The following is a 288,358-nucleotide window of genomic DNA, read 5'->3' on the forward strand; positions in this document are numbered from 1 at the left end:
AATATTATTATAAAATTTAATAGAATTACAAAAGAACATAGAGAAGTTTTAACAAAAATGGCAAAATAATATTTTAATAAATGCAAAGATATTATTAGTAATATAAGAAATGAATATGTTAAAGAGTTGAAAAATTATGAAAATCCACCAAAAGATTTAATTTTTAAAGCTGAAGATTATATAAATGCGACACAAAAAGAGTACGTAAAAAAAGCAGAACAATTATTAAAATCAAAACAAAAAGAACTTTTAGGAGAATAATTTTAATTTTTATATTTTGTGTATTTGCATAAATACATATAAATATAGATCATATATTTACATTTTTTGTTTTGATATAAAACTCTAGAATGTATGTATATAGATATATATAATAAATATATAATATAAATATATATATGATATAAAAATATTATTATTATTATTGATTGTGTTTTTATTATATTTTATTTTAGATTATATTAATAATAATTTATTAAAATTATTTAAATATTAATGATAATTTGTTAAAGTTAAAATTTATATCATATTAATTAATTAAAATTATTAATTAATTTTGATTAATTAATTAATTAAAATTATATTATATTATAATTAATAAATGAATAATAAATGAATTATAAAACAAAAATTCTATAATAATATTTCGTAATTAAATTTATTTATTATATGGAAGACTATATATAGGATATTCCAAAATTAACGCAAGATTTAAATTTGCCGCCATTTTTGTTGGCCGCCATTAAGTTGTTGGCAACCCTGAAGTTTCCCAGGGGGAAGGGTTAGTAAAAATGGAGTGTTATACGGTACAACGTGTCTTCATTATTGAACAATATTTTAAAAATAATTAAAGTTTGGTGGCCGCAAAATAAGCGATGAAGCACATTTTCACTTCGATGATTTTGTTAATCGCCAAAATTGCCGTGTTTGGGGTTCGGGGAATTCACATGTGATTAGCGAAAAACAAATGCACCTACAACGTGTCACTGTTTGGTATGCATTTTGGACAACAGGCATCATTGGATTATACTTTTTTGAGAATAAGGCTGAGCAAGCAGCAACTATTAATGGTGCTCGATATGGCGACATGATAATACAGTTCTTTCTACCGAAATTGAGTGATATTGATATGGCCAATATATGATTTCAACAAAACGATGCCACATGCCATACAGCCAATAAAACAATTCAATTACTGCATGAGATATTTCCTAGTCATGCACTTTCGTTTCGGTGATCAAAATTATCCCCCTAGATCATGTGATTTAACACCATTAAATTTCTTCTTATGAAGTTATTTGAAGTCAAAGATCTGTCAACAATCTCACAACCACACGTGCATTACAAGAGGAAATTAAATGTTGCATCAACGAAATTCAGCCACAATTATGCAGAAAGGTCATGAAAAATTTCAACGAAAGGGACTTAGTATTTAGCAAATTATTACACATTATATATAATTCTTATTTTTTATATAATTAATTACATATAACTATTTATATTTCATATTTATTCTGATATATGTATAATTATACATTATGCATATAATTAAAAAGAGCTTTGCAAAGAGTTTTTGTGGCAGTTTCTAAAATTTCTTTTTTATGAAAACTTATACTAAGTCGTAGAAAATTATTAGATTTTTCTAAATATGAAAAACGTATCCCTGGTATGGCAGATACTTTAAATGTTTCTTGACACCATTCAATAAAATTACTAGCTTTTATATCTATAAATTAAAAAAAGTTAAATTTTCTTTTAATATAAAAAATTTATTTATTTGTAAATAATAAATTTATTTATAAGTAATTTAAAAATATATTACCTAAGGGAAGATGAATCCATACAAAATAACCACCTTCTGGTCTTTTATATGAACAGCCTTGTGGTAAACAATGATCCAATATATTACATAATACAGATAATCGTTCCTATAAGTATAAAATATATTCATTTATCTATTTTTTTAAAGTACAAATGTTTAAATTTTTTTGAAATTTCCATATTTAGTTTTAGAATTTATTTATTAAATATGCATATATATATTGATTAATAATCTTTAAACTCTAATTATAAAATAGAAAATACTGTTAAAAGAAATTAGTAATAATTTAATTCATTTCATGAAATATACCTTATATATTTGTATTAATTTATCGAGGTAATTATCTTGCATATTTAATTGTAATAAACTTGTGACAATACCGGATATATAATGATTAACTGCACCACCGCTGCATAAAATTCCTCTATAAAATATTAATTTAAAAATCAAATAATAATATGTTAATCCCTAAAAAATTTATATAATTAATATATAATATAATTTATAATTAATATATAATATTAATATATAATATAATTTATATAATTATATAATTAAAAATATTGTTTACAATTATAGTTCTCTTAACAGTTTATCAATTGATATTCTATTTTAACTAAATTTTTGTAATATATTTCTTGATATATATTTCTATTTTCGAAAATGTGATTGTAAATCACTTATCATTCTTAAAATTATTCATAAATTCTAAATAATTAAGTTCTCAATCTGATTATTAAATTTTAAGTTACTAATCATAGTTAAGTTATTTACATATATCTTCATTCACATATTTTTCGCAATATAAATAAATACTTGTTATAAATAATTCCTGTATTAGATTTAAATTCATTAGCATTGTTAATTTCATGGCTAATTTAAATTTCAATATGTCATATATACATCTTAATATTAATAATTAAAAAAATGAAAAGAATAATAGGAAAGAAATATTATACGATTGTCTAAAAATCTTGGCAATTCGTGGACTACATTCTATCCATCCGAAACGAAGACCAGGAGAAAAAATTTTTGAGAATGTCCCATTAGATATAATATTGCCATCTCGATATTCAGAATCTGTTGGTTGGTCATAAAAAAATAATCTATGTGGTGGTAAACCATCTCCATAATACAATAAGTTGTATACATCATCACAAACGATTATTATAGAATTTTTTCGTGCTATTTCAACGAGACGTTTACAATTTCCTAAAAAAAAAAAAAAAAAAAAAAAATAAATAAAAACTTTTAAATTTTTAACAAATTAGTAAAATATACAAATTTTTAATTTACCAACAAGTAAAGTTGATCCAGTTGGATTATGAAAAGTGGGTATTGTATAAAACATAGCCCAGAATATTTTTTGCTCATTTGTTAAAAAATTATGGTCACATTTCTGTTCCATAACTATTTTTTCAAATGCATTAACATCTACCATATCGTTTTTCATTGGTACTATATTAAAAATGAGAAATAAAGATATATATATATATATGTGTGTATATATATCTTTATTTATACTATATATATATATATATATATATATATATATATATATATATAGTATATAATATATATATATAGTATATAAATAATTATTAAAAACTTTAATAAGAATTTCATATAATGCATTTTAAATGTATTTATATGTAATTAATATGACTTAAATTACATTCTCTATATTCTATATATAAATAAAGATTAGCATAGATTTATTAATATTAATTAAATTTATAATATAATATAATATAATATATGGGAAAAATCTGGAAAACATACCTGTGATTATTTTCATTAATGGAAATTGTTTAAAAGTATCTAAGGCTATCATATAAGTGACTTCCTCTACAAATATTATTCCATTTGGAGCGATAATAGTATTCAATAAAAGTTGCAGACCATGTGAAGCTCCACATGTTAAAATTAAATTTTCACGTTTTACAGGATCACCGTAACGTCTAGTTAAAAATTTTGCTAATTCTTCACGACATTCCCATAAGCCTGCTGTGATGCCATATTGAAACAAATAATACTTTCCTTCTTTCTTTTCTTCTTCCTATGTGAAATATTCTTTCAATATAACCATTAAAATCATTAATAATAAATTAACACGTATTGTAATAAAATTATATATTTTTAACTTTTTACCAATCGATGATCTGTTGCTTTTTTTATCATTTCTACACAATATTGGAGTAGATCAGGGCCGGGAGCACCAACTGATAAATTCGTTGTTTCTTCATTGTAAACATTAAATATAGAATCGTTGTCGAATAGATGTCTTCGATATGGATCACTTATTGTTTCCATTATTACAAATTGAGTTTTTTTGCAATAAATAATTCAATTAAGTTTTATCAAAAGCTTCATATAAATAAGCAAAGAATTAAATTAATTATTTAAAAAACACTTCTTTTTATTTTGTTTTATTTATTTAATTTATAAATCAAAATTCGATTTGTAAATTATCAAATTATTAAATTATTAATTTTTTTTTATTCGTATTATAATTATTAAATTGTATAAAAACAGACGAAATATAGTTTATGAGTCTTATCTGCATGATTGTGCAGTAACTGGCAATAACAAACTATGAGATAGAGAGTGGGAAAGTTACAACGTAATAAAATCTCTCGACCATTCGTCTACGAGAAATTACAAGAATCGTGCCATTGAGTGGGGGAATACCGGTCGTTTAAACGTTTCAAATATTGTTTGACGTTAATTTGTTTTATTCTGCTCTATAATATTATTTAATTCAATTAATTAATATTCGGTATATATAGTTCGCATGTGAAAATTTGATACATTTTCTTTAAAATTTCCTGAAATAAATAAAAAGCCATAATGTTACGGTAATTTTTTTTTTCCGCAATTTATTGTAAATTTTAAACAAATTTATTTATTTATTTATGTATATCAAAAAAGATATAAAATATAATACATAATAATAATATAATAATAAATATGAAATATTGGTGCAAAAAAAAAAGAAACAAACTGTGAAAGTCTCGTAAGAATGATGATGGTTCTTTATTACAATAACTTCTTTACGATATATAATGATATTATATAAAGTTTTATAAGTTCTATGTCCACAACCGAATGGCAAATGCAATTCCTTGCAACTATTTTATCCCGGCTATCGAACGGTATTGTACAATTTCAAATTTACGCTTGCAGTTATCACTGCTGATTTTTTCTACAGAATCGTAGAGGAGAGGAATAATGTCGGGAGAGGCATAATGGGAGAAAGACACGTTTTCTCATTCTTTTTTTTTTTTTTTCTTTTTCTCGCGATACACGTTGATCCGTTCGGCAACACAATTATTGATACAAATATAATATATTCCAGGAAAAAAAAAGAAAAGTCAACGTAATCATTAATAACGCTTAACGCAATGTACATTTTTTTTTTTTTTATTCTATCATCCTTTACGTAAAAGCATGCATTCCGCGTGCGACGAGATTAGAAATTCGTGCAATTTTATTATTATCAAAAATATATAATTAAATAATTTCTTTTTTTTTAAATTGATCCCAGTTTTATCACAGAATCTCGAGCATTGTTAAAAAATTTGATCTTCGCTATAATACCATCATGAATGAGATCGTAAATCTCGTGCACGCTTAAACATGTTATTTTTAACTAGTCGAATACAAATGCCTCGATGTATCCATTTTTTTTTTCCCTTTTTTTCTTAAATTTCAAATTTGAACACGATTCGTATAATTACGATTTCTCTAGTAACGAAATGTGTGCGCCATTTTTTATTATTTTTTCTTTCTTCTTCTTTTTTTTTTTTTTTTCTTTTCTTCCGCGCGTTCCCTGTACACAACATGGCACGTCCTAATCCTATGATTACGCGGCACAGCATAAACCCCCGTATATAATTCGCGTATCGGCGCTGCGCTTAGTTTATTCCGTATTTTCTCTTTCGTACGTCCGAAATTTTCGAGATGAAAAAGAAAACATACATAGCTTACTTATTTTACTCAAGTACTTTTCCGTTTTCTACGCAATGTAGAATATCTTACGCGCTAATCACTAATCTTATGTACACAGACGCGTTTCTACGAATAAAAATCGAGATAATTTCGTGCCGAGGCCAATTTCATTGGTCCCATGTATTATAAAAGGCGATGGCATAAAAAAATATAGAGCATCGTTGAAACATTTTAATTAAGTAGAGCCGCAAGACAAGAATCTCGGGGAGACAAGCGTCCATTTCTTTCATTGTCCTTTTGAATACTTCTATGAATCCCTGGATTCCTTGATTGATCTTCGTGTTGCGACTCAAGAAACTCGTTACTATTCAGGCAGTAAATTAGGACAATTCGTATTCACTCGTACTGTCGTAGCTTACTGCAATATATATATATATATATAGAAATAGAGAGAAGAAAAGAGAAAACAGGAGAGGATAAACGATCGAAATGTTTCTTTCGTCCTCCGAGTAAAATAGTTGTTTGAGTAATAGTAAAACGTTTCTTATCACAGTCAAGGAGCGAACTGATATCTTCCGCACCACGAAGAGGCTTTAATTTTCGTCAGATCTTTAATTTAATTTCTGAGGAGCCCCGTGTGCAATTTTTGACAGCTCATAAGCATAATCAATCGCGATGAAATATACAATTGAGAACAAAAGAACGAAAGAGAAGAAATACAGGATACTTGTGTATGTAATAATTTTATTCTTTCGCGTCCACGTCCGCGCGTTTAAAACAATTTTTCTATATATTTCAACGCGTTAATATTAAATTTAAAACGAAAAAAAGAAAAACAGATATAAAAAGGGAGGAAACCGCGCGAATGTGGCCCATCAAAGTTGAAAATCGAAGACAGAGATAGGAAAGAAACAATTATTTATGCCATTTACTTGCACATCGTTTCCCTAAACTTTTAATAATAGTCTTATACAAGTGGTAGATAGTACTTTTTTTCTTTTCTTTATTTACAAGCCACGGTAAATGGCACATTAAGATTATCTTTGCACTACTTGTTCATCGCACGCACGCTTCTTAATAGTTCATGACGCGCGTATTTTTTATTCGCTAGTCAGCTCGTTGAAAAGTGAAATTAGCACAGTTTCATACGTTTTACATCTAATCACAATCGAACACGGCACTTTTGAGTACAAAGTGTCCTTTGTAAGTACACTGAAGAAAGTTTCCTCAAGAACGAGGAGCCGGATACATTCGTATTTACGCCATTTCGTGTATTCGTGTCTGTTGAACTCGAAATCGAGACACTCGATCAACAGACGATTGAACAATATCCTGGCTTTCGAATTCAAGCCTGGATCCTATAACAGTTCGTGTCTAACGTCGTTTTCACTTGAAATCAAACGGTCGTTTCGTTCTTCCTAAGTGGTTTCAACGGTTGTAGTTCACGTTCCAAGCGATCGAAATCGTTGTAATACTCGTGATCGGATTCTTCTTCGGAACTCCTTTGTCTCACTTGAGATCCAAAAGTTCCATTCGTTAAAACCTTTTCCAGATCAGGTGTCGGAATACCTATCGTTTGCGGAGTTAATGGTCCTTCGTCCTGAGACATTATGTACTCTGGATTGTCCAACGATGTCTTTCCTTGAATGGTGAGGAATTCAGGATACTTTCGGTAACCGTTGTTTACTCGCTTTGGTTCCATTTCTGGGAATGAGAAACAATAAGAATTATCATTTACATTCTAATAATTTTTTTACATTCGAGATGATTTCGTGCTTACCCGTAGGTTTCGAGTCCCCTATGAGATCCATGTATTGCGTTGTATTCGTCGGCAATTGCGGCGATGGCATCAAATAATCGTCTTCGTCCAATGGCAAATCGAGCTTTAGATTACCTACTTGAGCTTGCTGATGAGCAGAGTTCACTTCACCGTCGAAACAATCATCCGTCACATCGCAATCTACATAATAATAGAATAGGTTTTTATTTAATATTTTATATATCCCATATTTATTCGTATATTAAGAGAAATAATATTAATTTTAATTATCTATCATTGTAAACAAATTGCCATTGTGTTGTGTAACATATCAGCATTTATAATCTTCGCTCCATAATTTTTAGATTACGATAAAAATTAATTGCAATTATTTCTGTCACAGGTAAACGAAAATTTCATTCGTGGAAGAATTAATTATTAATTCTTCTTTGTAATACAATAATATTAACGTTTACACGATGCATTGTGACGTTAATGAGATATTTAAGAAGAAAATTAAAATTCTAAGTAAATGGTAACAATCAACCCACCTCTGACATCGATCATTTTCAACGGATCCGAACAATATCTCGAAGCTGTACTATCCGATCCCACGACGTGTCCACAATGGCCGTTGGGAGGCGTGTAATGCCCGTGTTGTGCGGAATTTCCTGGTTCGTGCGATGACACATTTCCGTTCCTGTGATTCGCGCCATACCTCAACAACTCCCTGTCCCAATTTTGTTGATTCTGGGGCGTGGGAGAGTCGGCGGCTAATGGTTTGCCATTTGGCCAGCAAGGTTTCACAGGCGTGTTTGGCGGAGAGCCGGAAGTACTGGATGCAGAAAGTCCTGGTGGAATCGGAGCCCTGGATTTTGGCTGCAGATACTCGTCAGCGTCTACTAAAGCCTCGGGGCCGTCCATAGCTGATGCAAGATTTCGTATCATCTCCTTTTCGTCCTAAATAAATATATTGCAGGATTAATATTAATTGTCCATTTGCAAATTTTATTGCAAAATTGAAGAACAAGTTACAATATTGTATAATTAAAATTTATTCCATCTACGAATTCACTAACCTGCAGTGTATACGAAGGTAGTCTCATGTATTTATCGCCCTTGATAGCAAGATATCGGCCAGGATCTCTAGACATCTTCGCAAAGTCTTCCGCCAATTCTTTAAAACTAGGCCTCGACTCGGCGTCCAGCATCCAACATTTGATCATGATCATGTACACGTCAATTGTACAAATCGCCGGTTGAGGTAATCTTTCGCCTTTCTCCAATAATTCTGGCACGTTTCGAGCAGGCACGTTCTCGTACGGTCTACCACCGTACGTAAGAACCTCCCAGATAGTGACGCCAAAAGCCCAAACGTCCGACTTGTGGGTGAAGACTCGGTGTTGAATGCACTCCAACGCCAGCCATTTGATCGGCATCTTGCCACCGGCAGCCTTGTATTGTTCCTCGTTGATGTCCAACAATTTGGCCAATCCGAAATCGGTGATCTTAACGCAATTAGGCGTTTGCACGAGAACGTTTCGAGCAGCAAGATCCCTGTGAACCAATCTTCTCTCCTCCAAATAGGCCATCCCTCTGGCAATCTGTGTACACCAATTTAACAACGCTTTCGAGCCAATTTTATCTTTGAATCTGCGCACGAAGTCGAGGAGGCAGCCCAAAGGCATCAATTGGGTAACCAACATCATTTGTGACGTCATGCAGACGGCCAGTAATTGAAGCAAGTTCGGATGCTCCACGCTGGCCATGATGTACGCCTCGTCCAAGAATTCTTTCGAGGTGTTCGCCCCCGTACCATCGTGCAAAACTTTTATAGCCACTGGAATCTTCACGTTCTCTCCCTCGGGCACCCAAACACCTTTGTAAACGTTTCCAAAAGCACCGTATCCCAAAATTCCGCCCTTTCTCATTTCTTCTTCCTTTATTATACGTAATTTGGCTAAATTCGGCTTGACGCCAGTTGGGCGAAGGGGTTCGTTGTCGTCCAAACCGGTCAATGCCATTGTCATCTTCACGGTGTTTTCTTTGGCTTTTGCTCGTACACGCCAGAAATACATGATGATGGCCGCAACCACTAGAAACGCTAAAGCAAATACCGCGACACCTGCTAAGATGGCCGGTTGAAGCTCGTTTTCTATTAAACCAGCGGTTTCGAGGGAACAATACGGTTCGCTGTCTGGATTGAAGATTTTGTGAGGGTATTCGGGAGTACAAGTTTCGGTGCAGTTGAAGGATGTAGTGTTCCCGTCTGTATCTTCATCCTGGAATAATAAAAGAGAAAATATTTGAACTTGGATAATTTTGAATGTACAAATTGTACAATACTTGACGAATATCATTTGCCAAGAAGCAAATGAAAGTCTTAAGACATTTGAAGAATATCATTTTACAATTTATTTGAATCAATCTATTGAATATTTACTGATATTCAAGAGAAATATCATTGAAATATCAAATGAAGTATATCGAACCATTTATTAGAAATTAGAATTAAAAGAAAAGATGAGATTTGCAAATTTAGAAATAAAAAATGAATATATTATACGTACGATATAGATCTTATAATTTCGACATTTATAACACTGATTAGGGCCCGGTCCAAAACACCCTCGACACTCGCTGAAGCACGGTATACAAAGTTTATTGGCGTCTGCAAAATAATCCGCGGGACATTCGTCTTCGCACTGTTCACCCCTCTTGTATTTTGTACATTCTTGGCACACGTGCTCGTGGAAACCGTATCCCGTGCACTTCTTGCAACGAGAGTGACATTTTCGACAAACAGCCTTGCTCGCTAATGGCTTCAATGGCCCCTGCTCTAGAGGACTCACCCATTCGTAATAATATCCTGGAAAATAAAATTATTACATTATAATATTCATTCAAGATATAACCTTTATTATTCGTAACAACATGAAGAAATATTATAAAATAATCAAGAAGTATCTATGCTTAAAAATTATTTAATCAATTTTGTCATCCGTTATTCGATGTTCGAAATTCGAAATTGAATTCCATAGATTTGGGATAAATTAATAGCAATCCCTTAAAAAATTATGGATTGGAATATTATAAAGTACGAGAATCGAAACTATTAATAACGGAATAAGTATAAAAATGACGACAAACCAAAGAAACCGATTCTTGAAAATCAAGTTACGATTTGAAGTGTACAGTTAAGTGTACTAGAATTTCAGCTCGATAAGAAGCTTGTCCTCATTGAAATGAAATAAATGCTTGGTCACCTACCGTCAGGGCAGGACTCCTTTTTTTGCAGACATCCTTCAGGTACATGGTCGTTGAGGATCGCCTTATCGCAACTGTGGCATCCATTAGGGCCTATGTTGTTTTCAGGCCCCTCGCAACCACCCACGCAGTTCCCGTGACAGCTTTTGCACACACCGTTGTCATTATATTTCGAGGCCGGGCACTCCGGCACGCAAAATGGACCGTCTCGCGCGTGTTTGCATTTCTTACAGTGATCCGTGTTCGGCCCTATGCAAGAACCGTCGCACTCCTCGTGGCACACTTTGCACGTCTTCTCATCCGCCTGGTAGATTCTGGAAAACGGTAATAAAAAAAAAAAATGATTGTTTTTCTTTCGGATAAGAGGCCAGAATATAATAAAAAAGAGAGCAAAAAGAAGAGTGCAGCGAAAGGAACGAAAGCCTTCCCAGGTATTTTTGCAGTTTACCTTCGATCCACAATCTGAGGTAGGCAAATTTAACATAGAGAAGTAACCCGTGTTATTTACGTTACGATACAATTGATACCAGAGTTTCTTCAGAATGAATTTTTATTCTTACCCTGGCGCGGTACAATCTTGAAGGCAATCGTTTCCTAAAATAAAGTTCTTGCAGGACAAACACTGTGCCGGGCCGGGCCCCCAACAACCTTCGTCGGAGCATTGCTCGTCGCACACTAGTCCATCTTTTACTGTAATAAAAGGTATTTATATAATGTATTGTATTATAAATTTATATAATATCGTTATTATCTATATTATTTTTTTAGCTTTATCGTTTCATCTTATTAAAAAAAAAATTGATAATTATCAAATAATGTACTCACTGCATTCGCTCTCGTTCCGATTATTGGACAACAAACTCTCGTGTTCCGACGATTTCTTGATCCTGGTCCAATTGATACTTTGCGCGTAGCATAGATTCTTGTTCTCCAGAATGGCTATCGAGCCGGAATAAATTTTCTTGAGCGAGCTAAGCCCGAACGAGACCAACGACGTTTTCACGACGTACAACGATGCAAAGTACTCGGTCAAAGTTCTCCCGCCTATCACCTCCAAATTCCGAAAATACGATAAATTCTTGAAATCCTTGTGATCACCTTGAATATTTAAAAACCCTGTGATCTCTTTCAAGGTGCTGAACACCTCCAACTTGTCCGGATGCATTTTCTCGTAACGTTTGCCGAAACTGAAATTCCTGTACACGTGTTGGAATCCTTGGAAACTTTGGTCTAGAATCGTGATGGATCCCTCGATGATGGTGCAATCCTTGAAGCTGTCGATATTCCCGGAATGCACTTTCTCGACACCTTTGCAGGTTTTCGGGCAGGGTCCGTCGCAGGGCACGCATTCACCGTTCAACGCCTTCTTTTTGGGCGGGCAAGATCTTACGCAAGCCCCGTTGTCTTTCAGAAGGTGTTCCGGACATCTTCTCACGCAGGTTGCGCCATACGCGTACTTGCCGTCAGGATTAGGCTCCCACGAATACGTCGTAGGATTGTATCTGGAAGAAATGATACGTCGTAATCCTCGAGCCGTGATGCCTAGAATCGTAAAGCTTTAGGGGAGTTTTCAACTTTTAATGCGATTTTGCATCTGGGAAATTGGTAAGCAGGAAAGATTTATCGATGATAAGGATATTGTTATAAAACGCGGTAAACCCGGGTAATGTTCGAATATCAACGGGGTTTCATAGACCATTCTTACGTTTCTCTAGATCTTGATTACTCATTCCGATATATAATCCATGAAATATTATTTTATTGTGATGTACGATATCATTAGACCATGCAAAACGATTCTGTGATCTGAAGGTATTGGTTTTTATTAATCGCGTGGGCGTGTAGCGAGCCAATTTCATTATTTCAATTGTAGAATGACATTTATAATCGAACTAACGATCGATCCTTTACGTAAATAAATAAGAAATATGCTTTTTATATGCATTTCCCAGTACATTTCTTTATGTAAAGGATCAAGATCAATCTTCGATGTCCTAATTATATATTTTAATTATCTATTACTTTGGAATATTATCGTATTCTCAATACCAAAGGATTTGTAATGAATAATTATTATTTTAAGAAACGATTTTGTCGATCAAAATTGAAATCGCGACCCAGATTCAAATTCGTAAGAGGGGAGGCGCAACGAGATACGGAATCATTCTTACTTACTTTTGCATGGGCGGGCATTCCTGCGTGCACACACCGTCATCGAAGAAGTTCTTGCAGGCGATGCAGTCGCTCTGTTTCGGGCCTGTGCAGCCACCGGCGCAAAAAAGATGGCAACACTCCCGCGGATTGGGCCCGAAGCACCTGCCCTGCCAGCACTGAGGCGAACAGTTTGTCTTCGAATACTTCTGACAGTTCTCAGGCCCCTCTCCCCAGCAGCCTTGCTCGCAGCTCTTATCGCAGGGTGTACAGGCGCGTTCCGGAGACGTAAAATTGTACACGTAGGAGTACATTGCACTCGGCCCTGTGATTATTTCCTCCCAGTTGATCGTGCGGATGTGGCACAGGTTGTAGTTGTTGTACATGCCCACGCTGCCGTTGAGGATATCTGGCAACGACACGCGTGATTTAGTTTAATCGTGAAATTCGAAGTGTATTTTTTTTTTTTAATAACAATGGTTGAATTTATCGGAGTTAAATAATGTTTATGATTAATCTTGCTTGTACTTATAAGGTATTATATTTTAAAACTTTGATGTTTTTGTTTATGGAAAGTAGGAAATGAATAAAATGAGCTTACCTCTGAGGGCTGGCATCTCCAAGTTCTGCATCTGACACATCGTGACGAATAGGGCGAACTCGATGTCATGAATGGTGAGCTTGAACAGTGTTCTTCCTCGTATGATCTGCAATCGCGGCAAAACGATCTTCTTGACGTCCACGTGGCTGATGAGCACGTAACCTGTGACCTCCCGTATATACTGGAGGAAACTGAGGTCGAATGTCTCGTTCTGGAGCCATGTGATCTCCAGATTGCCGTCAACGTAAGTACAGTTGGTGTACCGGTCTCGAAGATTCCGGTAGTGGTGTTGTTTGTTGGACGGAACAGAGAGGCGGCCATTGGTTCCAATGCAAACTGTAACAAAAAAGAAGTAAGTATTTAATATACATTTCAATGGAAAAAATATAATTTACAACAATATTATTTTAAATATTCATCTAAATTAACAAATTACTTGAAATTAATTATGCTCTTTTATTTAATGAGTATTACAGAGTTTTATTATGTAAAAGTGTTTCTCATTTTAACACAAACACTTAATTTCTTTTAAAGGATAAAATATACAAGGTAAATTAGATCTATTAAAACATAATTAACACTAACTATTATTTGAAGATAATTCTTCTGTAGAAAAAATATATTCTTTCTTTTCAACTTATTTTCTTTTTAATTGAACATATACATTCACACAATTTCACAAATCATATCACGTTTAACATTTACGAAATCCTTTCAATCATAATCTCAACGTTTTTCACAATTTATGCGCGTTTGATACAAGATACTCAAATGTCGTCGTTCGAGAAACACGTGTTTGAAAATAAAATAAAACTAACACGGCCCATCGCACTATGTTGTAGAATTATCGACACAACTACGGTGACATTTCGTAAATGACTGAGATATAGAGACTGGTCGCACGACTTCCGTACGTCAACGACCCTCTCCGTTCATAGAATCACGGAGTGGAACGGTGGCTGAGGTCGCCACCCACATCGTCGAAAGCGCTTCCACGATCTATAGATAGCTTTCTAAACTTTGAAACCGTGCCAGTGGGCGAATCACTTCCATAACACGCGTGCACATTTGATTTCATTGTGCAACTACCATTACTTGTGAAAGACTCTACTATGATTACGCATCGATATTATATCTGGTACATATATATACACTTCTTTCTACATATTTCTTTTGCCATTGAAATTTTATTTTTTAATTTCAGTGTAATGTGAACAACTTCGAAAGGATAAAGCGACAACAAACTTCGTATAACTTAATATTCGATTTATATCGAATATAAGAAATTATCGATTCTCAAAAATCCAGGATTATTTACTCTCTTCGTTATTCTCAAATTAAATATTACAATCCACAAATCCAAGAATCAATCCTAATCAGTTTAATTTTATCCACTCCATTCCAAATTCTCCCTTCTACCTTCCTACTTCTAAATAATTTCCCAAACACCGTATCACCAAAAAACCCTAATAAGCTTAATTATCAATCGCGCCGCTGATCGCGCGGCCAATTTCCGCCCGATATCATTCATAACTTCGTTAATAAGCGGAACATCGAGATCGGGGAACGGGCCGAGAGATCGAGACCGAAACGCGCGGCAAAAAGCGATCTCCGATCGACAGACGTCCGAACCAAGATCCGCCCTTCCTCTCCAAACTTCTTCATCTGTTTACGTCTTTGTCCCGACGTGGCGACGAAATTCGGCCCTGGGAGCCGGGGATGGGATCGCGTCGCCCGCGTCGCGGCGCATACTCGCACGTATCGGCCCCCCGTCCTCGGGAATTCGGTTTTGCTGCGTAACGCGGATCGCAAACGAACGCGACGCTGCGTTCCATCGGCGGTCTTAATCTGGCCGGCCGATCGGAATCATGCGAAAATAATTGCGCAACGACATCCTTCTTGCGAATCTTGGCCACCGCGCGTAGAAGAAGGTATACACAAGCAGAGAGAAGGAGAGAGAGGGAGAGAGGGAGAGAGACATGGAAGAAGCGTCGGAACAACCGGACCCTCGGTATTTCGTAGCGGCCAGATGCTGCGGACGTAGTGGACGAATGCAGAACGGCGCCACAAACTTTGAGAATGCGGATCGGACGTGGATCTGCATCGCTGCGGGATTCTTGTCGGCCAATAAGCCTCGCGGACCACGCGTTTCCTCCGCCTCGAAGATTAATGTCCTAATCGTTGGCCGAGATAAGAAGCGGCAACTTTGTTTCTTGCGAGCCAGGCATGAGGGTTAGGTTCCTCATCCGTAAGGAGGAACGTTCTAGTTCGGGCAAGAAGTTCATTAGGGTTATTAAATTAAATTTGTTCGGCGCAGGTTTATGCTACCTTTTCGTTAGAAAATTTTGGCGAATGGTTTTTATTTAACTTTTTAGAAATTTAGATGTTAATTTAGATTGGTTTAATTCTTAAATTTCGAATACTAATGAAATGAATTCGCATTGAAACGTGCTTTTGCTCGCATAATCACGGTGCTAATTAGCGATCCTCTTCTTCAAATGTCAATTTTATTGACTCGATTGTTAGTCGCAATACTGGTTATATTCGCGGGACTGGCGATCAGTTGCGTGTAAAACTAGTCGGAGGGCGACTTCCGCTAAGTGGAGGCGCCGTCGGCTTCCTTTTCAGGCAACGCCACGTTCTCAACTCTCGTACATCTCCCTGACTCCCGTCCCTTCCTCTACCAGTTTGCTATTTTACAGCAGAATCCTTCCTTTTCCACTCGTGCGTTTCCCTTTTATATTCCGCGCGACGCGCGCCTCTCTCCTCGCCCCACTTTGCCCCGTGAAACGGCCGTACGATGGAAATTCTTACAGCAGCAGGAATATAAGGAGCACTGGTTCCGAACCCTCCGGGGACGTGTCGATCTCTTTTCTTCTCCCTCGTTTCTTCGGAACTTTTCATCGGCGCCATGCGATCACGGCCCGTAAAATCAACCTGATTTCCGAGAACCTTGCAAACTGCTCGAATCGAGTATTTAAATATAATCTTTTATCGCGTTAAATCAACCAAAGATTGATTTTAAATGATGATTTTTTTAAATGAAACTTAAAAAAAAGAAGTTGGAAAAAGAAGAATATATTAAAGATCGATTTGAAAAATGAATATCCCCATTAAAAAGGAACAACTCAAACAAAAATGTGTGAATTATACTTGAGATTAATTGTAAATCTTAAACAAACAAGTATCAAATATTCACCTTACACCTTACACTAAATAATCGAGAAGTTTTTCCATCGTAAAAGTCTGTTCCAAGGATGCGAAAAACAACTCCGACTCCTCGTAAAAGGCGACTCTTCACACCGTTGCCCACGCAACAGAAGCATGCTCTTCTGGGGGGGACGAAGATCTTTCACGAGGTTGCAAGGTAACTGAATTACGAGACAGCCGATGCAACCACCGTCGCGTCGGTGGTTCCCGAGCCGCGTCAAACGGAAAGTTACGGCGAGGCCGCGATGAGAGGAAAAAAAGAAGTATTAAAAGAGGGAGAGGAGAGAGAGAGGAAAGAGTAAAAAAAAGAGGAGAGATACGCGCGAGATAACCGAGAGAGGCGAATGGTCGAGGTTTAGTCGGGGAGGAGAAAAGTGGTAGTTGGAGCCGTGAAGAAGTGTCGGTCGAGGTCGGCCAGGCAACACGTTCTCCTTCGTTTTCGTGGGCCTGGGACCCGGGCCACGAAATTCATCGGCGAATTTCGAGCCCCGTGGGGCTGCGGAAACGTGGCAATTATCTTCGACAACGGGGTTACGAAAATTACCGGTCGAGCTCAGGCCGAGCTGAGATTAAAATTCTCCTAAATTTACGACGCCTGCGCGCTTCTGAAAGACAATGGCGACCCGGTATCGATTATGGGAGGCGCGAATTCCCCTATGGTTCGCCCAATTATTCCTGCCTTCTTCTAGGAACTATTGTTAGGGTGTCGATTTTCACGCGCCTCTCGTGTATTTAAGTTGACGTTTATGGGAGGAGATGAGGCGAAATTGATAGCGGTTTCCTTTAATTTTACGACATTGGAACAAGATTCTTAAGTGATAATAATGTAAAAAATTTCTTTTCTTTTTATGTATACAAGGTACTTCCTTTAATCTTGTCATGTTGGAACTTGAACCTTAAGATATTTTGTATCTCGAGATAAATTTATGGGCATATAAGTAGAAAGGTAATTCATAGAATGGAAAAAAATCGTATCTAGTAAAATGTAGTAAATTGTTATAGCATTTTTTCCCTAAGTGATCAAGTGTACAAGAATACGAGTGTAATTTTGAATCGTGTTTTTTTTTTTCTTTATATAATTTATTTCATGTATCGAAGATGAAATCATTTTCAAATAATTAAAAAGAAACGCGTAATATAGAACACGATTTTAATTTTAAATTAAATTTTAAAAAGTAATATTTTATCAATCGTGTGATACAAAGCCTTGTTTTCGTTATTAGGCCATGTGTCAAACTCAAAATATAAATCAAATTTTATCGATTTTCCATACATATTCAAAATTGATTACTTCTTTTATCTTTAAGGCTGCATAAAATTTATCTACTAAAGAAAAATTTCAAAATTGCAGCGTTTCATATTACAAATTATTTAAAGAAAGATATTTTATCAACATTAAAATTACTTATAATACCTATTCAAATGATTAAAGCAGTATATTATGAATATCATAAACTTCAAATTCAATTATCACATTATTACAAAATATCGATACAAACCAATCAACATCATCCATCGAATGATACAAATACCAATACTCCAGCCTCTGAAAAATCAATTCTTCGCCGATCGTTGAAATCTTTCCATTACTAATCGTTCACGACTGGTACACCTCATCCTCGCAAATTTCGCGACCACCCCTCGGCCATTCCCAAACTCTCGGATCACGCAAACGAGTCTCCCGCGCGATGCATAATGTATCATCGGCGGATCACCACCGTCGACGACCCGCGAGGCGAAGAAAGCCATCGCCACGTGGACTCGCCAATGAGTGAATCTGCGAGCGAAACCGGCAAAAAGCGGCGAGCCACCGGCGAGTGAACGGGGAGGGAGGGGGCACCACGCGAAGGAAACGAGCCGACGACGTCGAACGGCCACGAAACCGAAATCCCGCGGCGAGATGGTTTCTTTTGCGGGTTTGAAAGAATGGCGCGGCTCCGGCGACCACCTTCTAGGAGGAGGCGAGCGTCGATTTTTATGCGCCACTTTAGGGACGCCATTAAACGGGCAAAGTAATACGAAATAACCGCACGCCGATGGCAGCGGCGGCGGCGCCGTCGCCGCCGTTTATTTCGCCTCGTAAACATCGATACGCGCCGTGCAGCCTCTTCTTCTCGATTCTTCCCCGCCGATTCGGCTCCCATCCCGACCATGCCCCCCCTCGAAATAAAGACAGGGTATCGTAAACGCGAGAAATAACCATTGGAGCTCTGGTTCCTTCTGAGACAAAGGGTGGAGGAACAGAGATGCGGGATGATTTATCTCTAGCTCTATAATGGAAGGATGATGGTAATGCTGTATCGTTATAGAGTAAGTCAAGTGTGTCTGTATATATACATTTACGATTTGGTATTTATACGAGTTTTATATTTAGTGGTGTGCTTCAACAATACGTGTTAACGTGTATTTTGTGAGACAATTTGGAAAAAAGAGACACTCAACGACGTATAAGTTAAAAGTCATCATTTACGATTATTTTTTTGACGAGAAATAATTAAGTCTATGTGAGAGAAATAATTTAGACTTTTCAAAGAAGAGAAAAATTAACGTTTTCGTGGACATCTTCGAACATTTTAAGGGCTAGAACGAGCAAGAGGATCGCCCTGCGGAAGAATGAGTACCACGATCGAGAAGAGTGAGAAGATGGGAGACGGTTGGAAGCTCGAAGGAGAAACAATAATTTAGGAACACCCGTCCAGGCGAGAGGCCGGACGCCGAGGAACAATGGGCTCCTTCCACCTCGAAGGTGAAACTCGTCGTACCGCACCGAACACTGATTCTCTAATAAAAGTCACCGTGTAAACACGAGTTGCCATCCTCGGTCCTGCTCGAGAAGCGTTACGAGCATTGACTCTTGACACCCAGCCATAAGGGTTGAATAAAGAGTATCCCGCTTTGTTGTCGCTTTATCCGAGCCTCCATTACTCCAGGATTAATGCATACACCTTTCTTTATTCTTCGAGCCCCTTCGCGAGATAAAGCTATTTTTACTTAAAAGTTATATCGCGTATCCTTTTATTAGAAGATGATCGAAATCGTGGATGAGAAATATGACATTAGACTTTACGACATGACATTTTATAAAAATGTCTTTATAATTTTCGAGAGATTTGTATATTTCTTTCAAATGGAAATTACATAGGTTCCTATTCGATAAGATCTCTCGATCGATAATTTAGATTATAATTCCAATCTCTCGACGTAACGCAAAGTAAATTATATCCGTTGTAAAGAGATCTTGGATTCGTGCAAATCGCAGATTCTGATCTGTAATCGGACCGTACACTATCAAAGATTTATCGCGTGTTAAAACGGAGAGCATCGGGGCGAGATTATTCAATAAAAGCGGCTACCAACCGCAGAGAATAAACACGTTGACGTGACGTATGCGTTTAAACTCCTATACGCGATGTTAATTACGTCGACTTGAAAAAAAAAGAGAAAAGCTCGTTAGAATTTCCAACGTGGCGTCGCGAGGTTACAAAATAAATGGCCAGATTGAAAGAATCGCTCGGCTCCCGCGGTTTCTTTGCCCGCGCACAAAAACGGGTTTGCGTGTAAGCGAAAAGCAATTAATCATCGATACGAGGTTCCCGGTTTGCGTGTAATACCCCGTGAGCCACGCACTCGGTAATCGGCCCGCAAAAAGGCAAAAGATTTCGCCATGGAAAAAGGGGAGCAAGATGAAACGGGGACAAAAATACTCCAACTTCGTATCCTGACACATATTTATGCGGCCCGGGCTCACAATTACCGCGACCACACTTCTAAATATCACTTCTCGAACAAACGCGCCACGCTATGGGAATAATGTAACACATTGTGGCATGTTGCCGACCAATACCAACCGCATTTTGTATTACCGTTCTATTTTCCCGCCAAATTGACCACGATTCAAATAACTTTGGTGCTTCAAATACCGTCGATTGTTCGTTTCGCGATAAGGGAAATAGAATAAAAACCGGTTCGAGATATTCGGTGATTCCGATAAATTCGACGTTGCTTCTTAACGGGAATGAAGTATATTTCAAGTAATTGTAAATTGTTTCGAGTAAAAGAAAAAAAAAAGAAAGAAAAGGAAGATAATAGTATTAGATTCGAATATACATTTGTACGTGTATGAAAAAGAAATATAGATCATGTTCTGTATTTCGTTAGAAGTTTGTAAAAAAATACTTTTTAGGGGGAATATTTTGGAAAGAATGAAACGATTAAGTAAAACGACAATCACGGTTATTAATAAATTGGATCAAGGATATGATATTTATATTACAGCAATATAATGTTTCTTTCAAGGGCACATAAAATTGATCTTATTTAATTATGAAGGATAATCTGTATGTCACTTGTCAATTTTAAATAGGAGATTTTCTTTAATTTTCTTTCCTTTGCGCGATCTTTATTAACTTAATTTTCTTCTTTGATTTCTTTCCTCTTTTATTTCCCTCGTGGAAAATTATAGGAAATAGCGTCCACTAAGTGGACGAACCGCTTCGTCATTCTGGATCGAAGTGAAGTTACAGCCACCATGACCTTGCACGAGCCTCGATCCTGGCGCGGAATTGAAGAGCGAAAAGAAGGCCGACGTAGAGTGGCTGTGTTGCGAGTTCGAGCTCCAAGATATACATATAAGTGGTTCGTATACGTTATAAACCGTGGCATAACCATCTTAGGGCGTAACATTAATAGCTTTATGGTTTATTGCTTTCGAGTCTGCGGTTAAGCTCCTCTCCACTCCCTCCTATGTACAGAGAATGCTGAGATGACGCCTTGTTTTTAATCTTGTTGGATTTCTCGAGCGAAAATTCGATCTATCTATAGAGATACATTATCAATATTTTAGTGATTATTGGTGACGACAAGAGGAATAACTCGATTGTTGATTAAGTGAGAAGCATAATAAATATTTATCATGATTAAAATGGATGTTATTTAGGGAAATAGGATATTAATTATTTATCAAAAAAAAATACTCTCAAAGTTCACAAAGTTATTCTTAATATGCATATATATCTATTTCTTATAATAAAGTTTTCAATTTCTACTTTTTTTGTTTAGATACATAAATATAAAATTAAATTGAAAAAAAGGCAATAACTTATCAAGTAATTTGTTCGATAAAATGTTACAATAAAAAAGACTTTATCTATCATTTATTTAAATTTCATTCATTTGCAATTACAAATATTTCATATAACATTTATATAACAAATAGAATTTTATCTAACATATTGCTTGATAAAATATTTAAATTCAATTAATTTCAAGGTTTAATTGTGTCGATGGTCATTGTATATTTTGTCCGATCTTCTGTCTGAATTTCATTTGCAATAATACGTAAAAACAGTCTTTCCTGTTATGATCTTTGCATAATTTAAATACACATCAATTAACTACAAATTGCAAAGATCATTTTAATTGCAAATTTATAGCCATCTTAATTCTCATTTTTCCTCTTTGTTTTTCTGACTCTTGATTTTTAATTTCAATTTCATCAACAGTGTAAAAAATGTTACACACATTGTTAAGTGCAAAATGAGTTTGCAATCTTAACGACGCATATTATTTTTATTATTTTGAGATCCACGTGAAGTCTAAAAAAGATCTAACAAGTGTTTCGTCTCGTGATCTCACACTGTTATTACGTAAATTGCACAAATTGTTAATACTTTTAATTGGTATGCTTTATTCTTCTACTAAAAATTCCTTAACAAATTCATCACGAACGCAATAGTTAGAAATTGAAAAGAATAGAAATTCAAATTATCCCTAATGATACGTTTTCAATAGCGAAGAGAAATATTTGACGCGTTCATATTCATAATCGATTACATAATTAATTTTTTCTTGTTACGTAAAATTAATTTTAAATTGAATATATACAATTAAATTTTATATAAGATTACAATAAAAAGAAAATTTTATAATTCTCCACGGTATTTCTTTAGAAATGCAATTCACTCTTATGTAAACAAGAATTAATTTGAAAGAGCAATTGTGATAATCGTGAAAATAAATTTATGCATATCGTCACATTAATCTTCAAGTCGTAATAACATTGAAGAAGAATTAAATTTTTGTAATAAATATTAATTTAGAAAATGTATCATTCCATATACATTATTAATTTACTTATTAGATGCATTTTTATTATCAAAGAATCAATCTTTAATATTAAATTTCAATTCACGTTTAAAATATTGATAATGAGACTGAACAAACGAGTAGGTACAAGATTTCATAAAAGAAATAATACTTTCTTAAACAAATTGAAAATTAAATTCAATCACCTTTCACAATAAATTTATTTATATTCTAAAATTTCTTCCATCTCTTATAAGTTTTTATTTCAATTTATATATAAAAAAAAAGGAATAATTATTAATACAATTTAATCCAACAAATTATTACTTTTACGAGGCATCACTAATCACAGTAAAGCGCGCGAAATTTGAATTCTCTGAAAAACATGGCGGCATCGTTTGAAAAGAAACATCTTCTCTGTCCTTCTATATCCTATATCCATCCACAGGATAATACGCCCAGGGCAGAGGCGAGAAAGTAACGACGAATCAAAATGAAGTACGGGGGGCAACAACTTGGACGAGGAACGAACGACTGCATGTGGAATGCGCTTTGTTCGAGTCTCTCTGTTGGATCCGTGGCACGAATGTTCTTCGCCTCTCGTTCCATCGTTTCTCTTCCTTACCTAAGGCGGTGAGGTTGTTTCTCGATCTTTCTCGTTCTCATCTCACCTCGGCAACCTCAGCAGCCGTCATCAGGCAGAACGTTGCACGAGGGCACGCGAACTCGCGTTTGCCCTCTCAGAGTATTAACTTTCAACCTCCACTCGTACATATCATCTTTGCCATCACTGTCTTTCCTCCGTGAATTGAGTCCTTGCTTTTGCTCGTGTCATTGCTGAATACATTATCTTTGACATAGATACCCGAGGAAATGTCCCGATTCTTTCTTACATCATATTTCTAATTTTATATAATAAAGTGAATATTTTATATCTTCTTCCTTTTAAAAAAAAATTGATGAAAAATCTGACTAAATTTAACGTTGGTGACTGGAAGTTTTAAGAGATTTTGTTTCCAGGGGAACAATATATAGGAGATCAGTGAATATTTAAATATTGAAGGGGATAATTATTTTTTCAAACTAATTTCTAATTGAAAATTCTAATAGTTAATATATTCTGAAGAAGAATAAATCATTAAATTCAAGGATGGCAAAGATTGGAAATTATTATTATTTCTTTTTTGAATTTTTATGGACCTCAAAGACAAAGAACAGATAAGGGAAACTAAATTTGCGATCAACATGTTGAAGTTGAACAGTGGCCCGTTGTTAACAATAAAAATAGATACATATCTAACTTTATTTCATGGTCGAAGGTCATATATGAACTGCTTGAAATATTATGATTTATGGTCAAGGTCATTGCATTCGACCTTCTTTGAATTGTCGAAAATATAATTGATTTAGGCTCGCAATTTTCATCATCCAGGTAATATAAACGACATGAAAATAAATTTATGCCTTATCCTGTCTTTTTTAGCTGTTAGAAGAACAGCTTTGTTAACTATGACCGCAGGCTTTCGTATATTATATGGAATTTTGCGCAATGTTCATAAATCAACTTTATGTATGTCATATACGTCAGAATATTATAAAAGAATGTTCGGTTATATAACTAAATAATTTATTAAACAATATTATCGTGTCGTTTTTCAGAATGGAAGGGGAAAACAATAACAATATTACAAATTATTACACATGTACTATAATTCCATAAATAAATCTTGAGAAGAAGAATTTCCATCCAGTATATTTGTCAGACAATCTATTAACTGAACTATTCCACATTGCCTACAGCTGTTCATTAGTGGTGTAACGGTAGCATTAATGATTTTGATAATATCCCTTCACTATTGGCTATTTCGCAATTAAGCGAGAAACTTTTCTGAAGCATTCGACACATTATTCGCGATAAAATACATAAATCTTATCTCAAATACATGTATCGAAACAAAGAATTCGGCATGCATGCAATTTACAATATTTAATATGTAATAATCACAAGGGGAAATTAGAAAGAAGATAGACATTTCTATCAAACAAGAAAAACAATCAAACATCTCTCATTATTGGTTAAGATTAATGGAATATAATTAGATTGTAGGAAATATCCATCGAGCGAATAGTGAAAGCAGCTTTCACCCCTTCAAGGATCGTGGAATCCTGAATTATCGATATCCAGGATCGTAAATCATTTCGTTGGCGGTCTGAATCGTGGATTCGTAATGGCCGACGTATAACTCGCGCCTTGGATAACAATCTCTTTTCTCCCTTTCGAGCGGTTTCGCCAGTTGCGGCGCGAGGGGAGATTTTAATATACGACCGAGGTTGAGATCGTGGTGTAAACCGACCGACTCGGTACCTATGGAATCCCTGAACCGCAGATAAACACGTAGATACGAAAACTCGACACGTTTGCTCTCGGTTCGCTCGCGAAGAACGCGATCCTTCGTATAGGGATTTTCGTCGGGATATTTTAATTGCTATGACGAATGTTTGCACAACAAATCGCATGGAATATATCCCCAACGTAGCTAGACTTCAATTTGCTTCAAGTTATAAATTGATTTTACCTTTGTAAATATATAGACATATTAAAAAAACAAATATTTATTTTGTTGCAAAAGTTATGGTACACGTATTTCATAAGTGTAATTGATTCTAAATAAGGAAGAACAATTCGATTGTGTGGTATGTCGTTTGTTACAAATTTTGCTATGATGAGAAATGTAAAGTAAACGTAAAATTAAACATAATAAAATGAAAGAGAATAAAAAAGATGGGTGGAAATTAGCAATGACGAATAAAATATAAATTACGTAAAATACTTGACTCCGTTAAATAAATTCAAACACCGTTTCTTTCTCGAATTCGTGACGAAAAATTTTTCTCGAGGCCTCGATGCGGCCCGAGACGCATCTCGGTCCCGTTACATTATACCATCGCTTTTTCTTCTTGGCCGATCGCGGGGGTATCCGGTTCGCTGCGTTCCTCGATCGAGGCGAACGTTTGACATTTAACACGCGGCGCATCGAGTCGAGGCGCCTACAAAGGGAATCGGTCTGCGGTGGATCCAGAACACGGGGTCTCGCGATCGATCCATCCCGCGTGAATCGCGTCGACCACCCTTGAAGAGACGTACATCTTCTTCCATCTCTCTCTTCCTCTCTCCCTCCTTTATTCCTTCTCGAGAACGCTCGACATCGCTACGTGAATCGATCTGAACTCTGTCGAGGCGCCATTGATGGGCCAACGCGTGTTAATTTCCATCGGGAAATTCGCTCGAAGCTGAAATTTCTTCCGATCGAGTAAGTGGATGTTTTTCCGCGATCGATCGATGATCTTGGCGATTTTGCACGTGGGCGTATGTACCTCGATCACCGCAATAAGCGAGCCGATTTGACCTCGGGCTGATACACTTTAATATCTCCTCTTACCCTTTTGAATCCATAATTCGTATCTCTTGCTCTCTTCGTGATGTATAATGTGATATATAGTAGATCTTCGAGTTATGCATCTCGTGATCGTAGATTTTGTTCAGCTTTGGGGCGTTGTTCTAGTTTAATAGTCGGGTTTGCCAGGGTTTATGGAATTTTTGAATTAATATCGACGTGGAAATAAGAGTTTTGAATTCAATATAGAAGTTTATTACGTGTTCATTTCATTTTTATCGGGAACAATGTTGGTTATCGCTTGTGAAAATTGAAAATAACTTGTTTTGTTATAATTTACATCCACGAAGGTGCAGTAAAATGCTTGGTAATTGAAGGAAGGTGGATAAAGATAAAGTAGGTCTCAAGATTCATCAAGATTACATGTTACGTAATGTTGACGAAACTTTCTCCAAAGAATCAAACTAAATAGAAAACGTTTATTCATAGTAAACACCTACGCTTGACACGTTTGTTTCTCGGATCCGATGATAATTGCAACATTATAAGATGATTGTGATTTATCAGTTCAATCATTTGTATTGAAATAATGTTTTTGATAGATCTGGATGCTGCGCTTAAATACGTTGTCGATGATGGATGATATTTGTTGTGAAGAAATTATTTTCCCTATTTCGATTTATGCTGCAACAAAATCTTTTATGTTTTCAGATTCATAAATAAAATACTCTTTGATAAATAAAAACAAATTTCATCAATTAATTTGACGATTGCCTACCAATCCAATTTTAATTGTTATGTGAAACTATATATTTTCATTGTTATCCCATTTATTTTTTTTAGAAATATTATAATTCAAAATCAAAATACTCCTTTCTTCACCACATAAAATATCAAAAGATCATCATTATTCAAAATGCATGGATATCAAACATTTTCAATTCTTAATACATCGAATAAAAATTGCAAGGAAGAAGTAATATTACAACAATAACGAACGAAACGTTAATTAACATTTGACACCAGTGTCATATATCAAGCTAAAAAAGAAAAGAAAAGAAAAAAAAAAGAAACATTGATTTCGAAACTCCACCTTCACCTTTACGACATCTAGATATATTCAAATCGGGTCACCACGGTTAAAAATGAGAAGCGAATTAAAAATAGGCATAAGCTAATCAAGCGAAAACTCAATAAACCTCTTTTCAATCCGGAAAACCTAGTTTATTGGGGACTGGTAAGCGGCAGGAGCTGAAACGTGGCGAGTTATTGCTCAATTGAATACAGGATCGCGCAATAACAATTCGCTCACATAATGCAACGGCACGACTACCGGCGACGAGATTCTCTTTATCTCTTCGCACGCCTCGTTATCCCCGCGTCATCTGTCGTTAATGCTTTTGCCACTAGCGGGTTGATTGTAAAAACGAATGTACCGTGACTATGCACCTGCCACGTCCGAAGACGATCGACACGACTTTTATCGACACGCTTTATCTCGACACGGTCTCCGACAATCGATTTAAGCTGGAGCACGCCTCGAATCGTGCGTCTCGAGCTAAGCTCCGAAAACTAAAAAATCGAAAATGATTCGACGCGTGAACTCTGAAGATCCGAGCTAAAACCGCAGAAAGGAAAATTCAATTCCTTACATACACATAGTGGATAGACAAAGATATCATTATATTTCTTTTCATATCATTCATTCTCATAAAGATATCTATTGTAAATAGTTTTTACATTCTAATATTTTCACAATTACGAGAGTATATAAACTGCATTCTAAAGATACATCACTTGGAATAATTCTAATTCTGACGAAAAAAATTCGAAGATGTTTGATTTAAAAATATCTAATGGAAAATAAGGCTCGTTACGGGTATTAATTACGGGGGAATAGAAGAAGATTCGACAAAGCGTTGCAAATAGATTCATCGATTGCGAGGGAACAGGTTTTGAATGCGCAAAGGGCCGCTCGGTGCTATACGCCGGCTATTGTTCGATCCATCGAACTCGACGCCCCACGAATCGTTCTCCATTTCTTCCCGCTGTTCTGGATTTATGTTCGTTTCGATTACCACCGGGTAAAGTATTCTTTTCGCGCTGGAAACGAAGAGATTGCACGCGAGAGATTGCGATCGGCTATTTTCTCGCCCGTGCTTTATTCCTGTTTGCGGCTCATGGGTTCATGGACAGGAGTTCAGAATTTTTTTTTCATTCATCGATGTTTGAAATCGATGATATCATTCCTGTAATATAATTCTGCATTGCTTGTTGAAGAGAATATCGTAAGTTTTAACCAATTATCATCAAAAATAGAAAATTATTTATCATAAAATCTTTCACTAAATCGATCAATTGACAAGTTTCTTTGTAATAATGGAAATCCTTAAGAATAAAATTTTCTCATCATCCAAAGAGGACATCTTGCAAATGATTAAACGATTAAAGAAATAATATTGCGACGTTATAATAAATTCGTCAACAGAATTTCCCAGAATTCTCTTCGAGAATCTGCATCAATCATCCTTTCTCTATAACACATCGAGCTTCGTCCACTTCGTCCACTTCGTCCTCTTCTACGAATAAATTTTCTTCTTTCGTGTCCGTGCCCTGTTTGGCAAAGGAAGGAGAAATAATTTGTCAAATATGTTTCGCGGGCAAGAAGAAAGCGGACCGCCACAGGTATCTCAACTCGCTCAAAGGGCGCAAGAAACAACGCCCTGCATCGTGTGAATTCTTGTATCCTAGCGCTGGATGCAAACCCAAACGTTGGAATTCCGTTTCCGCGGTGGAGGACATCTGTCGACCTTGCTGACTTTACGCGTTGCTGACCGTTATCCACGGAATGCAAGCGGCGGATTTCAAGCCGCGATTACCCACCAATTAAAGTGCTGAGACACGCCGAGGATATTGGTGGTAAGAACACGGGATTGATATAAATGGCGTGCGTGATGCGACAAGAAAAGAGATTTCCCACGTGAACCATTTTCTTCTACTTTCCCGGCAATCGGGATTCAAAGTTGTGGAAGTGAACAGTATTTAATACGAGAGAAATTTTTCGAATGATTGTTCATTGCGAATAATTTCAGAACGATTGAATCCTGAGGACTTTTTGATGTGATGTGTTCCACGATGATTGAAAGTAAAGTGTGGAGAAGAATGTAAGATCAGTTAGGATTTAGAGGATGAGGAGGATTTTGAAGAGAGTTAAAAGAGAATGCAAAATAGAAAAAAAGAATGCGAAGTTATTATGATATACGTACTATAATTGTAAAATTATCTATGATTGTATTATTATTATATCTGTTAATTGTATAAGTTAATAGAATTGTTGAAATGTCAACTTTTATATCAGGTTTTTAAATTCCTGGGATAATTAAAACTAGAAAGTAAATTTAATCAAGTAAATAATATCTATGAATTTTTAATTTAATTAAATGAGTGATGAACATCGAAAATTCGAATCTTCGATCTTACAATTACAGCGTAAGAAAGAATTGAAAAGATTGAAAGGAGAAGAATCTATGATATTATGGTCTCTTTTGAACATTCCACACACCACCTACGTACAATATCTCTTTCCCCTTCACCAGCTCAATCTCTTTATGGTTCTTCTCGATCGATGAAAAATCCACCCACTCCAATCTCTCACCCTCACTATCATCCACCCACTCATTTTCGTAGCTAGATCCAAGGGGGGACCTTAATGGATTACCGTGTTCCTCATCCATCAAACGGTCAAACGACTTTTCAAGCTCCTCCATTTTTCGATCTCTTCAATGAATAGTCCTCACGACTTCAAAATTTCCAAACGTTCCGTGAGAAAGATGGATCAGTAAATATTAAATTCCACGTATAACGTTAAAACTAACCATTAGATATTATACAAAGATAAACATAAATATCTTCTATGGCGTGAGCATCATAAGTAATTCGAAAAAATTAAATTGTAACTGGTTCAAAACTGTGTAACAAGAAACACGAACGTGTATCTCAAACTAATAATATCCGTACAAAAACATGGAGTGGAATTTATCAAACAAGAAACTTCCTAATTACCTCAACTTCGCGCAAAATAGCAAAAAGGTAATCGGCTTCTCGATCGAACGTCCCTCGAAAAAACAACTCTATCGCGCTCCTTTCAATATCTTTCTTGAAAAAAGAACAAACTCAATCGTGGAATGAATGAAACTTTTCATAATTTCTTCACGATCGATCGAAAGGAAACAATATCGTTCCTTGGATTTAATCCGCGGCCCATTCAAAAGGGAAAAGGAGGAAACGAGCCGTGAATCGTGACGCGTAACGAACATTTTATCCATTATTAGTGCTTTCTAGCTTGTGGAAGCACCAGTTCCTTCTGATCCATCGTTTCGTTGCCTTGTTTAGCCTTCCCCGAGGGGATCGCGAGGAAAAATGATGGACAAAGTTTCTCGTCTCCCATCCGGGAGACGTGGAATTCAGGTTTAATTGAATCGATATAGAACAGTTTACGCAAGAATCGGGCGCGTTCGACGTGGCGATTCAATTAGTCGATTCGTCGTCAACTTACCGCGTGTCGCGACACCGGTTGAATGGTTTGGATACCAGGAGACGAATAGCGGTTAAATAATGGAGAAATAAGTTACCAGAGCCGGGACGTTTATTACCGCAGTACAGAAATACCTCGATCCTGTAATCGATGAGATTAAACTTTGAATGGCATTTATGCGATGGCCGGTTGAAACCGCTCGATGCCGGTTTAAATATAATAGCGATTATCTCCGGCATTTATTGCGCCCGTGAAGCGGTTGGAATTTCTGACCGAGCCTCGATAACCGACTTGACCGGTTGCAAGCCGATGATCTCTGGCAGGCCGGTATTGTTTTGAATAGAATTATAAAAAAGAAGAAGAAGAAGAAAAGAATATTCAAGAGACTACGAGATCCTCTCGTGATTTCTTCATTCTCACAATTTTGAGAAATCGTGCAAATTGAAATTAATTAAGTTACTTCAAGAATATTGTACTACTGAATAACTGATCTAGGATATTCGAAGGACAACTTCTACGATTTCGTTGCAAATTCTGAACGGAGCGAAACAATGAGGGATGGATCCTCTAGAATCTCCCTTGAGAACGAGGGAGAGAGAGAGAGAAAAAAGAAAGAATAAAAGGAACGCTTTCTACTGTCTCCTGAACCTGTCCCGATCTCTTCGAATCCCTACGTCGGGCGCAATCCCACGAGTACATAAATATCTGCCTAGCATATTGAACGGTCATATTTCATGGGGAGGCAAAAAAAGCGAACGTCCCTCGGAAATTCAACGTCTCAATCCGTCTCTGGGATCTCGTCAATATTCCGAGCGGTCAATTAAGGCATGCCTCCCAGATGTCCCTTTCCGATCCAGCACATACACGTCGATAGAGTTGTTGTAGCAGACATTACACATAGGATTTAGAGTTTGTGCTACCTGTTTGTGACAAGGATAACTCGGGTGAGAAAACATCCGGAAAGAGATGAGAAAGTAATCGATGAGTTTAGGGGTGAAATTCCTGGAAATGAGAGATTTGGATAAATATATGAAATGATCAATGTGAATAGGATGTGATGATCCAAATAAATGGTATATGGAAGGAAAAATGATCACGTGATTTGGTAATCAAGAGAGAAACTTGTTTTTATCGTGTGAGAAATCTATTTAGGAATGAAGCTTTTTAAGTTAAAAAAAAAAAGAACGAACGTGGTAGAGATAATTTTAGCATCTATAATTAAAAGTGACAAAATAAGTGTTCCAGAGAAATAGCGATTAAGCTAACAAGTGGTAACTGATAAAAGGAGAACTTGTTTTAAACGAGATAGACAATCAGGGATGAAGATGTTCGAATGAGAAATAAAATTAAATTAAATATGATTCGAAGAAAATTGAAAATAGGGTAAATTCTCGAATTGAACAAGGAAGCAAGTCAATTTTTAAAAAAATATATAATGATAATAATTTATCACGAAAATTTCATCAGTATAAACTTTTTCAACGATCGTGAGATTTATCCGTTTTTTTTTTCGAAAAATTCAATTTCGACAAATTACTAATATAAGCAGTAATCTCTGATGAGAGATTAAATTAAACAAAGTTATTCATTCTTATCTAAACATCACAACTTTATAAAAATAAGGAAACGAATGAATTACGATGTAAAATACGGTAACGTCCGCAATAAAAGCCTCTCAAACAAAACTTATCTACACGAAATTCTAATAGGTAATTCACGCAACGGGAAGGGTCATAAATCGACAGATATAAAATACGTAAATCCGAATATCGATGGCTCTCTATAATGTATATATATATATATATACATAAGTATATAATACGGTGAAGTAGCGCGGCATCGTTAGCGAACACATGTTTCTTCTTCCAAAAACGATACGAACGTGGTTTCAAGCTGGTAATCCGGAAGATCATGAGATACGTACGAAGGCGACTACTTAAAGGGAAAGTCGTGTGGCTCGAGCTGATAGAATTAATGCTTGCCGATCAAAGACGGGCCGCCATTATAAAAAAGGCCACGAATTTCGTTAATGTAAAAGCGAACGTGACCGAAAGCGCACGAAATCGGCGCTGTTCGCAAAAAGATTCCGATCAGCGTGACCGTGACTGCTTTTTATCGAACGATGTCCAAAACGATGTCTTCGTTAACTTCCAAAATTGCATTCATGGAGAGGGAGGGGGAGAGGAAAAAGAGCGGATGGTTTGGAGCAAGATTTCGTTTGTATTGTATTACACGTATTATAACGTATTCACTTGGATAAATATAAATATATGGAGGAGTACAAAATGAAATCGCGTATTCGATATATTATTTAACTCTCTACAATGCTAATAAGATCTGTTTATTATTACAAGATAAGTTCATAAATAATTTATGTCCTATTTCCATCTCCTCGAGGATTATAAATATCTCAGTATTATTTGTAACTATTGTTTTCTTTGATAGATTTAAAATGTTGTTATATATTGTCATTAAAGAATAAATAGATAATGGGATATTCCAGAAATAAAATAAATAATACAGATTAAAAAATTTGGCAGCCGATATAAAAAAGAAATCTTTGAAATTCTGAACGAGAATAAGCAACACGAAACTTCAATTAAATAATCAGCAGTATATAATTCCAAATATATTTGACACGTTATACGATAACTCATCCACGTCAATCGCTGTGAACATTTCAATTTGCTGGAAACCCTGTTCCCACAGTCGTCAGAAGATGAACGGTGAGTCCGCCATGTTAATTGACACTTTATTTCTCGGTTGTGATCCCCGCTAAAAGCTTGCAACGATAAAGTGGAACGATTAACTCCGCACGGGATATAATCTGACGAAAAATGGCCGGAGCCGTTCGAATATCGTACGGCAATAACATGTCGAACGTATCTTCTCGGCCGAAATAAAAAATGATTAAAGAAAATCGAGGGGAGGCTACACACTAGCGACACCACGTAAGTTATCGTCCCCTAATGGTCACCGAGCGTATCAACCTCGCCTTATCATGTTAATGGAAACCTTTATGGAGACCACTTTAGGTGATATCTCTCAAAATTGCGGCACACCGAGGGATCTTGGGTGGTTATCTTTGTAAAGAGTTGCGTCTTTACGTTCTGGGCCGAGCACCGATTTTTTCCTTTTCTTTTTTTTCTCAATTCGAGCATTCGATACGTCCAATGGAAATCAGTATTTATTGCTTTTTCACCGTGCTTAACTAATTATGATGTTAAACGGAGAAAGCATTATATTACGATTCTATTAATCTGTGTTGTTACAGGTGATTAAGTTGGTATTAGTTGCTAATGCTATTTTGGAGGAGAAATTACGTTTACATATGCTATTATATAGAAGAATGGAAAATGTAAATTTCTATAATTAATCTTCTTTACAACATTTCATAATAAAGAAGATCCTCGTTAATTCTTGTTCTTTTATAGAGAAGAAGAGAAAGATTCTTGTCTTATTAAATATCTTTAATTTTTCTTTTTTTTTTCTTTTTTTTTATAGTTCCAACGATTCATTATTCGCTATCGCGCACAATTTGTACGGATATTATATTATACAGGAAAAAAAAAATATACACTATAGGCTAATCATGTTGAAATTTATAATAAGGATATTAGTGGACAAGTGCGCGTTGTTATGATTGTTATACTCTTTAATTTCTAACTCCTTTAAAATATTTTCGCATTTAAATTTTATTCTCTATGACATGAAAGTCACTAACTTGCAATTCATATTACAAACAGGTAATCAACTATTTATTACGAATAAATAATAATAATACGTGTAATCAGATTTATATCTCATTATTATAATATTAAAAAATATTTGCCAAGCTTGTCCGTTTTTAATAGTCAGTTAAAAACAAAAAATTTAAACAGCCGATTGTTATAAAATATATAACCGTGTAAATTTATTTTTATCGCGCTAAGCGCTTTCTTCTTCAAATCCAACAATCATTTTCGTTCAAACGACATCTCTCCGACAAGCATCCTTCCAACGTCGAGGCCCCGTTGCTGTTCATAAATTCGGTCGTATATCACGCGAAGAGGATCACACGTGTGGTCCAGAAAAGTGTGCAGTGAATAACTAGAGGGGCGCAATAAAATTAAAGGGGGAGGAAAAAATATCTTGTCAAGACTTGGGTCGCATGTGGGTCAAGCATCGACACCTCGACGAGGAATCGAGGGGGAGGAATCGAGAGGAATCTCTTGTTACACGCGCCGGTGCACCTACACGTCCCCAAAAGCGGTATAAATATTTCCTAGTGTGGAGGCCATGCTAGAAGAACGGCGGGATTTAAAGAGTTTTCTCCTGCTCGAGTGGGAAGAACGGTACTTTCCAGGTACTTCGAGTAAAAGGGGCCCTTCGACCGGCCGAGCAGCCACCCACGCGGCTGTAAACCTGGCGTAACTTTACTTTCTACTTCTCTAGTCGGCCTCGGTGATGTACACGCGACCAGGAAGAGTTACACAGAGCCAGGATTCAATTCGAAAAGGCAGACCGTGTACACGCGTCTTCATTTTATTTCGATACAATCAATGTTCCCAGGATAATATTTACGATAATTTTATCATCGATATTATTATTTATATGCAAGATACGTAATATAGAAGAATATTTGAAAAGATCGATAATATTCGAATAACGATTGTTGATGAATTATATATTTAAATATTTAAATGTTTTTTTCTTTCAATAACGTTATTCGAAAATCATTAAAGTAATCTCTAGGAAAGTAAGACAAACTGATTAATTACGAATATAGAGAATGTTTCTGATTACTGATTCTTAATTATGTAAATGAGTCGAGTGGGAAAAACACTTTGTATAAATTATTTTTAAATTATACCCACTTTGCATTTCACATTAAGTATACATATATTTTAATTTTACAATTCTCCTTTCAAAAATTATTCATCCAATATTATTGTATCTATTTTCTAATATAACTCGTAATTAACCACGTGTATTCACGTAAATTGCCTTCATATATTTTTTTAACATCAACCAAGTATACGTACACTCGAAAATATGTATAATGATTTCTTTTATATATATATATATAAATCTGCGAGCAGCTATTTAAGGAACGAACAACAGTTTCTGAAAGAGGTGAAACTCACTTTTTCCTTTGACAAATTCGGAGTTGAGATCCGCTGACACATCGTAGCTACCGGCGACGATCAATAGAAGAAATGTCACGCCGAGGAGGTTGCAGGTCGACAGCGTTCGCGGCCTGTGTCGGTGTTCGAACATGATGAGCTCTCATGCCCTCTACGAACCCATGGACCTTGCCAAGGTGATCTCGACAATGATTCCCACTTCTTCGTCCTCTCTTCGATAGTAACGAGCAACGAGAAGATCGGAAGAGCCTCGAGGTAGCGTTTCCGCTGCTGCCATCGCTGTCTCTTCACCGCCTTACTTGCATGCCTCGTCTCACAGCATCGTTTCACGTCTAGAATTTAAATAACATATCATTAGAATCGCATAAACTTTTAACACCATTAATCAAAAGAAGAATTTAACTCGAAGACTGTTACACTATCGCCTTACGTGCTATTTTCGTCACAGATATTTAAACCATTTTCTTTATTTTGAGTTGTACATTATTACTTTTGTTTAACAAAGTTCGACGTTCTCTCGATTAAAACGAAACCGTTGCCGCATCACGATTTTCCCGCGCCTTGTTCAGCTTCCCAAGATCGATTCCAATAATCGGACAACGTTCCTCGATTTGGAAATAGAGCATACCGATCACGAAAAAGAAAAAGAAAAAAAAGAGAAACGTCAATTCGCCTTTTACGCTACCAATTGTTTTGTCGTCGCCTCGGCCAAAGGGTTCACCTTCTCTTCCTCGGCCAAAGGGTCTCGCGGATTGTTTCAAACAGATCGAGGGAGGGGGAGGAAAGAGAGCAACAAGAGAGGAAGAAAACAAGAACGAGACGAGGAGGAAGAAAGGATAAAGAAGAGGAAGGAGAAGAAAGAGAGAGACAATGCGGCAAACAGCAGGTGTCTGCTCTTCCCTTTCCACTATTTCCCTCTTCCTTCATCTTCCTACCGGCCATGACACGATCTCATCCCGGAGACCCATCTCACGGCTCCTTCTTTGTTCTTTCGCACTCCCCGCGGAGTGGCGAACACGGGTTGCCTTATTCGGCCGCGACGACCAACGATCAACTTAAACAAATGACGTCGACTAGGGTTTCGTCGAGTTCCACCTTCCAACCAGCAGCCTGATTACAGCTCCCATCCCCCCCGCACTCCTCGCCTACTCTCACCCCTTTCTGTCGCTCGCCTATTAATTACGGCTCATCCTCGGACGAGCGTGTCGATCGTGATTGTCGAGCATTCCTCGCGCTTATTGCCTCGCTCTTCGTTTCTTGCACTTCTCCCCTTTCTAACTCCCCACCCCCCCCTTTGCCTCCCTCTCTGGACTGAACGCGACTGTGGCGATCGTGGTACCAAGCTGTCTGCCGGTGAGAAAAGACGTGGGACGCCTTCGAAGCTCACGTCTCGAAACACGACGTTGGTAACGAAGTTAAGTCGGGGGAAAAAATCTGGTGCGATGTATTTAATATTCATCAGGGGGATCCTGTTGATCGTGACGCACGATCTAGATTCAGAGTGTGAGTGAGCGAGAAATTAAATTTAAAGGGAGTGTTAAATTAATTTCAACATAATCTGGATGATCGATTTGAAATTTTTAAGTTTCGGAGAAAGTTTCAATTAGAAGAACCTTAGTAGTCTTCTTTTTTTCTCTCCAAGCAGGAATAAGGAATGGTATAATCGTAAAAATGAATTGCAATTATATCGTTCATATAACACTTTCAACGAGATATCTTTTCGATATCTTTATTATTCGATAGAATTCTAATCATAATGGAAATAACAAATTGGTCGTAACCACGGCTACAGAATGCATCCTCTTCTATACATAGAAATCTTAGCCTAAGGCTCGTGAAAGCGGATCGTATCGATCAAACATCTGCGATCACCTATCTCTCTCAAGATCACGGTTAAACGCTTATGCCAATTTCAATTCTTTGCGAAAAACATTTTCAATCTCTTCTTTCCTAACTTCATTTCTTTCATCGAAACAGGTTATGTTCGATAAATTTATCGAACTTCTTTGTGACAACTTCACAGGCAGCCATTATAGAAATAATGGTAACAATAAGCCACGAGGAGAAAGGATTAAACAGTCCCTCCATACACAGTCCATTGAATTAATAATATAACAGGATCTTTGTGGTTCTTTGAGAAGAATATTTCGCCCATTCACCGCGATACCGTTCGAATTGTTAATACATTTGTGTCCATTTTGGTAAAAATCGCGCGAACAAATTACGTGGAACGAACCGGTTTTGTCCGCTGGTTTGGACAGAATAACTCTGCGGTTAATAGACGGACACGTTATTACCGACTAATTGCACGTTTTGTCCCGATTGTTAATGAGTTCGAGAGCATTTTGATTGATCGCTCGTTGAACTTCCACTGCTTTCCTACCATTATACACAACGCCACGCTCCATTGTTTGCTCCTCCCTGAGAAAACTTTTTCGCATTGAATGCAAGCGAGGCTGGCTTATTGGATAGGCCAGACTCTTTTTTTTTTTAAGGAGTCTCCTTCGTTTAGAGGCATGTACAAAAACTTAAGCAGAAATTCTTATTGGTCTGTTTGAAAGGGTTTACTGCTTGGCAATGCAACCTCGGAGTTGTCTCGTTAAGTAAGGAGATCTGGAAACTCGTTGGTCGAACGAGATTGGGGATAAAGCGAGTTCGTAACGATGCGTTCTTTGCCAAAGTTCGAAGAAGGAAGAGAAAGTTTGAGCAATTATGCCTCTCCAAGATTTGTATCCCGAAGATTCATGCTTGGCTCACGATTGAGTTCAAAGGTTTCACACGAGAAGGTTTCCTTATACGAGCATTTAATCTTTAACTAATCGGGAATACGTTTTTTTTAAAATTGCGTTTATTAAATCGTCGTTTAATCAATTTTTTCGTTGCATTAAAATTTATACATTTTTAACTCCTTCCATATACTTATTTATAATCATTTCATAAATTGATTTATTAAACTGTACGAATGTACAGTTGTATACTCGATATATGATTATTCTTGATTTTTGATAATTTATTTATCCAATCAGTTTGCTCTTATCGATTCTTTGTACATATCGTACAACATTTTCATACATCCAACAGTTTGTCACAGTTGATCACATTTTTAATTATTTACTTGATTTTGTTGTAGCCTTACTTTCCAAATTTTCACATCTCTTCCCCTTTTCCATATTCAGATTCATAGTATTCAATATAGAATAAAAAAAAATTACTAAATCTCTAAATTTATTTAAAATTATCTTTACGCAAAGTACAAATGATTTCGACTCCGTATTTATCGTTCTACTCTCCAAATATACGTTATCTCCACAAAGTGTCTCGAGTCGAGAGAAATAAAAAAAAAAATCAACGGTGCAACAAGGTTCGACACGGTTCGATCGCCGTTATCATAGATCGAAGTCGAAAGAATCGATAAAAGTTTCCTCCTCCTTTTTTCCTCCGTCCAACTCGAGCAAAGTGCATTTGTCAGTGTTACACCGACCGAATTGACACGTCGATCCTTTTCACGGTGACTAATCAACGGGGTGTGTCTCCTCAGGTTAGCCTCTCGATTCGCGGGTGCATATCGCAAATGGAAATGCACGTGGCGCGCGTTTATCGCGATACCGCCAGCCTTTCTCTTGTAATTACTCGAAAGAGAAAAGGCTTTGATATACGCGTCCCGAATTTTAGCGTTTCTTCTGCGAGAAATTGCTCGTTTAACGACGCAATTCGACTCTCGACTGATCGATGAAAGTAAAAAAAAAACACGCTCTTGATACTTCTTTCTGTTCAACAGAGATTATTATACGAGTTTACTTTTTTAAATACACCCAACGGATGTATCGATATGTTATCATTCAATTTATCCAGTAATTTTGTAACCAGACTGTTTCTCTTGATATTTTTTCCAGATAAAAAAATGTATATTACAATAAATACACGATAGTTGCTTAAAAAATTTTAAATAAATTTAAAATAAACCCATAAACGTTACGATTAAAATATTGATATGAATGTCACGATCCATCAAGCTGGTATGATTAGTATCAACAGAAGAAGAGATTAAGAGGTACGATTCGCCAAAGTAGAGATATCACGAGGCAAATAAACCGTTCGTATCTACCGAATTTCCCGTCCAAACTTGTTTAAACTTTAAAACCTTCGAATCGCAATATTCGAAATATTATCTATTCCATCATCCCGATATTCTTCGTTTCCTTCGCACGGCAAATACCCATCCAGACAAATGTTATTGACGAATGGATGCAGTTGGACGCATCATTCGATAATAAACGCCGATAAGACACCGAGTATAAGGCGTAGGCGGCGATAACGCGTTCCCCTACGATACGAGAAGGAAGTACGAGTATCCCACGAGTAAAAAAAAAAAGAAAGAAAGTTTGAAATTTTCTCTGAAAGTGGCGGGGGAGAAAGAAGAATCCCCCGGAGAAGTTCAGTGGAATACCGAGTGCCGCGGATGCCGGAGCCGAGTTGGCAAAATGACGACGGGGGGAGAAAGAAAAAGAAGAAAAAGGAAAGAAAGGAGAGGAAAGGGGAGGAAGAGTCGAAGGCAGGGCCCCGGCATACGGCCAACGTCGGTTGTATTTATCGACGCAAGTCGTCCACCTATGTTTCTCTCCGAGGCTGCTCCTCGGTCCGTCCTCCTTTATCTAATAAAGCCTGGGCCCTCGGCCTTTCTTCCCTCGGACGCGAGAGGTAGAGCGAAACCGGGCCGAGAGCAGCATAAAAGCGGCGTCTTTTGAGGGGAGGAATCGTGGCAAAAAAAGGGCCGGGGAACACGGCGAGCAACCGTGTTAACTGCGCTGCTTATGCATTCATATCCTTGTCTCGCGACAACCTGCTGATTGTTTCCACAAAACGCGACAAACCCCCTTGTGTACCCGTGTCCAGGCCGGTTTTTCGGTGGCTGGCCACGCTGGACACGCTAGCTGCCGCCCCAGACGCGACGCTGCGCCCGGCAAAAAGGATCAATTTGTATGCGGGTGAACGCTTCGACACTCGCTTTCTCTTCCTTCCCCCTCTCTCTCTCTCTTTCTCTCTTTCTATTTCTCTTTTTCGACGCATTGTCGAAGAGAGCCGTAGTAACGTCTGTATGACAATGGGGGGAGGGCTGGTCAAGGAGAGCAACGGCCACTCGAGAAACGCAAGATCGATGAGGAAATCGCGACATCGAAATGATGATATTAGAAGGAATGTTTTATGAAATATTTGAAACTTTTATTTCCAAGAGTTTGTGTCAATTGTATTACCTATTTACAAGTCAGGAAAAAAGGATTCATCTACGTTTGTTTTTAATACATTTCGGATTGAAAATCTATTATTTAATAGACAGAAGTACAATTATTTCCCGGATCAAGATATACCAATTCATGTTTGAACAACAAATGATAAAAACGATCGTTGCATTGTTAAAAATTAATCGTCGATTTGATCGATGTGTGACACGATTGAATGCAAAGGAGAAAAAAAAAACTAATCGTGTTGTTTCTATGTTCTTTAATAGGGCAAAAGCGTGGAATACCAAGGGTGTATGCACCGTGACGTTTGTCGAAACGTCGAGCGGACAGGGACCGCGGCGCCAGCCGTGGCAATAAACGAGCGTAAAGTACGGCCAAGCGATTAACATAAATTAACGTTATTTACCCGCGTGTAATATTTCTTCGTGAGCGTATCGCGTGCGTGATTTATCGTAACGAGGGATCGCGCGTTGCCGGGGGGGAGAGCTGGCTCCCTTCTCGCACGAAGAAAACAAAGAGAAAAGGTAGAAAACTGCCAGATGAAATATGGCGGCAGCCTCTCTACCCGCGTTAGAATCTCTCCAGTAAAGCCAGAGCTAACGGTACAACTACTCCTTTCCACTCTCTGCTCCAATCTATCGCCGGCGTTTCTTTAAAAATCGCGGCTACATAAGTTGGTCCACTTTGGGAAGCAGAAAAGTATATTATATTCGCTTCTGTATTTATTCATCGATCGAATCGAAACGGACAACGATCAACAATAACGGAAGAGATTCTTTCACGATCACGAGATGAAAAATTTAATCCCCCAAGTGGGATCCGCCAAGTTGTGAAGACACGACGAGGAGAGGGAGGCGGCGAGTCGAAACGCGACACCGCGGAGCACCCCACCCAGGTGTGCAAACGAAATGGATTGCGCCGGTCGAAGGTAGTCGAATCGATCGTCAATCAAGTCTCGAGACGGAGCCGATAATTGACCGAAGAAGAGGGAGCACGCGGCCCAGAAGAAACGATCGGAAAAAATTAAGGAGACGCGAATAACAGACGGGCGGCGAGGATGATGAAGAAGAATAAAGTGAGCCGGATCGGAGGGGAAAAAGAGGTGGAAGAAGAGGAGGGAGTCGGAGAGAGAAAAAGAGAAGAAGAATAAAAGTAGCGGAGTAACGGTATAGATGGACGTGAGCGCGATTCCGATTCTTTCGACCAACGTGGTTAAGGTATCTCGACGATGCCCAATCCGAGATACCTTTCCAAGCCACCGTCCACCTCCCCCATGGACGGGGGATCCCAACCCCCCCCCCTCCGTTCCTCTTTCTCTTTCTGCTCGGTGTACACGTCTTTCGTGGTATCTGGCCGCGAAACGAGCTTTGATTTAGAACACGGGGCACAGTTTGCCGCGGTCGGCCTCTCTTGTCCCGGCAAAAACGGTCTCTGCTTAACCAACTGAGAGGGAACCGCCAGGTCCCAGCTCCGGCTCACTTTCCCACTGGGCCGTATATGGCTCAACATTTTATCTTCTATGGCCCTCGTAGCGAGGGATTGCATGATCAAACGCCATAAAGGCGAACCCCGACCGGACTCACGACCCTCCCCCTTGTATCGCGATCCATCGCGGGCCCGACGGCCCACCAAAGCTTTTCGATGCAAATCCCTGCACCACCACCATCGAGCAATTGCGCGTTATGCAATTTATGCTAACTCCAGATAGCCGAGATTTATAATCCTGTCGGCTATTTACGGATTGCAAGGTTTTTGCTCTGATAGTGGGATTGAAAAGTTGAAAAAGAGTTCAGTCTTTGGAGATTGAAGAGAAATCCTTGGGAAAGAATCGCGTTTCGAGCATATTTTAATATTCGACGAGTTTTCAACCAGCTTCCACTCGAGATAATAATAAGGTAGAATCGGGAAACCATTTGTTAAAAATTTGCAAACTTCTTATTTGTCGGAATTGTCCTGTTCCATTGGATTCGTGACTTCGTGACGATTTTCTACGAATCGGTGAGGGCACGGGATTGAGAGTCGGAGGAAAGCTAAGAAAGGGGAGAAAAGGAAGGATTGAAAATTCTCTGGTGGATCACGATTACAGCCTCGTTCCTCTTAGGGAGACCTGGTTGCCTGCCTCTGCATCGCGATGGAATTTCAAGGCACGAAGTGAGTTCTCCTCCTTGCGCTTCGACCTCTGCACCTCGTGCAGCCCCAGATCGTGACTTCGAACGTTCACGATGCCGTGGCCCTTCGTGTTGCACGTATCTTCCATCGCGAATCCTCGCGAGAACCGGTCAATCTCGAACGAAGACTTTCGAATTTTCGAAAATCACGGATCGAATTGAATTGAATTCTCTTCCTGGTTGAACGCAACAACGAGTGATCGAGTTTATAATTCGACGAATCTTCGATTTCAGGAATATTACCATGCATCAATAATTTTCTTCTAATGTGTATCAGTTGCTTTGATTTTTATTATCTTTAAATTAATATGCTTTCTTATTGCGAATGAACATATTCGTGAAATATATATTTTTGCTCTTCTTCAGAAAATTAGTAAATTATTTCTTCTCGGTAAATGCATTATTTTTTTTAAATTAAGAATAAAATTGAAAATTGCGAATTTAATATTCATAGAGTTAGATTTCTTTTTCCCATAGTTTTACTTCTTTCTATCTGGAATGAGATTATAAATATAAATATTATATCTACTTTTAAATTATTTAAATATATCGTATTCTACCAAATATGGATACTTTTAATTCTCTTTAATTATTATCCAATATAAGAAAAAAATTGGCATTCGTGGCAATAAGTTATATAAATACCACAACCGTGAAGGTTATTCAAAATGATCTGTGAAGAATGGCGAAGGAACATCTCAGACTGAGGACCGGTAATTAGTCAAATGAGCAAACGTTCCGACCACCTGTAGCGAAGAACTTGGAGTTCGAATGATTGCTCGACTTGTGAAACAGCACGCGATAAAGTAACGTAATGATAGTAATCATTATTATTTCGTCGCAAGTAAGATATATATAAATTGCTTTCCTGAAAAAAAATTTATCATGACTAATTATTAGGTTGCGATTAAATTATTGAAATTTTATAATTGGAGATCGTTGAGAATTTTTGTTTTTTTTATTAATCTTAAACAATATTCTCATGAGAAATTTATTGTGAAATAAATTCAAATTGAAATTCATAAACTGAATTTCGTATCGAACTGTTATAGTGATGTAACATGAACTATTTCACTGATAAAAATTTACGATTGATTTGTCGTTGTAACCTTCTTTCTTATCAATGTGAAATATAAACACTTAAAAAACGAACGAACGTTATATATTTGGATTTTTAGTACAAGAATTATCAAAAGCAATAATTTTATAAAATTTTGTCGAAAGATATAAAATTAATTTTACAGTAAATATATATTTTTATGATATTATTCTCATTATGCGTTTCATAAAAAAATTTTTGAATTAAAAAAGAATAAAATAGATTTCTTTAAAATCACTTTATTTTTTTCGATGGATTCGTGATAAATTTTGTATGGACAACTCAGTCAAAAGATCGATGAATTGACAAATTTATATTGAGAAATCGATATCTTCTTTTCCTCCTATATCTGAAATATTTAACAAATTTTAATAAAATTTTCTACTTCCGTGTCACTTATTTATTTTAGAAAAATCGAGAAAAGAAAAGAATGATTTATCATGGATTATTTATTACGTGATTTGCTTGTCAGGATTAAGATAAATATTCGCGAGAATTTTTTTTAGTGCGATTTTTATGCTGAAAAGTGCAAATATGTAACGTGCGATGGTGGATTTTTACGTCAACATATGAATCAGTTGACTTTGCGATAACTTTCAGACAAGCTCTGTTATATATAATACAAGAGTTCTGAAACGCTCACGTAGTTTGCCTGTTTTGCTTATGAATTGTTTTATGGGAATCAGAAAAAAAAAATGTACAGTTTGATTTCCTAAATATTCTGCAACTTTGAAAATGATATATCTAATCCTAAAATTGAAAATTCAAAAAATTAATATGATATTTTGTGTACAATAATATATAATGTTAGTTATTGTCTCAATTACAAAGAATTAAGAAATATTAAATTAATCATGACAAAATGACAATATTGATAAATATATGAAGAAAAAAATTCTACGCATTCATATGTTTATTCGCGCCAATAAAATCATTCTCTTTTTAAGTGATCAATATCATAGACCTATCATAACCTACTTCCCTCAATTTTTTTATCCTTTTATCCTCAAAAAACAATATACAATATATCAAAATATATATATATATTTTTTACGTTTTAATCGTTTTAATCGTTTTCAAATCGATCTCTGCGAGTTGAACCACGAAATACATATAGGAGCGACGAAAATGGAAGGAAGATCGTGAAGATAAAGCGAGCAGACCATCGAGATTCGTTGCATTGTACCACGTGAAAGATGTCGGCGTGACTTCCAATACCAATCCTCAAGATTCTTATCCCAAAGCGATCTACTTCCAACGGTTGAATTAAAAGTGCCGCCAGTGCCATTTTTCGAGCCTTATTTACTGTGTTTCAGTTGCGAACAAAAGGGTTGCCAGTACTCCTTCGTAAATATTTAGAAAAAAAAAAAAAAAAAAAAAAAAAAAAAAGAATAGGTTTCGCATCGAAGAGAATATATTATAGTATATTATATGGTATATTATAGATAACCGCTTAATCTCTCTCTCTACTAAAGTATTTAAATTGTTTCTAACCGGGAATCGGCAAATTGGCAAATTGGGGATAAGAAAAAAAGGTGATGTTCGTAATTTTACAAAAATAATATCTCTATAATATTAATATTAATGTGATGATATATAATATGAATGTGCATACATAATTACTTGGCTTGAAGTGATTCGAGAAACAAGATCGAGATGTAAATTCCTTTGTTTGATAGGATTATCCGTATAACCCATTTGACATTTTAACATGGTATGTCGTGACCGCTAGGAAGATCATATCAACATTTTCTAATTTTTCTCTTGATTCTTTCTCAAAATTACGAGTAACTATTTTAATTTCACCGACCAGATCCCGAATTTTTGAAAAATCGAAATTATATAAATTACATAAATCCGAACTATATAAAAATATTAAAATAATATAAAACATAATCACCCTCCATGAACATAATGAATCGTTTGAAATATGTGTTTGGTATTAGCGTTACCCGACGTATTCCATCCAGTAAGATTTTCCATTTAATTTTTACTCTAAGATTGTACAAATTTAAAAAAAAAAAAAAAGGAAAAAAATCGTTTATTGGAGATTCGTTCGCAAGATTATTTTAAAATTTTTTTGCCACATCCGAATATGATAATACGATAATATCATTTTCTTCAAATCTTCAATAAATAATTTTCCAGTTTCGAGTTTCGAATATTTTCGAATTATTTTCAATTATATTTCGTTCATTCGTAGATGTCCCGATGTTAATCGAACGAGACGCCGGAATATGCAAAAGGCAACGTTCAGAAATTTGTTACTTGAAATCTCGAAGTCGTTTGTTACAATTCCGATCGAAAAAGATCACCGAATCCGTCAGGAACTTTCACTCGCTGGACCGTATAAGGACAATGCCTACTATGCAACAATACAAAAGAATATCGGAGAGAATCTTTTCGATGGAATCGATTCACAGAAGGCAGAGCTCGATGTGCCGAATAAAGAAATCCTTCAAACGTAATACGATCCTGCGAAACATCGAGAAACAGTTGACGAAAGACGGAAAAATTGTGAAAGCCCAATTTCAAAACGAAATCGACGAGATGAACGACAGGGAAGCTCGATCGTACGCGCAGATGATAGCCAATTACAACGAGGTCATTTACGGATCGAACTCAAGGCTCCAGAAGGACAACATAAATTCGATGGGGATGATCATCCATAGAAGTCCGTTTAGTACAGCGTCCGTAGTTTTGTTAAAATTGAAAACGAAACAGGACGAGAGCAAGAGGGAGAAGATCTCCTCCGTTTGTTTGAACGGCTCTTGCTCGAACCACAGCAATCTTGGCAAACTGATCAAGGATACGACCAATTCCCGTTACTACTCTCAATACAATAACAACATGAATTCGATGGGTAACGAGCTTCAAAGATCATTCTCGTACGCTGCTATGATAGAAAGGTACAGCAACGCGATGAAAATTGGGAAGGATTATTACGGTTGGATCGGGAACTTGATGTCCAAGCGAAACGTGTCCACGAACCTCGAGGAAATTCCTATTTCGATCGAAGCCAAGAAACCCGACAAGCCCGAATTGCCTATAATGGACGAGAAGACGAAGATAAAGGACGAGCAGGATCAATGGTTGTCGAAGGTGGACGACGTGATAAGGAACCTGAAACGAATCACCGAGAAGACGGATTCGTTGGACGAATCCAAGTTGAAGAAGAAAGAGGTGACAACGCAGGTGAACGAGCGCGCCAAGTGGTTGGACAGGGTGATGGACGCGCACAAGAAGAGCATAGAGGAGAGGAAATCGATGGAGGAGAAAGAATCGGTAATAATGGACGAGGCGAGTCACCAAGACGAGGCCTTGGAGAGCAATAACACGTGGAATACCGTGTTGACGAAGAATTCGTCGAAGCAACCCCCGAGATTCCCGTTCGACAAACCTCCTTCCTCCACCCCCATAGTGGACTACATCAAACGGGGGCCGGTCAGCTCGGGAAGCCCGACCAATACGACGGGGAGCACGTCGAAAACGCCTTCCCAGACGCCTACATCGGTCATAACGGGGACGACGAAGGAGCCCCAAATCGAACTGAGGATGACGCCCTCGCAGAACGAGTCTGTCGTGTCCATCAACGTCGACGAGCAGGCGGCAAAAACCGTGGGGAGCAGCGCCAAGGAGCAGCTCTCGGTTGTAATATTGTCGAAGAAGAACACCGCCGGCAAGATGGAGATGAGCAACGCGAGCCAGCAGAGCACGGATTTCGGCTCGATGCAAATATCTATCAGCGAGGACACGATCCCCGTCAAGCAGATCGAATTTTCCATCAACGGGAAACCCGTTTCGGAATTGAAGAGCATCGTGGCGAGGGCGGACAAGCTTGACGTTTTCAGCTCGATGGACAAAGTAGAGATAAGAATCCCGTCGAAAGATCGGGCGAACGTGTTGAAGGATCAATCGAGAACGATCACGGCGGCGTCGAAACCTGTGCTGAACCTGCAGATAGCGGCGAAATTTAACGACCCGAGGGTCCAGCAGCCGAGAGGCGCGGACATAAAGAAGGACACCCCGTCACCGGTCTCGCCGGCCAACCCTTCCCCCCCTTGCCGCCCCCCGTCAAACCCCCCAGACCGCAGAACCTTTTCGACAGTATTGACATTAAGAAAGGCGGGACGATGAAAGAGGAGGCGAGGAAGGACGAGTCTGCGATAAAAGGATTGGAAAACACGTTAGATATGATGGATGTTAATAAGAGCGCGGGGAATACCAGCACGCCGCCACCGACCCACCAACAAATCGAAACGTTGTCCGTGCCCGGTATCCATGGTTCAGTACCAAAAGAAGAAAATGTTTTAACCGTGAGAAATATTCCATTAAATTTAAATCCTAACGAGGCTATCTTTCAGAAAGGATCCGTACCGCAAGAAAATTGCCCCTCGCAACTCCCCCCCACGATGAATAAGGCGAATTTGAGCAACAAAGCACAGCAAGAGAATAAAATCCCCTCAAGCGTCATTCCCTGGTGGTCGTCCGAGGATTCGTTCAAGAACATCAAGAAGAAGGATAATAACCCGGGAAGCGGGAAGACCGCTGTCTCTTTGGAAGGTACATTGCCGTTGGTGCAGACGGATCATGAGGATCACGCGTTGCGAAAGGAGAATAACATGAGCAGCGACGTCGCGTCGAGGGACAAGCAGCACGATACCATCGATTCGAAGAGAGTCGATAATCCGGGCGACGATACGAGGAAACCATCGTCCATCGTCGAGACCGAGCCGATAATTAATTATCTCGAGGAGAGCGGCAAGAGGTGCGCGCCGATCAAGCTGGAGGGTGCTAAGGCGTCGCCAAGGAATGCCAAGAACAGCGGGAGAATTGTAAAGAGGTCGAAGCTTCGAGTCAAGCACAAGGGTTATCGTAGGAAAGCGCCTTTACCGGTGAAAAAAGAGTCGGAGGCCTCGAGTTCGATGTGCTCGGTGTGCTCGCCCAAGATCCTTAAATACGTGCAAGTTGTCCCCCGGGAGGCGAAGGTGGAGAAGAAATCCGAGACGAAAACGAGTTTGATCGAACAGAGTCAGAAAACTGGCCACGAGGTGGATAAATTGAAGTTGAACGAAGAGAAGAAAACAGAGACGAAAATCGTGAAGTCTATAATACTCGTGGGCGACGATACCCACGTTGAAAAGGCAAATGTACAGAATTCAAACACGGTATTCAAAAAGGAGAAAGCATTAGGCAAAAGTAGCGCTAACAAATCTGCTGATGTTTCAGCAAAATCATCGTCGTCTGCAGGCAAAGTCGATTATGATGGGAAGAAAGAAGGCCGCCAAGGGACGGAGGGAACAGCAACACCTAAGGACCAAGCGGACAAATTGGTCAGCGAAGACCAGCGCATTAAAGAGATCCTGAAGTCCATGAAACCGATAGAGAAGAGGAAGGACGGCACGTTGATTGATTACGGGGTGACAGTGCCGTCGAGGAAGCCGAACGCAACGGGTGCCAAAACCGACCTGTTGTCGAAACAATCGGTCTCATCCTCGGAGAAGATCATCGAACCAACGAAAATTTTTTCCACCAAGAAGCAGGCACCGACATTGGTGGAATCGAGGAATTTAGGGGAGCAGCTGAAAATCGTGGAGGCGGAAAGGACACATCCGGTAAAGAAAATAACGAAATTAGACGATTCTAAAATTGAAATAAAAAAACCTGAATTAAAGGTGGAAGCTGAGCAGGCAACGAAGCAAAATAAGGAAAAAGAATCATTGGTTAAGAGAGATGATAATTTTGAGGCACAAAAGAGTGCGATCACCGCGAATCTTCATTCTAATTTGAAACAAACAGGTAACAACCCTGTTAGGGATCTGTTCGTGGAACCACATCAAAAGATAAGGATAACGGGATCAGCACCTTTGAAAGGGACACTTTCGGATCACGGTTTAGAAAATTTAAAAAAAAATGCAACGAGCGTTGAACACCCATTGTTGACCAAGAAATCGGAGAACGTATTCCCTGCAACTTCCATCGCGTCATCGTCCAATCCGTCGGAGAATAGCGAGAAAAAAGAGTCGAAGGATATTTTAAAATTGATAGACGAGAAGAAAATGTCGATAGGATTGTTGAACGTGACCGCGTCTTCCCCTAAGATCGAGAATAAAACAACGGACAAGGTCGATATTTTCCCGTTAATGGGGACCGTTAATCCCGTTCGAGAGACGAAATCAAGCACCGAAACGGTGAAAAGTGATTCGCTTATGAAAGAATACGTGATTCCATTGAAAAATAGTGGGAATAAAACTGGCGCCGCTCCGTTGGAAGGCACTATTCAACGTTCAACCGACAACTTTGCCAACGTGAACGAGAAGAAAGCGAACGAGGGAAAGAACGATTTGCCCAAAATGGACGTATTGAAGAAACCTTCAGACGGGGGAGGGGGTAACACGGGATCAAACCCTGTCCCCGTAGGGCCTTCTGGACTCGTGCAATCGAGTATATATACACCTACGACGTGTAAGCAAAAGAATTGGGATTACAATAAACATGACCAAGAATACATGATGTATAACGAAATGAAGAGACCAGAAAAAGATATGCTGTATTCATCGTGGTTACAACGTTTTAAGGATCGATTTAACAATAAAATAATTTAAACTTCGGTATCATTTATCAATTTCAAAATTGTTCATTCGCCAAAGTTTTCTAAAAAAAAATCGTTTAGTCTCGAGGCCATTTTTTTTTTTAGTCTGGAAAAAAAAAAGAGAAAAAAGTTTAAAACGATATTTGATATACAGTATATGTTTTCGCTTTTTATTTTGTATCTTGCTTGTATTTTTGAGTTCATATTATTTTGTATTCGATCGAATATAAACACTTATATCGAGATAACGAGATATATCACATATTTTATTTGTGATATGCGCAACATGATATTATACTATTGAAACACTGTAAATGTAAAAGTAAAATGAAATTGAAAATATCAAAGAAACATCTATCATCCCTATTGCGTTAATTTTCTTCATTCTTCGAAAGAAATGAGCGAATCGTTTCATCTCTCAAAAGAAAAAAAAAGAAAAAAAGAACTTAACACATCACCTCTCTTGCTTGATCAAAGATAACCATAAAAAAAAAAAAAAGAAGAAAAAGAAAGCATCGAGAATACCATCGTATATTCCATCGATCACTTTTACCCGCCAGTCAGCTCGAGTCAGCTCGAATGTCGTTCAACACGCGAGGAACATATGTGCTCGATCTCGGTCCACGTGCAATTTAACCGTATGTATTACTCGCTGTAAACAACTCCCTCGGATGGTTAACGGATAGTGACACGGCATGAGTTTTCAATGTTGAGTTGCGCAACAGCGATCGCCTGTCCATGAGCGTTTTACAAGAAAGAGAGAGAGAGAGAGTCGCAGGATTGGGTAATTAAAATTCTCATTAAAGGCAGCGGCGGCATCTTGAAACGCAGCACGGACAATGGGGGCCTGGATCGAGGCCGCGGGCCCTAAGGGTAAAATGGGGCCGTGGCCGGAGGAGTGGAGAAAGGGGAGGGTGAAGAGGGAGCGGGCCGGTGAGAGGCAGAATGGAACGGAGCTAATAGGCCATGAAGAAAGAGGAAACCCGTGCCGAAGTCTCGTTTACAATCGAGGTATCTGGAGGAGCCGAAACGCGGACCTTCGGATTGGGCTTGTTCTTCTGCACCTCATAAAATACCTGACGCGTTCGCGCACGTATGTAGCGGATGTTGTTTCGTGGATTCGTGATGTTTCTTCAACAGGTGTGTTTCGTCCATCATGATTGTTCTGCCTGAATCGAACCAGAAGAATTGAATCATCATTTTTAAGAAACGTTATTTTCAACTTATTTTCGAAAAGTCGATTAAAAATTATCTTACATATACGTTTTCGAATAAATAATAATTAATCCTTGACTCGATACGAGTAAATGGACGGTTGCTTCGCGAGATCTTAAAATTCTCGAATTCCGTTGAAAGAAAGAATGATTACAAGGTAAACTACTCGCAAACTGCTCGAAACCATGCGTTGCAAACGCGATTCGTCCGCTTCTGATCGCTCGATACCGTTCATCCCGATAATTGCAAAATCTCTCTCAAAGTTTCCACTCGCGTATTCCGCGATCGAATTCCGGCCTGGGGCACGATTGGAACGATTGGAAAGGCAGGGCCTGCAATCAGTCGAGGGCCACGTACGTACGCGCGTTGTTTCGCGTTTGATTAAAGCAGGGCGCGCACCATTGCCATTTCAATCGGCGGCAAATGTTGGAGAATCGGCGCATCGGGCGCGATACCGGTCATTATTCGAATCGGCCGCCCAATTTTGGCCGTGCAACGCCACGAATCGCGTTGGGTGGAGCAGCCATCATCATCATCGTCGAGGGCGCCGTTGGTCCGTGCCACGTCCTGAAACCCGTCATTACACACGCGTTTACCGCGCGCATAATCCCGTTCTGGCAGGTTGCCAGTCATTCGACGTAATGCGGCCGGACAGGCCGAGGTTGAGCCCAAGCTTTATCGATGCTTACACACCCGTGTGCGCCCGATTCAAACGGTGGTTTCGTGTCCAACGCGATCCTCTCCTCTCCTCGACGAGGATAGAGACGAGCATTCCTCACCGTGTACGCGAAATCGAATCAATTCTCCCTGCAGCTTCTTGAGTAGCTGTCACGATAACGCGAGGGATACGGGCCAATGGAGAAGCATTTTTATCGTTCATTGCGGTTGGATCGGCCTGACTTGCGGTCGGAACAATGAAGATCGGCCAGAAATCTAAACGCCAAGATCTAAGATCAAATAATTGTTAATCTCATCCGAATGAAGAATCAATGGAATCAATCGATATATATATTCAAACATGATAAATTTTCACGAAGCAAAGTCTCATTCAAGATTCAATACCCAAGAGACAATATTAAAATCCCACAAGAGGAGAATTAACACCTGCGGCATGGAATCGTTCTTCTTCTTCCATTATTCAAACGGTCCAATCACGCGGGATGCGCCGCCACTTAACAGTAATGACAAAGCTCGGTTAATAACAATGGCGAGTGCTCGCCAGTCGAGTCATGCACGAGTATATTCACCTCTTGTCCGGTATTCACAAATGGATCCCTGGATTGCGAAACGTATGGTTGGCCATCAACAATGAGGGGTCCAAAGTCACAGACGATAAGGCGTGCCGATTATCGAGAGCATCGTACATTCAGGAATGTAGATGAGGTCCAGCCTCGTATTCATCACGGCCCTGAGCGTCCTTCTCCACTCCCTCTTTCCCCTCCTATTCTCATCCCTCCCCACCTCTCCTCTCGTAACGAAAACTGAAACCCAGCAGTTCATCCCCGGCTCTGGGGGAACTGTTTTTTGATTTATCGTGGCGTTGCTCGTGGCCTGTTATAAATATCCGGGAACAACTTTCCCCTCTTCCCTCCTCTCGGAGGAGGAGGTGCCCCGCTGACTTTTCCCGCACGCCCTTGAGCCCATCCTCGAAAGGTAAAGCTTCCAGGTTCGCCTCGTATTCAAAGAATCGCGCCGCTAGAAAGGAAGATCGATCATCCGACGTCGAGCTTTTTCGGGCGTGAGCAAGCGTTTGAAATTCCTCGAAGATCGTTCAAGTCGGTTGAGAAATTGAGATACTTGGAATTTCAACGAATGGGAACTGTCGTGAAATGTTCACTCTTTTGGAATTATGAGAAAGAATTGTTAATCTTCAATTCTCTTGATCTTCTTTTTCTTCGCGAATTTCAATTAAACCCGTTATCTCAAAAGGCGATCATTCTCACTCGCGGCAACTCGTTTCCTTTCTTTCAGACAATTCAGGAACGTGGCCACGGTACATGCTCGTTAATTTATTTCAGGTAAAAAAAAAACCGTCAGTCTCGTTTCACGTGTCGATGCCGTTCCCTTCGATTATTTTAGTTGGAGAGAGGAAACCGCACGGTTTCCACGCGAGAGAATCCGCGCGCACGAGATTCAGAGAGCTCGAGTTGCAAGGTCGACAAGGCCCCCCCACCGCAGACTCGATTCTGCGCTTCCAACCATTCTTTGTTTGTTTTAATTATGCACCGTGCCACCTCGTCAGCTTGGCTTTTGTTTTATTCAATTTTCATCCTTTGTCGACCCTTTCCTTGTGTCCTCTCGTATCTTCCAAGTTTCATCGATCGAAATTTATCATTTCTGACGTTCTCTTTCGCATTCTTTTTCTTTTTCCATCTAATCCGTCAATCGGAATCCGGTAGCGCATCGTTTTCCCGTGAAGAAAACGTCTCCAGACACGCGTCGTTCCATAAATTATTAACGAGGATATCGATACTCAGCCTTGAAGAATCGTCAGGGACTTTCCTTATTACCACGTGTATGTTGCCGATTTAATAAATTGGATCTGACGTTCCTCGAATATTTATCTCGATTATTCTCGTTGCAACGAATTGCGAAATAAAATTCTTCGAAGACAGTAATAATATATATATAATAAAGTAATTTCTACTTACAATAAGACTTAAGAAGAAATAAAAAATAAAAAAGAAAAAAGATTCCCCTCGAACTTACTTCGATCTATCTTCTTCGATCCACACGTACACACTTCTAACCAATCATTTTAAGAAAAAAATTCCAGAAGAAACAAAGCGAAAAAAAGAATAAGATTTTCAAGCGAAGCTTATTACGTCGTTCGGTTTCCAGGAATCATTGGCAAGAAACAGGCGGCGAGATCCATATGCCGTGTATCGAGAAAGCAATGCGACAAATAATATAATACCTCGCCAATATTTGCACGTACTGTGCAAACAGCACGAAGCAGGTCGTATTCCACGATCTTCCACGAGCTCGAACAACCGATCGATCACGCGTGCTTTTTACGAGGCCTTTATTAATCGAAGATTATAATCCTGCTCGACGGTCTGGCGAGATTTCTCCAATCTCCCCCCCTCCCTCTCTCTCTTTCTTTTCTCCCCAACCCTTCCCCCTGCCTCCTCCGTAATCCTCTCCCATTTCTGCGGCACGGGATTAATTATTTTTCTTCTTCGTTCCGACTTGGAGACGAGTTCACGGTCGTCCCCGTCGATCTTTCAACGATACCTGCGCTCCCTCCACACGACCAAGTAATCCCCCTCGGCATTCTCGAAACGCGAATATTCAGAGGAGGGACATCTCGTTCCGTGTTATTTCGCGGTCCACCGGAGGTAAATCCCCCGCCCGTGTATTTCCGTGTATCCTCCTCACGAGAATTTAATCCGATTGAACGGATACGGAGGAGGAGGAGGGGGAAGGTATGCGACGGGGAAGGTGAAATAAAAATGGCACGATCGCGAAGGGAGAGGAGGGATAATGTCTCGCGAAATCGCGAGACTCCGGGATATAATCCTCTTACGAGGACGTCGATGTCCGTGCCGGATCTTCCCCCCTTCTTTTCTTCTTTTTTTTTTCTATCTCCCTTTTTTAAGACGGAAAATTATAGAAACATCAAATCGCCGTAACCGTTGATCGCTATCTATGGAACGAGCTTAATCCAGAAGGGAGGGAGTCGTGTTCGTTCTTTAATGGGTTGGTCCGCTTGTTGTTAAGATGAAATTGTTATCGGGCAAAGGGAAACGGGAAAGTTGCGCGGATTTAATGGCCGATGTTTGCGTGGAACCGATTATTCACGGGGGTTTTAATGATCGCGCGCCGCGGCTGGGATTGTTTGGCCGCCGCTTTGGTCGGGCGAAAGCGGATGATAATTCAAGCAATAAACGGGGGGAGGGGAGAGATGTGCCGTGGTGGAATGCCGCGAACTATAGAATTATGCGCGTTCAGAGCGCATTAAAAAGAATTTGATCCGGATGGAACGAATTTTATTGAAGGATGAAAGATGTAAAAGTTTAATTTTTGTTTATAAATAACGGGATATAACATAGGAATTCTTTTTATTCGATTCTTTCACTTGTTTCTGCATATTATTATTTTTACTTATATTTATTTCCTTGAATTGTGAGAAATCTGAAAAATATAACTTTTATTAATAAGATTGAATTTATAAGATCCAAACAATGTAATAAAATATTCCCCCCTAAAATATCATCCATTCCAAATACACTTCATTCATCGATCGAGAAGAAAAATCAATCAAATCGATGTTTCTGCTAAATCGTGGAACCTTTACGCATTAACCAATCTCGAAACTGGAAGGCGTACACCTTCTATAAATCGATTCAAATGCGCTAATTGAGCGGCGCATTGATACGTCGCTTCTCGGTAAATCGATTACTTTATTGCAAGAATGCACGAACCTCCCTCGCTCCTCGAATACGAAGAGGGAGGGGAGAGAGGCTGTTGCGCGTCGTGTCGTCGATATATTAGCGTTCACCACGGGGTAATGGGGTAATTGGTTTGTAAGCCTTGGAGACCGCCTGTGTCCCGCTTGTCTCGACCTGTTTATACGTTTTGCGGCCTCCGCTCGCCGCAAACCGACGACAAGCATCGATAGATACCGCTCCCTTTAGAAATGCTTTACACCCGGTAGTCACGATAAAAGCCGCTCCAGTTTTTCCTCCTTTGCCCCCTTTCGCCTCGTTAAGCAAGCAGGGGAAACCTGATAGGACTAGTGTAAGTCGTGTACATCTAAACCGGCTCGAAGCATCCTCGAAAAATAAATTTTTAATCGGATTTTTAATCGCGCGATAAAAAGGGGGGAATTTTGCCCGATCACTTTATACATGTTTGCCGTCGATGAAACTTGAGTTTAAGCGGTTTCAGATAAGATTCGATAGACTTTTTTCCTCCCCTTTTCAATCGGAGAAGTTGCTATCTTTTAAAATGTAATGCGAACGTCCTTCGTATCGTATATATACAAGCTACGTTGTAATGTTAACTTCGTTCCCTTTGATATTCATAAAAATGCACAAACGATTCTGAATTAAAAACTCGGCTTTCTTAGTAACAATTACCCAAAAACTATATAATTTCAATTATTTCATCGGCGAATGAACGATAATTTCTCATTCTATTAAAATACCTTATTAAATAAAAGTTTAAAAGGAAAATGAAAGTGATATACGTGTACAAATATAACCCACAAATCTTCAGAAGAATTTCATCATCATACTCGACCAACAAGGGCTGTCCTTTCCAACAATCCTAGAACCGCAAAAATCCGCTTGCCTCGGATAAAGTTGACGTTCGTAGGCCAGAAATGGCGCCCATTTTTCCACGGTTCGTTTGTTCTCCGACACGGAGAACCGTTCGCCGAAGAGTGGCGGCGGCCGCTTCTACGGAGACAAATGGAGCGAGTAAAGGGTCCGTTTCCGACTCGAGATTCCACGGTGTCCAGCGTGTCTCTGCTGGAGGCTGCCGAGTGCGAAGTAACGAATCGACTATTGTCGCGTTACGCGCAGTCGCGCTGCCTGTCCGCGCCGCGTTTCTCCACCCGTGGACGATGGCTGATCTCGCCGACAGGAACGGACAGGAGAATACTGGAAATCGGCAAGCTGGGCTTTAAGGAGAGGGCTTTACCCTGGGGAGAGTCGCGTGAGAAATTCCCTGTGTTCCTCCCATTTTTTTCGTGTATCGAGGATGGGGACGAATATGGTTGGATGCGAGTCGAGAATCCTGTTGCAGTTTTGTTGTACGAAGGATCAAACATTCTTTTGTGGATTTTTGTACGACTTAATCTGTGCATCTTCCAATCGTTCTTTGCATAAGTTTATGATGAGCAGATATTATTATTTGTATAAATGTATAATATATCAATATTTACATATCAATATTTTCAAAAAAGACTATATTTATAATAATTTCAATGAAGAAATACAGTTAAATTGTATTAATTTTTGAACGAGTTGCAACGTACCTCATCCACGGATACAATTCCCTATAAGAGAGATGATGTATTTTTATAGATGGTAAAAAAATATAACCATATAAATAATACAACAGTATTATCTTAAGCACGAACTGCAGACCGGTTTGAAAGGTTGGCCGGGTTTGTAAACTATATCGATCTTCTCGAGGGGTTAATAGGGGCAATAATTATGATCGATTCTCGCCTCGCAGTGTTGGCGATGGTATCGATCATCGCTTGTTTTTACCGTGACGCTCTTTCTATCATCGTTCCCCTTGCCTCGCTCCATTCTTTTTTTCACACTCGTTCCGCGTTTACACGCGTTCCTCTACGTCAAAATATAATCAAACCTCCATTAAAGTTCCAATCGTCCCGTACAGGGATCCCGTATCTGTAATGAGAATCGAAATTCCTTCCCTTTCCTCCCTCTTTTTCTTTCCTCCCCCCCCTCGTAGAACGCCGTGATCGTCGATTAATAACGCGCGAACATCTATTTATCAATCGTACATCGATGTTTTCAAACATCACCTCTTCTCGATCATTTTCGGATCATCGAAATATTTGTTTTTCTTTAGATTTTAATTTAGATTTGATGTTTTTTTTTTCTTGATACGATATATGATTATACTATATTGACTACAGATCGATTGATAAAACTCTAGGAGAATATAGGAAGGATAGCATAATCGAATAGAAAATTGACTGAATCGAAAATCGAATTTCCAATTGCATTCGATCAACCGTGATCCGTTCAAAGATCGATCAATCTTTTCTTTTGATCGAAGAGTGAAAGGTAATAAGAAATGATTGTGACAGAAGTATATCTTCTTTTTTCTTTTTTTTTTAACCGATATTATTATGTCCATGGTTGGATACACTCGATGTCGCGCATAAAGAACATAAAGTATCGTTGTTCATTGTAATAATAAATCGTGGCTCGTCGAAAATTTCATGCATTCATCCTGAAAATTATATTTTAATTTAAAAGAAATTCGCTAAAGCTGTTATTTCCTTCTTCTTCGATATCTCGTTCTTGAAATAAAGATTTCTAATCTTCTTTTCAAATCAAATTGTAAATTACTGGGATTGATTAACTGGGAAAAAATTCTTTCAATATCTATCTATTCATTATGCATTTCATCGTTCGACGACCGTAAAAAAAAAAAAAGAGAAAATATGATGTAAAATATATCAATCACTTTTATTGAACGGGTACCGATTAAATAATCTTGTCGATACGCGTATTCAGATTTCCTGTTCTACGAATATATCGTGGATTCTAGCCTCGAATTGCTTCATTAACGCTCTCCATTCAAGGCAGATCGATCAGAATTCGCAGCGTGAGAACTCACAATCAGCTGCGATCCCTCGTCTCAAGGCATGGAAAAACCTTGATTCGATATTTCTAATTATTATTCACTGCATTCGTCGTTTTATGAAATGAGCCATGATTAACGAGAGTATCTCGTATCTGGTGTCTCTTACTGTTACCAGAGGCGCTCGAGTTTTATTCGAAATTAAAATTACGAATAGAAACCGTTATGTTAAGATTGATATTTTCTCAGTATGCAATTTAAAATGCATATTAATAGTTTCTCCTTTTATCGTTTTGGTATAACACCGCATTCATCGTTGGTATAACAATATTAATTAATTTGATCTAATATCGTCTAATTGCCACTTATTTCATCATCGGATTCATCATTTTCTCTTTCAAATTCCTCTTTCGTTACTCACCCCGATTAAATACCAACCAAGTATTGAAAATATTTCCCGAAAATTCTTTACACGTTGTTACAATTCTCCGAATAAACGTTATTCAACGTTGCTCAACGCTTGACACGATCCTTCAACAACATTCGATTCAATCGTCCGCCAATTAACCGAACGAAAGGAAAAAAAAAAACCTTCGCTTCGAAGAAACGCGATCCGATTCAACTGAAATCCACGTAGTTGGAAAGATCAATGGAACGCGGAATATCGGCGAACGTAATCACAGAGTGGAAAGAAACGTCCAAGACGTGCATCTCGATCCCCTGATTAGATCATCAAGGATCGTCCGTCGAGGAGTCGGCAAATGGCGACGCAGCGGGCAATGAAATGCAATTTATTCAGGTTAGGGATCACTCCCCGCGAAGATACAATTCGCCTGACGCGTAGAACACCCAGAAGCAACCGAGGACCGATGGGAAGAGAGAGAGAGAGAGAGGGAGGGGAGGCTGGATGCGCGCGCCCCAAGAGCTCGTTATACGAGGGCAATGGGAATGCGACGGAACCGCGAGCGCAGCTCCACCGCCGGACCACCCTGTTCGATACCGGAGAACAGGGATCGAAGGACAATGTTTCACTTGAATTTACTATCGGCCCTGTATTCCGCGTACCCGGTCGGCTTTCTTCTGCGACGAACGTTTAACCCGTGGCCAGCTCGAATAATCGATGGTTTCAAAGTTTCACGGTGTTTGTGTTTGAAAAGTGATCGTGCTTTTGGCAGTTAAAAAGTGAATTTTTGAGGTTAGGTCTCGATCCGAAGCAAACGCGTGTTGAAAAGCTGTTTGAAACGTGTATTATTAATTTTGTATTGTAATACAGGTGTTAATGCACCGTTGCGATGGTGAAGAGAGAGTGGAGAAAGTTTTCAATATTGGTGGAGGATCGGTGGGAAAGTTCCGGTGAACTGTTCCGTCATTTTAGCGTTAAGAAAGTGACTAATACAAATATATACTCGGTTAAGTTAAACGTACTTTTGAAAGTCGTTTTAGTATACGTAATGAAGTTTGTAATATACCTCGTTGGAATTTTCCTTGGAAGAACTAAAAATACTTTCCACACTACCGATAATAACCTCATTTGTAACCAAGTACGGTATCGAAGGTCGTGTATCCTCATGTACAGCCTATAGATTTTCAACAAAGGAACATCAACTTCCTACAATTTCTCTTCAATCTCAGTCAATGCAACTTCGATCGGAAAATCTGCACGTACAGCATACTTGGTACAACGTACTTGGCATTAAAACGAGCCACGTGCATTAGCCGACGTGTGTCGTTTACGTTAAAAGCACAAATGACGTAATACTTTGCATACATCGATCCGATTTTCACCGTTCAACATCCCCTTTCAACACCAAGTATTAAACGAAAACTTATCATCACTCGTATCACTTTCTTCCACGTTTCCTTTCCCTTAAATTTCAATTCCGTCCCTTTGTCAAAAGTCTTCTTCCGTCACTTCACGTTTCCTCCAACGCACTTCCGATCGGTGAAAAAAAAAAGAAAGAAAGAAAAAAAGAACACGAGGAGTGGGGAGTGCATCAAAGCCGTAACGATTGCGTTAAAGCACCGATATCCGTTCCATTATTGAGGTCATGTCCGCGCGGATAGAGGCGATAATAGTAGTTACGCGGACAACGATAATTATGCAGCGGACTTTTCTCCGTTCTTTCGCTCCATCTAAGTCGAGTCAGCTGACTGCGTGACCGATGATGTCACCGTTGCAGCGTACTCTCCTCGACGAGTTCTCCAGAGGAGCGACACCCACTTGGCCTAACACCTACTTGCAGTGCAACGTCACGATTCAAGTACTCCTCTCTTCTTTTTGCAATCTCGTCTCCTCCCATCTTTCCTCTTCCTTCGTCGTTTCCTCTTCTGCTCTGCTCGTTTCCCTCTCTCTCTCTCTCTCTTCCCCACCTCGTCTTTCCACGCGCCGTCTTTCTCTCTCTCCCACGCGTAAAAACGGTCGTGAGCCTCTCCTGAGAGCGGTTGTACACCCGACGAGAGCTTATTAGAACACCACGTAGCTAGGATCCGTAAACGGCAGGATTCGCCCACGTGGCCAGCGCCTTCAAAGGTATATCTGTCCGTCTGTTTTCAAGTCTCTTCGAGTCATTAGCGGGGTTCCCTCTCCCCCGAGTATCAGCGGGGAAGACAGGCCTCTTTGTGAGGGGGGATCAAAGTGACGAGCGACATATCCCTCCACGCAATGAAGTCGTAGATACCCGCTGCGATTTAGGATCGATCGTTGAAATTTATATCGCTTTACCGCGATTCGTTTCATTATCCCTCGTCCAATTGTGAAATGAGAGCTGCAACGATTGATCTCGCCCACTTGCGAGATCGACATATCGATATTTAGAGCGGATTTTATTTTGGAATCAGTGATTAAGCAATAATACAATGATACAAGCTTCTCGAATTTTTAATCGTTAACTTGTCGAAGACTTAAGAAATTCCAAAAAATTATTCGAAGGCAGAAAGATTCTCTACACCTATTTTCGCAGGGGGCAAAAAACCAAGGCGGCTACAAATCCCGACACATTCGGCGCCGCCGCGAGAAGAGGACGAAGAAGAGGAAACGATCGTTTTCTTCTCAACTCCGTTGAAATATATATCGCGACGAAGGTTTGGGGCCCACTTTTTCCCCCTGGACGGATTTCGGTCCCCGAGCCGATTTGCCGCGATCCGCCGAAATATATCGGGGTGTCCAGCGTATAATAAGACACGGTTGAACGTCGCCGCGAACACCTTGGACACATGTCGCACGGTGCATGGTACATCCCGTGGCACAAATCCTCCCGCGTCTACGTCCGCCACTCGTCAATTAGAAGCGACATCGTTCCCGACACGAAAAACCTGGCCGGGCTAGTACCTCGAATCGGGGGCCGTGGGGATTCGGGAGAATGACATTAACATACCGATCATACGGGCGAGAGAGAGAGAGACGGAGGGAGCGGATAGGAGGCGGGCGGCAAGAAAGGGCCCCGAGGTCTCCTCTGAGGAGACCTATCCACAGCTTTCGAGAAAACCGGTGAATTCCGTGCGGTTCCCGGGAATCGATCCAACTTCACGCCTCGAACCTTTCCAAGTAATTAAGGAAGACGACTTGATCCTGATTTGTCGTCTTCATTCAAGGGGACTAACCCCCTTCGTCACCCTCTTGAAATCTGTCCGTCCGATTTTTTTATACTCGGGGCATTGCACTTGATGAAGGAGGAAATCGAGTATTGTACGGATGCGGGACAAGAATATTGGATATATGGAGATAATCTGGAGTGAAGTTGGAATTTATTTATTTGTCATTTCGTTTGTGAATGAATGGGAGAAATTAAAATTGTGGTTAATTATTAGGTTAATAACTCTATAATAATCACGAACGCTCTTCAACCAATGATTAAACGTGTCAGACACGTGTGTAATTATATCAACAACGTCTTCAAATCACGATAAATATAATATTCATCCTACAATGGGTGTACCATTTGCCAATTTACTATGAAAAATTAAAACAAGTTAAATAGTTACCCCTAACTAAACAACAGCACTCGAAAGTGGTGCGAACGAAGGAGTAACCTTCGATCTTGCCGATGACCCACCACGCGTCTAGGAGAGCGTACTCGGAACAATGGACCGGTGACAGAGAGTCTGGGGCCATTTGGAAAGGGTGAAAAACGTGCACGTCGGTCAATTATGCAAGGCGCCGCGAGCGTTTCCCCGTACAATAGAGGCTTGCAGCGTCGGGGAAGCAGTCTCGAACGTCGTGGGATACACGAGGAACTGTACATACAGGGTGGGCGTCAAGGACTCTCGAGGCGAAAGAGGAGAGACGATGGACCGGTACTGCGACCATATGTGGACACCGTGTAGAGAGGAACACGCTCACACACTTGTAGACGCGGCTAATAATGATTTACGAAGTCGAAATGCCAATTTTTCCCATCTTGCTATCGCGCACGCGATGCCAAAACAGATATACAATTTTTTAATTTAAATTTATTTTCCATCTCGAGAGAAAGAAATAGAATCTTTTTTAATCTTTTTTTTCTATCAGCAACTTCTTAATTCATTTACAAAAAGGATCTCGATAAAATATTATATAAAATATTACTTTAAATTATTGGACATTGGAGTCTTAAGGATTAATAGTTACGTGCCAGGGAAAAATATAACTGAAATACTTTCTTCAACTAATCTAATCCCAAATATTTCATACAACCACTTTCTCCTTACTTATTCTAAACGTATCGCCTATCCTTGATTAATGCAGCCGGCGTATCAGAAGCGATCGCTTCTCGAAACCCGTGCTCGTAAAATCCCGTATTTTCCAACATACGTTCGAGCGTATTCGTGGAAACCTTGGCCAACAATGAGACTCCAACAAACTCTCTTTCCCTCCTCCTCCTCCTTCGTTCTGATTCTAATTGATCGTAACCGTGCTCGCGATGGTACGCGATCTGGCTGGCGCACCGAGCGCGAATAGGAAAATAAAGAGGAGGAAAATTAAAAAGTGGCGCGCGTATCGCGTGTAGACGTTCGAATACTCGTTTGTCGAGTCCGTGTCCCGACTGGCAAGACGGATACCGTGTTCCTAGGGAGTTCAGGTTCCCCGGCGCAGCGCGTGCCAATGTAAGCGACTGTTTCGCGGCCCTGCACCGATCAATCGTCGGGTTTTACACTGTTGGGAGGCAAACTGGTTTCGCAGGGACGTATTTGCGTTAATAGGACGCCCGTGCCTACTAACACTACGTTAAACGGAAAATTCGTTCCGGAAAAATCGAACTGTTGTAATTTCTTTTTTCTAGGAGCAGCTTGTTTTGAGCGACTCGTTTCTCGAACGTTTTCTTCTAGATATCTGAAACGAATTCGCTTGAATTATTTCGGAGAATAATGTTAATGATGTTAATAAATATAATTGGATCGTGATTGTGAGGGAAAAAAAACGTGTCGAACTGGTTGCTGGTTCCGTATACATAAATCTTGTATTTATTTTTAATCAAGTATTTTCTTCTTTGTTTTTGTAAGTTATATCGATGCTTCAATCATATTTCTTCTCTTCCTTCTTATTTTATATTCGTGCAATATTTTAACCAAATTACACCAATCACATAACGTTATTAAGATGATGTTGCTTGACGATTCATTCTAAAAATCCATTCTCATCCTCTCCGTGATTCCAAAAATACTGAAATCTTTCATACTTTAAATTCAATATATTCAACTTAATACCGAGGATACGAAAGAATTCAGAACTTCCAACGAAGCATTAATTTATGGACAAATACTCGAAATGCAGAGGCAAAGTATTAATCGCCTACTACGTCACAAATCACCCTCGTTATCGCACAGAATCGAAGCATTCGCGTGCACCTACTTAATCGAGTTAATAATAACAAACCGCCTCGATAAAAGGGAACAGCGTGGGTGTCCGAAAGGGTGGCGATATCGATGGAGGATCGATTAGCTACGTGTCACGAGGTTAGCGTAATCGACTAATAATCAGTTTCGCCAGATTATTGCTACCGCAACCACGTCGCGACGACATACGCAACATCAATTATCGGATGATCGAATACGCCGGTTATATTTTGCATCGCTTCCCTTCTCGTGTCTCATTTGCGTAAGCGAGCGTGGCACGTAGGCCTGTGGGCTCGCGTTGCAATCATAAAAACCGAGTATAATCGGCGTAATTACCAAGCCAATGAACGGTTCGTAGCTCCTAGCTGGTGGGTAATATCTGTACCTACCCATCGGCCCCCCTCTGGCTCGCCTTTCATTTCGACCGACCCACGTAAGCTACGCACGCGTTCTCGCAAAAAAAGAGAAAAAAAACAAACGGTGAAACGATTTTCTCGATCGATCGTCACGAAACGTATCACGAGGCTCACGTACGCGCGCGCGTATCGCGTGTATTTGTGCGCACGAAATCGAGTCGAGGCAAGGTTGGAGATATTTCGAGAAAGATCCGGTTGGTTGAAGTAACGCGAATCGAGTATTTGGAAATGAAAGTGTCGTCTTTCCAGGAAATTCTACCTAATTTTCTGCGTGATGACTTTCGATTTTTATTATTATCATTATAAAGATATATAACTGTTCTCACTTTCAAACGATTCTTCGTTCTTCAAAAGAATATGCGCGAGAATATTGAAATTCCTGTAAGAATTGGTGAATGATTTATCGAGCAATTTGGAAAAAATTGGAAATAGGATCAATTACGGTATACATACGATTGCCAATTCTCTGAGATACATCGTATATCGAATTCCATTTTTTTTTTCCTCCAACTCTGAATCGCTTTCAATCTCGAGGAAATTACGAAAGCAAGAAAAAGAAGGGAACTTGATCATCAGGCACATGAATAAGGGAGGCACGTAAACTGGAGCGGAGTGTATATATCGATAGAGCCACATGAGCGGAAAAATACTCGTATAAGATTCTTCTCTGCAACCGGACGCGCGTCCTCCAAGGCTGGAATCGCGGTGCACGTAACTTATACAACTCGTCCAGAGGTTGGATTCTAGTCGTGGCGAGCCCTCGTAATCTTTAGCCCCCGAGGTCAGCACGAGCTCGTCCGCAGATCCTCCGTAGATAGAGAAGCCCCCCATGAGAAACTCGTGCCGGTACGTTGCACGAAGCCACCCCTCTGCTGTATTGGTAGACAGATAGCCGACAGTGGCTGGTCCGCATATTATGCAGCCAAAGTCGTGCTCCGGCTAAAGACAAAAGCCCTGGATGCTGCGTCGTGATATCAACAGATATGAGACCAGTTCTATTAATTTTCGTGGTGTGGAATGGAATTCTTTTCTTCTGGAGAAAGGCGAGAAGAGGCTCTCAATTTTATTATTATTCGATCGAAAGAATGAAATTGGCTTTGGAATAAGCTTTTAAAAACTTGTTTCGATTCTTTTTGCATCGTATAAGATAAAGAGACGAAAGGATGAAAAAAAAAAAAGGTAAAGGAAAATTACTTTAATTGGCTCGAGAGTAACGTATTGATTCGCGAGGATTTATAAACATTCCGCTCGATCTCAGATACACCTCGAACCTTTCGTTTCGTTGCGTGTTTATCCAAGCCTCTCGTTGAAGATTAACATTTAGATGGTGACAGTGGAAGAAGTGAAGCACTCGTGTACGTACTCTCGTAACATCCGTGATAACAGATAAGAACGTTGTCCAACAGAGATGTTCGTGAGTTTTACCAGGCGCGAATATCAACTAATAAAAATTCTTCTCGATATCTTACGTCATACGTTCCTCAACGTACGAGCGAGATATCTCGTTGCGCGCAAACATTTCCAAATTTCACGTCAAACAAAAACACCGAATCCCTCCTCTTCTCTCTTTCCACTCTCTGAAACCGCAATTACACAGAATTGTTTGCTTACGTAAAACGCAATCGGCCAACGATCTAAAAGCGAATCCAATCGTTCGAAATCGTGGAAGAAACGTTTGGTCTAAAGATTATCTCGCGCCCATCTCATAGGCAGAGGATCGAATGCAACATATTCGTGATGCAATCACGGATCTCCATAATCCTCTCCACGAGAGAACTCGCGGGAAACCTGTGTACACTTTTCGCCAGGATCGTGCAACTCGCGTGCATCCTGCGCCGCGGTATCCACAGCGGCGACTTTAGCATTGGTTTAACCTCATTCCTGCGACGGTGACGTCACATTTGCCTTTCCCTCGACTGCTGGACCTTCCAGCATCTCCCGGTGATGTGCAATCGCCCATCTATCGACTATTATAGACGCGCGCAGTGATTTATTCCGTCCCGGTGAACGAATCTGCGAGCGTGAAACGGTTTCGAGCACTGTTTAAAGTGTGCGCACGATGCTCCTCTCTCCCTTCCCCTCTCCTCTTCGCCATGCTAACCGAGCGAGAAACACGAAAACCGATCACGAACGAGCGAGTTGTGCCGCGGTATGTGGCCGCCGTGAAAGTAAAGTCGATTGTGAAATTTAATGGGCTATGATTCGACTCGCGATTTTCGAGTAAGGTGCAATTATATTTTGATATCCTTTTGCTCCTGTGAAATATTAATAATAATATTGTTACACAGATTGTTTCTCTCGCATTGAAATTTGATTATTTAGTTCGAAACAGAAAAATTAATTTGTACGAATAATTGTTGAGCAATATTCTCTACGAGAATGTATTCGTATGATTGGAATTATAGACTTTGTCTTTCGATATTTTTGTAATTTGTAATGATGATTATCGTAATTTTGAAGTAATTTTGTTTAATCAGAAATATTGGAAATTTTTTTAAATTACTTATACGAGAGAAGGATCGGCTTGTTTCCCATTCTTGTCAACGATCAATCCGTCTTCGACGCCGCGGAATTATTAATAATTGCTCTATCAAACAGTGATTGGGATGAGCGATGATCGTCGCTGGTTGATTTCGTAATTGCAACGGACAATGCTATTGCATCGAAGAAATTTATTTCGTTCGATGGAAATTGTAAAAATTACACGTTTTCGTCGAACGAACCAATAATTCCATCAATTTATATCTCTATTTAAGGTTTCCGATATAATATTAGATTTAACAATCTTGCAGATTGCGAAAGAATAAAAACCTATATTTAACAAATTTTTATTTTTTAGCCGTCATTAATGGATAAATTACTCATCTCATCTAAATTACGTCTATAAGTTATTAAACGTTTCATACACAAAATTTCATAGCTGTGAATTATCGATCAATTTACTGATACCATAAATTGTTCAGTTTTTTTACTATCTTTCCATAAAATTTTTATTTTTCACAAACAGATTTAAACATTTGGTTAACATAATAAATTGAAAACTGTAACAAATACTTCAGAATTATTTCAGACTTTTTTTTAAAATGCAAAACGATGAGAAATGATGAACGATCCACGGTTATTATGTTAACTAAAAAAAACTATATAGGTAGAGAATAGAAGCTTTCTTTCGAGAAGAAAAAGTATGGCTTGTTTCTTTAAAGCAACGCATACGCGTGCCTGCATACACGTATTCTCTTCTTTCTTCCAAGTAAAGCAGGGTACTCCTTAGGCATCCCCCTTCGTTACCCCCTAACTAAGATGTTAAGGCCCTTTGTACGGGCTTTCTAAACTGTCCCATCGATGTTTCAAAAGCTGCTCTCGACTCTTGCGCATTGTATTCATTTGGAAAATGCGTATCCCTTTCTTTTCGATTGTCCATTCTCAAAAGTACAGTTTAAACTTTTTTACAACCACGCTTACACAGAATATATCTACACGCGTTGGTATCGGTTAAAAACTTTTGAATTTTTTAACATCTGGTTACATTTTCTGAAAAAATAAAATATCCTGTTAAAGATAAAGGGTTGTGCGTTGCGTTAAACAGATTTTTCCCAGCAGTATAATACCGATAAACTTGTCATTATCAATTTACAACCGCGTAAAATTATGCAAGCGTAATTACGATAATGTTTATCGAACAATCAGCTCGCGCGCAAACAGTAAACTGTAGAAATATTTGAGCCAGATTCGCCGCGATAACGCGGCCATTATCGCGCCTACGAAGCGCGACGTAATGCGTTACGGTTAGGGCACCAACGTCCTCCTAACTGGAAACTGTCCCCTGGAAACTGCCGCCGATGTGACAAATTACACGATATCAAAGGATCGAGGCAGGCGGGCAGGAAAAGAGGTATGGGCTTGCGCAATATATTTATCACCGACAAGACTAAGCTCTCTGCCTTTCCGCAGAAAGTAATGGGTGACGGTGGCGCGCGAAAACTAACAATGGCATCGATTATTCAAACAATCGGAAACGCGAGGAAGAAGAAAAAAAGGAGGAGGGAATTTCGCGTGGGCAGGATCATTCCAAGTTTTCTTATAATATTTGTCTTGAAAAACTGTTGCTTGATTCAAGTAGAATGCAATTTTTGAAATAACAATTTTGGATCCATCTTAAAAATAGTTTCTTGATAACGATCTTTTCATCAATGGAATATAAGAGAAGGGCAGAAATGGATGATTAAATCGATTCCATTCCATTCATCATATCGTTATAAACCCAAAAGTTTCTTTCTAATCGTAGACGTAATTCAATTAAAAGAAAAGAATGCTCTTTCAATATTAGATGATACCTTACAAGTCCACTGCATTATCAGAGCCACGTTTAATCCTATTCTAATTATATGGATGACATTCTAATGTCATTCCTCGTCATGTCTTCCCCCTTTTCCTTTTTTCTTTCTTTGAAACGACACGGTCGGATTATCGTTCCTCTGTTTCAAGAGTAGGCGCGTCCTTAGAGGAGGATAGGTATAATATATATATATATATTTTTTTTTTCTCTCTCTGGCTGTTTGATACGCTGCTTCACGGGAACGTTGAACGCATCCTACATCATACTCGGCCGAGTGGACTTATCCATATGTACGCATAACCATAAAGCGACATCCCAAACGTGGTATTCCGACATGGAATGATGCGGGGAAGTCGAAGGCATTCGTTATCGTGACGAACGTTCGCACACCGGCAACCTAATCCGGCTTCGTTTAGTCCATTTCAACAAATTATGCGGCTGCTTTTCTTCACTTTGTCCACGATGGAATAAATTTGTTACGGATAAAACATGGAAATCAAACCCCTGTTTTATGATTTCCAAACGAACCGGAATACCATTATTTGTCCGTCCCTGGGAAAAACGAACTCTCAAATCGATGTTTACGATCGATATAACTGTAGTTCAATTATCTATACATGTATCTTCGAGTTTAATGAACTCTGTTGTTCATTATTGCCATTGTATCCTCGCACTGTTCTGAACAATTCATCGATATAATAATACAAAACAATTTTCAAATGGAATTTTACTTTTCCACATCTTTTGTACGAACAAGGAGGGATCAAAGAAGAACAACAGTGTACGAGATGGTAATTGCGATTCTTTTTAAAGTACTTACATTATTCTCACGCGATGCAAAAGGGTGATTCGAGTTTCGAAAGGTGACGAACAGCCGGGGGAAGGTGAAAAAGTTGGAGGATTTCCCCGTTGCTTTGAAAACGTAAGCCACCTTAATGGTGGTTACGGCGCGGTGGCAGATGTCACATGCTCGCCGGCCGGATGTTTTTCAAACGGGCGTTTTGCCGCCAACGCAAGCCGACAGCTTCTTACCCCGGCGTTCAAGTCTCTCCGGCTTACTAACGATCCCGCAAACATTAGGCGGCCGAGATCCCGGCAAGACCGCGAAGAAGAAATTCCAGGCTTGTGCAATCCGCGTGCTAGTGGGCTGGATATCGATACACGGTTTCTTACCAATCATCCATCGATTGAATATATGTATATATATATACCTGACGTACGATTACACGCGAAGCAATTGGAACGCGGTATTGCAACGAAATATCTGGTGCTTGGATAACGAAAAAGAGAAATTTATCGAGTAGAAGATATGCGCGAATAGAAAATCCACGCAGCAAAGCATGGTATGACCAAGGCCAGACGTGTTTATCGTTTAGTTATCCCCAAGTCTTGTTACACACCGAGGCGTGTCCGATCCGATCGGAAAGATCCGCGTAATCGGAATTAGATCGAGTGTTAATTCGGATCAAAGGGAAGGCCGCTTGGAGCCGATTTCGATCGAAGCGCGAGGGATCGTGCTTTTTCCCGGCCACGGTGTCAAAATGATCAAGAGCGATCGGTCGAGTTGGGGCGGCAAAAACCTATATATCTGGTCACGTAGCGATCCGCGACAAGGTACAAATGGTTTCGCGGATCTGTTTACGTTCATGGGCAGAAATTTATGGGACGAACGTGCGTAGCGGCGCGTACGTGAAAGTCTAAACTCGCGTGATTTCGTGGAAGAAAGAAAGGGGGTCGGTTCGCCCCCCCACCCCCTTTATAAATCTTTTGCCTGAAAAGCGGACCCCCGGTATGTGACAGTTTTTACAGAAAACGCGCGCGCGCGCCTCGTTGTCGCCGCGTTTTCGGTGACGGCGGCGCGTTTCGATCCGAGGATCAACCGGGCCGTGTTGCACGAGGGAAGAATGTACACAAGAAACGTTAAGGCGTGTCGATCTACCGAGGAGAGAACGTCTCTCGACCGTTTCTCCACAAACTTTCGCCGCTGCCGCGTGAACGCGCGATGGAGCTACGAGTCGGGATCCCTAGACAACTCGTGCTCCTCGTAAAATTAAAGAAACGACTCGAAAATTGGTAAAGGAAGATCGTTCGATGATATATATGAAAAAGATGCATACATATATCGTATTCGTTTTCGAACAATTTCCCTTCCTATGTAACTATGCATATAGTCTCTATATTGTAAAGTCACTCACCGTCTACTTGTCAATTTGACGAAATAAAATCCAAGGCGAGGAACATTCGAAAACGTTTCGAAACGAACGTTCACTTTTCAAAGCGTGTAAACCCGTGTCTTCCAAGTTTTCGTCGACCATATGTACCGGTGAAAACACCACTCAACATCCGAAGCTAATTCGTTCCGTCACGTGTTTTGCACTTTCTTCGCGCGTACGGGGGAAAGGAAAACCTCGCGCGTCGTCCACGTGGATCCACCGTTTGCGATCGGAAAACGATTTCGGGCCGATTCGAGGCGGAGATCGAAACGTGCCCCGACAACGATTATCGACTCAACGTCACGCGAGACGTTCCGACACGCGTATAGGAGGTATAGAAGCGTGAGGCGTCTCTCCAGACAGCCGCGTCCATGAGATCAACTGATCGAGCAGGCACGCGAGATCGAGTTTACGCAGCTGATAAGAGGTGCACGCGCGCACGCGTTATCACTGTCAAACACGTTGACGACGCATTTCTGCGCCGTTCTGCGGCATCGTTTTCTTCCACGAACTCCGTCCCTCCCCTCCCCTCCCCTCCTCCCCCTCGTTCTCGTTCCTGTTGGCGAGATCGGGACGACCGAGCGGGGAAACGGATTCCTTCGTCCACATAAAATCCGAAAGTTTATCGTCACCGTTCCGGCCAACCTGTTTCCACTGACAACAATACCCCCCCCCTCCCCTCTCAACCTTCCCCCCCTGTCAACGTGTCCAACACTCGGTCCGTTTCGAGGCGACCACGCGATTCCTTCCTCCGAGGAGGAGCTGTCGCAGCTGTATCCACCCACCAGCGCGAAGAATTTGTCCAAATTGTTGAGCCGATCACGGAAACGATTTTCACGATTTTTACGGATCACACGCTTGTTTCACTCGCGTTTGTATCATCGCACGAGATACACACAAACACACGCGTTGAAAGAGAGAGAGAAAGAGAGCGGACGCGTTGAATAACACGAGAAAGGAAGAGGCGGCTTTCACGAGAATTCCTGCCGATCTTTCGAGGCCTCCTCTTCGGTCCGCGCGTCTCACCTTGCGGAGAGCGAGTCTCCAGGTCGGCCATGCAACGACGCACAGGTCCACGCTGGGCATGAGCCTCTCCTTGCGTCTCGCGCACCTTCGGGCCTCTCCCTTTCCACCTTCTACCACCACCACCGGCCACGTTGCTCGGTACCGCCACTACCACCGTCGGGCACCGGAGTCGCCACCACCGGAGTGCCACTCCACCTTCTCCTTCGCTGCCGTCAGACTTCCTCGCCTCTCTCGCCACCCCTCTCCGCCAGAAGACAACTCTCCTGGCCTCTCTCTCTCTCTCTCTCTCTCGTCGCCCTCTCTCCTCGCCGCTTCTCTCGCCATGCCTTACCTTGCCTCGCCACTCGCCTTCCTTCTTCCTTCGCCTCCTCCAACTTTTCGTCCTTCTTCGTGGATCATTCGGTTTCTCTACTTTACTCCTCTAGCGGCCAGGTAGAGCGGCTGCTAGAGCTATCTCTACGCGCGCACGTATCTCTCTCTCTCTCTCTCTCGGCCCCCTTTGTCCAGCTACGCTGGAACGCTTCTTCGTTCCAGGATCTCCCCATCGTTCTGCACCTGAGGGTTGCTCGCGCAATAGAAAAAAAAAACATGTGTTTCCCGAACGAGTGAGAGAGATAGGTTTTAGAAAGTGAGAAAATTGGATATCGAATGCAATTTTTATTTAGATCCCACGGAGGAGACGCGCTCCAATTTTTTTTTTTTTTTACGTTGAAAGGTGGATTTATCACGCGAGTGTTCCTTTTGTGCGCAGCTGTAGGGATATTCGAGGGGAATTTGAAAGAAATGATATCTTATCGGTTATCGTAGGTAAACTGAAGTTTTCAAAACCCGGAAATTACCGGGAATCGGGAAGAAATTGCATCGGGGATTCGACGAAGTATTGCGATTGATTAATCGGCAGTATTTAATACATGAAATGTGTTCGCATCGTTTTTGTTAATTTCAGGCTAAATTGTGAATGGGAACTCGAGATATATCGTTTATATAGTTTGGAGATTTGGTGGGAATGTATATTATATGTTTTGTAATAAGGTTGTAAAGATTACGATCAGAGTAAAGTGGAAAACGTGTAAATCAATACCTTCGTTCACAAAAATTCTATACATAAATATTATGAAGCATGCTATTGATCCTTTCCTGTAATTCGATCAAATGCGTGTGTTGCCGATATGTAAACATTTCTAAGGTTTGAAAGAACATGAATTGTTATAATTTCGATCGCTTAATTTAATGAAACATTCACAATTTTATAAAAATATAAATTTTAATATATATATCTCGCGTATTATCAAGTATACATAAAGATATCGATTTACTTTTGTTCAAATTACAAATAATTTAAAATTCCTTTCAATCCTTGTATAATAATTTCTTACAAATTTAATACACACGGAGAAACAATCTTGGATACAAAATACGAAAATTAAAATAATGAAAAAAGTGAAACGATTTAAAAAAATTTCTTTACCTTCGAGGAATCATTAGAACGTAGTAAAAATAATCAACCGTTTAATCGAGATAACCGAAGTGAAAAGATTTATATCCTTCTTGGACAAAATGAGTTTTCACCGTTTGTTTGTATAATAAACACGAAAACACTCGCTCCTACTATACCAAACGAAGCATTGGCGGTAAGCACTCGCAAGAATGTGGAATCTCGTTACGTAAAAGCCACCTTAGCCAGGCGTGAAAATACATCGCGTTCGGTTTCCAAGAAGAATCCACGATTGCCACCGGTTTCCAGGGAACCAGAGGGATTTTTTCTTTTTTTTTTTTAAATTTGCGTTCATTTGTTCCACGAAAACGTTTTACCATAAATATGTAATAATGCAAGTACTTTGACGATGGAGGAACGATGGGTCCAACGCCGCTTCTTCTGCAGAGGTTATGCCTTTAAGCGTAAACGCTTTGTGCCGGTAAATGGCGAAAAAAAAAAAGGAAAAAAGGAAAAAAAAAAGAAAAAAAAAAAAAAGGGACGTTTCGCGGAACCAAAGGTCGAACTGACACGCCAGATCGACGCGAGTGTAACGGAAATTTGTCGAGGCGGGAAACGTTAAATGTATGTTTGCTTCTTGTAATTATTATTACACACACAGTTTTACACTTCTCTTTAATAATATTATATAAATACTGGACGCTCTTGTGTGTTATGATGTGTAATATAATTATATATTATGTCATTCGTGGGCAAAGTTCTCGTGCAATTCCATTGACCCAACGATTTAATACGTGTAAATATTGCAGTTCGTTCATTCGTTGAATTTTCAGTGTATTCTTAAAATTTTAAAAATAGGAAATGATCCACTTGTTGTCCATTATATACTCGGAAAGTGACGAATTATCATTAACAGGATTACCTTAATGCGTTATCGCGAACGTATTAAAGTCTCAATTGTCTGTTTGAACAACTCTCAGATAAAATTCTCGTTTGAGCCAGACACTTCAACCGAAGGTTAATCACTCGTGTCTATCGATCTTTCTCGTTCTCACGAGTATCGTTCAAAGTCGAGCCTGCACCGAATTTTTCTTTTACCTTTTTCCAAGAGAAACTTGGAAAAGGATCGCTTTAGATCGTACAGATAGAGAAAGGCAGGATGATACGTCGCTTCTCCCCACAGACTTTTCAAACACGCAGAGGTCTTTTCTTGGCAGGTGTTTGTCGATCCTTCGATCCCTGGACAACAACCATCTCGAATTCATCCTAAACATTTTTTCCTCGCACACTGACAGGACTCTCGTCCCCCATTGTTCTCTTCTTCTAGTGGTTTGACTATCACCGTGCTATTGTTTGCCGTTCCTCGACCTCACCCCCGCGCCAAGGATCCCCCCCGTTGTGAAACACGGCCAGTAACACTCGTAAGAACAATAATGTGAAAATTTGGCTCGAACGTGTCCGTTTCGATCCCATTTGTCATTGTTCGAAGCTTGTTTGTCCGGATGAAAGACGATTTCCAAGCTTTAAATAATAATTTTCTAGATTAATGAGTTTCGGTTTAACGACAATAGGATTAGTAACCCTGTTAATTTTTATGTTAATTAGAAAAATGGGAGGGCCTCTTTTGAGGTATTTCAAATTTTGAAAGCAGTAGCTTTGTCGAAGAAGAAAAATGGGAAGGGCAATTAGGATTAATTGTTAACATAGAATGGATTACATATTTGAATATGGATATAATTTGGAATAGAATTTGGGTGAATTTTAAGTAGTTTTCCACATCGATGCATTTTACATTTTTTTTTTTCTTAAAATTTTATATTTGGAGAATGTTAAACAGATTGCGTTAAGAATAGTAAAAAGCTGTATATACAGCTGGTAGAATATTATCAGGTCGTTAGTTGAAATCAATTATTGTTATTGTATTACAATAATTAATGTTTCATAAAAATTCTTTTTAAATTCAAGAAATTTATCGTTAAAATTATATTAAATATATACTATATTTCAAATATAAATAAATGAATTCATAGTCTGATCATTTTCCTTTTTTAACAAAATAATTTAAATTTATCGTATATCCATAATCTTCAAATTTTAAAAAAGATTAAAAAAAAAAGAAACAACCAATCGTTCCAAACTTGTAAGCAATTCACTTTTCACGTTCATGCTAATTGTCAAACGCTCAATCTCAGAATGATAATGGCACAAGTTGGCCAGGTAACAACAGGTGGCTTCATGAGCGCGTGGGCCTAAATTTAGCCGCGACATAACCTCTCCTACTCTCTTTCCATGCGACTTCCCCTCTCTGGTCATCGAATTTGTTCTCTTTCTGCCCAACTCTTCTTCTCTCTTTCTCGTTTCTTCGCTTAAACCAACTCGCTCGAGCATGACAATATGATGACGAAATCGTATGACATGGAAAAATTCGCTCCAATTGACGAACTAATTTAACTTGGAATTTAATTTCGTCGGTGTAATGAGTCTCGTCACTTTAATAAATACAACGCCTGTGTAAGTGTCTGTGATTGATCGATCTTGTTTGCGTATATCAAAAATAACAGAAGGGAATATTCGATAATATCGTCTCAAATCGTAATCTTTATCTTGATTTCTTATATACGTTCCAATCGATATTACGTAAAGTCTCCAATCATTTTATCTCTTCAACCATCGAAATATATCCAAGAACATTTTTAATTTCTATTAATCGTCGAATCCTTAACGCGTAAGTACGCTTAAAATCCCCCCCCCCCCCCCCAAAAAAAAAAATTACCATGAGATCGGGTCAACGAAGAAAGTGGCCCGAGGGTAGAGATCGTTTCGTGGAATTTCAGGGATATCCGCGACGAGGATCGGGGCCATAATTCCGATGGTAAGGACGACGATGACGGCCATAAGGAAGCGCGAGATCAATCTCTATGGCCATAGCGTATGCGGACCTCAAGCGAGACAGGGCCAAGCTCGTATCTCGCGCTTCGACGCGCGATTTACAGCTGCCGCGTTGCTTTATTCGCCAACCTGTTCCCTCCTCTTCTCTTCGAGCCCGAACGAACGAAGGAAGGCTCTCTCGCATTCCTGGCGCAACGTCGACCGCGTTGCCTGTACGCGAATCAGATAAAAGTGGCACTGGAAAGTATATACGCCGCGACCTCCGCCGCGACTTTGAAGAATCGTCCTGCATCCAGGCTGGAGGAATCGTGCGCCTCTGCTCGCGTGACCATCACCTCTGGTGCATTATGGATGGCTCGAATTTTTTTTTTTTTTTTCTTTTTTAGAGTTTCGATAAAGGATCACGGGGTTTTTAATTTTTCTTTTCCTTATTTTTTTAGAATTTCGATATCTCTGTCGATGATCTGGATCGTTCAGAGTTGGAAAAGAAGGGTTTGGGAAAGCGGGCGAATCTTGGAGCTTCGTGCATTATGGATGGCTCGAATTTTTTTTTTTTTTCTTTTTTAGAGTTTCGATAAAGGATCACGGGGTTTTTAATTTTTCTTTTCCTTATTTTTTTAGAATTCGATATCTCTGTCGATGATCTGGATCGTTCAGAGTTGGAAAAGAAGGGTTTGGACGAATCTTGGAGCTTCGTCGATTAATAGGAACTAATAGGCGAGATGTAAAGGCGTGGTTGATAATGAAGTTCTTCTTTCTTCTATATTCTTCTCTTTGATAAACTTTGATGTTTCGAGTAAATGGGAAATAGCAATTTCTAGATACGTAATTGCTTAATTTTAAATATTTTTTTTTAAATTGATCGATTTGGAATTAATTATGAGAATATTATACGATTCATATTAGCACAATCTTCTATTTTAGATACGTAGATACTTTTTCTTCCTTAAAATTTACAAATTCTTCGTTTAATATGGCGATGTTTTTAACACTTCCATCGAAAGACGCGTAATTTTTTCGTTACTTTATTGCCAGTCAATTACTTAATGTCAATTATATGTGTGATGTGATATTCAAGAATTTTCAGAATTCACATTTATTTATCATTAGTATTTTAGAGATATTAAGAGGTAAGCCTCTTAAATACCAGGCAACGAATGTATTATGGATTTACATATCAAATTGCCAAAGTATAGATATCAAAAGTTTCTCGTTCAACTCTCTAATCGCATAGCTCTTAAGAAAGCGAATAACTTTTACCAATAGCAAATATCTAAATAATTAGAAAATTTCGAACAAACATTGAACTACACATTGAAATTATTCTTCCTTAAAAAGTCCGCAATTAAAGAATCTTCAACTTCTCTCTCTCTCTTTTAAAAACAAATTCTCGTTGCAATCCACCATCGTTAAAAAAAAAATATCTCTTCTCCCATTACAATCCTGACGTTTACTCATCGTCGTGGCAGCACAACGCGACGCGAGGCAACGAAAAAGTGGCGAAGCACCCTCGAGCACAATCTCGCACCATGAACCTCTCTCGGTTCGTGCGGCCAACTCTCCCCATCAGAGGCCGCAATGGTTCCGAGTATACCACGGGCATAGAGTGTCGACCATAACGCTGGCCAGAAGAGAATACCGGTTCGGAAAGCACAGTGGCGCCGCTACCCGAGGAATTCGCCTTTGGAAAAAAAATCGCGGCGCACGACGAGATTTGAATAAGCCTTGCAATCTTATGTCACAAAACTCATACCTCGCTCCCCGTTTCGTTTCTCGAATTCCCCACAGCCACACCAATTTTTCTTTTCCGTTCATACTTCCTCTTTTTTTTCCGGAATTCTCGATGATTCAGATAGCGTTTAGAATAAATGTTTTTACCAGAAACGTTGGTTCGTGAAACGAAGGAATTTTATTTCGGGTAGATAATCAAATTAATTCTTCTCCATAAATAAATTTCGATTCGAAATTATTCCTTAATTCTTATAGAAAAATTCGATTCGTTCATTTTTCAGGAATAAATTAAAAATCAACACCTCTTGAATCCAGAAAGGAAAGAGAGAGTTTCCGCTAGTAGAATGGCAGCGATCGAAAGGGGCGATCGATAAGGGGGAACTCGCGAAGATCGAGCGTCGGTTCCAAGAACTCGTTAATAATAATCCTCGGCGAAATTATTTATTTAGTCCATTTGCGGATCCGCGTCTGTCTCGGCGTACTACGTGACCACGCCACGATAATGAATCCCTGGTATACGTAAGTTGAGTTACAACAGCTTACGAATATACCTGGCTACAGGGTTGTGCAAAAGATGCGGCGCGAGGATAACGCGGGATCGAGCCATCCTTTTATTTTCGAGCCCCCTCTTCCCTGCGTTTCGTTCCCTCGCCTTCCTCCGCCAATAACGCGCTCGCGCGACCGCCTTCTTGTTCTTCCTCTCCTGTCTATACCACCCTTTTGTCCCAGCCTTCGTATTTTATTCTCGTGCTAGCTGCGAGAGCCATTGTTCATCGCGTAGAGAATCGGAGAACGAGCACCTTGTCCTTCGCCAACAACTTCGCGAAGGGAGTTTCCTCGAACATTTCGTGGTCACCCTTAATGAGGGGCGAGAGACAAACGTACTTTTCTTTAATGATTTTCTATTTTTCTTCTTCTTTTTTTATTATTTTACACAGATGATAATATCCGTTTCTCTGGTTGCGATTTTAAAAAGGAAAGAGTGAAGAGAAGATTGTTGGAATTGAATAATTGTACATAATCGAGATGTTACGAGAATTATTTTCGATATTGCTATTCTTCGAGGAATCCTTTTGATCTGTTTTATTTGAAATAATTCTGAAAAAAGATTTTAGAATCATAAAACTTTTGTTTCGTTATTTAATATACGTTTTTAAACGATCAATAAATTAGGAGGATATTAGAGTTTAAATTATGTAATTTATGTAATTTCCTTTTTACCATTTATAAGTTCAGAATTAGAAATAAAAAGATACGTGACAAATTATCTTCTTTCTCCGCCGCGAAGAATAATTTAAAATTATAAGATTATAACGGTGTTCCACGATACTTCCAAGAATCGTCGAGGCGTTATTAAAGCATTTCTAGGAAATATCGAGCTATAATTTCAATTTTTAGCGCCATTCTTCGTGTCAGCTGCTGCGTCGATGCATGTCGACTGCGATGGCGCTCAACGCCGACGTTCAAGGATGATGGAAAACGAGGCGAGTAGCCGTCGACCCGTCAAACTCGTCAACAAGAAAAGACCTTGCGGCACGACAAATCCTTCTTTGCCTCGTCCTCTGCCACACGCCTCCCACGAATCGTCCCACGGTCGCCAATATTTGCGGAAACGTAAAGAAATCGGTAAACACGAGCGTCTCCTCTCTCTATCCGGCCACTCGAACAAGGAAACAATTCGTAGATTGGCTGCGCCAACTTGTGATGGCTCGATATTTCAATCACGATTTATATCCATCTGACGAATCCCTTTTTTAATCTTATCGATAAAACTGCTAGAAAATAATCGAAATTTAAACAAATGAATACATTATATTCGTATATTTATTATCAATAGATAATTATTCAATTATCCATGCAGGATATAAAATATTCCTCAAGTTTACCGGTTTTTCCTCGTAATAAAGAATACATGTACGTAATAACGTGCTGTTATTCGAATCGTGACAAAAAGTATCGTGTCGCTCTCAATTTAATTCACTAGATGAAAGGATGAGAGAGACAGAGAGCAGCCATTACAAAAGATCGTTGACTAATCGGTGCAGAAGCTGGAAGAGTAGCAGATACAGCAGATTAGACGGCGCGTTTAAGAATGTGGATGCGGTTAAAGGGTCGATAAGAAGCGCGAAGCGCTCTTTTCAATTACGGAATCGACATTCCGCGGACCAAGCTTCAGCCATATTGTCGGCCAAGGATTTAAAAATCAGCTGGAACTTGAATAAGCCGGCCGATAATGGCTGGCATTCCTCTGAAAATCGCACGGCTCTTTCGTCGAGCGTAAAGAAATAAAAAAAATAAAGGGGAGGGGAGGGGAAGGAGATGAGAAAGAAAAGGAGCCGATGACGACGACGTGCCGTGCAGTGTTAACTTTGAGATTTTAACTATTATTCGTTGACACGTGACAATAAACATTCTATGTTATTATGCGTTGATAAAGCGATTTCACGATGCTTCGAATGGGTGGCGTTTAAAATAACGCGGAGAAATATCCGTCGCCTTGGAAGAATGTTGATCTTGGAGAGAGAGAGAGGGAGAGAAACAAAGAGAGAGAGAGACGGTCTGAATAGATTGAAAAGAATATACATGTGTACATGTATCTACAATGTATTGCCGGTTTTTCTGAAGAACTGTTGCAGCGGTTGACTGGACGAGGTTAAAAAGGAATATGCAAATATGTACATCTACCGCATATCCAAGATGTGTTTCTGATTTCCCTAACAAACTATTGTATCGAAGATCGAAGAGAAAAAAGGGGTATACGGAGAGGTATATTTAACGTGTATAACGTGGAAGTGTGAAATTTTTTTGTACCGTTAACTTAACGAGAAAAGTATTTTTTAAAAACTTCTGCTCCCCCCTTTTTTGTACTCTCCTCTTAATCCAAATTTTTAAATTCGAGATACAATTTTCCTCCATTCAGAAAGAAAGCTAGAAAGCTAGATCAGAGAAATCTGATTTCATTTCGATTGATATCAGATCTATCGATTTCCAGGCGAGAATGTTATTAAATAAGATAAAGAAAGTTATCGAACCGTTTCTCGATTAATTAGCAGCGATTTAATAATGGATATCGTTGATAATTTTTCATTTTTTTCTCTCTCTCTCTCTCTCTCTACGTTTATTTATTTATTTATTTTTTTCTCCCCCTCTTGCTACTTCGAGGTTGGTATATATAAGCCTCTGTCGTTCGATCTCGATCTGTTTTTTCGCCGATCCGGCCAATTTCTTGACACATGTTCGGCCGTGCAACGCTGAATCACGGGGAGCAGCTTTTTATGGGAAAGCCGCGAGCTCGGTTTTAAAAGTCAGCGAGCTAGCTACTTTCACCCGGTTCGCGTTGAAAAACAGCCGGGGCCGGAATTTTTTTGGGAATTAACCGGAGCAAAAGTCAGCATACGTCTCGAGATTACGACGTGCGGCGAGTAAAATCCGACTCTGGATCAAAACATTAGCCTTTCTTCCGTCCCCCCTCGCCCCCCATTCGCAAGAACCGAATCGCAGGAATAACAGGTTGGTACACCTGCCATCCTGGCCAGGAATTCGTGTAATTTTTTACCCATCCACGTATCCTTATCGCGTCTATTAAATCCGTCACAGTGATCTCACTTCCATCTCTCCTCCCCCTATCCCTGTCCATCCATCTCATTGTTTCCTTTTTTCTTTTCGACCTACGTCTTTCTTCCCTCGATCTCGTTTCTCTTCTGATTCTCATCGTTGCCAATCGATATGATCGAAAAGCGACACTGCGCGTTGACCAAAGCCGACTGAGTTGACTCCGCGACGAGGACACGACGGCGGTTTCCGCCACGGTGGCTCGATCCGCTGACTTTTCAGGAACCGTCACTCCACATCCCTGGAGGAGTCTCGGCACTTTTGTAGTGACGAAGAAGAGAGGAGGCACGGAGGGTACATCACCTTCGCGTGTTTACCTCTTCGCCAACCGGTTCTCCCCCTCCTCCGCCCCTCGCGCCGACTATCCTTCCTCTCCCTTCCACACGGCCGCCCGTGTATATACCTGTGTACAACCTCGCGTAGAATCTATCCTTCCCTCCCTTTCCCTCCTACACCTTTTCTCCACCTATCTTCGCCCCGTTTTCTCGCTCCTTCTCGAACCTCGTTCCACGAACGAAGTTTCTCCTTCCCTCCTCGCTCGGTGATCAGACTCTCCTCGTCCCCCCTCTCCTCCCCCGTCCTCCTCCTCGTCGGTTGTTCTTCAGAACCGCGGTATTCAAATGACCTCGGATGATGAATATCCCCGTCTCTCTCGGCCTGCCGGTAATTGCCGCTATTCCCGTCCTTATTTTTGCCCGCGGTTGCGTTACCTCTCTCCTCGAAGGTGCAGAGGAGCGTACCACGCTCACGCAGTGGTCGGCTCCTTTCTTCTCCTCCTCCTCTTTCGCGTGTACACCTTCTTCTTACCTTTTTACCTCAGCTCGGTGCCCCGCTTGCACAATACCCCGTGTCCCTCTCGGCGCTATAAGCCTCTCTTATCTCGGGGAATTTCGTAAGGGGTATGCGGGATAAATTGCGCGGGAACGCCGATCCTTCGCGAACGAGCCGACCCTTCCACCCATCTTCCGAGGGATCGTCGAGGTGTGAAGGATCGAGAACTGTAATCTGCTGATTACGTATTATGTTTCTTGTTCATTGCTATTCTCTCCCTTCCACAATGGATTTTGGAGAAGGTTAATCCAGGATCTTTTTCGGGAGAAATTGCACGATTGGTTTTATATTCTTCACTTTAAAGGTTGTTCCTTTTTTTTTTTAATTTTTGAAACTTGACCAGTCGTTCGATGTTTGCTTCATCGTTGGATATTTATGCATTTGTTATAGGAGATTTATGAGACGAAGAAATGCATAGAAGGTTAGATTTCTTTAATTTGAGACATCTTTGAAATATTCGAAATTCAAGGTATTATTAATCTTTTGATTCCTAATCTTTTGTATAAAATATCTTCTTAGATCTTCGTCAATATCAAATCTTTAGAATTAATAGGAATTAAGTTAATTAGAATGTTTCGTCTCAACGCGGAGGATCCTTGATGAAAACGCATATTGGGATTGTCATTTTTAAATAGAAATTATTATTCTGTAACAATCTCAATCTTAAGAATTAATGCATGTATATATTTCTTCAAATATATTATACGCAATTTTAATAAAAATGATTTGATACGATCACGTTACAGGGAATAACGTAACAATTGGATTTTTTAGAAAATTATTCCCAGTGTTTTTCCTCTACAATTCTCGCATTAATCTTTTCTAATCACGTTCCCCACTTAGCGCAATAATTAATGTTTTCGCGCGTTATTACGCAAGTGTACACTATATACAACGGAATATGCTGTTCGAGACTTGGAATCGAAGAAACTAAAAATAAAGAAACTATAAATTTCTAAATCCACGAATCTGGTTACGTAAACAATTAATGAAGCGTGTAGTTGAAAATAATATCGTATCTCTTGATGAATTTATGATTAGGAAACGCCCGTAATGAAATGTAAATTGGAAAAATTTTTAATAGGAGATTGATCTGACAATTCCAGATGAAATTTATCTATTTATCGTTTGTCGAAATGAATTTTCTGAATTTTTTCTTTTTTACTCGATTACCAATATAAAATTGTTAATTTTAAAACAATATTTGTGGAATGAATGTACGTATACATTATTAACTTTTCACATAAATGAATAAAAATAAATAATGCAATCTCCTGACATTTTAACAACACGCGTACAATTTTTTTTACCAACTCTTGCAATCTTCTTTCGATTTTTAATTTTTTCGACAGGAACTCTTTCCCCTTTCAAGCATGTACATTCTTTTTTAAATAATACTTGTATCAGAATGTACCGATACAACTTTTTCGTTGCGTCTTCAAGAGAATGAAAGTTCACTTGCTCGACTCCAGAGTGCAAGTGTATAAACGTTTAACCTTTTCGTTGTCGAGAATGTTATCAAGATTCCTTCGTATCGTCTATCGAAGTAAAGTTCGATTCACTTCCCTATTGCATTCTCATGAGGTGAACACTCGAGAACGCTCGAGTGTGCATTTTCGAATGCATCAGCGAACCATGGACTTTCTATCTTCTTAATAATTCTTGAATCGAATAATTATCTAACGAATTTCTTCCAGGAACGAAGAATGATCGAAATGTAATTAAATGACATTTTACTTCGAATATAATTAAATCTCTCTTCTTTTTCTTCTTATAAAAGATACATTCCTTTCGACAAAGTGTATAAATAGTTATAAACCACATAAACTTGATCATAAATAGGTTATCATCGTCGAATCATTTATCTTAAAAACCAAACATTCTTTTGCAAGCCACGTATTTGATATTCTGTGCATTCGATGCAGAGAAGTGAACAAGATTAAAAGAATCCATCAATTTATAATATAAATTTCTCAGGTATTAAAGAATGAACATTCACCTTTGATCAAATCCGTCCAAGGAACGATATCGATTCTCGTTTGCATACTCTCGTATTATACGTGGCGTCACTTTTGAAACGGCTTGTATAGCATACATGTAGGAACATGCACGAGTAGCTACGGGGCAAACAGCAATCATACCCATAAAGTTCCCGTGATCCCTTCGTGCCAGGGCCTCGCATGCTGAATAACAGCAACTATTAGTGGTCTGTCGGTCATTACAATCTGTCAGTCGAGCGTACGCTCGTGCAAGCGCTTGCAGGTAACCTTGACGAATGAAACTATCGGCCAGCACGTGCACTTTTATCCTACGGAGCCGTAAATACCTTGGATCGGGGGAGGGGAAAAGAAAAAAAAGAAGACTCGATTTCCCTGTTAACCGAGGAGAAAACCGTGTCGAATTCTCAACGATTTGATATATCATAGCTTGGTTAATATTTTACGAGTTCTTGCCGAGGGAAAGAAGCAGTTTTAAGCATAATTTAACCAAGTTATATAGAGGCTGGGCACGACTTATGTCGACTTCTGTCTCTTTCCTGGAACCGATACTTTGTGCTTTCCAATGATAATCCAGCTTAATTTAAATCATCCTCTGCGAAAGAAAAAAAAGATAAGTTTAGAATCTCGAACAATCGTTTCTTCTTCTTCGTTTCGGCCTCGAACTTTAAATCAAGCGACACGATTCCACGGCGTAAGTGGCATTGCAACGATGAGATGGATCTTGATACGAGGCAGCTTCCAGCGAATCGGTTTTGCGCCCGCTGGAACCGCTGACTCAACTCCTCCGGCTGGGAGAGGTCTAGCCGAGTTCGCCCACATGAGACCCGGTTCTCTTCGTTCTCTGCCTAGGCGTACAATTGGCCGGGAACGCGCCACACAACCGTCCACCACAACGATTAGGCAATAGTCGCCGTTTTATAATTGTTCCTCAATCGGCATGCGCCGATACAACAAGGCCCGCGGTTTCGACACACCATTCGTCTTGTATACCTACGTGTTCCACCGATAAATCTCGCTATAATTTCGCTCCAAACGATTGATAGCGTCCAAGGATCTCACCTAGTCTTCGAGATTCGAATTTAGATCGAGTTAGAATTGTAATATAGACCGTGTCTCCATAAATAAACTCCGTAAATTTCGAAGCTTGAAACGAACTTTGTATTCTTATTTCCAATGTGAAAAATTAATATTTGTTTAAATTTCGAATAAAAATTTAGCTTAGTAAACCCTGGAACGAAATATGGAGATAATATAAATCAGGGGAGGTCGATATCGTAGCTTCGTGCTCACGTTTTCTACATTCCTGTACCATGGTGGAGGGTAAAGTACGCGCGTATCAGGGAAGACGCGTGTACGTGCGCAATACCACGCTATCCAAATATATATGGGGGACGATAGGTGATATAAAGTGGTAATGTCGCGAGCAACGTGAAACATAGGCCGATTGGGCCGGTTTAAGCCGCGCCTTATCGCTGCCTGCACTCGGCATACATCCACCAATGCGACACCCTATTCTCGTTCCTCTCTACGGGCTTCTCTCCACGGTTTCTACGGAATTAAATTTATATATATATATATGCCTCCTTCGCCTATATAGAATATATATCTATTCTGGTATAGAAAAATGAGTGATCTCGTGACCAATGTCATCGAGACGTTACCGTCAACCGTTCGATTTATAGTCGAGTTCTTCATGTTCGATGGCGCTATCGGGAGCACGGCAAATCGTGGGCTTGCACGATTGCGGCTGGTGACGATGTTACGTCGTACGCGGCTCGACTCGATATGGATATATTATTCTCGATATTATGGTTGAAACTTGCTTTCGAAATATTATTGTTTTGATTCGTAGAGCCGTCCTGTAATAAACCGAGTATTATTGTTTATACTTTCCGAAGCGTAATTAATTCCGTTCGTACTTTGTCGAATATTGAAATATATGAATGAATGGAGTGAGAAATGTAAAATAAAGATTATTTTTTTTAATAAGTATCTTTTATAATGATACTTTGCTCCAAATTTTTAACGAGATATCTTAAAATAAACTAAAAAGTAAAGTATTCGTAGTAATAATTTTCACGATTTATATTAAAATAATAAATAATTAATATATTCGTTTTAATTATACTATACACGAGTGTGCATTATATTTCCATGCAAATTAGATATAAAAAAAATTCATTGTATCGTTAATTAATCGTACAAGAATGCAAAAATAATTCTATAAAATGAGTTCCATTTTCGAGAATAAAATATTGAGATGCTGTAACGAAGATTGATTCCTCCTTTTTTTTTATTATATGTAGAATTTATATAGAGTTCGTAGAAAGTATCTTTTTATCGATATTTCCTCGACAACAAATTTACTTTCACATCCGATAATTTTTTTCACAAGTGTGCGTTATTTACTCGTACGATAGTTTAGCGCGTTATTGCTGTTTTTCAAACGCAATCGGAAAATAACTGTCTGGAGGTAACGAAGCTGTCCGTTCTGCGATAGGCAGCACGTGGGCGGCCTTCCCATTCAATCATGTTTTACGTTCGGCCCATTATCTTTTCGCTTTCTAAATTTTTCCTCGATAGAATGCACTCCATCTTTTCGCACGTTCAAACTCTTCTCGTTATTCCCACCTTTATCTCTTAATTTCTACGCCAATATCTCGAATTTTCATCTTGCAACAATTGTAGCAACGTTAATAACTCAATTGTTAGTTTCGTAAACTTCGCATATTTCTAATTTTCTTTTGAAGATTGGATCAGGGATGAATATCGACGTTGAAAGTATTGCACATCTGCGAGAAAAATAAATTACGAGATTGTGGAATTTTTCGGAGGAATAAAAAGGAATGATAAATATATATTTTTTTAAGCAATAAATTAAACAATATTTTTGTTCCTATAAAGAAATTCTAGAATCAGGAAAATCGTATTCGTATAACAAATTAATTCGTATGAATGAAAAACATCGATGTTGAGTAAAGATTTCTTAAACTCGTAGAAATAAACGTGATCTTAAATTTTCCTCACTCCGATATCGATACACACATCAATATTTGATCTCGATAAAACGCATAGCCAAGATAATGCGTTATTTTAATGCGCAATCTAGAAACCTGAAATCCTTCACGAATCGATTATCTCGAAACTATGGATTTATTCGTGATCTCATTGAAATATATATACATAATCAGTAATTTTCTTAAATTTCCTTAAACTTAAATCGTTGCAATACATGCAATAATATTATCCTACTGCAATTGATTTGTCTTTTACACCACTAAGAAAAAAAGATGCTTATACTCTTCATTTATTCAAAACTTTAAACAATTATCACTAATTAATCTCGAGAAAAAATATCTATCTAGGAAATCATAGAATTATCGCGAAGAGAATATTTTCAATAATCAATATCTCTCTCTTTAATAATCGAAAATCGAAAGAACGCAATAATAATAATAATAGAAAGAGACAAATCAAAAACCAATATCTCCACGATTCGCGAAATGTCAAGGTGGAGGACGAATCTTCCCCTATCGCTTCCCCCCCCTGCCCCACGATTTACATATTTCCGGCGCCTGCCGATCGAACGTGACGAATATCAGCGAGCCGATTTACGCCGCACATTTTTCGAGGGAATAATGCGCTACACCTGGCGATAAACCATTTGTGCGTAATTCGATTATCTGCGACGGTTATTGCACGGGGTGGTGAGCGGACCAATCGGGCTCCCACCGGATTCCTTATCGCCACCGGTTATCGATGTTTCCAACCGTATGCTCAACTCAAATATTGCGAATCGTTGGTACGCCAGAGTCAATAGCAGGCCGTTTACCTCGCGAGCCGTGGCGTAAATCGCTCGAATCGCGTTTTCCCCGGTAAACAAGATCCGGTGGAGACCGGCCATTACGCAGTTGCGATCGTGTAACGCGAATATCGAGATTATGGTTATCGTGGCGAGTCCTTGAGCTAGTATCGAGGCTTGACCTCGATTCGGAGAAAAAAAAAAAGAAATCTGAGCGCGATGATATGGAGGAGAGTTTGAAAAATTCGTGGATTCTTTCTTCAGGATGATCACAGGTTTCCATGAACGAGATTCGGAGAGGAGAAGAATAAGTGTAATTTCATGGTATGTTTGCCTCTTCGATATTTCTTGGTTATCCGAGTTATTATCGGTTCTCGTGCGAGATCTGGAAAATATTTTGCAACGAAAGGTCTACGATCGATAGGATTTTTTTATCCGAAAAGAAGAAAGGTGATAATTAAAATCCTGAATATATTTAATTTTAATTTTTAATACAAATATCCAATTTTTTTTTTTTTGAACGTAATAAGTCTTTTTTGCTAAATTTCGTGTCTAAAATTCGATTGCAAATAGTCTCTAAATTTTACTCAAATTTTATTTATTTTATTTCGATCGGTTTTTCGAGATTGTCAATATTTAATTGTAACTTCTTCGAATATAAAAGCGACATTTTTATCATATCTTTGGTTTTATGAAGTGACGAGTTTTCCTGAATTTAGATCAAAGCGAGTTATCGTTGAAATTTAAGATACTTTATCTAAAACTAGACGGTTAATAAAGTGACTCCCGAGCAGCTATTTGCTCTTGCCATTAATTCAAACTTCTCTCTTTAACACAGGGGCGTCGAAAAACCATGGCAAACAAAACTCGTTTCTTCGAGATACAACGTTTCAAATTATCAAGTTCAACTAAATAAAGTCGACAAGCTCACAGTCCCTGCTTATAATTTGATATTTTCGTTGCCCCGACACCCAACACTGTTCTTCAAACAGAGCAAATCCACAGAAGGAATCTCATAGAAGACCGAATAAAGAACAAATAGACAAGCCTTAATAATTGTTTACTAGAGTCGCAAAGAAAATAATGTGATTAATTCCTTTACTACTTAATTATTTAATAAATATACAAATAATACACAATAAGAATGACAATATATAATAAAAATAAAAACTATAATTTAATTTTCAACATCTCAAATACAATCGAATAATGGACCTAAGACAAATGAATAAAAAAAGAAGCAAAAGAATCAACAACCCTTAATCCAAAGAAAAGAACAACAAGTATCACGATAATTAAAAAAAAGGGAGGAAAATCAATTAATAATAAATTTCTACAAAACATCGCACCTCTTCTCATAACGAATCCTTACGCAACGAATCCTACAACTCCGCTCTCTTTCCCCTACAACACAAACGTTCACCGAACCAGTTTACACCCGTTCCCCCTATTCATCCTAATCTCCGTGGACAGTGGTTTCAACGCGAATCAACGCGACGGAGAGACATGGAAAAGGCAACCGAGCGAGGTGGAACACGCCGCATAGGAGCACCGTAGGTAATTTAAAAATGAGAATTACGAGGCATAGCGCCGCTCGTAACCCTCGAGCCATGGAATGTCAACGGTAACTACCGTCGTACGTAGGAATAATATCGACTTCTTTACGGGTCGTTGTAACAGTACAAGGGCCCCTGAGTGAGCTTCGCTCCCCGCCGTGAATCGTCGTGAAGAGAATGTCGGCTGCCCCCCTTCTCCTCCCTCCCCCCGGCCCGTCCCGCGGTATATACCTACGCAACCGTGCCAGATGGAGAAAACAAATATAGTGTGATCGCTTAACTGTTGCTGTCTAAAGTGACTTTCGTTCGGCCGGGGCACGGCCGAGTCACGTGTTCGAATATTTCGTGGGGGGAGGATTGTTCGGGGAACGGGGCCATGGACGAGTCGCGAGGGTGTCGGGGATGATGTATACAATAATTCGAGCGATGTTGAATCTGGGCTGAATATTTTCGAGACGAGAAATAAATTTCACGATGTCACTAATTATTAATATTGTTTTTTATGGATGATAGTCTCGGAGATTTGATACACGGTTTTTTAAATGGTTCAGTTTTTGGTACGGATATTTAAAGGAAGGACTATTTCGATAAATGATCGAGGAGATCGAGATGTGTTACTGCAGAGTTAAGATGGAATTAATTATTGGAAGGAAAAGATACGTTTCATACTCGGTTCTAATTTATTTCATATATGTGTAATATGATTTTATATGACTCTTTTATTTTGGAAGATTTAAGAAAAAAATCATTTACTTTACTAGAAATCTACAATTTTAATAATAATGTTATTATAAGTATATTTTTTTAGCAAAGCATTATCCAAGAGAATTTTAATTTGTCCTGTAGATTATTAAATTTGTCATGATAAATAAGTTAGATAAAAAAAAATTATTTAGCAATTTCTACTATTTATCGAGAAATTTCACGGTAAAATTTATGCTTTGCGATTTTAACGATAATAGCCATTTAAAGATTAATAAGAAGGCAATCTGAAACGATTGTTTATTCGATACAAATCGATTCGATATGAGTGTAATTCAAACGTATTTTCTTATCATTACGTATTCAAATATATATATATATATATATATATATATATATATATATAATGAAATTACTTACTTTTTTACCCAATTACTTGCTTCGCAATCGTGATTCGATTGAGCGAAAAAATACAATTCTGAATCGGTCCAACAATTTTGCATAAATCCTTCGATCGTTACGAAATCTTATATTTTATAACGAAGAGCGATAAATTATTCGAGGAACCGTGCGTGCTACGTATCCTTTATAGCGAGAATGTTTATATCGATCTTCTACACCCCGGCCAACATTTATTCATCGAAATATTCCCTTGCCCAAGATTGTTTTAACGTTCCGGCCTCGACGTTTTGTTTACAGCTTGTTAAGCTCGGTAATAGCGATTACGATCCACGTGGTAGTGAAAAAGCGCATACAAAGCAGGGATACACACTCCGCCACGATTACTTCAGCGTGAACGATACGTGAGACTCATGAAAACATAACCTTAGAGCTCATTCATGGCTTTCGTTGAATTCGCAGCCCAAACAGTCGAATGTACGACTGCCATTCATCATGCTCACTCAATTCGGCTTACGATTTCGATCGTCTATAAACCTTGTACGTAGGAATGTTTGCACGTAGCAGAATTCGACTGCGAATCAACCATTAAAAACTGCCTGTTTCACGTTCTTCGATTTAATTTTCAGGTGATTCGAGTGAATTTTCAAAATTATCCTTGATAATAATAACAGTAATTACGAATTAAAGTGTAATTGAAAGGATAATCGTATATAAATATTAAAATATCAAGAATTCATATTATATTTTTACTCCCCGTATTCCATTGTCTTGTAAAGATTAAAATATCTCCAACTTTGACCCGACGTCGATCGGTATCGAAAGTAATTACGAAGAGGTCTGCGCAACAATAATATCTCCGATCGAGCGATTCAACGTGAAGAATACAGTAGCCTTTGAATAATAATTTGCATGACTGCATCAGTCTTGCATTATTACCCTATCGAGTTACGTATCCTTGTATAACGCAACCGAGTTGAACCGCATGGGATAGGGGATTCATGGCCGAGCATTAAAATTGCAAATTACGTACAAGGGTGTTGACAGAGTGTTCCTGCTTTTTAGCGTCCCTTTCTTCCTCGCGTCTCGTCCTCTCTTTTTTTCTCTTTTTTCACGACAGTTCGCGGCAAGAATCGGAATCGGCGATCGGGCTTTAAAATTATGTAACGTTTGCAGGAAACGAAATCCATTTACCGATAAATGGTCGCGATTACAAATCCATGGAAATGAATAAATTAATTTCGCTTTTGCAATCGAATTAATCGAATCTTCTTATATTATTGTTGCTATAATATATATATATATATGTTAAATAAATGATGATTCGAATCGACAAATTTGAAATTTAAATTTAACTCGTTGGCACAGAAAGTATTAACAGGATTATTAAAATTTAATGTTTCCTCTCTTAATTATATTTAACGATTACGCGATTCAGATTATAAATTTTGAAATCTTCCACGGTGTTTCTGTTTGTCCAAAATTTCACTTTTCAATATTTTCAAAGATTGTTATTCTTGTAAAAATCTTGTCTGTCTTTTGGATTTTAAAATATCGATTAATTATCGATCGATTTCTTTCGAGGTTAAACAAAACCGACCACTACTTTCCTCTTAAATGACGAAACTGCGACGATTCGAGCTAGCATACAAACTAGCATTGTCTTCGAATCGAAGAATCTTTAGAATATAAATCGAAGGATTATAAAACGAAGGATTTTTCATATCTTTCGCATATATTCGCAATTATAATACTTTTCTATTCGTTAGAGATCCATCTCGAGATCTCTTTCTCCAAAGATGACTCGGCATACTGAATCCATTGCAACGTAATTCGAAGAAACGAGAGTTTCGCACATGCAAAACTTCTTCACGGTTTCGCACGTCTCGAAATCCAGCAACTTTTAGCGGGCGTCGACTAATCATTGAGCGCTCCACTCGCGGGCTTTGACAGTTGGCAGCATTGTTAGCCGGCGCAGAACGATAATTAAGCTCCGTAACGATCGGTATAGACCAGCCATTATCGTTTCAAAACGGATCCTCGCTTTTCTTTCAGCCTCCACGTTCTTGGCACGAACAACTCTTTCAGTTTCTCTTCCTTTCTACGTTATATGTGTGTATATGTATATCTTCTTCTTCTTTTGTTCGGTTGAACCAGGTTTCGAGCTGCCAGGTTTGCGTGGTGGTTCTCACCTTGACTTGTAGCCGTTCTTGGAAAAACAACAACGAGACCAACGATCACGGGATCCGCTCGCGTACGGAGGAGGAATACTGAATATTTTTGCAAATACCAGGGGCAATCTGGCTGATGTTCGATTTATTGCCGGGGAATAATTCAGGAGTCAGGCTGACATTTCGTGATTGACTGAGTTTCAACTGATCGTTCCGCGAAACCTTTTCAGATCGTAAAGCGGATATTCATGAGCTTCTTGAGAGCAATCGATGAGAAGATACGACTGTTTTGCCAGCTTTTTGCCGCCAATACGCTTTCTAAAAGGCGAAAATCGCTTTCTTCCAAATCGTATCTTCCAAAATTCCGCGGTTAAACGGTGGGGGTTTTTTTCGAGATCTCTTATTTTTGAATTAATAAACGTGACGAAATAAAAGTCGTTGTCGTCTCGTAAATTTCATAAACAAGAAATTCTTTTCTGGACTAAAAATTCGTACGATTGTGCGTCCTGGTTACTTAATTATTCAAACTGTACCAAGATCGTACAATATTTTATGTTTATCCGCGGAATAAATTCAAGATGATTGAATTAAAGCGATTAAAGAGATACTTTGGAAGAAAGGATTTTTAAATGGAGTTGTATAAAAAAAAATTTCATGATTATCAAGCGTTATTGAAAAAATATCAACGAATAAAGTGCTAGCTTTGGATGGATGATTATGTTTATCTTTCATCAAACCGATTTTCCAAATAAACAATAAATCATTGAAAAAGAAAGGAAACAATGAAATATATTGTTTCTTATTATAAGATAAGATACATAAGATCATCAAATAATGCAAAAAGAAATCTAAATAAAGAATCAAACTTTTCATTGTTGTATAAATAATATGATATCGAAGAATTTTCAAGATAATATTCGATTCTTCTCTTTTTTCAAAACAAGTTATCAATTATTTCATAATGAATGAATATTTTGTATAATAAAATTTTGATATACATGTATTCTGGAAATTCTGAATTCTAGAAAGACAAGACAAATACAAAAATTATGTAGATATCGTATCATAAATAAAAGATATTTTGAATCGAGGAAGTAAATTTTGAAGTAAAAAAAAAAAAGGCACATTATTTTTCACAAATTTTGAATTATTGAGTGTAATGTATCGTGTAAAAAAATGTATTCTGCATCATTTGAGTTGTAAGTTTTATGCAGATCGGTTAAAAAATGAATGATTTATTGCAAATTTTCAACCTGCTTCTATTTAGACTGTTTTGTAAAATATAAATACAGAAGAATGATGTTGTTTTTTTCGATGTAACAACGCCTACTCAAGCACAACTAACAATCGCAGAATATATCTGGGACATAAAACGTTCAACATTTCTATCGTTTTAACTATCAAGTAGAAAGGATTATTATCCCACTTTAGATTCGTGGCAAGCGAGCCTAGAATACAAAAACTTAAAGAGAAAACGGTGTAGCAGACAACAAAGCAATTCTAATATAAAATTGATCCCTGATATATCCTCTGTGGAATCCAATTGATTCGAACGTACAACGTAAAAGCAATCAGGAAAAACGTATGCAAGATGTTTCATACTTTTCTGCAACAAAAATGCAAAAGTGAAACAAAGAGAAAGTAATAAAAAGAGTGAGAATTCATTATTAAATTAAACAAACAAATTTTAAATACAATCGAATTACGAAAATTTAATTAAATTTCTCCTCAAATTGTTGTAAAAATGAGATTTCTTTGATACAAAAAAACTCATAGCACTTTCTTTCATTTCTGTATAAATCGTACCTCTGATATTTTGTCGAAATATATATATTATATTTGTCGAAATATATATATTTGTCGAAATATATCCTGTATTCTTTCCATCTGCAAAGTAAAAATGAAACACTAAATTTCGAATCGCGAGTATGGATAATCGTCTGCGTAATCAATCGTGACCGTAAATCAAATGAGAGACAGCGTTTGCCAAGATTCCGGATCTGTTTGGGATCGACAGAAATGTCGCGTGAAACGAGGTCGATCCAAAGGGGCCGATAAATCGTTCGTTCGAGAAGAACAATACGCGAAATTGGTGTTGCGAATCAAGGAAGCATCGAGCGAATGAAATTAGTGAAACTTTCCATATTGCCAAATACCTCACGAATGATCTCATAAATTGCGATATTCTTGAATTAGTAACGTTTCTTAATTTTGAAATTAAAAAGAAAAATTTATTGATAACATGAAATATCCTGGTGTATAATAATATATTTAAACACGAATTTTATAAGATGTGTGAAGACTTTTCTGGATTGGTATATAATGTATTCGTGGAAAGTAAATAATATATTCTTTTCTAAGTTCTAAAAATATAAAAATATTGATTAAATCTTGTTTATTAAATTAATAAGCAATTGAAGTTTGAGGAAGCAAGAAGAAAGTATTTCAGCGAATTTAAATTGCTTATAATTTAATAAATAATATTTTTGTACAACAACTTTTGCATTTATTTCGAACTACTAAAATTGAGACTCTAAAAAATGCACGAATAAATTAATTTTGTACAAATGAAATCGAAGCAATAGTAAATTTAATAAATTAAAATAATATTGAAGATTCGTAAAAGAAAATTGAAATGCAATTGTAAACTTTCTTTTATATCCGGAATTGATATTCAATCTAAAATCTTCTTCTATCTGTCGTACATACACATAATATACTATTATTTACTACGACGTTATTTTTTATTTTTCTTATCAATTATAATCTTTTATCGCGACGAACGTACGTATTCGTGTTTAATTTGTCGATAATCGATAATAATCTCTAAACATTAGCCGTTAAACTGCGCACATACTTTGCTTCTTATCAACGATATAAAAACCACTCGTGAAAACTTTACAGCGAACTTTACAGATAAATTTTCATGCAGCTATAAATAAGATAAAAAAAACAGAGAAAGAAGAAAAAAAGATCTTCACTCACCGGTAGTCGCCACCTCATCCATCTTCGTTTCCTTCCAAATCTTTTCTCCTCTCCAATTCGTTTCCCGGATTGAAGTGAAATTTAATTTCTCAGGCTGTGCACGAGAGAAAAGGAAGGCTGGATTTCCTTTCTTTTTCTTTTTTTTTTTGATCGTGACAGTGTCCTCGAGGATAAATTGCGCGCTCGTCTCGTACGGATAGACAATAGGGCCAGAGGCGTGGAACGTGTGTCGCGAGTAAAATGCCTGAAAATTGCTCCCCCCGGGGTGACATTAGACTCGAGCCGCCACGAATGTGCGTGACAGGGCACGTCGTTTAACGTGTAATTTGTTTGGCTGATCGAGGACAAACGGGCCCAGAGGGACCGAGTTACATCACGCGTAATTCCAATTTTTCCAGAATTATTATTATTTTTAATTTAAAATTTCTTTCGTTGGGACAAAAACAATGAAACATCGTGAAAGTGTTTCTTCACGTAGTGATGATTTTTATATTGTTCGAAAAATTTATTGAAAAGCAATATTTGAAAAAAAGTATGATCAACGATAAAGTGATAATTTTTATATTATGATTCGCTCGAAGAAATTTTTATCAAAAAAAAAAGTTAAGATATAAAATTTTTCGTAACGATTTTAATAATAATAATACGTGAAATAAAATATCTCACTGTCACGATCAATCTCATCTCTCTCTCTGGTCGATCTGAAATCAAGCTTCGAGTATAGTACGTTCCAAAACAGATCGCTTCTCACGACCCGTATCCTTAAAACGAAATCAAGCTGCTCGCAGTTCAATTACGCGTGAGCCATAAAACCGTTCCTTATCGGGTTCGTTCACGCTAAAAAAGGAAACCGTGTTCACAACAATACCCCGCAATCACTTGATTCCGCCGCTGAGATTGCACCGTTAAAAGATTATTTCTGAAAATTCCCACTTTCCTTCTACGTCACGATTGGTCGAAATAAAAACGCACCAACAGATGTAAACATTGGAAAAATAAATAATATATTGAGGAGATAATCGTCCACGTTAAATTATGAAATTCGTCGATATTTTGATGATGAAATACAATAAAAGAAATGAGAGAAAGCGAGGCACATCTTTGCCTCACTCTCCCAATAATCAAGATCCTTGGCTCGAAATTTCGAGAATTTTAACTTTATTGATCTAAATATTCATTTTCAAATAAATACAAATACAAACAATCGAAAGATATACTAAGAATATTTCCGTCGTTGCCAAGATCCTTGATTAAAATAAAAGGGATGGACACACACATCGCCGCTTGATCACTTTGATCCTTTCCAAAACTCCAGTTTCCTCCTCCCCAAATATCCAGAATATTTCGAACCGCGGTCCCGAGATCCACGATTAAAATGAAAATCCCCGAGAGGGGTACCACTCGAACGCGGGCATCTGCAGCCTCTCCAGGATAATTATTTACGTCAGATAGGATCTCGACTGGGGTTCCGCGGCGGGAAACAAAAGAATCCAAGCGTAGGGAAAGGATAGGGAGAGAGGAGGGAGAGAATTTCGAGGACAGGACAGCGTTTCCCCGCGGACGACAGGTCCAAAGGATCCTCACAGTCTAGAACGTTCGGCAGACGCGCTTTTTTTTCACCCCCCTCCCTCGATACGGTTCCAGAGATATGAGACAATAGAATAGCCCTCTCTATGATGGCGACCACGAACCCGACCACGACTTTTATGGCTCGCGCTCAATCTCCCCTTATTATTCCTCCATAATACGTTATGGAGTTTATATTTATAACACTCGACCAGGTTGATGTAACGACGAGATCATCATCTGTAAGAGAGCAGAAATTATATTATGTATTATTTGACGAAATATTAGCCTGGGAAATGCATCCAAGGCGCATCCTCGAAGGGTGGGATGTGAACCGCGCATGCGATCGCAATTAATGAAGAATTATTCCTTCGAGAGGGGCACGCGCGTGCTTTTATACTACGCGATGCGCTGGATGGGCTGTAAAATCGCGTCCTGGATATATAAACGCTTGGCAGGGGCGGCCAGACGCTGTAAACAACGTTGATACAAACGAGCTTGATAATTGAGGCGGCTCTTCCTTCCATTACTCAGTGTACACGTGTACACGCCGCGTCGTAATTCCTCCTATTCCTAGAAGCAGGGGTAATGTTGATTGTACGTTCCTCGTAAAACGTATTTACGTATGCATCGATCGAAAATGATTTAAATGCATCGTCAGTTTGGACCAGTTGCATTGAAATCATCTACGCAAATTTCGACAGAATATTAGATCCAATAGCCATGATTAAATAAAATAATTTGTTGATCTATCGTTTGTCATTAAAAATTGAAATCTGCACGATGATCTCGATTTCTTTTAAAGGATTATCGAAAAATTTATAAAATACAAGCGCTTATATTATTCTTAATAATATTCCTGTAAAAAAAGAGAAGAAGAGAGAAGGAAGGACATTGAAAGGACCTCAAGATAGAACGATATCCATAACAGGATCGAGATTGTTTCTTAAAATTTGCTGGTCGAACGATCGCGATGCTTCTAAGGCCGATAACCGGTGAGCACTTTTATCGGCGAGGAACGTTAGCCTACTACGGAAAGAGTGTCGACATGCAAAGTGAGAGTGCTCTTATTCCGGAATATCCAGTATTTCCAGTATCAACCACTGGCGCCGTTCGATCGATTATAAATTCTGAGCGTGGTAGATTATATATATATATAAACTTTTTGATCGCTTAATTACTTCTAATATCCAAAGTTTAACGAGCAAAGCGAGTTCCAGTTGCGATAAAAGAAAGGAAAATTTATATTTTCTCGATAATTGTCTTGATAATATTTGTTTTCAATTTTAATGATTCTTGATTTTGAAAAATAATCGATGGAAGGAAAAATCAAAAGATAATTGAGGATAGGATTCGAGAGTTAAATCTCTGATAAGAGAATGCGATGGGTTTATATAATATCGTAATTATATAGTAAAGGAAAATGAAGCTGATTATAGAAATTAATTAAAGAAGTTATTGTTTTCCTTTATTCATAATTATTATTGGAAAATTCAACATTCAATATATTTAGATTAGTAGAAATCAAGCCAGTTGATAACATCTAGTGAATCAATATAAAATACTTTATAATAAAAAATTCCATTGAATAGAAAAATTAATTTAAATACACGGTTGAATCGTATAAGGAAAATTAAACGAAAATAAAATGGAGCAAGGTAAAAGGAATGCTGTATCAAAAAAAAATTCTCTTTCCAAAAACTGTAAAATTTCTCTCTTGAAATTATCCTCTCTTCTTTTCCATTCACAAATCAAGCCAATTGATAACATCTAGTGAATTAATATAAAATACTTTATAATAAAAAATTCCATTGAATAGAAAAATTAATTTAAATACACGGTTGAATCGTATAAGGAAAATTAAACGAAAATAAAATGGAGCAAGGTAAAAGGAATGCTGTATCAAAAAAAAACTCTCTTTCCAAAAACTGTAAAATTTCTCTCTTGAAATTATCCTCTCTTCTTTTCCATTCACAAATCAAGCCAATTGATAACATCTAGTGAATTAATATAAAATACTTTATAATAAAAAATTCCATTGAATAGAAAAATTAATTTAAATACACAGTTGAATCGTATAAGGAAAATTAAACGAAAATAAAATGGAGCAAGATAAAAGGAATGCTGTATCAAAAAAAAACTCTCTTTCCAAAAACTGTAAAATTTCTCTCTTAGTTATCCTCTCTTTTTTTCCATTCACAAGAAGCTTCATCATCGACAGATGGATGTATAATTTCTCAAATTTCTCGAAACAAAGGTGGAAAACAGAAAGGAAAATCGTTGTGCAAAAAAACTGTCCATCAGGCGCGAACCACGTCGGGGAAAGGTGTCGACAGAAGGAAGGTTTCAAAGCAGAAGGAACCTGGTCGAAAAGTCGAATCCGTGTCCAGGACAAAGGAGAGCGGCGGCTATCGCGAGGAGAGGGAGAGGTCCTCGAGTTCTCAGCGTGTGGCGTTGTATCCCCGGGTTGTAAAACAACTTGTAAAACGTGCGCCCGAGATGCGTTCTGTCAGCTCCGGTTCTGACCCTATCTACACGGCAAATCTATAGAGGAGTCGGTGAAAAACACGACAAATCGCGCCATCAATTCGAATTATGACACGAGGCTGCGCGTAAATTACGTGCAAACAAAGAGGATTCGCATGAATTATCCCCGTCTCGAAGATATGCCATAAAATTGTTTCGAATTTATCATTTATTTTTTTCCAAAAATCGTTAATTATATCCCCATATACCTGAAATAAACGTTCTCAGTTTACACAAATTTCTTTATACTCTTGCGTTCTCGCATATCAGAACGTTATTACGAAAAGAATACCGAAGAGAAATTATTTAACAAAAGTTTGGCCTCGTGAAACTTTCTAAAATTCCACCAAGAATAGACAGAGTTCAAAAACCTTTTAAAGACCGAGGGGGCAATTTCGTACAATTAAAAAAGTAGAGAAGAGTCTCTCGAGTTCGAAGTTGCTACGTATTATCTATCCGCGTCCAATGTATCGATCAATCTTCGCGCTTGTAACCATCGGCCGAGGCCAGGGACGTGCTATTAAAATTATACAAACTCATTTTTCATGGGGGTCCCTGTACGGCCGCGGGCAATCATACTCGCTTCGAGCGGTATTCACTTTAAGAATCGGGCCGTTTAACAACGCGGTATAAAATTGCCGGCAGAAAAATGAATTAAGTGCAGACGCATGTCGCGCCTGACGGTGGACAGTTTTCCATTTACATAAATGCGAAGCGGGCCGCGTTTTATTTTAACGCGCTCTATAAACCGGGCATGCAAATTGATTTACAGAGTCTCCAAGTCTTTCGTGGAAGAGCGTTGATTTTCAACCGTTGCTAAGTCGATGCCAGCGCTAAAGCTCGCTCGAATCACCCGTTACTTTTGATTTAGATACCATTGTAACCTTTAAAGTCTCTCGATCTATGAATTCTAACTGTCCGCGATAAGACTTGGAACGTTTTGTGTAGGTAATACCGTGGAAAATTAAGTTGAATCAAATACGACAATATTTATATATTTTATCCCCTTTCGTAGCAACTGTCTATTTATAAAAATGTCTATTACATCTCTAAATAAAATATAAAATTTTTTATCCTCATTGGGTGTCGCAACCTTTCGATAAATTATTCGAAAAATAATTAAAATGTACATCTGTATTAATATCCTCTAGTTTCTTTAAGAATCTACAATTTTGAAAAAAAAGACTATGATAATTTGATTCTACGACTTGAAACAAACTCGAAGAAAGAAAAAAGTCTCCGTTTCACCGAAACGAAACACTGGACAAATTATCATCCCTCCCGATCTTCGTCCAAAAATCCGGAACATATACATCTATCTCTTTCCCAAAGTGGAGAGAAGCGCCTATCAAACATATACAACTCCACGAAAGAGTAGAAAAACGACACCCCTCCACCCTGCCTACCCCGACAGGGTCAAGATAATTCGTTAAAATGGAATCGCGTCAATCTGAGCCTGACACGTGTATCCCCCTGTTAATCTACCCTCCCGATCTAAGCCTTCCCCCCCCCTCCCTATTACACAGGCAAACGGACCAAGCCTCCTCTCCTGCCCCGAGAGTAGACTCGTTCCAACCATTTATACATACGCGGCCGTTCCACGAAAACGGCGCGACGACCACCACGGGGCCCCGTTTTGTTTTTAAGCGCCGGATTTTTGGGGCCCGGGCTTAACGAACACCCGATCCTTATCTCGCGGGCCCCTCGAGCCTTGTGCATTACCGTCCTCCTCCTTCCTTGAGGTCAGTCTCTCCGCTCCGGAGTTGGACGCGTGAACTTACCTGGAACAAAAAGAAGAAAAAGTTAGAGGGAGGGGGAGCGAGTTCAGTTGGAGAAAAAATCGCGAGGGTTACCCGTGGCCTAATTTAATTGCTTGTTAGCAAGCTCGTTCACGGGCGAATGTTTGCTCGAAAGTGATAATGGGGCTATTTGGGTTCGTTCTGGGGCGGAGATTAATAATAAATGGTTATTAACGCAAATAAATGTCAAAAATTTTTTATCAATTTATAAAGAAAAAAGATGAATGTTTGAAAGATAATATAACCTACCGAGGTATCCATTTTTAATTTTTCAGATGTTGGTGCTTATTATATCCGTTGTGATCAAATTGAAATTACACGTAGCAGTCCATTAAAATCTCTCGTTAAATTGAAAAATCGTCTTAGACATCCGATTGATCTTAGATTGTTATGCCGATCGATCAATGGCCTATTCTCCTCTCAGGTGTCTACACGGGACATTAACATTTACATTAACCATTCATTTATCTGCCCACAAACTTTGGTTACATTAATTTTCGTCCCACCCATCAGGGCGTCCCAACCAACCCCTCGGATTAGCGAAATAATTTATCGCACTTTCTCTGCACGATGCCACCTACACTGAACCTCTCTCTCTCTCGATCGAGGAAACTCAAATCGCATTCCTTTATTCATTATTCTAACCTTCATGACGCGTGATAATATTTATTATCTCGGAATTTTGCTTGAATTACGATGCAAAAGATTGACGAAAAATTTCCTTTCTTTCTTCTTCTTCTTCTTCTTTTTTTCACTCATCAATTTCGTTCGATTGCACGGCGTCAATATAGCATCCATGCATGCGCGATATTCATACCGTTAATGATTTAATATTATCGAGAAAAATAATATCACGGCCTGGTAAATAATTGCTCGAACGTTGATATTCCGTGTACTGGCCATAAAATTTAAGACGGCACGTGGTGATAAATCTTTGCTGTTAAGTATACGAAGTGCAGCCTGTCCGACAGCTTCTCTTGGCTGTAATATTTTATTCAAATTTTAAGTTATTGCCCGCAAGAAAGCCGTACGCAATATTTCCCGATCTTCTCCGTTCGATCGTCAATGTTTCGTTCGAAAAATGACTCCTCCTCCTCCTCCTCCTCCTTGGAAGAAGTCACGATAAAATTCAACGACCATCCGAAAAATCCAAAATCCTTAGGAATGAATATCCGTGGCTAAAAAAAAAATTAAAAAAACTCTACAAATTCTCTCGACGGCTAATTTTTTTTCAAAATCCTTCTTAACCTTCCGAGGGATTATACGTGGTCGAAAAAAGAAAGAATCCAAGGATTCCTCGAATGAGTTTGAGGAGGATAATGCTCGATTCGCGGTCACGCTCATCCTTGGGACGTAGGATCGTATTTCTAAATGTTTAAGGCGAGTTTAGAAACGCTCGTTTCGCGCTACAGTCTGGACATTAAACATATTAACTATCGTAGGACCTCCTGGTAGCGGCCGTGAGCCAAAGATTCCGGATATTTCGGTCACTGCCTTCTTTCACGTCCTTGCTATCTCTTTTCGCTAATGGATCCTAAATGCGCACTCTGCCACTCTCAGCCTCTTCTTCCAATTTGCACGGCCATGCTATTCGTTCCTATGCTTCTAAGACAGGTGTAGAAATGATTGGTCGAGTCGATAAATAAAATTTTCACCATCGTAACCGAGTAAAATTAAAAAAGATTTAATGATTTTAATAATTCTATTTCTAGAAAGGATTATTTTGTATCGTATAAAAATACATTTTTCAATAATTTTAACAAACGTTTCTAAACTTTTCAAACGATCAGGTAATAAAACAATTTGTAAATATAAAACCAACATTATTCTAAACGTAAAAGTTTATCTTTACGTCTTCTGTCTTGGGTTAAGATCTGTTTAAATTCGAAATATGGGGTCCTTTCACGCGGATGAAGGGAGGACATCGCGATTAAGAATTGAAATAATTTAGAAGAATTATTGGAATCGGTCAAAGATTATTTCAAGAGCGATAAATATCGCGAAGTGGCAGTTTATTTAAATGCTTTTACGAGCGCATCGATGTTTTTGCTAATTTTTCGAACGGTACCGAGCCGATAGCGAGTGAAAGGAAGCGATTTCAATACTGCGCTGCAGTAAGAACAGTTTAGAAATTCGAGATCGAGTAAAGGGGAAAAAATTTCAGCGGATAATTACGCGAGGATATTATCTGGAACAGTTAACATTATATGATACGAAGATATTTGTAACGGGGTTGAAAAATTTTCAAGAAATTTATCGTCCGTATAGAGTATATTTTTCCTAACATTTTTTATTACGATATTTCCAACGATATCCATTTCATTTTTTTTTTTAATTAAGGAATCTTTATAATGCGAAAAATTCTTCTATCTACGTAATCCGACTGGAATTATTAAAACACGATGTCGTAACACGATCTATCATCGAAAATGATATTCGATCATAATTAAGAGATTATTTTCCATCGATATCCCAAAATTCATTTTCCACTATCGAACGTAAACATAAATGTTTTTCAACGAAAATGTCCCTCTTATCAGAGCGACGCCACGCCACCAGTGGAAATACAACTTTCGTCGAAGTTTTGTTATCGAGAACGTGGAGAGGACAACTATTAATCGTGATGAACACTTACTACCTATCCACTATCGTTCCAGTAAAAAAACCATCGCTCTTCTGCCTCCCTTCCCGGCCAAAGTGCATCAGGCCTCGAGATCGAGACGTGGAGTTATAATTGCCCACTCGGCAAGTCCGACATTCCACGTGCGTTAAAGTTATCGCGATTGAATCGCCGCGTACGCCATAATGCTCCTTCTCCTTGGCCCTTCTTCTTCCCCCTCTTCTTCTTCTTTTTTTCCTTCTCCCTCTTTCCTTTCTTTCCCCTTCGACCGTTTTCTTCGTCTTCCTTTTTTTTTTTTTTGCATTGCCCGAATCCGTGGCACCAACGAAAAGAAACTGGCGATATCGAGGAAGATCTGGATCGGGACGATCTATCGCACATACACACTGCTATTATATATCCCCGTGCTACGTCCTCGAGCTTGTGTAAGGTGCGCAGGATCGATAAGAAAGGCGCTTACTTAATTTCAGAATTATCGCATCCATCTTCACCCGGTTGACATAATTTGAGGTTTAAACGTTACCTTATTCGGAACGGTGGAGTAACAGGTTTCTTTTCAGATTGTCGTTCGAGATTTAACGTTTATGGAAAATATTCTTCCTTCTTTTCATCGTGAATATAACTCTTTGCACATTTTTGTTGAACATTTATTACGATACAATTTTTTTACAAACTGTTCGAAGTAAAAGTTTTCGTTGTGAACACAATCCTTCTTTATATATATTCCCGATTCGAAAACAATTCCTATTTCGATTTCAAATAAAACTTATCTCGTCAAAATCGACGAGGTTTCTCGCTATCTCGCACACGGATCACCGCCTCGTGCGAATACACTTGGAATCGAGCACCCACGACGAGGAGGGTCGTCGAAAGGGCAGGCCGGGCTCGCCTCTAATTAGAATAATTAACGAAGCGGCTCGTCGCGGATGATCGTTCGCCGACCATTACCCCCGCCCCCCTCCCCTTCGTATTCGTATTCGGTATTTTCATAAGCACGCGCCTCGACCTTGCCGGAATCCATCCGTGGTCGTGGAAATATCACTTTAAAAGGATTCCTCGGCCGGTTTCAGCCGCGGCGGATAAATAAACGCCGCAGAAAAAGGATTAAAAGGAAGGGGACGGAAAGGGAATCGGTGTCGAGGAGCGAGCAGTGCCGCATTCTGGCATCGTGTCGCATGCAAATATCCTCCGAGAACTGTTTGTTCCAGGTGGCACGCACGCCGATTGCCTTTCCTTTTCTTTTTTTTTTTTTTCTTTTCACGAGGGGTAGGTCGAGCTTAAAGTATTAACAGACGTTCCTTGAGCGACAGAAATTAGCTCCCTCCCTCCCTTTCGGATGAGTTTACGATCCACGCTTGAAGATCCACGATCTTTTTCTTTCTTTTTATTGAAATTACGTGATCTCGATTGATATTTGCGTGACAAAGTTATAATAAATGCGTTATAGAAATATTTAAAAGATCGTGAATGCATTAAAACATATCGTTTTTCGGAGTGTCGAGTTTCGAAAATTTAAGCGTCGCCTGTTGAATGCATAAACATAGCGGTCGACCGAGCGACCCTGGATCATCTACGTAAAAATCCGATTTATACGCGGCTTCTCCCCCTTCTGACAAATACGAGATCAGAATCGATCACATGCAAATCGCCTTCCTCGCTTTCCTCGAAAAACGATCCCATTGTAAATTCACTCTCACGCATCCTTTCCCTTAAGAATATATATTTTTAAACTCGTTTCCTCCAACGGATATATATATATATATATTACAAAAATTCAACGGCAAGCCGAGATTGCCAATAATACACGAATCGTTCAAATTAATCCGTGAAACCGACTAGAGAAGGTAATAATTCGATGGCGTGCGAGCAAACCGAGATACGAGATATCGCGTGACTCAGCCATTGTCCCGAGCAAAAGTACGGATCGTATTGACCCGCCATCATCGGCCACCGCTGACCTTCGAGCACCAGCCATTAGATCCATCCCTTGAGAGCAATGCTCTTTCTCGTGATTAGCGCTTTTGTCGGTATCCTTTGCATCGTTGCAATCGAGAGGAGATAACAAAACGTTCGTACGAATCCAATGAGTTGGCCGAATTCGATGATTAATATACGCCATGGATCTTAATTAAAATTCTTCCCCTAACTTATTGTATCGACTCTGAGTGTTGATGAATTAAAGAGATAGAAAAAGGAGGAGGAGTGTGAGAGTTTAATAAGATTTTTGGATTGTACGCTCGATTGTCGAAGCATTCTAAAAATAGTAATAGTATAATTTATAATAAACGAGTAACATTCCCCGGTGATATCGCCTTAAGGCTTCACGTGCATAAAACCGTGCACTTTTCCAACAGTATATTTATAGGAAAGTGCATAAATTACACGGCAGTCGGCGGTATTCGTGTGCGGTATGTTGTGCCGAGCTTGTTGAGACGTATTGGTAGTTGAAGAGTGAGTAACTCGAATTGCTTCGTTTCATTAGACACAGATACGCTTGTCCTTTGGGTTATATTGACCGTATTGCGCGTTATAAATTTGTAACTTCTAATTACATGTTCAATTACAGTGAATAACTGGGATAATTCCCGCATTGATCATAAATTTCGAGGATATAAAAGTTGGTTTTAATTATATTAAGCGTGAACGAATTTACCAGGCTTCTCTAAATTTCTTAATATTTATTACAGTGTTTGAATTACAGAGGGGAGAGAAAGAATCGTGAAAGAAGAGATTTATCTTTTTCAAACAGGCAGAATCATAAGCTGAAACTCTCCTCTGCATAAGTTTAAATAATATTGTACAGTTTCGAACGTTAATTTTTCCAAATTATTAATACGTAGTACGTTCAATTTAAAATTATCATTTTATTTATTAATACCGGCCAATAATTTTTTAACGCAAACATTCGTTTAATTATCTTTTCTCGCAAATTCATTTATTTTTACGATTTCTAATACGTGACTTTTACACGATCTTCATTTTTATCTTCCTCCTATTCTCTTTTCTCTCTCTCATTTTTCTCAACACAATAATCCTACTCTATTTTTCCCCCCAATGATTACGAATTATCCATTCACATTATTATTACTCACTCTAACCTACGAAATATTACAGCACGAATTTCCAAGAAAAATATTTTTCCTAGCCGCGCAAAGGATCCAAATTTCCATCGTATTAATCCAAACAATACGAAAAACTGTTATATACGTGTCGCGTATGCAAATCAAAACCTCTGGCCGTGCAATTTTCCCAGCACAATCGCGGGGCTTAACCTTATCAAATGGTAATACGACCACGCGAGAGATTAAACGTGTGCTTGTGTATCCGCTCGAGAGATTGCAGCGGCAACGGCAGCGGCGGCAGCGGCAGCTCGTAAGCTTTTCTTTCGACCGCAACAACAATGGCCATGGATCACCCGGTATAGCAGCTGTGGCTCGTGAGCGTCTCGGACAGCCTTGGGCCCGCGGTTATGATGTTCTTGTTATTAATTTGTTTTGCGCGCTACCCGCAACACGTCGTGCGGAAACCAGTTTCTCAAGACGTATAGGATTACCAAACGGCACGACCTGAAGAACCCAACGACAGCTTTCGAAGGAAGAGGAGGAGGAGTGACGTTACCACGACGAAAGCTCGTGAAGTTTAAAGTTGTCTACGTTTAATTGATCGATCCGAGAAGTCGATTTATTTCGCGAATTTCATTCGAAATAATAAAAAGAAGGAACGGAGAGAGAGAGGAATTATAGAAATATACGAACGTATTAGCATTCTGTGTCAAACGAGCAGGATGGATCCTTTCCTGGAAGAGTAGAGAAGGAAAAGAAAAAAGCGAGTTAATTCGACGAATCGGGAAGAATACGTGGTCGAGTTCCGCGTGTCACGGCGGCCATGTTGGCGATAATGGCGGCGCGAATTTCGAGCGAGCCTTATTGACGTAACTGTAACTAATTTGCGAATTGACATTTCTAAGCGAAAGAAAAAACGGTTGGACAAAACCGCGTCTTTTAATATGGAAAATTTCGAGATTTTTTCTTTTAATCTCGCGTTCTCTGTTCTCTCGTGGCGCGTGTGACGGGTAGATAGATGCGCCGTTTCGACGCGGTTCTTATTTAAAATGGAATATAGAGCGTAGTGAGAGAAGGATGAAGAGAGGAAGAGTCGGGAGAGAGGTACGAAAGAAATAGCTGTCAGCTTTGTCAGTCGCCGATACCGTTATCTCTCTAGGTCTACCTGTTCTTACTTAGTCATATACACAATACTCAGGCACAGGAACGTGAAAAGGAGGGGGAGAAAGGAAATTATTTAGACTTAAGGTAATGCGGGAGACAACGGGAGATGTTGAAAAAAAATCTGTCACGGGTCGAGGCAAGAGTTTTGACGCGGAGAACGTGTCGCTTTGATTCCTTTCGAAAAGAGGAGGAAGAAATTTCGTCGGTCGTTACGTAAAACGTAGCGTGACTGCCGTTTAATAGAATGCATAACGAATCTGATTATGTATGCCATGCTTTTTGTAACAGAGCACGCATTGTGCGAGAAAAATGATCGTTTACGAAAGAAAAGATTTTTAAGGAAGAGGAATAAGCTTCGCCTTTCCTGGATACGCGTGTCCTCGAACAAAAACTAATCGCGAAACTTTGTTTTAATCGTTGCAAATTTTTTCCCATAAAAATACGTACCGTTATAATCTCAAACGTTTTGTAACGTTTTTCAGAAATCGAAATTTTGCCGTGAAATAATTGGCAAGTTTTTCTAGAAAGTCGCGCTTATCGATGCACAATTTTACTTTGACGAAAAAGGTTCAATTCAACGGAATTTCAAAGAAGCAAGGAATCAAGAACGGTGGCCAACCTCGTTTCGAAAAGTGTTATTCGCGGCTGGCTGACTGGCTGGCCGAGTGCCACCACTTGCGTCAAGGAATGCGTTCACCTGGAGGTCACTGATCGGCCGAATCGCGTCTCGATCTTTCTAGCCGGCCGCTGGCGATCAGAAGAGTAGTCTCTCTCTCTACGAGGCGATTACAAGAAGGAGAGGGGGGGGAGAGAGGCGCGCCTCCCCGATCGCAAAAACCTTAAAAGGTTTAAAGACTACAAATTCAGGCCGTGATACACGAGGGAGGGCCCCGGAGTCTTGAGTCATTATTTATGAATTTGGTGCGCCGAAAAAGGCTGCCGAAGGAGATCCCTTGGCCTGGGTACCGGGCACCGGGCCGAGATACGAGAAAGCCAAGAGAGGCGCTCTACGGATTTCAAATCGATCCGCAAACCGGATAAAATATTTTATGGAGAACGTGCTTTAATGGCCCTTACGACCAAGGGGCCTCCGTGGCCGCATTGATTTGTGGTTACGGAGGACGACAGTCCTTATCGATTGGCCCCGTGTCCCTCGTCAGCCGATCCGTTTCCACAGAGAGATTGCGATATCGCGCAGCCCCGTCCGTGAAACTTGGAAGAATTTCGGAATTTCAACCGCTCGTTGAATCGCGGTATCCGAGCGTATAATGCTTTAACGAGATTAAAATACTTTTTTTCATTTATTTTCTCTCGCAACGATACAATTTTAATTCGTAATTGGACTTGCGCGAATTCAAATTTGTTTCGAATTATTTTTTATTTCTAGAAGTAGAAATATATGCGATCCCTTTAAACATTATTCGTCTTCTTCTCATTATTTCAATCTTAAAAATCTAAAGGTTAAACAAATTTAGATTAGCTTACTATAAGAGTACAATGATTAAATAATTTTCCCAAAATTTTATCGATAACGATAACTTGCAGGAGAGATCTCGAATATACCTTCCTCTTGCGAATTAATTTATCGCGGTGCTCGATAATTGTTAATTGCAGGTGGCCGGTCTCGAAAAGCGCCGCTTCCGGAATTATTTATTAATTGAAATTCTGTGGCGTGCAATCTGCGGGCGCGAACGAAGGAATATTATGGATCGTCGTTTGTGCTTATTCGACCAAGTGGCGACGGCAACACGGCCATTCTACGTATTACGTATGCTCGATCTGAATTATGAAAGCAATTAATATGGACCAGTAGCCGATACAACACGGAGAACCGGTACGTTAGATATGCGAGAGCCTTGTTTCCCGCCGTACGATACACGCGTAGCGTGGCTACGTGTACACGTGGCGACCTCTCGATGGATAGACTCTCCCGTGCTTTTCTCCGTGGTAGGTGTCGTTTCGTTCAAAAAAAAGAGAAACGCCCTCTATATCCCGTATTTATGAAGAGGGATCGAGCGTTAACAACACCCGCTTGAAATCGCGCCTTGTTCCTCCTCGGCGCACAATAAGTGGAGTTGAGGTTATATGGATGCTATAGTACGTTCAACGAGTCGAATCGAGTAGGATTGGTCACGTGGTGTATGTACGGGAGATTCGAGTTATTGGTTGGCGGTTATAAATTTTTAATTACTGGTTTTGGAAGACCAATAGTGGTAGAATTTTAGTTTAATAAAGTAAAAGATTCGATCTTTTTATTTAGAAGATAATTGCTAATAAAGTATTAAAGATTTTTCGTCTAGTTACCCCTAGATTTTGATTCCATTCCAATGCTAGTTTTATCGAGCTTACTATATTAATTCTTTTTATTAATTTTATTTCTGATAATTCTGAATTTGCTATGTATCAATTACACTTTTTAGACTAATAAGATTACATATCCTAATTAGATTAGACATATATCTAAAGATTCTTCTATCTAAGGATTAATTTAAAATTACCAAACTCCCATATGCTTAACGTGATTAAAAAATTTAACAACATCTGACAACAAGTTTTTGCATTAAAGACCACACCTCACGACATCTCCCTCCGAAAAATGATTAACAAAATATTCGGAATATTTCCCCCCCCCCCACAAAGGAATGGATAAATTAATTCCACGACACGCCGTCGATCGGTCGAATTAACATATGCTTTCCCCGCCAGTGTTTAACCAGCCATGAGATAATTGACAGAGGATAGAAGACAGACATCCCGCAGACCTGTCACTTCGGAATTAAGTGTCATTCTATTTGGGCTCGAATCTATATCTTGCTCATCTACGATCCGGCCTCCTGGATTAATTTCAGATTAAATCGTTTCTCGACGTGTTTCGAGAAAAAGAGAAAAAAAGAAATTCGAATACCGTGGCTAACCAGAAAGGTTAGCCTCTCGAAAGTGTCACACAAGGTTTATACAAAACGCGTCTGTAACACCCCGTCGATCGTAGGAAACGGGCAGCACGCGTTCGACGCCCACGTAAAAAGGCGGAGGAACGTTACGGTGCACCTTAAATTAAATCGAGAGCCTGTGGCGTTACGGTGGCGTAATATCATCCGCCTCGCGAGTGTCTCGTAAACTATTATTGCCGTGGACAAAATGATACCGTAACGACCAGAGACTGGCTTCCGGTTAAATCTCTATACCTTCCGGAGGAGGAGCTATTTTACGAAAGTTCAATCCGTTTTTTGAAAGATTGACAAGATATATATTTTGATATTTTGACGAACATTATTAGAAGAGGAATAATTTATTTTTAATTTATTTCATTATGAAGTTTTACTCGTTTAATTGTTGAGTGACGATTTTCAATTAATACCGTGAAATACCTCAGATTTAAAAATAGATTATCGATCCAGCCGTATTAGGCTTTATGGAGCCTGTTACATTAACGCAATTGCAACTGTCACTTCTAATTACTTGTTTATCGGATAATTCCTATTAGGGAAAGTGGAATTTCTAATTCGATACGCCGAAGAATGTTAATATCTTGTGTGTTCCAGAATGTTGGTTCATATTGTTTAAGAACACATCGTTGTAATCGGTAATAATTATATATAATTTTACGATATATGCCATAGAAACTCTATATTGTGTGTTTTATATTGAAAAAAAGAAAAAGAAAAATAATATTAAAACTAATTAAAGAAAATTTATATTTAACAACTTGTAAATATTTCATATTCTTTCATATTCTAATACTAACGCGTAATATATCTATGTATGTGTATTAATGATAATACAACGATAAGTTGAATTTTGTAGAGCAAATAATATTTCAATTAAATAAATTTAAACAGAGCACAAAAAATTCCAGTCGTATGAAATATTTCGAGCACTCTTTTTTTGAGAAACAATAAATTTTCGATATTTTGTCGATTAATCGAACCGCCATTCCAGAAGTAAAGCCAGATAATATCTGGATCGGAATGAATTTCGCATCTAGCTCGTTAGTCCAGACGTCTGTCGAGAACACCGGACCCTGTTCGAGGTCAATGGACTTTCGATGATTCTTCAGAGGTCTCTAATGGAGATTTATTATTCTTCGAAGATCGTGAACGTTTCGGTAAAACGTCGATGATACATATTGCTCCAGATCTTTTAAATTGCGTCGAAACCACGAAGAAATTCCATCATTTGGTATTTGGATAAAAAAATGATCCAATAATGTCTTAATAATTAATTATATTTAAAATATACCGATGAATCTTTAAATTTTGATTTTGAATTCAATTTTTTTTTCTTTTTTTCAAAGAAATTTCATCTTCATATATTTAATTATTATTTAAGAATTTCAAGTTCATCGTAAATGTCTCGTGTCTTCGTTCTTTTGAGGATAGATCTCACGAGAGAAGACTCGTATTTCAAAATTTTTGAGATTACCTTGCAGTTATCTTTCGAGGCTCGAGGTGTCTGCCAAATATTAGCACAGCCGGTGCAGCTGTCTTATGTCACGCTAATATTTTTTTCCTTTCTTTCCGATCGATGCGATTTTTAAAATTTAATTTCAAAAAAAAAAAACGACTTCAGCGATCCAGTATTTTCGAAGCAAATATAATAATATAATTTATTTGATTCAATGTGATTTGTCTTCCAAGTGAAAGGGTCCAAAAAAAAAAAGACACGTTGATAACATGGCGCCGAAAGAAGAAGAAAAAGAAGATTAGATAAACTTAACATTTTTAACTTATGTAACCCGGAATAGAAGAAAATATTCAATAACTAATATCGTGGATTTACTTTGATTATCTTGCTTGTTTATCACCTCGCTACTTTCGATATACAAACACAAATTCTGAAGAGAAATATTGACTCCACAAATCTAATCTGGTATTTCGTACAAAATTTATATTTATTACGCGCGTGTAATTCAAATTTTAATAAAAATTTCTATTTTTTTTATAAACTAAAGCAAAATTTCTTACCTTGACGTATGTCCAGTAAAATCTTATTATTGAATATTATAAAATGCGCATAAAATGGTATAATAAAATTTCTAACGCGGATGAAACGTACGAACTCGCATTAAAATGAAAAGTGTACAGTAATTAAATCCGATACAAACACGATATCGGCTATGTATCTGGGCGTAATTAATCGATGAGCTGGAACGTCGATAAAAATCTCGAATGAAAAACCAAAGGAGGTTTGATGGAGGAGAATTTCGAAAGAGTTTGGTACCGTTAGAAGGCATTAATTTGCCGGTGAAATCGATTACGGTTGGGAAATCCATATCGTGGCAGCGTCAATCAAATAGCCCTGCTTTTATCGTCTTTACGAACCCACGCGTAACTCGCTTGTCCCTTTCTATCACAAATTAAAACGTTCCCGAGATCGTGCTCCGTTCGTTCTTTACAATCGAAAGCGTTAAGCGTTTATGTATATCCTATGATGCAAATGATACCGTATCTTGCTTCTTCCATTTCGGATATAATAATAATTGAACGTGCTCGATTGTAATTTGTAGATGTCCACGGTGATAAATATTTATACGCGTTTCGAGAGACGGAATATTAATCTTGAAATTTTTAATCGGAGTTAAATTAAATTATATAACAGAATTATACAAAGATAGGATAAATAAAAAAAAAGTTCAAATTTAAATAATGAAAATTTAAATTACAAAATCTTTTATTTTTTATTGTAAAATCTTTTGAAATATATTTATTGGATTTAATATCTAGATTGAAGTAAAGTTTTTTAAAATTTGTTGATTGAATTTATATTTATATTTCAAGATGAAAAATATAATATAAATCAAAGCAATTTTAAATGATTTATTCTCATCTATCCAATAAGATATCCGAACGAATAAATTTGCTTTTTCGTATCAACACGATACTAAATCAAAATTACGATACAGATCAGATTATACGTGGTATTTATGCCAATTAGTATTTGCCACTCGTGCAAATAGCGAACAAGTTTAAATATTAAACCGCAAATATTGGCTCGAATAGAAAACTAACTGATTTTTAAATTATTCTCTACAAATCTACAAGATAAATAATAAAACCTAACAAGCGTATTACTATAGCGCGTAACGCGTGTGTAAAATATTTACTCACAACAACTGAAAACAATGAAAAATATTTCTATAATAATATCTCTTTTCGAATTCGTTTGAAAGAAACTTATGCGTCGTATAATTTTATTATTCCTTTCATCGTTCAATTTCTAAAATACGAGAAAATAAAATAAAAGAAAATCGACTTTCGTATTTTTCCTACATTCCTACATCTTTCTAAAAGAAACTTATTTATTTATTTTTCCCCTTTACTCAATTTGCATAACGCGACAATCGAATCGATTCAAAGTCCATTGTTTGCTATATTCTTTTAAATTTCCTTCCTTTCTTTCTTTCTTTCTTTCTCTTTTTTTTTTTTTTTTACTCTGGCACAATAAACGCCGCCTCGATTTGCATGGAGCCGCTACAACACGGAAATTGTGCAAGTGCAATTTAATAGAAACGCTATCGGTCGCGGACAGGGAAAAGTGGACGGCTATTAGTCGGCGAAACCGGACACTGGACCGATCGTTTTCTGCCCGAGAGACCGAATGCACACACACCGATCTTCGAGACGACGAAGAAAACAGAAATCGAATCAAGTCACGTTTCACGGGGCCAATAAACACCGTTCGCGTATCGCGTACGTGGAGAGAAACTCGGAACAATGTGCATAGGTGCAACCATAAAACGATAATCCAGTTTCGTTCGTCGATAATTAATTGTCTTTCGAGACCGTTACGCCCCTCCCGTTTCCTCGTTGCGTGGCGCGTGCCCTGGAAATTGGGGATTAATTGCTCGAGAAGCGCGTTCAGCTTCGTGGCGCACATCGATATAATACGATGGCCGTCGATCAAAATTGATTTTGCCTTCCCAGATTCCCCAATTCCCATCTCCCACCCTGTAATTTGCACACGGTTACTTGCTTCCGGTTGTATGCATGATGCATGCATGCATGCATGCCGATCCGACGTAGTTAAAGGCCTTCGATGCGTGTCCTTAACGGTATAATTTTAGGGCGCGTTGCGTGGTAAATTCCAAGTATTTTATAAATGTATGGATATTTATAATGCTTTAAGCGAGCAGGTTGGTTAAATAATTGGACAAGTTTCTTCAAGAATGCGTAACATTCTGAATTTGCGATGCGTTACGTTAGGTATTCAATCAATTACGATAATAATTAAGCGATTCACAATAATGATTATTGAACGGTCCAAATTTGTAAAAGTCAAGATCGAAATTAATCCATCGCAAAGATTAAATTTAAACGCAAATTTATCATTTACGATTATCCAAGTCAATTATTTGGATTATAGAATTTTAATATTCTTCTTTCCATAAAACATGTCCACCAAACGTCGATAGATTCACATTTTTTCCTTCCCTCCCCCCTATGAATTTTTGGGGCATTTGTGATTCTTGCACTTCGTTAGGAGGGGTCCAGGGGCCGGGAGCCGTGCCAAGAATAATACATTAATGCGGTGTATACCGACGTACCGCGTAGGGGGCCTTAAAAGTCCAAATTCGGCCGTAATGCCGCAGTTTGGAGTTTAAAGATCACAGGGCCCTTCCCCCCCGAAATTCTCCTGGAAATGCATGGAAACATTCGACGCCGAGGACGAAAGGAAGGAAGGGGTCGTGACATGGCCGATTCCGAGCCGTGATATGCTCGCGGCGCTTTCGGCGGCTCGCTAAATTTGGTAAGACGACTTGCTAATCGCGAGCGATACTTCTTGCACGCTGGTTTTCAGGTAGCCTAATTTGCGTCGTATACGTAGCCCCGTCTCCTTTCGGCCACCGTTTCGTCTCGTTCCCTCGGCCAGATTGAATTACACGGGCCCGGGACTCGTCCATTTTTGGACGGTCAACGACGATTCGTAATGGACGTGTAACATAGATTAGTGGTGATGTACGGCTTCTCGGTGAAATATTTATATCTCTCTTTAAAAGACGTCCACTCGTCCCTCCGGTTGAATCGTATATATTCTTGCAGGACGGTATGACAGTAGTGGCTTCTGGATGGATCTCGCATACCGACACACAACAGATCGTCGATTATTAGCGAATATTAATTTCGAAGATTCGCGGATAGATATGAAGAGATTCGAGGTAGCCGATGATTAGCTATCTTTTTTTCTCCCATAATATTCGGAATCTCTTTTTAAAAGTTCGTAAGAGGATAATTAATGGCTATAAGACTTTATGCTTGTTTTCTTTTTTTTTTTCCTTGGTTCTTTTAAAAGAAATATCGATTAAGAGAATAATTTCTATGATTGAAAAACATTCGGATTTCTTTCGAAATGAAAAATTAGTAATAATTAAATACAATTAAGAAACAAGTCTCGAGAATGCTTGAGAATAATTTACTTATCTAATCTCTCTTTTCTTTCTTTTTCAACAACATAAAATTTGGAATAATTCGAAAATAAAAATATTTAACAAGGGAATTAATTAATTAAATTCGTCGGAAAGAGTATGAATATTGTGACACTGTTTCGAGAAAGGTTTCTAGGTTGAGTCGAAGAAAATAATTTTTCTGGCAAGAAAAAGATCGGAATCGATCGTTCCTTGGGCAAACTCGTCAGGCAGGAACATTCCAGTTTCGCGGCGCAGGATAGCTAGGTACATACAATGTGCAAACATTCTGTGCGGCTTGCCACGTTTCTACGAAAGCATTTCCCTCCTCTGTATCCCGGCCTCTTGTCCAGGTAAGAGGTAAGTAAACGAGTTCCATTGCCCGGTCGGCTTTTCAAGAGGGAGTAACGAACAGGAGAGCCTCTTTTACACCCCGAGTCGTAAAACTTTGGGCCTGTCGGCTCACGAATCGTTAATCGAGCCGACTGGCGTCCTCTGTTAACGCTTACGTCCGACAAATTGTTAACGTTGTCGAGGAATGTAAATTTAGAGAAACAATCGGCGATAAATAAATTTGGAACGCGGTTTCATTAGGGACTGAACGCGACATTGATTTTTATGTGAAAAGTAATAGGTAAAGGAATGCCCATTTCTCAGAAATTGTAAATTGAAATTTGAAATATAGAAAAATCTTTCTCTTTTACGAAGATGAATAGCTGTATCCCATACAAAAGAAATTTATTAAATTTATAATTTACGATAATGTGTGTATATATATATATATATATATACACACATTCATTTTCCCTTGTGAAAAACATTGTCGTATAATTCGCAATAATCCTTTATAAACGATATCAAGAAATATCAATTTTTTTAAACTTTCCTCTTCTTTCTACGAATCGTTCTCTTTTATTTATTAAAAAATAATTGTAAAGAGCAATTTTAACTCATATATATATCTTCCCAATTTAAACCCTTTTCAACAAAGAACCTCACGAAATTCCTCACAGAGACACACGGACGAGCTCGTCAGAAAAACGAAAATCTCGCGACAAAAGATGGGCGACAACCCGACCGATTGATTTCTCCTAACGAGGATCGAGGTACACGTCCTCCCAGTTTTGCCGATTTACGAAGTGTCGGGGCCTCGCCTCGGTTACCATCATAAATAGTCCTGTCCTGGATACGAATCGTCGCGACTTCTGCGAGCCTTAACGAGCACACTGGTGGTGAAACTGGAAAGAAACCTCGAGGAGGAACGACGAGGAGGCATCTCCTCCTCGAGGAGGAGGAAGTGCTGCGAGCAAGATCGAGGGATACGATCTCGAAAGAAGAGGGAAGAGGAGACGGAGAGGATTCCTCCTTCGTTGTTCGAGTTGCGCACGCGACTTAACCGGGCAAAGAGAGAAAATAGGGGGCTCGAGACACGCGGATAAATCCGATCCATGACAGCTAAGCGGATAACTAACAACTCCAATTCCAACTCCTTCTCGTTTCGTTGTTGTTCGATTTTCTGGTTTCGCGCGAGTTTAACAGCACGGACGAGGCTCTCTCGAAAACTGGCCATTAGAGGCAATTAGGCATGCATCATAGACAGTGATGGCCTTACATGGACAGAAGTCATTGGTTGTCGTAATGGTACACGAGCTGGGGAAGCTCCATCCTGGTCGGGCGAGAAGGAATCGATGCTCTATCGATGATTGCTTCGTTGTTACTGTTTTCTCTCTCTCTCTTTTTTTTGATAATATTAATTTTGGGATCTTGATACGAGAGACGGATCTCCTTTTCAGTGTATAGAATATTTTTTATATCTTGTTTGGTTTAACGATGGAGAAAAATTATTTTATTTAAGATATGAAGGAAGAAAGAAAAATAATAAGGATAAATATCGTGGGTATATAAATTGAGCAGGTTGTATGGAGTGATTAATGGAAGGCTAAGTCATGCAACGTTTCGCTCAAGGATACCTCTTTTTCAAATTTCCGCAGCGAAGAAATGTTTGAAATTCCTGGCATTTCGATGTCGCAAACGCGTGATATGATGGTTCAAATTTCTCTTTCCAGCATATTTCTTTCTATTTCTTTTCAATTACCGTATTTGTCCCTTGAAACGAAATATACGACCTTGGGCAAAGTGTCGAGAGATTCGTCAGAAAACTTTCACTCGTTCTTCGACTGTCCCCTCACTATATTATTTTTTTACGGAACACCTTCACGACCTGCACCTTCCATCCAAACCTCCTTGAACCTCCTCTTCAAATGAAACGTTACACTCTTCTTCCAATCCATATCACGAAGAAACTCCAATTTCGTACACTTTTTCTTATTCATCCAAATAAAAAATAATCCATTCAAATAAAAACTCAGATCAAAGATGATGAATATTTACCCGATTCCATCCTTTTTTCCAAGAACTTTCAATCATTCGAAGAAAACGAGCCATCAGACAAGATGGTTGAAAAGGAAAAGAACAATGAAATGTCGTCGCATCTCAACTGACATTTGAAAGTTAATTATCTGGTCCGGCGACAACAGCATCCGCATCCTCGTTCGCGACACTATCAGCGTCGTCGGCGAGAAACGGCCGTATAATTAATTCGAAGGATTGTTCATAAATCGAATACATTATTTAAGAGTGGCATCGAGTTGGAAACGGCCGAAGTGGCCATAGATACCGCTAACGGGTCTCTCCCCGTATTCTCGTAGAATGCGGAGTACCAAGTTTCCCTCTCCGTCCGATAGGTGATGCTGGACCTGGAGCCCGATCCTCAGGAAGGCCGTCGACCCCATGCCGGTTGTAGTAGACGCGCGCAACGGACGCGTGCGGAGAGGCCATGCACCAACAGAATAAGCAGTAAAAAGATTCCTCTCTCTTTCTCTCTCTCTCTTTCTTCGCTCCTTTCCTCGCTCCGCTCCGTGAACTCTTCTCGTTCACTCGAGTAGCCATAAATCTAATATAGATCCAGATGATTTTAAGGAGTCAAGTCTCTGCGAGAATTGTAAAGTTTGGCCGAGAATATTGGTGATGACGTCGAAGAATCAAAGCTTTATCGAATCGTTTATTGAGAAGTTTATAAGATCTTGTTTATAATGATCTCGTTCATTTTTTTTTTTTTCAATGAACTCGATATTTGTAAGTATCTTGGAAATTTTATCTTGTCTCTTTCGAGGAATTCTTGGTATATTGTGAAACAGGTAGGTAACGTATTGTACAATTGTTTTTTTGTTAGAAATTCTTTTGTCAAGGTATATTTTATGTATGTATAATAATACGTTTCATTTATGATAAATATCTGGAAGGATATTTCTTGGATATAATTTGTATGGAATATTTAGATATTTTCGTTGGGATACATTTTTTATAATGAATTTTTATTATTTCTGGAGATGGTTCAATATTTGCCTCAATCGAAGTAAAACGGTCGGAGCGAAAGACGAGGCATCCGTCTGGTAATATATTGGAATGCGAAGTGTCTGTTTGCGAACGTGGATTAGATCAAATAAAGTAGGAATTAATGAGCTATTGTTTACTTCGAAGACTTGTCAAATATTTGAACAACGTTCAAAACCCCGGAAATATTCATAGCTCATATTCTGTTATTTATTAGACTCGTCAGAAATATCCGTTATTCTGTCTCATTTCGTAAATATGGAGAATAGTGTTATTTCTTGGATAAAAAAATTTCTTCGTGTCTTTTAAGCATCATGGTGAAATTTCTGTATAGGCAATTGTTATTTCGAAATTTTTCTTTTTTTTTACTAAAAACATTAATTCACGCTTACAGTACCGATTTGAACCTTGGACATTTTGCTTGATTGGTCATGGGTAATAAAATGAATATTTCTGTTTGTCCCGATTTTTACGACACAAAAGCGTAATAATTTTTTTAGTTACGTCAGATAATTCATATTCGCAAAAAAAAGACGTCATTTTACCAAAGATAAATATTGTAGTTTCGGCCTGAAATGTTTTAAACTAATTTTCAAAAGTTTCCATATTAAATACAGAGAGCTTAAAATTAAATTTATCAAAATCTTTAACATATTCTTCGAAAAGAATCTAAAAATTTGAAATGATATTAATAATTTTATAAATAATATCTTTAAACGTTATACACGATTTCAAGTGAATTTTATTTATAAAAACTTTTTATTTATAAAATCATTTTTTATAAATAAAAAATAGTTATAATTTATATTTTTATGATTTTTTTTAATTCGTTCTGTCGATTCTTCTTCGAGAACTAATTCGTGTCCCTCTGTTGTCGAAAGTAAGAACTTCTTTAACGATGAAGAAATCGTTATAGTCGATGCAACTCCCTCTACTTATCGATTGTTAATAAAGTTACCGAGCACAGGTTTCTACTTTACCATACGAAAGGGTTATCCACAGAATTTCTAGTGAAATTTTTAAGAATTCTTGGATCTTGTACCTGTTTTACCGACGAACCGAAAAAAGGATCTACAGTAGCGAAGTAGGGTGTATCTCGAGGAGGTGAAAGTGAAAGGTCCATTGCTCAATTATTTTCAACTCTGGTATATCTACGGAATATCGATGAAAAATAAGCGTTAAAGCGTAAAATTAACGTCCTACAAATTATTTTAAATAAAAATATAATAAAATTGAAACCTCACGACACTCCTTATTTCTAGAAACTTACGATATCTTTCCTGATTGAAAGTTTTCCTTATCTTATCGATCAAAATTTCTCGAGAAAACGTGCTTTTATCACTCTACTTAACTTAAATTCATTTCGTAAATTCGATTTTTTTCAAAATTTAAATCGAAGAAAATCTTTCAAATTATCCGTTCATCTCCACATACCCGATTCTCAATTTTAATCGTCGATTATAAATCATTGATCCAGAAGGAACAGTGGCAAGAGTTCCAAGTCTTACGTTTATGCGAGCGAAGGTAGGGCGTCACGGATGAGGGAGTACGACTAGAAGGAAGAAAGGCGACGAACATACACGGCGCCGAGTTTCAGAGTTCGTTTCGGTCGTCGTCATGCGAGGACATAAGAAAAACATGGCGACCTCATTGTCTTGGGCTCATAAAGGCGACGATCGAGTCCCGTTCTTGGATAAGATACGGCCGTGTTCAACGGGTTAACTTTATCAGCGTTGCTCGCATAAACAACGTTGTTGTGTTACAGCACGTCAAATAGACGAATAGACGTTTCGTGTATCATATTTGTGCGCCAAAACGCGATGGAACCCATTTTTCATCGTGCCGAACGAACCGTGTCAAGAACAAGTCAATTCTGAACGATAAAATTAGGAGCGCGATAATATAAAATATAAACACTGTTTCTTACGTTTAACTCGATTATTATGCAATTGTAAATGCAAAAGTTTCATTGACAAATATCGACCAATTTCATTCATTATCATAAACCATATGTTGATCGATTTTTCACACTCTCCGTTATTTTTTCCTCAAAATTGTTTGAAAATTTACAAGATGATTTAGAAATCATACAATAGGAGCATTTATAAGAAAGAAACGTGAAACGTGCGCGAAATATTATCTCTGTAAATACGATCTAAAATACAAAAATGATGTACAGCACGTCGTACAATAATCACTGGAAATTCGATTAACTTCTACGCGTTGGTAATTCGAATATTTCCAACGAGATAACTAATGCTAACTCGGCGCATTTAATCGAAACCGACACCTGTTTATCAATTAAACACCGCAGCAAAAATACGATCACCAGTTGGATTGTCCAGAAAAATCGGCGAATATATATTCGTTCCTGCATGTTTTTTTTTTCTTCTTCCAACAATTTTTCGACACAACCAGCTATTCAACGATATGCAATCCGATGAATGAGAAAATCTTTTTACACTTTTATATATGGTCGTTCATTTTGTTATTTCCACGTTCTAGCTGGCTCGTCTCGTTCACGACCCCGCTTTCGAGAGCGAGGCTCGTTCTCGCCATTGTTCCAACAAATTATGCATATTAATTCCCCGCATCTTGTACACCGAACCACTGTATAAACGTGAAATGTTCTCAGGATCGACCCAGATGTCTCGATAGATGATCGCCAATACCCGTTAAGACGTTATTTAATAATTCAGAAGGAATCCGTTTGCTTCATGAGAAATTCGAACGCGTTCCTGGCACGAATATACCAATTTCGTTCACATTAGTTACACACGTTGTTGCTTTAACAACGTTACTGTTATCTCTTGCACGATTGAACGGATGATAAACTAATGCAAAACTTGAGCATCACGATTAAAGAATTCATAATAAAAAAAAAATGACCTTAGATAAATATCAAACATAAGAGATCCACAATTTCACGACTTAATTATATATAGATCTTTTATAAATATGTAATGTCGTACAATGAATATTCCAGAAGCTAATTAAAATATTATATAACGTTTCTCTGTTCTGTCAGAGATAAAAGAAAAAATTGATGCGTTCCATCATTTTTTAAAATTGTCTTTTATCTTGACTCAGATCTTCTGTTCTCTTCAGAGACAAAAATTGATACGTTCTATCATTTTTTAAAATTGTCATTTACCTTGACTCAGATCTTCTGTTCTCTTCAGAGACAAAAGAAAAAATTGATACGTTCCATCATTTTTTAAAATTGTCTTTTAGCTTGACTCAGATCTTACCAAGTTAATAATAAACTAAAAACAATTCTTATCGCAACTTTCCACCTACAAAACACAAGGTGAAGTTATTAGGGACGAACCAGTATTCTCGAGGAGGAAGAAAGAGAAGAAGAAATTACCGGATGGTACGCTAGTTAAACTCCGCGAAGAGACACATTTTATGTGGAGCACGCTCGCGTGTTCTAAAATCTCCGATATCTCCACGAGGAGGAGGGAGATCGCGGGCAGGAAACGATTTCGATCCCCGAAGGCTGCAGAGAGAAAACAACCGTGCCCTCCTTTAAACGGATCCTGCATTTTCCGGCCTCGAAAAATCTTCCAACTAGTTTCCTTTCCCATGAGACAGACTGTCCGTCTGTCTGTCTGTCTGTCTCCTCGTCCTTCATCGGCTGTTTCGCACGACCAAAAACCTACCCGATCGACGAAATATACGCGTGCACGTATAGTACACCTCGAGGGCCATCTGCTCGTCCCGTACACGCGGCAGGTTCGCTCAGAAAGTGGGCGTGCTTCCTTTCCACCTCCCCCCTCCCCTCGCATCTTACGAATAATAATGAACGAAGAAAAAAAGAAGAAGAAGAAGAAAGAAAAAAGGAAAGGAAAGGGAGGAGGAGGGGGGAAAAAAACTGCACGTTACCGGGTTCGACGAGGTTGCAAAGCTTCTCGTGCAAGGGACCCTTGTTTCGCGAGGCGAATCATATCGAATGACACTTTCTTCCCATGCAAGTGTTGCTCATTCATCCAGAAGATCGACAACGGAAGCAGAATCCTGGACAACCCTTTCTCCCCGACAATTACTCTCCCCTTTCCAAACGCTTCCTTCCGTATCCTCTGTTGCAACGAGGGCCGATTCGAAGATAAGATTTCCGCAGCTCGATTATCCGCACGCGCCAATCGGAAATTACACGGAAGAGATCAGGGGGGAGGAGAATGCTCTCGAGTCACGTGAGAGAAAACGCAGGAGAGTAGGATCCTTTTTTTCCCCAGGAAATCTCGAGAATCGTTTCGACGAACGAATTATTTTGTATTTCGCGTTGCTACGGGAGGATACAGATTAAATGGCGAGTTAATACAGTTTCGATGTCGCAATGATTCAATGGGGTATCGGTTTTACGAGTGGATACACGAACAAATGATAAGAAATACGAGGAATTAATCGATTATTCGCAATCCATGATTCGATTAAATTCGTTGTGGGTCGATTGTGTCGGACTTGGTGGACTTGGTCGGGTGTCGAATCTCGTGCGCCGCGCGTCGTGTTCACCAGGGTAGAACGGAATACAGGAATTCTTTTTTTTTTTTTTTTGCGCGCTATTTATAACTCTTAACATAAAAGTTTCAAGTTTAAATCGTTCGAGTTCGATCGATAAAATTTTTGTTATTATTTATTTTCATCCGTTCAAAATGAATAATATTCTTTTCTATTAAGTTTGAATATAAAGTTCAAAGATTCACTAGGAATATTCTTTATCTGTTTATTTTATTATGTATTTGCTTTAGGATAACGATATGAAAAAGTCAAGTTTCTTTCACTATTATAAAATAAAATCCACTCTTGCGATGCTTACAGCCATCTTGTCGATTGATAATCGAATAATCGATTAATATTTTCACCTTTATCCGATCGAAGCAGAATGTTCGCGTTACTATTCCAGAATTGATGTCGCCGTGTTACAATTTCGACGGTCGAAACGTTGTACATTTTTAATTAATTCGACAACGAGTCACGATTTTATATATGTTTATTAATGGTGGAAAGATTTCGAAATTGAGAGTGCGCCCCGCACTACACGCGGCACCAACGTTTCCTTTCGACTAGCCTTGTATTTTACGCGTTCCTCTTTTAACCCTGATCGATACCGCGATCGATACTGTAAATACACATTGTCTTGGCTCTGGTAAACCGCGAGATGTTTGGAAAATACAGTTAACTTTGCCAATTGTCGAACGTTGCGCGAGCAGAGGGAACGATCTCGTATAAAAACTGATACGAATCGTCGAACGAAGTTTGTTTTGAAACTTTCCACCGCATAATATAATGTAAAGTTAAACAAAGTCGATGAAAATTTAGGCGAGAGAGGCTTGAGAAATGGACGATATTTAAATAATTTAAATATTTATTCGTGAATTAATCCTCTCGCGGAGCGCGAATGCGAATATATTTGGTAAAAAAGAGTTTAGCAAGGAAATCGAAGAGGCTTTGCTTCAAAATTCAAAAATCGCACATTCTTCACATTTACCTATAATAAAACGAGTCTCCCATCGATCTAATTGAACGTGATGGAATCTAATGCGCCTACTATCTGTCTACGATATTTGTGAATTTCTATCATTTTTCCTAGTTAGAAACGAAATTGTTTTCTACGAATTTTAACGCATAATTGAAATTATCCTGAAAGAAATTGAAAAATAATCGTATCAGGATAATAAAGATTGAATACATCGACGGAAAAATAACTTATTCATGCCGATAGGAATAAATTAACATCGATGAATAAGAATATACCAATATTAATTTTACTAAAAATAGAATCTGCATATTTTCAATCAACTTTCAAAATGTTCGTAATCACAACAATTTTGAAGCCCTTTTCCTTTTCTCCTTTATTCCCCTGTTACTTAATTTTCAATTACAAATTTAAATAATATAAATCTGATATATAAAACCACTTCACAATTGCACAAGCTCAACTATAAAACTTGTCAAATCTTTCTTTTTTACGATCCCCACACCTCGACACGAAACCAAAGAGTTCCTCCGTTCAATTAAATTCACGATTGCATCGAGATACCAATCACACCTTTCTTTCATCGCGCGAGAGATTACACAGAGAAATTTTAAAAAATGCCGAGATTCACTACGGTTTAAACGGATTTGAACGCGAAATCATTATATTTCTCGCCCGGTTCTCTCTCGACATTCAATCGATCCCGTGTCCCTCTTTCTTCTCCTTCTTCTTTCCTTTTCTCCTCTTTTTTTTTTTCTTTTCTTTTCTCCTCCAACTCGCACCAACGCGCGAATGTATACATAAAGTCGCGGTTCATGGCGCATCTGGTTTGAATTACGGTTCATACTTTTTATGGGTCGGGATCGCAGGATGATATCCTACGTTCGTCTACAGATCGTTACGCTATGGTTGTATATATCCAGAAGTTTATGTACTCTTCTCCCTCTAACGCTTCCTCGGCTTGCCATTATCATCATCATCATCGTCATCATCATCGAGCAACACGTAAAATTTCGTCGATGGAATCGTTTGGCAATTATTACCATTTCGATTACATATCTTGACAACTTTGCACGAGGAGAGAAATTGAATATTTTGAGCGCGTGGTTATTTTTCTGCAACATTTAAAACGTAAAATGTCAATTTATAAAAGGATGAGAAATTGATTGTCGAAGTGGCGAGGTACTTGGTTATTCTTGTGATGATTTCTTTCGATGCGACTGAAATTGTCTCAAGGACGTTATAATTGTTCCATTTACGTACGATTCTTGTTGATAAAATGAATTTCTTTCGTATAGAATAAATAATTCTTGATTCTTTATATGTATATATATTGAAAGTATCGAGTATAGAGTGACACATTTTTCATTTTATATACATGTTGCTTGATTTAATTTGATTTAAAACTCTTGAATTCTGATCGATTGTTTTCTGTACACACGTACGTCTTACGATGAATCGTGTTGGCGTATTTATTATATTCAACAAAATTCAAACGATTATTGTTTAACAAAGTTTCTCTTACTACAATTTACTCTGTTTATTAAATACGAAGCAATCACATTCTACAGCGTTTCACATTGTGGAATGCAGCAAACAAGCGGCTATAATTACGCTATGCCTGCAACCGTTCACGAGTAATTGCTCCTTGTTTGCATATTGAACAATGCTTAATAATCATTTTAAGGTGCCGCTAAATTCTTTGATTGTTTCATCGAGGCTAAACGAAATAGGAACTAGGAAGAGGAACTCTAAGAACGGATATACTTTTACACAAGTAAACGAGCACCTTTTTATATTTTCTTATAATAAAATTTATTACAAGAAAACACATGTTTCCACGATTATTAAAAAACGTGTAAAATTAAAATTAATAATCTTCTGTCTGGATACAAAACAATCATGTTATTTATAAATAACGAATAATTTATAAATTCTTCCTCTTTTTCTTCGTCGAATCGATAGAAATTAAACGATTGGAAATTGAGGGAAGAATAATCGATAATCGAATCCCTGAGATAAATAGCCGGATTGACGGACGACAAAGAGAGAGGAGGGAGGGAGGGAGGATACGTTTTTTGGTCGGGGCGTAGCAAAGCGAAACCAGTTAAAACCAGAAGGGTCAGTGTCGGGAAGGAGAAGAAGTCGATCAATCGGAGCGTGCGTGGCGCGAATTCACGGAATCTTTTGAATTCTTTGTCGGCTCTCTGGGAACTCGAGACCCTCGAGCCATCAAGCCAGCTTTGTGAGAAGGACGAAGGAAACGGCGACGGCGACGGCTCCGCCAGAAAGGAGCAGAAGGAGGACGAGGACGTGAAACGCGAGATGGCATGAGAACACCTTCGTGAAAGAAGGAGTCTGGGACCAATAAAGGATCATCATCGCGCGTTCCTATTGCTTCTTTCATATTTATTCCACTTCTCGCGAAAGCCGTTTGTAATTGCTGTTTCGTGCGAAATCGAATTCAATTGGTTGAAATTGAAACGAATATTTTTCATAACTATGTATTGTCTATAAAATAATTCTAAATATGTATAATATAATTAGGAATAATTGATTAAAATAATGAAAATAAATAATATTTCGATAAAAATCTATATTAACTATTTCAATATTTAAGTTTTAATTTTATTGAAGATAGAAGATACGAAAGAAACGTAAATTTTCTTACTTTTCCATTATAACGTGCATTCATTTATATCATAACTTATTAACTTTCAAATCATTGTAACGATATACCTATTCCTTTGTCATTGTCAAATCATTCATATGCAACACTTTGTCCATTAAAGGCAAACTCATTCGCTTCTACGAAAAAGCTAGCATCATCATCCTCTATCAATCTGCATTCATTATATTGTAAATGCGTTTACATTTAATATCAAAAGTATCGATATACTTTTATCAATCGAAAGATTATTGTTTTAATAATCCTTAACGAAAGAATCATAGACCACGTTCTAAAATAATATTTACGTTAATAAACAACGCGATCCTTTGTTACCGTCGAATCGAACTCATCATTCTTCATCATCAAAATTCAAATTTCGTTATTATTGAACGTAAAACGCGTTTGACAATCCGTATCGATTTTTTTCGCAACGCATCTGCGATCCACTTTACGCAACCCCAATTCGTCGAAAGCCATTCCAGATGTTATCCGGATGGCTGCGATTGTGCGAAAAATTGAAAACTCGGCTCGAGAGAGAAATGTCATCGCGTTAAAACGGTCAACTCGCGTTTAACGACGTGTTGATTGAACGACAAAGACACCGGTGGCCGGCACGTTCCACCCTCGGCTTTTATGCTAATTGCGCCTGGTCCCGGAAAAAGGCAACGAGACTGCAACAGTCGGGATTCGATTGCGTGGACCTCGACTGATTTACGTATCCTTGAACAAAGTGAAACAGCGCGTGCTGCTTTCACGAGAACACCTGGTAACTCGTTCTATTTTTCCGATTAAAAAATAAATATCGATCAATGATTATATATATTCAAAAATTATTACATAATTGAAAATTATTAATTTTAAAATTTCAAAAGCTCTTCTAAAATTATATTATATCGATAATATCTCTTTTAAACAGATATATTTCAATAATTTGTTTTCCCTCGCGATAATAAAATTCCATATAATAAATATTTACCAAGTATAATAATACCTATAAATTATTTAATCATTGAACGAAGAGAAAACTTAAAATTCCACGTTACATCCACTTCGCTATTACTTCAGATTAATTGATTAACAAGAATTAAAAGGAAGGTGGCGATAAATTAATCGCCGTATAGTTTCTTCATTGTCCAACTCCATAAATTTTTAACTAGCTAAAACAGCTACTATTTACAACGTAATGCATTGTAATGGAAAAAAAAAAAAAGGAAAAAAAAGGTTAATTTCGCACGTACGAAGGTCGGTTCACAAAAGGCTTCGATAATAACTGAACGAATCGCTTTATAGCATTTTACCATTCTACACTGATAATACTGTGAAATTGCGCTTGTACATAAATTCCTCCTTTCAAATTTACCGCGAACTCATCGCGCAATCGTGTCCCGCGTTGTAAACGTTATATCGAACCTTAATGGCGTAGCGTGTAAATACACGCCTCGACTTTCTATGATTGCCGTTTCCTCTTCAAACGTTCCCCACGATCGTTACATGCTCCCGGATAATACAAACTTTTCCAACTCCGATCCATCACCGGATGAATCGCGCATTACGTCCAACAATCGGTCCATTAACGATTCCATCCAACGATTTCATTCTCGGTTCGCTTCATTCGCGATTTCCACTTGTTCGTTTCGAAAAAGATACGAATTTCGCTGTTCACGGAACCTGTTCACGGAATATGTCTTAGACGCTGTCGGAATATCGCAAGAGAGGATGTCGTTACGTAAGGGACGGAGGAGCTCGTGCCTTGTAAAACACTCTTCTTATACGAAGGAAAAAGAAGCGTAATGGATTCCCGTAACGGAACGCGGACAGAGTGGATCGTGAAAATACACCGTGACTCGTCCCTTCGATTTTTGCTTATTACCTGACGCGTTTCGATTATCATCGCGCACGAGAAATTGATTTTGCAAAGAAACTCGTGTGTGTTCTTTTGTGTGTGTATATATATATGTGTGTGTGTGTGTATACAAGTCGAATATCTGTGTATTTTTACAAGTGGTAACACGATGACTCGAGAAAATAAAGTTTTATGAGCGAAGAAAGAGTTTTTATCCTTTTTTCAAAAGCGTAATTTTACGATGAATAGATTTAAATTTTCCTTTGTGAAATATTTATCGTGTGTGATTATATACGATATAATTGTTACGTGTAATTACAGTGTAGAAAAATTATCTTATTTTTTTTAAATTATTTGCACAGTTAAAATATTTATACAAAATTTTAGGTAAGGATACATACGAATATTTCTTGTTTATAATTCTCCAGATTAAATCTATTTCCTTTTTATTTTTATCTCCCTTCATATAAATTTATAAAATATACGAATAATCAAAATCTTCTTTGGAGCATAATTAATTGTCACTTGATCAATATATCATTACACGTGGATAATTAATTCCTCTCAATTTGCCCGATCTAAAAATTTATTATCAAAGTTTTTTCGATCTCATCCGTGAGCAGAAAGACTTTACGACGGAGGAATAACGGGCAATAAACTGAATCCATATCGTATCTCGTTCCATCGTCGTTTCTTAAATCGTCTTGCGATGGCGGCTATCGTTTCATTTTGCTTAAATTCTGGTCATCTGGCAGAATTATTTTCCATATTATCCAATTTCCACCGCGTTTACGAGCGATCGTTAATTGAAGGCCGGCAAAATTTGCCGGCAACGATTACGACGTCCGCGAAAACATGCTAATGGCACCGTGATGACAATTAAAATCCACGGAAGATAGTTCCGTAAAACATGGCGTGCCTCGTTAACGCGAACATATGTCCTCTTCAGGTACAGTATACGTTATACTTGAACGTATACAGCGTTCATCATTAGATTTATGGCCGAGAACTTTGGCACAAGATTAAGTTAATAACACTAGGAATAGTTGATTGTACTGTTGATTGTGACTACTGCTGCACGTGAGGAGGACACGAGATGATTTGATACCGTGTTTCTGTGACGATGTAATATGGTTCAGTTTGTAATTTAGCAGTACAGCAGGATGTAATAAAGCAAAATCTAAAATTGTAATCTAAATTTTTCTACTATTACGGAATTATGTTTGAAAACTTTAAATAATTTCATTTGATAAATTTTTCAATCCAGAGAAGAAAAATTGCTTCGTTGTGTATTCCACGTATTTATAAAGTTTCGAAGAAAAGAAATTATTTTTTTAATCTCTTTTTTATTTTTTATGTACGAGTACGTTTCGATCAATCGCGTGACACGTGCAAAATGACGAATCCTGTATTTCGTTGGTTCGTTCAGAATCGACTGGATTCGAAGGATTTCAAACATCTGCATCCTGCAGGAGATTGTGAATGATCTGAGAACGACTCTCGACGACTTTCACTTCGATTCTGGTTGCAAGTGGAGCGGACGTAGCAAGTGGTTTCGCGTGTACAGATATTAGCCTTTGATTTCCTATATTTTCAGTCACGTTATTGCTTTCCAATATCACTATTGCGCACTTATTATTGTCGAGGCAAGGATTGGAAGAAAATCTTTCACTTGTGGAAAAAAATTTATAGACGTCGATTAATTATTAAGCTAATTTTTCATCTCTAAATTACAAAATTTGTGTAATTACTTTGCTATATTAAAATATAGCACACACACACATATATATATCTATAATTTTATTTCCTGAAGTAATTGCATGTATATAGTTACAAATTTTATTCAAAAAATTATATATAATTATTATATTATTGCATTTTTATTATTGAAATACGAAATTATACAAAATAACAAGTACATTGGAAAGTATAGAATTACAAAACTAGAAGAAAATTACGAAATGTGCTAATAAAAATTACGAATGCAATATAATTATTGTAATAAATATATCGAATAAGTTGATAAGTATAAAATAGAATTTATTAATTTTATTCTCTTGCTTCCTTTATCATCTCAAATAGCCAACCAAAGGTTATTCAAATTAACCCCAGGAAATATAATTAATTATCCAACGCAATTTCTTCCTTACAATCGATTTTATCGAATTAAGTCAAAAAAAAAATATCCAAAGTCTGTCTCATTAATTACAGAATGAGATATTTCATAAAAAGAAAAAAAAACGGAACGACGAGTCGAAACGAAATCTACTAATTTTCAACTGGCGTGTACGATTCACGGTCGAGGATCTCAGGTATTCTCAGGTTCGGCAGATACATACCTATACACGAAATATGTGTGTATAGAAATCCCTTCCCATCCAAGTCGTACGATCGTGGTTAACCGGTCGGTTTACATGTGTACAGGTTATTCGAGGCGTGGGCGAGCCAGAACGGAGTGAGCAAAAAAAAAAAAAAAGAAAAGGAAAGGAAGAACCCTGGACGGGTTAAAAGATATCAATCGGAGGGGGAGGGAACCCGATGGCGTTTCGTGAAACGCGAACGTCACGTGCAATTAAACCCCTATAAAGCTAAATTATTTATTCATTACTCGCTCTTTATTCTTTTCTTTGCAAACGAACCAAAAGATTTCTAATCGTGCGAATAGCGAGATAGAATTATTTCATCGGAAAAAAGATAAAATAAAACTTTAAATTTAAGCTCAACGAATTACTAATCTAATCACAAAATTCTCTTATTATTTAACGATAATTAATATACATAAAATAATCGGTATCTATATTCGATATCCTGTTTATACTTGTTTTCATTTACTAAAATATTAAAAGACATTACCTATTAATTAGATTTATCAAACTGGATTATCTCCCGATATTTATTGCCAACAATGAACAGTTTTCCTGCTCTAAATCAATCACGTAATACAATCAAGGCTCGTTGGAATTTCTTCGAGGTGGAAAAAAATACCGTCACGAAACATTATGGAACACAACAAGTTGCAAAAGTTGGAATATTGATGAGGACGAATCGAATTCGATCGCACGCTATCGATTCGTTTGATAAACGCATACGTGGTTTAAATAACGTAAATGCAAGGAAAAAAAAAAAAGAAAAAAGAAAATTATACAAGCATAGAAAAATTCGATGTTAAGGACAGGCGTTATTTTCTTGGAATCCTTGTCTCTCGCTTGCCAACCGATCGTTTCTTGATCTCGACACGTTTACTTGCCAGTACGACTCCGATCGTAGTAGCGTGTATTTTCAGTAGCACGCGAGAATACTAAGTACTTGTGCATCGAGAATTCCTGATATAGAGACCGACCGTTTAAACGTGTGTCGCCTTCATTGTCGATTTCCAGAAAAAACGGCGGCAAACACGGTCTTTGCCAACGTTTCGCACGATTCAACCTATCCGAAGGATTCTTCCAGACGCGCCAAGATACGTACAAGTGATAAATCCGACGGAGGAAGCTTGCTTTTCTCGTAAATATCGAACGTTTTTAAAATGGATTATTTCTTGGAGATTCGTTTCAATTGAGAGTTTTCTTCTATAGGAACTTTTATGAAAATGAACGTGTATATCGTTAATTTTAGATATGATTTAATAATTTTGGGATCATTACCGTTAAATATTGTTCAGGAAATTTTTATATGGGATGATGGATTGTCTGAAAATAGATCACAGTAACCGCGGAATTTATGTTTCGATTACGTGTGGAATAGGAAGTTTATGCAAAATGTTTATTTTAATCGTATTATTAGATATGAGATGATCGACGTTTTCGAACACGATGTATAAACTTGCAAAAATGATTTGAACTTTAAACCTGATTGATTCCGATAAGTCGGAATTTTTTATCGATATTGCATTTTAAAAGAACGAAACCAATATCGAATAATGGATTGTACAATTAATTTAATAAAATAAATGTCTTCGTAATTTCGAAACGATGCTTGGAAAAGAAAAAAAAGACGATTATAATAGACGTATTGAGAGAGTGAGGGTGGAATTTCGTAAGCGGCTTGAAACAAGGTATGAATCGGCCAGTGAGAACACGTCGAAGGACGCACGCTGGACATACCCGGAGCAATATATCTCCGGGAACATCATTACGGAAACGGAAACAGTTTTATCTTCTCGGGAAGAATCGTATAAAGCGGGTCGTGTATGCGGTGCGGTTTTTATCATCAATGGAAAACAATCAAGAATGAGAGGGGGCCGAGGAAACTACGCTCGTCTGTTTATAACTCTTCGAACAGCCTAATTGCTGACGTTTAATATTCAAAAGAATCAAATCTCAAGATAATCGATCGAAAGTTTAATAATTTAAAAAAAGGAAAAAAAAGATTCATTCCCAAATACCTACTTTTATACTGCAAAATACTCGATATAATAATAAATAGAATATATTCCTCGTGCCATGGAACGACAAAAACGAGCGAAAAAAAATCTCGAAATACGTCGAAGAGTTAACGAGAAGATACGAAGCGACATCTTATTCACGTAGCAAAACATCGGTTTGCAATTTTATTCGATACAGAAGCGAAACGATAAAACACACAGGATCGTTTAAGAGTCCGATAAATTAAGATAAATAGACAGGCAGGAGGGGGAAAAAAAAAAATGATCGATCCCCGATCGATCGAACGAAGCTGGGGTCGGTGTGAGAAAAAAAATCCGATATGCCTCGACGGAGACCCGCATCTCTCTGGACAATCTCGCGTCAACTATATGGGCCACTTATGGAATTCTGAACGGCAATTAAGATACTTCCTTAATTAACGGCCAACACTGGCCGCGGTCAGTTACTTGGAGTAAGGACGACGATTGAATTAGTACCGCTGCTCGGTTATGCTCCGTAAAGTGCAACGTTGAGAAAAAAAAAGAAAAAAGAAAAAATAGAAGATAACGGAGAGGGGGCCAAGCGAGGAAATAATTAGCTGAAATCTATGCTAAGTTCGCTCCGCGGTTTAGATTTACGATCAACCGTGCGATTGAAAAATGAAACAAGCGCGAATAATAAAGTTTCGTACGTTACAATTTCCTCCATTTTTGTTTTTTCTTTTTTTCGCGTATACAGATTTGTTTTCAATCTTCTTCTCGACGAGCAATGTGAAGTTGAAGACTTCAATCGCCGGCGGATTGCTGAAACGAACGTGCTGCCAACGTCGAAATTGCATAGAAATCGACATGCACGACTCGCGTGCGCGGTTGCGCAATGAGGCAAGAGTGAAAATGCAATCGACACAAAACGATTTCAGTTTCTGATATAGAAACCTCGTATTGTCTTCTGAAAAATTTACCAACTTGTTCGCGCGAGAATTTCCGTACCGACAACGAGGTAATTAACTACCGATAATGATTAAACGAATTTTACGCCATCTCGGCGCAATATATAATCGTGCAACTAATGAATATTAAGTAAGCGAGGAAAAAAAGAAAGAAAAGGAAAAAAATATGCAGATTTAAATCGAAAATAAAATATAAAAAAACGCGTTAGTCACGGTCCGTAGTTGGAAAGATTCGAAAGAATCACGTTTGTATATATATATATATATATATATATATCGTTATTGACTATTGTTTCAGATAAAATTTTAACGAGATTCTGAAAATTAATTACAATTCGTTGCCTCTAATAAAGATGGGGGTTTCACGTGATCGCGGGTGGTATCGAAGATTATCTTTGATCGAACACCGCGCGCCCGATTAAGAAATACTCGAGGATATAATAGCTTTGCCCACGACCCCTATAAATCACGAGCAATTGTCAATTAACAACCTGTAATGAGCGTAGGAATCGGAGAGTCATAATTTTATTTAACGATTTCAATGTGAATGATTATTTACGAAACTGGACTACCTCGTTAATGAAGTGGCTCGAACCAAGTTTAAAGTTTAACGTGAAATATATATATGTATATATACGAATGGCATTAATATTCCCTTCTTCTCTTCCTGAAATTTCACTTCGATCCTTAATTCAACTCATATTCGTAACACAAGATGATTAATTAAAATCTTGTATCTGAAAAATGAAGATATATCAGTATTAATCCTACGAATTAAAAAATTGTTTACAATTCGTATCATAGATAATATTTATCTCGAGAAATGTGTATTGTAAAAGTGTCTAATTCGACCATAAGATAACCATAAGATAAACGATAGAATTGTTTGATCGATCCATTGTCGCGGGTTTTACAACAAACAGATATCTGTCTTCGAAAAGTATTGACAGAGAAGAAAAAATCCTTCGATCGTCGTTGACATTCAAGGAAAGTGCCACGAAGCAGCACGTTACCCCCGTAATACCGTGTCATTAATTTCATCGCTACAGTTTGGGCCATAATGTGTACCTGTCCTCGTTAAGTATGCGTAAAGAGTGCGTGGGTCGTGTACCGGCTAAAGCGTCTCGCGCATGACAATCAACGTGTAAAGCGAGCTTAATGGATTCGTGTACCCCGTTTAAATCGTCCTCCACGTCCACGTGAACTTTCGAGCTTCTCACCGAAGCTCTTATAGATTAGATTCTCTCTATCGAAAAAAAAAACTCATTAACAAAAAAAAAAAGAATACTTTATAATTAATTTTTCCATCGCTTGAAGGAAAGATACTTGACCTTTTAGTAGTCTACGTCACGAGTATAATAAGGAAAATGCATTTGGTTAACGAACAATGTTAACGAACTAGAAGCAATTTTCTCACACGGCTCTACTCGATTTTCCACGTACATTCCAGGGTAAAACTCTTCTTTTTTGCATTCTTTCACATGCAAGGTAGCTTCAGACTATTAGAATATCACGATCTTTCATCGTTCTACTCTCTATTATGATTTATCATTCGTTATCTCAATTTTTGGATATTTCTTGCGATTATTCCTTTTGGAACAGTTTCTCATCCGACTTAGCAATGGTTGGATAGTGGCAAGTATGAAATTACCATCCGTCGCCGTGTGAACAAGGCCTAAGGTGAGGTAGCGGCAATCGCTCGGTTCCCAACGAGCAAGAAATTCCGTTACAGGGCCGTATCCATCCAGGAGTTGTCGCTTCCGTTTTCAGGTCGGCGTGCATATATATATATATATATATATATATATATATATATATATATATATATACGAAACGTGTTCCACCGTCGAAAATCCACCGTACGTATGCACTTCCGTCTTATTCAGAAAAAGGCCGGTTCATTTCGATCCCGAATAATTATCCGCACGCGATTTTCGGGCTACGCCTTTATGACACTTTAATTTCGATCGTGGTACACCCTTCTTTGTCACGGGCACGTACGGTCGTTGCTTCTGAAAAATATCATTATCTTCTACGGATTGTTAACGATAACACGATGACACGAATACGTGACTGAAATGGGAGTGACAAAGGAAGAAGAGTAATTTTAAACGAGCGAATAAGCGGTGAATATGAAATGGCCTCTTCTTCACCTCGTGAAAGGGTATAGAGTTGCGACCTCTCCAATCTGGGTAATCGAATACTCGTCTCCTTTTTCTTTTTTCGAGCCCTTTTTCGATCGCGTAAAAAATACGAGATGTCGAATGGAGAAAACTTGTTACATCGAAATTGTGCAAATCCCGGTTTGGTTGCTGATTTCTCTTTCGAGAATGAGTTTGGCGTATACCTCGTGGATCGCGCTCTTTTCTTTCTCAGAAACCTTCAGGACGTGGGAAGCGAAAGGCAGGCAGGCAGGCAGGCAGGCAGGCAGGCAGGGGCTTCGAAATATGTTGCACATGTGCCAAGAAATGGGTGGCGCCCAACCATGTGGCGAGAAGAGCATTGTAAAGAGGAGACGTGACATTTCGAAAGGATAATAATTAGAGAACATTTCCATTTGCGAGAAAAATCATCAATCGTATCTATCTGTGAGATTAATTTCAAAATTTCTCGCTCGTCGTCGAAAAAAAAAAATTCATTCTTCTAATCTCTCTTTTCCTTGCACCGTTTAATTACAAGGTTAATTATAAGGTGTTGTACGCGGACGATGTTGCAATAATATTTTTCCCCATTAACATTCCATTATGAGTTAAACTGCATACTTAATGGCCGCTACCCTATTCAGAATTTTTTTTCGTCCAGCCTTCATATACATCGGTTTATCCTTTTTCATTCTATTCCACGACCAACTTCCCACTGCTTAAACATAATATACTTTGCTCACTTTGGCTCGCTTCCCACACGAGATGCACACACAATGCGCTTTTTTACGTGTACGCATGATGTTGGAAAAAAAAAGGAAAAAAGAATTGCTCTGCCTTCTACTTTGTCTCGATAATGACAAAAGCAACGGATAGCAATATTTCAAAAAGTAATCGCTATTTCTCGATCTTCCTCCGCATCTCTGCGAGGAAAATAACAGGATTAGTTATTCCCTCCGCAAAAGTATCCATTTTCCTTCCAGGCCAGGTAGCACACTAATTAACGTTTTCTTTGAAATGGGATAATAATTTTCATGCTCGGTTTTTCTTTCCTCGGCCTGGGTTTTCCCCCTCAAACGATCATCATCAACACGACGATTGTCAAGGATTTTCCCGGCGCCTGTATACAGAAACTGTTCTTTATTCCGCAACAGTCGATCTCGTTCCATGCAACATTTATCGAGCGCTGCTTCATCGGGCGAGGAATTTCAATCGATTCAATTCTAAAACGAGAGACGAGCAATAAGAGAAATCTTCAAGTTTAAATGATAAACGTGAAGGGAATAATTTGAATATCTTCGAATCCTTATTTGCATCCTTGTGCATTCGTCAAAGATCAAAGATTCAAACAACGAAGTTGAGAAATCCTTCGAGGAAGAATAAATTGTTCAACGTGTACGTATACGTTTATGTAAGAAAGAATGGAAAAAAAAACGGTATATATAACACTAGATAGATACTAATAGAATGTAAAGAAGGGACTAGAACTTTACACATGTCGACTTTGTCGATTCCTAAAACCGCGTGACCCGTAACTGATCAGAGTTACGCATGGTTACTCTTGGTATTTCGTCTGCCCTCTCTACGCATCTATAATCCAGGCAAATTTATCATTTCCAATTTTGTTTCACGAAAAAAGCTACGTAAATATTCATGCAATTTCCAAGCTCGTCATAATTATTACGATAATTCTAAAAATAAAAAATTTCCATCTTCGAACGAACAAAGATCCTTATAAGAAAATTTTCGATTCGATCAAATTATTCTGCTTCTATTTAAACAACGCGTCCTGACCTATCCCGACACGTCATTTCCCCTAAACGAAAGCGATAACTGATTTTAAGAAATGGTATTAAGTAAATGAGGGGCCGCGCTCCCTCGTCTGGAGTTATAATTTGGGAGAGGATAAAGAGGGGAAGGATCGGAAGGTCAGAAGGATCGTCCTCGCAAAGGCTCTTCCACGAAGAACTCTTCGACGAGCGAAATATCTTCTTCGCGCTGTAGTCTCGGTTGGTGGAGCGCAAAACAACTTGAAGCGCTCGCCAACTTCGTTCAACCTCGAATAACGGAGAACGGTACTTGGATCGAGCATTGGAATTATCGTGCTGCCCTCGCCACGTTCTTGGCCGACTTGGTCTTCGAATCAGACCAAGGGGAAAAAGAATCCTGCCAGGAAGTTTTTTCGCCACAGTATATACCCGGGATAACGATCGATTGTCCGCCATTGCAACCAAGAAATTGCATTCACTGTAGCGAGTTTCTTGTCACTGGTATTTGCCATCGTGGAATACCTGGTCTCGAGTAAAGTCAGCAGTAACAGGCTTCTATCATTGAAGGGTGCAATGGAAAATACAGATAGAATAATATCGAAGTCATAAAAAGGAGCGTTATAGACGTATTTTCCTAGATGATATTCCTGCATCTGGAGCATCAAATAGATGTGTGAACGATTCTCTTGCAATTTCTTTAAAGTTGGACTCAAGAATAATTAAAGATATCTAGAATAGAAAATGGTAAAACTATTTTAATTCTTGAAAACTATATTGAATAGTCAATCATAGATCTATTCCAATATCCCTCAAAGCTTTTTTTTAAATAAGATTCCATATGGAGTCACGCCTCAATTTTTCACGTTGATTATTCCACAACTGTTCTAACTCCGATCCGGTGTGCCAGAATGGAACGAAAACTTCACTTGTTGCTCAAAGATGTTGGCGATGAAAGAGAAAAACGTGGATCGTTTTGCCAACATCGCACAACAATTCCAAAGGGGATCAACTCCTCGATCCTTTTGCCACAGTTGTTCGAAGGTAAGCACGGCTGTCAACTTTGCGATCGTGATCACGAGGCGAATGATCAATGCGCCCCGAACAAAGGAACGAACAGAGAAAGCCAGCTTGTTCGTCGCCGTGTTTGCCGCGGTTCTTATCTACCGATAGAATGCCAGACCGCCTACCATTGATTTTCCTCCGCGGAATTATCAGCCGAGAGTGATGATTATGCTATCGTGGGTGGTCGTCCAAGGTGCGAGTAGTCTCATTATAATATTCTTTCATATTCAGAAAGAGAGACGAGGAAGCGAATAGATTCGATTCGCTTAATTAATTAAAGGCGATAAATTATTTTTTTTTTCTTCCCTCAATTACTATCTCTCCAATGAAACGGCTCCTTCGTTTAAATATCAATTCCCTTTGGGGAAGAAAGATTGATTTGACGGTTCACTTCCGATTTAATTACCGCACCACCTTGCCGAGAAGAGGCAATGGTCGAGTTTCACGAGTTATCGAGATCGGCATCGTCCAAACTCCTGGCAAGCTGTAAATTATAGCGGCAGAAAATTAACGAGAGACGGCCGTCGAAACCGTAGGGACGATACAGGCAGATGCGAGGTGTATTGGGGAGCAGCTTGAAATCGGAAATCTTGACCTAGGCCAACGGTGGAAAAGTCGGGAAGAATAACACGGCATAACCTCGATGGTCCATATTTCAAGAGTTTACCCAAGTTGGGGGGATGATGGGGATGCTGTTGGTTCATCACCTGCTCATCATCATCATTGAGCGTGGGATGATGCACCAGGTAAAGAAGGCGTCCAAAAGAAATGGGCGAGTGAAAAGGGAGAGGATGGTTCCCTCTCCTTTATTAATGAATGGATGTGTGAATATAAAGATCGTTTCTCTCCTTCTATCTCACTCAAAGTATCTATCGTTCGCCGCTGCAATTCACCAGATTTTTCACGTCCTTTGAGGAAGGGAGAGGATTCAATAGAGGATTCGTTTAACCGAGGACAGTGTGTTTGATGGATTGCGCGTCGACATCTGCGCAATTTTTCCTCGCGGATTAGATATCCGACCGATGCCTATCGCATTTGGCGGATTCAAATTTCCAAACACGCATGTCAGTTCTGAAAATTAACCGAGACTTTGTTTTTGCGATTACGTTATAGAACGAATTGTTACTCGAATTTTGTTTTGCTCGTAGCCTCGCCTACGACGCGCGATAACGTTATCTCGTAATCTTATTTGTTTGCTTTGATACAATACTTCAAATTACGCTGCAAAATGTACCTCGAGTATTAGTTAAGAAGAAGCTTGATTATACGAGGGGAAAAAAAAAAGAATAAGTGTAAGATCTATTCGAATCGTAATTAATTATTCACTCGAATCTGAATTAATTATCTTCAATTTCGAAAACTAACTCTTTACGATCTTTATGGAATAAAAGATTTTTTTTACTTCTCTTCTTTATTTTCCCCGTTTATTAAAATATATCCTCGCAATAATTACGGATTATGCATAATTCACGGATTATCACAAACTCTTTCCTTCATTTTTCTTATCGCGCCATTACTATGAATATAACATGGTATCCGTGATGCAATTACTTCGCTATGTTATATCGTTTACTACAGTACTCACGTAAGAAGTTAAATAGCGGTATAAGCAGGGAAGTAGTTAATCTCTCGCCGTTCTTGCCGTACAACAGTTCGAGCACGGATCGCGTTAAAACGAATCTCTCCGGCTCCCATGGATCACGACACGAGGAAGTAATCGAAGACGCTGGCAAGCTGGCGAGATGGCTTTTTTCTCAGACTCTTTCTGGGCCATACGCGTCATAAGTTTCCTTAAAACATCGGGACGAGAAGAAGAAGCGAGGCTTGGCCAGCTGCCCTGGTGTGTCCATGGGACGCCACGAGCGTGGCATGTGAAAAAAAAAAAAAAGAGGAGGAGGAGAGGCGAAATCCTTAGAACAGGACGTGCTCCTCTCGAGAAAGCCTCCGCTTCCGGGTTCACCTCTGTATTAGATATTCATGCTCATTTCCTACGGGGCAGCTGCCACTTCTTCTCTCCCTCCTCTCGAGAAGGGAACTTAATTTTTTAAGACAACCAACGTGCGCGCCAACGTCCGTCCAACAACCTGCTCAAACACCCACCCGTATGCCTGTGCCTGTTTATCGTCCATTCGATATATCTATCTGTGGTCGTAGGGAAAGTGGCGAAACAGGTTCGACAAAGGTGGAAGGGTTACGCGTTGATCGATAATGAACATCGACTCGTGAGAAATTCGAGTTCGAAGAACTTGAAAAGAAATCTACCTTGTTTAATTATACAGCTAATGTTTTTTTTACGAGTGAGAGTAATAATGTACGTATGAAATAAGGGAAAAAAGAAGTATTTTGGGATATTTGTGAATTTTTTCATCTTTGTCTGTTGGATAAATTTAATTTTTTGAAAGTATGCATTCGTGTATTGATTGTATATCGTGAATAGTCGTGATTAACGGGGAGAAATGTTACGTTAAGTTGAATTACGAATCTGATTATAAGTTAATCTTACGTTTGAAATTGGACGAGGATTATTTTTCATTGCGAGCTTCTCGATTGTTCCCGACGAAACGTTATAGGGAAAATTTTGTTGATTTTTATTAAAGCGCCAACGATAAAATGACTCGAAACACGAGATTTACAATCGCAAAACAATCCGAATGTTCTTTATGACATGTGTCAGATAAGAGCAGAAAAGAAACGCGTTGAATTTCAATACAATGCTTTATCGTAGCCCCCAACTGCACGACGTAAAGGTGAACGATGTTAAGTAAATTGATATATCAATGAAGAATCAATGAATCGTAATTATGAATGAACACGCGTGTTTCTCGTATTCTTCGGTGTAGTATTTCCCCTTTTTCGTTAAATAATATCGATATGAAACGTCGTATCTCTTTTTTTTTTAAATAAAAACCAGAAAACGAAGGATGAACTTAGGAGGACGAGCGATCCCATTGGAAATGAAATTCCTCGACGTGGAGATTTTTCTCCAACGTGAGTCTTTAGGGAGAGTAGTATTCCCATGATAGAAAGGGTGCTGTGTAAATCGTCGAGGGAGGTAGAATATCTCGGTAGACCTGTCCTAATATTTACGAAACTGGAGTGCCCTTTCACTTTGCTCCCTCGTCTTTCCCCAAAGAGGACACCGCGAAGAAGAAGCTGTGGAGACCATTTTGACTGTGTACGCGCCTTTTGTATTCGTCGTGCATCGCTAGACAACCACTTAGCCTGTTAGGACCACCAATTTGTGGGGATTTTTGGAACGGTGCCCTTAAACGGCGCTTGGAAACGGCCTTAAACCGTTCGATGAATAAAGATAGCTTGCAAGCAAACTAAAATATTGGTAGTTGATGGATAAATATTTCTCAACTCCATTTCTCAATTGCTAATTAATAATAATAATAATAAGTATTTACTTGGTTTTTACATGCCGCGTGTTCGTGCAAGTGAATAAATAAATTCACTTTTTTTTTTTTATTATCAATTAATTCGAATAACCATCAATTACAGAGCGGAATTTTGATAGTTGATGAAATTAAAGCGATGTAATTCGCTAACGAACAACATCGGGTTTTAAATACTAAAGGGGGGCGAAATGTGATTAAATCTTGTTCCCACCGACGATACAAAGCTACCACAAAAGGTGCAAACTACATCGGTAGCGTTATAAGCTACCGTGATATGTAAACTGATATTTATAAATCCTTGCTACGCGGATAAATAATCAATTTGAGAAATTAAAAAATATTTTGTACACGAGTTTCTTTGAAAAAATATCGCCAAATAGAATTAGACGAAAATAATTTCAAAGATTTGAATTAATAACGGAATAATAATGGAAATTAGATCTCTTTTTTTCTTATTTTTATTAACGCAAAATTTCAGGCTAATGCAAACCAATTTTCGAACATATGCACCTATCGTTCGCGAAGTAAATAATTATTCATTGCATATATATATATATATATATATATATATATATATATATATATATATATATATATATATATATATATATATATATATATATATCTGTGTGTATAACCGACAAACACGTATAGATAATATTACACTAATACTAATCGAGAGAGTAGTGTGAACGAGGCATTCCAACAACGCTTACGTTTATGGCATGCTATTCTATTAGTATCAAACGACCATTGCAAACTACCTCTATTATTGGAAATTGCGGTAGAACGAGAAATTTCCTCAATGAATTTTTTTAAGAATATTGAATTACGAGCGCAACAAGTGCGCACACCGCAATTATTTTCCAATCTTAAAACTAGAAATATTAAAATTATCAAAATAGCAGGTTTCGTTATTTTTGTTTTCTTCTTCTTTTTTTTTTCTTTTTCTTGCAATATACTGAAAATATATGCTGCCGACAAAATTAATATCAATCTTTCTTGTAGAGCTATAATTCGTTTAATCGTAATTATTCCTTTAAGAGACTGTTTTCAAGTTATCAAACTCGATGGATTCATGATCCTCTCGTTGAAATAATTTATCGAAAACAATGGATGTACGTGCATCACGAATAAGGTAAGTATAATTCTTCTTTTTTTCTTCTTCTTTTATCCTAGACTTTGTATTTTCGTAGCACTTTGTGTACTCGAAGTATAGGAATATCAGAGTGACGAGTACCATTAGTCAATATACACGATAGGCAACGAGTCGAGGGAATACATGAATACTTTATCCAGTACGTGCTGCTTTTCCAATCTACCTCTCCTCTTTCTTTCTTTCTTTCTTTCTTTCTTTCTTTCTTTCTTTCTTTCTAGACACGAACCGTTCGCCTGTTCGTGGAACTCGTCAAGTTCCATCGGCAACATGCGTGCTGCGTGTGCGGGGATTTTTTGAACGGAGCCTTGATATACGCACTCTAGAAAGCATCTTGTCTCAAGGGGACACGAGGAAGCGAGAAGAAACCGCGAAATGGATCGTAAAAGTGCACAAAAAAAAGAAAAAAGCGACACAAGGTCTATGGTTCACGCTCTCAAGGTCTCTTATCATTTTGCCAATTAACGATCGTGCGTTTATTTTTTTTTAGAAAATTTCTATCTATCATAAATTAATTCAACGAGAGAAATTAATAATTTCAAAATAACTCGAGTTTTATAGAAATATTTAATTTTAAATTCGATTTATAATATAAAAATCGAAGTAAAATTTTTCTTACATCCACAATGTTCCCAAGAGGGGTGTATTACGTACGTATCCTGGCTGAAAAAGGTTCTTTACGCGGACCAACAAACCGTTTGGCTTGTCGGCATTCAACCAGCAGCCGTTCTGACTTGAAGTGGTCCATGCATGCCTTTTTCTACGGGGCCAAGTTGCCGGTGCAGGACAATTCAACACTCTTTTGTTCGTTCTTGTGTACAAAGCAGCCTCGATACTACGCAGATTGCATTGACCGTGGGCCTATCTTTCGTCCGCAGGAGAAATCTCTCGTGTCATCGTGATCGAAGGAAGAAGAGGGAACGAGAGAATTTCGAGGGTGGAAGAATGCCTCGTAACTATAATAGGCATCGAGAAGGTCATCGTTGCGCGTCACGCGCTTCTTCCACCTTTCTTCCATCTACTCTCTTTTCATCGTGAACGATGACGGTCTTCGAAAGAAACAGATGATGATGGCCTTCGTTCCATCAAACGATTCAAAACTTTCTTTTTTTCTTTTTCTTTTAAGATATTTAATACTTTTCCACGAGGAGAATGAATAAATTAATTCGAATATTTAAAAACAATCGATGAGTTAAAATAATTCAACAAAAGTTTCTTCGATTTTTTTAAGGTTACACCGAGATCATTCTTCCATCTCTCTTTTCATCGTGAACGATCTTCGAAAGAAACAGATGATGATGGCCTTCGTTCCATCAAACGATTCGAAATTTTCTTTTTTTCTTTTTCTTTTAAGATATTCAATACTTTCCCACGAGGACAATGAATAAATTAATTCGACTATTTAAAAAATCGATGAGTTAAAATAATTCAACAAAAGTTTCTTCGACTTTTTTAAGGTTATATCGAGATCATTCTTCCATCTACTCTCTTTTCATCGTGAACGATCTTCGAAAGAAACAGATGATGATGGCCTTCGTTCCATCAAACGATTCAAAACTTTCTTTTTTTCTTTTTCTTTTAAGATATTTAATACTTTCCCACGAGGACAATGAATAAATTAATTCGACTATTTAAAAAATCGATGAGTTAAAATAATTCAACAAAAGTTTCTTCGACTTTTTTAAGGTTATATCGAGATCATTCTTCCATCTACTCTCTTTTCATCGTGAACGATTTTCGAAAGAAACAGATGATGATGGCCTTCGTTCCATCAAACGATTCAAAACTTTCTTTTTTTCTTTTTCTTTTAAGATATTTAATACTTTCCCACGAGGAGAATGAATAAATTAATTCGATTATTTAAAAACAGTTAAATCGATGAGTTAAAATAATTCAAAAGTTTCTTTTTTAAGGTTACACCGAGATCAACCGAGTACTTTCGTGTACCCTTTTTTTTTCTCTTCCCCCTGTGGTCGTTAATGGCATTTTAGATTTTAGAGGGGGAAGGATACGATATATTACCGGCAGAGATGGATAAAGAAGCGCGAGAAAAGAAAGATCGGAGAAAAACAGAGCGTAAACGTGACGGGAAGACACGGGACTGTCTTTCTTTTCCCATAACGGGATCGGTAGGAAGAGGTTTGGATTGATTTACGCCATTCAACGCCTCCGTCTACCTTATCCCATGTGTCTAATTAAGAATCGTGCCATATAACTGGCGAGAATATTTTATCATCTTCATATATTATAACGTAAAATAATTACTTCCATATTCGTACTCGCTACACAGAGTATCTAAAATTCATTAATACATACAACAGGCGAAACGCCAATAACATTCTGATCGACTTTGCCACGTTATTACACAGCCAATTTTCCGCTGCCGTATCTCGAACAGGCAATCAAGTTCGATGTAATTTCACGCATGTTCACATGGCATATTACCGAGCCGCGCGCGCGTCAAAAAGGAAGGTTATACAGGCGTCTCTCTGAACTTGTATACACCCGCGAAAAAATGCTCGACAAGAAGCTCGACATATGCCTGTACACAGTGCGCGGCTACCAAGTGTGCCAACCATACGCACATGGCCGGCGAAACTAACTTTTTTCCCTCTTTTACGACACGATGTCCTCTCCTGCGGCGCGAAACGAGCTTTGCATGCGGCTGCGTTTTCGCTAGACCCGCGTGTCAGGGGTCAGTAAAGAAAGAAATTAAAATCACGAGAAACGACCTTGATCGAGTCGAAGGAAAAGATCCTTTTTATTAATCTGTCGTCGATCTGTTATCAAATTTTTCTCCAACTAACGTCAATGGAACTCGTATGCACTCGTGTAATTCGCTCGTGTATTTACCGTATACTCGCAGAGTCGTATAAAGCAGAGGTAAAGGTATCCCGTAGAAACGAAACCGAACAGTATCTTATTCCTCGCGCATACACGACGTTGAACCAACACGGTGTTCCTTAACCGCGATTGTGTCGACGAGAAGCAAGTGTGCATATATATATATATATATATATATATATATATATATATATATATATATCGCCGCTTCTTCTGCCACTTCCATCTCAGTGGCGTTCCCACACCAAGACCGCTACCAGAGTGTAACGTTATATCTTCGCCGCGCTATGGTGGTTCTTTCACTATGGCGAACCAACTCGTATCTCGCACGCGCAGACTACCCGTATAGGTGGCCCAAGTGTGACAATCTCCTTTCTTCAACTGCTCAAGATGATTTGATCCGCGAGGAATTAAAGGAGAATCTGCCAATAACATTTTCCAAAATTGGTCCGTCAAAATTTTCTTTCCTTTCGAGACACAACGACTTCAATGTTGAAAAAAGAAAAGAAAAAAGATCCTTTTCTCGATAGAGAACAAAATTGTTCATCGCCCTCTTATCTTTTTACGAGGCTCAAAGTTTCTAAAACGTAAGGTGCATGCAAACTAACTATATAACCGACGATCTAGCCCTCCTTCTTTCCCTCCTTCTTTCTTTTTTTCTTCTTCTCGTGTCTCTTGAAGGCGAGTTCCCGTCTCAAGTTCACTGCCACCTACAAACAGGCTCGCAGGTTAGTCTCGGTTCTCCTGCTGCTTGCCTCTCCACCTCACCTCCTCATCAGCCGCGCAGCAGGGCCACGCCGATTCGTACCACGCAACAATGCGGTACCTGAGTGTCGTGGACCCTCGGGTAACTTAACCCCCGGTGCCTTTCATCCCTCCTGGACCCCCTGTCTCGCCTACCGCCGCCACACCATCCGAGATTCTCTGAAGTCCAGATAACAATGGCCAGCCAGATTTTCTTTATACTCATTCTTCGTAGGATGCGCCATTTTCTTGGTGCACATGCCGTATCATACCGGTGTATATATATATATATATATGGGGATGTCCTCAAGGTGCAAAAGAGAATCTCGTCGCCATGCAGAGGAAGTGGGGTTCTGTTCTTTCAACCACGTGTCGACTTTCCGAATATTTCTCCATTTTGCAGAAGATATTATACAGAAAATATGGAAATTGATTTTTAAATTTATTACGTTTCGTTTCTCAATATCAAAGCTTAAATATAAATTCTAATACAAAATTAAATGTTGAATTATTTTTCCTCGATATTCTATAATCTGTAATTTATAATCTCGTTTCCTTGTGAGAATACAATGATCAATGATTCCAAACTCGAAGATCGTTGAGAAAAACTTGGAAGATTTCTATTGATTTGCAAAGAATGGAAGAAATATATGTACATGCACGGTTCGCTCGATCGATATCGATTGGCGCGATCCGAAGACTGTGCACGAAGATGCGAAGGAATGGGAGCTCGAGTTCACTTGTTCATCCAGTCTGACCGACGAGGGACGACGGTTGGACGTTCACCCCGAGCGAAGGGAACGCGAGATATCGAGTCCCGGTTTGGAGCAGCGCTAAGTCCCCGGAGACATATCTGGGCTGTTTTCTTTGGGACTGGTTGCCTCATTTGGTATAGAAGAGAGCCACTTTGCGAGCGCGGCCTCGTCTTGCGGCGTATCGGAGCCGCGGGACCAACGGATGTGACTCGTTCTTCATCCTTTCGGTACAAGTCGCAATTTTACACGAGCTTGTCGACCGACAGGAAAACATCACCTTACATGGCCGAGCAATACGATTCTTTTGCCGATCCCCAACAGCCAAGGGCTTGTGGAACAATCCACGTATTTCATACCGAAATACAGTTATTATTATAACTAACGGATGATTCTTGATCCTGACGAAGTTCGATCAAAGAGGAATTTTCCAATTTCTTTTTTCTTCTTTAAGTTTTAATTCTTCTTGTATATTAGTTCTTCTTTTTGGACTTTAATTCTTGAACTTTTCTTCTGGATTGTACAGTTCGTAAAATAAACTTCACGACGAATTACTAATTATTAATTATCGTTGGATTTTTACAACGAACGATAGACAATAGAAACATTTAACATTTAAATGTCGAAACATAATATAAATTTAGGTGAAAGCCCGTTACTTTTCCCTTCGAGAAACTTTTTCCTCTCGTTTTCATTAGCACGCAATAAAGTACAATACGGTATATATGACGAAGAAGCGTTTGAATTGCAAATAAACGAAAGCTGTTCAGGGAAAATTTAAAAGAGAGAGATCTTGTCTTGCCATGTTTTTTCCCCCTCCCCTCTCAGAGAAACTCACACGATCATCGATTTCTGGGATATGTTTCCGTTTATACGGAACGAAAATGTGAGAAAAAGGCGAAGAAACGGAAAAATAAAGAAGATACGTCCCCCGTACGTCCTATCGTAACGCTACGATACCCCTTTCCTACTGGGAATCGGATGTCGCCTTTACTCGCGTGACGAGAAACTAGAAGAACACGTGAGAAAAACGCGAAACCACGATTTATTCCCTCGTATTACCCTTGCGACTTTTTTCTCTATTATAACAAAAGACACGTTCTATTATACACACACACGAAGATTCATTTCCACGAAATAAACGAAAAGCTAGGAATCTATAAATAATTTCCCACAGAATTCCAATTCCATTCTATTCCAATCTAATCCAAACCCAATTTATTACCAAATTACATTCTTCCAATTTGATTCGAAAGACAGAGAGAGATCTAAAAATAAAAAGAAAGCTATATATTCCTCGGAGATCCTCGGAGGAATACGCGAGCAAATTGGAAAGAAAGAGGAGAAGATTCGAAGGAGAAAGGAAAAAAAATGGGAAAAAGAGACGAGAGAGAGGAAGAGGACCGGGGAGGCCTCGTAGCGTGCAATCTTCGCCCATTGAAGACGAGCTGGGAAACTGCACGGTTATTATGCCTGAATGGAACAGGGGACGGGATGCGAAGGACGGGAAGGAATGTCGAAGGTAGCAGAGAGGATGGACGCGAAACGTACGCGTTACCTCCTGCCCAAGGGGGAGGTTCTTGCTTCGCGACCGCGGCACGCAACCTGGAGCCCGCGTGGTGGGGTTGGTTGTCCGAGTTCGAGTTGCTCGAAAACGTTTCAGGAACACCGTGTTCGAAGATCGGGTGACGCGCGATGGTCGTTGCGATTTTACGAACGCGCCATCTCGATATCCTTGCCTCGCCGGTTTTATGAACTCACTCGACAGGTTGCTCTTTGATAACTGGTTGCCCGAGGTGTCGTTATTCAGGCTTTCACAGCCCCTATTAAACGTTGTTTCGAGAGGTAATTCCGTCGGTAAATAGTATTATTTCAAGAAATGATCCTTCAGAGAGAGAGAGAGAAAGAGAGGGAGGAACAATGAGGACCAAGTTCGAACCAAGTTTATTGCAATTCATTGGTTTATCTTATCGCTCTCGATTTTGTTCGTTCAAGCTTATCAATGATAAAGAGTTTAGAGAAAAGTTATGAAACTCTCGCGGAAGGATTTATTATTTCGTTAGTTTCTTTCCTTTCGCGTTTTATCGAGGCCAGCGCCACGATACGCGTTTCGAGCGCAGAACGTGAAAGAAGTTCTCTTCAGGATCTTGCTCTTCCATTCGCGACCGTGTGTGCTCGCACGTATGTACTTATATGTGCGTATCTGGAGACAGGATGCTGTCGACTCGATCGTCGAAGCAGCTGGAACGCCTCCATTCAGAGGGACAGTATCGTACGAGCCGCGTACAAAACACGCTTGATAAGAAGCACCTATAGACGGTCGTAAGGCAAACGTTTTAAAAGAATGTCGTCAAAGATATCTTAGATATGCGATAGAAATGGAGTAACAATTCGATAATATGTACTTTTATCCGATCTTATCCGATACGAACAACTATTTCTCGAATCGATAAACAGAGATTGATTGAGACAGACGTGTTGTTTGATAACAATTGCCGATTATTTTTATAAATTATTCTCGATTCACGATATGAATATTATATACGAATTAATACATGTATGTAAAATCTTCGGTATTTGTTTCTGTTATTAAATTATATAAATTTTTTACTCCATCAAATTACCCTATTATCACATTTTCTTCTTTATTACGTAGAAAATATGATAAACAGTTTTATTAAAATAATAGAATACGAAACTTCGCTTCGTGTTATTAAAAAAATTCCAAATTACCGAGCAATCTTAGCACGATCCCGAATACCCGATACGAGAATCAGACGAGTTTATCGATTTTTCTGACGCATTCTCTCCAAGACAACGTCTTGCTACAAGCAAGAAACATCATCGCGGCATTGAATTCCGGGCCAATACGAGCGCCCCCCTCATCAACCTCAATTAAACTCCACCGTCTCGCACTTATACTCACTTCGCACCCGAGACGCACCGAGTGTTAAGTCACTATGTATTATTGGTCGAGCCGAGTTCGCCTCAAGAAGGTTGTTCTGCAGACTTGGAATCATCAAAGGGATCCTTGTTACCGCACAAGGATTTTCTTTTCCCTCCTAAAAAATTCGTTACGTTAACACAGGCAACGATCGTTCTTCCTTCACGCGCTTAAGACAATCGATACGAGCTCGATCTTACATTATCGCCAAATACACGTACTTTCCTCGTCTCCAACGCGCGATCCACTGAGCATTAATACACGTTTATACACGGCTGCGTGGATTAGAAAGTTTCTTGTTTACATTTCGTAGGTTATAATTATAAAATCGCGACCCATTGTATCGTCGACGCCGTAAATTTCTCAACATCGGCCTCCTCGATATCTAACAGTACCCGTTAAACGACGGTCACTTGATTCACCAAGAACAAAGGCGACATGGCATTTCAGTTTTATAAATCTTCCACGAAACGGTTAAACGTTTCCTTTTCTCTTCCTTCGATTCGAAATAAGAGTTGGAGAAAAGGGAGAGGAAAAAAGAGACGCGAGTTGAGCATCTTCCATTCTCTCGGTGATTACGAGAGAATGCGCGCCGTGATTGATCCCTTTAGCCTCGTCGAGCGGCGACATTTAAACTGTCACGATCAGCGACCAACTAAGAATCCGTTGTAAGATCTTTTCCTGCGTTAGTGACCCTCAACATGTGTGACCATGAGACTACTCCTCGTACGATTCAAATTTCACGCCACGGGCATGACGTTGAATATCCCCGTTAGGATTATACCATCGATAAAAGCAATGTGTCGTTGAACTTCAATGCTCTCGATCGTGAAAAAAAGAAGGAAAGGAAAGAGAGAGAAAAAAATGGTCGGATTCGGATGTGGACCGTTTCAAAACGTTGCGCGATGAATGCGGCGTGAGCAGGTCTTTGAACTTGCTCCTTAACGGGCAACGAGAGAGTGTCGATTTCGAGAGCGTGTTCCTTTGCACGGCGAGCGCGCGTTTCGGAGGAGGCTTTATATCATTTTCTCACGTCCCGAGCGCTGCACAGAAGAGAAGATAAGATCTGACAGCGAGCGAGTATCGAAAACCGCAAAATCTTTCACGCAAGATTGAATATCGAATGACGACGTAAGTAAAAGCAAGCGAGGGGAGAGAGGAGAGAGAGAGAGAAAAATAAAAGATCTTTTTTTGCATTATGGTTACGAGCGTATTTTTTCAATTTTTTTTTCAACTTCAAGAGTATGGTAATCGAGGATATTTTTAATATTTTTTTCGTTTGATAATTTCATTCGTGACTCGAAAGTCAATAAAAGTTTTTCCTCGAATAAAATAAATACGTGTTTCGTCGTTGAAGCATGAAATTTATAACGAAATTTTTCAACCTGATTTTGTATATATGCGTGTTCGTTGAATGAGGAAATTTTTCATCGAACAGGAAAATCGTGTTTTTTTTCTTATGCAAAACGGATGACGCGTATTCTAATAGAGCTACAACGAAAACAGAAAATATCGTTTTAAGATGTTAATAGAATTTACTTGGAAAGAGAACCGGAAATCAATTAGAAATCTCAACCATTCTATTTACAATCCGTGATAATAACTGAGCGAAAGGCTACAATTTTGCGCTAATATTTTCGAAACACACGAAATGAATGAATTTCTCCAAACATCGTTAATATTATTTTTCGAAATATTTAATTTAAGAATACAAACGAGAGTTTGAGACAACTCTACATTGAGAAAAGAATTTAGCGAACAAATTGATACGAGAGATTTTCGTTTTTTTCTTTTTCCCATTCATAAACCGGAATGCAAAGGAAATTTCTCATTTGCATCACTCTTTAACACGGTACAAATCACGGTTCTCGTAATATTAAACTCAACAACATCGTAACTTTCACGTATAGTTGCAGTAGTCAGGTCGTTTCGAGATTCCTACGTAGAACGAAAAGCAATATGAATGGATGAGAGGTAGGCAGTCACCGTTAAAACCCTCGCAGCAGGATGCATCTTTTGCCCGTAAGCCAAATAGACTGCATTTCACCGGGAATTTCTCGACCGTGTTGCCAGATTTTCGTATCCATCCATTTTAAAATATTAAAATTTACAAATTTTCAAATAATCGCCCACGAAGATTACGAAATTAACCATTCTCTCTCTCTCTCTCTCTCTCTCTTCCTGTAAAAATAATTATTTACAATACTTGTTACGCACGTAAGAAAATGATGGCGAAGTTTATGAATATATATTCATAGAGCAAGAGACGAACACGGAGTCGGAATAATCGTGGAATGTCGATGGAGCACAATTGGCTTTTTGTGCGCGCTTAGATTCGGCGGGTGTATCATTTCATTAGCCCATTAAACAATTACGGTTAAGCCCGGTACACTTAGGCTCGTGTCTACAACCAACTGTGAATGCGTTCCTTGTAATTGAACTACGTTGCTTCGGTCTCTTTCTCGATTTACCAGACACGTGGGTCTGATGCCCTTACCAGAGATTCATAATCGAGTTCCCACTGATTCTAAACAACCATTTCATGCGATCTGCCTATATAATTAACACATTATTTTTATTGCTCTTTGATTAGATATATATATATATATACATACACGTACAGATGATAATATATATCTTTATCGTTTAATCTATTCTGATTCTTGCTCACGATTGAAATATATGTAAAGGAGGATATAAGATCAACGAAGGATGATAATAATTTTATATAACAAGCCTGTTTTCACGTTGTTTTTAATGAAATTTCTGGCAACAGTAATATATTTGCAATAACGAATTCAAGTTACGAAATGATTACGATTGTACAGCGGAAATGCGGCCTGGCCAGCACGGAGTAACATAGAGAAACAAGTATATCGTTAGAACGCGAGACAGTGTACTAAGTAAAGCGTGGTTGATGCACGAGGTGAATGCATTGTCGCTCGACCCTGATTGCTTCTGCTGGTGCTGCGGCGGCAGCAGAGATAGCTCAATTGTTGAACATCCATTGCTACTAAAGTTCATTCACAGTAAGTCAAGACCGTTACTGCTTTTTCTTTTTTTTTTTTTTTTTTCAAGGAATGTAATATAGGCCGGATCAATTAACGCGAGCCTGGAGCAATTGATTCTTTACGAGTTATCGAATGCACACTTCTGCATCATGATCATGACTCATACGATATCGAAATTTTATTCACATGTAAGAAAGAAAAATAGCTAAAATATTCATTTCAAAATCAATGAAACATGTATATATATGATTGATTCGTCAACGAGAATGATTCTTGTCTAATTACAATCACGACTATACAATTGAATTGATTATCTTATGGAATGTAATTACATAGCTTCGTGAAATGAAGATTTGGAACAAAAACAAATCGTTAGATTATTTTTTTTTTATCGAAGAAGTCGAAAATCATTTGGAAACATCTTTTAAAGAAAACTTTTTCGAGGTAATGGAATCAAACGAGAGGCAAGCATCAGGATGGTCGAATCACTTGGAAACATCATCGCGCAAGATGATTCGCGAGGTGATGCGTCATCGGTTGCGATCGTCATCGACATCGGTTCAAGTGGTATTGACCCGAACTCGTTCCCTTGCATCCACGCGACTCGTTACCAATTCGTGGGAACGCCATGGGTATCCAGTGCTAATTTTCCACCCGTTCACGTTTGGCAGAATAATTATTTCCCCGAGGAGACACGCGTAAAAAAAGTTCCGTGTAAACGAGTTTAACAAGTGTGAACCGCTGAGAGGCGAAGGAGAAAAATTTCGTCTCAAGTATTAGTTGGAAACGTGAATCGGCAATGTTGCTAAACGTTTCTAATGGTAGAGTGAAAGGATATTTGTCGTATCCGGTTAAAACGCGCGAATAATTCTTCGATTAAAATACGACTCCTTTTAGAATTTTACGAGTCGAATGCAACAGATAAGACAGTTTGAATTCAATGAGCTAATGTTATATTGAAAGGGAACAAATTATATTGCAAAATATATTTTTAACGAAACTAATAAAATTAATCAATCGTTAGTCAATAGTTTGTTATTGATTCTAAAAGCTAGAAAAAAGAGAAAACGAAAAGAAAAAACTTGAAACGTTATTTAAAATGTATGAAAATGAAAGGAAAGGGAGAATTTTGCCAACGTTCCTTACTTTTTCACCGAATGCAAAACATTAGCCAGAATATTTTCTCGATCGCCTCGTGATCGATTGCATATTTCTGATTCCCGATCATTTCATAGCTGCCGCGAAATTGTAGCGTTCGATTCGAGTCTCGACTTCACGGTTGGCTGCCTACCGCTCCTCTCTATGTCTTTCTTTCGCATACTAAAGAGAGAAAAGAGAGGAGAGACGTTGCGTCAAGAACGCGAGGGAACGCGTTCTTGCCTCTTCCGCAGGTTGCTACTCGGCTTTTTTACTCGACCGATACTCGACCGAAGAATTCAATGAGGAATCGGCGCATCACGTTTGATTTTCCCGCCATAATTGGTTATTCCACGTTATTCCTTTATCTGATTATATTATCGTTTTCTACAGTATCGTCGATTGATCGATGATAATCGCATATCGAGAGAGACAAAAGTTAATCGAAAGATAAATATCATCATATATAATAATCTATTTCAGTAACAATGAATCTTTGATTAAATGATTTTAATTACACGCTTGAATTAAACGAACATAAAAATCAATGATATCAGAATGAAACGAAGAGTAATAATCAAATCTATAAATATGACGAATAAACGTTTCACGATAAATTTTTAATCGTATGATGTGTAAGCGAAATCGTGACGTTATTGATACACGTTGATCGAAAAATCAATTCTTAACTCTTAGATAGTCAAGAATTAATTTTTTTATTCGTTAAATAATTTATTTTCCCTTCTTTTTTAACAATTTGTTTTATACTACTTAATGCATAATTTTAATAAAAAAAAATCTTTAAAGTATAATAAAGTGAATAAAAGATTCAATATTCGCCATCGATCACCGTTCAAGAGTTAATTAAATCTATAATGTATTCTCACTGGACATTCTCACTGGAATGGATAGGAAATAAATCGTATTTAATACGACAAAGAGTCTTGAGAAAGCACCTGGCAATAAGTTCGCGATTCTTAAGGAATGGTATTCACGGTTTAACAAAAGTTCCAAACGAGACACGTCGTACCATTGGCCTCATTCTTGGCCGAGCGCTCTGGGTGAACCGATCTTATTAAGGCTTAATTAGCCATTTAACAAGATATATTTAACTCACGGTTTACACAGCGGCTACATGACGAAAAGTGAAAGAATCTGAGGTCATTAAGTGGTCGATGCATTAATTACGATACAGTTTATGGAGAAACAAAACGTTCACTTTTTCCCCCCTTGTTGTTGTATTTTTAATTATCAATTAAAAAGCATATTTATTATGCTAGAGAATGTGAAAGAAAGAGAGGAATAATTAGAACAAATTAGAAAAAAAAAATCACTTCTAGATGTTCTTACTACAGATTTCTTATTTGCTTATCTGTAAAGTTAAACTTGATGTTTTGCTTACATAAAGAATTTATCTTCTTTATGTTTATATAAGACAGTTTCAACTGAAACAATTTCAAGTAATCTAATTAATGTTGATTTTAAAACGAAAATAAATTTTATTTTTGTTAATAAAAAATAGTTTAAAACATAAACCTAAAGTTTTAATTTTATTGAATCATTTATATGAATTATTTATAATATAAAAATAATAAAATCTGTCATAATAATTTTCTACGTGTCTCCAAATAATTGTTGATTGCAAATGATTATGTTTTATCTATCTATAAATCTATAAATAAAAATTGCAGAATTATAAGTTAGTGATATATATTATAATATATATTATAACATATATTATAATATTTTATATTCAATTATAAATTATATTATGATGATTCAACAGCATAATTTAATATAATTTATAAATTTATGAAACATATATAAATTAAAATGATTTATTAAATAATGTAATTAAGTAATATAAAGTCATGTGTATCAAAATTAAATAAAACATGCAATTTAAAGTTTTCTTTATCGTGTATTCGATAGAAAATATTCCCACGATATAACAATCAATTCTCATTTCGAAATTTCATTTTTTCTCAGTTTAAAGAAAAAATAAACAATTGACTAACCTCTTTCCTCGATGACGTCTGCCTCGACGATGTATATCAGCATGAGGAGTATGCAAACCCCAAGGATCTTGGCTGGTCCCATCTTTTATCCAGGGCCTTTCAATCCAGGGAGAATTCCTCAGGCACCTTCACAATAAAGATCGACGCATATCCACTACACCAACACCGCACACTTAATAATATCGCACTATATATCACTTAAAATTTTTTTGGAAGCCCCTCAATGTTTAACAATTAACAGGGCGGTTGAGTATAGTTTCACATCGAGAACGAAGTGTCACCAAGTCGTAGCAAGTTCCTTATTGCGATATCAAACGTTTAAAATTTCACTAGAATTTACTCGTCAGGCCACTGTATCAGTTCATTTGAGACGAGTCAGTCTACATTATTACAGATACTTCTTTCAATTTCGCGAATTCCACAGAATTTCAATTCACGGGAGAATCAGAAAAGCACGAGCCATTAATTCAAATGTTTCGAACGCATGCGCGCGTTGCACTCCGTTTTCACTCAATTTGTTTTGCAACAATGCCGGTTGCACACCGAAGAAAAAGGATGGATATCTTCAATTCTGTGATTTCACTGATTTGTACCAAATTCACTCGCGATTTGTTCGATAATAATACACCAATTCGATAAGAATTAACAACAATACACGACAAACTTGGAGTCAATGTAAGAAGGCGATCGACCACCTTCTCAGGCGTCTCTCGGTGGACAGCCTTACTCTCACGCTGGTCGAATCAAGAATACGCGCGCCTTGTCAAAGACGAGTTATAATTCCGTTCGATGTCGACAGGTGGCAGTAACATTGAGACTCGACGAACGTTTACGAACATTGCCGATGATCAACGAAGCGATAAGCGGCATCATCGAAGCTATCTGGTTAAATATTCAAATATAAAAACAGATTTTTAAATATAAGAATACAAAAAAAAAAAAAAAAATAATATTTCATAAAATCATGTGTCTATAGGAATCATAATTCTAAATATATATATCAAATTTATGTCATTTGATGAACGATAAAATTAATGTAGAATTAATTGTATAAGATTTATTATTTATAGTTAAAAAATTATTTAAAAACCATAAATTATCTCTTAAAAGATAAATGCATCAGGTCATTGTCCATTGAAGCAGGTAAGATATGTCGGCATATACGGCCCTATCGATTCTTTGAAGACAGTAGTCGTTTGATCGTCGCAAAAATCATCGAGAGACTGGTTTCTGTCGCCGAGGCACGCACTTAGAGTACGTGCGCACATGCAACTGCGTATCGAAGAGAAAACTTGATACAGAAAAGATGCGATCAACAATGAAAAGAAGAAATATATTATTAAATATTACGATTCTTTATCGATTAATTTAAAATGATATATTCTTTTTTTATAAATATAAATAAGTAGCAAGAAATAATTTTTGTAATACATTTCTCCTTTATATACACATCTATATACACAGATAACCTCTCCCCTCCTCCTCCAATATATTTTAAATATTATCAAAAATATATTATATATTCTTAAATTTTATTTAAAAAAAAAGTAGTAGTTTTTTTTCAAATTTATCGTGTTAAGTATATTTATTGAAAAGTTTAAATTTAAATTATTCTATAAAGATAAAAAAATTTCGATTATCGTCATGATTTATATCGAAAAATATTCGATAGATTCGATTTTCGTAAGTTTCGATAGTTAATAATAGAATGGCAGCACTATCCAAACAAATATTTATATATAACAAAATTTTGACAATTGAAAAACGTATATGTAGACATATCTTTTACTTCTTTGGTCATATATGTCATGTAATAATTCAGATATAATTTGTAATTAACCTTTAAATTATAACATATATATTATTTTTATTGTTGTAATTTTTTATGAACTATCAAAACTATTTATCAATATCATTTTTACTATTTAATTCAATTTTAATACTTGTCATTATTAATGTTCATGATTTAATGATTTTAAATATATTTAATTTATGATTTTTATTATGATATAACATAAGAAAAACAAACAAATTCACTTTACTTGGTTGTGATTGATCTTACTTCATAAATACTTCATTATAATTGAAGTATTTATATTAATTATATTATAGTTATATTTATATTAGTTATTTTGTAGATTTTAACTTTATAAAATTATTTGCAAATGTCTTTATCGTGAATTTTTTTTTCTGTAAACTTTTTTTCTACTGATAAATCGTTATACCAGATCTTTCTGACGCACTGGTTTCCAGATGAGATCCGGGACTCATAATGCTTGTTTTTTTTGACAATTTTTTTTCTTGTATAAAAGAAGCTCGAAGGAATATGTTTATTGTCAAAGATGTATGATGGTAGCAAAAGATATACATATAAAAAAAAATTGTTTTCGTTCTTTGCATCCAAGTGAAATATTTTTCATTAATTTTTATGTATTGATGTTACATAATAATGATTTCAAAGTAAAAAAGAAATGGATATCATGATCTAGTCACCGTATGATCACCATATGTTTTAGTTCTTATAGAACTCAATTTTATATACAATTCTATCTAAATTTTCAAAACATTTATAAATTAAAATGTTACAAACACATATCAATAAAGAAATAATTCATTTCTTTTTTCTAATTTCCAATAATTACTAATTTTTTAAAATAAAATAATAATTCTTCAAACAATAACTGAAATTAAAAATAAAGTAAATTAATATATTACAATGTAACTACTATAAAATTGAATATTAATTTTTTTATCATTTAATTATAACAAAAAATTCTCTAATTGGGAGAAATTAAAAGAGAATGAAAAAGGATTATTTTATAAGGAAATTTTCATTTTTTTTTTTTTTTTTTTATATTTGTTTATTATAAATAACAAGATGTATATTCGGTGCGCACGTGTTGTTTAACCTGTATATTTATATATATATATATGTACTCAAGCTCCGTCTAAGTTTATTTCGCTTACTGTACTATACCTTGTTTTACTTTGAGTTTTTGTTAATTATATATTCTTTTCTTTTTTTTTTTTTTTCACTACAATCTATCTGATGATACGGCGCGAGGAATTTGTTTTTGGAAATTTGCTTCGGAGACGAAAATTATCCACGTAGCACCTCGAGGAAAAACATATCGTTATCCTTCTGCGAGATTGTAGTAGCGTTTTGATACCGATTATTTGTGATCGATCGTGTGCAAAATGAATTTTTTTTTAAGCCCTTCGTAACCAACAATCATGTTTTGTACCCCTTTATAGACATTCAATCACCAGTTAGCATTTCAATTAAAATACAGACACGATATCATTCTCGAACAATCGATAATTTATCTTTTGTTTTCCTCTAATTTTTTTTTTTTTTTTCCTTTCTTCCATCGATCATAACGAATATAATACAATTTGTAAATTAACTCTTACTAATGATATGCGTCTCATGAACATCTTCAATGAAAGATCAAAGGTTACGATTAGATCTCTGTTGAACGGCTTGTACAATGCAATCGTATCACACTTTTCCACGATATGTTCAATCAAATACAATTAATGGGGGGAAACACGTTGTGGGATTCGAACGTTGTGGATCTAATCCGTTCTTGAATGTTTCTATAATGCAGTTCCAAGAGCGACGTGGAAACGAAGGGATTAATGGATAATGTGTGTGTTTTGGTGGTCCTTAGAAGCTACGATTACTCTTATAGCATTCGCGTTTTAGCAATGATTAATGCGTGCATTCCTTATTTTTTTTTTTTTTTTTTTTTTTTTTTTCTTCTTTTGTCTCCTTCAATCCTCTCGAAGAATCGAGTTTTTCAAATTTCTACAACATACTAAGCTGTCGACTACAGATCTGTCTTCAATTCGCCGGCCTAAATAACGCGTCATATGTATACATCTATAATATATTCGCTCTTTTTTTTTTTTTATAAACTCTCTTTTACATGAAACGATTAAACCTTTCTTCCCTCGATACGTCCTTTGTCTTGACTTTCGTCGTGTTTTCGCGCATCTCCTTCGTCTTTATTCGAGTTTCATGCTAAAATACCATTCTTTTTTTGTTATTTCTCTTCGTTGATCGAGAAACGATACCGTATCACTCCGACGTGCACAGTACACGCCATTGATGGTTGTAAATGCCGTACTACGAAAATTTTGCTAGAACGTAGAATTTTAAAGAAACTTTTTATAACTCTTTATACATCTTTCTTTAATCCGTTTCCAAATAATTTTTTGGAGAATTCTTTCTTTTTTTTTTTCAAAGATCCTTTTTTCCATAAATTACGAACAAAACTAGTCGGATGATCGGGAACAAATTTGATTCGGTATTTCGAAATTTCGAGGATATGTAAGAAATTTCGAGCGTCCGCTACAAAACGTAGTATTAATTTCCAATGGCGATTATTACCATAAATGTAGCGTATTGCACGCTTCGTTCTAAAAAGGACGCGCGAAAATTGGGGAAAATCCGGGACGTACGGGAATCGTGTGATAAAAAACTAAAGGCGTTGAAACTTTCAAAAGCTACGTACGACATCATGTAGCAGGCACGTCTTATCATATCACGCTAGAGGCTTTTAAGAAGCCTGGTAGAACCGTATTAAGGTACCGAACCAGATACTCCTTTTTCTTTTTTTTTTTTTTCTAATTTTTTGAATTCTTTATTCCTTTTTTTTTTTAATTTTTTTTTTTCTTTTCCTTGAACGACTATCTATGTATCCTCGTTCCTATGTGTATAATCACTCAGACGCACATATTCGTTTCCCTTTTTCTCCGTTCCACGTACACGCACACTCGCATACATACACATATCCTCCCTTCTAATTATTTTCTAAACGCTTGAAACTAGGAAAGGGTGCGAACGGTGCGCGAGCGCAAACAAATGAACGTTTCAGTTGCCGGCCAAGGAAACGTTATTGTTCCATGGAATTCAATCGTTCGAGGATGTTGAAACGCGCGAATATCCCCGAATAAATTCCCTGTTCTTTTTTTTTTTTAACACGAAGCACATGTCATACGTGCAGGCCTACGAGAATTTTTCTTTACCTTTAAAAGAACACGAACAGTCGCTCGTCGCGACCGATTGCTTTTTAGGCTTTTCTTTTCTTTTCTTTTTTCTTTTTTTTCTTACATTCCAGCACTTCGAAAAAGTATCCGTAACGAATAACGAACGAACCGACATCATCGAAGACACTTCGATCAATGTCTAATTTATCGATACCTACCTTTGTTACCTTTGTTTTCATAACTTTCTCTCCCTCTCTCTCGCTATACATTAACGTTAGCGAAATATTTGGATTCATAACCGTGTAACTTGTCGTATTGTTCGAGCATTGATTTATCGCGAGTAATATAGTCAACTCGTCGAATTCGATAAGAATGCTACAAAGCTAATATCGACGAGGCTCAACGATTTTACTCATTCATTCACGAAAACTTAGTAGGCGCGGGAGGACGGATTCAAATTTATAAAAAGATCATATCATGCGCTCGTTATTTAATCCCATCGTAATAATACGAGTAATCCTCTTTCTACAAACTTGACTCCTTTGTGTTCTGCACCTACCAGTCGTACTCGTACCCTCCTTATGAACACGGAAAGCAATAGTGCGCGCTTCTCTACGATGCAGTGCTACCACACATGTTCATCTTTAATATGATTCGATTTTTTTTTCTTCTTTTTCTTTTTCTTTTTTTTTTTTTCTTTTTTTTTTTGCGCATTGTTTCGAATAATAATTATCTTTAGAATAGTCGATCGAATCATTGGAATAATCGATCTATTAGTTATCGTACTCGAGAATAAATTTACTTCGTACGCATCGCTTCGACGAGTACCTTCTCTCCGTTTTGAATTTTGCATTTTATTCCTCTCGTTTCATTCTTTCTCACCTTGCTCCTCTGTAAAAGTTACAGTTAAGTAAAATCATGATTTTTCGTTGTTTCTGATGTTGTACGAGAATCGTATTTGCGAGTATTTGCGATGAATGCGATGGATTATTGGATTACAGTCGCGCCTTTATGTAATCGCACACTTTTTTTTTTAATTTGAGATTTCATTATTAAAAAAACGACCGTCGACGAGGACGAGTGTAACACGTTCGTTGAGACTTTAAAAAAATACGTTCGTTCTATTGAACAAAGATACCATAGATAACAGTAAAAATCGTCATATCGTTCGATTTTAATAATCGTTTTCGATTTTTAAAAGTGAATTAATGTTTAATTTCTGAATTATAATGAACGATAACCGGGTTCAATGCGTGAATAATAAAACGATAAAATTCTTATTGCGTTTAAAATAAAGACTAACAACTAATTTGAATTATTACTAATACATAAAATGAGAAAAACGTGCAGTACACAGGGCGGTACAAAAGATAATTCGTACCAGCCAAAAACTGTTAATTCTAGTTATCTTAACGTTAATATAAATAAAAGAAATGGAGGAGCAACTTAAAACAAATCGATGATAAAATAAGAATATTCTTAAAACTAAAATTCGAATACGATGTTAGTTAGTTTGTTAAACGAAAATTAAAAGTTAGAGCCACGTCCTTGTTCCAACAAAATTTTAAAAAATATCGATGTTCGATTCGCGTGATTTTCTTTTCCCATCTTCTTCTTATTCTTCTTTTTTTTTTTTTCTTTTTTTTTTTTCTCTTTAAGTTCTTGCATGCTTTGTCATTCGAAAACAATCAATGGCATATTTTTTTTTTTTTTTTTTCCCAAGAAAAATTTAACAAACGACTGCCTCCGATATGGGATTCTCGGTGATGTGTATAGTCGCGGTGGGCCAGTCGATTTTCTTACTGCAAACGTGATTCAATCCCTCGAGAGAAGCCAGTCTGTAGTCAGCCATTTTCAACGGTGATAATGGTGCCACTGTAAAGAAAAATAAACGAAAATTCCAGGTCAGAGTAATTCGAGTGCTGAATAACATTTTTTTTTATCCTCGCATCTAGGTTGTTAACACGAAAGGTTTACACCCATATGTATGTTCCGTACATTTGAAAAAAGTATCAATTTGTATCATAATTAGAGAAAAAATACGGAACATAAAAACACGAAAGAACGAGTAGACTTCAATCATCGACTTAAGTTTCGATCATCGAAAGAAAAAAAAAAAAAATAAAAATAAAACTGAAACAAGACTAAAAGAATAGAAGAGATAGAAAGGCTTGCATGCAAAACGAGACAGAAAAAAATTAGAATTATGTGTGTGTTAGAGTGAAACTGTTTTATGTGCAAAGCATGTGAATCGGAATCGGCACAATCTGTTGTTCGCTATTCTACTGCCCAGTAAATGTGCGAAATATTTCTTTCGTTGCATGTTTTCATAAACTATCTGTTAATGTCCCGCGCATGAGTAAATGCTGCTACAAGAAAATAGATTAAATACTCTTGCATTTGGAAATAGTCTGTGCATATCGTTCGTTGAAAGATCGATTTCTACGGAGGAAATGATATAAAGCTCTAGAAAGATTTCTGATTTATCGTTGATTGATAAGGTTATTCCATACCAACTATCGATAAAAAAAAATTAAGAACTCAGTCGATAAAACTTTACCATGATCTCGTATAATCCTAGTAAATGAATCCTCTTTTCGTAGTGAAAATATCGAGAAATTCATTAAATAAAAAGTTAGTTAAACAAATGTATGAATGTGCAATGCAATTTTGAACTCTAATCCTCTCGCTGTAAATAAATGTTAATTACAATCGTTTGTGCCATCGATTTCTCGTACGTATAAAATAAAATTTCATTCATCGTGTATAATTTTATTGGAAAATTGTATCTTATTCCAAGAAAACATAACGTAACAGCGAGAAGGATAATGATTCTAAGATAATGATAATAATCTAAGATCTGAGATATGAAATGCGAGTTTAAATGCGAGGAGTTTAGTAAGTCCGAAGAGAATAAAACCCACAACAATTTGCACCCCGGAAGAATTAGCATCGTTTAAAAGAAAAAAAAAATGTACAATTAATTAGTTGCCTTTTTTTGGTAATCCTTCAGAGATATAGATAGAGAGAATATGCCCGAGGTCGTCCAAGATATGTTAGTCGTGATAACATCATCGTCGGTTAATACTTCCCGATAAAAGTTTGAATTCCGACTTACTTAACATATAGACGTGGCCTAACTGACCAACTGCGCGCTTGACTCCTTGCGGCCTTCAATTCCTAATTACAATTACCTTCGGGTGTTGTCGGCGTCACGGGCTTCCGCGGGGATCTCACCACTAAAAGGCACAAAGAAAAACAAATTTTCTTTAAAACATTCAAAAAAAACAAATAACAGATCACAACGCAGCGTAGCGAACGTTCTCATAATTCTCTCTCTCTCTCTCTCTCTCTCTCTCTCTCTCTCTCTCTCTCTCTCTCTCTCTCTCTCTCTCTCTCTCTCATCGAAAAAAAATCATTCTCGAGTGCGATGCATCGTTAGGCCGTCTCTCGTGTAATTAATATATTTAAATAATAAAAATTAAGCAACGATTTTCGGTCGCGACTTCGATCGTCCATGTTTCATGATTTTTCGTGCAAAGCAACGATGAGAAATTATATTTTCTGTTTGGAATGAAATGGAAGAGTGAATGAAACGAAAAAGGAATGCTTTGGCTGTTCATGCAGCAAATAAATTTTCGAATAATTTTGATCAAAAATTCTAATGCTACATATTTTTCTTTTTTGTTTTTGTTAAAGCGTAAATTTTCCTGATATTTATAATGAAATTTGAGAACAAGACACGTCTAAGTTATAAACTTTTTGTCTAAACTACTTAAACAATAGCGTGATCCTTTAGCACTAGCAATAAGTAATTGAGAAGCAAAACAAAATAGCCAAAAAGCCGATACTACTACTTTACTGACTACTTCACTTGATAGCACTAGATATTAATATATATATACGTACCACTCGATCGATCCGAGACGCGTGGGAAATAAAGGCGCAAGTCGGTGAACATTATTTTTTCTCATTATTTTTGCCTTTGATAATCATGTATTATATATATATATATATATATATATATATATGTATATATTTTTTTTAAAGCTCTCATATAAATGATAAATGGTGGTGAGACTAAAGTGATGAATTCAACGTAATCCTTTTTCAAACCTCTTTTTATTTATCAAGTCGAGCCAGTGGCTTTCCAACGAAGGAAAGTACATGATCGAAGATGTTGTTAAATCTCAATCGTATCAAGGATACTAAGTTATATGATATTTATTGTTAAATAAATTAAACGATTTATTTCATATTATGGTTCAAAGAAAGAAAATGAAAAGAAGAATGATCTTGTTTAAAACGAAATTTAAAGTGTCGATCCTTGATGCAACCAAGGGTTAACAACATCTTGGCATCGCGCCATTTGTACAACATGAAAACTCTATAACAGAGACGATCGTAACAACAACAATTAATATAACGATAATCATCACGATAGTAAATTTAATTAGAACAACTTGGGCAATACTTGGATAATATTCGCAGATACCTACCGCGTAAGAAATAATATTAATAAAATGCGTTATTCTCTTTTTTTTTAAAGCGAGTCGAATGAAAGAAAAGAGATCGATAATAATTTTACTTAAGAGGAACTTAAGCAAAAAAGTTGTTGTAATCATCGATGAAATATTGTACTCGCGCGATAAGTACACCGCTTTTTTTTTTTCCTCTTTTTCTTCTGTTATTTGCGTTATTAACTGGGCGATAGTGGTAAAGCGTTGTGTTATGTGATAAGTGCTATCGTGTTTTCTGTGACCAAGAAGCCAAAAAGAATAATAAACTTCAATCAGTCGCGAAATTAGCGTTAATCGTTCATAAGAGCGTTTCACCTCTTCGTATAACGCTCTTATAATATAATATATATGTATATTCGAAGAAGCGAATATAAGAATAAATATGTATCAGGATATAAAGAGTAAATAAATAATTGGCGAACGTCAAGTCATACTTCGAATATGATTGCACGATAGATAGACGGCTACGTCACAGAGAAGAGATCTGCAATAAAATCGTTTCTATATTTAATGGCGAGAGGAAGGGGAAGAGGAAGGGAGGTGTAGCAGAAACAACATTTGCTCCCTACAGCTAAATGCAGCTTAAACCGACTTTTCGCACCGGATTCTAGCGAGTTCGAAGGCAAAGTGATGATCTTAATTTAATAACAAGCGTTATACCTCGTTATTCGGATCGCATATCAAACGGATTCGAACACGAAACGATGAAAAATTACGTGTTAAGGTCGGCTCGACGTGAAATAATTTTCCTTCCGTGTTGCCGTTTTTAACACGTTTCTGTGTTTGACGTTGGATCCGGTTAAAATGTGTATATAAGGCCAAAAAATACCGTTACTTGTCAAATGTAGCACTCGAACTTAAGCCTACGGGTGGATAAGTCACGATTTATACGGCACATTTATGCGTTATTCTCTTTGTCCGTATATATCTTTGTTACGCAAGAGAGCACGCGAAACGTCTTCGTGAAATCATTAACACCTGATTCATTGAACGTTAATCGACATCCACAGTTGCAAGCTGCATTCGTGTGCAACGATATGCAAAAATCTATCAGGGTTCGGTTGAATTTTTATTCAATTCGTATCGATTTTCTTCTTCGATCATAATTTTTCACGCGTCGCGTGCTCTTTCACGCGAGGCAGCATGGCGCGAGTCGAGTTTCGTTTATACCAATGAGAATCGATGAGAATAGTCGTTTGACAATTCGATTAATTAATGTCTAAAGCGTGGTTCGCCAGCGCGCTCACTTACCATATCCTTCCCCCTGCAGAAATAGTCGAAAGGCCTCGCTTACTTTGCCCGGTTGCTCCTCCAGTACCATTCCGCAATCAGAAATCTGTGAATAGAGATGAAGATGGATTAGATTATGTTTAAAACGATAACCAATCTTTATTATTACCTGTATGACACAACATTCAAATATATATCGTAACAACGAAGATATAATAAAATGAATATTTGCTATTGAACGGTTTATGTTTGATTAAAATTTTAATTAATTTGAAAAAAAATTATTGAAAATAGAATTAAAAATCCATCCACGAAAGGGGTCGATCAAGAATTCTGAAATTCACGAAATATTTAACAAAGAGGCTTCACATGGAATTAAACACAGGTTCGAAACACAGTCTTTTTTCGAGCAAAATCTTTTTAAAGTTTTTGATTAATGTTTCAAGAGTTTCGTACCTTCATCCAAGAGCTATTCATCGGATCTAATCGTCCATTTAACGTGACGGTATCGTCGACATGTGGGCTCAAAGCTCCTGTGATATTCATCACAGGTACACCAAGCGTGAGGCCTTCCTTCTTACGCGTAGGATCTAATTCTCTCGTGATGTTCAGATCTGTACGGCGAACGTAGCTGTCGATTAATAATGCCAGGTTCGTCGGATTCACGCGACGCTCGAAATAATTTTTGTACACTTGTACAAGATCGTGATTCCTTTCCTCCGTGCCCTGGAAAATACGTATTCCAAATATGTGATATTTTCTTGAATTTACTTGTTGAATGAATACCTTTGAATTCCATGTTAATTCTAATGAAATGATCAAAATTAAAAAACCAACTTAGAATTATTTTTAATATTGCAAATATGTGAGGAAATTAAGATCATGGAATCAAAAAAAAAAAAAAAATCAATCAAGGACCTCTTCTGAATAACGCAACTTGATGGAAAAATTCCAAGGTCTCGAATATTTTCGTTTTTACGGTCCAATTTCTTTGATCAATGAGTAAAACAATCGTCAAGGCTTGCCATTAGCGTTGAACAGGAACAAATATGAAATATAATAGTATAAAAAAGGAAGGCAAAATGAAGGGCTAAGGTACAATTTTTCGTACCCTTATTACGTCAAAGGATATTTATACCATAAACCTGACCTGCTTTTCTTTTTATTTTCCTTTTTTTTTTCTCTCTCACGATATCTATGCGGTTTAACTCTATCAAAGAGCTACGTGTTGCATAATAAGAGCGAAGGAATTGTTGTTGATGGCCCGATCCAATTTTCCACGTTGCTTGGAAATACTCGACGGTATAAGCCTTCATTAAACTCGGTTCAACTTGTCAATAATTTATCAGTCTATGTTTCCGTGTGAACGTTACTTAAATTAACTCGTCTTAATAAAAGTTTGCGGATCATACAGACTATTGTCTGTCTCCTTGCATGCATACCTCTTTGCGGTATAAATATTACAATAGCTAATACCTCTTCTTCTTTTTGCTGGTGTCAATATTATTTAAATTAAATAATATCAAAATAAATATTAGTTTTATTAGCTATCGATTATTTAGTTTTAATTTATGCCTATTATTTCTATTTGTTTTATCTGTAATTTGAAATGTTAGTAGAAATGTTATGAGTATAAAAAAATATTATTGGATTAATGAAAAATATTAAATTCCTTATTTGTACATTTGTTAATTGATTAATTTTCCATGAAATCGTGTTTATAAATGGTTAAAAAATTTCTTACATGAAACTTACAAAATTTTAAGATAGTAGCAATATTAAATATCTTATTATTGAAATGTAGAACAAGAAAAAGTAAATGAAGAACTCGATCAAAAGTTTTAAAAAATACCTAAAAATTACTTAAATAAATTTGAACATTTTAGAAAAAGAATATTGATTTTTTCCACTTTCCAAAATATTAAAATAAATATTCTTACCCTGCCAAAGTGATGCCACATCAGATAATCCAATACACCTTGAGTCATCCCCTGCGATCTCAAGTGGCGAACGTTCAGTTTCTGATATCCCCATTCGATCCAGCCAGCTTGTGTCGACACGCAATTTATCAAGCAAAGAGCATTGACCTTCTCGGGATGAGCGAGTGCGAATCTCGCTAGTATGTTGGCCCCTGCACCGACTCCAAAACCGATTACGGATTTCAGCCCAAAATGGCTCAATACGAAGAGCAGGTGTTCAGCCAGCTCGTCCATGGACGGATAGATGTAGCTGGAATACAACGTTACACGGATTTACATTCTAATTTAACGCCTAAATATCGCTATCATTCTCATCATTTGCCAATTCTATGATATTGGAAAGAGGAGAATTTCAATGGTTGTTATATCGTATCGTGTCAATGTTTAAATTGTATTAAGGAAGCTAGGCTTTACATATAAAACTTTAATACCTCAATTTGAAATGGAATTGATGGGGAACCAATTTTGTCTTAGATAGGTATACACGTATGTCAATATTTATCAATTTAACAGAGATGAAATGTATCTCTCCCTCGACGATACATGGAGATTTATTTACGATGGGCTCCCCAGTACGGTATATTGGAAATGATAAACGCGGAGTATATTTGATTTCCTATTAATTGTTATGTCTGATTAAAGTTACGAATGTTTTTCCTTCTCCTCATTGACAATAAATAAATACACATAAGTGGACCATTTGAATTATATCAGTTCGTTCGATATAAATAACACGATTTTCAAGTTATTATTACAAATAAATCCTCAGTTTGTTTTTCTTTTTTTTTCTTCTTCCTTCGTCAATCGATAAGACACCGAGGCAAATTTAATTAAGCTTGGGAACAGCTTAATAAAATGTTGTGAAATGAAGATAATCTTGAAGAGAAAATTCTTCTACAAGAAATATACATAATTAGCAAAAATAGTAACGAAAATAATTAACAAAATCATAGATTCCTGCTTTTCCCTGACCAATTACGTAACAACTTGCACGACCGATAGAAATCATCAGAAGTATCACCAAGACGATCGAATAAAAACAAATACACTCGAACAGACACTCGTCATGATACATTTACGATTTTGGCACGCGAGCAAAAATAATGTTTCTTAACTGTCTAGGTTGCATGAAAATCTGCAATGCGGTCTAAATTATTCCGTAACACTCTATTTAGTTACATACGCGTCTACGTCGATCGTTTGAGGTCAGGTTAATCGGACGTCGTAGGTAGACACCGTCAATCTTCCAATTCCACGACGCGAACGATCCTCAACGATCCACTATCACGGTCCATCCACTGTCATTCGTACGAAATCCGTCCTCCCCTTTCGAAACGATAAATAAAAATATTCGATACTCTCCGTTTATCTTTCACGTTCGTTACGGACGTCGTCGTAACGGAAGCTTTTAACGGTTCTCCATCAGTTTTTTTTGGAACCAGGAGCACCAGTTGTTCTCCGCCCATTTCTCGATTTCACGAGAGATTAGACAAAGGAAAGGGGTGGTAACTGCGCATCAACCGGTAAGATCGAAACCGTACAAGTGAGCAAACGCGGTGAAGAAAGTGGAGAAAGCGCGCAAGAGAGAATTCCGCGAAGAGGCATGAGGTAAAGGTAAAGAGAATCGCTCTTAAGGCGCGAAGAATCCGTCGTAAACGCGAAAGTAGGGACATACTCGGGGCTTCGACTAATTAGAATGTTAATTAGGTCATTGATTTGCACTAATTGAATTCACTGTCGCTTAAGTGAGGCGCGTGCACGATACTCTTGAATGGGATCTTGATTATATGTATGCACGTATGAGGAGCGTAGGCAAATCAGTCTCTCTCTCTCTCTCTCTCTCTCTCTCTCTCTCTCTCTCTCTCTCTCTCTCTCTCTCTCTCTCTCTCTCTCTCTCTCTCTCTCTCTCTCTCTCTCTCTCTCTCTCTCTCTCTCTCTCTCTGTTTCGTCAACGGTTGTACCGAGCGTTAATTAGTGAACTCGTTACTGGACTTTGATGGGAACGTGCACTCGAACACGATTGACAATTGGTACTCGTTTATCAACTTTAAACTCGGTTGCTTTGATTAATGCACTCGTTTGTTCATATTCGCAAATGGGGAATTGCTATTTTGTATTAATCGTTCGTTACTAATCACCTTGTATTCCGTACGATATATACTCAAATTATGAAATAATTATAATGTAAAATTGATAATTGATTATTCAGATATATATATATAAGTTAATTTTAATTTTTTTAATTGTACGAACGAATTATCGCCAAAAGGAAGAATAAAAGAGATTAGAATTATTAGAATTAAAATTGTCGATATGAATAAATTAATAAGAAAGTATACTTACTCCTCAGGCAGCGTGGGTGCACCTTCTTCTTGGCCAGGTGCATTCACGTGATAAACGCAGAAATTCTCCAGTAAAACTCTCATGTCGATATAATTGAAGAACGCCTGGAAGCTCGATATATCTGAAAATAATGATCCATGTTTCCTTTCGTATTTTAATTAATGTAGCGATCATCGGTTTCTTGATGTAAAAAAGAATATATATATATAATTTTTGACAACAAACAATTATTCAATTCGCACGATAATTTATAATCAATGCGAAAAAAGTATATAAAAAAATTAGCTGTAATATAATTGTTATTCTAATATTTAATCGATTAAAAAAAAAATCCTTTTTTTCCAAAACCACTTTTTTTTTTACCTTTGGCCCTTCCCTAAATCGTGCAATCTGAAATCTAAAAAAAGGTAAGAAATAATTCTGAAATCGTGTGATTAACATGACCGATGCTGGAATCACGAGAATTCATTGAATTATGATTCACGATCCAATTTTTACACGGTATTATTATAAGACAAACGGTTAAAAAAAAAGAAAAAAAGTGGATTACTTACAGTTAAGGCCTAAGTCGTGATAAGTGAGAATGGCAGGTTTCGCTCGATTCCCTTGCACAGCCACCAAAATACTTCCTTTGTCGGTTTCAACCCTCTCCTCTCGCACGGAACTGTCATCTCTCGATAGACATCTCAGCGGTGGAAATTGCAGTTGAATATTTTTCAGTTCGATGTCATCCATACTATCTGAGGGCATCGTGCTGCGCATGGAAATGAATTCCTTAATCCCACGATACGAGCATGTAAATCAATTCGGACGTTCTTGGCGAACATGCAAACGAATAACGAAATGTTCAAGGTTCAACACAGTCAGGTCAGATTTATTTCACTGGCGTTTCTCGAGTCAAATAGAATGTAGAAATATCGTCCACAGAAAAATATTAAAACTTGTCCATTTAATTTTATAAATTATCCTTCTTCTTCTGGTTGGAGAATTTTGTTGAATTGAATGTACAAATGTTTTAATAAGGAGAAAATTATAGACAATCCAAAGTCCTTTTGCAATATATTATTGAATAAAATTTGAAAATTATAAATATCGAATCTTCTTGCTTAAAGAATTCTATAATAAAACAAATTTCACAGAGTAGATATATTTCTATCCAATGTATAATTTTGAAATTATAAAGAAAATTCAAACAAACATTTAATAATTTCTATATATCTAATTTCTTTTTAACTTTCTCTTTTTATGAATTCATATAATCATATCAAGTTTTAATTAGAAAGTATCAATGCTCGTTTTTACGTTGTTTAATTGTAAAACTATTAAGTTAAATGTAAAAGAAAGTATTACATTTTAATAATAAAAATGTGTTAACTCTCAGACTGTTGGATGTACAAAAGTATAAAAGAAAGAATCAGTGAAACGAGAAGCATTATTTTTTGGTGTTTGTTCTCTTTTCATTCGCACTACAGACAAAGTATCATCAAATATTCGCTACGTCAACATCAGAATATAAAATGTGCCAAACTGATGCTTTCAGGGCTTGTATAGCTAGTTCTGCACATTTTTGTTCTTTTGAGAGCGTTCACCATAAATATTTTGCGAGTAAACATTTTGTTTCTTCTGTTTTTTTTTTGTTTTTTTATTTCTCTTTTAATTTCAAATTCTTCTGTAAATTAAAATCGTATTAAAAGTCAAGTAATTACATTGTAAGTATTAAATATTACTTCTTTCATAATCTTGGATCTTACAACAAGATCTTCTTATTCGCGAGATTTAAAAGTAAATATATCTTCATTGTGCATACTTATAAAAATAATAATTGAAAAGAAAAATAGAATAAAATCTCTCTTTTTTTTTTGTAATATTATATTCGTCAGTTCCATCATAAATCATATTCACTTTTCATTTATGATTAATGATATCTTCGTATATTTAAAATCAATTACAATAAGCGTAATCGATATGGTAGTTGATTTAAATAATTTCAACGAGAAAATTAAAATTTTATAATTGTATTAAGAATTTCATTTTAATCTATCACAATGGAAAATGTTGTTGTTATTGTTTTCTAATTAATTTCTCCGTCTGATTGCATTATAATTTACAGAAATGATGTGCGATTATTTGAAGTTAATTAATTCATATTCATTTGACCCATAAATACATACAACAGATTATATAGGAACAATTTTCCAATGCACGCTTAATGAATTGAGCAATTAAGCCGAATCTATATCACTTCATGAATATGTTAAAATCCGTACATGTCATATGTAATAAACAATTTGTATTGCAAACATGTACTTCTCTATACAATCATTGACTACAAAAATATTTAAACGATGTAAATAAATTTTTCCTTTTTCCAAAAAATATTAATTTTCCAATTAAAATAGAGCGAAATTTCGAACGATATAAAACGCTCTATTGGAGAAAATATCGACGAGCATATGCATAAAAATTTTAATTAAAATATAAAAGAATACTGCAAGTTTAGGAAGATAGAGGTTTCACCTCTTCGAACAGATTTCTCGTTAAAAAAAATTGCTCCACGTGGGCAGATAGAATCCATCACGCTCTCATACGTGCGAAAACTTTCATCAAAATCTAAATTTTCAGCAAATTCTTTGAATATATTTCCACACTGTCAGAATCTCCTCCTATCCTTGCCAAAGAAAATTATCCCTTCGTGAATTTCAAAGTATCGAATATTCTTTCTTGGAACGCAATTCCAATATTAATTATTGTTATTACATGTATTTTTCATCAGGTTGACAAACGACCGCCAATGACGTTACCGGTGTGCGTGATGACGTGCGTTATCGGGCGCGCGCGCCCACGGAAGTCGAGGATGATTTGCATAAAACGCTGTGGCAACACACGTTTAATAAACGAACTGCGCGTACTTGCCCACTTTATCAAAGAAGTTGAAGGTGCAGTGAGCTTTTTATGGTATCGATCCTATCGAGGGGCCACGCCCTATCGTGGCGTGGCGTGGCTATCGTGGGATCGCGCGTTTTCTCTTAAGGTGTCACCGAATCCCACCACGTGCTTTCATTCTATGCGGCAATCTTCGCAATTCGTGTGCGCAATTTCCCTTTGACGCCTGCAATTCTATTCAGCTGCAGACACATAAAGAGGAAACACGTAGCGCCGCGTTCTTCTTCGTTCCCTTAACGTTCAAAAGTGCATTTCACTCTCAGGCGAAATGGCCGTTTAACGTCTGTTTAAAGTGCACGTTTGTCATGTGAAACGAACGATGAATCACAGCCTTGCTTATTTTTCCTCTTCCTTTTTCTTCCTTCCTTTTTTTTTTTGATATATAGGTACATCAATTTTGGCGGATGAAAAATCGTCTGACAATATTGGTTTTTATTTTTCTTGGAAGATATGTATCATCTTTTGTAATTCTTTTCATTATATTTTATAGATTTTATTTATTTCGTGATGTAATCATAAATTGAAAATGATTACGTCAGGCAATATCTTTTAATAATAAAACGAATCGTTTCAAATTTACAATTAGTAGTTTCAAATATTATCGAGTTTAGCGAAACATTTTCTAATTAAAATCATTCCAAGCATACAATTGCTTTTGATTGATTAATTCGATCGTGTTAACCGTCCAATTTCGCCCTTCTTCGTCTAATGTTCCAAGAATTTGCTCTGACCTGTATTCCTCAGGATTTGCCGCGCGACCCAATTTACCAGGAAAATGTCAGAAACTCTGGTTGACCTGTTCCCTACAACTTTGTGCGAGATAAAGGAACGTTACCCTTCTGTTAAAAATATCGGTGAAAATACCATTCACCTCGTTGAAGAAGTTACTTTCTTCGCTTCAGTTTCCCCCGGAGGTGATCCTGTCCTTTTGTTGAACGTTCCTTTTCTTCGCTTTATCATTCTAGAAAGGCGCTGTTGCGCAAATTGATTTTCCAATAATCCCATTATTGCACGTATTATTCACCATATAAGATATAATTTTATACATTCAATATACTGCTTCTTCTGTTTCCTTCGAGATTTCGAGCAGCGATGTAATTTCAACAATTTGTTATCGAATTAACAAAATTCTCTCTACAAGATGTATAATTTTTGGATTTGAAAAAGATTTTCCCGATCAGAAAGATGAAAAGAAAATTGTGGAAGTTTCATTATAAGATAAAAGGATATTCTTAAGCGAATTAATTTCTGTAAGTTTATCGCTCGTTTTCGTTTCACTCCTCTCATTTACTTTTGAATGGAACAATGATCTCGGCGAAAGAAGATATGAAATTCTCTCTTTTAAAAGCGTTTGGCATTCGCCAGCAGGAAATATCTCCGTGGAAACTATTTCATTAAATCTCCGCTCAAGATTTATGGTCGCGGTCGTGTGGCGCCGGATTAACTTCTTCACTCGTTCAAAATCAATAAGTTATCCCGCACGGCGAACGTATTACAATTAAAATCGCCAAAATTTCGTCGCAAAACGTTTCTCAAAAATGAAGAAAAAAATATTGGAACAGCATAGTCATAGTTGCAAGTACTGGTAGATAAATATATGTTTGAAATTCGACCTATTTGCACACGATCAATAGCATTAAAGACAAGGTATTTTACTCGAGAAGCCATAATCGAGCACTTAAATGTCGAAAGACATTAATGGATTTAATCATCTTCAAAGTGAAAACGATTTCTCACGTTGTTGGAATCTGATGATAAACTCGCGTATTTAGATATACAGTAGCAGTTTGGCTCTAATAGAACTTTAAATTATATTTTACTGATAATATATACCATAGTTCGAGATTTAAAAAAGATATAAATGTGAAATCCAAGAGGAAAAATTTTTATTTTGTTCCCAATCGTAAAACAAAAGTGGTTAAATTCGTTTGGAAAAAAGAAAATATTTCCTCTTTGCAAATATTTATTCATTTTATTCACGATATATCTTCGATGTATGAATAATAATTGCCATAATTTTATAAAATGCTTCGATAAAATTTCATCAAAGTTTTTTCATCTTGCTCTTTTATATTTTGCAATCAAGGAGTATAACAATAAAGTAATCGTTCGAAATGATTGCATATGGAAATTCTGATAAAGAAAAAAAAAAATCGAGGAAATTAATGGGCCATTTATTACTATCGATCATTATGAAACTTTAAAGATATCGAGATGCTTCATCCTATCTTAATTGTTTCTAATTATGATACTACAATGGGAATATACATTAACAATTATTATTATTTTTACGATGAAGTAAAATGTATGAAACGTGACGAAATACAGAATGGATAAGAAAAACTTTTCATACAAGTTTATCTTCTTTTTATAGTTTAATTTATTTCCCATAAATATTTTATAACTCACTTTATCTCTCGTAAAGACAATATTAGGTCATATTCGTTATTAGTTATTAATTTCTACTGAGTATTACTAATTTGAACGAATAACACAACACAGTCTTTCTTCTTTCTATTATTATTTCTATCATTTTTTTTTCCATACATTACGTTTATATTTATTTCAACACGTGTAACACGTGAAAAAACGAGTCTAAATAATACTCTGCCTTTATAATACATTTTTCATTTTTACACGAAACGTTTTTAGCGTTATTAACTCTTTTACGAAGATATACGAAGAATGAAATGAAATTTCACGTTTTCATTCCGTTTTTCGATACCGTTTTCATTAAAATTTTCTTTGAAACACATTGTGTTTGAAGAATTTCACGTATAAAGAACAAATTGAAATTCCACGTCTTAATTCCATCTCCTTCTTTCATTTTCTTTTATTACTTCGTTTAAAAATTTCTTCTCGAAAAACGCGATTAACGACTAACTCTCTTATTGTTTGATTGTATTTGATTTATTATATAAACAATCTTGCAAATCGAATTGCCGTTCGATTTATTCGTTCTTTAATTTTAAAACAACAACCAAGTTTGCCAAAACTTCTTCATTCGTAAATGTAATTGGATCTTTTGCTTATATACTTCGAATTATTGTCTCCAATCACTTATTACGTTAATACAATAATCTCGTTAATCCTCTGCCCGTTCTATTTTCCAGCTAAAGATTAAACGGTACTTGTAGTGGTTCGAATATATGGTATGAGGTTCGCTTCATTGAATTTCCAAGCACAGCAAATCTGTCTGCGTGTGGTTTTCCGTATCTCTAGCACGTCGCGCTATCATTTCCGGTTCAAGTTAAATCCGGTTGTGTTCCTGTCTCAAGTTGTCGATGAAGGCAAGTAACGATAAATGCGCGCTGTTAACATGTTCCAAGAGGCCCTTGCCTCTCTCGCTTGCGTTTATTTAATGAATTATATACCGAAGGTTGTTCAAACCTTATTTGTAGTAACGACGTTGTAAAATAATAATAATTCGCCAAAGTATTAATAAAATGGAACCTCTTCTTCAATGACGAGTGCATTAATGAAGTGCAATAAAGAAATATAATGGGACGTGGATTAAACGAGGAGGACAAACAAAATCCGATGAATCCGAACTCTCTGTACAAATTTGTTTTCTTTCGTGATTCATTTTTATTTTATTTTGCAATATTTTTAAGATTAAATCTAATATCTATCAGCTATATAACGATTATTCGACAAATTATCGATTATTAATTTGAGAGTAAACGAAGAATTGTTATTGCAATGTCTTTTAAAAATTCCAAGTTTTATTCCCCATCTTCTGTAATTCGAATAACTTAAAATAATATAATTTTGTCCATTCGTTTCTTCTGTGAAACACAGTAATTTGATTCGAATTATTTGATGTACGCTTTCATTGCATGAATTAAAACTTATCTTTATAAAATGGTAAAATCTCGATAACTCGAATTTTAAGAGTGGAATTAGAATTTTTAAAGTTATCGAGTATCAAATATAAATATTATAATAACTAATTTTCTTATTATATTTAGAATTATGAGTTTCTTATTATATTACAATCGTAAACATTTTTAGTTGCCATTAAAAATCAGCATTAATATTTATGACATGACACGAAAAGGTTATACGTAAAGGCTTTCGAAATACTCGATAAGTTACACTGATTACAAAAACAAGTTGAAATAAAGACAACTATGCATTTAACAAGTTATCCAACTCGTCGAATCGATTGTTTTAAAACTTCCAACGTCCAAGGAAACATTAAAAATTCATTATTCAAAGGTGCGGGACGAAGATGCAGGAATATATCGGTTATGCAAATCCCCGTTTGCCTTTCAAAGTATCTTCTCTTTAAAAAAAATCTTCATCGATTGAACGAATGATACGAAAATGGATTTTTCAAGTTAAAAGACTTGGCTTGACAATCGAGCGGTAATAGACCGAGAATAAAAAAACTCCATTTAAAATACTGAAAAAAAAAAAAAAATCTGCAATTTCTTTTTTCTCTCGGAATAATTACTTAGTATATAACTCCTTTCTAGGAAAAGGAAAAAGTATTCTTCGCAAGAGGTGTTAGCGAAAATTGCGAAAAAAGAAATGCGTGAAAAGCTGTTGAATAGACACAATATCTGTGAAAAGGAGGATTTAACCAGTGACCAGAGTTTTTCAACGACTCGACTCGGGCAGAAAAACGGCACGATTTTCGAGGTATTCGCATTCATTCGAGAAGTCGGAGAGTTTTAAGCCGGGCTGCAAACCCGTTTCAAACTGTTGCAAATTAATCGCAGATACCAGAGTGGATTTTCCAAAGGTAATTCGAAAATTTAAAATCTTCAAGATTTTTAAATATGGAGCAAGATAAACAGGCAACGGATGCTTGAAGTGTTTAAATCTGGATAACGGATTCGTTAAAACGTGAGCGTAATTATGATCGTATTTTATTACGGTTGAATATCTGCCACAATGTGTATGAACTTGGCGTATATATACGCAAATAATATTAACGAGTTTTGCTTCCACTCCCACGTTTTATCAATTTGTCATGAAATTTATGGAAAATGAGGTGAATTTAACAAATCGTTGCTCGAAAACTACAAATATTACACAATTTTAATAAAATTCTCGTAAACAGATATTCGTAAAAATATAATATTACAAAATAATATTTTGCGTGTAACGATATTAATTTAAAATGAATCAAAATATTTTTATCATCTTTGATCAGCCACGCGAAAGAAAAAAATTAAACTCTTCTAAGTTTTGTTATACAACGTGAACACAAAGTTCGATCACATTGATCATTCCCTCCTCTTCTAATAAATCATAGTATCCTCGCGTTTATGAGCGAATATAGATAATAATAATGCTAAATATACGAAGATTAAACGCAACGTTCATAAATAATTCAACGTTTCGAGCGATACGATAAAATTGATACGACATAAATTTACAGAAGCAAAAGCTGAGACACGAAATAAAATTGCTGTGGGTAGGAACAGGTATATATATATGTACGGTACTTGACGAGGTGGTACATAACACTTGGCACAAAGAAAAAGAAAATGTTGGATTCCCAAGAAACCCATTCGATCGATTGTCGCTAGGAGCCAGGCTAACCACCGCCGAAGGAACATTCGATATCCACGTCATTCGATATCTCGTTCATATCCTTTTTACCGATCGATTAACCGAGCTGCACACGAGATTTTTTTTTTAGCAAGTAACCCGTTCACCGTTGGAGCAGAGAGAGATGCGTGTAAGACGAGGCTGCCGGGATTAGATCGATTTACATCTTTCCCTTACAGGCTTACAGGAATCAGGCTTTCCTTTTTTCCAAAACAAAAGCGAGCTCGAGCGATTATTAACGACGAAGAAATTAGATCTGGTCGAATTTTATTTCGAGATCGAAACAAGAAAGGAAAGTTTTTGAACGATACGGAAAATATCATGGATTTTTAAATAGCAAGTAAACAATTTTCTTAATAATTTCAAAATTATAATTTTTAAAAAGCAAATTTATATGCAGGTTCACATTCTTTAATTGCATTCGTGAAAATATTCGTATTTTTCGTATAAACATCTAGAAACTGAAAATATTTCAAATGAAGTAATATAAATATATATCATATCGTAAAGTATGGAAATGAATTACGACATGAAATAACATGACAACATTTCTAATAATATCATTTCAACAAAAAACAGTCAAATCTGACCAAGAGATCTATGCAGAGTATAGATCATTTGCCAAAGCGATTCTATCTAAATAAATTCAAATTGTATTTTGAAAGAAAACACAGCTCGATGCCCAATATCAAAAAATGCATCCTAAAAGGTAATATAACATAATGGAAGAATATAAAGAATTGAATTATTCTATTCATTCCATGCATTAACTGCAATTGCACAACAATTCCGTTACCTTTCGTTACCTCTGATCCTGGACGAGTTGTTGTCGGGTTTTTGTTCTAATTTTACCTTGTATATTTCGTGGCCATTTGTCTACACTCATGCCAGCAATTATGAAACACGAGTACATCTGCTATTGAAATTTGACAGTTTATAAAGGACGCTGGGTTTGCATGACAGTTGACACGAATTCTCTCTTCTGTTCTCGTTAATTAGTTATAATTATGATCGGGATATAGTATAGAAGCGTGGGTGTGTCTCTATATAATGAGAATATTTCGTTCAAGTTGTTAATTAGAGTTAAATTTACGTTCACTCTTCTATTGCGTCATTATTAAAATTAATATTATTCTTGAAAATGGATAATGACGTACAAAGATTTTCTTTTTTTTAAATATCTTATTACCAGAATTTTTATATATAATAATTTAATATATATAACTTTTATGGAACCGGAAATTAATATGTAAATATCGCAATAAGTAAGTTTATTTTCGAATAAATTATATCTCTCAGCGTATATTATACGTGCGTGTTGTAAAAGTGACTTTCATGACATTACTTAATATACGAAAGAAGAGAACGTGAATGGAAAAATTAAAGATTGCATAAAACGTCGTCTCGAAAATTTCGATTTCACGCAGGATGATATGTAGAATTTTCCAATGTTTCGATCAACGTTTCCGATACTCAATATTCCCCTAAACTGTTTGAAACTGGAAAAAGAGAGAGGGGAAATTGGCCCATTGTTTCTATCGAGTTGGAAATTGAGCTAAATCCCGAGGATCCTGCAGTTCAGGTGAATCCGGCATGTTGCCAAGTGGCACGAAAACGAATTTTTCAGCGAAAGTAGAGCAAAATGACGTATGAATTCGCGGTGTCATAAGGAATTTCTTACATTTTAATGTCCCGTTAACACCATTCATCATCACGTACAACTTATATAACTGTAACACAAAAAAAAAAAAATGAATAGAAATCAATGAAAAGTAATTAGATTATTTCGAAAAAAAGAAAAATAATTAAAACGTTCTTCTTTTAAATTAAACATTTTTTGAAGATTAATAATTAATAATTAAAACGTAACGCAATTATCTATCAATTATGAAAGATTCAAATTTATGTATTTTCTATATTTATTTCGAAAGGCCATTTTGAATTTTCCACGCGTAATTTATATTGTACAAGAAAAAGATTAAAAAAGAAAAAAAAAAGAATGAAACGTGAAACTCAACTTCACTTATCCATCGTTATTTTTTAAGTTGTACCGTGGCACTGTCAACTATCACAAGCTTGTGACACAAATACCACGTAGATCGATAATCCTCAACTTCTTTATTCTTTCCATGTAATACGGAAACGCGTATTCTATTTCGAGTAAATATTTTTAAACCGAGAAAATCAATGTTGTCGAACAATTGACTCGTTGTTTTCCGCTTTAATGGACCGTAATTAATCCTAATTTCACCGTTAATTGCTCTGCAACGAAGATCGATCAGGAAGAAGTACAGAAGCGGTTTCCGATTGCAAGTCCGGGGCGCCGGTCTGTCTGATTATCCAATTTCAGATACAACAAGAGGAAAATACACGATGATTCACACCGTCGATACCGATCAATGTTTCCCGCGATTTTAGAGAGAGAATTTATTACACTTCTCGAAAGAGGAAAATCTTCAACGATTCCCAATTGGCACGAATTGTTTCGAACAGGTCTCGCGAAAATTAGTCTCGCGAACCAGTTGGCCACGCGTGTACAAATAAAGCGGAGACAGAGAATCCGCGTGGAAATGAAGTTAATTACGATACATAACACAATACGTTACGATAAATTGCGAGACGTGTCACAATTGCTACGTATTTGACAAAGGAATTATTTACGACGTGGACTCGTGGTACGAATTAACCGAGCGATCGGATAAAAGTGTAATTCTCGAGTTTTAATTACGTGGGAACAATACGACGTGTCCACAAAATTAGAAATTTAACGTCGCGCGTCAAATCCGCTCGTTGGTCGGCTCGAATTGGCTCGTATCCGTGCACGCGCGTATTCGAGACGGTTACATAACGCAAATTTCATTAAAATCCCCCGTCTTGTTGGAAACTGCGTTCAACCTCGTCGCACGTATCCACTCCACTCCTACCGTGTCCGACCATTCTTTCATCTCGTTGGAAAAAAAAAAAAAAAGAAACGAACGAAGAAACGAGAGTTTAATTCGCGCGTAATTGTTAATTCCTAAGGCAGATGTTAATCCGAAGGAAGGAAGGTTTCCCCTCGAATTAAAAAAGATCATCGATTAAGAAAGGAACCTTGGAAACTCGGGATATAATAACATTTGAGAATCATGGTTGAAATTTACATTTAAAATGGAGACGCGATGGCGACAAGCGTGAAACTTTCCGGGAACTTTCCGTCCCGACAGAAAGAATGGAAGCGAAGGGTTCGTTCGAAATAATCGGCTACAAGAATCCCATTCCCCTCGCGGAAAATCGAGGGGGAACGATGATAAAATTTTCCAGATAAAACTTTTAAAAAACTTGGTCGTAATCGAGAAATATATTTTCCACGACGGAAATTCGATCATTCGATAAACCGTCGGGAGAAATAGGTCGCACGCAATACCCCCCTCGCCATTACAATTTCATTTTCACCGAGTTCGAGTTAATGCATCCTATCGATTCGCTGTTGCGAATTACAACTTCTGGGAATTGCGATAACTTGGAAAAAAAAAGAAAAAAGGAAAACAAAAAATACACGTGTAAAATATGACACCATGACGTCGAAACGATCGTTCCAGATTTTTATATCAGAGATGTGTGTGTACATTTCGTATTAACGGTTTATCGGGAGCAAACCTTGACTTGTCTTTTGTACTTTTGAAAAGAAATAATAACGTTGCCACTCTTAATAATATAGCTGCCAATTATCTTGACGATCATTCGGCTTTATTATTGATATCGGGGTCAATGCCAATTCTCTCTTTTCACGAGACTCTCGACAACAAAAATCCCTATGGAACGGATGTCGAATATACAGTATTATTATTACAGGGCGTGCACAACAGCTTGGTTCTCGATCATCTACCTACGAGTTTCTTCTTCTCCATTGTACATAAATACAATCCGTGTATACAGTTTCTACAGGTGTTGTATTGTGTTATTCAACGAAACTTACCCCAAAAGAGCTGATTTCTCGGGTGTGGCGGCGGTCGGCATCCTGTTTCTTTCCCTAGAACAAAATGGCGGGGAATAATAACAACGCCCGGCCCTAGCGGCTTACAAACGCGGCCCTCTACCCGGCTGTCAGAAACAAACAAACATTGTAGCAAGCATTGTACATTTTACTACATTCTCCAAAAAAAAGAAAAAAAAAGATATCCAAAATTAGCAATACAAATCTCTAAATAATTCGTTAGCACGAGTTCTAAACCGCATAATATCTATTGCTTTTTCCGGTCGACGATCGAGCAAACCGCATCCCGTGAATAATGTCACGCGATCATTTTTGCCGCGTTCACGATCAGTGATCAGAAAGGGGAGAGAAGATTCGAAGAATGATAATAAAAGTGAACCAGAACGGTGGAACACATTCGTCTGGCGGGCAACACGTTCGCGACAAACAAAGACGGTTCTCGACCGTTCCGCGCGAAGGAAATTGAGGATCCGTGCGGTCGAGAGAGACGTGTCGTGGTGAATATATATATAAATACAATGTTGTGCGAGGAGGATCGACCTCGCAGGAGGATCTTTCGAACCGAGAAGCCGGTTCCGCAACGCACGCGTTGTCGTCGCGCGCCACGAACCACACGCCAATGCAACTCGAGCGTTGCGAGGACAAAGAACATCCGACACATCGTGCATGCGAAAAAAAAAAAAAAGATTAGTGATAATAATAACGTAACACTGGTGATAGGTTTCACGAGAGAAGACACGAGATTACACGTTCTTCACGATTTAATTTTTTTGTATTTATTCACAGTTTGTTCCGTTTCTTCCGTTTTTCTTTGAAGTTGGTTTTGGATAAAGGAATTTACATGGAATTTGAATGTTTATCGGTTTTTATATCGATCATATTGGTTTTCCAATTTATAAATATTATCATACCATTTATTTGACATGAAAAGACAAATGGAGGTTGGAGAGATTTGTATAACTGGTAATTTAGATGATAAAGGAAAAGATTCGTGTAAATTTAAATTTGTGTATTTAGAATTAAAATGTAAGTAATTTGCTGAAAATAGCAAGTTAAATATTACGTAGACGTAGCGATCTCTTTGTAAGAGTAAGTTATAAAAAATTTAATCAATCTTCATATATCATACAAGTAAACTTCACACGAGTAAACTTTTCCTCTGAATTACATTTTTACCTTACCGTTTTATTATCGATATCGAACGTTTTTTCTCCGCCGATATTACACAAATATTATAAAATAACGAATTTATCAACGATAACGCATATCCTAATAAAACTACAATCATTATCTACAATTAAACAAAATAAAAACCAACTTCAAAGAACCTCCTCCTGCATATCTAACTTAAACATAGATTAATCGTCAAATAAAAAAACGTTCAAAAAATTTCCCGATAAGATATTAAACTCTTCCTTTTCCTTTAAAAAAAAAAACATCAATTAAATGTTCCCGACGTTCCCGATATCTTTACTCGTGATTAAAATTTCGTACATAATTTGCAAACACTTATCACCGATGCCGAGTTTTGCAAGCGCAGCCAACGGCTCGAAATCAGCATAGATAACAGTCCAAGTAACGAGCGCACACATACACAAACGAGCAAAACAGGAAAGCGTAGGAAGTCGAAAAGTCATGCAACGATGGTAATACGCGCGGTGGAAGTGCGAGGAAAGGAGTGACGTTCAGGTCGCATGATGCGGCTTACCTCGTGGCCTGCTTTTGTGCCCAGGCCGATCAATAGTCGCACCACCAACTTCCGGTCCTAAAGTCCGTCCGTGCTTAAGGTTAAACCAGTCTTTGATTATTCTGATAACAGGGACACAGTTTGTGCCTCATTCTATTTCATCGTCACCCCCTCGAACGTATACTATACGTAGAAGAAGCGGTCGCAGGATTGAGATCATCGGGAGGGGCCATATTGGCGTGGTCGTGTTAATCGATTTCTCGATTAAGCGTCACGCGTAAATAGAAATGCATTCACGAAAAAAAAAAAAAAAGAAAAAGTGACCGCGATTGATGACTCGAAATGAAAGAGCGATCGTGAAAAAGCGATCGATTTCTTTTGTCTTCGGATAATAATGCTAGATCACTAGGTAGCGCCTTTGCGTCCAAAGGCTTTTTTCCTCGTTGGAATGTTCTAGAAACGACGTTAGAAATCGCTTCGTCGTTTATTTGGTAAAAATTTAGAGAGACACGATTTCGAGATTTCGAATTGGGGACGAGAAAAATAGAGAAAAAAGAGTGTGAAGATAATGTGCAAAATATGACCCCTTAAATTCAATCTTTGAAACAATGTATTTTATTGAGGATTAAGGATTTCTTCGTATTTATACGAGTTCTTTTGATTTCTTTTTTCGAGTTAAAAAGCAAGCTGTTAGTAAGTTAGATGTTTGTAGTGGAGCAGTAGTGAATTCTAAATAATTGAAACGCGACTCTCGTTATTTTCACGCATTTCTCAAAAAACACATCAAGTACACGTTTCTTGTTAATTTTAGTGCTGGTTATAAAAAAGAAAGAAAGGCAGGAAACTGTAACGATCGATTCCTCGACGCCACCAGTTCACCACCGTGACCAATAGTAAAGCACTCTAACCATACCATCGACATTTTCGACCTCGAATCGATCATTCGACGACCTCCTTAGCCTCTGCCCAAGTTACCTCCTTCATTGATCGCGTTTGTCTTTCAATTCGAAATCTTTCTTTGATACGAACAATGATATCTTAAAAAAAGAAAAAAAAAGATTCGATAGAAAAGCTCTAAAGTGCTTCTTTTTTATAAAATAACGATACAATTTCGATTATTAACAAAATCATAGATATTCAATCTCAATATGAAAATATTACTTCGTCAAGTACGATAAATTTCATTGCAGAGTGAAATGGAATAAAAGAAAATAGCATTTCAAAAATTGCTAAAGTGAAATTGAAAATAAGATAAAAATTAAGAATAATAGAATCGAAGCACTGTTTCGAAGAAATTTTAAAAACTTATTAAATATATATATATATTTCACAAACAAGCTTTTCATTTCCTTGACAATCTCGAGAACGATATCTCCATTAATAATTCAATTCACCATTTGCTTTGAGATACCAATGATTCTCCTTGCATATTAAAAACTGTGCTAAAAATATGATTCGAGGATCGTGTCGATATCGAATCCATCCAACGATATTACTTAACCCCTTAACTAGACAGTGGGACGAGTAAGAACGGTCCGAGGTCGATAAACGGCGAAAAGACGAAGCGAAAGAACCGTATCCCGCGACCATCACCCCTACCTGCCGACCGGTTTTTCCCCTGTACACGCAGACAATATCGTATAAGGCATTACCTTGAGACGATCGAGACGCTCTCACGGCGGTCCACGATCAGAGGGTCCTTTTTCCTCAGCTCGACCTTGGGCGAGGCGAAACTGAAAGCCTTCTTCACACTCTCGAGGACGCTTTGTCCGGTGGTCTGTGTTTGGTCGACGATCGTCGTGCTTTTGTACACGTCTTCGCCCAGGTCGCCTAGCGACCTGTACGAAGCGCCAATACCTGCCGGCATGGCGAGCCCTTTTCCCTCCGCTGTTACTCGCCCACGATGACAAACCCCGATCCTCGACGACCTGTACGGACGTCTTCGACACAAGGATGATCCCTCTGTCCACCGTTAAAGGTGGATCCGTCTCTCTTTTACTTGGCCGTACTTCCTCACCCGACACTCTCGTCCCTCGTGTGCCGCCCCTTCGGCCGCTGGTGTAGCCGCGTTGATGATGATGCTGATACGCGTGCCCGAAGCCGAGATACGCCAATATCGTGCGTCAACAAGGCAAACGAACGGGCGAACGGGCAAATAAAGAAAATCCAAGATAAGGAGGTTCCACGTGAACAAGCTCGGAGCTATCGATCGAGGTATTGGCAAACGATTTTCCGATATGAAAGGGTTGTCGTTTTAGTCGCGGGTAAATAATGGTGGGGGATAATCGTTCTGTTCTATCGCGAATCCGTCGATCCGGGAAATTGTAAACGTTTCGATGAAACGGATTAGCGTTTAATTGTTCGAGATTATTTTTTTATAACCAAGATTACATTCGATATGTTATTATTATTATTACGCGAGATATTCATTTATTTGAATATATACATTATAATATTGTTTTTCTTTCCATCATTGTATTAAAAGTTATTGGAAAAAGTAATCTTCTTTATGCCGAATTAGGAACGTTTTGATTTTTATCCTTTTCAATTTGAAGAATAGAAATGTGTAAAAGTTTTAAAATTTTCCTCTGCGATAAGAATTTTTATATAAAAGTTTAAATCTTATTCAAAAGTGTTTCAAAGTTTCCATTAATGTATATATATAGTTAAGTCAGATACTGATAATTGTATAATATGTTTATACTTGAAAGTTTGTAATTTAATTATTTTGATTATCCTGTATTTCAATCCCAAGTTTGAGTCTGATTTAAAGTTCGGAATTTAATGATTTTAGTATGAAACAAGGATTGCTATGTAATTCACGTTTCGTTGAAATATGCAGAGAAGAGAGATAGAAGGAATATTTTCAATGGAATTTCACGAAAAGGTCAGTTTTATATCAAATACACCATTCGTTGTTATTTTTTTCCTCATCACGATTTTATTAATGCTCCAATAATTTTCTTAATTAAACACTTCGTCTCTCTCTCTCTGGTCAGTTCAATTTCTCTCGGTAACTGAATCGAAGCCATTCGAATATTAATGAAAATGTGCACGATACCATCTTTTATATAATTCAACATTATTTGTGATTCGTCACGACTTTCATACACACACCTGTGTCCACAGCGTTCTCCTCTTAATTTATTCAAAACCAAAAGCGGTCGAAAGGCATGGATAACACTACAGTCACTCATTATTGCTGTGCATCAAGGATGAGAAGCTACGCTTTATTCATGACGTCATTATGGTCGAAAGGACATAGCTACAACACCTGTCGTTGCTCAGATACCAAATTGCAATTATTGTTTCCACCTGCTCAGCATCTCGATGCTTTACCTCAAATATCACGATATAAATATCGAACTTAAACCGAGTCAAATAGTCTTCATCATTACTCGACATTTTCTCGAACGATAGAAAATTTTGATCTACATCTTTTTCGTCCATATATTCTTTCATCTCCGAGAAGATGAATATCTTTTTACAAGGTAATCGCTTTAATTCGAGAAATTACAGGCAGGCCACGAGACCACGATCTTATCTAAGTGCACCTGTCTATCCTAGGTTGATGTTTCTTAATTGGTTCCTGGCTGAAGAAAGGGACAGATGTTACGGTTTCAGAACTAATAGGACGTTTCCTGTGCACGCCCTTCCTCGATTCCAGATCTCGATCCGCTTCTCCAGAGATTATGGATCTCGGTGTCTAAATCAACCAAAGCGATATCTTTATCCTCTTCAGACCCGTTTCCATTAACCCAGGAATGGAACTCCTTTTGCCAATACCTCGTCGATCGGTCCTCGCGAAACGAAACGAGAAAAACGAGGAGAAAATAGAGACAGAAAGGGGAAAACAGAGATAGAACAGAGATAGGCTAGGAGAAACATGGCAATTAACATGCACAAAAATTCCATGATTCAATTATGATCATTACACATCGAGACAATCATGCGTGGCCTCATGCCAACTGCGAGGTGCAACTGCTGTGCGCCTTTGTAAAAACAGATGCTAAACGGTGATCGGTGTCTATTCGAAACGCGCCATCGAAATTCGTTCGAATCTCTGTGAAAATTTTGCGAACAATTTTCATTGAAATTTCGATGACCATCCAATGATTCACCGATTACACGTTTTGTCCATGGTTTCGAACGTGTAGACACTATTTGAATGAATATATTTGGAGGAAAAAAAAAAAAAAAAACAGACACGTGCATGCAAAAATTATGGATAAACAAAGGCGAGCCGATTGATGATCCTTTTGCACGATAATTTATTGGTTGATAACAACTGAAGCGTTATTCTCTTTAAATTTTACAATTAATTTTGAATAAAATAAATTTATTTATTTCTATCGCTTTATTAATTAATATTATGAAGAGAAAGAATTTACGAACGTAAAATCAGTACAATTATTATATATTTTTTATATTTAATAATAATTTAATTTATTGTGTATTATATAATATGATAATAATTCATGAATTATCACGTGTAAAACTTTGCTAATGATATTAATGCAATTAGCTATTGTGCAAAAGAATCATGAATTGATCGTTTTGTATTTCGATACGTATTTGGCTTCTTGATGAGCTTGATGTCAAAACGACAACGATAACGATCGATAAATGTACCCGGCCTGGCTGTCACGAAGAAAATAACGCCTCGTAACGCAAGCGTTTCCGGTTCAATCCGGTCGACGCGACCCGTTTCGACGAAAGCAAATTTCTTTTCCACAGTGAATCCCGTTATCGACTATAAAAACGAAAGCGTAAATCACTTTTTACGGACGCAACCCTCTTCGGTACATCAAGGGGCATTATCGCAAAGATCTGATGGTCTTCCTGTCAATTAAAACCTTCACTGACCAACAAGAAAATTTCTTTTTCAATTCCAAAGTTGCTACACGTTCTTCATGCTCGTGATTATTAACTTCTTCTCTGGTAATTTGATGTAGAAAAAGATAGACGAAAATAAAATAACGATGCACCGGATAAAATTATAAATCTAGTTTAAACGTAATAAGTTTTTAGAAGTTCTATAAATTTTTTAATCCAAGAAAATTTTTTATTCCAATTTATTAAACGCAATTTAAATATGTATATAAAATAATTGATCTTGAACGAGATTCTAAAAAGCTTGATGCACATATATTCACGCACGGAAATAAACCGATTTCCGTATTAGCCAATGTTCCCTCCGTCTCTGGACAGTCATTAATTTGATATTCGATCGAATCTCGTTAAATCTTTATTACGAGTAGAAAAAAAAAAAATTCGTAGAAATAAAATTATCGATGATACGTTCAATAATTTCGATAAATTTCTAAATTTATTTAATCGTTACAAAATTAATTCATAAATACGCACGGTGCATCGCTTAACCTCACAATAAATTCTATAGACGCGATTAGTACGTATAGGGATCAACTGCTCTGTCTACTACGGTATAGTCAGCTATGCTTGTACGTGTGTACGCACGTACACAGAGAAAATCTTTCGAAAGATTTCAACAGTGTCGTTTTCCTGAAAGGGTGATTCCTCGAATTGCGAGAAACATAACCGCGCGCGTCTGAATCCTGGCCCAGGAGGGTCGTGTATTGATTTTTCGCGTGGATAGCCGCGTGTGTAACGTCTAACCTCATTTCCCGTCGAGTAATCGTACACCCGGGCTGGTATTGTGACGTATCGAGCTCTCGATCGTATCGCTGACGCTTCGCACACGATGGTGAACGCGAAATCCCGCCTAATGGCGGGAGTTCGTTTAAAAAACGTATCACAGATATAGAATCGAGATCGATCGCGCGAGGCGAAACACCCTTCGACTTTTGTTACAACATCGAATGCCTCGTTTCGAGTAAGCGTGTCGTGGACGATCATAACCAATCAATTTTATCAACGGAAAAACCGCGATGAAAATCCGAGAAAGAGACGAACGCGCGCATTGATCACGACGAACACACGTACGCGCGTGGAAACATCGACGGAGATAGTGACGACGACGACGATGATGACGAAGATAACGACATTCTACTACCACGGAATCGTCATCGATCGAAATGTTATACATGCCGTATTAGGGAATTTTTTTCTGTTACCTTTTCGATTCTCGAAATGGTTCTCAACACGGGGAATGCGCGTGGATGGTGCACGAGAACTGTGACTCACCTCGTCTTGCGCGGCTCCCGCTGCGGAATCCTGGTACCGAAAAAGAGTTGCAGCTTCTCTGCGACTTTCGAACACGATAGCACGGAAACAGAGACGCGACAGACGAGTACGAGACGCAAGGAATTTTGTCCGAAACTTTGTTACGGACTTTTCTATTGTCTCGCGACAATTCTGGCGTCTAATTCGTTTCGATCTGTTTCTATCTCTTAACCCGACACGACGTAAAACTTTCGTTGTTGTTCCCTTCTTTTCTTCGTTTGCCCTTCTCGCTTCCGACGTGACGTGTGAAAACGCACCACGAGAGACGAGACTAACGAGAGACCGTACCGTGTTCTCAAAGGCACCGCACGATTACTATTGGCCCGAATACACGACTCAGACTACAGACTGGTCAATGGGAATGCGCACCGCTTCATGCGCGGTATACAGCGGATCGAACCGGTTATGGACGGTCTACCGACATCTATCTTCGAAATCCTGATATAAAAAGTTTATGATCAGTACAACCTTTAATCGACCTTGGATAAAACCAACTTTCACTTTATCGAGCGAGTAGACCTTCCTAACCTAAAGGGTTTGTTCTATCGGTTCTGCAGGGATTCACGATATCTGTTGTGCTGTTACCAGTCGTCTAGTTACTTTATCAGAGTAGTTACATATGGATTTAGCGATATAGATAATTTTCGTTATCTGATGCGTTACGTTGCTATTTACTTTATTTCTTTTTTAAAATTTTATATAATATTAATGATATTTTTATAAAAAATACTATACATATGTAACGTATAGTAGCAAAGTATGCAATTTCTAATATATAAATATATAAATATTATTAGGTGATATAGATTTGATGAAAATGTTTGCTACATGTGATGTTAATATGCGAGATGGAACTGGTCTTGTAATCAAATGACGCTTCTACAATAATTATCATGAGGCTTAACAGGAACGATCCAGCTAGATCTAGTTTGAACAGCATGGAACGATACAAAAAGAAAGCTTCGAGCTCCGAAAAAGAGATTTGCGCAAATCATTGCACCTGTGAACATCGTATTTTGTACATTTATTTTTTTTAATATAATTTTATTCGACAATTATTAAATATAATGTAATAAATAACTGTATTTAAAATATAATCGATCCAATATATCGATCGATAATACTTTATTAAAGTTCATGTATCTTTTGATTTCGATCATCAGATAATCATTACATTATTATTGTCGAACGAATTGATGTTTATAGAATAATTAGAATAATTAACGATACACATATCGTTATAAATAACAATTTTAAACTTTAATACTTCAAATTATTTAGATTAAAACGTTTTCAAACACTTTACAATTCCGAATCGAATTTTAGTCAAGGGCACGATTGCATTCAGAAACCCTACAGCGTCATTTACTTTAAAAGTAAATTAACGATCAAAAAGACGAAGAAGCTCTCACGGATGTTCTTTTGTAAGCATCAAAGTGTGCAGCAGTCTATATATACGTCACTGCGATTCAAGGTAATTCCGAGTTGCATTACGTTGTCGGGCGTAAATCTGAAATTCAATTGCATTCTGGACCGTCACGTCCCACTTTCATTCCCGTCCCTTCCCTCGTTGATCAGTTACCATTTACCTCGTTCCCGAGATTAGTCTGCAAGAATCCCAGATCGGTTCCAACACTCGACTCCTCCTCTTCTCTCCTATTCTCCATTCCTCGATCCGATCGATCCCATTCCCCCTCCTTCTCCCCATAATCGAGTCAAATATGAGAAGAATGGAACAACGAAACGGAGGGTGCTCTCGAGAGAGCTCGGTCTGTTTTATGAAATTCACTTTGACGCGAATGAGAGAGATTAAATTTACGAAGAAGGGAGGGGCAGGGGTACGAAATCTTTGAAACGGGAGGGACACGACGTTTTGACTTGGGATGAAATCGCGAGCTATCGCCTCTGACAGCATCCATCCTGCCATTCGACGACATCACAAGGTAAACGAAAATCTTTTTCCTCCCGTCTTGCCAACGCCCGAGTAATCCTCCCCGGAGATTACCCCTGCCTTTATTTATGTCTGGTTAAAAGGATTTTAATACACGTCGAGCGTCGGACGTTGCACCCGTATTCCGCTGTAAGTAATTCAAAAAGACGCGAACCATATTTCTTAACGGTACCACGATGACCAGGCCTCAGCGGGATATTCCCGTAAATGCTAAATGCCGGGATAACATCCGCATTTATCGCGGATTCAACGCGATATCGCCATCATTCTTTTGCATATTTAATTTTTAACACTTTATTAATCGTTGAGAAATCTTCGAATCTTTTTTAACTGAAAGTTTTTTCGATTTATTTAAAGTAATCGTTTATGTCTCGATTGGCAAAATTATTTCTCCTTTCTTTCGGATCATGTCCCGCTGGATTTTTAAATCGCGCATTTTAAATGGAGACACATCATTAATTAAAAGATAATTTAAAAGATAATTTAAGCACTTTGCAAAGTTTCCGATAGAAGAGTTCTCTGAAACGATTTGCATTATATTTAAGATGGTTTCTTTGAAAGATGAATAATAATCAGATACGAAATGGTTAGCTTTTAGAATACATAATCACGAAACTTGTTAAAAGTGAATTACTTCTCGCTTTTGGCGAAAAACTCACTTGAATAAATAATAATCGAAAAATAAAAAGGAAATTTAAACGTATTTAATAATTCCCAAGCGTTGTTCGCGATAGGAAATATTTACCGTTTCCTCGTTAAAATTTTAATTAAGACTTGTTAAAAGTCTCTGTTGCGAAATTCATTCTGATTGAAATTGATCGATTTCTACAATTTAAAACAAAAATTAAATTAATTATGAAATATTAACAACACGCGAACGCAAAATATATACGAAAATATAAAAGTCAGATGGAAGTCAAGAGTGTGAAATATTACCAGACTTGACATTCTTTCTCGTTATATCTCGTTTACGAGTTTCTCTGATACGATATGTTGCGTCTGAATCTATCCTCCCCTTCACTATTCGTCTTTGGAATCTTCGCGGAAAGATATACATCTCCTTTAGTATATTCATCATAAAAATGTATATTTATGTATATTTTCACCGGTCTGCTACGTGGAATACGTATTGTTACGACGCACACTCCTCCCCACACTCTCCCCTCGATTACATCGCGGATTTGCAGGAAGTGGCATACGCGAGCTTGTTCATTCGTACGTGGGGAAATACGTGGTTTGTAATATGCGTGCAACGTCGGGAGCATATTTTTTCTTACGCTTCTTACATCCACCTTACATCCACCCCCTGTGTAGTATAGTCGATGTGTTTTTTACGTTGGAAATTCCTCGCTTCGGAGGGAGGCTTTTATACAAAAAAATTACGAAGGAAAAGGATTTATTTAGTCTGTCAACCGTTGCGAAGAATCGTTGTAAACGTTGCAGAGGCTTAAAGCTATTTTATGTAATTTTTTTTTCCTTTTTTTTTGGATATAGAAAACTCGAATGCTGATCGATATCACTCTCGTTGATGTTTCTCTCTATATTCCACTTGTTTGACCAGTTGTCCGTCTCGTTTGTTCTCTCATTTTCTTTCTTGTTGTTCAACATTTCGTTTACAAGATTTATATCCGTTTTTTAGTCACGATATATTCGAATATATATTGAAAGATGGCTTACATTGATATATTGGTTTATTTGTCGAAGACATCTTTAGAGAATTGATTTGAAAAAATCGAAACGAAGGTAAAAATTGATGTACAAACTTGTCGATTTAGATTTATTTATTAAATTCGATGGAAGAAAAGGCGGCGATAAAAAGCTGTATTATTGTCTCTCCTTCTTTACAATATTGTAAACTTAAGCAGCTTGTAATTTAATAAATAAATCTCTAATATACGATATTTTCGTATATTTATTCCTTCTCTAGACTGGACTCCTCAAACAAATATTAAATCTTTGCACAATTTATGTATATCTTCTTATATTATTTAAACATATTTGAGTAAATTCCAACAATGAATCAATAAATCAAGAACAATACGATTCTGTGTAACGAAAATTTTGTTTCGTTATTAAAATTGCATCGGTCGGTTGTTAATCTTGCTGATGGATAAAAAAATTGAATCGAGGCAGGCAACTTTTAAATGAATACGTATGCAACGTATTAAACGGGAATGAGGTTCGAACGAAGTTCGCGTCAAGGATAAGATTAATGTACATTTTTTAACTCGGTCGGAAATTGGATAAGTTCGTGCAATGTTGCAAACATTATTCATGATGAAAACGTTCCCCTGTTTCAAATGATCGCTACCTTCAAGCGATGATGCTTCTTCTTCCTCGTTATTATAAATTCGCGAGCTACGCGAATATTCTTCAAACTCGAAGAATATTTTTGAATTCGATGAACCTGTTTCGATAAGCGTGCTGCATCATTTTCTTCGCAAATTACATATATTTTGCACAATGTTCGTAAGATTCTCTCTCTCTCTCTCTCTCTCTCTCTTTCTCTCTCTTTATTTCGTATCGCAAAGTCCTGCAAGCGAGAGTGCCCGATTTTACGAAAGAAATCGTTAAACCAAGTTTCTTCTGAATCAGTACACGTCCCTCGAGTATTTTTTACACAGGTTCATCGATGATCCTGGGTACCTGGGCACCATTGCAGAAATCTCACGGAGTAAAAGATATAGCAATGAGACACTGGGGTGTGCTTCGATCGAGTGTAAGGGAGGTTGGTTACCTCGTTGTATCGTCCCATACACTGCCAATGCTTTCGACGCAGATTCCATTCTTACATGTGTACACAGATATATTATATATAAAAGAAAAGAAATAAGCACGTTGTGCTCATTTGTATCCTTGGCAAGTGATCGCATAAATAATACATTCCAGAAATATGCTCCCGGTAGCGTTTACAAGACAGTGACCGAAATTGTGTATTAATATTAAATTCCCACGAAGTTTTACAACCTTATGAATCCGCTGTCGTGTCCAATAACAAGGTTTCTTGGCGTTTTTACAACGATCATTGAGATGATTGAATTTCTTTTTTTTCTTTTTGATCGAAGAAAATTCTTCGTCAATATTGTAAAAAAGAATACAAAGTATACAAAGTGAGGAATAATATATACGCGAGACACTTTTGGGGGATAGATTCTAAAGATTCAAAAATTGTTATAAAAAAATATCAAATCGATTGAGGCTTATTTATCGAGTCGTAAACGATTAAAAATTATTAGTTTTAAAGTTATTAGGATCAGAGAAATTTTAATATGATCTACGATTTATTTGCTGGTTTGAAAATATATTAAGTGCGGTATTCGCTTTCCATACATATTCATGATTAAAATATCACGTGAAATTACCTGGGAAAATTTACTCGCAGAGCGGCTAACCGCGATTTTTCCTCGGGTATAATATGCGTATTAATAAATTCTTCGTAAAAGGGATCGTTTTACATAGGTTTTAAATATATAAGGAGCACGAGGGACGCGTTTTAAATCATCACAATTGTTCGACATTTTGTGCATATTCGTTTGCAACATCTATAAGTGTTCGTATTCTCGCATAATTTTCAATAAATGAATTTAAGCTTTAAGAAACATATAGAGAAATCCTGTCGTTTAAAAACTCTTGTCATTCCATCATTTTATTATTCTTTTTATTATTCAATTTTTGTCTCGAATATCTTGTAATTGATCATGCATCGATAAATAAATCTTGGGATAATTGATCACTTTTCATCACAGGTTTTTTTTAATTACTTTTCACACATAAATAAACAGTTTAAAATAATGTTTCTATTATTCAATCATTCTAATACCTCGCAATAATCGTAGAATAGCTAATTTTGAAAACCTAATGAATCATAAATCATTCTTTGAATCATAAATGATCCAATGGTTATTAACCATTCACATCGGTAATAGACGATTTATCGTACGAGGATTAATTGCAAATTGAAATCACAGGGAAGACAATGCGCGAAAATATATTAAAATTAATATTTACACACGCACGACTATTTAACAAAATTTTATTAACCAACAAAACGCAAAACTCATTATATACTTTTCCTTTTCTTTTTTACCCAATTCTCAATTACACCTCGTCATAACGCCACGAGGACGAATTAAGAGAAAACATTTCATTGGGCCAGGTCGCGCACATCCCCTTTGGCGAAATGCAAACACAAAGATGGAAATCCCCGGAAGCCGGAAATTACAGCCGCGTTTTAAAATGGCGCGTATTCGCATAAATAATTCATTCGGATAGAATTCGGAATCTGCGAACGAGGAAGCGCAGCGTGCAACGTAGACACGGCTCACGATGAGCCAACCAAATCCTTCTGGCAAAGTTCGAAATTTGTACGCACAATTATGCAAATGCATCGGTATTCTCGGTAGCCGAGTTTCGCGCCCGCAACCAACGCCCCCTCGCGACGACAACTGTGAAACTGTACAGCACAGGCTGCACGTGACAGCCTCTGCTATACACCTATATATATATATATATTCCTCGGAGAACGCGCAATCTTGACAAATCGAGCGGTTGAATAAATATTCAGCGCCGATTCGGGATCGCTATCTGTTCGAGCGCCAACACTCTAAGGTCTTGGAAGAATCTTGGCGGGAAGTTTGAACGCACCTGTGCATTAAAAGGGATTCGAGTTTAATTGGCGGTGTTTCCTCCCTCCCCCGTATCGCTTCTTGCGCTCCCAATTTCGCGACTGTTCGCGAGTTCACCGCTCGTTCATTCCGCCATTCCGGCAAAAACGGCAGTCGATTAAACGTTAATTGCTCGGTGATTTTCCCCCCCGGGCTTATTTAATTAATCGGAATGCCATTCTTAATGGGGAAGGGGAAGGAAATGGAGTTGCAAGCGAGTTGGAAGCAAACCTGCTGACTGAAAAGCAGCAGAGTTTCTAGTTGGATACGTTATTAAGGTGGATCTATGATATCGATGATCTTGAAGCATTCGAACAACATAATATATGTTAGTTTTTAACGAAATTTTAAATTACAAATTGCTCACGATTTATTTCATTCTCTTTCTCAAAGAGAATAATATCAATCAAAATGAAAATTTTTGAATCACGTGATTTTTCGACGATGTTCGTTGGAGATTCGTCCTCTAACTCTTAATTAATCCTCGTTTAATATCGTTCGAATTGGGGATCGAACCGATTATTCGATTTACTTGCACAGATACGAATGGAATCTGTTTATCAAATCCGTTTACCACGAAATTCTTGGATATAATAAGAACAGGGATGTAGACTGCTGCTTTAGAGTTGCGCTTCCGTAAACGCGAGCATTCACGGGGATGCAGGCTTCATCCCCAAACCCCTGGCCCCTGGCTGTAAATATTTAATAGCGAAACCGATGGGATTTACCGATCAATGTAAAGCCCCTTTTGGTCGTCTAGCTTCTGAACAGCCATAGGGCAGTTCCCCTCCTCTTTCAAGGTAAGAAGAGAGAGGGAGGGAGGGAGAGACGATCGAGAACGATGCAGAGGAGAGGAGGTAGGGCGGAACAACCTTCTCCGTGCAATTTATTTTCGGCCAAATGGAGAGAGAGCTTCGACTTTTGGGGCCGTCACCGTATCCTGATGCCTTTTTCAACGTTAAGAACGGAAGACCGAGTTTATACGTTGATAGAAAACCCATCGTCGTCCTCCTTTTGATATCACGGTTGCCTTCGAGAACCTTCCTGTCCTCGAATTTATTGCGGTTTTGATGAAACCATCCTCCGAATTATTTGCCTTCGATAAATTTTCGTTTAACGAGAATTTCATATAATGTATCCATTTTTTAGATTAGTGGACGGTAGTTAGAAATTCGTAGATTACTTCTTTTGCCTCGTAAAAATTATCGTATATCGATATTTCTTCGAATCCAAAGATGTTACATGTAATTTCAATATAATAATTTTCTTCCAACATTATTGCAAAATTAATACTTTTTTCTCTCTCCAAGAAATAGACACAATACTTTCAGGTTAATTTTTTTTAATTTATCCTTGCCTCTCCATTCTTAATAATCCTTCGATTCGTACAATCCGATTTCTTGTAATCATTTATGGCCATTTTTAAAGAATTTAATTTCCTCTTCATTTCCTCCAATTCTCGTATAAATATCTCTATTAATCATTCTCAATTTTCTCCATTCAACAAATATTGTTCCCAAAACCTACCATTACCACTATTTACGTATTAAACTTTCCAACTGTTCGATAAATCCTCTAACGAATATGTATTAAAGCATAAGCCTTGAAGAGAGAGAGAAAGGGAACTTGGTTGAGATGGTTAAAAATTAAAGCAAGGACATTTGTTTATGCGTTTTCGCGGAACGTTATCCAATCGAGAAATAACGAGAATACGGTTTATTCAACGCAACAACGTGCATCACGTATATCACGTGCACGGCAAGAATTGCATCCGCGGTCGGCAGTTCCTCTTGCAATTGCAAGTCGCCACTTCATCCCCTTGCACCTGTACCCTATCTATCCTTTTCGCAGACGAGGGGGGGAGAGGGGTCCGAACGAATGGCACGCACGTGCACGCGTTTGCAAATTCCATGCAACAAGGTTTGCAAGAAGGTAAACGTGAACGTCTTCCAGAATGGAAGTCGAGTACCAACAGATGCTACCCCCGGGTATTTTTTCCAACTGCATATTCCAAATGCATTCGAATAGTTTCACATGCACGAGGCACTCTGCCTGTCCAATTCAATTTTCCTCGTTTCGATCGTTTGATTCTTTATCGTTTATCCCTTCGAAATTAAATTATCTTTCGATGGAACACACGTGGTGTGCGTTCAGTTTTGTTCAGACTATGTTCGAGTCTTTTTTTTTTAGAATAAATTCTTTTTGATCGAATATTTAATCCGTTTAATGATTGTTCATTAATCTTCGTAACGAAGACTTTTCTCTCTCTCTCTTTCTGTTTATTATCAATCGATAATAATGATTTTTTCGAATAACTTTGTAATTATTGTTTCAACAAAGCGTCTTTTTATAACATGTTTATTTCTTGACTTGTATCATGAGCTGTCTGGATTTTTTGATTCAATATTTATTAAGAAAAGTTAATGTGAAGTCAATATCAAAAGATTTTGAGAATAATATTTATATATTCTCATCTATGTATTATCTCTCACAAAAAATTGTTGAAAATATGATATGGATAAAAATTTTTTAGAAATGTTAAATAGATCTATGAAATAGTAAAACGTTTCTTATATTTTCTTAATAATTTTATGCAGTATGCCCTTGTTGAAAATAATTTTAATAAATTATCTTCGATATATTATCGAAGATACGTTGTACGAATTTATATTGTCGATAATTCAATTTTTGTTATAATTAAACATTTTCCTCGATACGAAAATAATTGTAATATCAAAAATGCCAAATGTTTCTCATATCTTGATAAATTTGAATTTTATGTACACAGATTAAAACGATCTCGAACGGAGCAGTGTTTGTATAAGTTTGTGTAAGTTAAAAAAAGTGGAAGACAAAAAATAAAATATGAAATCATACGGCATTTTGTCCGCAAATATTTGTTTTTCAAAATCCACGTAGGCATAATTTATACTCAAGTATCCAGAAAAATCCACATTTTACGCAGTTAAATGTATCAGACGTTCCACTTCAAAATATATCATTAGATACACCTTTAACCTTTGTAGAGTAAAATCACTTTAATGTTTCGATCCTCCACATGAAACTTTGTGTAACACACACCTCTTATCCATTATTTATTCTCCGTGCAAATTTAATAACTTACAACATCCCATTTGTCGTTAGGATAAACGAAACTCAAACGTTCGAGGAATGTTCATTACGAGACTCACAAATTTTAATCAATATCAACAAAATTTAAGTCATAAGAAAACGTTGTTTTAACGTTACTTCTATCATTAATCATTTAATAATTTTGCATCTCGCAAAAATCATTAATTACTTCACAGCAATGTACGTTATTTCGTAAATTCTCAATATTTATAAACTTTCTCGTCCCGTCAAAAGTTTAAAAACACTCGAATATTATTCCAGATAAATTTATAATTAGATTAAATCGAATTGGACGAAAGTAAACGTGATTCGGGATAAAATCTATCTACCTGGGATGTTTAGAATCGACGACGGCCATCCTCGATGGTTCCAAGACGAAGATGTCTCCTTGTCGTATCACTCTGGTACCCAGATACACCATGCCTTCGATTTCTTTACCACTCTTGCAATTCCACGAGCCAGAAGTCGCAGACATCGAGATGCCATCGCCATCCTTCGACCGATAATCCTCGTTCGAGCACCATGTCTTCGGCCTGCTATTTCCTCGTATATTTTTTATCATATCTCCCTCGAACGAACCGCCACGAGAAAACTCAAAACTCTCTCACTTCGATCCCTTCCGATACAATCACACTCCGATACGGATATTCTCCGTCGATCACGTTTCGTTCATGGAATATATTCAGCCTCGACTGAGTTCGCCTTCCGCACACAGCCTCTCCCGCTAAATGACACGCGTTTAACCAACAAATGCCGCGATTACGTTATCGTTGGGAGGGTCTGGCAGAAACAGGTTAATGATTTCGTTACGGCGAGGTGAGCTCGAATGTACGCGTGCACGTAACCTATGGCATTATTGGCATGTTCGATCCATCTTAAAAACAGGTTTGAAATGATGGGGAGGAGAGAGGGAGAAGAGGGAGGGAGAGGGAGAGGGAGAGAGAGAGACAAGAAATGCGTTATGTAACCTTTTGTGACGCGGTAGCCCCAATGGCTCTTTGGAAAAGGAAATTCTTCGCTCGAGAAGACTTCTTCCACGAGCGAGGTGCACATCGGTGAAAGGAAACCGCGAGGACGGTTTCTTGTCCGAAAGCATTTACCGAGAGGGGACTGTGAGGAGAACGTGTGCGCGAGCAAGACACGTTTTCCTTTTACTTCGGGTTTTTCTACCCTGGGAAAAATTGGACGCGGAATAGTGCCTCTTGTTAATATACTTTCGCTCGAATCGAAGCCGATAAGTAATAGGATAGTAAACGAATGAATTTCGATCGATTTTGAGAGTAATTTTTTTTCTGAGAATTATTTTTAATCCTTCTTTAATTATTTATTAGTAAACTTGAGGATTAATATTATAATATCATTTCAGGAATAATAATAATAAATAATTTCTAAAACTTTAATTGCTATTCAATTGTCGCTCGAAAGATATTAAATCATTTGAAGCAAATTTTCACGCTACTTTCTAATGAATTTCTCGCCTTTTGGTATCATTGGACAAGAATCGATCAATGCTTTCGTCCCATCGATTCTTTCTATCTCTAGATCTCAAGTATTGTTATTATTTATACCTTAAAAACACGTTTTGAATTTGGAAGAAAACAGAGTCTCCTATTCTCGCCTTTTGCAACAATAATTTCCACCTTCCTTTTTAACGTTATCAAGCTTTCTACGAATTTCGTCCTTCCTTTCTAATTCTCCGTTTCGAGGATGAAAGGAATGCAGACGCACACCGTGGCGGCTAGAGATTCGTGCAAGTATGCGGAGATAACGGCATCAGACCTCTCTCTTTCGGTGTGCACACGCGCCGTCGACGCCGGGAATTGCAAATTCTCGAATTGTACCGAGTGAGATTGGGGGGTGAGACTTTTGAAAGTATAACCAAACGCATAAAAGCAACCAATTGAAATGCTCTGTCTGTTCACCGTTCCACGATCGCCTCGTTGCTTCAAAACGTGGAGAGAAGAAAGGGAAGATACAACGCCAGGTCTCGAATTGGGATTAGCATAAAATAGAGGATGCGAGGGGAGGGAAGGAAAGTAGACGCGAGTATATTTTGTTATCTTTGTGCCGTGTCTTTCATCCCTTCCCATTTACGACGCCATCATTCGATTCTTTACGGAATTTTTCATGCATTTATTCCTTTCTTTGTTTGCGATCTTGAATGGTATCGATCGTTGGCGTCCATTATTGAACACTCAAGTGTATTGGAAGATATAATATTCTTTTTTATGTCTTAAGATATTCATTGTCTTTGAATTGTTTAAACTTTGTTGCAGGAGATGTATTAAAGGGTTATATTTTATCGATAATGATATATAAAAATTATATTTTTAACACTCTTCAATGTTTTCGAGATAATTCGATATTAATAATGTAATCTTTATTTTTATCTGTTATATCGTTAATTCTTTTCTTGGCAAGGATTGATAATTTATACGAAAATTTTAAATTAAGACTTGAAGATTAAATATGAATTTTTGCAAAGGTTAGATAGATGGTATGTGCAAACAGCCTATTAACGGATACGTGTTATCACGCATCATCAGAGTGTCAGTCTATCAACGAAATAACATGTTTCCAATAAACTTGTCTCTCTATCTGTCGACAAGGCTTTTGTTAGCAATATTAACATTGGCATCAATCACTCGTCCTTCCTATTGATTGCTCTATTTCTGCATGAATTGCTTTCTGTATTTTCGCGGAAAAGACATATTGCTTTATAAATTATAAAATGTATGCACAATCATAACTTGAAAAATATTTCACATTCTAATAAAAATGTTTCACGTGTTATACATATTAAATTTTTCACAATCCTCTAATTTGTGACTCGTAGAATTTCATTAATAATATCTATTATACTTTAATCATACAAGATTAACGGTAATTACAAAATTATAAAAGAAAATTCTATACTTTACAATTTGTCGATGTTATTTTGACAAATTATTGCGTAAAAAAAAAAATGGAAATGAATTTTTAACGATCGAACAATGCTGCAAAGATGATCAATTTTTTTTTCTACGTTTTTACAAAAAACTGTTCTACGATATTTCAATTTAATAGCACTACCGGTGTTTAACGTTACGCTTGAATGCAATTTGCGCGCTTCTAATTTTGCTACACGGACACGTACACACTGCGACACTCGTATAAACGTTCCTTTTATTTTCCTCGTGTAAATATCAAATTCCGTAATTGCGATTACGCATTCGGATTACGCGCACGAGACTCGTCGAAATATTAGAAAATAAACAGGAAAAATAACAACGCGGGCAAAATGCGACCGTGTCATTTGTATTTTCTAATGGTGGCGTAATTCTCTTTTGAAATACATGTACATATTATTACATCCATTTTCTCGTACGCATTCGTTTTCCTGGACAGTGCCGGGAATTTCGCTTTGTATCTCTTGACTTTTACATCCATCATCGTATATTTCTTCCGGCGTATGGCCACGGAGCACAGTATTCTCGGGAAAAGATGCACGAGCGACAATTAAATTATGACGTTTAACTTTTATATCTGTTCCATCCTCATCTTTTGCAAGGGAAATGTTTCTTTTTTTTTTCAATGTATCCACGTACGCTTTACTTTAACAAGCATTTAAACGTGATAAATTAAAGCGGATTATATATAATATAAATGCGTTTTTCGGATCGAGAATTGAACCAGAATAACGTTCTTATTTATGAATTTCCTTGATAAAAGTTTAAAGAAATTTTGTACATAAAAGAAAAGAAAAAAAAATAATAAAAATATTCTTGTACTTTTTTTTTCTCGTTGTACTTCACTCAAATACCGAATATAGTACATGAAATAATATTTGCATGTATTAAATATATTGAATACAAAATATAATTGTCTTATAACATCATCGTAATGTACATTGGATAATGTACAAATAATTAGAAGGTATAGTATTAGCTACAAAAAAAAAAAAAAAATAAAATTAGAATAAAATTAAAATTATTTCCAAACACCTGTATGATAATGCGACTCGATCTTCATTCGTTCAAATTATTATATCACACTTTCGAAAGTTATCGAGTATTCAAGAAATTAATTAAAAGAAAAAGTAACATATGGAAAAAAGATTTATCACCGGTACACACAGTAAGAGTGTGTAGTAATTATATGTATCCTTTTCCGCAAACACGGTCATGCATAGACATTCGTGTAGCTCATTTACTTTGGCCTATGTGTTAACGCGAGGTAGTTAGAGGTTGGACACGAATGCGTCTGATATTCATGAGCTTCAACGCGAGAGCTCGTTTGACAAAGATAGAATAGGAACGCTGCTGGTTTCTCAACATCCCTTCCTCTGGTTTAGAGATCGTTCTATGAAAACTCTGGTTTATTCAAGCGGTTTACTCTCTCCTTCTCCCCCTCCGTTATCTTTCAATTTACTTCCAACTCCAATGCTTGTATCATTTTTATTTTCCCACCGCAATTTTTATCTCGCTTGAAAACTCTTCAGACAACAGATCGTTAATTTTCTACCGATTTTAAAATATAATAATTACGTAAGATCATCATAATATCGAAATATAATATAACGAGCATCTCAGAATACTTGAAAAGAGCACTATTCTGCAATGTTACTGCAAAGTACTGTCAGGACGTAAAGGGTTACTGTTATCCAGTTAATGCTAAATCGAGACGAAGCTATTTGTATGTATCTACACGTATACACACACGTTCGAAACTGAGCCAAGAGGAAACGTAACGAGAGACAAGCTTTGCACTCGGCTACGAGAGAGAGAGAATCACGCGGTCTTGAAACGGTAAGAAGTTGGTCCGAGGGGTTGGTCACCTCTTCGAATCTTGGCCATAGCCTCGGGAGTTCTGTTTTGGTTTCGTACTCCTCTCAGAGAGGAGTTCTCTCTTGTTGCCTTTGTTGCAACAAACGCGAGAACGGTTCTTGAGACAACTGAGGGGAAATTATGGAAATTTTGTTGTCCCTTTTGCTTCATCGAGTTACCCTCGATTACCGTGCCCCTCCAACAGGGGCGAAAAAGGAAATCGAACAACGAGAAAGTTGTTAAGGGGACGATATGGATATGGATATTAGAAGAAAATGATATGGATATTATCGTCGGCGGAGAGGGGAGGGTCATCGTTTTGCGAATGAGGAGAGAGAGATTCGTGCATGCGACGAGGGGAGCAATGAATACAGAGAAATTCTTCGTATAATGTTACGACTGGGATGGAAGGATAGAAATAACGAGATGAATCTGTATGAGAGGCTCGTTCTATTTGATTTTATATTCGAATACTTTTTCAGAATTGGTTTAATTTCCATTATTTGAATGTTAATTCTTTTTACGATGAATTTAATAAATAATCTCTCGAATTAAATGGAATCTATTACGAATTATACATGTTTATTGAACGAGTTATTAAAGATTCAAACTTTGAGTTTCAGAGAAAATTACAAAATTATTGTCTAGGATAATAATATTTCCTAATGTACTTATATTAAATTTAGAAAAGATCGATCGATCGATTGAATAACGCGATGACAATTTGATATATCCTGTCTCACAAAATTTACAAAACATATATATCCATTTTCACACTATCAAAAAGAATTAAAAAGATTGTAAATACGCCTGTAATGATCATCATTCGTATCCTTGCATTGCGAAAATTATTTATTTACTTTCAAAGATTATCATCCCCCATTCGAATACAAATGGAACCCATTACCAATTCACCCATTACCTTTGACGCACTATAATTAGACGGTAGTCCATTTACTCGGGTCGTTTTATGACCGCTTCATAAAGTAAATTGCGTTTTTATAAGCATCTGGAGCATAGCGGCAAGATTGAATTATGTTGTACCAGAAGCCGGTTAATCGTACCTTTTTGTGGTTTAATGGGTTTTTACGGGGCGCGGGTCGACGTTAAACACGAGTAAGCACTCGAATTCTGCCGCGACACGAGTCTCACTTAAACACGAAAATTTCCCTTTGAATAAAAAACACTAAAACACTTTTTTTTTTTTTTATACGATAACGTCGAGTACATCCATCTTCCCGATCGTCTGTGTCGCTCGTACGTAAGAATCAACTTAGACCATTTAGTGTGTATGGACGATGAAGAGAGAAGGAGAAAGAGGGAGAGAAACTGTGAGAGTTTCTGTAACAACGATAAACTCTCGATTATCTATGGGTAAATTATCCAGACTGTGGATAGCCGCGAAACTTGTTAAAACCACAATATTACGCATTTGTGTTCAACGTGATGTATAATAAATTATGTTTAAACGGGAGGCAATAATCATGAAAATTATTGTCCACTTTCGAAATTTGCATACCATTGCTTACGATTTTTATTATACATTTGTATAAAATTGGCGCTGCTTTCAATTTTGTATGCCTCGATGCTCGATCCTTTCGTCCAAATTTTTTGGGCTCTATTATTAAACTCGATAGATATCCTATTTATAAATTTGGTTATTTCAATTATATTCAAAAAAATATATTTTAACAAATAGTTTGGCCTATAAATGTTCGATTTTTAGCGACTAAGCGTGTTTTCGAGATTCGCAAGAAGGACTGCGAAAAAAGCAAGAAAGAGAAAGAATCTGAAATCGTTTCGATGAAACGTTCCCGTATATAAAAAGATCGTATATCGGAAGAAGAGGTCTGAAAAACGTTGACGAGATGGATAGGGACGCGTCAATCGTGTCACTTTCAGTGAACCGAAAATAGGAAACTCGATATGATATCAAATGTTTAAGATGAATGATCGAAAAAGGATGAAGGGTACAAAATCGAATGTTATCCTCAACTTCAATGTGAAATATAGTACGTTAAATATGTATTTAAAGATGAAGCAAGCTTGAAAAAAGTATCAAGTCATATATATATATCCAGTCATATAAATTTTCATATACATTATGCAAATATTCAATTATACTCGGTTAATAAATCGAATAATTATTATCAAAAATTCTGTTTTCAACATGTAATTTTACAAGTATGTAGGATATAATATGCTTTAATATTATTTTGTGGAAGTTGAAATCAATTCTTAAAATTTTTTAAAATATAATTTCTTAATCGAAGCAAAACTTTTAGATTTAAATAGAAAATGATTTTCCATCAAAAAATAATTGTCTTACACTTACAACTTTTATTTAAAGTAAAAATTTTCGAATTTCTTTGATTAAACTAATGTATATGAAGATTCATATGACACTTTATCAGAGATATACATAATTCTAAATATCTCTATAGAGTTTCTATAAATCATTATTTATTTTTCCATCACGAAAGTAAATGATTCTTTATTTCCTGATAAACAAACCCTTTAAAATCACAAGGATCCAAACAAGGATAGATATTTTTCTACCTTAAAAATATCGAGGACAACGCGAAACGTTCTCGCGGACGTAAAGAAGAAACGGAAATGGAAACGGATCGTCACAGATGGCATTGACACAAGGGAGGAACGATCTCGGTCCAGTGATAGATGGTTGGAAATCTGGCTAAGGATGAGATTGATAGGGGGAATGGAAAATTATATGTTAGCCGGTCAAATATCTGACGCGATTATAACTTGATCTAAGTTGAACCCGCGGCACATGATCTCCGTGGCAACCAACGCAGGCCGACAAATCTGCACGGCCGTTTCGTGGGAGACAATTCGATCCAACTTGGAGAAATCCCTCCCCTGGATACACCACGCTCTCACTAGTGGCTATCTGGCTGTATTATTAATTACTGGCAGGTAGGGTTAAGTTAAATTGTCTCCGTTTCCATTCGCGGTTACCGAGAACCGGTTAATTACCGCCAAGTTACATCTCCCTTGCACCCGACACCTTCTTAATACCAATTATTAACACATCGTGATTTTGAACGATAACTGTTTTAGAGGAATTGTTGTACAGTTTCTTTAAAATTATTATATTATTTGGAAATCTATCGTTTCGTAAATTAAATTTATTTATTGTACATATTGTATCCTAGAATTTTTAATTAGAGGGAAATTAAAAAGAAAAATCAAATCTCTTGATGGAACTTCAGAAAAATAAAAATTCAATATTATTCTATTACGCTACGAGAAAATGTTTTTTTGAGACTTTTATGAAGAAAATGAGATAATTTCTGTTTTCCTTTATACTTCACTTGTTATAATTTCCTACATTTTTAAATAATATCAAAATCGTTATTATTTTTTTATTTTTTTTTTCCTTTCCCCAAGTCTAATCGTTCTCTATTAAAGTGAGATTGTATGGCAGATTAATTGAGCCTAAAATCGGTCTAGCCATCGACCAGTTCTCCAGTGTTGGGAGCATTTTTGCCGGCCGGTACATATTTTGTTGGCTCGTTATCTCGTGCCGCTATATTTTTCCGGGGACATGGCTACGGAAATAACACGCGTGAAATTCATTGCGGCCGGGGCACAAATTACCGAAATTTATTATGACACGCACGTGCAAATTCCGAGGGCGCACGAAGGATCAAGGTATCGAATGAATTTAACAAAATTTCCATAAATGGATAAAGTAAAAGTAACATAAGTTTCGTAATTCATACTCAAACAATGCAAACAATCAAAATTTCTTACTTCTTTTACTATATTTACCCTCTAAAAATCATCGAATTAAAAATTTAACTTCTCCATTCTCTATCCCAATCATAGAAACAAAAGATGAAACACACGACTTCCTTCCTCTCAACAATAAAAAAAAAAGAAGAAGACCAATATATATCAATCGATGTATCAGAGACGCATTCCACGTAAAATTTTCATCATCGACCCGAACGGTGCATAAAGCACATAAAGTAACCCTTGCTAATGTCTCTATCCACGAAGGCCCGACACGTGCACCGTATCCTCCCCCACCCGGGAGAGCATCCGAGCGAACCGAATTCATTCGGTGGTTTCGAGCCGGCTACTACTTTACCACGCCGAACAGGTCAAGTAGCGTCGGCTTTACACGAATCAATGTGGCAGTACCATAAATACCGATCCCTTTACGTACGACCGGAGCTTCGATGCAATGAGCAGACGAGGAGAGCGCACTTCTCCCCCACCTATCCGCCCCCTCTTTCCATTTCTCCCGCTCTCGCGTTTCCATCTCGAACCGCACACGACCGGGTCGAAGTCTTTATTGCGGTCTTGCGATCGCCGCATTTTACGAGCGCGTGGTGCCCGTTCACCCGGCCGGGCACCGGTTTACCGAGCCGAGCGTGTAACCGCGCTGGAAAATAAGCCTCGAGCTTGCCTCCTCGAGAACACGAGGCGAGGAAAGGAGGAAGATGCTCGATGGATAACCGCGCTATACGTAATAAACACGGCGGGGAATACGTGTACACGGAAACGCTTAGTTGATTTACCGCGGCTCGAGGTAACGCGGCTAAAGTAAAACGTGACCGTCTTACGAATAAATGGGATAGGCGTGTGAAGCTTCACAGAGATGAAGACGCATTTTCAAACGAGACTATGAACGCGTACTGGATGTAATATATATATACACGAATGTTTTGGATGAATTTTCATTGTGATTTTATGCGATGAAATAATGGATTAAGATTCTTTTATATATAAATGTATACTCTTGTTTTCGAAAGAAAGTCGAGAAGTACGAAGGTAAGAATTTCAACAAAACCTGTGAAAGTAACGGGCGCTACTAGTAAAAGACGCGATTGCACAAAGCGGATGTAATCTTGTTACGCAACGGAAATCTACTTTTTTCTGAACCGTAATAAGCACCGCCGAACAATTATTACCTTTCATTGCTTTTATTTTCGGGGATGAAATTCGTTATTCGCCGGGTAGGGAATTGAAATGCTTACCTACTCGCTGGAGAGGCAAGAAAAAAGAAAAACATTGGAAATATAAGAGGGGTGGTGGTTCGAATTCCGAGCCGATGTGTATCTTTTCATCCCGTTGAATCTCGCGGTTTTTATGCGGGGGAAAAAACAGGGGATGAAAGCCGAGGCCGTAAGAAAATACAGGCCGGAGGATGTTGAAATCATAACGAAACGTGTAAAAGTTTCCGTGGACGGAAACGGAATTTCTTCCTGTTTTTACGCGGGGATATCTGGTGGAGAGGAACAAGCTTGTTGGCGGTTAATACCTGAAATTACGTTCGCCGGGAACACTGGCTAACGGCGTTTTCCATCCCTCCCTTTTATCCCTTCCTTTCAACATCGTGGAGCTTCAACGTCGTGAAACCGTCTTAACGACATTCGAGAATTTTAAGCAAAGGAAATATGCAGATTTGGAAGGAAACAGGCGTGAAACGATTGGTTGTAAACTTGTATTATTTCACGATGAGAGATGTTATAATGCGTGGAGTAAAAATTCTTACGGCGTCAATGATTGAAGGGGTTCGACTGTTCGATCTTGGAACAAATTAATCCAAAGTGGGGAGAAATGATGGATGGATGTTATTTAAAATATTATATTTTTACGTAATTATTTCTGAAAAGTGTTTTCTTAACGCGATATCGATCTTCGATAAGCATAAAAAAACAATCGTAAAATGGAAAATGCAAAAATTCAGAATGATTGTGGCACACTGATAACATTTCTATTAAATTCATACGCAATTGGAAAACTGTTTCGTATATCTTGAGAAAACTTCAAACTATCGACCAATGCAATGAGTAAACTTTATTGCAAATTTTTATGCAATTCACGAGGACATTAAATATTTATAACGAGACTGATTTTTCATATCGTTGACACGATATATTTGGTATCATTTGGATAAAGAATGTATAAAAAAAACTTGAAACAATATTGAAAAGTCCCTATTACATGGAAACGAGAAAAGATACGAGAAATAAAATCCCTGTTCACGATTTCTAGCCAACGATTCTACAATTTCACACCCGAGTTTTCGCCATCTTATCTCTTCTTACTCTTATCTCTTCTACACATGCTTGCCAAATGTCTGAATTTCGATTCAATTTCATCAGGAAAAATATCAATTCTCAGTGCATGGATTTCGTGGAATATTTTTTTCCCCGAGATTCTATGAAGAAACCATTTTTCTTTCTCCCGATGTGACGCGTTATCATTTTTCACGACACGTGGAACGAAAGTTCTAATCGTTACCTCGAAATGCGTGCAATCTCTTATTCTCGATTAAGGGAGAAGAAAGAGCGAGAGGAAGATGTGTGAAGCTTGAAAAGAGAGAGAGAGACACGAGTAAGAAAGATCTGTTATAAAACGGCGATACACGGAAAGAACATTACGGTACAGGAGAAAAAAGAAAAGAAAAAAAAAATGTGACGATGCAGAGAGAATCCGATTGGAATCACGACTGATGCGCGTATTATTAAATTAGCATCTCGACGGTGTCGACTCGAGATTTCGCCACGTGAACCTATTATTCCATCCGACTGACGCTCTTCTTCAACTGCATTTTCTCACTCCTCGTTTTCACCTCCACTTTTTCTTATTCTGGCATGTCTTCGCACGAGCCTCGCGCGGACGTTAAAAATGTAATAAACTCGCGCGAGGGTTCATTAAATATTTGAAGATGAACCTTCAAGAGGCTGGATGGCAGGCACAACCTTTCTCGATTTCCTGCAAGGGTAACCGTGCGTGCAAGCACAGTTGTTCGAGCGAAATGTTGGCATTCGCATGTGCACTTTAGCCTAAACTTTACTACGTTAGGCCATTACGAGCAATCCAATTTATTATCTTATTGCTCGGTAAACAGCTTTTTCGTTTATTCCACGTATACGTTGTTCCTTATGGGATTTTTATCGATTATCAAACTTGCGATTGTTTTTAATGATCCTGAATGTCCAATGCTTATGAGATTGAAATTTTATTAGGCTCGTGTACTGTTAATTTCTTTAAAATTATCGTTATATTTTTGTTGTTAACGAGTATCATAATATTTTCTGACAAATACTTTGATGCTTATCGCGAGTAAAAAAAATATTTTTGTATTTTATGTATTTTATCTTTAATGTAAATATAATTTCAAAAAAAAAAAAAAATGCGTACAAAGATAAAATATTTACATATTACACGTTCTCTCGCGTGTTGACAAAGATATGACAAATGCCACGTTGTATACAATTATGCAGCCATTTGTAATCAAAAAATTTAAATAAAAAATTGCGTATGAATAAAAAATTAATGACTTGTATAATGTAAAAAAAAATTTTGAATTTTTCATTAGAAATAAATATTTTTGAAATAACGAAAATGCGAAATATTCCACGAGATGTGTATAATATCTTACGTGAAACTCTAACATTCGTCGCAATTCAAATAAATATTAACGCGAAAAATAGGAATGATGAGAACGTTCTGCGAAACGTTTAAAATATAAATCCTGGGAAATTAAAGGAGCATCTGTAAAATTCACACGTTTTACACCGGTAGAAACGTGATCGTTTCTATAATTACAATGAAAAATGTGCTCGAATGTGTTCGAATTCCGTAAATAAAATTTACGCGTATCATTCTCCACGTCAATTATATTTATATTTAATTACCTTATATAAGTTCTTCTTTTCGTTGGGAATATGAATTCATCATAAAACACTTATTTGCAAAACACGTTTAATTTAAACTCCATTGTTTCGTATATTCGTATAATTGGATGGTGAATTTTTCTTTTCTAATTTGACGCATGAAGTATCTTGTAGAATATGGTTGAACATCGAGAAACAAAAGGAACGATAACGGATGAAAAACCTTCTACAATGTGGCGATAAGTAATGTCGATTAGTCGTATTCCAGTTGTAAATTCATATATATATACAGGATATTCTGACTAAAGTTTTAAATTGTCTTTAAATCGCAATTAAAAATTTGTAGACACCATTTCTTTCAGCGAAGATTGATCTTTTTAATTTTATTGCGATTAGACAAGAGATGTTTTTATTTATTCATTTTTCTTTTTTTGATTTCGATTTATCACTATCGATATTTTCGTTCATATTCAGGTCGGTGTTTCGGTGCTTTAATGTTTTTCATTAATAGTTGAAAGAACAGAGAATGAAAAAGCAAAGAAAGACCGATGCAAGAAGGGCGCAGCTGGATCCGTCTCGGCAATAGTCGTTTCTGTGATGAACTAATACATAAGTAAAACCCTTCTCTAAGTTCGTAAACTTTCAAATACATTCCCGAGTCTCTTGGCCATTGCCACACGGACGAGAAAGTTCCCTTCTTCTCCGCTTTTGCCCCGATCTTCAATTCTTTTCTTATTTTTCCCCCTTTGTCTCGTTCAGGGGATTCTTGAATTTTTCCAACTGTAATTTTTTTCTTAAATAATATACACTTTCACGACAAGTGAAAGGTAACAAATGTTAAATATACATTATTAAAAAGATATCTCTGAAATTTCTTTTTTTTTCTCGTTACATATTCAAGTTTATTTATGAGAAGTGAATGAAATCTGAGAAATTATTAGAAAACTAATCTTGCATATTAAAATCTTGTATATCAATTGTATATATATATAAAATAAAATTTTCTTCTTGATGACATCTATAATCTCTCTTAATTATCGTTTTATCCAATTTCACACTCGAACTATGAATTTTTTTATCGCACCACGCATATTAAATTCAGATTTTGGATAAATTTCTTTGAACTTTCATTCTCTCTTGAATGAAGATATTTATGCATCATTGTCTATTCAGAATATGAATTAATAATGAAAGAGAAAGTTACAAACGAATCGAGAAAATATGCTAATTGATATATCGGATACGAAATAAGCATCGAAAATATTGGAGCATAAGAGAGTGGAAATTTCAAACACATGGCAACAGATGTCAAAGTTCAAATTTGCACAAGATGAAAAAGGATAGATACGTACTTGACATCTATGCAAATCTAACGTAATAAATTTGAAGAGAATACATGCATAGATATGACTTCCTGCGTGTAAAGGAGGTGTGATACGAGATTACAAACCGTATTAGTGGCGGATTATAGTGTACAGGACTTGGTGTAACTAAAGATACTATATCTTAGTAAGCATTAAACTCGTGTACGTACATATGAATGCATGTGAATCGAGAAGCAAGATGCAATTATCGCGCAGATAAGCCGGATACAAAGATTGTAATACCATTGTGCATTCGTGTACATAAAAGTAAAAGTAATTCCCAATCCTCATTTCCTCTTCCTTATACTCGAATATTCCATTTGAATCTAATTTAATTTCCACAATTATATATAATAATTTATCGCGTTTATATTCATAAATACAGGCATCTTTAAATAATCGATTCTAAAAAAACAAAAAATATTGATCGATGCTAGTATAATCTCTCGAAAACTCGACTCGAACTATATTCTTTTACGTATGATTCACGCTATCTCTACCTACGTATCTCTTCCTAGAGAAGAACAATTGAGCAGAAATAAATCGATAAACGTTCATTTAGAAATTTAATTAATACCCTTTTTAGCTACACCCCTCTCTCTCGAAGGATCCTGTTAGACGATTTCCACTCGACCTGGCGATAAAATTAATTTCTCCGGATCATTCGAAATTCTCTTAAATCCCTAGCTAGGGGAATCAAACAACAGTGGACCAAACAACGGTGGTCACCGTCCAATCTCTAAAGTCGGACCTCTTAAATCGGAAGTCTCGCAAAGAAGTCTCGAAGCGAAAGAACCAATTACAACAAATTACAACCTCGCCTCCTTTCTCTTTGCCTCATCCTGCCAGAAACAAGATGGTATCGGGCCGAGAATCGATAGATCCCTCGCGAGGCCGATTCAATCGCCCGTTGATTGTTGCCCCGCATCGCCTAAATCTCCTTCTTGACCGCACGATCCTTCGCCACGATTCTCTCCGTAATCCCTCTTCTTCCTCCTCCGTGTCCCTCCCCCCTCTCTCTACCATCAAACGATGATTGCATCCAGGGAACGAGAATTGGGTCACGTCCCAAAATCCTTTAACGCGACCGCACCATCGTGAAATTTCTCCGTGGAGGACGATCGGTTTCATTCGGGGAAGATTCGAAAATCAACATGGCGACTTGGATTTGATTTAATCCTTGAATGTTTATTATCCATCCGTTTATGGGATGATATTTGCATCTCCCTGATGCAAAGAATATTTCCTCGGAAAATTGGGATTGGATTGGAATAATCTAATAAATGAAGAAATGTAAAATGTACATACGTACATTTTATTTTGACGAATTTTTTAGCTCAATTAATAAATTCCATTATTCTATACGAATATTTTTCGATAAATAGATAATGTGAAAATCGTTTTGAACGTGTTATCAAAGTAACAATCCAAGAAACTTTCTCTTTGTCTGAAGCTTCAACAACCAACATTATAAGGAAATGTATCTCGAGATCTTTAAATCCTTTTTAGAATCCTTAAGTCTTTTCTCTCGCACAGCACGTACTACACTTTCCACTTTTCATCGAAAGGGGTTAAGTTGTCAAGGTTTAAGCCGATTTTTAACTCCTTGCTTGATTCCATCGAGATTCAAGATGTACATTATAATAATTCATAAGCTTAATAAAGCTTAGATTACGAAATTGAGCACGAAATTAATTTTTATCCGATGGAAAGATGAGAATAAATCGCACGAGAGTTTTAAGAAAGTGTAAACAGCTGTTAAGAGCGTAGTTTTCATTTGATTGGATGAAGTGATTGTGAAAGTGAATTCTGGAATAAAACTGGTTGATATCGGGAGATACTTCGATTCTATCGCATTGTCGTTAGGAGAGACACTACGCCAGCTAAAGATGAAACCGTGTAAGTTCATTGATAACCGTAGAGCTTGGAAAAATCGATGGGGGAGAGACGCGAGCATACGGATTTGCGAGGAGGTATTCGCGTTTATGGGCGCAGTAAAATTTCACGAGGATCTCCTTTTCTCCTATCTTCTGACTCCAGTTCACGAATATCAATAGAAATCGAGAGCATCAGCGTAAAAAGTTGATTTTCCCCTCGTTCAGAGGCAAGATCAGCAAATTACAAAAATTATGAATTTTTCATTTAAAGAAATTCAAATACTTTACGACGTGTTCCTGACAATTGTTCGGGAAAAATATGCGAAGAACTGTAATTTGATTTTTATCCAAGATGGAATCGATAAAAATAACGAAATCGATTAATTAACTGAAGAAATAAATTGCTCCTTATCATTCTTCATAAAATAAAAAAATCGAAAGACGAACTTAATTTCCCAAAACAAATATCTTTTTTATCCATAAAATCCTTTCTATTCGTATTATTTAGAATATTGCGAGAGATCTTAAATATCAAGCATGTATATCCTATTATTACCAAACTTCTTAAAAATATCGAGAAAACGTTGAAGAGCACTATAGAAACTTTTCTCCTCCTTCGATATTCCACCGAGAGATAGTCCATCCTTTTTTTGTATCCAAGAGCATTCGTGTGCGGAACGCGAGTTCGCGTTTGATTTGACAGTGAATTCTGGACAAACATAACGCGGGCAAATTATGTAAGTTTAATGTGGCATCGTTCTCAGGGGATCGAGACTATGAGAAAGATCGCGTCTTGAATATCGCGTGCCCCGTTTCCGTATTCTCCGCAGGGAGACGAAACCATTCGATACATATTGTACGGAGTGTCACGTACCTTTTCCAGTTACTGTCGCATTTTAGATTCAAAGGGACCATTTTCGTCTTGGATACAGCTTTGCCGCGTGTACGTTTCGAAATCGTGTCCTCTCAACTTCTCTCTCCCTTTTTTTTTTCTTCTTCAGATTTTTCACGGGGCGATAAACAATATTCTCAATAGTGTTGGAGCGTCAATCGTTTTTATGACGATTACGGTGACAACGGTTACGGAAAAAAAAAAAAAAAAAAAAAAAAAGTTCGAAGAAATACCCATACGTTCAGAATAATACGTCACTCGCAGATGTGCAAACAACGCCGAAATACCTGTTGCTGCAAATTTCCCTGTGAATTCCCTCAACGTGAACTCACTCGACTATTTTCATACGTCATGAGTCCTGTATGGACTTTTGATACGACAGTTTGATTTCGATAGCAGCACCGATGACAACTCTTGAATAAATATGAACTGTGGCACCATATCGGTGATTTAAAATATTCGAATTTGTCGGTATTAAGTATTAAATTATTTATAAAATTATAAATTAAAAAGAAATCGCGAGAGAAGCATTATAGATAGGAGTTGATAAATCTTAGAACTGTGACTTTTCTCCTTCTTTCTTTATCAAAAGATAAATCGCACATATCTAAAATTTTTTGGTCAGTTTTGAATCCAGAATTAAAATTCTAGACGCGAAATAATAATAAATTCTCTCGTACACATTCCTCATAAATAACGAATTATCGTATCCATCCTTAATGAAGATTAATCTCTCCATTTGTCTGATAAAATAGTATTGCTTTCCGATTAAATACAATTATCCAGAAATGTGCAGGATTCGTAGCATCGAGAGGAAAAGAGAACGGAACTTCTATAAACATTTATAAGCATCGATTATCATACCGCTTTAAATACAAGATTCGTGTACGATTAACAATCGATCCGATTTATCGAATGGTATATACGCACGTTTCGAACATCCTCGAGCTAATTAGATTCACTCCAGAGTCAAGCATCTCTCGTTGCAGTCTATGAAACTCGGATTTCCTTAAACCGGAAACGTATTTCCTAACCGGGTTCATTCTCGACACAATTGACACGCTTTCATCCGCTTTCACGTCCCGTGCATAATTTCCCTGACTTCTCAAGACATCTTCCGCTGTAATTACGCTGATCCCTTTTAATAGGAATAGCTCGTGAAAGACCTTCAGCGGACCCTTTGAGTCATTATTTCCACCGCCCTCTTCGATCCGATTCAATGATCTTGTTTCCCATGGACCCCAATCTACGCTCTCTATTCTTCTCTTGCATCACGATTTAAAGCGACGCGAACACGATTGATCGATACCCGTGCAATGAAACGCGATAATTCGTCAGATACATCCTCGTGGTATCTGGTCCTCCCCTCGACTCGGATTATTTGAATACGATTGACCGAGTGTGTGTGTCTATGAAAAATATGATACGTTATTCCATTGTTCCTTTATTAAGCGCACGAGGTCAGGGTTTTAAGATTAAGATTTGCGGTCATGTAGACGTTTGTTTTAATCCTGTGGTCGTTGGATAATATGCTCGAGGTTTCCGTTTCGGTTGTTATATTAACTCAATTATATTTTATATTTAGACAAGTTATATATCAAGATAGAACGGTATTAATATAAATTAAATTTGTGTTTGAAAGCAATTTGATGAATAATATAATAATCTATTCCGGTGTATGTGTGTTTCTACACGAGGAAATAGGAAATGAATATAAACGGAAAGATAACGATGTTATTAATTTCTTGTCATTCTGTAATATGTATATATATTGATATTAAATAAGTAGTTTGATAAAGAATAATTATTTGTGAAATATATTTTCTGTTGGAATTTTTATACCGGAAAATATTTAATATAAAATTTATCTCGTTTGGATAAATATGGAATACTGCAGTATATTCTTAATACAGAAGTTGAGGCAAAAGAGAACTCTTCAAATATTACAAAGACTGCAGTTTATCTTGTGTAGAAAAGAAATTCAAAAATCTTTTTCTACTATATCTCTTTATAATTAATTAACACAATTACTTATATAAGATAACTTTTAAAACAATTTAGAATCTTTAATGCACCATTGATAAGATCATTACAAACAATATTTTTTCCTAAATAAATATATTTATCGCGTAATTTATCATAAAACTCGATTAAACCCTATTGAAATTAAGAAAACTTTGAACCGCTATAACTCGGAAGATAATGACATTTTGGTAACGAATAAGCGATCGTTAGAAGCGCGGAACCTTGCTCTTTACAATGCTTTTTTATTCATCTCGATACGATTTCCGGTTGCCGAGATATCGTCGTGTAAAGGAAAGGATAATTTTTTAATCGTTTACCATCTTCGTCCTTTTCGCTTACTCGGAACTCTCGCTCGCACCCTGTCTCACCGACCTACCCCAAACGCCAGACGAGTGACAGACGCGATTCCTAGAAATAGTACGCATTTCCAGGAAAAAAAATATAGGTCACTGGGTCGCGAGTTCATTCATAATCTCTGCGCTATGCTAAGTGCTATAGAAACTTTGAACGCTTATATCTCTGCAACGGATTGAGATATCGGAATAAAACAAAAAGCGTTATCAATGGTATAACTTCTCCTATTTTTTAAATTAATTTTGATGACAAAATCTTTTGTCTTTTCTCACCGTTTTTACATGAAAATTTCGTACAAATTTTAGAACGAAAGCTTGTAACATTAAAAGCTCGACGATTCTTTAAATTCTTGGATACCCTATCGATTAAATGATTTATTTTAAGTAAAAAAAAAAAAAAAAATAAAAATTTTAAATATCATTTCATAAAAAATTATAATTAGTTTTCAGATAAACTATATCTTGAGATCTCGAAAAGGGATAGCATGATTGGTTAACTCGATTTAAACGCGATAATAGCGAGTGTGCGAAGGGAGAGACATCGTGGACGAGGAGAAGGAATATCGGAGAACATCGAAGGAAATCCTCCCACTAAAATCCGCGGTCGTGTAAAATCAGAAGGATTCCGGTTCATTTGTCTTTGCGGAAACGTTTCGTACGATTTTCAAGAAATATCCAATAGTAGGGAATCCGTACTTTGTACTTTTATCCTTATCCTCTGAAGCTTGCCACGACCGAATTAGAATGTCTATAAATCGTTCCTTCGTCGACTTTTCGAACAATCGATGAGTTAAAATAAATTTATTCAGGAATATTCATTAATACACGAACGAATAGCGTGAAAACGAAAGGAAATTTTGTATTATTTAATTTCATCGTACTATAGAATTTTGTGAAATCTTAAATCAATTGTATAAAGTCAATTATACAGGATACTTTCTCTTCTCGATAAAACTATTTCTTTATTTATTCGTGTATTTTAACTAGAACTATCAATTATATTTAAACATATTTATTAAACAGAGATACGAACACTCTGTAAATCTAATTGCACCAGTTGCATATTCATTACAAAATAGATGAAGAATTACAAGCATCGCATAATCATTTCACTTGTAAATTCTTTTTCAAATTTAGAAATATTATTACCTACGTATTTATGAATAAATAATTTTTGCTCGAATTCAGTTATATGAATGTAAACTTCTGTTATACGCATAATATAATTTACATACTACGTTTGCTCTCAGAGGAGTCGTATAATTCTACCGTATTATTGTTTGTGTGATACATACAGCCCCCGTTTATAAATTTGTCTTTTTCGTTTAAATGAAATTATCTCATATCACGCGAATAAATTCACATACGATTATATTTCTTATTTTTGTAATTGGAATTGTTACAATTTTCATATTACTTAAATAATTGCCGATATGCAATTTTCCCTTGAAAAACTTCCACCCCGGATAGTTTAGAATCGGATAAAAATACTTCAAACGATCTGAAAATACATTAAAAATTCTTTTTCGTCTGGTTAATTCGGGATAGACGTTGGCGAAAGTCGATTTACTCGTTCAGACGGGAAAATTAAATTCAAATAAGTTGAAAAATTTACGGAAACGTCTAGATAAAAATCACGATGAACGAGAGGCGGACGTTGATGCCAGGCAAAAATAATTGGAGGAAAAATATTAGATGATTAAAAATATTAAACTTGAAAATATCGCGAGTTGGCAGTCAATTGTGTGGCCCGTTTTTAATGAAAAAATAATAAACCCCGCCATGACAGCAACGTTCATTAAGTATAATTTATTATTGTCCCATCTAGGATTAAATAAGACATGCTATTTATTTCGCGAAAATTTTTTGCCAATATTGTAATAATCGTGCGAAAAAGATTCATTATGATTTCCTAAAATTTTGTTTTTTTAAAAAACACAAATATCTACACATAACTTTCTATATCATGTGTCTATCATTCTTGAATTTTCTTAAAGGAAATCATTGCTTATATATAAATTGTTTTGCATGGAAGTTAAAAAATAAGAAAAATATTTGCAAAACAATATAATAAATTGAAGAAACTTAAATATTCTTCGTTAAACTACTAAAAAACTTTAACTTAATTAATAAAATTCTCTTCAAACAAAATTCATTATAAATTATTCATCGTTACATGCAATTTGTCTCTCTCTTCTCTACATAAAATTAAATTTCTCCTAACTCAAGCGATGTTTTTCCCAATCTTTTCCATGCACAAATATATCCATCTCTATTTATATATTATAAAAATTTTCAAATAGAAGTTACATATTCTCGCCAATATTAATAAAAATTCCGAACAAATTAGAATAACTGCTGATTAAAATAAAAAAAAAAGGTTCATTGATCGACAATAATAATTTGCATAATACAAACAACGAAGAAACGACGCGACCCTTATTAACGCCCCCCTCCGCCCATACCGATTCCAGCTTTGCATTTCGGGACGAAAAGTTTAACGATATTCACACAAAGAGAGGGATGATATCGCGGCCACGGTCTGGTCCGTGGGCGTGGGCGTCTGCAAATGAGCACTTTTTCCCCGCGCAATTCCGGTATTATTTCACCTCGGCCGAATAAAAGGAAAAGAAAGGCCGGCAAAGTGATGGAGATGTTAAGGAAAATATCCCACCCCTCCTCTCTTCTGTTTCATCCCCCTCGTATACCGAGTTTGTCGAGATGCAACGAACCGTGAAAGACGCTCGTCTTATCTTCAAACCGTGCGCGAGATACTTGCCCACCCTCCTCTCCCCATCCCTGTTCGAACTCCCTTTAACCATCCCTTATCCAGACTCCCCCTCTCATCATATTCTCCCGACTGCTCGATAGTCCGGCTCACTCTCGCAGTGTGGTCGAAAGCGTGTATATCCATTCGGATTTTTGCTCGTTATTCTTTGCGTTACTCTTCGCTAAAGCATCACAAATTGGATAATCATATGCTTGGGACGATTATTCGATCGATTCGTTAAATTTGATATACTTGGTGGAACTTTAAAAAGCATGTCTTATTCTTTATTTCAAGCAAAGTGGACATTGATATCGTCATATTTCTCGCGCAACATTTTTAAGTAAGAATGATATAAAGGAAAGATGTTGATTTCAGAGTATGTAAATTATATTATGCGTTAACTTCGTTTGTTTGGATGACATTTAATAATTGAAATATTCGAGAATCCTAGATTTATCGAGTATTAAATCACGAATAATTTAAATCGTCATTGAGTAGGAAGTAATAGAGAAAAAAAAAGAAACGAAGATGATTCGAAGAGACGCGAAACAGCGCGTAATTATCGTCAAACAAAATTCCTTTCGTTTCACGGATACAACAGACTCGAGCACGATTCGAAACGCGTCAATGTATGAAGCGGTAATTAACTGATTCGCTTAACTGCAAATCAGCAGCGCATTGCGTTTAATTAATGAGCCGTTCACCCGATACATTCGTTCATTTCTGAATTTACGTAAACGCTTGTTTAAATAATTTCTCTTGATTGACAAAACGTTCGTGTTTAACGTTCATCGTTCCTAGTTGCTTGAAAAATATTCTCCGTTCCGAGGCGAGCAAAACAATAATGGAATTCAATGAGACGTGAAAATATTGCTTTTAAAACGATGTGATTGCTCTTATAATATATGAAACTTTCGTTATTTATCTATAGAATTTATCTATTATATTAATCACGAGAAAAAGTATAATGGAAATATGTATCACGTATCGCCATCTCGAGCAACATTTATGCATCACAGTCTTTTCTTTCTATTTTGATATCTAAAATCTAACTTTTTAAATATCTTATTACATTGAATATATCCGATATGGTTATTTAAAAATTATCGTAAATCGAATAAAGTGCTCAATAATAATCTTTGAATTTATATCACTCGATATAAATGCTTGGATAAATGCTCTAAACGGTTTTTAATATTCGTGTATCGCATTATGACCGATAATTCAAAGAGGAAAATCGACCGATTTTGATTCGATTCCCTTGAATTCGCTCGGCGCAGATTTTCATCTCTTTCACTTTTAATCCAGTTGAATAGCTTCTCCCCTGCGAATTCGATGTTTTTCCACTTCTTTGCCGAGTGATTTTGACGGGGGAATCTCGCGAGCGTAACACAGGTTCAAGTCTGATTACTATTTGCAACCGGTTTGCGTCAGAACAGATCTTCGGTTTTAATGCCATCACTAATGGATGGTAAAATGAATATAAACATTGCCGGTAATCCGCTTTAGAGATTTCTCGCCGGTCCTTGCCACTCGAGAGTTTCCAACGTTTCAAACAACTTTGCTTCCTCGGATAAAAGGTATCTAACGATAAGTACCTCGAGTATCTAGTTGATAGTCAACGTTCTTCCCATTATCTTCTGCTAGTGTTTTTACAATTCCAGTTTAAATGCAGCCAAAACTAATTCTAAACCGGGCTTAATCCGTTAGAAAATTTAGATCGAATTCAATCCTATTTCCGCGAACGATAAAAATAAAAAAAAAAAATAAAAGACGAAATAGAAATATACGTATTAATTGAAAATTGAATATTTAAAAAAAAACCCACTTTACATTTCTCGCAAACGAAATATATTTGGAATATATTGCAACCCTCTCGATTAAGTAATTCTATCATATCATATATTGAGATATAAGTATTTAAATTTAATCAAGACACGATATGGAATAAGTCTGTGTAGCCGAGTCAAATTACCCAAGTTTATCGTAATAAATTTATCCAATCTAACATTCTGAGGGTAATTTTAATATCGCGTCATTTCGTTACTAGAATATCTAACCCGCTTTACAAACGATCTTTACAAACGAAGAGACAAAATCGACCTCGTACGATTCCCGAGATTAAAATTCTTCCAACGAAATTCCATCCTGCTCCTAAGCGAAACGATTGTGATTTACGGCCATTGTAAACAACTCGGTGCCACGTAATGCGCTTTTTGCACCCCCGGAAATAGTTCCGTTCAATCGGGCAAACTTTTTCTCGTAATGCATTCAGCGCGCAACGCCCGACAATTCGAACTCTCATCAATTCATTCCGGTGTAAACCGTTCGGACAAAAAACACGGGTTTTCGCTTTCATACGTTCAGTTTGTTATATTTAGATTAACGCGTTGATTTATTTTACGAGTGTGTGTGTAACGGCCGGCGTGGAAATTTTTTTTTTTTTATTTTTTTTATCCCTATCCCGCGCTCCGCGTATTTTTGACAATGGTGCCCGAAAGAAGATCCGACCGCTGCCATTTTTGTCGTCGTAAAATATCGCCACGTACGAACACGTTCTCGCCGGATCGTGGATAACGTGAAATGTGACTCGTGTCAGCAGCTTTTTCGAGATCCGCTTCGACAACGCTTCTCCACTGGGAAAATAATCTCGCCGATTTACTCTTTAATTAATCCGGCACTCAATTTTATTTTTACGGCCCCAGGTACTAGTAGTATCCGCTCGAAATCGTTTTAAAGTTTTTTAAAGATTGATCGTTTAAATCTGTTAGGAAATCTTGAAATTATTATTTCGATAAAAACGACGATGATTCATTACACGTTCATTAGTAATATATTATAACACATTTTGTTTTTTAATAACCGTATATTTATTAAAAGAAGTACCAAAAGTTTCCACGATTCTCAAATTATACTACAAAATCGTTCTGCACACTCGCGTGTTATTTCGACATCCCCCTCTTTCGTACTTTAAAAAAAAAAGAAAATCTTCAAATATTTTTCAATCGCGCCTTAAAAAACTCGAAACAAAGTTGAATGATCTTTCAGGGGTGAATTCAGAGTCTTGCTAATTCAGCGAACCACGGCCACGCGATCGAGAACAGTGAACGATAGCAAGGAAAGGGGTAACGAGTCGAGAAGTCGTGGTTTTTCGCGCCATATGTACGGTCTACTTTTTAGTTCGGTTAACAGGCCGATTTATCCCCAGGAAAGCAATGACTACCGCAGTTTTTCGGGTGGCGGTGCAAATCTAGCGCGCGAAATACGAGCGAGTCAAAGGTTGGTTAGATGGTTAGAGGGAATGAATCGATTTGGAAGGGGTGGCAGGGTCGGAAAGACAGAGGTATTGTCGTTTTTCCCGAGGATTCGATGGAGCAGTAGCGATGCTGCGGGGGTGTAATAGCGACTGGCTTTATTCCAACGAGCGGGGAAAACATTTAAAAGAAAAGCTGGTGGGGATACATATATATATCTCTTGGTATGCAGATTCATTACTATCAAAAAATATGGATAATCCGTGTATTATAATCCGAGTATTATCCGTGCTGATTCATATTTATTCGACGAATACCGGAAGTTGTCTTTCCAAAATTAAACGTGCAAGTGTCACATCTGGTGTTTCGCGTAATGAATATCAATATTCTCTTAATCGGATAGAATTTTGATAATTTGACACGATAGTTCAATCTGATTATTGGAATACATTAGTTTACGATGAAAATATTCAAATTTCAGAGAATAAAATTAGTAGAGGAACTCTGAAAATATTCAAACGCTTGTTTTAAACGGATCTGATAATAATAAAAATGATTTATTTTTACAGTTCTTCGGAATTTTTATAATATATATATATTTTCACGATCTTGGTATTTTTAAATTTCAAAATGAAAATTTTACTCGATATCTTTCTATGTCCAACATTTTCGTTCGTCGCTATTTTCTTGACTACTACTGCTACAGGGCCCGATATATCACGATTTTGCGTTAACAAATTTATTTCGCATCGAAAGGTGCACGTGCACAAGGGGCGTAAAAACAAAGTACGCGAGGCGCACTCGTAAAATCAAAATACGATCGTGCAGAATTTCAACCGACTTTCCAGGAATTAATACGAACGTGTCGTTAAAGCGGCACAATTAAATTTCAGGAATAATTGATTAAATAAAACTCTGCGCGTATTAAATGAACCACGCGTCATGAAAATAAAAATGTTATCGCGATATCGTTTAACACGCCCGTCCAAAAATTGTTGTCCAACATCGTAAACGGAGAATTTTACTATTTAAATTACAATTATGCGCGATAAATTAAATTATTTATATCGTTAAATATAATTTGATCGCTTCAAATTAATATTTCACGAATCGAATCATTCTTTTTATTTCTAAAATTTTATTCCTAATTGAATCGTTGGACGTATGCTTTAAACACGACTACTTTCCACGGTTAGAAATATTTGCTCTCATTAACGAAAACGCCGAAAAACCGTAGAGTTTTTCACTACGTGCTGAAAATTCATCAAATTTCGTGACTCAATTCCTCGCATTCTCTATTTTAATTTCTCTAGCGTATGTTATACTCGTAATCCTTAACTCTCGATCGAATTCCTGGTTTACTTTCTCCTGTTCTTTCCCTTTTCCTTTTTATCAATAATTAGCTACACGAATGAGATCAACAATGGTTTAATCATTAACAAGAGACGATATTTCCATTGTAATTACAAATGTCATCAATCAAAATATCTTCACATCTAACCCCCTCCCTTTCTTTCTAAGCCGTATTTTCACCATTCATTATCCCCTTCTCGACTCATAATCGCCTTCTACCCGAGTTTAGCCAACGAACGGATGCCAACGAGGACTAAAGTCGCTCCCCATGTCGTGGTGGACACGGCTCTTTTGAGGCGCGGGCGCGAAAGAGAGAAAAAAAAGCGAGAGCCCGTGAAATCCCGTGGAAAAGGCGGCGGCGAACGGTCGAAGGGAAAACTGTTGTACCGACGGAGTTGTAGCGGGGGATCGGCGTGCCGGCTCGGTGATTCGGTCAAGTACAGTTTTAGCGAGAGTTAACGAGCAAGGTTGAACGCTCACGCGAATAGGCTGGCGCCGCGCAACAGGGAGAGGGCAAGGGAGAGGGCAAGGGGAGTATTCCGTGGCTGAAATTCACCGGGGATTTTCCGCCATAGCTCGTTTATCTTCCGCCTTTAATGCCGCCACGCGATACGCAACCGCGCGGATGTAATTTCTCCGCTCAAACGAATTTTTACGGGGGGGAGGGCGGCGCGGTGCATCATCGGTGTTTAAAACGTTTAACCGGAACACGTTAATGCGATTCGTGCGAGTCGTATTGCTTGTTTAATCGCATCGTTCTTCCTCTATTTCCCCGCTTTTCTCGCTTTTCGTATCGAGGAGTCGAGAGATTTTTGATGGAGGGTTGGTGGATCGTGTTAGGTATCGGAAAGGGGTCAGAAGGGATTCGATCAAGTGATTAGAAATGGCTAAAAGAAGTTGAGTTTCTCCGTGGAATAGATACCGTGCCGGAAGTGGAAGGACGTATGATATCTTAAAAAGAAATTGCGTACGATAAATCGATTATTCATTACTCTTTGTATTTGTTTTGATTTCTAGAATTCTTAAATTGGTTTCTAAAGTTGTATTAATCCGTTTTATTTATATACACACACGTATAAATAAAATGTAAATAATCAAATTCACCGAATGAATTTAACTATCGAGATTAAATTTCCATTAATAAATTCAATTAAATCCGAGAATATCGAAATTAATTACCTAAATTAACAGGTTAATAAACACCCTTAATTAGTGGAAATTTCATTACGTTTCGTTTTCCCATTCAATTCCGATTCAATTTATATCGCGTGATAAAGTATCGCGAAACAGAGAATTCAATTTCTTAAACGTTCCATTTATAATATATTCATAAACGGGAAAAATAATCACAAATATTCCTTCCACGCGAATTCAATGGAGACAAAAAAAAAAACAATCTCAAAGATTTCGAGAGGAGGAGGAATAATGCTTGAAGATTTAACGAAGAAATCGAAGGGAAAATAAAATAGGGAAGGGAAAATAATTAAAGTCGACGAGGCAGACGAACGTGGGGAGATGGAAGAAGCACGATGTCGACGGTGAGAAACGTATAACAACTCGGTCCATCTAAGATCAGTAGTTTACTACGAAAACGAGGAACAGTGATTCGGGTCCGACGTTTTCCCTCGGCACGGGAGTAGATTGGTTCCGAGTTGTTGCAAATCTAGACCTGGAAATCGATGAATTAAGTATCAATCTTATTCCAGATAGGAGTGGAGGAGGAGGGGGGAGAGGATGTTAGATAAGACAGAGAAAGGTGATTTAGTCCGGTTGATCCTTGGATTCCTTAAATTACGGCTCGGCCAACGAACGTGATAAAGGGATTTCCGTGTGAATGCAACACGCTGCTGCATTGCGGTAATTTCACGTTTTAAGAAATACGAAATAATGATAAATAATTGATCTGCTTTCGATCATTTTTCAATGGATGTGTTATAGAATTGCAAACGATCGATTGAATGATAAGTCGAAAAGAATATATTAATTCTTTAATTCGAAAATGAATAAAGCTTTGTTTCTGAATGAATAAAACTTGAAAATTCTTCAATTATAAGCGAAATTAATTTCAAATTCATTGAATTATTGTTAGATAAGATTACTCTTCTTCTTTGAAATGTAAAATAAATTATTTTCACTTAAAAATTACTTTACAGATAGAATTGAATTTGAAAATTCATCGATAATACGTGACTGGTTCAATTTTAATTTTCTGAAAAACGAAAATTTATATGACAAAATTTTATTCTATATTTTTTGTTTATTTTTACATGTAGAATAATCTCTTATATAGGTAGCTCATTCGTATTCAATCGGGAATTAACCAATTTCATTTGTGCTTGAAAAATTTTCAAATTTGATTTATTCGAAAACAAAGCTATGAATTTTATTCTTTTTTTTTTTTGATTGTTACATATGAAATCTCTCTATAATCGATTGCGTGTACGATACCGTGTGTTTTGTATTTTATTTTGTTAAAAAAGAAATATTTTTAAATGAATTATTTTTATTAATCGTTAACAATTTAAGTATAAAAATTTTATCATTTGATTATTTCGAATTATTTCGATTACTTTTATAATTATTTTGTGGAAATTTTAATCAATTCAATGCTGCAAATTAAAAATATCGCAAATTAAATTAAATTTTAATCAAATTTGAATTAGACTCTAATAAAATTAAGAAATGAAGAAAACATTGAATTGAAACATCGAATAATGTTAATAAACATATATATATATATATATAATAAATTCCATTACACGTACTTCAATTAAAATAACATAAATTGAAATTTGCATTTCTCATTGTATCATTATAAAATCACCGAAGTTCACGTAGCAATTCCATTACTTAGCAATATCGGAAATATTGGAAATCCATTTGAAAGCAGACCAATTGAACAGACTCGGTGACTTTGATCATATTGTTAAAATCTTTTTCTCATTATAACTTTCGTACCTTGTATCCGGATATATAAAATAAAACCAATCGTTTGAGGCATGCACAAAGGCACACATCTAAAAAAAAAAAATTCAATTTGTATTGTTATATTATAGTAACGTTTATTTCGCGATAATGCTTTCCCCTTTCCTATATCTACTTTCATCTATTGGCAATCTGTCAATTCGTTGTGCATCACTATAGAGAAACAAATGAATTTTATGCCATTTATTTTCATGCATTTCACTTATTAGATATACGAGATATCGAGGAATAATTACTATAAATCACTTTATTCGATTTACCAGATTTTATAAGTTTTAAAAGTAATCACTTTTCTAAAATAAATTCGATATTTAATTGAAAAGAAATTTTATTATTCGTTATTAAATATTCGTCGTTTAGTGAATATGTTCTAACTTTCAGACATTCGAATCTTTTTCCGATAAAAATCTTTTTTCGATATAATATGTCATCGATGCTTTCTTCTACTTTTTTCAATATAAATGATCGCAGACTGAATTAATTTTAAAAAAATCTCACGTGTCTTCTTCGAACTCTTTTCATTTTCAACAACTATCAAATACGGATAAAACAAATATATTCCACTTCTAAAATACCGGTATAAGTTGTCTATACGACTAGAATATATAGTCTGCTAACGGTATCGGACGGTCATCGTTCTTTGAAGATGGATCTACGTTGTACGAAAACTAAAAACGGCATCCTACTTGGAATTCGTAGAATTGTTAAGTATACATTAAGTATACTTATATATAAAATTAATGGTTTTAATTGATGTTGCATAACTCTACATTAAAAACACAATCATTTCAAATTTTATATATTATCAAAAATTAATCTGAGCCAAAAATAGCATTGTAAATTAATAATCCATCATTTTTATTAACCTGAATTTCGTTGAAAATTTCATTTACCTTCTAAACTCTGGATAATTAAATACATTTTAAAATTCAAAAAAATAACATATAATAGATTTTTCATTTCGTATCTATAAGAATCAAAAAAGTAACAAAATTCAAGTAATAATCTTTTAATTGGATTTTACTACTTTTACTACATGGACATTACTACTTTTATCAACAAACAATTAAGATCCTAATATGCGCGCAATTTACAAATCATTTATCAATCTTCACGATTTCAAACAGATAATTACGATAATTAAATCTTCTCCCTTCGAAATTTCTACGACACGTAATGTATGTACTTAACCTTACTGTCAAATCGGCGAATTAATAGGTTGATTGGAAGGGAGGAAAATATTACTTTTACGAATCGAGTTAAACGGAATAATTAAAACGGTTTGTGTCATTGTTTCGATTAGAACGTTGGTGCATATTAATATTTAGTGACGTGCCGGTTATAAATTCAACGCTCAATCGATAAAGTAATTCCGGCTGCGATTCAATCGCAACTTTAATTGAAATCAGATCGTCGTAATTGGATAAATTAAACGTTGATTAATGTGTATATCGTGACTAACGATCGCGATTTGTGAAATTTGCGTTACTTAATATCGGTATATATGTTAACTGAGCAGAGAAAACAATCAATAAAATATGCGGATTTACCTGAATGAATATATTTAATTATACGTAATTGCGCGTCTCTGTTTACAAAAACAACCGAAGTATGATGTTTAAAAGAAAAACAAATAGGTATCAACTATGAAATAGTGGCAACATTCAATAAAACCATTAATAAAATTTCAGTGAATTTGAAATTCTATAATAATAATATTAATTTGAATAGTGACGAACATAACTATTATACAACAAGAAACATATAAATTATACAAAATTTCTTATATGGACATGGATTAGTAAATATTATATTATACTATATTATACTAGATAAACACTATTATAAAAGTATAAAACAATATTTACTATTACCAATATTCATAAAAAAAACAATTAAAAAAGATAGATGTACCACTGATAAAATTTTAATTTTATAATCGGATTATTCGAAATCATAAATAACGTAACCGAGAATAATATAAAAAAGATAAATCTCACGAGAAATCTCATTATCTTTGTAACAGACAATTTAAAAAAAATAAAATTAAAAAAAAAAAAATTTGTCAAAATATATTAAAACGTAAAATATTAAAAAAAAATCGCGAACGCAGCCAATTAGCTCATATTATTTACTATAAAATTTATATTCCTATCGAAGATACAAAAATAAATTATGTAGTAAATAATAATGATTTCCAGGTCTCACCAACTTGGAGGTTGCTGCGAATTGGAGACCCACCCTACCCGCACGGTCCCATCCACCCTCCATTATGCAAAAATATATTAAAATCAATACTCCTTTTGATGTAAATTTGCAAAACGTTCAACGAACATTGTACAAAACAAACAGCAAAAGGAATCTCAAGGAAAACCGAAAAGCTAAATCTGAAAATAAAAAATTGAATTAAATCTTAATCTTAATACAACTCTATATGAAACACAAATACATTACTTCGTACATACATCAATATTTTATATTATATATAAAATATTAATATATTAATAAATTACGAAGCTTAAAAGCAAAGAAAAAAAAAAAGGACAATGCATTTCAGAGAGAATTGTACTTATTTTATTAACCATCACCATAACCACCAACAAGCATTATAATTAAGCATGCATTTACAAATATATTCTATTTTTTACAGCAGCAAATCTACAAGCAATTCTACAAGCAATTCTACAAGCAATTCTACAAGCAATTCTACAAGCAATCTACTCACTACTTTTTAAAATTTTTCAATATAAAAATTTTAATAATCTTCAAAATCAAGTTTCATATAAACCTCTCATTCTTTTCAGTTTCTACCTATATATAAGCTAAATCCTCATTTCAATTATTCGTAACTCTAAAAGTAGTACCTTCCTAATATAAAGATTTAGGAAGACTACTTCATAAAAATCTCAATACGATTAAGATAAAGGATAATATGAAACATAAACATCCATTGCTGATCTTACACTATGGTCTCCGAAACAAATAAGACTATAAATAGTTAATACAAAATTTTATAAAATACAGTTTCTTTCCAATCATCACAGAATCACATGGACCCTACCTACATACAATATAAATTTTACAAAACGCAATTATAACATTCCAATTCATTTCAGAATCACACTCTATCACATCATCCCTACCTATCCACAGAATCTAATAAAATACAGTTATATACTTCTAATTCATTACAGATTCACATCCTATCACATCATCCCTACCTACATAGAATCTAATGTCATAACATACAGTTATACCTTTCCAATTCATTACAGACTCACACCCTATCACATCATCCCTACATATCCACAGAATCTAATAAATACAGTTATATCTCTCTAATTCATTACAGAGTCACACCTTATCACACCATTCCTATCAACACAGAATCTAAATGCATTTCTCTCTATTCTAAAGGAAGCTGCTACCTATCAATATAAAAATCTATCTAAAAGATTTGTTTAGGGGCCCCTTCTATTTAAAAATAAACATAACCGAAAAAAGAGAGAGAAACATTACATACAATATAATGAGTGATGATTGATTGATTTCAGAGTAGGTCCTGAAACAAATAAAATTCTAAATAATTAGTAACATATAAATATTTATTAATCGATGATACAAAATTTTCTTGAAATAGAATTGATATACCTGAAACAAATTCAAATACAGGATTAGCATAACAGTATAAAGAATATTGTAATTTCTTAAAAATTCGTAAAATAATGATATAAAATGATAAATATAATGAACATTCACCATTATTGACTTCAAGATATAGATTCATAAGGGCAATTTTAATTCAAAATTTTAATGACCAAGTCTTCATCAAAGAGAAAGACAAATATTATAAATATTAGCAATATTTTCTGCAACGAACGCAGAAAATATAATGGGGGAATGGGAAGGGATGCTGAAAAAGAAAAAAATGTAGTAGCCAGAAGGACTACTAAAATAAAAATATCTTCCACTCGATATGAATCGAATAACAAACCGCGAGTGGAATATTCATTTTTTATCGCAACACTAATAAAATAATATATTTTTTCATCAAATAAAAAATTTTTTAAATCAACCGCGATGAGTGCTTTCTTATACTTGCGATATTAATTAATTTATATTTATTAAAAAAAAGAAAAAAAAGAAAAAAAAGAAAAAAGACATGGAAAATTCCCGGAAATAATCAATTATTTAACGCAACGTTACTCTATGCACTCAAATTTAAACAACGCAACACTAATAAAGAATGATCCAAAAAAAATCCAATGGTCTCCTTAATGATTGCCATTGTATAATCACCCTTGTAGCTTCTTTAGCCACTTAAGATGATTCAGGAACAGGAACGTTGAGTTCTTCCACAATTCCAGTGAAAGAAATTTGGGCATTCAATGTTCGCAACACTACTTGAACAAACGCGAATCTCATCTTAACGCAACACTAATGCAAACGCGATTCTCATCTTAACGCAACACTAATGCAAAACGCGATTCTTATTTTAACGCAACACTAATGCAAACGCGATTCTCATCTTAACGCAACACTAATGCAAACGCGATTCTCATTTTAACGCAACACTAATGAAAACGCGATTCTCATCTTAACGCAACACTAATGCAAACGCGATTCTCATGTTAACGCAACACTAATGCAAACGCGATTCTCATCTTAACGCAACACTAATGCAAACGCGATTCTTATTTTAACGCAACACTAATGCAAATGCAACATATGTACAAAGGATTCTAATTCAACCCGTTATTAATCAATCGCAACACTAATAAAAAAACGCGATGCCCATGATGACTGGATCTGGATGATGGGCCGGCATGCAAACGGCCAGACGACACAACAACAATTACTACATATTACTAAACGAGCGCAGTGACAAAATAGTAACAATGACTTCCCATTCTTTGGATCCAAACAAGAACCAAAAAATGAGAAGCCATTCGTTGCAGCCCCTCTTCGTGACAGTTTGTCGAGGCCTCTTCGGTCTTCCTCCTTCGGGCGCAATGCCCGCTGAAACTTAAATCTAGGCTCGAGACTCACTAATCGTAAATCAAAGAAAAAAAAGAAAAAAAAAAAGTCTAAATCGCGGAAACTGAGTGCACATGAACGATTAACGATCTTAATGATCGTCCATCGTACGCGTGCAGAATCTCGAGCTCAACGTTCGTTTCGAAATCTTTCGCGAACCACGATCGCGGAAATTCGAAAAATCGCACGAGCAAAGCCAAAAACGAGTGGCATGCTCCGCTCGTTTCAACCGGTTTCACTCTCGATTCTTCAAATTTTATTTATTTCCTGAAACAGATTGTCACGCGAAAAGCGCGCCTACCCGATCAGAGACTGTGACAACCTGCCCGGCCCTACCTACTTATAATTAACATACACACCAGAAAGTATACTACCTATCCTACCTAGCCCTATATTTAAAAAATAGCAAAACAGGCATACCAACACATTCATTCAACGATTCTCACACATAATACTCGGGCGCAAAATCCTACACTAGGGAAAACGTCCCGGGACGCCTCCGACACCCGAGCTTGGCATACTACTTGCACACTCTAACTTTACGTACCATTTTTCTGAAATCGATTGACGATGGCTAGCGATCATTGCGTATAATGTCATGATAATATGTGTATATCTCAATTTTAATTATTAATATTTGTTAACAAAACAATATACCTCTTACGATCATCAAATTTGTTATATTTGAAAGTAAAAAAATCTAATACTGTTGACAAGTTATTGTTGTCAACAAATTGTAACGAGATTAATCATAATTATGTTAAATATTTCACAATATAGTTATATAGAATAACATTTAAACGACGCAATTCCACAGCCTAACCACACACACAAAATGTGGAAAATACGTCGTGCACGATACACTAACGCATCGTCAATCGCTAAAAAATTTTTATTAGCTTATGAACTAAAATCATCATGCCCTTCGCCTCTCTCTCACCCAAGTAACACCTGGGCACGTGAGTGAGATCCTGGCAAAGAACACGGAAAGGATTAAACCTGAAAATCCTGAGCTAAAAAAAATCATTAATATATCTAACGGACTAATGTTTTCTCATGTTCGCTCATTTTATTTCAAACTTTAATAAATTCTCTTTGTAAACTTTATGAATTCTTATTAATTTTAAAAAGCAAAAATATTGAAATAACAAAGAAGAAATTTATTTCTGATATATTATTGAATTTATTATATTAAATTTAATTATATTAATTTATTATTATATGACAATTAAGAAATAATAGAAAATAATTGACTCTAAAAAGAATTTCAATGAAAATAACCTCAGGTGATCTCTTTATCAAAACATGGTTTCGAAAACGTAAATCTATTGCAAAAAATTTCTTGTTTCGATTCAGAAATCTACCTGTCGCGAAGTATCTTCTTGCACATAATATTTCACATACCTTCTTTTACGGAAAAAATAAATATTTTTACATTTAAAATCATACTTAAATTTATTAAGTTAACAAAAATCATTATAATTAAATATTACGATGAAATCGAAAATAAAATTATTGTATAAATTGTTTATTAACATACCGATAACCATACCATAACGATAATACGCACTATCAATTGTATTGTATAATAATTGATATTTTTATTGTAACGAAGTCGGAGGATATCCGACTTCTCCACAATTTTCAATTCATTTCATTTTATTTCTCACTTATTTGAACCTTAATTTTTATCCATAATAATATTTGTAATAATATTCATAAATATATTCATTCATTTTACAAATAATCATAGAGAAAATAATTTCAATCATAGATCAATCAAACTAATTATTCATATCATTCCATATATTAATAATTATTCTGCTATTTAATAGAAAATATAATTATCCTTTCAAAAACGCGACGTGCAAGAAGATCTATCCTGATCTAATAAATAAAATACAAGAAAAATGTTACTATTCACGAGTATATAATATAATAAATACCCGTGGTCACTGTGCTCGTGCAAAATTCTACGTATACAACCAGTCATCCGTGTCAATACGGACCTTTCGTCCTACGACATGATTGAATGACCGGAGGAACATAAATGCATGCGACTCACCAATAGATGCGAAGAATCTGCATTGTCGTGGTCCAAGATGTCATCGCCAAGTAGTCATCACGAGGAAGGGAAAACTGTAACCAAACATGAAACAATACCATTAAAATTCTGATTATTTGAAGAAGTTGAAGCAATTAGAAAATATATAAAAACAATTACCTCTTCGCGTGATGGATGACCGCCCGATTCCTCAAGGAGCACTGACTCTACCCTGTACCGAAAACGAATATTCAATAAAATAAAAAAATAAAAATAAAAAGCTACTAACGCGTCGATTTCAAATAGAAGCGACGAACAAACACTGACTCTAGTTTCGCGAATAATTATAGTAATTTAATTAGAGCTATTGTGTGCTCTAAATATTAAAAGACTATTACGAAGCAAACACTGAATCTATCGATCGCATTGCGCGCGATCACAAATATCGTTTAAAACTGAAGTCCACGAGAAATGAACACCCTCTGGCATCTTAAACAAAATATAAAATATTACGTATAATTACGAGTATTTAAAAAATACAACATTGATGATATAAAAATATTCAAGTAAAAATATTTAAAAAAAAAATGTCTATTAAATTTCAAATTTTAATATAAATAAATAATTACCTCTTCGCGTGATGGATGATCGCCCGATTCCTCCAGGAACACTGACTCTACCCTGTACCGAAAACGAATATTCAAAAAAATAAAAAAATAAAAATAAAAAGCTACTAACGCGTCGATTTCAAATAGAAACGGCGAACAAACACTGATTCTAGTTTCGCGAATAATTATTTAGTAATTTAAGTAGAGCTATTGTGTGCTCTAAATATTAAAAGAACTGTTACGAAGCAAACACTGAATTTACCGATCGCATTGCGCGCGATCACAAAAATTCACTGGAAATAATGATATATTATTAATGGGGGGAGGGGGGATCTACGTAAAAAGAAGCAAAATATTTTTTCCTCTTTCTATCGAACATTTGTTTCAGAAAAAATTATAAAATAAATTTTATTAAAAACTACGAATCGATTATTATCAATTTTGTATGAATTAAAGGATTTAGAATATATATCATTAATGCAAGATTATTAATAATTATGGTGAATGTTCATTACACATATAGGATATATGTAAATTATATATGTATAAAATATACCTTTACGTAATGATAAAATATCATATAATGACGATCGAATAAATACAAAGTAAATACATAAATACATACAGTACACGGGCAGAAAATCAAGCTTTCCTTTGAGAAAATATAATGGCGTCCATGTTGGAATTTTTCCCGCCTTTTTCCCGACCAACATACAGGTCCGATAATCGGGTAATAATCTGTACAAAAGAAAACGAGAATTTTCAAATATACACAAAAAAATTATAAAATTAATCGATCACAAATAATAATAAAACAATTATCAAGCACAAATTTTATCTTGAAAAGGCACAATGTGAATTAATTAGCACTGTAATCGTCAAATAAACGAATAGACAAAAGCGAATTATTTAACTTCAAAGGATTGCCCAAGCATAATAATAATGGCATGTTTATTGAATAATAATAATAGAATTGATAACTTAAGAAGAAAGAATCACAAGAAGAAGTAAAGTTTCTAATACGAATATGGATACACAATGACGTAGCACAATTTCGGTTAACGAATTTTCGCGGGAGGAAGGGGGAGTGAGATGCGCGCGTCGCCTATCGAAGCCTGTCGAAGCCTGTCGAAGCCTGTCGAAGCCTGTCGAAGCCTGTCGAAACATGTCGAGCGTGGGAAAAATACGAACACCTTATTTCTTAGAAAAGCTATGTTATGAAAACATCTAATTACCCTCGACCATAACAAAACAGAAAAAAGTACATAAACACTGCGAAGAGACGCATTTAGAAACAGAAATATGATCACCGACCTAATATATAGTATATATAATATATCGATATTCAATGATAGAAAATACGAAAAAAACTCAAAATATCAATTAATTTCGACACTTAAAATAATAAGAGGATAATTAAGTAAACGAAAATAGCAATAATTTATAAATTAGATAGCAAAATTCGATCAAAATTACTTATTGCGCAGTAGAATTTCCTATCTATTCAATGATCGAAAATACGAGAAAAACTCAAAATATCAATTAATTTCGATACTTAAAATAATAAGAGGATAATTAAATAAACGAAAATAGCAATAATTTATAAATTAGATAGCGAAATTCGATCAAAATTACTTATTGCGCAGTAGAATTTTCCTATCTATTCAATCATCGAAAATACGAAAAAATCTCAAAATATCAATTAATTTCGACACTCAAAATAATAAAAGGATAATTAAATAAACGAAAATAGCAATAATTTATAAATTAGATAGCAAAATTTGATCAAAATTACTTACTGCGCAGTAGATTTTTCCAAGCCGGCAGCGATGGCACGTCCTCCCTTGTTCACTTTCCACAGAAGACTGACATTGCGCGCCAAAAGTCGCCAAGAAGCTCTCTCATTGGCTGATGACGAAAGTCGATATTTCGATTATTTCGATAATCGAAATCGCATAAAAAGTTGAAGTATTGCACAATATATATTTTTATTATTTTAATTAACAATATTAAAAATATATATTATTAATTTATTTGTATTAATAAATTTATTTTAATTAATTATTTATATTATTTTGTTTATGTATACATTTTTCATTATATAATTTATTTATTGATCGATTTATCGATTTATATCGATTATAATCGATATATTTGATTTGTCCAATGATTTATTTGTAGATTTTTACGCGAAATCAATTATTTATTTAGTCTTTATTTATTTATTTGTATAATTTTTTATGATCTATTTATATATTTATATATTATATATTATATATTTATACTTATATATATTATATATTTATATATTTATTTATTCTTACTTTTTCAATAACTTTCTTGTAAACTTTGTGTTTTATTCATTTAAATATAATAAAATTATATATAATAAAATTGGTTTATTTATTTATTTATTTAATTAACATTATTATATCCCTACATCTTTATTTATTCAATTACTTACATATTTATTCATTCATTTATGTAGTGTCTTGCTTCTAAATACTTTTGTTTTGTTCATTTATTTAATTACTTATCAAATTGTTCATATATTTAATTACTTATTTATTTGTATTTTAATGTAATTTTTATTCGTTTATATATTTCATAAATTTATTTATTTATTACTTTATTGATTTAAATATAGCTAATGATTTGTTTGTAGACTTTTATATCCTGTTCATTTATATATTTCATAAATTTATTCATTTATATATTTATTATTTTATTGTTTTAGTCATATATATATATATATTTATTCATTCATTTACTAATTATTCATTTATAGATTTCTTAAATTTGTTAATTTCATTTGTGAATGCATCAAATTATTTATTCTCCGTTTCATTTATTTTTTTATTTATATATTATGTATTTTATTATATATATATTATATATTTTAATTATAATATTTTATTAATAATTAATAAATATATATAAAAGTCTAGATACAAATCATATATGAATAAAGAAATGAATAAATAATTAAATAACTAAAAGGATTCATGAAAATATGTGGATATATATAAGTGAACAAAAAATAAAAAAGCATAGAAAAGAGTCTTTAGTCAAATAAATATAAATTATTAAATTAATGTAAGAAATATATACATCAATTGATATAGACATAAATGAACAAAACAAATGGACAAATTTGTAAGTAAATCAATATGCAAATTAATCTTAATAAAAGAATGAATAAATATATGAAAAACTGAATAAATAAATGATAAATAAATAAATAATTGAATGCATGCATAAATGTCAAAAATATATAAATGAATAAAACAAAAAAATTTATAAATCAGTCTCTAAACAAGTGTATAAATAATTGAATAAATGAAGCAATGACCAAATAAATAAATAAATTTGTAAAATGCATAAAGGAACAAATTATAAAGATCTAAAAATTAATTACTAGATGAATGAATGAATAAACATATAAGCAATTAAATAATTAAAAAAATGAATAAATAAGTTTATGTAATGTATACATAAGTGATCAAAAAGTTTACAAATAAATCAATAAAAGAATGATTAAATATATAAATAATTATATAACTGAAGGAATAAATATATAAATAATTTGATCAATATGTAAGTAAACAAAACAAAACATACAGAAATCAAAAAAGCTAATCAAATGGATGAATAAATATATAAATAAGTAAATAATATAAAGTAATAAATATAAAGTAATAAATAATTTGATGCATATATAAGTGAACAAAACTAAGCATCATAAATATATTTATTATTTTAGTTATTTAATTATTTATATATTTTATCCTCTTTTTGCATTATTGTTGTGTTTATATACATTTGTTTATATACATTGTTATATACATTTTAAATTACTTATACATTTACTTCTATATATTATTTACTATAAAATTTATAGTTGTATCGAGGATACAAAAATAAATTATGTAGTAAATAATAATGATTTTTAAGTCTCACCAACTCTTGAAGAGATTGCTAGGAATCTCAAAGAAAACCGTGAAGTTAAATCTGAAAATATAAATTGAATTAAATCTTAATTCTATACAACACATCTCCACGAAATTTGAAAAATGAAAAACAATACATTACTTCATATGTACATTAATATTTTATATTATTATGAGTATAAATATATAAAATATTAATATATTACAAAATTTGAAAACAAAAAAAAAAAGTGAAATGCATTTCTCAGAGAATTTTACTTATCTTATTAACACCACTTTTAATATCAATCATCATTATCAAGCATTACCAAGCATTATTAAGGATGCATTTGAAAATATGTTCTATTTTCTATAACAGCAATTCTACAAGCAATCTACTTACTAGTTTTTTTAAATTTTTCAATATAAAAATTTAAATAAATCAACTTAGAAATATCAACTTAGAAAAATCATAAATGTGATTTAATATAATTATTAAGAAAACTTAACCAATAATCTTCAAGATCAAGCTTCACCTAAACCTCATATTCTTTTCAGTTCCTACTTGTATATCAGCTAAATCTTCATTTTCAACTTTATTCGAAAGTCTAAAAGTAATATCTTTTTAATTCAAAGATTAAAGGGAAGCCTATCTATATTTAATCTTAATAAAATTAAAATTAAGGATAATATGAAATATAAACATCCATTATTGATTCCACACTCTGATCTCTGAAACTGAATAAGATTATAAAAGATTACTACAAAATTTTGTAAAATATAGTTTCTTTACAATTCATTACAGAGTAACACCTTATCACACTATTTCTACTTACATAGAATCTAATTTTACAAGATAAAATTTTTCCAATTCATTACAGACTCACACCCAATCACATCATCCCTATCTATCCATAGAATCAAATAAAATACAGTAATATCTTTCCAATTCATTACAGAATCACTGCATCCCTACATAGAATCTAATATTAAAAGATACAATTATACCTATCCTATTCATTAGAGACTCACAATCTACCACATTATCCCTACCTAATAAATTAAGTGATATTTTTCTACATTCATTACAGAATCACACTTTATCACACCATCCCTACATACACAGAATCTAATTTTACAAGATACAATTATACCTTTCCAATTCATTACAGACTTACATTCTATCACATCATCCCTATCCATCCACAGGATCTAATAAAATACAGTAATATCTTTCTAATTCATTACAGAGTCACAGCATCCTTACCTACATAGAATCTAATTTTAAAAGATACAATTATATCTTTTCAATTCATTGCAGACTCACAACTTGTCACATTATCCCTAACCTTATCCACAGAATCTAATAAAATAAAGTAATATCTTTCTAAATTCATTATAGAATCACACTTTATCACACCATCCCTACATACACAGAATCTAATTTTACAAGATACAATTATATCTTTCCAATTCATTACAGACTTACACTCTATCACATCATCCCTATCCATCCACAGGATCTAACAAAATACAATTATATATTTTTAATTCATTAAAGATACACACCTTATTACACCATCCCTACTTATAGAGAATATAATTTCATAACATACAGTTATACCTTTCCAATTCATTACAGACTCACAACCTATCACATTATCCCTATCCTTATTCACAGAATCTAATAAAATAAAGTAATATTTTTCTAAATTCATTACAGAATCACACTTTATCACACCATCCCTACATACACAGAATCTAATTTTACAAGATACAATTATATCTTTCCAATTCATTACAGACTTACACTCTATCACATCATCCCTACCCATCCATAGGATCTAACAAAATACAGTTATATAGTTCTAATTCATTAAAGATACACATCTTATTACACCATTCCTACCTACATAGAATCTAATGTCATAACATACAGTTATATCTTTCCAATTCATTACAGACTCACACCCTATCACATCATCCCTACATATCCACAGAATCTAATAAATACAGTTATATCTCTCTAATTCATTACAGAGTCATACTTTATCACACCATTCCTATCAACACAGAATCTAAATGCATTTCTCTCTATTCTAAAGGAAGCTGCTACCTATCAATATAAAAATCTATCTAAAAGATTTGTTTAGGGGCCCCTTGTATTTAAAAATAAACATAACCGAAAAAAGAGAGAGAAACATTACATACAATATAATGAGTGATGATTGATTGATTTCAGAGTAGGTCCTGAAACAAATAAAATTCTAAATAATTAGTAACATATAAATATTTATTAATCGATGATACAAAATTTTCTTGAAATAGAATTGATATACCTGAAACAAATTCAAATACAGGATTAGCATAACAGTATAAAGAATATTGTAATTTCTTAAAAATTCGTAAAATAATGATATAAAATGATAAATATAATGAACATTCACCATTATTGACTTCAAGATATAGATTCATAAGGGCAATTTTAATTCAAAATTTTAATGACCAAGTCTTCATCAAAGAGAAAGACAAATATTATAAATATTAGCAATATTTTCTGCAACGAACGCAGAAAATATAATGGGGGAATGGGAAGGGATGCTGAAAAAGAAAAAAATGTAGTAGCCAGAAGGACTACTAAAATAAAAATATCTTCCACTCGATATGAATCGAATAACAAACCGCGAGTGGAATATTCATTTTTTATCGCAACACTAATAAAATAATATATTTTTTCATCAAATAAAAAATTTTTTAAATCAACCGCGATGAGTGCTTTCTTATACTTGCGATATTAATTAATTTATATTTATTAAAAAAAAGAAAAAAAAGAAAAAAAAGAAAAAAGACATGGAAAATTCCCGGAAATAATCAATTATTTAACGCAACGTTACTCTATGCACTCAAATTTAAACAACGCAACACTAATAAAGAATGATCCAAAAAAAATCCAATGGTCTCCTTAATGATTGCCATTGTATAATCACCCTTGTAGCTTCTTTAGCCACTTAAGATGATTCAGGAACAGGAACGTTGAGTTCTTCCACAATTCCAGTGAAAGAAATTTGGGCATTCAATGTTCGCAACACTACTTGAACAAACGCGAATCTCATCTTAACGCAACACTAATGCAAACGCGATTCTCATCTTAACGCAACACTAATGCAAAACGCGATTCTTATTTTAACGCAACACTAATGCAAACGCGATTCTCATCTTAACGCAACACTAATGCAAACGCGATTCTCATTTTAACGCAACACTAATGAAAACGCGATTCTCATCTTAACGCAACACTAATGCAAACGCGATTCTCATGTTAACGCAACACTAATGCAAACGCGATTCTCATCTTAACGCAACACTAATGCAAACGCGATTCTTATTTTAACGCAACACTAATGCAAATGCAACATATGTAACAAAGGATTCTAATTCAACCCGTTATTAATCAATCGCAACACTAATAAAAAAACGCGATGCCCATGATGACTGGATCTGGATGATGGGCCGGCATGCAAACGGCCAGACGACACAACAACAATTACTACATATTACTAAACGAGCGCAGTGACAAAATAGTAACAATGACTTCCCATTCTTTGGATCCAAACAAGAACCAAAAAATGAGAAGCCATTCGTTGCAGCCCCTCTTCGTGACAGTTTGTCGAGGCCTCTTCGGTCTTCCTCCTTCGGGCGCAATGCCCGCTGAAACTTAAATCTAGGCTCGAGACTCACTAATCGTAAATCAAAGAAAAAAAAGAAAAAAAAAAAAGTCTAAATCGCGGAAACTGAGTGCACATGAACGATTAACGATCTTAATGATCGTCCATCGTACGCGTGCAGAATCTCGAGCTCAACGTTCGTTTCGAAATCTTTCGCGAACCACGATCGCGGAAATTCGAAAAATCGCACGAGCAAAGCCAAAAACGAGTGGCATGCTCCGCTCGTTTCAACCGGTTTCACTCTCGATTCTTCAAATTTTATTTATTTCCTGAAACAGATTGTCACGCGAAAAGCGCGCCTACCCGATCAGAGACTGTGACAACCTGCCCGGCCCTACCTACTTATAATTAACATACACACCAGAAAGTATACTACCTATCCTACCTAGCCCTATATTTAAAAAATAGCAAAACAGGCATACCAACACATTCATTCAACGATTCTCACACATAATACTCGGGCGCAAAATCCTACACTAGGGAAAACGTCCCGGGACGCCTCCGACACCCGAGCTTGGCATACTACTTGCACACTCTAACTTTACGTACCATTTTTCTGAAATCGATTGACGATGGCTAGCGATCATTGCGTATAATGTCATGATAATATGTGTATATCTCAATTTTAATTATTAATATTTGTTAACAAAACAATATACCTCTTACGATCATCAAATTTGTTATATTTGAAAGTAAAAAAATCTAATACTGTTGACAAGTTATTGTTGTCAACAAATTGTAACGAGATTAATCATAATTATGTTAAATATTTCACAATATAGTTATATAGAATAACATTTAAACGACGCAATTCCACAGCCTAACCACACACACAAAATGTGGAAAATACGTCGTGCACGATACACTAACGCATCGTCAATCGCTAAAAAATTTTTATTAGCTTATGAACTAAAATCATCATGCCCTTCGCCTCTCTCTCACCCAAGTAACACCTGGGCACGTGAGTGAGATCCTGGCAAAGAACACGGAAAGGATTAAACCTGAAAATCCTGAGCTAAAAAAAATCATTAATATATCTAACGGACTAATGTTTTCTCATGTTCGCTCATTTTATTTCAAACTTTAATAAATTCTCTTTGTAAACTTTATGAATTCTTATTAATTTTAAAAAGCAAAAATATTGAAATAACAAAGAAGAAATTTATTTCTGATATATTATTGAATTTATTATATTAAATTTAATTATATTAATTTATTATTATATGACAATTAAGAAATAATAGAAAATAATTGATTCTAAAAAGAATTTCAATGAAAATAACCTCAGGTGATCTCTTTATCAAAACATGGTTTCGAAAACGTAAATCTATTGCAAAAAATTTCTTGTTTCGATTCAGAAATCTACCTGTCGCGAAGTATCTTCTTGCACATAATATTTCACATACCTTCTTTTACGGAAAAAATAAATATTTTTACATTTAAAATCATACTTAAGTTTATAACAAAAATCATTATAATTAAATATTACGATGAAATCGAAAATAAAATATAAATTGTTTATTAACATACCGATAACTATACCACAACGATAATATGCACTATCAAGTGTATTGTATAATAATTGATATTTTTATTGTAACGAAGTCGGAGGATATCCGACTTCTCCACAATTTTCAATTCATTTCATTTTATTTCTCACTTATTTGAACCTTAATTTTTATCCATAAATAATATTTGTAATAATATTCATAAATATATTCATTCATTTTACAAATAATCATAGAGAAAATATTTTCAATCATAGATCAATCAAACTAATTATTCATATCATTCCATATATTAATAATTATTCTGTTATTTAATATAAAATATAATTATCTTTTCAAAAACGCGACGTGCAAGAAGATCTATCCTGATCTAATAAATAAAATACAAGAAAAATGTTACTATTCACGAGTATATAATATATAATAAATACCCGTGGTCACTGTGCTCGTGCAAAATTCTACGTATACAACCAGTCATCCGTGTCGATACGGACCTTTCGTCCTACGACATGATTGAATGACCGGAGGAACATAAATGCATGCGACTCACCAATAGATGCGAAGAATCTGCATTGTCGTGGTCCAAGATGTCATCGCCAAATAGTCATCAAGAGGAAGGGAAAACTGTAACCAAACATGAAACAATACCATTAAAATTCTGATTATATGAAAAAGTTGAAGCAATTAGAAAATATATAAAAACAATTACCTCTTCGCGTGATGGATGACCGCCCGATTCCTCAAGAAGCACTGACTCTACCCTGTACCGAAAACGAATATTCAATAAAATAAAAAAATAAAAATAAAAAGCTACTAACGCGTCGATTTCAAATAAAAGCGGCGAACAAACACTGACTCTAGTTTCGCGAATAATTATAGTAATTTAATTAGAGCTATTGTGTGCTCTAAATATTAAAAGACTATTACGAAGCAAACACTGAATCTATCGATCGCATTGCGCGCGATCACAAATATCGTTTAAAACTGAAGTCCACGAGAAATGAACACCCTCTGGCATCTTAAACAAAATATAAAATATCACGTATAATTACGAGTATTTAAAAAATACAACATTGATGATATAAAAATATTCAAGTAAAAATATTAAAAAAAAATGTCTATTAAATTTCAAATTTTAATATAAATAAATAATTACCTCTTCGCGTGATGGATGATCGCCCGATTCCTCCAGGAACACTGACTCTACCCTGTACCGAAAACGAATATTCAAAAAAATAAAAAAATAAAAATAAAAAGCTACTAACGCGTCGATTTCAAATAGAAACGGCGAACAAACACTGATTCTAGTTTCGCGAATAATTATTTAGTAATTTAAGTAGAGCTATTGTGTGCTCTAAATATTAAAAAAACTGTTACGAAGCAAACACTGAATTTACCGATCGCATTGCGCGCGATCACAAAAATTCACTGGAAATAATGATATATTATTAATGGGGGGAGGGGGGATCTACGTAAAAAGAAGCAAAATATTTTTTCCTCTTTCTATCGAACATTTGTTTCAGAAAAAATTATAAAATAAATTTTATTAAAAACTACGAATCGATTATTATCAATTTTGTATGAATTAAAGGATTTAGAATATATATCATTAATACAAGATTATAAATAATTATGGTGAATGTTCATTACACATATAGGATATATGTAAATTATGTATGTATAAGATATACCTTTACGTAATGATAAAATATCATATAATGACGATCGAATAAATACAAAGTAAATACATAAATACATACAGTACACGGGCAGAAAATCAAGCTTTCCTTTGAGAAAATATAATGGCGTCCATGTTGGAATTTTTCCCGCCTTTTTCTCGACCAACATACAGGTCCGATACTCGGATAATAATCTGTACAAAAGAAAACGAATATTTTCAAATATACACAAAAAAATTATAAAATTAATCGGTCACAAATAAAGCAATAATCAAACACAAATTTCATCTTGAAAAGGCACAATGTGAATTAATTAGCACTGTAAAAATAAACGAATAGACAAAGACGTCTAATTTATCTTAAAGGTAGGTGGGGGGAGGGGGGAGATGCGCGCGTCGCTTGTCGAAACCTGTCGAAACTTGTCGAAGCCTGTCGAAACAAATCGAGCGGGGAAAAAATGTGAACACGTATTTCTTAGAAAATTTCTTAGAAAAGCTATGTTATGAAAACATCTAATCACCTTCGATGACAACAAAGGCAGAAAAAAGTACACAAATATTACAAAGAGACGCATTTAGAAACCGAAATATGATCACCGACCTAATATATAGTATATATAATATATCGATATTCAATGATCGAAAATACGAAAAAACTCAAAATATCAATTAATTTCGACACTTAAAATAATAAAAGGATAATTAAATAAACGAAAATAGCAATAATTTATAAATTACATAGCAAAATTCGATCAAAATTACTTATTGCGCAGTAGAATTTCCTATCCATTCAATGATCGAAAATACGAAAAAATCTCAAAATATCAATTAATTTCGACACTTAAAATAATAAGAGGGTAATTAAATAAACGAAAATAGCAATAATTTATAAATTTGATAGCGAAATTCGATCAAAATTACTTATTGCGCAGTAGAATTTTCCTACCCTATTCAACGATCGAAAATATGAAAAAAATCTCAAAATATCAATTAATTTCGACACTTAAAATAATAAGAGGATAATTAAATAAACGAAAATAGCAATAATTTATAAATTAGATAGCAAAATTCGATCAAAATTACTTATTGCGCAGTAGAATTTCCTATCTATTCAACGATCGAAAATACGAAAAAATCTCAAAATATCAATTAATTTCGACACTTAAAATAATAAGAGGATAATTAAATAAACGAAAATAGCAATAATTTATAAATTACATAGCAAAATTCGATCAAAATTACTTATTGCGCAGTAGAATTTCCTATCTATTCAATGATCGAAAATACGAAAAAATCTCAAAATATCAATTAATTTCGACACTTAAAATAATAAGAGGATAATTAAATAAACGAAAATAGCAATAATTTATAAATTTGATAGCGAAATTCGATCAAAATTACTTATTGCGCAGTAGAATTTTCCTACCCTATTCAACGATCGAAAATATGAAAAAATCTCAAAATATCAATTAATTTCGACACTTAAAATAATAAGAGGATAATTAAATAAACGAAAATAGCAATAATTTATAAATTAGATAGCAAAATTCGATCAAAATTACTTATTGCGCAGTAGAATTTCCTATCTATTCAACGATCGAAAATACGAAAAAATCTCAAAATATCAATTAATTTCGACACTTAAAATAATAAGAGGATAATTAAATAAACGAAAATAGCAATAATTTATAAATTAGATAGCGAAATTCGATCAAAATTACTTATTGCGCAGTAGAAATTTCCTACCTATTCAATGAACGAAAAAAAGAAAAAATCTCAAAATATCAATTAATTTCGACACTTAAAATAATAAGAGGATAATTAAATAAACGAAAATAGCAATAATTTATAAATTAGATAGCAAAATTTGATCAAAATTACTTACTGCGCAGTAGATTTTTCCAAGCCGGCAGCGATGGCACGTCCTCCCTTGTTCACTTTCCACAAAAGACTGACGCTGCGCGCCAAAATTCACCAAGAAGCTCTCTCATTGGCTGATGCCGAAAGTCGACATTTTGATTATTTCGATAATCGAAATCGTATGGAATAATTAAAATATTACACAATATATTTTAATTATTTTAATTAATAGTATTAAAAAAATATATTATTAATTTATTTCTATTATTAAATTTATTTTAATTATTTATATTTTTCTTATTTATACATTTTTCAATATATAATTTATTTATTAATCGATTTATCGATTATTATCGATATATTTGTCCAATGATTTATTTATAGATTTTTCTACATGAAATTATTTATTTATTTGTATTTTTTTATATAATTTTATATAAAAAAATACAAATAAATAATTATTTATTATATTTTTGATCTATTTATATATTTATATTTATATATATTATATATTTATATATTTATTTATTGTTGTCTTTTTCAATAACATTCTTTAACAATTTTCCTAACAAAGTTTAGTCATTTAAATATATCATATATTATATTTTCAATTTGTTTATTTAATTAACATTATTATATCCTTACTCTACATCTTTATTTATTCAATTACTTACATATTTATTCATTCATTCATTTGTAATATCTTGCTTCTAAATTTTTTGTTTTGTTCACTTATGATGTATCTCAAATTATTTATTTATTTAAGATACATTACTTATAAATTTATTCATTTAATTAGATAATTATTTATTTGTATACTTTATAATATAGACTTTTGTTCATTTACATATTTCATAAAGTTATTAATTTATTTATTTATTACTTTATTGATTTAGTTATATATATACATTCATTCATTCATTTGCTAATATTTATAGACTTCTTAGATTTATTAGTTTCATTTTTGTATAAACCAAATTATTTGTTCTCTGTTCCATTTATTTAGTTATTTATATATCAATATATTTTAATTAATAATAATAAATCTACATAAAAGTCTAAATATAAATCATGAATGAACAAAGAAATGAATAAATAATTAAATAAATAAAAAATTCATATAAATATGTTGATGTACATATAACTGAACAAAATAAAGAAGCATAGAAAAAAGTTTTTAAGTTTAAAGTCAAATAAATATAAATTATTAAATTAATGTAAAAAATATATACATCAATTGATACAGACATAAATGAACAAAACAAATGGACAAATTTGTAAGTAAATCAATATACAAATTAATCTTAATAAAAGAATGAATAAATATATGAAAAACTGAATAAATAAATGATAAATAAATAAATAATTGGATACATGTATAAATCTAAAAAAATATATAAATGAATAAAACAATAAAATCTATAAATAAATCATTAAATAAGTGTACAAAAAATTGAATAAATGAAACAATGAGCAAATAAATAAATAAATTTGTGAAATATATAAATGCACAAAATATAAAGATCTAAAAATTAATCATTAAGTAAATAATTGAATAAACATATAAATCATTTAAATTAATAAACGAATGAATAAATAAATTTATATAATGTGTACATAAGTGATCAAAAAATTTACAAATAAATCAATAAAAGAATTATAAATAATTATATATAATATAATAGTTATATAAATAATTAAACTAACTGAAGGAATAAATATATAAATAATTTGATGAATATATAAATAAACAAAATAAAATTTATAGAAATAAGTTAATCAAATGAATGAATAAATACATCAATAACTATATACATAAAACTATTATATATAAGTACTAAAAATATATATAAAATTTGTTGCATAAATGAACAAAAATAAGAATCATATATATATTTATTATTTTAATTATTTAATTATTTATATCTCATTTTTACACTTTTTGTTTTATTCATTTATATGTACATCAAATTATTTATGTATTTACTTTTTTAGTTATTTAATTGTTCATATATTTATTCATTCATTTGTTTAGTAACTGATTTGTTTTGTTTATTTGTTCATTCATTTCTTTTCTCATGTATACATCTAATTGTTTTATGAATAGAGTTTCTTGTAAGCTTCTTTGATTCATATATATTATTTTTTTGTATTTTTTCTTTATTTACTTAATTATTTAATATTTATTCATTCTTTCATTCATTCATTCATTTATCCACTGATATATTTGTACACTTTTTGTTTTGTTCATTTATATATACATCAAATTATTTATATATTTATATTTTTAGAATTTATCTTTATAAATGATATGATTTATTTATTTATATATATAATTTATTCTTTTGTTTATTTTAACGTTTTACTTCTTGTCTTTTTTACAAATGGTACTATTTTATTCATTTAAATATATTATATATTTCAATTTCTTTATTTATTTACTTAATTAATTAACATTATTATAGCCCTACCCTACAATTTTATTTATTCAATTATTTATATATTTAATAATTCATTTGTGTAGTATCTTGTTTCTAAATTTTTTTGTTTTGTTTATTTATATAATATCTCAAATTATTTATCTATTTATTTAACTATTTATAGATTTATTCACTTAAATGATGATTAATTTGTAGGCTTTATTGTTCACTTTTCTTCACTTATATATTTCATAAATTTATTTATTTATTTATTATTTTATATTACTTTATTGATTTAGATATAATTGGATAATAACTTACACATTATTTGTAGACTTTTATATCTTGTTCATTTAAAATATTCCATAAATTTATTTATTTATTATTTTTTTGATTTAATTGTATATATATTTATTCATTCATTTCATGAGTGATTTATCTAGATTTTTTACAAAACTTATTTATTTTTCTTATTTTTATTTTGAATTTGTTTTCTTATCTCTTAATTTATTTATTTTCATACGTGTATTTTTTCAATCATTTTATCTTGTATCTTCACTTTAGTCTCAATCACTTTAGTTATTTTGTCTTGTAGATTCTTGTATTTACATGGAAATTTATTTATTCATTTATTTATTTACTCCTTTACTTACCAAATTATGTACACATTTTTTCTTTAATTTTTATAATTTGCTAGATTTAAATTTTTATATATTTCTTAATTTTTTTTTGCTTTACTCATTTACATGTTAATTAACTTATTTATTTATTTTTATTTTGTTATTTATATTTATTTAATTATTTAGTTTTTTATATAATTATGTATTTATATATTATTTATATATTCATTTATTTTTCTGATTTATTTATAAATCTCACAATTATTTATATATTCATTAAATTATTTATTTATTTATTCTTTGAGTTATTTTATTATTTACTTTATTTATTTTATTATATTTATTTATTCATTTAATGAATAATGATTTGTTAATAACCTTTTTTGTTTTATTTGCTTATATATATATATATATATACATATATATTATTGTTTATATTAATGCTTTCTTAATAATTTTTTATATTAATTCTTAAAATATTTTTATAATTATTTTATTTATATAATTATTTATATATTTATTCATTTCTCTAGTAATTCACTCATAACTTCTTTGTTCTATTTATTTATGTATATATTTATTCAATTCATCAATTTATTTATTTACTGTTTTATTTATTTAATTATTTATCCATTTAATCATTTGTTCAATGATTTATTTATTATACTTATTTTTTACTGAATCTTACTTTTTTTATAGATTTATTAATTGTAAAATATTATATACTTATTATGGTTATAATATATTAATATTTTAAAAACTGAAAAACTAAAAGATTAATAAAATAAATAAATTGATATATACATATGAATAAAACGAAAAAGTCTATAAATAAATTTGTAACGAATAAATAAATAAATAGGTGCAAATGAATAAATAATTAAATAAATGATACAGTAAGTAAATAAATTGACATGTATATAATTAAATAAAACAAAAAAAAATAGTACTAAATCATTAGATAAATAAGTGAACAAATATATGAAAAACTAAATAAATGAAGGAAAATAAATAAAAAAATAGATGCATAATAAGTAAGATAATAACATAAAGTATACATCATAAAATAAAATGTTTATAAATAAATTATCAGATAAAAAATAATAAAAAATAAATAAATAAGTAATAGCTACCAAACAAATCAAATGAATGAATAAATATATGTGTCTAAATAAATAAAAGAAACAAATAAACAATTTGGTGAATATATAAATGAATAAAATTAAAAAATTTATATATAAATTATTAGACAAATCAATAAATTAACAATGTATAAACGAATAAATAATCGAATAATGTACATTATAATTAAGAAAAATTATTTTTTGCAATATGAATTAGTAAAAGTATTCTACGAGAAAAACTGTATTCTCGCGTCAACTAAAAGGTTAACTTTAAATAAAAGAAATTCTGATCTTAAAATAATTTCCTCTTAAATTTTCACACCTTTTAAAATTTTTAATCTTACCTTTTACAATTTTCAATCTTATGAAATTTATTCTATATTAATGTTTATAATATTGCTGTGATGTATTATATATTCTTTATTCATCTTTCTTTTTAATTAATTTTTATTGCTTTATTTATTTATTCACTTACATATTCTTTTATTACTAAAATATTTATTTTTCGATTTATTTTTTAATTTTTGTTTTCACTTATTTATTTATTTTTACATTTATTTTTTGATTTATTCTTTCATATATATTTTCATTTATTTATTTATTCATTTATTCTTCTATTTATTTATTCTTAAATTTATTTTTTGAATTTTTGATTTATATTTTCATTTATTTGATTTTTCAATTATTTTTTTATTTATTTATTTCTACATTTATTTCTTCATTTATTTCAGATGTTTATCTAAATCAATAAATATATATATAAACAGATTCAAATAAAAAAATATATTTCTAAGTCAATGAATGTTTGTCTTAACGAATAAATCAATAAATAAAATGAAAGAATAAGAATAAACAAATAAATATAACAAATAATAATGAATACGTGTATGCATACATGAATTAAAAAGTTATAAGAAACTTTACAAAATCTCACCAGATAAAAGAATGAATAAATAATTAAAAAATTTATTTTCTAATACAATACATTTATTTATTAATTTATTTATTCTTTTATTTGGTTTTTGTAAAGTTATAAGAAACTTTAGAAGTCATAAAAGACTTCTTTAATTCATATATGCATATATGTATTCATATCATCTATTATATTTATTTATTTATTCTTATTCTTTCATTTTATTTATTGATTTATTCGTTAAAATAAATATTATTTGATTTAGAAATATATTTTTTGGAATTTGTTTATATATATATATTTATTGATTTAGATAAACATCTGAAATAAATGAAGAAATAAATGTAGAAATAAATAAATAACAAAATAATTGAAAAATCAAATAAATGAAAATATAAATCAAAAATTCAAAAAATAAATATAAGAATAAATAAATAGAAGAATAAATGAATAAATAAATAAATGAAAATATATATGAAAGAATAAATCAAAAAATAAATGAAAAAATAAATAAATAAATGAAAATATAAATTGAAAAATAAATCGAGAAATAAATATTTTAATAATAAAAGAATATGTAAATGATTAAATAAATAAAGCAATAAAAATTAATTAAAAAAGAAAACGAATAAAGAAGATATAATATATCACAGCAATATTATAAACATTAATATAGAATAAATATATATATTCTTTATAAGAATGAAAATTATTTATTATATAACAATTATTTATTTGAAGGTACAAAGTTATAAAATCGATCCACTCGCCGACAAAGTTCGATAAGGAATGATCGTTTCGTCGTGACTTGTCTTGTATTTATAGGACACGAAGATTTACGGAATATTTACGTCCTTTACCGATTGTTCTAAATTCATTTTTCGAATATAATAATCAATAATTTGTCAATTTCTATATTTTTTATTGTTAATTTATACATCTAATAATTTATTACAATATTAAATATAATAATTAATTTATATTTTTACGAACGAAAGTTAAATCTATTGTTTTATGATATTAATTTTTGATTTATAATTGTGTTGAAATATTCTTAGTACCATTTCATGTAAAGAATAATTATTATAATAATTTATAAATTTTTATTATTAATTTGTGAATTTTACATTGTAAAAAATAGTTATAGAACAATTATGACTTTCCAATTTCGAAAATTTAGAAATTTTTATTGTTCACTTATAAATTTAATAATACAATTTTTACAATAACAAATATAAAAATTATATTTTTGCAGATTAAAATTAAATTATTTTCAATAACTATACAAGTATATAAACATATTCTAAAAGACATTTTACGTAAAAAATAGTAACAATATATTAACAAAATAATATTAATATGATCAATGGAAAATAACTTTGATATGTGTGAATAAAATTTTTAATTTAATTCTTTTACAATTCTAAAAATTTACAACATGAAAAATGAAAAGAAATTTTTGATAAGATATAACATATAAACATTTATATAATTAAATGAATGTTTAAACAAATTATTAAACTAAGTTTTTTAATTTAATAAATATTATTATTATTTAACAATGTCGCAATAATTTATTCCAGAATTTTAATTTTAATTTAATATAAGGTTAGAAATTTTTAAATATAAATATATGAAATAAAAATTAAAAATTAAAATATAAAAAATAAAATTAAAAGTTAACTACTAAATTAAAAAAAAATTAAATTTATATAAAAATTGATGAATGCGATGTATTCTATGTGAAAATTTAAGAGGAAATTATTTTAAGATCAGAATTTCTTTTATTTAAAGTTAACCTTTTAGTTGACGCGAGAATACAGTTTTTCTCGTAGAATACTTTTACTAATTCATATTGCAAAAAATAATTTTTCTTAATTATAATGTACATTATTCGATTATTTATTCGTTTATACATTGTTAATTTATTGATTTGTCTAATAATTTATATATAAATTTTTTAATTTTATTCATTTATATATTCACCAAATTGTTTATTTGTTTCTTTTATTTATTTAGACACATATATTTATTCATTCATTTGATTTGTTTGGTAGCTATTACTTATTTATTTATTTTTTATTATTTTTTATCTGATAATTTATTTATAAACATTTTATTTTATGATGTATACTTTATGTTATTATCTTACTTATTATGCATCTATTTTTTTATTTATTTTCCTTCATTTATTTAGTTTTTCATATATTTGTTCACTTATTTATCTAATGATTTAGTACTATTTTTTTTTGTTTTATTTAATTATATACATGTCAATTTATTTACTTACTGTATCATTTATTTAATTATTTATTCATTTGCACCTATTTATTTATTTATTCGTTACAAATTTATTTATAGACTTTTTCGTTTTATTCATATGTATATATCAATTTATTTATTTTATTAATCTTTTAGTTTTTCAGTTTTTAAAATATTAATATATTATAACCATAATAAGTATATAATATTTTACAATTAATAAATCTATAAAAAAAAGTAAGATTCAGTAAAAAATAAGTATAATAAATAAATCATTGAACAAATGATTAAATGGATAAATAATTAAATAAATAAAACAGTAAATAAATAAATTGATGAATTGAATAAATATATACATAAATAAATAGAACAAAGAAGTTATGAGTGAATTACTAGAGAAATGAATAAATATATAAATAATTATATAAATAAAATAATTATAAAAATATTTTAAGAATTAATATAAAAAATTATTAAGAAAGCATTAATATAAACAATAATATATATGTATATATATATATATATATAAGCAAATAAAACAAAAAAGGTTATTAACAAATCATTATTCATTAAATGAATAAATAAATATAATAAAATAAATAAAGTAAATAATAAAATAACTCAAAGAATAAATAAATAAATAATTTAATGAATATATAAATAATTGTGAGATTTATAAATAAATCAGAAAAATAAATGAATATATAAATAATATATAAATACATAATTATATAAAAAACTAAATAATTAAATAAATATAAATAACAAAATAAAAATAAATAAATAAGTTAATTAACATGTAAATGAGTAAAGCAAAAAAAAATTAAGAAATATATAAAAATTTAAATCTAGCAAATTATAAAAATTAAAGAAAAAATGTGTACATAATTTGGTAAGTAAAGGAGTAAATAAATAAATGAATAAATAAATTTCCATGTAAATACAAGAATCTACAAGACAAAATAACTAAAGTGATTGAGACTAAAGTGAAGATACAAGATAAAATGATTGAAAAAATACACGTATGAAAATAAATAAATTAAGAGATAAGAAAACAAATTCAAAATAAAAATAAGAAAAATAAATAAGTTTTGTAAAAAATCTAGATAAATCACTCATGAAATGAATGAATAAATATATATACAATTAAATCAAAAAATAATAAATAAATAAATTTATGGAATATTTTAAATGAACAAGATATAAAAGTCTACAAATAATGTGTAAGTTATTATCCAATTATATCTAAATCAATAAAGTAATATAAAATAATAAATAAATAAATAAATTTATGAAATATATAAGTGAAGAAAAGTGAACAATAAAGCCTACAAATTAATCATCATTTAAGTGAATAAATCTATAAATAGTTAAATAAATAGATAAATAATTTGAGATATTATATAAATAAACAAAACAAAAAAATTTAGAAACAAGATACTACACAAATGAATTATTAAATATATAAATAATTGAATAAATAAAATTGTAGGGTAGGGCTATAATAATGTTAATTAATTAAGTAAATAAATAAAGAAATTGAAATATATAATATATTTAAATGAATAAAATAGTACCATTTGTAAAAAAGACAAGAAGTAAAACGTTAAAATAAACAAAAGAATAAATTATATATATAAATAAATAAATCATATCATTTATAAAGATAAATTCTAAAAATATAAATATATAAATAATTTGATGTATATATAAATGAACAAAACAAAAAGTGTACAAATATATCAGTGGATAAATGAATGAATGAATGAAAGAATGAATAAATATTAAATAATTAAGTAAATAAAGAAAAAAATACAAAAAAATAATATATATGAATCAAAGAAGCTTACAAGAAACTCTATTCATAAAACAATTAGATGTATACATGAGAAAAGAAATGAATGAACAAATAAACAAAACAAATCAGTTACTAAACAAATGAATGAATAAATATATGAACAATTAAATAACTAAAAAAGTAAATACATAAATAATTTGATGTACATATAAATGAATAAAACAAAAAGTGTAAAAATGAGATATAAATAATTAAATAATTAAAATAATAAATATATATATGATTCTTATTTTTGTTCATTTATGCAACAAATTTTATATATATTTTTAGTACTTATATATAATAGTTTTATGTATATAGTTATTGATGTATTTATTCATTCATTTGATTAACTTATTTCTATAAATTTTATTTTGTTTATTTATATATTCATCAAATTATTTATATATTTATTCCTTCAGTTAGTTTAATTATTTATATAACTATTATATTATATATAATTATTTATAATTCTTTTATTGATTTATTTGTAAATTTTTTGATCACTTATGTACACATTATATAAATTTATTTATTCATTCGTTTATTAATTTAAATGATTTATATGTTTATTCAATTATTTACTTAATGATTAATTTTTAGATCTTTATATTTTGTGCATTTATATATTTCACAAATTTATTTATTTATTTGCTCATTGTTTCATTTATTCAATTTTTTGTACACTTATTTAATGATTTATTTATAGATTTTATTGTTTTATTCATTTATATATTTTTTTAGATTTATACATGTATCCAATTATTTATTTATTTATCATTTATTTATTCAGTTTTTCATATATTTATTCATTCTTTTATTAAGATTAATTTGTATATTGATTTACTTACAAATTTGTCCATTTGTTTTGTTCATTTATGTCTGTATCAATTGATGTATATATTTTTTACATTAATTTAATAATTTATATTTATTTGACTTTAAACTTAAAAACTTTTTTTCTATGCTTCTTTATTTTGTTCAGTTATATGTACATCAACATATTTATATGAATTTTTTTATTTATTTAATTATTTATTCATTTCTTTGTTCATTCATGATTTATATTTAGACTTTTATGTAGATTTATTATTATTAATTAAAATATATTGATATATAAATAACTAAATAAATGGAACAGAGAACAAATAATTTGGTTTATACAAAAATGAAACTAATAAATCTAAGAAGTCTATAAATATTAGCAAATGAATGAATGAATGTATATATATAACTAAATCAATAAAGTAATAAATAAATAAATTAATAACTTTATGAAATATGTAAATGAACAAAAGTCTATATTATAAAGTATACAAATAAATAATTATCTAATTAAATGAATAAATTTATAAGTAATGTATCTTAAATAAATAAATAATTTGAGATACATCATAAGTGAACAAAACAAAAAAATTTAGAAGCAAGATATTACAAATGAATGAATGAATAAATATGTAAGTAATTGAATAAATAAAGATGTAGAGTAAGGATATAATAATGTTAATTAAATAAACAAATTGAAAATATAATATATGATATATTTAAATGACTAAACTTTGTTAGGAAAATTGTTAAAGAATGTTATTGAAAAAGACAACAATAAATAAATATATAAATATATAATATATATAAATATAAATATATAAATAGATCAAAAATATAATAAATAATTATTTATTTGTATTTTTTATATAAAATTATATAAAAAATACAAATAAATAAATAATTTCATGTAGAAAAATCTATAAATAAATCATTGGACAAATATATCGATAATAATCGATAAATCGATTAATAAATAAATTATATATTGAAAAATGTATAAATAAGAAAAATATAAATAATTAAAATAAATTTAATAATAGAAATAAATTAATAATATATTTTTTTTAATACTATTAATTAAAATAATTAAAATATATTGTGTAATATTTTAATTATTCCATACGATTTCGATTATCGAAATAATCAAAATGTCGACTTTCGGCATCAGCCAATGAGAGAGCTTCTTGGTGAATTTTGGCGCGCAGCGTCAGTCTTTTGTGGAAAGTGAACAAGGGAGGACGTGCCATCGCTGCCGGCTTGGAAAAATCTACTGCGCAGTAAGTAATTTTGATCAAATTTTGCTATCTAATTTATAAATTATTGCTATTTTCGTTTATTTAATTATCCTCTTATTATTTTAAGTGTCGAAATTAATTGATATTTTGAGATTTTTTCTTTTTTTCGTTCATTGAATAGGTAGGAAATTTCTACTGCGCAATAAGTAATTTTGATCGAATTTCGCTATCTAATTTATAAATTATTGCTATTTTCGTTTATTTAATTATCCTCTTATTATTTTAAGTGTCGAAATTAATTGATATTTTGAGATTTTTTCGTATTTTCGATCGTTGAATAGATAGGAAATTCTACTGCGAAATAAGTAATTTTGATCGAATTTTGCTATCTAATTTATAAATTATTGCTATTTTCGTTTATTTAATTATCCTCTTATTATTTTAAGTGTCGAAATTAATTGATATTTTGAGATTTTTTTCATATTTTCGATCGTTGAATAGGGTAGGAAAATTCTACTGCGCAATAAGTAATTTTGATCGAATTTCGCTATCAAATTTATAAATTATTGCTATTTTCGTTTATTTAATTATCCTCTTATTATTTTAAGTGTCGAAATTAATTGATATTTTGAGATTTTTTCGTATTTTCGATCATTGAATAGATAGGAAATTCTACTGCGCAATAAGTAATTTTGATCGAATTTTGCTATGTAATTTATAAATTATTGCTATTTTCGTTTATTTAATTATCCTCTTATTATTTTAAGTGTCGAAATTAATTGATATTTTGAGATTTTTTCGTATTTTCGATCGTTGAATAGATAGGAAATTCTACTGCGCAATAAGTAATTTTGATCGAATTTTGCTATCTAATTTATAAATTATTGCTATTTTCGTTTATTTAATTATCCTCTTATTATTTTAAGTGTCGAAATTAATTGATATTTTGAGATTTTTTTCATATTTTCGATCGTTGAATAGGGTAGGAAAATTCTACTGCGCAATAAGTAATTTTGATCGAATTTCGCTATCAAATTTATAAATTATTGCTATTTTCGTTTATTTAATTACCCTCTTATTATTTTAAGTGTCGAAATTAATTGATATTTTGAGATTTTTTCGTATTTTCGATCATTGAATGGATAGGAAATTCTACTGCGCAATAAGTAATTTTGATCGAATTTTGCTATGTAATTTATAAATTATTGCTATTTTCGTTTATTTAATTATCCTTTTATTATTTTAAGTGTCGAAATTAATTGATATTTTGAGTTTTTTTCGTATTTTCGATCATTGAATATCGATATATTATATATACTATATATTAGGTCGGTGATCATATTTCGGTTTCTAAATGCGTCTCTTTGTAATATTTGTGTACTTTTTTCTGCCTTTGTTGTCATCGAAGGTGATTAGATGTTTTCATAACATAGCTTTTCTAAGAAATTTTCTAAGAAATACGTGTTCACATTTTTTCCCCGCTCGATTTGTTTCGACAGGCTTCGACAAGTTTCGACAGGTTTCGACAAGCGACGCGCGCATCTCCCCCCTCCCCCCACCTACCTTTAAGATAAATTAGACGTCTTTGTCTATTCGTTTATTTTTACAGTGCTAATTAATTCACATTGTGCCTTTTCAAGATGAAATTTGTGTTTGATTATTGCTTTATTTGTGACCGATTAATTTTATAATTTTTTTGTGTATATTTGAAAATATTCGTTTTCTTTTGTACAGATTATTATCCGAGTATCGGACCTGTATGTTGGTCGAGAAAAAGGCGGGAAAAATTCCAACATGGACGCCATTATATTTTCTCAAAGGAAAGCTTGATTTTCTGCCCGTGTACTGTATGTATTTATGTATTTACTTTGTATTTATTCGATCGTCATTATATGATATTTTATCATTACGTAAAGGTATATCTTATACATACATAATTTACATATATCCTATATGTGTAATGAACATTCACCATAATTATTTATAATCTTGTATTAATGATATATATTCTAAATCCTTTAATTCATACAAAATTGATAATAATCGATTCGTAGTTTTTAATAAAATTTATTTTATAATTTTTTCTGAAACAAATGTTCGATAGAAAGAGGAAAAAATATTTTGCTTCTTTTTACGTAGATCCCCCCTCCCCCCATTAATAATATATCATTATTTCCAGTGAATTTTTGTGATCGCGCGCAATGCGATCGGTAAATTCAGTGTTTGCTTCGTAACAGTTTTTTTAATATTTAGAGCACACAATAGCTCTACTTAAATTACTAAATAATTATTCGCGAAACTAGAATCAGTGTTTGTTCGCCGTTTCTATTTGAAATCGACGCGTTAGTAGCTTTTTATTTTTATTTTTTTATTTTTTTGAATATTCGTTTTCGGTACAGGGTAGAGTCAGTGTTCCTGGAGGAATCGGGCGATCATCCATCACGCGAAGAGGTAATTATTTATTTATATTAAAATTTGAAATTTAATAGACATTTTTTTTTAATATTTTTACTTGAATATTTTTATATCATCAATGTTGTATTTTTTAAATACTCGTAATTATACGTGATATTTTATATTTTGTTTAAGATGCCAGAGGGTGTTCATTTCTCGTGGACTTCAGTTTTAAACGATATTTGTGATCGCGCGCAATGCGATCGATAGATTCAGTGTTTGCTTCGTAATAGTCTTTTAATATTTAGAGCACACAATAGCTCTAATTAAATTACTATAATTATTCGCGAAACTAGAGTCAGTGTTTGTTCGCCGCTTTTATTTGAAATCGACGCGTTAGTAGCTTTTTATTTTTATTTTTTTATTTTATTGAATATTCGTTTTCGGTACAGGGTAGAGTCAGTGCTTCTTGAGGAATCGGGCGGTCATCCATCACGCGAAGAGGTAATTGTTTTTATATATTTTCTAATTGCTTCAACTTTTTCATATAATCAGAATTTTAATGGTATTGTTTCATGTTTGGTTACAGTTTTCCCTTCCTCTTGATGACTATTTGGCGATGACATCTTGGACCACGACAATGCAGATTCTTCGCATCTATTGGTGAGTCGCATGCATTTATGTTCCTCCGGTCATTCAATCATGTCGTAGGACGAAAGGTCCGTATCGACACGGATGACTGGTTGTATACGTAGAATTTTGCACGAGCACAGTGACCACGGGTATTTATTATATATTATATACTCGTGAATAGTAACATTTTTCTTGTATTTTATTTATTAGATCAGGATAGATCTTCTTGCACGTCGCGTTTTTGAAAAGATAATTATATTTTATATTAAATAACAGAATAATTATTAATATATGGAATGATATGAATAATTAGTTTGATTGATCTATGATTGAAAATATTTTCTCTATGATTATTTGTAAAATGAATGAATATATTTATGAATATTATTACAAATATTATTTATGGATAAAAATTAAGGTTCAAATAAGTGAGAAATAAAATGAAATGAATTGAAAATTGTGGAGAAGTCGGATATCCTCCGACTTCGTTACAATAAAAATATCAATTATTATACAATACACTTGATAGTGCATATTATCGTTGTGGTATAGTTATCGGTATGTTAATAAACAATTTATATTTTATTTTCGATTTCATCGTAATATTTAATTATAATGATTTTTGTTATAAACTTAAGTATGATTTTAAATGTAAAAATATTTATTTTTTCCGTAAAAGAAGGTATGTGAAATATTATGTGCAAGAAGATACTTCGCGACAGGTAGATTTCTGAATCGAAACAAGAAATTTTTTGCAATAGATTTACGTTTTCGAAACCATGTTTTGATAAAGAGATCACCTGAGGTTATTTTCATTGAAATTCTTTTTAGAGTCAATTATTTTCTATTATTTCTTAATTGTCATATAATAATAAATTAATATAATTAAATTTAATATAATAAATTCAATAATATATCAGAAATAAATTTCTTCTTTGTTATTTCAATATTTTTGCTTTTTAAAATTAATAAGAATTCATAAAGTTTACAAAGAGAATTTATTAAAGTTTGAAATAAAATGAGCGAACATGAGAAAACATTAGTCCGTTAGATATATTAATGATTTTTTTTAGCTCAGGATTTTCAGGTTTAATCCTTTCCGTGTTCTTTGCCAGGATCTCACTCACGTGCCCAGGTGTTACTTGGGTGAGAGAGAGGCGAAGGGCATGATGATTTTAGTTCATAAGCTAATAAAAATTTTTTAGCGATTGACGATGCGTTAGTGTATCGTGCACGACGTATTTTCCACATTTTGTGTGTGTGGTTAGGCTGTGGAATTGCGTCGTTTAAATGTTATTCTATATAACTATATTGTGAAATATTTAACATAATTATGATTAATCTCGTTACAATTTGTTGACAACAATAACTTGTCAACAGTATTAGATTTTTTTACTTTCAAATATAACAAATTTGATGATCGTAAGAGGTATATTGTTTTGTTAACAAATATTAATAATTAAAATTGAGATATACACATATTATCATGACATTATACGCAATGATCGCTAGCCATCGTCAATCGATTTCAGAAAAATGGTACGTAAAGTTAGAGTGTGCAAGTAGTATGCCAAGCTCGGGTGTCGGAGGCGTCCCGGGACGTTTTCCCTAGTGTAGGATTTTGCGCCCGAGTATTATGTGTGAGAATCGTTGAATGAATGTGTTGGTATGCCTGTTTTGCTATTTTTTAAATATAGGGCTAGGTAGGATAGGTAGTATACTTTCTGGTGTGTATGTTAATTATAAGTAGGTAGGGCCGGGCAGGTTGTCACAGTCTCTGATCGGGTAGGCGCGCTTTTCGCGTGACAATCTGTTTCAGGAAATAAATAAAATTTGAAGAATCGAGAGTGAAACCGGTTGAAACGAGCGGAGCATGCCACTCGTTTTTGGCTTTGCTCGTGCGATTTTTCGAATTTCCGCGATCGTGGTTCGCGAAAGATTTCGAAACGAACGTTGAGCTCGAGATTCTGCACGCGTACGATGGACGATCATTAAGATCGTTAATCGTTCATGTGCACTCAGTTTCCGCGATTTAGACTTTTTTTTTTTCTTTTTTTTCTTTGATTTACGATTAGTGAGTCTCGAGCCTAGATTTAAGTTTCAGCGGGCATTGCGCCCGAAGGAGGAAGACCGAAGAGGCCTCGACAAACTGTCACGAAGAGGGGCTGCAACGAATGGCTTCTCATTTTTTGGTTCTTGTTTGGATCCAAAGAATGGGAAGTCATTGTTACTATTTTGTCACTGCGCTCGTTTAGTAATATGTAGTAATTGTTGTTGTGTCGTCTGGCCGTTTGCATGCCGGCCCATCATCCAGATCCAGTCATCATGGGCATCGCGTTTTTTTATTAGTGTTGCGATTGATTAATAACGGGTTGAATTAGAATCCTTTGTTACATATGTTGCATTTGCATTAGTGTTGCGTTAAAATAAGAATCGCGTTTGCATTAGTGTTGCGTTAAGATGAGAATCGCGTTTGCATTAGTGTTGCGTTAACATGAGAATCGCGTTTGCATTAGTGTTGCGTTAAGATGAGAATCGCGTTTTCATTAGTGTTGCGTTAAAATGAGAATCGCGTTTGCATTAGTGTTGCGTTAAGATGAGAATCGCGTTTGCATTAGTGTTGCGTTAAAATAAGAATCGCGTTTTGCATTAGTGTTGCGTTAAGATGAGAATCGCGTTTGCATTAGTGTTGCGTTAAGATGAGATTCGCGTTTGTTCAAGTAGTGTTGCGAACATTGAATGCCCAAATTTCTTTCACTGGAATTGTGGAAGAACTCAACGTTCCTGTTCCTGAATCATCTTAAGTGGCTAAAGAAGCTACAAGGGTGATTATACAATGGCAATCATTAAGGAGACCATTGGATTTTTTTTGGATCATTCTTTATTAGTGTTGCGTTGTTTAAATTTGAGTGCATAGAGTAACGTTGCGTTAAATAATTGATTATTTCCGGGAATTTTCCATGTCTTTTTTCTTTTTTTCTTTTTTTTCTTTTTTTAATAAATATAAATTAATTAATATCGCAAGTATAAGAAAGCACTCATCGCGGTTGATTTAAAAAATTTTTTATTTGATGAAAAAATATATTATTTTATTAGTGTTGCGATAAAAAATGAATATTCCACTCGCGGTTTGTTATTCGATTCATATCGAGTGGAAGATATTTTTATTTTAGTAGTCCTTCTGGCTACTACATTTTTTTCTTTTTCAGCATCCCTTCCCATTCCCCCATTATATTTTCTGCGTTCGTTGCAGAAAATATTGCTAATATTTATAATATTTGTCTTTCTCTTTGATGAAGACTTGGTCATTAAAATTTTGAATTAAAATTGCCCTTATGAATCTATATCTTGAAGTCAATAATGGTGAATGTTCATTATATTTATCATTTTATATCATTATTTTACGAATTTTTAAGAAATTACAATATTCTTTATACTGTTATGCTAATCCTGTATTTGAATTTGTTTCAGGTATATCAATTCTATTTCAAGAAAATTTTGTATCATCGATTAATAAATATTTATATGTTACTAATTATTTAGAATTTTATTTGTTTCAGGACCTACTCTGAAATCAATCAATCATCACTCATTATATTGTATGTAATGTTTCTCTCTCTTTTTTCGGTTATGTTTATTTTTAAATACAAGGGGCCCCTAAACAAATCTTTTAGATAGATTTTTATATTGATAGGTAGCAGCTTCCTTTAGAATAGAGAGAAATGCATTTAGATTCTGTGTTGATAGGAATGGTGTGATAAAGTATGACTCTGTAATGAATTAGAGAGATATAACTGTATTTATTAGATTCTGTGGATATGTAGGGATGATGTGATAGGGTGTGAGTCTGTAATGAATTGGAAAGATATAACTGTATGTTATGACATTAGATTCTATGTAGGTAGGAATGGTGTAATAAGATGTGTATCTTTAATGAATTAGAACTATATAACTGTATTTTGTTAGATCCTATGGATGGGTAGGGATGATGTGATAGAGTGTAAGTCTGTAATGAATTGGAAAGATATAATTGTATCTTGTAAAATTAGATTCTGTGTATGTAGGGATGGTGTGATAAAGTGTGATTCTGTAATGAATTTAGAAAAATATTACTTTATTTTATTAGATTCTGTGAATAAGGATAGGGATAATGTGATAGGTTGTGAGTCTGTAATGAATTGGAAAGGTATAACTGTATGTTATGAAATTATATTCTCTATAAGTAGGGATGGTGTAATAAGGTGTGTATCTTTAATGAATTAAAAATATATAATTGTATTTTGTTAGATCCTGTGGATGGATAGGGATGATGTGATAGAGTGTAAGTCTGTAATGAATTGGAAAGATATAATTGTATCTTGTAAAATTAGATTCTGTGTATGTAGGGATGGTGTGATAAAGTGTGATTCTGTAATGAATTTAGAAAGATATTACTTTATTTTATTAGATTCTGTGGATAAGGTTAGGGATAATGTGACAAGTTGTGAGTCTGCAATGAATTGAAAAGATATAATTGTATCTTTTAAAATTAGATTCTATGTAGGTAAGGATGCTGTGACTCTGTAATGAATTAGAAAGATATTACTGTATTTTATTAGATCCTGTGGATGGATAGGGATGATGTGATAGAATGTAAGTCTGTAATGAATTGGAAAGGTATAATTGTATCTTGTAAAATTAGATTCTGTGTAGGGATGGTATGATAAAGTGTGATTCTATAATGAATTTAGAAAGATATTACTTTATTTTATTAGATTCTGTGGATAAGGATAGGGATAATGTGATAAGTTATGAGTCTGTAATGAATTGGAAAAGTATAATTGTATCTTTTAAAATTAGATTTTATGTAAGTAGGAATGGTGTGACTCTGTAATGAATTAGAAAAATATAACTGTATTTTATTACATTTTGTGAATTGGTAGGGATGATGTGATAGAGTGTAAGTCTGTAATGAATTGGAAAGATATAATTGTATCTTGTAAAATTAGATTCTGTGTAGGGATGGTATGATAAAGTGTGATTCTATAATGAATTTAGAAAGATATTACTTTATTTTATTAGATTCTGTGGATAAGGATAGGGATAATGTGATAAGTTATGAGTCTGTAATGAATTGGAAAAGTATAATTGTATCTTTTAAAATTAGATTTTATGTAAGTAGGAATGGTGTGACTCTGTAATGAATTAGAAAAATATAACTGTATTTTATTACATTTTGTGAATTGGTAGGGATGATGTGATAGAGTGTAAGTCTGTAATGAATTGGAAAGATATAATTGTATCTTGTAAAATTAGATTCTGTGTATGTAGGGATGGTGTGATAAAGTGTGATTCTGTAATGAATTTAGAAAAATATTACTTTATTTTATTAGATTCTGTGAATAAGGATAGGGATAATGTGATAGGTTGTGAGTCTGTAATGAATTGGAAAGGTATAACTGTATGTTATGAAATTATATTCTCTATAAGTAGGGATGGTGTAATAAGGTGTGTGTCTTTAATGAATTAAAAATATATAATTGTATTTTGTTAGATCCTGTGGATGGATAGGGATGATGTGATAGAGTGTAAGTCTGTAATGAATTGGAAAGATATAATTGTATCTTGTAAAATTAGATTCTGTGTATGTAGGGATGGTGTGATAAAGTGTGATTCTGTAATGAATTTAGAAAAATATTACTTTATTTTATTAGATTCTGTGAATAAGGATAGGGATAATGTGATAGGTTGTGAGTCTGTAATGAATTGGAAAGGTATAACTGTATGTTATGAAATTATATTCTCTATAAGTAGGGATGGTGTAATAAGGTGTGTATCTTTAATGAATTAAAAATATATAATTGTATTTTGTTAGATCCTGTGGATGGATAGGGATGATGTGATAGAGTGTAAGTCTGTAATGAATTGGAAAGATATAATTGTATCTTGTAAAATTAGATTCTGTGTATGTAGGGATGGTGTGATAAAGTGTGATTCTATAATGAATTTAGAAAGATATTACTTTATTTTATTAGATTCTGTGGATAAGGTTAGGGATAATGTGACAAGTTGTGAGTCTGCAATGAATTGAAAAGATATAATTGTATCTTTTAAAATTAGATTCTATGTAGGTAAGGATGCTGTGACTCTGTAATGAATTAGAAAGATATTACTGTATTTTATTAGATCCTGTGGATGGATAGGGATGATGTGATAGAATGTAAGTCTGTAATGAATTGGAAAGGTATAATTGTATCTTGTAAAATTAGATTCTGTGTATGTAGGGATGGTGTGATAAAGTGTGACTCTGTAATGAATTTAGAAAGATATTACTTTATTTTATTAGATTCTGTGGATAAGGATAGGGATAATGTGATAAGTTGTGAGTCTGTAATGAATTGAAAAGATATAATTGTATCTTTTAAAATTAGATTCTATGTAGGTAAGGATGCTGTGACTCTGTAATGAATTAGAAAGATATTACTGTATTTTATTAGATCCTGTGGATGGGTAGGGATGATGTGATAGAATGTAAGTCTGTAATGAATTGGAAAGGTATAATTGTATCTTGTAAAATTAGATTCTGTGTATGTAGGGATGGTGTGATAAAGTGTGATTCTGTAATGAATTTAGAAAAATATCACTTAATTTATTAGGTAGGGATAATGTGGTAGATTGTGAGTCTCTAATGAATAGGAAAGGTATAATTGTATCTTTTAATATTAGATTCTATGTAGGGATGCAGTGATTCTGTAATGAATTGGAAAGATATTACTGTATTTTATTTGATTCTATGGATAGATAGGGATGATGTGATTGGGTGTGAGTCTGTAATGAATTGGAAAAATTTTATCTTGTAAAATTAGATTCTATGTAAGTAGAAATAGTGTGATAAGGTGTTACTCTGTAATGAATTGTAAAGAAACTATATTTTACAAAATTTTGTAGTAATCTTTTATAATCTTATTCAGTTTCAGAGATCAGAGTGTGGAATCAATAATGGATGTTTATATTTCATATTATCCTTAATTTTAATTTTATTAAGATTAAATATAGATAGGCTTCCCTTTAATCTTTGAATTAAAAAGATATTACTTTTAGACTTTCGAATAAAGTTGAAAATGAAGATTTAGCTGATATACAAGTAGGAACTGAAAAGAATATGAGGTTTAGGTGAAGCTTGATCTTGAAGATTATTGGTTAAGTTTTCTTAATAATTATATTAAATCACATTTATGATTTTTCTAAGTTGATATTTCTAAGTTGATTTATTTAAATTTTTATATTGAAAAATTTAAAAAAACTAGTAAGTAGATTGCTTGTAGAATTGCTGTTATAGAAAATAGAACATATTTTCAAATGCATCCTTAATAATGCTTGGTAATGCTTGATAATGATGATTGATATTAAAAGTGGTGTTAATAAGATAAGTAAAATTCTCTGAGAAATGCATTTCACTTTTTTTTTTGTTTTCAAATTTTGTAATATATTAATATTTTATATATTTATACTCATAATAATATAAAATATTAATGTACATATGAAGTAATGTATTGTTTTTCATTTTTCAAATTTCGTGGAGATGTGTTGTATAGAATTAAGATTTAATTCAATTTATATTTTCAGATTTAACTTCACGGTTTTCTTTGAGATTCCTAGCAATCTCTTCAAGAGTTGGTGAGACTTAAAAATCATTATTATTTACTACATAATTTATTTTTGTATCCTCGATACAACTATAAATTTTATAGTAAATAATATATAGAAGTAAATGTATAAGTAATTTAAAATGTATATAACAATGTATATAAACAAATGTATATAAACACAACAATAATGCAAAAAGAGGATAAAATATATAAATAATTAAATAACTAAAATAATAAATATATTTATGATGCTTAGTTTTGTTCACTTATATATGCATCAAATTATTTATTACTTTATATTTATTACTTTATATTATTTACTTATTTATATATTTATTCATCCATTTGATTAGCTTTTTTGATTTCTGTATGTTTTGTTTTGTTTACTTACATATTGATCAAATTATTTATATATTTATTCCTTCAGTTATATAATTATTTATATATTTAATCATTCTTTTATTGATTTATTTGTAAACTTTTTGATCACTTATGTATACATTACATAAACTTATTTATTCATTTTTTTAATTATTTAATTGCTTATATGTTTATTCATTCATTCATCTAGTAATTAATTTTTAGATCTTTATAATTTGTTCCTTTATGCATTTTACAAATTTATTTATTTATTTGGTCATTGCTTCATTTATTCAATTATTTATACACTTGTTTAGAGACTGATTTATAAATTTTTTTGTTTTATTCATTTATATATTTTTGACATTTATGCATGCATTCAATTATTTATTTATTTATCATTTATTTATTCAGTTTTTCATATATTTATTCATTCTTTTATTAAGATTAATTTGCATATTGATTTACTTACAAATTTGTCCATTTGTTTTGTTCATTTATGTCTATATCAATTGATGTATATATTTCTTACATTAATTTAATAATTTATATTTATTTGACTAAAGACTCTTTTCTATGCTTTTTTATTTTTTGTTCACTTATATATATCCACATATTTTCATGAATCCTTTTAGTTATTTAATTATTTATTCATTTCTTTATTCATATATGATTTGTATCTAGACTTTTATATATATTTATTAATTATTAATAAAATATTATAATTAAAATATATAATATATATATAATAAAATACATAATATATAAATAAAAAAATAAATGAAACGGAGAATAAATAATTTGATGCATTCACAAATGAAATTAACAAATTTAAGAAATCTATAAATGAATAATTAGTAAATGAATGAATAAATATATATATATATATGACTAAAACAATAAAATAATAAATATATAAATGAATAAATTTATGAAATATATAAATGAACAGGATATAAAAGTCTACAAACAAATCATTAGCTATATTTAAATCAATAAAGTAATAAATAAATAAATTTATGAAATATATAAACGAATAAAAATTACATTAAAATACAAATAAATAAGTAATTAAATATATGAACAATTTGATAAGTAATTAAATAAATGAACAAAACAAAAGTATTTAGAAGCAAGACACTACATAAATGAATGAATAAATATGTAAGTAATTGAATAAATAAAGATGTAGGGATATAATAATGTTAATTAAATAAATAAATAAATAAACCAATTTTATTATATATAATTTTATTATATTTAAATGAATAAAACACAAAGTTTACAAGAAAGTTATTGAAAAAGTAAGAATAAATAAATATATAAATATATAATATATATAAGTATAAATATATAATATATAATATATAAATATATAAATAGATCATAAAAAATTATACAAATAAATAAATAAAGACTAAATAAATAATTGATTTCGCGTAAAAATCTACAAATAAATCATTGGACAAATCAAATATATCGATTATAATCGATATAAATCGATAAATCGATCAATAAATAAATTATATAATGAAAAATGTATACATAAACAAAATAATATAAATAATTAATTAAAATAAATTTATTAATACAAATAAATTAATAATATATATTTTTAATATTGTTAATTAAAATAATAAAAATATATATTGTGCAATACTTCAACTTTTTATGCGATTTCGATTATCGAAATAATCGAAATATCGACTTTCGTCATCAGCCAATGAGAGAGCTTCTTGGCGACTTTTGGCGCGCAATGTCAGTCTTCTGTGGAAAGTGAACAAGGGAGGACGTGCCATCGCTGCCGGCTTGGAAAAATCTACTGCGCAGTAAGTAATTTTGATCAAATTTTGCTATCTAATTTATAAATTATTGCTATTTTCGTTTATTTAATTATCCTTTTATTATTTTGAGTGTCGAAATTAATTGATATTTTGAGATTTTTTCGTATTTTCGATGATTGAATAGATAGGAAAATTCTACTGCGCAATAAGTAATTTTGATCGAATTTCGCTATCTAATTTATAAATTATTGCTATTTTCGTTTATTTAATTATCCTCTTATTATTTTAAGTATCGAAATTAATTGATATTTTGAGTTTTTCTCGTATTTTCGATCATTGAATAGATAGGAAATTCTACTGCGCAATAAGTAATTTTGATCGAATTTTGCTATCTAATTTATAAATTATTGCTATTTTCGTTTACTTAATTATCCTCTTATTATTTTAAGTGTCGAAATTAATTGATATTTTGAGTTTTTTTCGTATTTTCTATCATTGAATATCGATATATTATATATACTATATATTAGGTCGGTGATCATATTTCTGTTTCTAAATGCGTCTCTTCGCAGTGTTTATGTACTTTTTTCTGTTTTGTTATGGTCGAGGGTAATTAGATGTTTTCATAACATAGCTTTTCTAAGAAATAAGGTGTTCGTATTTTTCCCACGCTCGACATGTTTCGACAGGCTTCGACAGGCTTCGACAGGCTTCGACAGGCTTCGACAGGCTTCGATAGGCGACGCGCGCATCTCACTCCCCCTTCCTCCCGCGAAAATTCGTTAACCGAAATTGTGCTACGTCATTGTGTATCCATATTCGTATTAGAAACTTTACTTCTTCTTGTGATTCTTTCTTCTTAAGTTATCAATTCTATTATTATTATTCAATAAACATGCCATTATTATTATGCTTGGGCAATCCTTTGAAGTTAAATAATTCGCTTTTGTCTATTCGTTTATTTGACGATTACAGTGCTAATTAATTCACATTGTGCCTTTTCAAGATAAAATTTGTGCTTGATAATTGTTTTATTATTATTTGTGATCGATTAATTTTATAATTTTTTTGTGTATATTTGAAAATTCTCGTTTTCTTTTGTACAGATTATTACCCGATTATCGGACCTGTATGTTGGTCGGGAAAAAGGCGGGAAAAATTCCAACATGGACGCCATTATATTTTCTCAAAGGAAAGCTTGATTTTCTGCCCGTGTACTGTATGTATTTATGTATTTACTTTGTATTTATTCGATCGTCATTATATGATATTTTATCATTACGTAAAGGTATATTTTATACATATATAATTTACATATATCCTATATGTGTAATGAACATTCACCATAATTATTAATAATCTTGCATTAATGATATATATTCTAAATCCTTTAATTCATACAAAATTGATAATAATCGATTCGTAGTTTTTAATAAAATTTATTTTATAATTTTTTCTGAAACAAATGTTCGATAGAAAGAGGAAAAAATATTTTGCTTCTTTTTACGTAGATCCCCCCTCCCCCCATTAATAATATATCATTATTTCCAGTGAATTTTTGTGATCGCGCGCAATGCGATCGGTAAATTCAGTGTTTGCTTCGTAACAGTTCTTTTAATATTTAGAGCACACAATAGCTCTACTTAAATTACTAAATAATTATTCGCGAAACTAGAATCAGTGTTTGTTCGCCGTTTCTATTTGAAATCGACGCGTTAGTAGCTTTTTATTTTTATTTTTTTATTTTTTTGAATATTCGTTTTCGGTACAGGGTAGAGTCAGTGTTCCTGGAGGAATCGGGCGATCATCCATCACGCGAAGAGGTAATTATTTATTTATATTAAAATTTGAAATTTAATAGACATTTTTTTTTAAATATTTTTACTTGAATATTTTTATATCATCAATGTTGTATTTTTTAAATACTCGTAATTATACGTAATATTTTATATTTTGTTTAAGATGCCAGAGGGTGTTCATTTCTCGTGGACTTCAGTTTTAAACGATATTTGTGATCGCGCGCAATGCGATCGATAGATTCAGTGTTTGCTTCGTAATAGTCTTTTAATATTTAGAGCACACAATAGCTCTAATTAAATTACTATAATTATTCGCGAAACTAGAGTCAGTGTTTGTTCGTCGCTTCTATTTGAAATCGACGCGTTAGTAGCTTTTTATTTTTATTTTTTATTTTATTGAATATTCGTTTTCGGTACAGGGTAGAGTCAGTGCTCCTTGAGGAATCGGGCGGTCATCCATCACGCGAAGAGGTAATTGTTTTTATATATTTTCTAATTGCTTCAACTTCTTCAAATAATCAGAATTTTAATGGTATTGTTTCATGTTTGGTTACAGTTTTCCCTTCCTCGTGATGACTACTTGGCGATGACATCTTGGACCACGACAATGCAGATTCTTCGCATCTATTGGTGAGTCGCATGCATTTATGTTCCTCCGGTCATTCAATCATGTCGTAGGACGAAAGGTCCGTATTGACACGGATGACTGGTTGTATACGTAGAATTTTGCACGAGCACAGTGACCACGGGTATTTATTATATTATATACTCGTGAATAGTAACATTTTTCTTGTATTTTATTTATTAGATCAGGATAGATCTTCTTGCACGTCGCGTTTTTGAAAGGATAATTATATTTTCTATTAAATAGCAGAATAATTATTAATATATGGAATGATATGAATAATTAGTTTGATTGATCTATGATTGAAATTATTTTCTCTATGATTATTTGTAAAATGAATGAATATATTTATGAATATTATTACAAATATTATTATGGATAAAAATTAAGGTTCAAATAAGTGAGAAATAAAATGAAATGAATTGAAAATTGTGGAGAAGTCGGATATCCTCCGACTTCGTTACAATAAAAATATCAATTATTATACAATACAATTGATAGTGCGTATTATCGTTATGGTATGGTTATCGGTATGTTAATAAACAATTTATACAATAATTTTATTTTCGATTTCATCGTAATATTTAATTATAATGATTTTTGTTAACTTAATAAATTTAAGTATGATTTTAAATGTAAAAATATTTATTTTTTCCGTAAAAGAAGGTATGTGAAATATTATGTGCAAGAAGATACTTCGCGACAGGTAGATTTCTGAATCGAAACAAGAAATTTTTTGCAATAGATTTACGTTTTCGAAACCATGTTTTGATAAAGAGATCACCTGAGGTTATTTTCATTGAAATTCTTTTTAGAGTCAATTATTTTCTATTATTTCTTAATTGTCATATAATAATAAATTAATATAATTAAATTTAATATAATAAATTCAATAATATATCAGAAATAAATTTCTTCTTTGTTATTTCAATATTTTTGCTTTTTAAAATTAATAAGAATTCATAAAGTTTACAAAGAGAATTTATTAAAGTTTGAAATAAAATGAGCGAACATGAGAAAACATTAGTCCGTTAGATATATTAATGATTTTTTTTAGCTCAGGATTTTCAGGTTTAATCCTTTCCGTGTTCTTTGCCAGGATCTCACTCACGTGCCCAGGTGTTACTTGGGTGAGAGAGAGGCGAAGGGCATGATGATTTTAGTTCATAAGCTAATAAAAATTTTTTAGCGATTGACGATGCGTTAGTGTATCGTGCACGACGTATTTTCCACATTTTGTGTGTGTGGTTAGGCTGTGGAATTGCGTCGTTTAAATGTTATTCTATATAACTATATTGTGAAATATTTAACATAATTATGATTAATCTCGTTACAATTTGTTGACAACAATAACTTGTCAACAGTATTAGATTTTTTTACTTTCAAATATAACAAATTTGATGATCGTAAGAGGTATATTGTTTTGTTAACAAATATTAATAATTAAAATTGAGATATACACATATTATCATGACATTATACGCAATGATCGCTAGCCATCGTCAATCGATTTCAGAAAAATGGTACGTAAAGTTAGAGTGTGCAAGTAGTATGCCAAGCTCGGGTGTCGGAGGCGTCCCGGGACGTTTTCCCTAGTGTAGGATTTTGCGCCCGAGTATTATGTGTGAGAATCGTTGAATGAATGTGTTGGTATGCCTGTTTTGCTATTTTTTAAATATAGGGCTAGGTAGGATAGGTAGTATACTTTCTGGTGTGTATGTTAATTATAAGTAGGTAGGGCCGGGCAGGTTGTCACAGTCTCTGATCGGGTAGGCGCGCTTTTCGCGTGACAATCTGTTTCAGGAAATAAATAAAATTTGAAGAATCGAGAGTGAAACCGGTTGAAACGAGCGGAGCATGCCACTCGTTTTTGGCTTTGCTCGTGCGATTTTTCGAATTTCCGCGATCGTGGTTCGCGAAAGATTTCGAAACGAACGTTGAGCTCGAGATTCTGCACGCGTACGATGGACGATCATTAAGATCGTTAATCGTTCATGTGCACTCAGTTTCCGCGATTTAGACTTTTTTTTTTTCTTTTTTTTCTTTGATTTACGATTAGTGAGTCTCGAGCCTAGATTTAAGTTTCAGCGGGCATTGCGCCCGAAGGAGGAAGACCGAAGAGGCCTCGACAAACTGTCACGAAGAGGGGCTGCAACGAATGGCTTCTCATTTTTTGGTTCTTGTTTGGATCCAAAGAATGGGAAGTCATTGTTACTATTTTGTCACTGCGCTCGTTTAGTAATATGTAGTAATTGTTGTTGTGTCGTCTGGCCGTTTGCATGCCGGCCCATCATCCAGATCCAGTCATCATGGGCATCGCGTTTTTTTATTAGTGTTGCGATTGATTAATAACGGGTTGAATTAGAATCCTTTGTACATATGTTGCATTTGCATTAGTGTTGCGTTAAAATAAGAATCGCGTTTGCATTAGTGTTGCGTTAAGATGAGAATCGCGTTTGCATTAGTGTTGCGTTAACATGAGAATCGCGTTTGCATTAGTGTTGCGTTAAGATGAGAATCGCGTTTTCATTAGTGTTGCGTTAAAATGAGAATCGCGTTTGCATTAGTGTTGCGTTAAGATGAGAATCGCGTTTGCATTAGTGTTGCGTTAAAATAAGAATCGCGTTTTGCATTAGTGTTGCGTTAAGATGAGAATCGCGTTTGCATTAGTGTTGCGTTAAGATGAGATTCGCGTTTGTTCAAGTAGTGTTGCGAACATTGAATGCCCAAATTTCTTTCACTGGAATTGTGGAAGAACTCAACGTTCCTGTTCCTGAATCATCTTAAGTGGCTAAAGAAGCTACAAGGGTGATTATACAATGGCAATCATTAAGGAGACCATTGGATTTTTTTTGGATCATTCTTTATTAGTGTTGCGTTGTTTAAATTTGAGTGCATAGAGTAACGTTGCGTTAAATAATTGATTATTTCCGGGAATTTTCCATGTCTTTTTTCTTTTTTTTCTTTTTTTTCTTTTTTTTAATAAATATAAATTAATTAATATCGCAAGTATAAGAAAGCACTCATCGCGGTTGATTTAAAAAATTTTTTATTTGATGAAAAAATATATTATTTTATTAGTGTTGCGATAAAAAATGAATATTCCACTCGCGGTTTGTTATTCGATTCATATCGAGTGGAAGATATTTTTATTTTAGTAGTCCTTCTGGCTACTACATTTTTTTCTTTTTCAGCATCCCTTCCCATTCCCCCATTATATTTTCTGCGTTCGTTGCAGAAAATATTGCTAATATTTATAATATTTGTCTTTCTCTTTGATGAAGACTTGGTCATTAAAATTTTGAATTAAAATTGCCCTTATGAATCTATATCTTGAAGTCAATAATGGTGAATGTTCATTATATTTATCATTTTATATCATTATTTTACGAATTTTTAAGAAATTACAATATTCTTTATACTGTTATGCTAATCCTGTATTTGAATTTGTTTCAGGTATATCAATTCTATTTCAAGAAAATTTTGTATCATCGATTAATAAATATTTATATGTTACTAATTATTTAGAATTTTATTTGTTTCAGGACCTACTCTGAAATCAATCAATCATCACTCATTATATTGTATGTAATGTTTCTCTCTCTTTTTTCGGTTATGTTTATTTTTAAATAGAAGGGGCCCCTAAACAAATCTTTTAGATAGATTTTTATATTGATAGGTAGCAGCTTCCTTTAGAATAGAGAGAAATGCATTTAGATTCTGTGTTGATAGGAATGGTGTGATAAGGTGTGACTCTGTAATGAATTAGAGAGATATAACTGTATTTATTAGATTCTGTGGATATGTAGGGATGATGTGATAGGGTGTGAGTCTGTAATGAATTGGAAAGGTATAACTGTATGTTATGACATTAGATTCTATGTAGGTAGGGATGATGTGATAGGATGTGAATCTGTAATGAATTAGAAGTATATAACTGTATTTTATTAGATTCTGTGGATAGGTAGGGATGATGTGATAGAGTGTGATTCTGAAATGAATTGGAATGTTATAATTGCGTTTTGTAAAATTTATATTGTATGTAGGTAGGGTCCATGTGATTCTGTGATGATTGGAAAGAAACTGTATTTTATAAAATTTTGTATTAACTATTTATAGTCTTATTTGTTTCGGAGACCATAGTGTAAGATCAGCAATGGATGTTTATGTTTCATATTATCCTTTATCTTAATCGTATTGAGATTTTTATGAAGTAGTCTTCCTAAATCTTTATATTAGGAAGGTACTACTTTTAGAGTTACGAATAATTGAAATGAGGATTTAGCTTATATATAGGTAGAAACTGAAAAGAATGAGAGGTTTATATGAAACTTGATTTTGAAGATTATTAAAATTTTTATATTGAAAAATTTTAAAAAGTAGTGAGTAGATTGCTTGTAGAATTGCTTGTAGAATTGCTTGTAGAATTGCTTGTAGAATTGCTTGTAGATTTGCTGCTGTAAAAAATAGAATATATTTGTAAATGCATGCTTAATTATAATGCTTGTTGGTGGTTATGGTGATGGTTAATAAAATAAGTACAATTCTCTCTGAAATGCATTGTCCTTTTTTTTTTTCTTTGCTTTTAAGCTTCGTAATTTATTAATATATTAATATTTTATATATAATATAAAATATTGATGTATGTACGAAGTAATGTATTTGTGTTTCATATAGAGTTGTATTAAGATTAAGATTTAATTCAATTTTTTATTTTCAGATTTAGCTTTTCGGTTTTCCTTGAGATTCCTTTTGCTGTTTGTTTTGTACAATGTTCGTTGAACGTTTTGCAAATTTACATCAAAAGGAGTATTGATTTTAATATATTTTTGCATAATGGAGGGTGGATGGGACCGTGCGGGTAGGGTGGGTCTCCAATTCGCAGCAACCTCCAAGTTGGTGAGACCTGGAAATCATTATTATTTACTACATAATTTATTTTTGTATCTTCGATAGGAATATAAATTTTATAGTAAATAATATGAGCTAATTGGCTGCGTTCGCGATTTTTTTTTAATATTTTACGTTTTAATATATTTTGACAAATTTTTTTTTTTTTTAATTTTATTTTTTTTAAATTGTCTGTTACAAAGATAATGAGATTTCTCGTGAGATTTATCTTTTTTATATTATTCTCGGTTACGTTATTTATGATATCGAATAATTTGATAGGAATTATGATTTTATTAATGGTATATCTCACACTTACTATTTGTGAAATTTGTGGTACTTAGTTTCGATATATATTATGACAGGGTATTTAAGATGAAAGTTGATGAATTTTAAAACAGTGTTCGAAAAGTCATTATTTGTAAAAACTATTATATATATTATTTCTTGATACTTGAATTCATTATGATAGTCCAGAAAATCGTAAGAGAAGAGACCATTGAAAGGATCATACATATATTTCAGATATATTTCATTTTATTCCTTGATCATGAAGAATCTTAGATCGTATTGTAACGAATATTTCATATATTATCTTCTTCATGTTATGATAAATAAAAGTTGACAAGTAAATTTTTACATTATTATAGGTATATTATTTTTTTTTTATTTTTCGCGATATTTGCGCGTACATGAATTTCCCCATAAATGCATAAAAGCATCGCGTGCGTACAAATTCGTTTATTCAGAATAGAATTATTCAACGAAACCACATTCGTTATCCCATAATCGTTATTTCTTGGAAAGATAGAAAGAGATCGAGAAATAAATAGGAGAACGGTCCATTAACGTATGTGTTTAACAACATTTCTCGTTCATCGGATTTTCACCTTCCCGCGAGCAGATTGGCGGAAACGAGTGTCCAAAGCTTAAGGCTATTGGGTTGAACGAGACGCTTCCGTTTTCTGTCTGCCAACTCTTCTTAATCGCGGCCAGCCATAACAGTATCGTAAATGGTGGATACATGTAGACGGAGGCTCAATTTTGTAACGATCGCGATCAGGATTTTCGCCGATCCCCTAATTTCTCGTTCGATTACACAGTTTGCGGCATGTTAGCTTCAAAAGACATCGAATCGAAATTAAAAGCGTAACATAAGGATTAACGTTCTGCTCGATTCGTTATTATTCGGGTCGTTTTTCGTAGAAAACAGGGAGGGGTGAAGGAAAGATTTCAATGTTACAGCAAGAATCAAAAGTAAACGTTTAACAGGAATATTAATATTATAATTTAAATGTATATCGTATTACGTGTATTTATGTTGCATTGGAAAATGATCGAAGAAATTATTAAAAAATATTGAAATTAACATATTATATTTAAGATAATACGAATATTATAATTTTCACATTCACTTTTGATTCTCGCTTACGTAGTGGATCGAGATCGATAAATTTTCTTATCAATTTTTCCCTTTCTTTTAATAAATGTGATTTCGAACAACGGTTATGTCTTATAAAAAGAAATACACAGGAATTATCTATAAGAAAAATCCTCAATATACAAATTTCAAATAATTTTATGAATCGAATCTTACAATATTCTACGAATACTTAAAAAAATCACTTAACTCGTTCGATATTCTTCGTAAACTCTTTCGCGGTTGAAAAACCATCTCGGCCAAAAAAGAATCGAGCAATTGTCGCGAAGATCCGACGCCAAAAAAAAAAAAGAAAAGAAAAGAAAAAAAAAGAAAAGCCGCCAAACAAACGCGTCAGCGTCTCAAGCGTGTAGCAAGCATAAGCCGACACTTTATTACATTAATTCAATTTAAACTTCCGGAAAGTGCGTAGACAGAGC

At 35.2% G+C, this 288,358-nt stretch overlaps 4 protein-coding genes and 2 long non-coding RNA genes across 17 annotated transcripts; 2 read left to right on the forward strand and 4 right to left on the reverse strand.

Moving 5' to 3' along the window:
• Positions 1 to 1,030: 1,030 nt before the first annotated feature.
• LOC409721 (uncharacterized protein YER152C) lies at positions 1,031 to 4,465 on the reverse strand. The gene is made up of 7 exons (XM_393219.7): positions 3,974 to 4,465; positions 3,605 to 3,881; positions 3,119 to 3,280; positions 2,782 to 3,034; positions 2,132 to 2,246; positions 1,823 to 1,928; positions 1,031 to 1,726 (listed from the first exon to the last, which is right to left on the reverse strand). Exons 1-7 carry the CDS (start codon positions 4,133 to 4,135, stop codon positions 1,530 to 1,532), a joined length of 1,272 nt encoding a protein of 423 aa, XP_393219.2. The 5' UTR covers positions 4,136 to 4,465; the 3' UTR covers positions 1,031 to 1,529.
• Positions 4,466 to 4,834: 369 nt separating this feature from the next.
• Positions 4,835 to 160,988, reverse strand: LOC100577393 (epidermal growth factor receptor-like). Of its 5 annotated transcripts, none has more exons than XM_026441430.1 (12): positions 97,423 to 97,889; positions 35,901 to 36,232; positions 13,552 to 13,887; positions 12,975 to 13,359; positions 11,625 to 12,301; positions 11,360 to 11,489; positions 10,803 to 11,113; positions 10,103 to 10,401; positions 8,612 to 9,814; positions 8,084 to 8,492; positions 7,554 to 7,733; positions 4,835 to 7,477 (listed from the first exon to the last, which is right to left on the reverse strand). In XM_026441430.1, the coding sequence occupies exons 2-12, from the start codon at positions 36,031 to 36,033 to the stop codon at positions 7,170 to 7,172; spliced, it is 4,371 nt and encodes a 1,456-aa protein (XP_026297215.1). In that variant the 5' UTR covers positions 36,034 to 36,232; positions 97,423 to 97,889; the 3' UTR covers positions 4,835 to 7,169. The 5 variants fall into 5 exon arrangements, with proteins under 5 accessions (XP_026297215.1, XP_026297216.1, XP_026297217.1 ...); XM_026441431.1 differs by lacking the exon at positions 97,423 to 97,889 and adding an exon at positions 72,266 to 72,929; XM_026441432.1 differs by lacking the exons at positions 35,901 to 36,232; positions 97,423 to 97,889 and adding an exon at positions 160,236 to 160,988.
• Positions 46,529 to 56,285, forward strand: LOC113218874. The gene is given in 2 exon segments (XM_026441429.1): positions 46,529 to 48,472; positions 48,475 to 56,285. Coding segments are annotated over 2 exon segments (4,392 nt in total). The 5' UTR covers positions 46,529 to 46,618; the 3' UTR covers positions 51,013 to 56,285.
• Positions 89,585 to 91,649, forward strand: LOC113218875. Its single transcript, XR_003304945.1, has 2 exons — positions 89,585 to 89,933; positions 90,448 to 91,649. It is a non-coding gene; the product is annotated as an uncharacterized LOC113218875 (long non-coding RNA).
• A 2,265-nt stretch (positions 160,989 to 163,253) lies between the features above and the next one.
• On the reverse strand, positions 163,254 to 206,149 carry LOC413005 (protein NDRG3). 8 transcript variants are annotated; one of them, XR_408591.3, is made up of 10 exons: positions 195,636 to 196,014; positions 191,123 to 191,551; positions 187,766 to 187,819; positions 175,857 to 176,056; positions 175,303 to 175,423; positions 172,921 to 173,209; positions 171,437 to 171,706; positions 171,002 to 171,086; positions 168,349 to 168,469; positions 163,254 to 167,105 (listed from the first exon to the last, which is right to left on the reverse strand). XR_408591.3 is itself a non-coding variant. In XM_396456.7 (10 exons), exons 2-10 carry the CDS (start codon positions 191,335 to 191,337, stop codon positions 166,960 to 166,962), a joined length of 1,425 nt encoding a protein of 474 aa, XP_396456.4. In that variant the 5' UTR covers positions 191,338 to 191,551; positions 195,636 to 196,014; the 3' UTR covers positions 163,254 to 166,959. The 8 variants fall into 8 exon arrangements, 7 of the variants coding, with proteins under 7 accessions (XP_396456.4, XP_006560084.1, XP_016768185.1 ...); XM_396456.7 differs by having other exon boundaries at positions 168,425 to 168,469; XM_006560021.3 differs by lacking the exon at positions 168,349 to 168,469.
• LOC107964610 lies at positions 180,790 to 187,759 on the reverse strand. The gene is made up of 2 exons (XR_001703437.2): positions 185,829 to 187,759; positions 180,790 to 185,540 (listed from the first exon to the last, which is right to left on the reverse strand). It is a non-coding gene; the product is annotated as an uncharacterized LOC107964610 (long non-coding RNA).
• Positions 206,150 to 288,358: the final 82,209 nt, after the last annotated feature.

This window comes from Apis mellifera, linkage group LG6, assembly GCF_003254395.2.
Source record: "Apis mellifera strain DH4 linkage group LG6, Amel_HAv3.1, whole genome shotgun sequence".
Classification (NCBI taxonomy): domain Eukaryota; kingdom Metazoa; phylum Arthropoda; class Insecta; order Hymenoptera; family Apidae; genus Apis; species Apis mellifera.

What these genes read in the sequence shown, in the direction of transcription:
- LOC409721 (XM_393219.7), bottom strand. Translation starts at nt 4,135, where the DNA reads ATGGAAACAATAAGTGATCCATATCGAAGACATCTATTCGACAACGAT. An exon ending in AAGCAACAGATCATCGATTG is followed by an intron (nt 3,882 to 3,973) that starts GTAAAAAGTTAA and finishes TATTTCACATAG; the next exon opens with GAAGAAGAAAAGAAAGAAGG. An exon ending in TGGATCAACTTTACTTGTTG is followed by an intron (nt 3,035 to 3,118) that starts GTAAATTAAAAA and finishes TTTTTTTTTTAG; the next exon opens with GAAATTGTAAACGTCTCGTT.
- LOC413005 (XM_396456.7), bottom strand. Translation starts at nt 191,337, where the DNA reads ATGCCGGCAGGTATTGGCGCTTCGTACAGGTCGCTAGGCGACCTGGGC. An exon ending in TCACGACTTAGGCCTTAACT is followed by an intron (nt 175,424 to 175,856) that starts GTAAGTAATCCA and finishes CATTATTTTCAG; the next exon opens with ATATATCGAGCTTCCAGGCG. An exon ending in GACGCCGACAACACCCGAAG is followed by an intron (nt 167,106 to 168,424) that starts GTAATTGTAATT and finishes TTTTCTTTACAG; the next exon opens with TGGCACCATTATCACCGTTG.
- LOC100577393 (XM_026441430.1), bottom strand. Translation starts at nt 36,033, where the DNA reads ATGTTCGAACACCGACACAGGCCGCGAACGCTGTCGACCTGCAACCTC. An exon ending in CGAATTTGTCAAAGGAAAAA is followed by an intron (nt 13,888 to 35,900) that starts GTGAGTTTCACC and finishes TTTTTGTTACAG; the next exon opens with TTTGCATTGGAACCAATGGC. An exon ending in GAAATTATAAGATCTATATC is followed by an intron (nt 9,815 to 10,102) that starts GTACGTATAATA and finishes TTATTATTCCAG; the next exon opens with GATGAAGATACAGACGGGAA.